The sequence below is a fragment of the Phacochoerus africanus genome, chromosome 11 (assembly GCF_016906955.1).
Source record: "Phacochoerus africanus isolate WHEZ1 chromosome 11, ROS_Pafr_v1, whole genome shotgun sequence".
Taxonomy (NCBI): domain Eukaryota; kingdom Metazoa; phylum Chordata; class Mammalia; order Artiodactyla; family Suidae; genus Phacochoerus; species Phacochoerus africanus.
Window position 1 is genome coordinate 115,377,786 of NC_062554.1, and position 288,358 is coordinate 115,666,143.

General features: G+C 39.2%; 5 protein-coding genes, 1 long non-coding RNA gene, 10 other non-coding genes and 1 pseudogene across 27 annotated transcripts; 3 read left to right on the forward strand and 14 right to left on the reverse strand.

Annotated features, from left to right (window-relative positions):
* Nucleotides 1-420: 420 nt before the first annotated feature.
* CENPL (centromere protein L) lies at nt 421-12,249 on the reverse strand. Its single transcript, XM_047752667.1, has 5 exons — nt 12,031-12,249; nt 11,030-11,206; nt 7,629-7,880; nt 4,277-4,819; nt 421-1,225 (listed from the first exon to the last, which is right to left on the reverse strand). The coding sequence occupies exons 2-5, from the start codon at nt 11,201-11,203 to the stop codon at nt 1,154-1,156; spliced, it is 1,041 nt and encodes a 346-aa protein (XP_047608623.1). The 5' UTR covers nt 11,204-11,206; nt 12,031-12,249; the 3' UTR covers nt 421-1,153.
* A 460-nt stretch (nt 12,250-12,709) lies between these two features.
* On the forward strand, nt 12,710-40,983 carry DARS2 (aspartyl-tRNA synthetase 2, mitochondrial). 5 transcript variants are annotated; one of them, XM_047753187.1, is made up of 18 exons: nt 12,711-12,889; nt 13,284-13,444; nt 14,106-14,205; nt 17,001-17,067; nt 19,482-19,583; nt 19,932-20,027; nt 20,745-20,868; nt 22,398-22,444; nt 23,568-23,674; nt 25,818-25,887; nt 26,771-26,950; nt 28,516-28,623; nt 29,901-29,963; nt 33,095-33,247; nt 36,139-36,357; nt 36,976-37,086; nt 39,111-39,186; nt 39,951-40,983. In XM_047753187.1, the coding sequence occupies exons 2-18, from the start codon at nt 13,324-13,326 to the stop codon at nt 40,160-40,162; spliced, it is 1,956 nt and encodes a 651-aa protein (XP_047609143.1). In that variant the 5' UTR covers nt 12,711-12,889; nt 13,284-13,323; the 3' UTR covers nt 40,163-40,983. The 5 variants fall into 5 exon arrangements, with proteins under 5 accessions (XP_047609145.1, XP_047609144.1, XP_047609143.1 ...); XM_047753186.1 differs by having other exon boundaries at nt 12,711-12,843; XM_047753189.1 differs by having other exon boundaries at nt 12,710-13,444; nt 40,196-40,983.
* A 4,922-nt stretch (nt 40,984-45,905) lies between these two features.
* Nucleotides 45,906-49,833, reverse strand: LOC125110861 (uncharacterized). Of its 4 annotated transcripts, XR_007130753.1 has the most exons (12): nt 49,754-49,833; nt 49,025-49,077; nt 48,805-48,837; nt 48,560-48,601; nt 48,224-48,255; nt 47,861-47,900; nt 47,562-47,595; nt 47,381-47,410; nt 47,142-47,188; nt 46,407-46,437; nt 46,174-46,216; nt 45,906-45,987 (listed from the first exon to the last, which is right to left on the reverse strand). It is a non-coding gene; the product is annotated as an uncharacterized LOC125110861 (long non-coding RNA). The 4 variants fall into 4 exon arrangements; XR_007130752.1 differs by lacking the exon at nt 49,754-49,833 and having other exon boundaries at nt 49,025-49,747; XR_007130754.1 differs by lacking the exon at nt 49,754-49,833 and having other exon boundaries at nt 47,381-47,459; nt 49,025-49,747.
* LOC125112254 (small nucleolar RNA SNORD81) lies at nt 46,056-46,134 on the reverse strand. The gene has a single exon (XR_007131055.1). It is a non-coding gene; the product is annotated as a small nucleolar RNA SNORD81 (small nucleolar RNA).
* LOC125112260 (small nucleolar RNA SNORD47) lies at nt 46,285-46,360 on the reverse strand. The gene has a single exon (XR_007131060.1). It is a non-coding gene; the product is annotated as a small nucleolar RNA SNORD47 (small nucleolar RNA).
* Nucleotides 47,008-47,090, reverse strand: LOC125112265 (small nucleolar RNA snR60/Z15/Z230/Z193/J17). Its single transcript, XR_007131064.1, has one exon. It is a non-coding gene; the product is annotated as a small nucleolar RNA snR60/Z15/Z230/Z193/J17 (small nucleolar RNA).
* On the reverse strand, nt 47,256-47,337 carry LOC125112256 (small nucleolar RNA SNORD79). The gene has a single exon (XR_007131056.1). It is a non-coding gene; the product is annotated as a small nucleolar RNA SNORD79 (small nucleolar RNA).
* LOC125112286 (small nucleolar RNA SNORD78) lies at nt 47,666-47,730 on the reverse strand. The gene has a single exon (XR_007131084.1). It is a non-coding gene; the product is annotated as a small nucleolar RNA SNORD78 (small nucleolar RNA).
* Nucleotides 47,972-48,033, reverse strand: LOC125112264 (small nucleolar RNA SNORD44). The gene has a single exon (XR_007131063.1). It is a non-coding gene; the product is annotated as a small nucleolar RNA SNORD44 (small nucleolar RNA).
* Nucleotides 48,324-48,390, reverse strand: LOC125112284 (small nucleolar RNA SNORD77). The gene has a single exon (XR_007131082.1). It is a non-coding gene; the product is annotated as a small nucleolar RNA SNORD77 (small nucleolar RNA).
* LOC125112251 (small nucleolar RNA SNORD24) lies at nt 48,668-48,749 on the reverse strand. The gene has a single exon (XR_007131052.1). It is a non-coding gene; the product is annotated as a small nucleolar RNA SNORD24 (small nucleolar RNA).
* LOC125112288 (small nucleolar RNA SNORD75) lies at nt 48,908-48,969 on the reverse strand. The gene has a single exon (XR_007131086.1). It is a non-coding gene; the product is annotated as a small nucleolar RNA SNORD75 (small nucleolar RNA).
* Nucleotides 49,469-49,548, reverse strand: LOC125112263 (small nucleolar RNA SNORD74). Its single transcript, XR_007131062.1, has one exon. It is a non-coding gene; the product is annotated as a small nucleolar RNA SNORD74 (small nucleolar RNA).
* A 288-nt stretch (nt 49,834-50,121) lies between the features above and the next one.
* On the forward strand, nt 50,122-69,091 carry ZBTB37 (zinc finger and BTB domain containing 37). Its single transcript, XM_047752511.1, is given in 6 exon segments — nt 50,122-50,199; nt 52,176-53,135; nt 54,829-54,928; nt 63,873-64,196; nt 64,198-64,317; nt 64,319-69,091. Coding segments are annotated over 5 exon segments (1,512 nt in total). The 5' UTR covers nt 50,122-50,199; nt 52,176-52,212; the 3' UTR covers nt 64,364-69,091.
* Nucleotides 69,092-83,042: 13,951 nt separating this feature from the next.
* SERPINC1 (serpin family C member 1) lies at nt 83,043-94,566 on the reverse strand. Its single transcript, XM_047752923.1, is given in 9 exon segments — nt 83,043-83,287; nt 86,223-86,287; nt 87,794-87,890; nt 87,892-88,130; nt 88,133-88,184; nt 89,890-90,027; nt 90,975-91,190; nt 91,503-91,872; nt 94,155-94,566. Coding segments are annotated over 9 exon segments (1,389 nt in total). The 5' UTR covers nt 94,196-94,566; the 3' UTR covers nt 83,043-83,116.
* A 10,659-nt stretch (nt 94,567-105,225) lies between these two features.
* Nucleotides 105,226-193,967, reverse strand: RC3H1 (ring finger and CCCH-type domains 1). Of its 5 annotated transcripts, none has more exons than XM_047754455.1 (20): nt 193,901-193,967; nt 162,743-163,142; nt 154,395-154,515; nt 153,458-153,697; nt 152,851-153,026; nt 149,892-150,092; nt 144,426-144,552; nt 139,496-139,614; nt 137,450-137,562; nt 134,263-134,544; nt 133,709-133,923; nt 130,867-131,237; nt 129,861-130,028; nt 123,568-123,720; nt 119,803-120,016; nt 119,260-119,350; nt 119,002-119,134; nt 115,146-115,316; nt 113,821-113,936; nt 105,226-112,671 (listed from the first exon to the last, which is right to left on the reverse strand). In XM_047754455.1, exons 2-20 carry the CDS (start codon nt 162,971-162,973, stop codon nt 112,521-112,523), a joined length of 3,393 nt encoding a protein of 1,130 aa, XP_047610411.1. In that variant the 5' UTR covers nt 162,974-163,142; nt 193,901-193,967; the 3' UTR covers nt 105,226-112,520. The 5 variants fall into 5 exon arrangements, with proteins under 5 accessions (XP_047610411.1, XP_047610412.1, XP_047610410.1 ...); XM_047754456.1 differs by having other exon boundaries at nt 115,146-115,289; nt 144,426-144,558; XM_047754454.1 differs by having other exon boundaries at nt 144,426-144,558.
* A 36,407-nt stretch (nt 193,968-230,374) lies between these two features.
* On the forward strand, nt 230,375-231,107 carry LOC125111480 (60S ribosomal protein L13-like; annotated as a pseudogene).
* The last annotated feature ends 57,251 nt before the right edge of the window (nt 231,108-288,358 follow it).

Genomic DNA, 288,358 nt, shown 5'->3' on the forward strand with positions numbered 1-288,358 from the left:
GTTTTTGAATGAGAGAATATTAGTTACTTCCTTTCAAACAAGATTTTTAAAAAACACTGTTTTTAAAGTAAAACAAAATCCTCCTCTACTCATAGTGAATAAAAAGAAGAGTTTTAGATATGACATCTTGTGCAAATCTAGCTTGATCTTAATAGTCTGCATCTGTAAAATAAGAGTTGGTTAACATTAATTCATTTACTCTACAGATATTTACCACACACTGTGCTAAAGCAAAATTAAGGACACAAAAGTTAAATAATATAACTTCTGACCACAAAAGAGGTTCACATCTGCCTTTCAACTCTACGATTTGTATGACTCCATATAATTGTGGTATAACCTTTATGCTAGAGAAAAGCTTTTAACGTCCCATTCTTGGGACATTAAAGGCCTATCACCAAGACATTGATAAACAATTGCTTTGTTTTAAAAGTGAATATTTAATTAAACATTGCAGTAAGAATTGAACATTATTTTAAAAAAGCATATTAGTGGCTTGAAAATATATAGTAATTTTTAGTTCCCTTTGAAGAGGATTTTGATTGCCAGTTTTCTACCACAAAATGATGCTAGGAAAATGTCTGTAGAAGACAGAAATTCTCTCTTAATGAAATCTAAAATGCTTAAAATTAGGGATTAAAGTTTTTAAAGATGCAAAGAAGGAATATTCAGTATCGGACATATCTCATTTGAATGCTAAAAGTTTGAAATAATAAACATTACATTTTTTTTCCAGCTGCACCCATGGCATGTAGAGGTTCCAAGGACAGGGATCCAATCCATGCCACAGCTCTAATCAGAGCCAGAGCAGTAACAATGCTGGATTCTTAAATGTTGAGCCACAAGGGAACTCCACATTATATACTTTTTAGAAAGATGGTCAACAAATTAACAACTCAGCATGTTCTAGAGACTGGTAACCCAGATGACTAAGACTGTTACATGAGTGCCTGGCCGTGGTTCATTCACTTCCACCTTCTCAGTTCTTCTAGCTTCTTCTTGGTTTTCATCTGGGTAACTCCAAGGCTCTGTGAGGAAAACAGATGCAGAGACAGATGCCCATTTCTCTCACAGTTCCTCTCAGCAAAGCAACCAGGCAGAAAATCAGTGAGGAAAAGGTATACAATCCATAACTTATGGTCCCCACAAGGCCTCACTCAATTTGAAAAATTGCCAGTTCTGTCAAATATGCCAATACTCCAATAAGGTATTTATGACACAAAATCTGAAAGAAAAAAAAAAGACATTTAAAATTAAAATATAATTACAATAAAGTAGCATAATATTTGATAAATATTCTAGGCTTATTTTAAATTTCATATCTATAAGCTAAGATATGAACATGAACCCAAACCATTGCCATTTTAAGTTAAACAGATTTTAATGAAGTTGACTGACTTTAATAAATTTATAACTATTATTTAATGATGCTTAGAAGGAATTAAAGACTAGAGTTCTTTTTTATCTAGGCTCAACAGATGAACTATCTGCCTAAGGAAAAAGCGGTATCTATGAACCCCTTGGACATATATGCAAATTGAGTATTTACATTTTCTAGAAAGAGTTCCATAGTTTCCTTCTTCTCAAAGGGATACATGATTCCAAAAGTGTCTTGTGAAAACTAAGCAGAAACAGAAACCTGGTTCATACATTAATTTCAGACTTTGAGAGGTAGTACAGTGCTGTAGTTAGAAGCATAAGCTTTAGAGACAGATGTTTGGGTTCAAATTCCAACTCCACTTACTAGCTGTGTAATCTTGGGAGCCTACTTATCCTCTGTGCCACAATTTCTTCTTTATAACCTTTGCAAACAGGTTGTTGTGAAAACTAAACGAGACATGTGTAAAATGCTTAATAATGCTTGGCACAGTTAGTGCTTAATAAATGTCATCATCATGGCATTATTTGAACCTAGGAGCCACAGTTATTATCTTACGTAATTAAGAGAGGCTCTTAGAATAGACCAGATAAAACAGGACTACTCTTATATTCATAGACGGATAAGAGCACTTTTATATAAAGTTTTAAAATGTAGTCAGTTTACCAGCAGAATGTGAACAGATGGAATAAAATTTAGAAGTATATAAGGACATCATGAAATTGAATTCTAAGGTGACAAAATATACATTTCTTTCTTTATAATGTCAAGCTAATATGGTATAGTACAATCTTTCAAATTTATTCCTGCAAACCACAGTAAGAAATTTAATAGCATGACCTAGTACAAGCAAATTTATATATATCCTTACCACATATGATAAACTCTCATTTTTATATTTTCTATTCTATTTCTTTTGTTCGTTTTTTAAAACTGGTCTTGCCTCATCAAAATTATTTCCAAACCTACTGCTGCATTGTGATCTCTAGTTTGAAACACACTAATACAGTACTTACAAGAGTGTGAACTTCTTGGAACATAAGAGATAAGTGTTTAAATTTTGACTCTTCCTTTATTAAGCTATCTTGCACATGTGACATAAACATATCTTAAGTTTCATTCTTTTAAAAATAAATGTCGACAAAAACATCATTCAGAGTTCCCTGGTGGCCCAGCAGTAAAGGACTTGGTGCTGTCACTGCTGTGGCTTGGGTTACTGCTGTGACACAGGTTCCATCCCTGGCCTGGGAACTTTCCCATGCTGCAGAAACCATACACACACACACAGAGAAACCCTTAACTACAGGGCTGCTCTAAAGATCAGACTTAAAGTATGTTAAACTCCTAGCACTGTGACAAGACCAATGTTAAATGAGTGTATACTGTGACTATATTTTAAGTATTGTATTAGTATAATATATTCAAATATATTTAGGTGCCTATTCTCAGTTTATTTCTGATACTTCTAATAAGGACCTCATAGAGAGTAAAACAATGTCTCTATTATTTCTTTCCCAGTAGAAATAGAAAAGCCTAAAACATAAAGATGATTTTTAGTTCTTTGTTTCTACTGTAATTTTCTTTCTTTTTTTTTTAGGGCTGCACCCAAAGCATATGGAAGTTCCCAGGCCAGGGGTTGAACCAGAGCTGCAGTTGCTGGCCTATGCCATAGCCACAGCAATGCCAGATCCAAGCCACATCTGCAACCTACACCACAGCCCATGGCAGCACCAGAGCCTTAACCACTGAGCAGAGCCAGAGATGGAACCCATGTCCTCATGGATACTAGCCAGGTTTGCAACCACTGAGCCAGAAGGGGAACTCCTTCCACTATGATTTTCTTATTTAACACAGAATCCTGTTACTCTGATAATTATTTTTTATTTTTTGGTTTTTTTTCTTCCTTTTTTAGCCACACACGTGGCATATGGAAGTTCCTGGGCCAGGGACTGACCCGGAGCCACATCTGCAACCTATGCCACAGCTATGGCAATGCCAGATCCTTAACCCACTGTGCTGGGCCAGGGATTGAACCAGAAACACCACAGAGACAAGCTGGATCATTAATCCACTGTGCTATAGCAGGAACTCCCAATAATTATTTTATTCAATTAAAAAAATCTTTTCTTTTCTTTTTTTTTTTTTTTTGTCTTTTTAGGGAGGTTCCAAGGCTAAGGGTCCAATCAGAGCTGTAGCTGCCAGCCTACGCCACAGCCACACCAGATCCGGGCTGTGTCTGAGACCTACACCATAGCTCACAGCTATGCCAGATCCTTAACCCACTGAGCAAGGCTAGGGATGGTTTCTTGTCAGATTCATTTCCACTGTGCCATGACGGAAACTCCCCAATAATTATTTTAAGTGGAGGACAAGAAGCAATTCTGAAAGTTTCAAAGTTACTACAGAATAATTCATATTATTACCAAAGACTATAACATATGGTTCCTTCCACTGTAAAGCTGCATCTAGAAGGCTGAAGACTTTTTAGTAAACCATTTATAAAGCACAAAATAAAATCTCTCTAATGCCTTGAATTGGCAGATATTCCATGTTTCTTTTCTTTTTTTTTTTCTTTTCTAGGGCCAAATTCACAGCATATGGAGGTTCCCATGCTAGGGATTTAATTGGAGCTGTAGCCACCGGCCTACACCATAGCCACAGCAACTTGGGATCGAGCCACGTCTGCGACCTACACCACAGCTCATGGCAACGCTGGATCCTTAACCCACTGAGCGAGGTCTGGGATCAAACCCGCAACCTGGTGATTTGTAGTCGGATTTGTTAACCACTGAACCATGACGGGAACTCCCCAATGTTTCTTAAATGAGGTTCACCTTACATTTTAAAAACTATGCAACAATAAGGAAAAATTACTTAGCTAGATTCACTCAAACTAACCTTTATTTTTCCATCAGTATGTGCTGAAGCTACAGACGTTGAAACACGAACCAATCTTGTGGCTGATAAATGAATTTTGAAATGCCTATGGAAGTGTGAATAAAGGCAGTCCATGAATAAGTCAACTTCCTCCTGGGTAACTTCCCCAGGTGTTTTGTGGACACTGTCCCACAAAGCTTTTGCATCTTCTGGATGTATGGCATAAGAAATGTCCAGACTTTGAGGACTACAGGGTACAGACCAAAGAAATTCAGTAGTAGCCATATAACGGTCCATTTTGCATGCAGTCCACATAGCAGCCATCCAGGAAAGGTTAAATGCGTTGATTGCTAAGGGACGGAAATAACAGTCAAAAGTTTTCTGAAACCAGGTTCCAATTATTGCTGTGTTAGTCTCTGCTCCATTTGCAAGGAATAAGGGTAGACAGGTGAAATCTTCTGAAACAGTCTCAAGAAGACTGTCTCCAAATATACAGCAGAACCAACCAGTCCACAACACTTTACCTTCTCTGTGCTCAGATGGCAATTGTGATTTTGATAGAATCTATGAAGAAGAAAAATCAGATTCATTAAATTCAAAAGTTACATTTGTACTTGTACATTTATTTCTAAAAGTACATTTTCTCATTTAGTTTTGGGTTTGTTTTTCTTTCTAGGGCTGCACCAATGGCATATGAAGTTCCCAGGCCAAGGGTTGAACTGGAGCTACAGCTGCCAGCCTATACCACAACCACAGCAATGCCAGATCCCCGACCCACTGAGTGAGGCCAGGGATCGAACCCGCATCCTCACAGATACTAGTTGGATTGGTTTCTGCTACGCCACAACAGGAACTCCTAAAAGTACATCGTCTCAACATTAATAAGTACATTTAAAAATAAGAAGATTATGTTGTATGACCACCAAAAACCACACAGGGAACAGTCTCCCTGATCATTCCTAAGGTTTATCATGTTATTTGACCTTTTACCTAGTACTCCTATTAGGATATGGTAAATGGCAAGATCTTGGTGCAACCAAAATTCACAAAAAGGATGCCAATATGGTATAAGCAGTACAGTATCCTGAAAAAAACTCAAACTCTCAACTCCACAGACACCTTTTTTGTAAAACAAATAATCCTCTACTGTCTTTAATTAACTATTATTTAGACTTTTTGTTATACACAGCAGAACCTAATCCCAGTAATCCTGAGATCCTTGCCAATACCCATGATCTACATGAGGAGTCAATAAACCTTTTCTACAGAGGGCCAGATGGTAAATATCTTAGGCTCTGCAAGCCATATGGTCTTTGTATCAACTACTCTACTGCTGTAGCACAAAAGTAGCCATAGAGGGAGTTCCTGTCGTGGCGCAGTGGTTAACGAATCCGACTAGGAACCATGAGGTTGCGGGTTCGATCCCTGGCCTTGCTGAGTGGGTTAAGGATCCGGCATTGCTGTGAGCTGTGGTGTAGGTCGCAGACGCGGCTCGGATCCCACGTTGCTGTGGCTCTGGCGTAGGCCGGTGGCTACAACTCCGATTCAACCCCTAGCCTGGGAACCTCCATATGCCACAGGAGCGGCCCAAAGAAATAGCAAAAAGACAAAAAAAAAAAAGTAGCCATAGACAATATATAAACAAATGAAAATGGTTCTATTCCAATAAAGCCTTACTGACAAAACCAAGCAGCAGGCCATATCTGGTCCGCAGTCCATAATTTGCTGACCTCTGATCTATACAAAAAAACAAAATTTCAGCTGTTTCAGAATGTGTCAATGACTAAAATGAGTTAACTCAGCAGAAAACGTAGCAAGCATAAATAAAATAGATCTGGTTTCTTAATAAATCAAAGCATAGTCACATTACTTTTATACATAACGTGCATAGAGTAAGGAATGTAAAATTTTACATTTCTGAAAGTAACCTGCTGTGATTTATCACAATATATAATGATGTTACTTTCTTGCTAAAATTCTACTTCTAGGAATTTAATCCCAGTAAAACCATAGAATTATAAGGATATATTTATAAAAATGTAGAATTCCTAATGACATGAGTAACCATCTACATCACTGATTATTAGTAAAAAAGGCATAATGGGAGTTCCTATCGTGGCTCAGTGGTTAAGGATCAGTGGGTTAAGGATCTGGCATTGCCGTGAGCTGTGGTGTAGGCTGAAGACATGGCACAGATCCCGAGTTGCTTTGGCTCTGGCAGAGGCCAGCGGCCACAGCTCCAATTCGACCCCTAGCCTGGGAACCTCCATATGCTGCCAGTGTGGCCCTAACAGACAAAAAAGACAAAAAAAAAAAAAAAGAAAAAAAGTCGTAATGAAAAGTATGGGCGATTAAGGATCTGGTGTTGCCATGAGCTGTGGTGTAAGTTGCAGATGCGGCTCGGATTCTGCATTGCTGTGGCTGTGGTGTAGGCCAGCAGCTCCAGCTCCAATTTCAACCCCTAGCCTGGGAACCTCCATATGCTGCCAGTGCAGGCTAAAAAGACAAGAAAAAAAAAGGTATGGGTGATATGATCACAGTTTTGATACAGACACTCAAGAGATATATGCAGGTTCATGACGAAGTCTATAGTTTCCTTATAATGTCTTTGTCTAGCCTTGCTATTAGCGTAATACTCGTCTCATAGGATGAGTTAGGAAGTATTCCCTCAGCTTTTCTATTCTGAAAGAGATTGTAGAGAACTTCCTTAAATGTTTGGTGGAATTCACCAGTGAACCCACTTGGACTGTTGATTTCTGTTTTGGAAGGTTACTAATTATTGACTCAATTTCTTTAATAATTACAGGCTTATTCAGATTGTCTATTGCCAAACTGATGTATACCAACATGTTAAATTGGGTTTTTTTTTTTTTTGCCTTTTCTTGAGCTGCTCCCACAGCATATGGAGGTTCCCAGGCTTGGGGTCCAATTGGAGCTGTAGCCACTGGCCTACGCCAGAGCCACAGCAACGCAGAATCCAAGCCATGTCTGCGACCCACACCACAGCTCACAGCAATGCCGGATCCTTAACCCACTCAGCAAGGCCAGGGATCGAACCCTCAACCTCATGGTTCCTAGTCGGATTTGTTAACCACTACGCCACAACGGGAACTCCTAAATTGGGGTTTTTAACTTACTTCATACATTTATGTATTCTCTAAGATTTCTAAAATAAATACAGTTATACTGTAATATGAAGAAAAACTGTTAAATTTGGCCATATCTAATTGCTATAATTTGGTCAACAACACATAAAACAGGTTATAAATCACAAGCTTAAAGAATTTTAAAACAGTAAGAAAATATCACAATTTCTAAACCAAGAAAATGCAGACTTTTCTCCTAAGGAGCAAGTACTGCTTATATAACATACCTGGACAAGAAATGCTTCAGGGTCTTTCTGTGTTCCTTTCACTCCTAAGAGAGTAGAGAAAATCACTTTGATGTTGAAGTCATCTCCCACTTCCACAGCAAGTCCTTTTTGCTTTTCAGCAGCAATAAATGCATTCAGAAGTTTAGAATACTCTTTGAAATTAGTATAGGAGAATTTATATAAGGGAGTTAAACTATATAAAGTCCATTGTTTATGCAGAAGGAATGCAACCTTTTGAGGATCAACATCTTCCTAAAAAAAAAAAAAAAATCAAGACAAAGAAAATGTAAGAATTAGGAAACTTTAGTAAATAATACCTTAATCATAGTATTTTGAATATTTAGTACAAATCTATTCCTGGGTGTACCTGATCTTTGCACTCCAGCCAAACTGGAGTTTGCAGGACTCTGAAGATCCTTGCACAGGTCTTTGCATCTGCTATACCTTCCTTTTGGAATGCTCTTCCCAGGGTGTTCACATGGCATGGTCCTTTCTTTCATTCAGGACTCTGCCCAAATGTCACTCAAAGACCAACCTCTCTAAAGCAGCACCTGCACCAATTCCTCCAACTTTGCCACTTTTTAAAGAAAAATTTTTATTATAGTTGATTTACAGTGTTCTGTCAGTTTCTGCTATACAGCAAAGTGATCCAGTAATACATATATACACATTATTTTTCTCACTTTATCCTCCATAACTTTGTCACTCTTTATCTCCTTAACATGCTTTCTTTTTTTCACAGCTTTTATTACTATCTGACATTATGTATTTGACTTTTATTGTCTTCACTACTAGAGTGTGAGTTTGATGAGAACAGGGATTTTGCCTATTTTATTCACTACTGTATCTCTAGCACCGAGAACAATGTCATCTGGAACACTGTTCAATACCTATTAGATGAACAGTTATGTTTCACTTTTAGAAATGTCAAATTAAAGATTTTAAAAACAGTAACTATTCTTGAAGTATCCAATTTGAATGGTTTTAATTAAGTAATTTCTAAAATTGTTTGGCAGTGGAGTTCCCATCATGGTGCAGTGGTTAACGAATCCGACTAGGAACCATGAGGTTGAGGGTTCGATCCTTGGCCTTGATCAGTGGGTTAAGGATCCAGCATTCCCGTGAGCTGTGGTGTTGGTTGAAGATGTGGCTCGGATCCCGCATTGCTGTGGCTCTGGGGTAGGCTGGTGGCTACAACTCCGATTTGACCCCTAGCCTGGGAACCTCCATATGCCGAGGGAGCAGCCCTAGAAAAGGCAAAAAAAAAAAAAAAATTAAAAAAAAAAGGAAATTGTTTGGCAGTAAACTCAGTCCATCACTCTAATTCAGTAGATTAATTAAAAAAGATACTTGGGAGTATTTTGGCCAAGCACCATTAGAATCACAGAATCACCAAAAGATACTTGGGAGTATTTTGGCCAAGCTCTATTAGAATCACAGAATCATCAAAAATAAAAACACTTGGAATTCCCATTGTGGCTCAGTGGGTTAAGAACCTGACATTGTCTCTATGAGGATGCGGGTTTGATCCCTGGCCTCGCTCAGTGGATTAAGGATCTGGTGTTGCTGCACACTGTAGCATAGGTCAAAGATGCAGCTGGCATCCAGTGTGGCTGGGGCACAGGCCCTAGATGCAGCTTGATTTCGACCCCTAGCCCAGGAACTTCCATATCCCACAGGTGTGGCATTAAAAAGAAAAAAAACACTTCATTTATATTGGCCCTGTGACATCACATTTTTGGCGGTCTTCATAGACACTCCCACATAAGCTCCTAGTTGTATCCTGAATTGAATTTTTCTATAGAATCTATACTTCCTGATGGGAATTTTCACAGTTTCCAACCATCTTTTGTAATTTCACCACAGTTGTCCACTTGACAAAAATATTTGTTCTGACTAGAGTAACTCAGGGAAAAGTTATAAACTATTTTCTTATTACTACAAAAGATTACTACAAAAGAAAACACTGAACTGGACATTCCAGTCTTTAATTTATATACAATTTCTGTTTTCCTGTTAAGAACTATCACTTTCATTACCAACACTAGTAATTTCTCTTTAAGGAAGTTTTCATAAAGAAGCAAAATTTTCCTCATTGTCCCAAAGGAAACTAGATCCATGACACAGACAAGAAAACAAAGTTACAAGGAAGGTGTGAGTGATTGATTAGCCAGACTCCTTGCTAAGTGACTCAAAACTACATACCAAACTTGTATTCACTAGAACTTAATTCCATACTTAAATTTCTAATGTTATATTCAGGGTTTAGAGTTGTTTATGAATGATCAAAACAAAGCATGTTGCCACCAGACAAATCTGGGATAATTAAAACACCAAAATAATTTTTTAAGAAATTAGAAAAATTTGAAAAATAGGAACTCATGAATCCATACTGATAAATAGATAAATAAGTGGACTAGAAATGCAAATGGCCTACAATAGAATGCCAAAGGCTGGCTGGTAATTATGGAGCAAATAGAGATGGAAAAATCATTATATTGCAACCATTATGATAAAGATGGGACCAGGCAAAAAAAAAAATTCAATGGATAAAGGAGGTTAAGTGTAAGACGAAACTTTGATGAGGCACAAGATGTTTGTATTTGTATTATCTTAAATATTTGTATTAACTTAAAGTGTCTCCCCATAGACCACTTGTTAGTTACAGCAGGGAATAAAACAGTAATTATTGGGCAACAACTTGACAGGATGATTAAAATTAACATCACCTATGTGCTACTGAATTTTATTCCCCCAAAAGAACACAATAGCACCTATACAGTAGTTCACCCAGCAAACATGTAACTTCAATCTAAAGAAAATATCAAATACCAAATGAGGAATATTCTCTTTTTAAAAGGGAAGCAAGAGAAACATTCTTCAAAAATGTCAATGTCATAAAAGACAAAGAAATGTTGTGGAACCGTTCCAGAATAAAGAAGGTTAAAAGATTTATTGTGGAGTCACCGTCTTGGTGCAGCAGAAACGAATCTGACTAGGAACCATGAGGTTTTGGGTTCGATCCCTGGCCTCGCTCAGTGGGTTAAGGTTCCGTCGTTGCTGTGAGCTGTGGTTATGTCGCAGATGTGGCTGGGATCTGGCATTGCTGTGGCTCTGGCGCAGGCCCGAAGCAACATCTGTGATTCGACCCCTAGCCTGGGAACCTCGATATGCTGCGGGTGTGGCCCTAAAAAAGACAAAAAAAAAATTTCTTAAAAAAGCAAACAAACATATGGTACTGACAGTGTGAATAATTGTTTGTTTTAGATGTTTCTCATTTATTTTATTACTTGAGGAGTATGATGACACAAAAGAATACTATAAATAGTAACAAAAATTGAAAAGTTTTGTTCACAGACATTCTCAATTATTGGTAACACAAAGAAATACAAAAAGCATACCTGCTGTTGTGAACACTGGGGGATTTTCCTTCGAGGTGGAGTTGGGACAAATGAAGTCTGCTTCCTGACTGATTCTAATCGCTTCTGCAGAGGGGTAGCACCTATAAAGTAATCTTTAAGTCTTAAAGATGCACTCTGTCTAGGAGTCGATTCTGCTGCATCATAAGAATCCATGGTCTACATAGAAAGAAATAAAGCCAGAATTCTAAACATTAAAAAGTTAACGGATGCTCAAAGTTTCGCTGATACCTCTCCCTACTATAAAGGAATTCTTGGAGTTCCCCTCGTAACGCAGTGGTTAAGGAATCCGACTAGGAACCATGAGGTTGCAGGTTCGATCCCTGGCCTTGCTCAGTGGGTTAAGGATCTGTCTTTGCTGTGAGCTGTGGTGTAAGTCGCAGACGCGGCTCGGATCCCAACTTGCTGTGACTCTGGCATAGGCTAGCAGCTACAGCTCCGATTAGACCCCTAGCCTGGGAACCTCCATATGCTGCGGGAGCAGCCCAAGAAATCGCAAAAAGACAAAAATATAAAAAAAATTAAGGAATTCTTTCTCTCTCCCTCCCACCCCCTACCCCAGAATGCTCATTACCCTATTCCTCATGCCTGTCCAGTTTGCTTCTGCTAACTTTTTTATTCAACCTACTGACAATTAAGCCTTCTTCTCTGGACTCATCTGACTGACTAAATCCAATTCACGCTGCAGGTTTCATCCCTTCAGGAGAAGCTTCCAAGTATCCACAGAGGAGCTAGCTCTCCAGCCAATTCCTCCAGCTCTTGCAGTTCAGAACACAACTTAGCTGTTTTTCTTGTGTTACGTCCGTGAAGGAAGGGACTCTGACTCAAATCATTTTTGCATACCTAAATCCAATCAACCCAAGCCAATGCTGAGCCCAATGCCAAGATATCAAAGTATCTAAGTACTCTAAAGATAACGACCACACAAAACGTCAAAATATAAAGTTTACTGCCAAGCCTGGACCAATAAAAAAGCATCTTACCAAAAAAATGTCGTAATGACGCTGTCAACCATTCCCTTCACGAATCATTCTTCAAGTCTGTATCCAACTACGTTGAGACTGAAATCCTCTGAAGTAAAAAAGCCGCCAAAACGACAGCTAAAATAAAGTCTGGAGGAACCTCTTTCTAAAGTCCCTCTAGTTCTACAAGTGGGTGCACGACCGACACAAACTGGAGCAGCAACAAGACCTACGGCTCCCTCAGACGCCAGCCGAGCTCGAGACTTCACGCCGGAAGAACATTTCCGCTGACCCGGCCACCCAGCTCCGTGATCCTCGCTCCTGAGGAGTCGGCTGCTGCCCGCAGAGGCAGCGGGGCAAGAGACAGTGTGCGCCAACTCGCTTTCTCCACCTGAGCCTTCGGGGGCCAAGGCCAGCTCTGAAAAGCCGCCGTTGAGAAGCGGCAATTTAGTGTCAGCCGCCGCCTCTGTTTAAAATCGTTTCCCGACTCGCTCTGCGGCCGGACGCAGGACGTCTCCGTGGAGCCTATTCTAAGCCGGTGAAGCAACTCTGGTTCCCATTTTAACTGAGGGCACGGGGAACGCACTAAACATTGGTAACGTTCGCGCTCCGCACGTTACCACCGGCACGAAGCGTTCCTTCAAATTTCCGCCCATAGTGAAGATGGCGGAATCCCCCTGCTCTGATTGGTTGAATCCCTCCACTTATCTTGGCTGTTCGCTGGGTGTGTTAAGGGGTGCTTGGCTCTCAGCGGTGGAGTGTGTTGTTCGACCTCCAGTAACGTGTTAGACTTGCTTGCCTTCCTCTTTCTGAAGACCCGAGATCGGCCGTCAGGTTTGGGAGATTTGAAAAGCAAGACTGGGTTCTTGCCTGTTTTCAGGTTCTGCCTGCGGGGAACTTTCGGGGAAGCGTGGAAAGGAAGGGAAGGGCGTCCGCCTCCCGACTGACCCCTGCTCCCTGTGCATGGCTGCCGGGTCTCGCCATACGCTGCTATATGGAATCATTCGCTCGTCACTTCTGGCCGAAGCTTTCTTTGCTAATAGAAGTGGTAATGGATGCACTGAGAGGAGGGGGAAAGTCTTAAAAGGTCTTTCCCGTATTCAATTTTCCCAAAGGCCCCAAAGACTTTGCAAATTTATCTAATTTGCAGATAGGTGCACTTGAATGTTCAGCAGACAGGGGCTTAAATATTAAAGAGAACGTGAACTCCTAGCATTTTAAGGGATTTGTATGTATTCCAAAACTGACTTTTGACCACCATCCAACACCTGCAGCGTTTGATTCGTGAGCGTTTCGCCATCCTGCGGCTATAACATGTTCTGCTGGCTAAGTCGGATATTCAGGGGTTTATCCAGACCCACCGGAAGGACTACCCAGCCGTTCTGGGGTTTTCTCTCCCGAAGTCTGATACTGACTTCACAGAGGAGTATTCCAGGTGAATGCAGGAAAGCTTTGTCCGCTGAACAGCACTTCCTCCTGTTCTCTGTAGCCACAGTGCTTATTCCATTTATCCCCTAGTCTTGACTGGATAGCTTTATGTGCAGAAGCACATCATTCACTCTCTTGATTTCTTATGATGTAGTTTTCCTCCTGGAGTTTTAAAAAGACTAGAAAAGTAGTCACATGAATATAAGCTATTCATTTAGTTTTTATGTTGCGAATAAGAAGCCTAAAAAATTATTTTATACTTTAAATATGGTTTTCTAGTGTACAAGTGACTGTTTTCACTCCAGATTCATACTAAAGCTAGTTACTCTACTTCTGTAATTCCCAAGACCCTGTTTTGTTTGGGGAAGAAATGTGCACTATTATGAAGAGTGCATTTTGGGTCAGTGCAAATGCTGGGTGATAAAAAATATTTAGATTCCTTTTTTTATTATTAAAATATAGTTGACTTACAGTTGTGCCAAGGCAAAAATTTACATTAAGACAGTCACTTGGCTTTTGACACATGTATAGGTAAATTTCATAGTGGTTGATTACATTCTTTGTAAATTTCATCCATTAAGATAGGAATGATATGAACTGAAAGTATATTCTCAAACAATTTGCAAATAATGTACTTTTAATCTTCCTTTTTTTCTCTTTTTTTTAAGAACTCAGTAGCTTTGTTGCCCGAACCAACACTTGTGGAGAGTTGCGTTCATCTCACTTAGGCCAAGAAGTCACCTTGTGTGGATGGATTCAGTACCGCAGGTAGATAAAACAGTTTAAGAATACATGGTGATAGGAGTTCTGTCATGGCAAAGTGGTTAACAAATCCGACAAGAACCATGAGGTTGCGGGTTCGGTCCCTGCCCTTGCTCAGTGGGTTAAGGATCCATTGTTGCCACGAGCTGTGGTGTAGGTCGCAGACGCGGCTCGGATCCTGCATTGCTGTGGCCCTGGCGTAGGCTGGCAGCTACAGCTCTGATTAGATCCGTAGCCTGGGAACCTCCATATGCAGTGGGAGCAGCCCTAGAAAAGGCAAAAAGACCAAAAAAAAAAAAAAAAGAATACATGGTGATAAAAGTAACTGAACACTGGAGTTTCCTGTCATGGCTTAGCAGAAATGAATCCGACTAGGAACCATGAGGTTTCGGGTTCGATCCCTGGCCTCCATCAGTGGGTAAAGATCTGGTGTTACCCTGAGCTGTGGTGTAGGTCACAGACTGGGGTCAGATCCTGCATTGCTCTGGCTGTGGTGTAGGCCAGTGGCTCCGATTTGACTCCAGTCTGGGGACCTCCATATGCAGCAGGAGCAGCCCTAAAAAAGACAAAAAAAATAAATAAGTTACTGAACCCTGGGACCAATAATTGGGTAAGCTGTTAAGCATCAGTAGCATAAAAAAGCATTGTTTATGTTTAGGTAGAGAAAAAGCCTAAAAAGATGAAGAGTGATTCCTCAGTGGTAGAGCCCATTTGTTCATCTCTATATTACAAAGCATATTTGAGGGAGTTCTCTGATGGCCTAGTGGGATGAGGCTTCCGCACTCTCACTACTGTGGCTCTGGTTGCTGCTGTGCAGGCAGGGTAGGTTCAGTCCCTGGCCCAGGAATTCCCACATACTGCCTGTGTAGCAAAAAAGAAAAAAAAAGAGAGAGAACGTGAAATAAACACTGCAACTCTCATTCAAAAAAAAACAAAACATGGAGTTCCCGTCGTGGCTCAGTGGTTAACAAATCCGACTAGGAACCAAGAGGTTGCGGGTTCAATCCCTGGCCTTGCTCAGTGGCTTAAGGATCTGGAGTTGCCGTGAGCTGTGGTGTAGGTTGCAGAGATGGCTGGGGTCCTGCGTTGCTGTGGCTCTGGTGTAGGCCAGTGGCTATAGCTCCGATTTAACCCCTAGCCTGGGAACCTCCATATGCCGCGGGAGCGGCCCTAGAAAAGGCAAAAAGACAAAAAACAAACAAAAAAACATATTTGAATAATACATTAATTCACAGTGAAGAGATCCAAAATACATAGATTGTGTGAACTTCCTAAAGAATATGTCCCAAATGGGTGGCTATTTTACGCATACACTGAGTGACTTTTATCTCCTAAACTCAAAATCTGAGGAGGCTTTCTGTACTTCTTTCTGGTACTAAGAATAATGAGAGATAGAAAAAGGAAAAAAAGAAAATATGGAGTTCCCGTTGTGGCGCAGTGGTTAACGAATCTGACTAGGTTCGGGTTCGGTCCCTGCCCTTGCTCAGTGGGTTAACAATCCGGCTTTGCCATGAGCTGTGGTGTAGGTTGCAGAAGCGGCTCGGATCCCGCGTTGCTGTGGCTTTGGCGTAGGCCGGTGGCTACAGCTCCAATTCGACCCCTAGCCTGGGAACCTCCATATGCCGCGGGAGCGGCCCAAGAAATAGCTAAAAAAAAACGAAAAATATGGGAAAGATTGAATGCTAAAATGTTGGGATTTTGAGAGCCTTTTGGGGTTTTAGAAGTATTAAGTTAGTATTGGACCTTTTCTAGAAAATTTTATATGGTATCTTATTTTTAGGAAAAGAAAAGAGTTTATATTGCTGTACTTAAAAAGTGACCAATCAGATGCCTCTGATATCCTAAAATATTACCTTTGGACTTTAATATGGAAAGTTTCCATATTTAGTTAAATTTTCTTATAAAGACTTAAGCCAATACAATTTAAAAAATTTTTAAATCTGCCTTTTCATTAATAAGCCATCTGGATAGCATTAGTAAACTGTACAAACAGCTAATAATAAAAGTTGAAATTGTAAATTTGAAAAGTGGTATTTCGGAGTTCCCATTGTGGCTCAGCAGTAAAGAACCCAAACAGTATCCATGAGGATGCAGGTTCGATCCCTGGCCTTCTTCATTGGGTTAAAGATCTGCAACCCACTGGATCCCTCATTGGCTGTGGCTGTGGCGTAGGCGGGCAGCTGGAGCTCTGATTCAACCCCTATCCCAGGAACTTCCATATGCTTCAGGTGTGGCCCTAAAAAGAAAAAAAAAAAGTGTCATTTTCATTAATAAGCTACATAGATAACTGTACCAATATAGCTATGAAAGCATATTATTATTATAAAAAGGAACATGATAAATTGCTTGAGGTTTTTATTTGTTTGTTTTTTTGCCTGCTTAAATTTTGGTCTCATCTGACCTCTTTGCTCTCAGGAAACAGGTCAGCGGCACATAACCTAGGCTTGAGCAATCAGAACTTCTGCCCAGGTTGAGGGCCTTGAGAACGTAATGGAAAGCTCCAAGTGTAGTAGATATTCTGTAAAGCCATTGTGACAGTGGAGTTAAGAGCACAGCTGCATTAGGACAGCAGCTGTTCGTTAGCAACAGTGCTAAGGGCTTGTGTTCTCAGCTGCCTAGTTTCACTTGGTTCCTGCATATTTTCTGCGTATGGTTCTCCAGGCTTGTGGTTGATTCTTCTAAAATACTTCTAACTTTTAATAAATTTTTGCTTAAATTAGCCAGAGGAAAAAACTTTAAAACTAAATAAATTTTGGTCTTGAAGATTTCACCCTAATGTGTTCATTTTCTTAATTAATCAGGCAGAACATCTTCCTGGTCCTAAGAGATTTCCATGGACTTGTCCAAGTTGTCATTCCCCAGGATGAGGTAATAGAAGGTTCCTTCTGTTATCTGAAAGCCTCTTTGATGCTATGGTTGGAATAAGCTAAGCAAGCTGGATAAGTATGTTCGAGGTTTTAAATTAAGAAGTTTATTGTTAATGGAAATTAAAACTACCGTATGCAATATTAAGACAAATGACAAACTGGCGAAAAATATGTACAACTCATGTCACAGACAAAGAGCTAATTTCTCTACTATATAAAAGGCTACTCCAAATCAATTAAAAAAAAAAAAACTTTTTAAAGACCAGTGACCCAGTAGAAATGTGAATGCAGACCATGAGCATAAAATTTGTAGAAAAGAAAATACAAATAGCTATTTTCTATATGTCTATAGACATATGAATATATACCCAGCTTTACTCATAGATAGAGAAATGTGAATTGAAACTACACAGAATTGTTATTTTTGACAAACTAGATTGACAACATGCTGTGTTTGGGAAAACAAGTGCTCATACACTCCTGAAGGCATACCAGTTGAGCACTAGCTCTAATGGAAGGCAATTTGGCAATATCAAAATTATATATGCATATATCCTTTGAACCATTCATTCTACTTCTAGTCAGTTATCTCACAATTATCTTACACATAGGCTTAAATAGATGCAAAATATGCAAATAACAGTTATTCACTACTGGTGGGTTTTTGGTTTTTTTTGTTTTGTTTTTTTTTTGGCTATACCCACAGTATGCAGAAATTCCTAGCCCAGGAATCGAACCTCAGCCACAGCAGTGATAATGCCAAGTCCTTAACCACTAGGCCACCAGGGAACTGCCTGGATTATTTTTAATAGGAAAAAAAATTGGGAACAATCTAAATATTCCCCATTAAGAGAATGAACATTGTTACAAGCCAAAGAAAAAAGACTGAAGAAGTTCTTTCTGTGCTAAAAGGGAAAAAAGATCAAAGGTATATTGTTAAAGAACAGAATACGAAGAACATGTAGAGTGGTATTATCTGTATCAAAAAGAGCACATATGTGTTTATATTATGAAATGTCCCTGGAAGGACATATAACATAGGGTTATCTCTGGGAAGAGGAGGTTATCTTAGAGGTTATCTTAGAGGTTATCTCTGGGCTAGAGGACATAGGAGACTTTTCACTGTATATCTATTTGTACCCTTTGAATTTGAGTCATGTGAAGGTACTACCTGCTCAAAAAATAATTGCCATTAAATTTAGATAAAGAACTCTCATCATGCTTGTTGGGCAACATTGGTTTCTATTGTGGTGGTTTGTATAAATGCTTGAATGCCTGAAAGAAATAAGATTTACTCACCTCATATGTTTGAAGTAAGTAAAGTGCCATGGATTATCTGTCAGGGATCAGGATGCAGAAATGAGCATAGCTAACCAGAACTCTTTTACTTTGGACTCCATTATTACTATTGGATTTAATTACCCCTAAATCTAACTCTGGAGACAGTTGCCTTTAAAGTATGTGGGGGAGTTCCCGTTGTGGCTCAGCGGTAACGAACTCAACTAGTATTCATGAGGACGCCGATTTGATCCCAGTCCTCGCTCAGTGGGTTAAGGATCTGGCATTGCCATGAGCTGTAATGTAGGTCACATATGCAGCTTGGATCTGGCATTGCTGTGGTTATGGTAGAGGCCGGCAGCTACAGCTCCAATTCACCCCTTAGCCTGGGAACTTCCATGTGCCTCAGGTGCGGCCCTAAAAAGAAAAGAAAAGTATGTGGATTTGTTGCATTAATCATTCTTCTCCTTATTTTCCTTTAAGTAAGAAAGTTTTAAATTCTTAACTAATAGTTTTTCTTGCTGTATGGAGTCAAAGAGGGATACGGGGAGTTCCCTGGTGGCTCAGTGAGTAAAAGATCTGGTGTTGTCACTACTGTGGCTCTGGTTACAACTGTGAGGAGGGTTTGATCCCTGGCCTGGGAATTTCCCCATGCCATGAATGCACTCCCAAATCCACCCCCAAAAAAGTGGGAATAGAATTTACAAATTCTTTTTTTTTTTTTTTTTGGTCTTTTTGCTATTTCCTGGGCCGCTCCCGTGGCATATGGAGGTTCCCAGGCTAGGGGTCCAATCGGAGCTGTAGCCACCGGCCCACACCAGAGCCACAGCAACACAGGATCCGAGCCGCGTCTGCGACCTACACCACAGCTCACAGCAACGCCGGATCGTTAACCCACTGAGCAAGGGCAGGGACCGAATCCTCAACCTCATGGTTCCTAGTCGGATTCGTTAACCACTGTGCCACGACGGGAACTCCAGAATTTAGCAAATTCTTTAATAAAGTCATCAAGGGTAGCCCCAGTATGTATGGCAATTAAGCTTATGCATATTAACAGTTTTCTAAGTCATAATCTGCAGTTGCTATAGAGTCCTTTAAGTTCGTTTGCTGAAAATGTTTTCCTCTCTTATTCTATAGTCAGCTGCTTCTGTGAGGAGAATTTTATGTGAAGCACCTGTGGAATCGGTGGTTCAAGTGTCTGGAACAGTAATTTCCCGACCTCCAGGACAAGAGAATCCAGTTAGTAATTTATAAACTATTTAAATTTTACCTCTGTATATGCCTACTGTCTGTCAACACCTTCAGACAACAGAGAATGAGTGTCTGTGAGATATATGACACCAAAGCTCTGTAGGGTCTACAGATGAACTTACAACTTTAAGAAATTTCACTACAAACATAAATGTCTATGGAAATAGATGTTTGTTAAAACATCAGCTACAAATATGCATAGGAATGTCAAAGTCATACACAGATGTTTTTGTTTAAGCACCTGCACAAGTAAATGCTTATGTTTTATAAATATTCACTGTGTACACATCCTGATGAGTGCTTTTTAAAATAAGTCTTTTTCTCTTTCTCTTTAAGAAAATGCCAACAGGTGAGATTGAAATCAAAGTTAAAACAGCTAAACTTCTGAACTCCTGCAAGAAGCTACCCTTTGAAATTAAGGACTTTGTGAAGGTGCCATCCTCTGTTATTAATAAAATAGAGTATCTAGAAAATGGTGATAACCAGTAAAGTGTTATCAGAGTTTTATAAAGTTTAACTTCTATAAAATTAAGCATTTTTATAGCTGTATTATGAATCATTCTTGAACTGTTCTTAAATAGCAACAGATCAGTAAGCTGTTGCACTTCCTAAATACTTAGAATGTTTTTTCAGACCACTTGAAACATGGTTGTCTTTAAGACTTAGGTGTTACTTTGTTTATATTTTTTTGTTGCTATTGTTTTACATTTTGAAAGAAAATTTATGTCTGTCCTAGAAATGGCCAGATGGGGAGTTCTCTTGTGGCTCAGTGGAAAAAAGTCTTACTAATATCCATCAGGACACAGGTTCGATCCCTGGCCTTACTCAGTGGGTTAAGGATCCAGCGTTGCCATGAGCTGTGGTGTAGGTTGCAAACTCAGCTCGGATCTCGTCTTGCTGTGGCTGTATTGTAGGCCAGTAGCTATAGCTTTGATTTGACCCCTAGCCTAGGGAACTCCACATGATGTGAATTCGGCCCTAAAAAGCAAAAAAAAAAAAGTAAAATTGGTACTAGTAACAAGGCTAAGGATAGAGCTAAAGTTTTTGAGAACTCACAATCTGTATCTAGATTAATGTCTTTAATATCAGAGTATATCTTTTTAATAGTTGAAAAATTTTTAAACATAAAAAATCTTCAAATTTGTTTAGAAAACGGAGACTCTTCGTTTGCAGTATCGCTACTTAGACTTGCGTGGTGCCCAAATGCAATATAACCTGCGACTGAGGTCCCAGATGGTCATGAAAATGCGGGAATATCTCTGTAATCTGCATGGTAAGGGAAATGCCTAGATGTTCTTTGGAGATTTTTCATCTGTTATATTCAGCAGTTTCACTGTACCCTCTCCTTAGCCTCATTGGGTCATATGTTGCTAGAGGTCTGAAATTCATTTAATGTATAAAGCAGTTTTTGAACAAACATTCATTTTCAAGTGTTTTGTCCTAGAGCATAATTTAGTAACATAAAGCACAATTTAGTTCCATACTGAGTCACAAGTATAGCCTTTTAAAAGTGATATTGGAGTTCCTATTGTGGCTCAGCAGAAATGAACCCGACTAGTATCCATGAGGATGTGGGTTCGATCCCTGGCCTTTTTCCGTGGGTTAAGGATCTGGTCTTGCCACAAGCTGTGGTATATATAGGTCACAGACCTGCCTCGGATCTGGCACTGCTGTGGCTGTGGCGTAGGCTAACAGCTGCAGCTCTGATTTGATCCCTAGCCTGGGAACTTACGTATGCCACAGATGCAGCCCTTAAAAACAAAAGAAAAAAAAAGTGACATTGCCTGTTACATTGTCTAAGTATTTCCACCTTCACTATTGAAGGTGGACCAGACCTTTCGTTGTTATCTATAAGTTTTCTTAATTCTTCACCATGCTAGTACATCATTTGTTGGAAACTCAGAAATGTAATTGGACTGTTGGGAATTCAGAAACCTAGACTCTTCAGGTAGTTCCCATCATGGCTTAGCAGAAATGATCTGACTAGCATCCATGAAGATGCAGCATGTTCAATCCCTGGCCTTGCATAGTGAGTTAAGGATCTGGCATTGCTGTGAGCTATAGTGTAGGTCACAGATGTGTCTTGGATCTGGCATTGCTGTGACTGTGGGGTAGGCTGGCAGCTATAGCTCTGATTCAACCCCTAGCCTGGGAACATCCATATGCCACTGGTATGGCCCTAAAAAAAAATATGAAAGAAAGAAACCTAGACTTTTCAATCAGTCCTGCGATTTTTTTTTGTCTTTTTTAGGGCCTTATCCACAGCATATGGAGGTTCGCAGGCTAGGGGTGGAACTGGAGCTATAGTCACTGGCCTATACCACAGCCCCAGCAACACAGTGTCCAAGTAGCATCTGTGACCTGCACCACAGCTCACAGCAATGCCAGATCCTAAACCCTCTGAGAGAGGCCAGGGACTGAACCTCCGTCTTCATGGATACTAGTCAGATTCATTTCCACTGAGTTACAAGAGGAACTCCAGTCCTGGGTTTTCTTAATGCTGTATTTGTATTATTTTTGCTGTGCCAGCAGAACATGTAGAAAATCAGAACAGCTCAGTAGACAAGAATCCATCAAACAGAATGATTTCATGACCAAAGTGTCAACTTTATGAAGAGGATAGGATTTTATGAAAATCTTCGGTTTCCTTCCAGGATTTGTGGAAACCAGCATCAATGTGCTTGGTTACTTATTTCAGTCAAAATTCCTAATTAGAAGGTAGCCTCAGATTTGTTGAACTATACTATAGATTTCATATTTGACAAATTCCTTTCTATTTAATTCTGGTATTTCTCTCTTTAGGGTTTGTGGATATAGAAACACCAACATTGTTTAAGAGGACTCCAGGGGTAAGTATATTCCTTAATCAGCCTACTAATAATTTCCTATTGGTGTATGAAACTGGACCACTTTGCTTTTATATTCCCTTAGTTGTATTTCTTTTATTTATTTTATTGGCTAAGAATGATCACATTAACTAGGTATTAAGAATTGGCCAAATTACATGGGTCAGTATTTTGCCTCAGAATCCTTTAAACCTATAGTTTTCTTTCCACTGAGGTTTATAGCTATAAATCAATAATGAATTGATTCCTTAAAAATAAATTTCTAGAGTTCCCATCATGACTCAGCAGTAATGAACCCTACTGGTATTCATGAGGATTTGGGTTCGATCACTGGCCCCACTCAGTGGGGTAAAGGATCCAGTATTGCCCTGAGCTTCGGTGTAGGTCACAGAAGCAGCGTGGATCTGGTATTTCTGTGGCTGTGGTGTAGGCCGGTGGCTACAGCTCTGATTTGACCCCTAGCTTGGGAACTTCCATATGCCATGTACAGCTCTAAAAAGACAATAAATAAATAAATAAATAAATTCCTGTTCATTATGAACTGACATTTTTAAACATCAATATTTATACAGTCTATGGACTAAGTAAAACTATAGTTTGAATTTGGAAAAGCGGGAGTTCCCATCGTGGTGCAGCAGAAACGAATCCAACTAGGAACCATGAGGTTGTGGGTTCGATCCCTGGGCTCGCTCAGTGGGTTACTGATCCAGCGTTGCTCAGATATGGCATTGCTGTGGCTCTGGCATAGGCCGGCAGCAACAGCTCTGATTAGACCCTTAGCCTGGGAACCTCCGTATGCCTCGGGTGTGGCCCTAAAAAAAAAAAAAAAGAAAGAAAGAAAGAAAAAAGAAAAGCGGTTAGGAATTACTTGAATAGGAATTGATGAACAAAATCGAGAGTTCATTTCAACAAGCATATATCTAATTCTTACTACATATAAACATTATTTAAAGCCTACTGTGTACAAGCCTTTGAGGGACTAAAGGTTGAGCAAGAAATGATCTCTTTCATTGTGAGAAATTTACTCTTTAGTTGATTTCATTGATGAGCTGAACTATTGACTTCTACCACCTCTTGGATTTGTTTTTTTAATGATATATCTGCTCTCCCTCTTTCTCATTCAAAGGGTGCAAAAGAGTTTGTAGTACCATCCAGGGAACCTGGAAAGTTTTATTCTCTCCCTCAGAGTCCTCAGCAGTTTAAGCAGCTTCTAATGGTTGGTGGTCTAGACAGGTGAGCTTTCTTTGTGCTAGCAGTGGTCAGAAAAGGAAAAGAAGGGGGGAAGGAAACACAAAATTGTCTATAATCTCTTAAAGGAAGGTTAAAAAATGTATGAGAGGTTTGGAAAATACTGGTAAAATGCCCTAAAAATGTGTAATTATTATGTAAAGATTTATTGGGTGGCCACCACATACAAAGCTCTATGCTAGTAGATGGGAAAGGGGATTAAAAACAAAAAGAACAGGTTTTGCTCTCAAGGAGTTAACAAATCTAGTAAAACAAAATAGGATAATAAAACCAACTGTGACATAAACAAAAATAAGTATGTTGAAAATTGCAAACTTGTTACATTAAGAGGTTTGAGGAATTCCCTTCATGTCTCAGTGGTTAACGATCCCAACTAGGATCTGTGAGGATGTAGGTTCGATCCCTGGCCTTGCTCAGTGGGTTAAGGATCTGGCGTTGCCATGAGCTGTGGTGTAGCTCACAGACACCGCAGGTGCGGCCCTAAAATACAAAAAAAAAAAAAGAGAGAGAGAGGTTCAAAATTACATTGTTTTGGAAAATGTCAAAAAATTTATGAGCAAGGCCTTCTGGGGCAAAGCTGCATTTCAGGAGATGAAAATGAGAGTTTTGTTTTGTTTTTAGGGCCGAACCTGCAGCATGTGGAAGTTCCCAAGCTAGGGGTTGACTCCAAGCTGCAGCCCACGACCTATACCACAGCCAAAGTAATGCCAGATCCTAGCTACATCTGTGACCTACATCACAGCTCACTGCAACGCTGGATCCCCCACCCAAAGAGCAAGGCGAGGGACTGAACCTTCATCCTCATGGATACTAGTCAGGTTCATTTAAAAAATGAGAGTTAAAATGGCATAGCACAGGAAAGCTCAAGTGTACTCATGGAGCAGTGAATATTTCAGTTTGGCTGATGCAAAAGAGTATGTGTTAAGAAACATGGTCTTGGAGTTCCCGTCGTGGCGCAGTGGTTAACGAATCCGACTAGGAACCATGAGGTTGAGGGTTCGATCCCTGCCCTTGCTCAGTGGGTTAACGATCCGGCTTTGCCATGAGCTGTGGTGTAGGTTGCAGAAGCGGCTCGGATCCCGCGTTGCTGTGGCTTTGGCGTAGGCCGGTGGCTACAGCTCTGATTCGACCCCTAGCCTGGGAACCTCCATATGCCGTGGGAGCGGCCCAAGAAATAGCAAAAGACAAAAAAAAAAAAGAAAGAAAGAAACATGGTCTAGGAGTTCCTGTCATGCTGCAGTGGAAGCAAATCTGACTAGGAACCATGAAGTTGTGGGTTCGGTTCCTGGCCTTGATCAGTACCTTGTGGTCTAGGTCACAGACACGGCTTGGGTCTGATGTTGTTGTGGCTATGGCATAGGCCAGCAGCTGTATCTCTGATTGGACCCCTAGCCTGGGAACCTCCATATGCCTTGGGTGTGGCCCTAAAAAGAAAAAAAATAAAAAAGATGAAGCATGGACTAGAGTTCCCTTGTGGCTCAGAAGGTTAAGGATCCAGTGTTGTCACTGAAGTGGCTCTGGTTACAGCTGTGGTGCGGTTTTGATCCCTGGCCCAGGAACTTCCCATGCCTTGGGCACAGCAAAAAATAAAGAAACATAGACTGCCTTGCATGTCGGTCTAACACAAATATCCAAAGGTGCCACCGTATATTTTTTTTTACTTTTTTAGGGCCACACATACAGCATATGGAAGTTCCCAGGCTAGGGGTCAGATCAGAACTGCAGCAGCTGGCCTATACAGAAGCTACAGCAGGATCCCAGCTGCATCTTCAACCTACACTATAGCTCATGGCAATGCCGGGATACTTAATCCACTGAGCAAGGCTAGGGATTAAACCCACATCCTCATGGATACTAGTCAGGTTCACTTCTGCTGAGCCACAAGGGAACTCCACCATTGTATATTTTTAAAACAACATATAGAGGAGTCGACTTCTCAATGGTCAACTATATCATATATTAGGGGTCAACTATATCAGATTAGATTAGGATATCATAAAGAATTTTGAAATTCCTATGTCTTTTAGGTATCATTAATTGTATTAATGTACATTGCCAGGAACGTTGGGGAGAAAGTGTATGTATCTTCCTAGAATCATGACTCAATTAATGCAATTTTTAAATTTAGATATTTTCAGATTGCCCGTTGTTATCGAGATGAAGGTTCAAGACCAGACAGACAACCCGAGTTTACCCAGGTACTGAGTTATATTCATTTGTCTCTTACTGATTCAGCCTAGCTACAGCCAAGTATGTCAAAATCAGGACAGAAATTATATGTACTTTCTTGTCACTATATTTTATCCATCAGATATTTAATTAAACTAACCAGTTGAGGCACTAATTACAAAGAATATGGTTATCAACTAAGGAATGACAGTGGTTCCTACAATGCTTTAATGGTCATGATATTATCCAATTTTGGGGGATTTTTGTTTGTTGGGGTTTTTTTGGCTGCACTCACAGCATATGGATGTTCCCCATCAAGGGATTGAGTCTGATCTCCAACTATGGCAACACCAGATCCTTAATCCACAGTGCTGGGCCAGAGATCCAATCTGTGCTGCCACAGAGACAACACCAGATCCTTGCCCCACTGTGCTACAATGGGAACTCCTGATTAAGTTCTTAAAACAAATCTTTCTAAGCACTAAGAACCAGCAATTCTGTATGTTGATTTAATCTATGTATCTAGTCAAAATCATGGAAGCTATTATGATTTAGTTTCTGTATGATATTGTATTAATCAGTGTGGTGAAGCAAAAAACCATAAGCTTTGGAGTTGGATAGACCTGAGATCAATGTAGTTTAACTATATACATCAGGGAAGTTACTTAGCCTCTCTGAGCCGTAAGCCATGAGATAGTCATGGGAACTAAACAAGTTGATGTATGTAAACCATTAGCACAGTGCCTGACATAAAGCATATATAAGAACATTTAACCTGCTCCCTCATGTATTATTAGATATTCATGTGCAAAATCCTATGGTAACTTGAAACCAAAGAAATATATAAATACACATGTACACATTAATATCGTGGCTGTTCTAGTTAGTTTCCATATGTTGTTTTGGTTTCAGATTGACATAGAGATGTCTTTTGTAGACCAGACTGGGATTCAGAGTCTAATTGAGGGTTTGCTCCAGTATTCGTGGCCCAGTGACAAAGATCCTGTGGTAGTTCCTTTTCCTTCTATGACCTTTGCCGAGGCATTGGCCAGCTATGGAACTGATAAACCTGACACTCGCTTTGGAATGAAGGTACCTTTCTTCACTTTGAGGACCGTGCCCCCAAAGAGTCCTGTAATCTATCAAACTATTTTGATGTTTACAACCAGTTACACACACTATCCTATCATATTTTTTCTTGTTACCTTAGCTTGTTACTTTCGTTGTTACCAAGCTATAGCAAGAGAGACTAAAGGTGTGTTAGCATCACAATATCTTTTCTCTGTTGTTTTCCAAAATCTATTTCCAAGAGCAAGTTTCTTGCTATAAAGTTTTTATTGCTGACTTTATTGTCTGTTATATAGACATGAATGGTAACTTGAAAGGAAAAAAAAAAACTGTGCTTTCCTCTTGAATTCTTTTGTTTGTTTGTTTGTTTTTTTCTAGGGCTGCACCCGAGGCATATGGAGGTTCCCAGGCTAGGGGTCGAATAAGAGCTGTAGCTGCTGGCCTGCGCCAGAGCCACAGCAACACGGGATCCAAGCCGTGTCTGTGACCCACACCACAGCGCACAGCAACGCTGGATCCTTAACCCACTGAGTGAGGCCAGGGATCAAACCTGCAACCTCCTGGTTCCTAGTTGGATTCGTTAACCACTGAGCCACAACGAGAACTCCCTTGAATTCTTTAGCTAAGGCACTTGGAAGGCAAATGATTAAGAGTTCTTTATTCTTCTTCCCTGCTCTATAAAGAGTTCAAACATAAATGGAAATGTTTATTCACATTAAGATTCATATTAAGATCTGTGCATACTGAACTAAGGGTAAGAATAAAGGTGGAGCAGTTTCCCTTAGCAAGACACTTATTATCTCTAAGAGAGCAATAGCTCTTCATCGCTATAATGCTGGTGACATTTCTATATTTCAGTTCTCAATGAAAATTCTTTAGAAATTGAGTGCTGCCTGGTCCAGAAATAGGCAATAATCAATTCTTAGAATGAAAAATTATAACACAAAAAGTCATAACTGCCTACTTACAGCAGCCAACATAACTACTCCTTGTTTCTTCTTTTGTAACATGGAATAGTGGTTCTTAAGCCAGATTGCTTAAGCTAAATACTGACTCTGCCACTTACTAGCTGTGTCATCTTAGGCAAGTCATTTCTTTCTCTATGCCTTGGTTTCCTCATCTGTTAAACGGGGATAATAAAAGGGTGTACATCATACTTGTGTTGCACAGATGAGATGAATTATTACTAATGAATTATACATTACTACATTAACTCTTGTCATGGTGCCCAGCCCGTGGTAAACACTCTATGAATGTAGTCTATACATGTTAACAAGATCCACACTCCTTTTTAAAATCTTGTTTGTGGAGTTCCCATCATGGCTCGGTGGTTAACAGAATCCAACTAGGAACCATGAGGTTGCCGTGAGTTGTGGTGTAGGTCACAGACGCAGCTCAGATCCCGTGTTGCTGTGGCCATGGCGTAGGTTGGTGGCTACGGCTCTGATTAGACCCCTAGCCTGGGAACCTCCATATGCCTCGGGTGTGGCCCTAGAAAAGACAAAAATAAAATAAAATCTTATTTGTAAAATGTTTTGAGATAAAAATTACTTCACATTTAATTACTGTTTTTGTTATCCATTTTCTAGATTGTAGATATCAGTGATATGTTCAGAAGAACAGAGATTGGTTATCTTCAAGATGTACTTAGTAAACCCCAAGGAACCATCAAAGCCATGTGTGTCCCTGAAGGAGCAGTAAGTGGAGTACAATTCTATATTTTCTCTAAAATATAAATGAGAAGTAAATATGTTCAACATTGGCACATTTAAACTTCAGAAAGAAAAAAATCTCTTTAACTAAATATAAAAATAAGTATTTTCAGATAAAATCTAACAATTTTTCTAAACTATAAGTAGAAAACAATAAAACTTTATGAATATCAAGGTCTAGAGCCTTTTTTTTTTTTCCTTTTAAATAAAATGCTGTTAAAGTACTCCTGTACTTCATTTGGGGTTATTTCCACCAGTGGCTATAAAATAGTATTCATATTCTATCTCCAGCCTCAGCTTGTCCAGTGGCTTTCAGCCACATTTCAGCTCCAGTATAGCCTTGGCATATTGGTTCTTGGTTTTCGAAGCTCTGGGGTCTACTGCTTTAAAAACAAGGGAAAAGAGGTGGAGCTATGAAAACCAAAAAAGGGGGAAATGAGGGTAAGAGAGAGAGAATGGTTGGGCTGGATAAGCATTGACTTTTAAGTAATGGGATGTGTCCATTTTCTGTTAGCATACCTGCTTTGAAAACAGTTTAATAAGAGGATTTCCAAAAATGTTTTGAATAAGACTACCATTTTGAAAGACTCATTTGGATATATAAGCATATTAATATATTTTAAATGGGGATAAGAGTTCAGTCTCATTACCTTTTTTTCACTTCATATGTTCAGTGGGCAGTAATTTGCTATCCATACTCTAGTCCAGATATAATGAATATGTTCAGATAAGCTCAGTATAACATATATTGCTTATTATTTTGATTTACCCCCAATTTGAGTATAACCATCCTTACTCAAGTAGATCATAAGGACTGCAGGGTCATTAACTATGTTTTTATCTTTTTATATCTCTCATACCTATTAAGGGCACCCTGAGTATTAGTGTCTTAAAAAGATATTTAGAAAAAGTAAGATATAAAGAATTTTAAGGGACCTGAAACAATCAAATTCTGAATCCTCTTACTGATATTAAAGTTATTTTATTTTTCTTAGTTCATTTGCGAAGATTCATTTTCAACATTTATCCTGCATATTATATATACATTGTCTTCTGTATATAGTACTTTCACAGTGATTTCCAATGAGACTTGCATAATTTGAAAAAAATAGGCCCTGTAACAAGCTTTAAAATTTTGTCATTTATCAGTATAAATTTTCCTTGAATCCTACTGTTGTGACAGAAATACACAAAATATATCTGTATCCCATTTGTTATTATAAACATGTTTATGGAGCTCACTGTTTATTTTCTTTTATCAGAAATACTTAAAAAGGAAAGACATAGAGTCCATTAGAAAATTTGCAGCTGACCATTTTAATCAGGTAAGGAGTTAATTAGAGCAGGTTTTTTCCTTTCTTTTAGAGATTCAATAGTTGTGGTTTTGTTTTGTGGAGTTTTTTGGTTTATTTTTTGTTGTTGTTTTGTTTTGTTTTGCCTTTTAGGGCCACACCGGCAGTATATGGAGATTCCCAGGCTAGGGTTCTAATCAGAGCTATCTATAGCTGCGACCTATACCACCGCTCACGGCAACACTGGATCCTTAACCCACTGAGCAAGTCTGGGGATTGCACCTGAAACCTCATGGTTCCTAGTCAGATTCATTTCCACTGCGCCACGATGGGAACTCTGAGATTCAATAGTTTTAATAATTGCTTAAGCTCTTACAATAACGTAAGTTTTGAGGGTCTTATATTTTAGATCATTCTACTGTTCTTTTTCTTTTTCTTTTTCTTTTTTTTTTTGGCCGCCCCATGGCAAATGGAGTTCCCGGGCCAGGGATCAGATCTGAGCTGAAGTTGTAACCTACACCACAGCTGCAGCAATGTCGGATCCTTAACCCACTGTGCTGGGCCAGGGATTGAACCTGTGTACCAGTACTACAGAGGCAACAGCACGGATCCCATTGTGCCACAGCGGAAACTCCTTTTTTTTTTTTTTTAAATGTTTTAATTATTTTTTATTTTTTGGCTGTACCCACAGCATATGGAAGTTCCTAGGCCAGGCATAGAATATGAGCCACAGCAGTGACCTACACCACAGCTACAGCAATTCTAGGTCCTTAACCCACTGCACCAGGCCAGGGATGGAACTGAGCTGCCATAGAGACAATGCTGGATCCTTAACCTGCCGTGCCACAGCAGGAACTCCTCTTCTTTTTATTTTTAAAGTTAATCTTACCCCTGGGTATAACTGCAAGACTGCAACTTCATTGAATATACCATTAATCAGAATGTGAAAGTTCAACTATAGCCTTTTAAAATAAACAATGGTAGTTTGATGCAACTAGGAAAATAAATAGAGCCCCATTGCCCAAGGTTTAAATGAAGCATGGAAGGTATGAATGAAAGCCTGTATTAATCTCCCATTTCCTTTTTAAAATTCTGAGTACACTTCTGACAGACACACTTTGTGCTTGGCCTGCTGAATGAATGGCAGAACTGAAATAGGAGCAGGAGCAGGAAATAGACATTCTCACACTGTCACTGGAAGTGTAAACTCCCTCAGCTGTTTTAGAATCACTAACTTTGAAAATAGTCATCCTTTTTGAGTCAGTACTTTTCTATACTTTAAAGAAAGGATCTCAGACATGAGGACATTTTTGCTTGTCACTGCATCTGTAACAGGAATAAAATGAAACCATATAGGAGAGATTTAATAAATTAAGATAGAATTAAAGGAATAAATATTCAAGTTTCTTTTTAAAACTTGTCTCCTAAAAGCTGAAATATAGGAAAAATGTTCAGTTTATAATGATTTGTAAGAAAAGGAGAATATAGAATTATATATTCACATTTTTTTGTTGTTTAATCTGGATCTTCTTTTTTCTTTTGGTCTTTTTAGGGCCATACCTGTGGCATATGGAGGTTCCAAGGCTAGGGGTTAAATCAGAGCTGTAGCCACTGGCCTGCACCATGGCCACAGCAATGTGGGGTCTGAGCCATGTCTACAACCTACACCACAGCTCATGGCGATGCAGGATCCCTAACCCACTGAGCGAGGCCAGGGGTTGAACTCAGGTCCTCATGGATTCTAGTCAGGTTCCTTAACCTCTGAGCCATGACAGGAACTCTCTTTTTTAATGCTATAGTTTCTTCATCGTGTAGTCACTGTTAACTGTGTGTGTGTGTATATTTTAGCTCCGCCAGTGGGGCATATAGAAATCCCCAGGCTAGGGGTTGAATCAGAGCTACAGCTGCCAGCCTACACCACAGCCATAGCAAAACCAGATCCAAGCCACATCTGGAACCAAGACCACAGCTTGTGGCAACACCAGATCCTTAACCTAAGCAGGGCCAGGGATCAAACCCACATTCTCATGGATACTAGTCCAGTTCGTTTCCACTGAGGCACAAGGGGAACTCCAAATTGTACATATTTAAAAGAATGAGGCATTTAAAGGAGTTCTCTGGTGGCCTAGTGGTTAAGGATCTAGCACTATCACTGCTGTGGCTCCAGTTGCTACTATGGTGAGGGTTTGATCTCTAACCCGGGAACTTCTGCATGCTGTAGCTGTGACCAAAAAAAAAAAAAAGACATTTAAAAAGCTGTTTAGGAGTTCCCGTCATGGTTCGATGGTTAACGAATCTGACTGGGAACCATGGAGTTGCCGGTTCGATCCCTGGCCTCACTCAGTGGGTTAGGTATCCTGCTGTGGTGTGGGTCGCAGACGCGGCTCAGATCCGCATTGCTGTGACTGTGGTGTAGGCTGGCAGCTACAGCTCCAATTAGACCCCTGGCCTGGGAACCTCCATATGCTGTGGGTGCGGCCCTTGAAAAGACAAAAAAAAAAAAAAAGCTGTTTAAAGGGGCTTTCGAAAATGGTTAGGTTTAGCTTCAGGTGAGCTGCAAGACATTTGGCTGTTACCCTGGGGACCTGAGCCTCTGTAAGAGCCCTGTACCCCTCTAGGATTTTGCAGAGTAAATCAGTTCTTTCTTGGGCTCTAGACCAGAGTTTCCTACATCTTGCTTCTTTGATCATTCCTATTCTATTCCTGTATACCCGCCTTCATTCCTTTTTTTTTTTTTTTTCTTTCTAGGGCCACCCCTGTGGCTTATGGAAGTTCCCATGCTATGGGTCAAATTAGAGCTGCAGCTGTAGGCCTACACCATAGTCACAGCAAGGCCAGCTCCAAGCCACATCTGTGACCTATGTTGCAACTGGCAGCAATGCTAGATCCTTAGCCCATGAGGCCAGGGATTGAATCCACATCCTCATGGATACTAGTCAGGTTCTTAACATGTTGAGCCACAACAGGAACTCCTTTTTTTTTTTTTTTTTTTTTGTAAGATTACTTTGTAGATTCCTTTAGTATCATTTTGAAGGACTTTAGGGAGGGAAGAGAGATAATCTCATGTAGGTTATTTTCTTTTGGAAACAGGAAATCTTTGTACTGCAAAAAAATACATCAACTCACTTTTTAAAAATATGAATTAGTCTTTTTCTTTATCACAGGAAGTCTTACCTGTATTCCTGAAAGCCAACAGAAACTGGAATTCTCTACTTGCTAAATTCATAACGGAAGAGCAAGGATTAGGACTAATCCGACTACTGGAGATCCAAGAGGAGGATGTGGTCCTGGTAACTGCTGGAGAGCACAAGAAAGCAGTAAGAAAAATAACCTCTAGGCATCTGTGCTATTGATGCTGAATGATGCCTGTCTTTTCCTGTGTGTATAGTACATATTTGAAATTGCCTTTTAATTTCATAACATGAAGTTGCTCTGCTTTTCAGCATTTTATAATACACTGTATAAAAACTAGTTTTTTTCATCAACTACCAACTTCTGTTGGCACTGCTCACACGTTATTAGATCTGCTCTGATTAGGAGGGTCACTTAGGTAGAGGACTATTGGTATTCATTATATGACTATAAAATTTTTTTCATTTTCAGGTTTTACAAGTACAAAAAGTTGTAGTCCCAAACTTTTGTACATAATGCATTCCTGAAAATGTGGAGGAACAGGGCTGCTAGAGGGCTGCTGAGCTGACAGACATCCCTGGCTCTACCTAGTTAATGCAGGACCCATTTTCCTCAGGAAGAACTGCTGCCATGCACTGGCTAAATCACATTCTTCAGGAGACCTTTGGAAGACTGGATTTTGCTTTAGAGAGCATTGTAAAATATATAAAGTGTAAAATATAAAAGTCAAACATGACTACTGAAAATACACTGTAAAGGTCAAGCATGATAAAAATTCACTCTTGCACTAAAGTATAATAGGATCTCTTTTTGTGTCTGATTAGTACTTTATCAAGTTCATTCTTTTAAGTTATGTTGACATTGTGCTTATTTTCTTCCAAAGGGAAATGTTTCAGGGTTCAGCTACAAAGCTAAACGTAATCTACTGTCCTTCCCTTTCCCTGCAAGCTTAGAGTGAAGAAAGCTATTTAATTATATGTTTTTTGATATTCTGGTCATCTTTTTTTTCTTTTTTAGGGCCATACCTGCAGCATATGGAGGTTCCCAGTCTAGGAGTCAAATCGGAGCCAAATCTTCAACCTACACCACAGCTCGTGGCAATGCTGGATCCTTAACCCAATGAGCAAGGGCAGAGATCAAACCTGCATCCTCATGGATACTAGTTGGGTTTTAACCAGCTGGGCCACAATGGGAACTCCTGGTCATCTTTTTTAAACGAATTCATTTATCATCATCATTATTTTTTAATACAAGTCGTGAGCCAGGACTATAAAATTTGCTGGAGGAGAATTTCCCTGGTGGCCTAGAAGTTAAGGATGTTGTCACTGCCATGGCTTGGGTCACTGCTGTGGCATGGGTTCAGTCCCTGACCCAGGAACTTCTATATGCCTTGGGTGCAGCCAAAAAAAAAAAAGTGCTGGGGCATGCACCAGTTAATTACAAATTTTACTGTTGATGCATTTCTTTAAAAAAAAAAAACAAACAACACTTGGAATTTTTGTATTATATAAAAATCCTGCTCCAAACTCATTTGGCTATTAAACTTTACCCCGGTATGAACTGAAACTGCTCCTGTTCTCTTCTCAGGAAGGCATTGCAGTAATTTCTGCTGGGACTTCCTTGAGAGAATGCTAGAAACCAAACTTATAAGGAATGACATTAGCATTCTGAATGTCACAGTGCAGGTGCCTTATGTGGATATCTAAGTGTCAAATAGAATAGGCTACAGAGTGACACCCTGTGCATGTCTCCAGGCATGTCTTCGGTTCTAACTGCCCTTTCTCAGGGATGGCCCTCTGTATCATAGAGCACTCTCTATCTGCCTAGCACTGTTCTAAGTAGCTGGTGTATATTAACTCATTTAATCTTTGTGTCAACCCTATTGAGGGAAATACTAATACTGCTACCATTTTAAAAGGTAAGAAAACAGAGGCATGGAGGTTAAGAATTTTTTCATACTCACGTAGTTAGAAGATAGAGGCCAGATTTCTTTTTTGTTTGTTTGTTTGTTTTTTGGGGCCACACCTGTGGCATATGGAAGCTCCAAGGCTAGGGGTCAAATTGCAGCTGCCAACCTATACCACAGCCACGCCAGATTTGTGCCATGTTTTCAACCTACACCACAGCTCACATCAACACCAGATCCTTAACCCACTGATCGAGGTCAGGGATCTAACCTGCAGCCTCACGGATGCTAATTGGGTTCTTAACCCTCTGAGCCACAATAGGAACTCCAGGAGCCAGATTTCTAACCTACAAAGTCTAGTTCCAAAAGTCACACTCTTAAAGTAAACTATAATCTGGAGTTCCCATCATGGCTCAGCAGTTAAAAAACTTGACTAGGATCCATGAGGACGAGAGTTTGATCCTTGGCCTTGCTCAGTGGGTTAAGGATCTGCTGTTCCCATGAGCTGTGGTGTAGGTCACAGACATGGCTTGGATCCTGAGTTGCTGTGGCTGTGGCTGTGGTGTAGGCCTGCAGCTAACAGCTCTGATTTGACCCCTCACCTGGGAACCTCCATATGCTGAGGGTGTAGCCCTAAAAAGGGAGCCCTGGGAAGCCCTTAAAAAAAAAAAAAATGTAAGCGATAATCCATACTGCCTCTCTAATAATAGCCAAAATTATTGACCATTAACTATGTGCCAGGGTCTCATTACATCCTCACCACAACCCTTTGGGAACAGTAAGGAAATAATAATCCTAGTAACTGCTGTTCATATACCTTACAGATCTTATCTGACAGATATTTTTATCTCCATTTTACTATGGGAAAAGGTGCAGAGAAGTTAGTTAGTAGCCATACTGAGATACAGACCCAAGTTAATCAAGCTCATACCTGTGCTCTCAGTTACTGTATTTTCAGATACTCTCCAAGTCTGCTGAGTCTGAAATCATTTTCAGTCATGTCCCAGTCAGATCATCCTCAGCTCTTTCTGTCCTGAGAGGCTATGAGTGTCTCATCTGTAAATTGGTTAATCCTTTCTCAGAGAAAGGCCTGGCTTTAGAATCCATGTTGTCATTTGGTGCCTACTCTGTCACAGCAGTTAACTCAACATTTTTGTCTTCTGTTTGCAGTGCTCTTTATTGGGAAAATTACGACTAGAATGTGCTGATCTTCTAGAAGCAAGAGGAGTGGTGCTTCGTGACCCAGCTCTGTTCTCTTTCCTTTGGGTGGTGGATTTCCCCCTCTTCTTTCCCAAGGAGGAACATCCTCAAGAGCTGGAGTCAGCCCACCACCCATTTACTGCTCCCCATCCCAGTGACATCCACCTCCTCTACACTGAGCCCCAAAAGGTACCATATCTAGACTTCCAAATTAAAAGGAAATGTGGAAATAAAAGCAGAGGAGTTCCTGGAGTTCCCATCATGGCTCAGTGGTTAATGAACCTGACCAGTAACCCTGAGGTTGCACATTCGATCCCTGGCCTCGATCAGTAGGTTAAGGATCCAGCGTTGCAGTCAGCTGTGGTGTAGGTCGCAGATGTGGCTTCGATCCCACGTTGCTGTGGCTGTGGTGTAGGTTGGCAGCTGTAGCTCCGATTTGACCCATAGCCTGGGAACTCCATATGCCCTGGGTGCGGCCCTAAAAACACAAAAAGACAAAAAAAAAACAAGAAGAAAAAGCAGAGGAGTTCCAGTAGTGCTTTAGTGTGTATGAACCCAATTAGTATCCATGAGGATGCAGTCTATCCCTGGCCTCACTCAGTGGGTTAAAGGATCTGGGGGTTGCCATGAGTTGTGGCATAGGCTGGCAGCTGCAGCTCCAATTCAACCCCCAGCTGGGGAATTCCATAGGCCCCAGGTGTGGCCCTAAAAAGCAAAAAAACAAAACAAAACAAAACAAACAAACAACAAATAAAGAAAAGAAAACCATTAATTTCCTCTGACATAAAGGTTCTTTGACTCTTCTAGGTCCGTAGCCAACACTATGACTTGGTTTTAAATGGCAGTGAGGTAGGAGGTGGTTCTATCCGAATTCATAATGCCGAACTACAGCGTTACATCCTGGCAGCAGTACTAAAGGTAACATCATCTTCCAACCTAGACTTTTTTCAAACCATAGTATTTGTCTGTTTTGATAAAATTTGTTATGAATGGAGGATTTATTAGATATAGAATATCAGCTTATTTCTCTACCTTTAGTGTAAGACTTTGAAAATTAAATGATAATAATAGGTGTTCTTTAGTGCTTATTATATGCCAGGCACTGTTTAAGTACCTTATATGCATGGACACATTTAGTCCTTTTTAGTTTGTTTGTTTTTTTTTTAGCCACACCTGCAGCATGAGGAAGTTCCCAGACCAGGGATTGAACCCACGCCACAGCAGTGATAACACCAGATCCTTAACCTGCTGCACCATGAAGGGAACTCCTTCACAGTTCTTTTTTTTTTTTTTTTTTTTTGTCTTTTTAGTGCTGCATGGCTTTGGGGGGTGAGAGTAAGCCTGGACTATCTGGAGCAGAGGAGAGGGCAGTCATGTCTTCCCTGGGGAGAGCAGTTCTAGGGAGCAACACTTAGCCTTGAGGCAATGATGGAGAAAGCAATGAGAAAAATATAGTTTCAGTAATTTTTTTTTTTTTTTGCTTTTTGGAGCTGAACCCGAAGAATATGGAAGTGCCCAGGCTAGGGGTCGAATTGGAGCTACAGCTGATGGCCTATGCCGCAGCCACAGTAACGCGGGATCCAAGCCACCTCTGTGACCTCTACCACAACTCACAGCAATGTCAGATCCTTAACCCACAAAGTGAAGCCAGGGATTAAACCCACATCCTCATGGATACTAGCTGGGTTCATTACCGCTGAACCATAGTGGGAATTCCCACACAGTTACTTTTTAAATAAAGACCTTTATTGTACCCATTTTAAAGATAAGAAACTGAGGCAAATTAATTAATTGCCCAAAGTCACACAGGACAGAAGTACACAGAGCAAGGATTCAAATCTAGGTGGGGGGCTCTTGAGCCCAAGCTCCCACCCTCCTAACTTCTGTAATGCTCAAAAAAAGGAGTCTGATAGAGTTCCTGTCTTGGCACAGCAGAAACAAATCCAACTAGGAACCATGAGGTTACAGGTTTGATCCCTGGCCTTGCTCAGTGGGTTAAGGATCCGGCGTTGCTGTGAGCTGTGGTGTAGGTTGCAGACTTGGCTCGAACCTGGCGTTGCTGTGGCTGTGGTGTAGGCTGGTGGCTATAGCTACAGCTCCAATTCATCCCCTAGCCTGGAAACCTCTATATGCTGCGCTTGCAGCCCTAAAAGGACAGAAAAGACAAAAAAAAAAAAAGAATGTTTCGAAGTCTCTTAACTTTTCTCCTCCCAAGTCAACGCCCCTAACCATCAGTTTCCCAGCCTCTGTTGGGTTTTTTCTTTTCCCCCCATTCCTTTGTCAAGCTTATCAACATGTCAGAGAGAATACATTGCTTTCTTTTCTTCCTTACATACCAGTGGTCCTCAGCCCTGCTGCATATTAGAACAGAATTGCCTGGAAAACATTAAACACTAAAAAACAAAACCACTCACTGCTTCTCACCAGTCCAATTAAATGAAACACTATAGATGTGAGGCGTGGATATTTGTTGCTGATGGGACTGTGATCTGTAGCCTAGTTAGGGAACTATCGTCAGTTTCAAGTTTTCTACACGCATTGCCCCACAAAAGTTACTTGCAGGGTAATCCAGCAGCCTGTTGTTGGCCTGCAAGCCATCGTACCTTCTGGCAGCACCTATGCTGCTGCCCTCCTAGTAATGCTGTCTCCTCTTGGCCCCTGTGACAGGACCAATTCCTTCTTTTCATCTTACCTTTCTGAACCCACATCTCAAAGTCTTTAATTGGTCTTACTCTGTCTGCATGATCAGCATAATAGCTCATTTACTGAGCCCATTATTTCTCTGTTTATCTGTGATTTGTCATATTCTCTTGCTAAACTCTAAACCTCTTAAGGTATTTTTTCATCTTATTTTATCTTCCCTTTGGCACCTAATTGTATTATGTGGTACTTAGTGTGGACCCTCAGTGTGTATTTAAATTGAATTACCTTTTGAATTTCAGGAAGACGTGAAATTGCTCTCCCATCTGCTGCAGGCTTTAGATTATGGGGCGCCCCCTCATGGAGGAATTGCCTTAGGTAAACTGTCCTTTTACAAGCTAAATTTCATTCCATAGTGCTAAGCTCTTAGTTTATGGGCAAGAGGGTGGGGTTGGGGGAGTGGAGGAGTAAAGAGGGTAGGAGGTGAGTTCAAGAGTTCTATAAAAACTTAATTTGGTGTTTTTCATTTTGATGATATATTTTTAAAATATGTTTAGCCAGTTATAAAGATAAAACTTAACTGATAATTTGCTGGAATGAGACTACAAAGTCTGAAGTTAATACTGCTCAAATCCCTGGAGGCTCAGGGACACATTCATAGGAGTGTAGAAAGCACAGCTGCACAGTATCCGGTTTGTGTGAAAATAAGACTATGCCAGTGCCCTTCTGATGGCTATAGATGGGCAATGATTGCTCACATTACTTGTTTTTGAAACAAGGAAGAAGGTGAGAAGTTCTTAGAAGCTTACCTAGATTATATGCCCTCAACAACAGGGACCTCCTTCTGTGTTCTTAGAGTCCCCTGCACAGCACTTAATTTTATTCAACCTTTAGTGAGCCTTTACTAAGCATTAATTGCTGTGACTCTTAATCCCAATAGCATCTGCCTATAGTCCTGATCATTTTCTAAAATGAAATAGAAAGGAACTTCTCAAATGAAAGTTCCCTAAAAAGGTAGGGAACTATGCCTAGCTGCAGTTTATTAAAAGGTTTTTATTTAAAAGTTTCTACAACCTTTATAGAAAAACTAAGTCACCCCCAACCTCGGATTACATCCTCATTAATTAACTTTGTATTTACAGGGTTAGACAGATTGATGTGCCTTGTCACGGGAGCACCAAGCATCAGAGATGTTATAGCCTTCCCCAAATCCTTCCGGGGGCATGACCTCATGAGCAATGCCCCAGATTCTATCCCTCCTGAGGACCTGAAGCCCTATCATATCCAGGTCTCTTGGCCAACAGATTTAGCAAAAGAAAGCTCATTGAGTCATTCATGCAATCCAGAAAGTTGATCCTTTGGGTTTTGACCTCTCTGCTTCTTCAAGGCTAAAATCAGATCCAGAGTTCAGCCACTGATCTGACTTCACGTCTTTAGATGGAAGGAATCCGGGCCACATTCTTCACCACAATGAAGAAACAGATAAAGGGTATCCAATGTTAACTTGGTAACATTCATTAATTAGGATTATTTTATTTAGGATTTTTGAAGTGTCTTTTTACTTAGGAAAGTGTGAAAGGTGGCTCTTTGTTGGAGTAACATAATGACATTGTGTTTTCTAATCATGTTTTTCATGTCTGGGCAGTAGATAGGTCTCTTAGGACAGAAGTAATCAAACCCCATGTGAAGTGTGGAAAAATTCTTGCCCCTTTAGACTGATGGAGGGCTCAGTTCAATCAGCTGCATCAAGAGAATCCTATAAAGTAAGCTGGATAATGACATTTCAACTATCAATATAATATAGTAAGAAGCAAAACGATTTAAGGCAAAAAGAAAATCACTGAAATAAATGTCGCAGAATCTTAATCAGTGCTTTACCTTGCCAGTTGTATAAACCTCTTAGCCTCCCTGCCTGCCTGCTTATATGAAATGTACAGTACTTGCTCTGGCTCCCTCATAGGGCTCTTCTTGCTGGAATCCTAGGAGACAATATATGTGGAAGATAATGAGTGGGAATGCTTTGAAAAACTATAAAGCATTACATAAATGTAAGATAATATTATCCATCTGTAAACAGATATCTCTGTGTATTTTACATGTGTATCCATGTATTCTGTAATTCAAGATTAAACAAAACTGCTATCCGTTGTGAAAGGAAAACAGTAATTTCATTAATCAGTATTTTGCTTGTATTTTTTAAATAATCATTAATTCTTGAATGACACTTTACCTCAATTATTATACGTAACTGAAAATGTTAATTGACTTTAAACCAACTTCAAATGTAGAACTGAACACTGAAACTCACTGTGATTTTCTTATATGTTGACACAAATAAAGGCTTATAATTAATTAGTAATTGTAAAATAGGAACAACACCTTGATTAATGACATTGTTCTTTTTCTACATTCTTTTGATTTACAATTTATAAACATCAAGTGTAAGCCTTATATCTAAGCCTCTTTTTCTCAGGCTCTAAACAGTGCAATACTATAATCTTTTTCTGTTTGAAAATAAAATCAGCTTTACTTCTGGGTCTAATTCATGATGCTCAATAGGCTCTCAAGAGTGTGAATGACCCAGTTTGCTTTCTGCATCAGTGGAGCTTTTCCCTGAAGTTTGTCCTTTAATCCAGTCTCTCCCCATTTGGGGATGTACTCTGAAGCCAGAGAATCCTTGCTGGCAGAGTTCTTATGGTGAGAAAGATGTCCAACTCTACCTACCCTCAGTAGAGAGAATTGCTAAAGACGACCTTTATTAGGTAAGAAGATGCAATTTTATACTCATTTATCCCACATTTGTGTAACCTGATTTCTAAATATGATTAACTTGTGGGAGTTCCTGTGGTGGCGCAGCGGTAACGAACCCAACTAATATCCATGACATATCCACAGGTTCAACCCCTGGTCTCGCTCAGTGGATTAAGGATCTCGCGATGTAGGTTGCAGATGCGGCTTGGATATGGTGTTGCTGTGGCTGTGGTGTAGGCCTGCGGTTGCAGCTCCAATTCAACCCCTATCCTGGGAATTTCCATATGCCATGGATGCGGCCCTAAAAATAAATAAACAAACAAATAAATAAATTGCTATTCACTATTTAGAGCCTAATTCTTTTTTTTTTTTCTTTTTGGGGCCACACCCATGGCATATGGAGGTTCCCAGTTCCCAGGCTAGGAGTCGAATTGGAGCTACAGCTGCTGGCCTACGCCACAGGAATAGCAACACCACATCTGAGCCGCATCTGCAGCCTACATCACAGTTCATGGCAACGCTAGATCCTTAACTACAACTCATGGATTCGTTTCTACTGCACCACAACAGGAACTCCTAGAGCCTAATTCTGACCAAAATAGTCTTTCTTTCCTGGAAATGAGACTTACAAAAGATACTGAAAATCCAGAGAATATTTTCTAGGCTACAAACACCAAAGACCCAGGTCCCTAGAAGTCATACAATCCTGGACTAGCATCACAGAGACCTAGTCATTTGGGGCATCACACAGCTTTTCTTCAGTCCTGCCTGTCAGGAGGAAAAAGTGAAAAACACAACCTTAATGTGAAATCCAGGGAAATGTCACTGTTTGTTTGGCCACCCCATGTATATGGAGTTCCCAGACCAGAGATCAGATCTGAGCCCCAGTTACGACCTAAGCCGCAGCTACAGTTACACCAGACACAACCCACTGTGCTCGACTGGGGATCGAACCTACTTCCCAGCGCTCCCAAGATGTTGCTGATCCAATTGTGCCACAGAAGGAACTCCTGAAATGTCACTATTTTAGATCATCATTGAAATGGGTGAAATTTTTTTTGGCCATGCCCATGGCATATAGAAGTTCCTGGGCCAGGGATCAAACCCATACCTCATTAGTGGCACAAACCACTGCCTTGAAATGCCAGATCCTTAACCCACCACACCACAAGGGAACTCCTTGAAATTTTAAATAAGTGTTTTCTGAGAAACTAAGAAACTGGTTGCTGTTAATTAACAGTTGGAAACAACACAATTGGGATTTTGGAGTGCACAAACTAATTGTTAACTGTAAGCCAGGTTTCAGCTTCAAATCCAATCTCCCCTACTTCCTAGGGAATTTAGACTTATCCTATGTCTAAGTTTTAAAAACAAGGATTTCCCCATTGTGGGTCAGTGGGTTAAGACCCAGAATTGCCAAAGCAATCCTGAGGAACAAAAACCAAGCAGGAGGCATAACTCTCCCAGACTTTAGACAATATTACAAAGCTACAGTAATCAAGACAATGTAGTACTGGTAGAAGAACAGACATAGAGACCTATGGAATAGAATACAGAACCCAGAAATAAACCCAGACACCTATGGTCAATTAATCTTCAACAAAGGAGGCTAGAATATAAAATGGAAAAAGACCATCTTTTCATCAGTGGTGCTGGGAAAACTGGACAGCTGCATGTAAATCAATGAAACTGGAATGCATCTTCACACCATGCACAAAAATAAACTCAAAATGGCTTAAAGACTTAAACAGTAAGGTAAGACACCATAAAACACCTAGAAGAGAATATAGGCAAAACATTCTCTGATATCAACTGTACAAATATTTTCTTAGGTCGGTCTCCCAAAGCAACAGAAATAAAAGCAAAAATAAACCAATGGGATCTTTCCTTTTGCACAGCAAAGGAAACCATAAAAAAAATAAAAAGAGTTCCTGTCGTGGCTCAGCAGAAATGAATCTATCATCCGTGAGAGACGCAGGTTTGATCCCTGCCCTTGCTCAGTGGGTAAGGCTCTGGCATTGCCATGAGCTGTGGTGTAGGTCACAGACATGTCTCTGATCCTGCATTGCGGTGGTGTAGGCCAGCAGCTGCAGCTCCCATTCAACCCCTAGCCTGGGAACCTCCATTTGCCACAGGTGCAGCCCTCAAAAAAAAGGTACTGTTGGTGGGAATGTAAATTGGTACAACCACTATGGAAAACAGTATGGAGGTACCTCAGAAAACTAAATAACTACTACCAGATGACCTAGCAATCCCACTCTTGGGCATATATCCTGACAAAAGTTGCCTTGAAAATGATACATGCACTGGTATGTTCACTGAGGCACCATTGACAATAGCCAAGACATGGAAACAACCTAAATGTCCACTGACAGATGAATGGATTAAGATGTGGTATGGAGGAGTTCCCATCGTGGCACAGTGGAAACAATCCAACTAGGAACCATGAGGTTACAAGTTCGATCCCTGGGCTTGCTCAGTGGGTTAAGGATCTGACAGTTATGGTGGTTAAGCTCATAGACTTTGTATAAATGAAGCAATGGACTTTACCTGTAAGCTGCAAAAAATGTTTATATATAGTTACAATAAGCTGATTTAAACTTTTTCTCTAAGAAAAATTAAGACCGCTTATTTGAAAACAAAAATGAAGTCTCACCCTTCTGATCTGCTTTCTCATTAGTTCTTTCCAAAGCAAGGTCTTAAAGCTGTGATTAACATTTTTCTCATGAGTCCTCTCAGGGCATTGTATATGCTGTGGAAAGTACAAAGTTAGAGAGGAAGATTTTTTTAAGTCTTACTAGTATAAACCTCTCTGGTTCAATGTTCCTGTCTTGTTCCATTAAGTCAAAATATAGATCAGCATAGTTTCCAATATTTTACAATGTTACACATTGAAAGAATTTTGCCTAAGGTTGTGTATGTAGTATATATACTACAAGTTTCAATGACTATGTTCTAAAGAAAAAACACGAAAAATTAATTATTTTTCACCACAGCATGTGGGATCTGTTCCCAGACCAGGGTTTGAACATGGGCTACAGCAGTGAAAGCACCAAGTCCTAGCCTCTATATATATATCATATAGATATGATATTCCAAGTTTTAGCCAAAATGAGCTAACTAATAGCATTGTTGTTGGAGCTATCTTCCTCTATTATGCTAACCCAAATTGAGCTGCCCTTTTAAAAACTCATTATTTTGTACTTATTTCCTGATTATCCCAATAGCATTTGACAGAAGTATATTTATTTTGATAATCCAATTTTACTCTATTTTTTAGTTTTTGCTTTTTAGGCCCACACCCATGGCACACGGAGGCTCCCAGGCTAGGAGTCAAATTAGACCAGCCTATACCAGCCACAGCCACGCGGGATTGAGTTGCATCTGCAACCCACAGCACAGCTCATGGCAACACTGGATCCTTAACCCACTAAGGCCAGGGATTGAACCCACATCCTCATGGATCCCAGTTGGGCTCGTTAACTGCTGAGCCACAAAGTGAACTCCAGTCTACCCCATTTTTTAAATGCATGTTCTAAAACAATGCCATACAAGTTTTAGGCCACAGTATAGACCTACCTTCTATATGCACTGGGAAAGCAATCACGGGACTGACAATGGCTTAGCGGTTTGGACCTAAACCGGCATCATCTCCAAGCTATTTGCCTATTAAATGTAAATACAGCTAATCATTGGGATTATGAAGTGATTTTTCAACATTTTATAAGAAATAAACTGTTGACTAAAATACTTGCCCATAAACTACTAAACCCAATCAGGCATGGGAAATCAGTGTTTAATAACACTAGGTATTGTTTTAAAATCCATGGCAGGCTGACTGTACTACCATAATATATATACTCAACTATTTACTCCTCTAGCACTAGAAGACCTAAGTACCCAGAGGTCCTAGAAACCAATCCAGCAGGTAAAACTTTCAAACATCTTTATTCTAGGCCTTTTCATTATCAATGAATACCAATGGCCATTATACCATATTTGGTATTAACATTTGCCAGACTCATTACCCTGGTGCTTACTAACAGCAAATGGTGATTTCCCCCAATATTCTGAATATTTTAATGGCTTATTTATTGCCCCAGTTTAGAAATTAAGGACCACTGAGGCTGTTTTTCAATATATTGTCCTTGTTAGGGAACTTTCTTACACAGCATAAAGATGGTTTAAGCTTTTTTTGCTTTTCTAGCCTCAGGCCATAAACCCAATCCTTGACAAACTGACAAGGCCCTTCAGAAAATTTCTGCAAAAAATATGCCATTAAGTCTTAATTACAAAAATGCCCCACCTCCCTTCCTCCCATGAAATTGAAATGAGTACACTTCAGATGGCTTTTAAGTAAAAAACATTTATTAAATACAAAGTTGTTTACTTTTCTTCTATCCATCCCACAAGCATCCATCCAGCTACCTGCAAAAAACAAAGAAGCAATTTTTAGTTCCCATTTCCTTGTTTCAGTTCTAACTGCATTTGGCAAACAGAATATCAGATCTTTGATCATCATCACACATAATCAGTGAGAGAGTTCAAGTTAGGGTGAGATCATCATGTATTCTAGAACAATTCTAGAACAATACTAATATTTTCAAGCCTCACCTGTCAATTGGTTAAGTTGCGTTGACTGCTGCTCATAAATGCCCTAAAAAGGAAAGAACATGTTAGATCACAGTAAAATAATCCCCCAAGACTTAAGTGATACTTGTTAGTAACCTCAGAATCAAAATGGAACGGTTTATGGGTGATATCATCTTATTCATTTGGCAGAATCATCACATCAGTGGTTACATTCAAACATATATATAATAACTATATATAAAAGGCTGACTTACTTTGAAATCTTCAGGGTAACAGAAGATCTGCCTGTTTGAAAATGTGAAAAATTTTAGGACAGTGAACATATTTTGTATGTTGTGTTTGTCAGCACTTGTCCCCACTCAGAACATGAGTGAACCCCAACGTGCTATTCCAGTGCTAGATATTGTGTGCATGGTATGTGGTAACTTTGCTATGAATCCCAAGCTGATCTAAAAAATGATTCTAAAATAATCAACTAAACAAGTCATCTGGCATTATGTACATTATATACCATAAAAACTTCCTCACAAGAATGTGTTAGAGCTTGTCTTCATCTAAATGTCAATTGGTAATTCTGGAATTTTAATGTTTTTATTGGAGTATAGTTGAATTAAGTTGTATTAGCTTTAGGTTAACACTGAGTAGACCACACTGTGCTATAGTTGGTCCCTGGTTAGCTACCTTGTATGTAGTAGTGTGCCCTCAGTTTCCCTCTTGGTAACCCTAAGCTTGACTATGACTTAAGTTTAATAGTATAGGACATCTGCATTAGTCATTAGGCTTATCCAAATCCATTAACATTTCTGAGAAACTGCAAACTTCCACTTTCAACAGTATAAACAGAATTGTTACAGCCAGATACATCAGATAGGAGCGAAAGACAGTTATTTGCTCATCACTGTCAAATCTGCTGAACTATGTTATCATCATTGTATCGGCTTAAAAAAAAAAATCACATAAAACAGAAACCTAACTTAAGGCTACAATACCTTTTAAGGCATGTTCCAATGCCTTTGTAGCCAAGGCCTCTTCACACCTGCAGAATTTAATGAAACTTAATGAAATTTAATAGGTAGAAACATAATTTTTAAAAAACTTCTGAACACTGTTTCAGTTTTTAAAAATCTTCATTATTTTTCAGAGAGATTCCCATCTGTTTAATTTTATAAATCATCACTAACAGCATCTTGCTTACTAACTAGTACAATTGATAAAAATACATACATACCTTTATACAAAAGGTCCTCAAAATCTGCACCTGAAAAAAATTTCTTCAGACACATTTCAAAATAGCTTCAATACTCCCACTGTCCAACACCAGAAAACACCATCACAATTACTAAGACTAGCACATTATAAAAACAAAAACCCCAAGTGCCAAGAGCCAAAGAACTGTTTTCATGTCTTACCCCATACAAGCCATCCACAGATAATACCAGGTACCTATAAAGGAAATGACACTTTCACTAAAAGGTCAATCATACATTAAATTCTCATTTATTTTGTCACAGGGTCCTTCAGTGTTAGATTTGTCTACATGCTTATTTCAGGTCAGACATTTGCTCAACATCATTACAAAAACCCTGCTAAAGCATGCTCAACATACATTTGCAAATCAAACATACAAAATTAGTTTAGGCATTCTACCTTGTCAGCATTACCCTAAGTTTTGAGTCTACTAAATTTTGCTTTAAACATTAATGCTTACCCACTAAAAAGGCTGGTCCAGACATGTCAGACAAGTTCACCTAAAGAAATAAAGAGTGGTTTTACAGTAGTCAAAGATGAATTATTCCCCAGAAACCTAAAAAATGCCTGAAATCAGATAGAGCTAATATAAGACCTTCATGTTCAGTCAGTATATGCTTATCATCACACAGGCTGCTCTTCCAAAGCAATACACCTTATGGTAACAAGACAAGGATTTGGCCTTAATGCATTCAGCACTGTCCAAGCACTTCATGGTAGGATTGCTTCACGTGTATTAAAAGGCAGTCCTGAAAACCCATCAGAGGCTTTCTGTCATCTTTGCCCAGTCACCAATGTTTAGTTCAATTACAATTTTACTTACCTCTTCACCTTTCAGCTAACTCTGCCTAGCACCTACAAAAATAGAAGTCAGATTAGAAGTGGTACTTTGCTTATGCTATTAGCCAAAGTTTTCCTAACCCAGATACATCAGTCAAATGTTATCTCTTTCATGATTCAATCTGTTGAACTATGCAACCATCACAGTATCTGTTTCTTCAGATCCCCCCAAGTTAAGTATAAAACTAAGGTGCAGAATTTCAGGTTTGAAAAGGGGAGCAAAATGCTAATTTAAGCATCAACAATGATTTGTCAACCCCTAAAAATACAAAGAATTGGACAGCACTGGGTATATACAGATTTTAAAAAGGTTTCTCACCTTTTTGCCCACAAATACAGTGTTAAGCTTGCGCTTTACAACCTGGGAAGAAACAGTTTCATGTAAGCTTAGGAGCAATTTCTATGTCCTCTAAACCACCCTTTGGTGTGCCTCAGTTAGAATAATGGTGGTAAGGATTCTCGTCATCCTCACTGTCAAGAGTAGCAAATAAAATGTCATCATTATGGCACATTCAGAGGAATTTCAACCTAACACCCCTGGTGGAGGGAATTTCTGTAACTCACCCCAGCAGCGATTCTCATATCTTTGGCACTTAGCTAGAAAACAAAGAAAGTCTAATGAAACATACTGCGTTGCTAAGCTAACCATTAATATCTTAAGAATTTAAGCCTCAGAATTGAATTTTTCAGAAATTCCTTCTGCCCACTACTCTTTAACCATCATAGGCTTAACAAAAAAATCACCTAAGCAGATCCCATTCTTCTCCATTTAGCTGTTTCTTACCTGCCCATCAGAAGCCATCAAAAGCCACATTGCATTCATCCCTAGCACCATTCCTAGAAAAGATTAGGGATTTTCAAAATTCCATTTTTTTCTTTTGTATTTTCTTTTTTGCCACACATGCAGTATAGTGTCTGGGCATTCCTGGTCCGGGGATCGAATCTACGCGGCACAGCCAGAACCACAGCGGAGAATGCAGGAGCCTCAACCTGCTAGGCCATCAAAGAACTCCCAAAATTCGTTTTTTCCCCACATCTAATCATTGTCATCTCCCCATCATGTTTGCAGGTCGTTTACTACACCACTCAAAATTTCACAGGAGCATTCTGAGGGCACTAATGCTGCATTGGGGAATGCAGCCATTTAGAGGCTCACGTGGCCTTACTCAGAGACGGGAAGAGGCAAGAGCAGAAGGCATTAACAGAAACCCGCTCGGCAACTCGGCAAGCACCGCCATCAGAGCCGTTGGCATTCATCAACAGTCTCAGATGTCCCTACCAACACAAGCTTCATCAGAGGCAGGGCCCCGAGCCGAGGTTTTTCCGGAGTGCGACCCAACAAATCGAATACAAATCAGGCCACGCCGGCCACCCAACGCGCACTGCTCCACCATTCTTATCTTCTGAGCCCTGCGAAGGCCTGCGACTGGCCTAAAAGTGACTGGCGATTTTAACTGCCAAAAACTGGAGGCCTCAGACCAAGGATTTACTTAAACAAAGAAGACACACTCACCTAGAGCCAACCCGCAGCCTCGAAAGACTGAGATGGCGCCCAGGCGCCAGTATATAAGGACTCTTCCGTGACGTCACGACGCATTCTCTCCGCCAGCCTCCCTCTCCAGTCTCCCCCCACCTCCTCAGTCTCCTCCTCCAACCGTAGCTCCTTTCCGTCCGCTAAGCTCCCCCCTGGCCCCACCTCTTGACCAGCTCCTGCTCGCCGTTGTGGGCGTGGACAGGCCGGCCACGTGACACAGAGCGCCCGCCCTCCTACCGACTGAGGAGGAAAAGAAGAGAGGGGAGGGGGCGCGAGGGACGGAAAGCGCTGGGGGAGGGGGGAGAGGGGCGGTGTAAGGGTGAGTGATTTCCTTCCGGCACGTAGCCCGCTCTGGGGGAGGGGGTGGGGGGTTTCACTTCCGGGACGGTGTTCCGGCCCATTCCGGCCCATTTCCACCCCCGGAGGTAGGTGCTGCTCCTTAACTGGGCTCGGGCCCCGCAAGCGGGTCCTGCTGCCCTGCATTGGGGCCGGTTCGCCTGGTCTCCGCCACAGCGTACTCCTGGGGCGTTCAGCCACTTCCCTCCTACCCCGCCTCAAGGCACCGGGAGACCTTCCACCCTCTTGGCCCCGGGCCGGGTTGAGCTGCCGGACCCGCCCCCTCGGCGAGCCCCTCCCTCAGGACCCCGGGATGGGCGGCCCCCTCCCCCACGGCAGCCCGGACACACCCAGATACACACACCCACCTCTGGGCAGCTCCCCGCCCGCCTACGCCTACCGCCTGGATCGGGTCCCTGGGCGCCGCCCCCTTCCCGGTCCTTTACCCTCACCTGATTGCTCGCTCCCCTGCCCCACGCATGCCTTGCTCCCCTTTTCGCTTCTGGTCCTTGGTGGCATTTCTATCTTCTGCTCGTTTCCCCTTCCCCGTCTCCTAAAGGCGACGAAAGCCACTCAAGTACCAGAGTGGCCAACCCCATGCGGTTCCCTATTCTCCCTCTTTACAGCTCTCACCCCTCCAGTGCCGACGGTAGAGAAAGACCTTACTTACTCCAGGGGCTTCCTCCTCACTGGGGAATTGCCGGAAAGAGCAAACAAAAAAGGCGCTGGTGTAGGCTCCAAAATAAACATCTGAATTCATGATGGCATCGACAGAGGCTCTTATTGGATTAAAAGTTTCAAAACAAACCAAAACGCTTTGGAAAAAGGTCAGATTGGCTAAAGTTGGTTCTCAGAAGCAGTGTATACACTTCCTATTTACTGATAAGTCTGTTGTAAATGCGGGGCAATACCGTGAGCTAGTCAGCATAAATTCCTGAAGTTTCAGGTCTTAGGTAACCATGTAATGTCTTCTAAATTTACGGATAAATGGAAACACGTTGAGCTCAAGTCAATGTCTTCTTTATGGGATTTATACAAACTACTCTCAACCGGTGAAGACTATTGGATGCGGTTACAGGCTTAATGGTTCAGCTATTTTAAAAAAAATCTTTTAATGTAAAAATACTGGCCATACATGATGAATGCTTTGTTACTTGTTTTTTATTAACAGCTTTGGGGAACTAAATTTCAGAATCAGTGTCGTTACCACCCTGAAATCTCCAACTTTGAATTTAGATAGAGGCAGGTTTACCTACCCTTTCCTAATCCTAAGTGTGACCTTCTTCAAGTTCTCTGCATCTTTTTTTCTTTTTTTTTTTTTTGTCTGCACCCGCTGGCATATGGAAGTTCTCAAGATGGGGAACAAACCCATGCTACCACAAAGACAACCCTGGATCTTAACATGCTGCACCACAGCAGGAACTTCCAAGTTCTCTGCATTTTGAGTCCTGACACAGCTTGGCATTTTTTACAACCTAGAGTTTGCCTCCCAGTCCTAAACCCAAATCCTTTTTGTTGGGGCTCTGACTTTTCAGTTTAGAAATAATGGCTTATATTCATGTGGGATATTCATCACTTTTTAAAATAATAAACATAACCCATGTAGCATCTAGTAAAGTATTAAGGGGTGTCTGATCAGCCCATCTGTGAATAATTAACATTATTTAAAAAGCTGTCTTTCTTTCTACAAAGAAAAATTGTCACTGGATTTTATATTGTGTGCAAATACATTATGATTAACACTTAAAAAATAAGAACTCACAACTGCTCCCCTCCCCCGTTGAACTTCAGTTTTGATGTTACATAGCTTGTTAAGAAGGAAAGTATGGACATAGTTTGAATTTTTAAAAGCCTAACAATCAATTTTTGGTTTAAACGGTATCTTGTTGCGAAACCTACACTGTTAAACCTGTTGGTACTTTTCCATATTTGAACATAAGGAAAGTATCTCTTTTTACTTAGAGATTTTGAAATTTAACCAAATAATATTTTAATAGGTTTGGATTAGAAAGCCTGAGTAGAGTGAAATTATAATTATTAATGAGGATATGGTTTCTTCTTTTAGCAGGGTTGAATGCCTGCCTATACCCTCAGACACGACCATGGAGAAAGGTGGGAACATACAACTGGAGATACCTGATTTCAGCAACTCAGTCCTAAGCCATCTAAACCAACTGCGCATGCAGGGACGTCTCTGTGACATCGTGGTCAATGTGCAAGGACAAGCTTTTAGGGCTCACAAAGTGGTACTGGCAGCCAGCTCCCCCTATTTCCGAGATCACATGTCCTTGAATGAGATGAGTACTGTCTCTATCTCAGTCATCAAGAACCCTACTGTTTTCGAGCAGCTCCTTTCTTTCTGTTACACGGGGCGAATATGCCTGCAACTGGCAGATATCATCAGCTACCTGACAGCTGCTAGTTTTCTGCAAATGCAGCATATTATAGACAAATGTACACAGATCCTGGAGGGCATTCATTTCAAAATTAATGTGGCCGAGGTTGAAGCTGAATTAAGTCAAACGAGGACAAAGCATCCAGAGGGACCTCCAGAGTCTCACAGAGTTACACCAAATCTGAACCGCTCTCTTAGCCCCCGACATAATACTCCAAAGGGAAACCGGCGAGGTCAGGTTAGCACGGTGCTGGATATCAGGGAGCTCAGTCCTCCTGAGGAGTCCACCAGCCCTCAGATAATTGAGCAGAGTTCTGATGTCGAGAGCAGGGAGCCCATCCTGAGGATCAACCGAGCAGGACAGTGGTATGTGGAGACGGGAGTAGCCGACAGAGGGGCCCGGAGCGATGATGAAGTTAGAGTCCTTGGAGCAGTACACATCAAAACTGAAAATCTAGAAGAGTGGCTTGGGCCTGAGAATCAGCCTTCCGGAGAAGATGGGAGTAGTGCAGAGGAAGTCACAGCCATGGTGATTGACACCACAGGCCATGGTTCTGTAGGACAGGAAAATTACAGTTTAGGATCTTCAGGAGCCAAAGTGGCTAGACCAACAAGCAGTGAAATTGACAGGTAAGTTTTGGGTTTTTTTTGCCCATCTAATGGCTGTTATGCAGACATCGCTAAAGCAGGACCTCTGTGTGATACAAAGAGCGTCTTCCTTAATTAGTCAAAATAAGTTGATGTTGTGGGGACTAGAAGTGTGCCAAAAGACTTGCATTCTGGAGTTCCCGTCGTGACACAACAGTTAGCGAACCCGACTAGGAACCATGAGGTTGCAGGTTCGATCCCTGGCCTAGCTCAGTGGGTTAAGGATATGGCATTGCCATGAGATGTGGTGTAGGTTGCAGACGCAGCTCGAATCCTGTGTTGCTGTGGCTCTTGTGTAGGCCAGCGGCTACAGCTCCGATTGGACCCCTAGCCTGGGAACTTTTGTATGCCAAGGGTGCAACCCTAAAAAGACCAAAAAAAAAAAAAAAAGACTTGCATTCTAATTCTTTTAAAGCAGGAAGTTCCTAGTACTGAAGTATTCACAGTGTTGTGAGAACTATGGTAAAGTTAGACACTTCCATGAATCAGAAAAGCATCCATAGTCACAGTAGGATCAGTGATAGCCAGGGCTTCCTCAGAATTTTAGAAAGAGAGTTGATTATCAGCTGGGAATCTGGCAGCATTACCCTTCCTTGGTATGTTCTTACACAGATAGGTGGCTTCTGGGAGTTTCATTTTTCTTTGTAGCACTGGTTTTTTTTTTTTTGCCCCCACTACCAAATTCAAGGAATTATGGTACCAGCAGTGATTGTTCTTTTTAAATTAATGTAATCACAGTAATTCCTCTTGTGGCTCAGTGGGTTACAAACCAGACTAGTATCCAGGAGGATGCAGGTTCAATCCCTGGCTTTGCTCTGGATTAAGGATCTGGTGTTGCCATGAGCGATAGCATAGGTTTCAGACTCAGCATGGATCTGGTGTTATTGTGGCTGTGGCGTAGGCCAGCACCTGTGGCTCCAATTCAACCTCTAGCCTGGAAACTTCCATATGCCACAGGTGTGGCCCCAAAAAGCAAAAAATAAATTAATTAAAAAAATAAAATTGACTGTATGATTAATGATAGCTAAAAAGCTATTGCTTTGGTTCACATCCAGTCTTGAGAGACACATGTGTCACAGAAATTCAGAGAGTATATACTGGATCCACTTCAGCTGGTCTTGATTCGAGTACTTTCCTTCTTGCGTCCTTCATAGCTAAAATATTCTCGAGCATAATACTTACTGCCTCCCTATGTTAGCCCTGTTATCTTCCCATGTTAGAACTGTATCAGAAATAATAAATGCAAAAATTTTTACTCTCCATGATCTATGTCAACAGTCTAAAATATATAGCAGCTTATCAGGAGGCTTTGGGAAAGAAACAACTGAAAACCTAAAAGTTACACAGAAGAAACAAAATTATAGACCCAGTTTTAAATGATTCCTTTTTGGTCTCTTAGCACTTATGTAAGGGTAGAAGCTTATATTTAGCCTTAGCTTCACCAGGTCATATGGCCTAGGACTTATGTCATATTGTATTTCTTCAATTTACTAGGGCAAACTTTTCTTATTTCATGTATGATTCCATACTGACTCTGTGAAAGGATTTTTTAGAAAGCTGCTGTTTGTTCAATTTATTCCCCTTCCTAGGCCATGGGATAAAGGAGGTATACACTATTTTTTAGTTTCTTGATGCTGCTTTTTTATTAGTCCTCTTTTTGCTCCTCTTCTGACAGATTTAGCCCCTCTGGCAGTGTTGTTCCTCTGACGGAGAGACACAGAGCCCGAAGTGAGTCTCCTGGGAGAATGGATGAGCCTAAGCAACCCAGCTCACAGGTATGTAGTTGTGGATTTAGAATTGCTACAGTCATTGAAGAACTTGCCACTGTGTGTGAACATAGTATAATGAATAAGAAAAGAAAGATATAAAAAAAAAGTAAAGTAAAGATGTAGGAGAGGTTCCATTGGCCCTGTTAAAGAAATACTGTATTTGATTACTTTCTCTTTGTTCTTTCTTGTGAGCATGCAGGAAGTACACTTTCGGTGTTGGCAGTTTGGGAAGTAGAAAAAAATAAGATCGTGGAACTCTTTTCTGATTATAGGAACCAGTCTGTAGTCTTGAGAGTAATAAAAATAACCTCTGAAAACCACATGCAGGTAATTTAGGACCTGGGATGAAGTTTTATTTTATATATGTTTGGATATTAAACTGAATAACTAGGAGTTCCTATGTGGCACAGTGGGTTAAGGATCCAGCGTTGTCAGTGCAGCAGCTTGGATTGCTGCTGTAGCATCGGTTGGATCACTGGCCCAGGAACTTTCCACAAGCTGTGGGCTCAGCCAAAACAATAAAAAGCCTATATTACATAACTCTTCTCTTGTATAGTATTATATATTTGTAAATAAATTGCTTATACATTTTTGTGTCCTGTTTGCTTCTTAGAATGCTTATAGCTTTTCATTTATTGTCTTCCTAAAAGTTTTGTTAGATTAAAATGTTCTAGAAAGGATAGGAATGATGTCTTCTATTCGCTTTGCTATCCTTCTTAGCAAATACTCTATGTAGTTGGTTGTTATTTTTGTTTTTTCTCACAGGTGTCTATCACTGAAGATTGATTTTTGTTTTTAAAGATGTGAACTCACCAAGTAGAACACAATAAAGTGTAAACACTGTGGACCTTTAGAAGGAAATACTGGTGGATTAAGACTGCTTAGCTGATTTTTTATCTTCTGCACTATACTGATAGTATCTTGTTTAATTTTTGTCTAAATTATTGGATGCTTATTGTGTACATACAATAGCAACAGCAGCAAGACATTATTACAGACTATTATTTACTTACATATTATCATACTATTTGGTACCAGAAAGGGAATTATAACCATTATTACAAAACTTTTTAGTTTTAATAAGGTATTTGAGAAAATATTAGGAGCTTGAAGGAAAATAAATTTACTCATATAATTAGAGCCCTTTTTCTTCTCATCTTTCAAATAAGATAATGATGACTGTGACTTGTGAAAATAAATACAGCAATAAGACAGACCTTACAGGAGTTCCCGTCGTGGCTCAATGGTTAGCGAATCCAACTAGGAACCATGAGGTTGAGGGTTCAGTCCCTGCCCTTGCTCAGTGGGTTAATGATCCGGCGTTGCCTTGAACTGTGGTGTAGGTTGCAGACGCGGCTCGGATCCCGCGTTGCTGTGGCTCTGGCGTAGGCCAGTGGCTACAGCTCTGATTCGACCCCTAGCTTGGGAATCTCCATATGCCGCAGGATCGGCCCTAGAAATGACAAAAAAAAAAAAAAGACCGACCTTACAACTAAATGGGGCCTTAAGACAGACTGACAGAAATACAAAACACATAGAGATAAGACTATATAGATTTGGGTAATGGTGTTGTGGGAATAGGAGTGCTTAAAAGCCAGTTATAGAACTCAGTATCCACTTAAGGAAAGTGTTATTCAAGAGAATTTAAGTGTGGGTTTTTTTTTGTCTTTTTGTCTTTTTTTGTTGTTGTTGTTGTTGTTGTTGCTGCTATTTCTTGGGCCGCTCCCTCGGCATATGGAGGTTCCCAGGCTAGGGGTTGAATCGGAGCTGTAGCCACCGGCCTACGCCAGAGCCACAGCAACGCGGGATCCGAGCCGCGTCTGCAACCTACACCACAGCTCATGGCAACGCCGGATCGCCAACCCACTGAGGGCAGGGACCGAACCCGCAACCTCATGGATCCTAGTCGGATTCGTTAACCACTGCGCCACGACGGGAACTCCTTAGGTGTGGTTTTTAAAGTAGTTGGAAGAGAGAACTTATTCCATATGTTGATGGGATAAGAATTAAAAATTGGAGTTCTACAATGGTGTTTACCCAACTAATAAAGCAGAAAGTACAGGTTATAAAGAAATAGGAGATGTTATATAGTCTGGAGTTGATATTAAGAAATAAGTTAATATATGCCTTAACGTGTATAAAAGTTTGTTATGGTGAGTCTACTCAGAAACTATTTTTCCGTACCACAGAGACCCAAAACAGGATATAGACTGACATTATAAGAACAAGTTTTGATAGGATTGAAGAGCTTCCTGATTATAAAGGAGATTTAACTGGAATAGACTACTAAGGTCATTCCTTTATTCAAAACATTATATATTTTTTTTCCTTTTTCTATGACATGCAGGTTAAAACACTTGGCCTAATTTTCCAAGTAATATGTAATCTTTCTAACCTAGCTTTCCTCACTGTTCATCAGTATTAACTGTCTCTCCCAAACAGTCAGACTTTATCTGTGCCTCAAACCACATCAAACTTCTTTCTAGCTCTGCACCTTGAGTCTAGGATACTCACTTCTTTCCAGGTGTCTGGGTCCACTAACTCCTAGTTCCATCTGTTCTAATTAGCCTAATCTTCCTTGATCTCCCCTTCTTAGACCAATGTAGCATTTGCAGATGGTACCATTTAATTTTTCCTAATTACCTCCTGACTCATGTAAATTATTCTTTTCTCATTTACATTAATTTGTCCCTCTCCTTTTTTTCTTTTTAGGGCCACACCTGTGGCATATGGAAGTTCCCAGGCTAGGGGCTGAATCAGAGCTACAGCTGCCGGCTTGTGGCACAGCAACTTGGGATCCGAGCCGTGTCTGTAACCAATACCACAGCTCATGGCAACGCAGGATCCCCAACCCACTGAGCGAGGCCATGGATCGAACCTTCATCCTCATGGATACTAGTTGGATTCATTTCTGCTGTGCCACAACGGAAGCTCTGTCTCCTTCTACATTGATATCTCCTTGAGAGCAGAATCTACATTTTCCAGTCTTCATATCAGACATGCTCTTATCAGGTACCCACTAAATGGGAGTTGTTTTACCTCTAAGTAGTTCTCAGTAACTAAGATTACTGCCCAATAAAGAGACAGCTACTCAATAAGTAATTATTTAGCTGGCTGTGAAGTCCTTAGTTTGGAAGATCTTTAAATAAAATTAATGAACCAATCAGATGATTTTTGAAGTCCCTCTGATTAATAATTGAAGATTAGGACTTCCCTGGTGGCTCAGCAGGTTAAGGATCCAGGTTTGTCACTGCTGTGGCTCTGGTTACCGTTGTGGTGTGGGTTCAATCCCTGGCCCAGGAACTTCTGCATGCTGCAGGCACAGCCAAAAAAAAAAAAGAGCAGTAATTGACAATTAGAATGATAGCTCTAAAGACCATGTCAAGAATCTAGACTGGTGTTTGTTTTAGAAAATATGGAAAGCCTCCTTACATACGGAATTTTTCGTTGTATGGAATAATTCATTTGAAAAATATTTATTGAACACCTACTACATATCAGGCACAACAAGTTCTGGCATATATTTAGCATGCAGATTTGTCCTTGTGCTTACAGAGTTTACAATCAGTAGAGAAGTGCTGAGTGGAAGGAGTGAAATGATCCAATTCTTACTGACAGAATTACGAGGCAGATATTTTTGGTTTTGCTTCTCTTTAAAGTTCAAAGGAATAAAACTGCCAAAGATATATTGTTGTCTTTGACAAGGACCTAATGTTCATTTTATGCTCATTTATTTGCTTTTTTTTGTGTGTGGGGGGGGGCAGGGGTACATCCATAGCATGTGGAACTTCATGGACCAGGGATCAAACTCATGCCACAGCAGTGACCCGAGCCACTGCAGTGACAACCCTGTATCCTTAACCCACTGTGCCACAAGGGCACTCCTATTTGCTCTTTTATTGCAACTTTATTGCAATACTTTTTAGGTGAAATTGATCATAATGTGTGAGTTTTCTGATTGAGGTTCGTCACAAATAACTAAAATAACTAAAATACATTTACTTTCTTCTTGTGGACAGTACTGGCATGACATTACTTTCTTAAAGTTAGGCAGTTTTTCAAGGACCTACCTACTGTATAGCACAGGGTAATCAACTCAACACTGTATAATAACCCATATGGGAAGAGAATCTGAAAAAGAGTAGATATATGTTTATCTATAACTGATTTACTTTGCTATACACCTGAAACTAACAACTTTGTAAGTCAAATATACTCCAATAAAATTTATTAGACAATTTATTAGACAATTTTTTTAGGGAATTGGTATCCTGAAGATTATGAATAATATTGTGAATTTTCGTAATGTTTAAGAATAGCTAACATTTACTGTGCTGTATTAAGTACTTTAGTGTATTAATTCATTCAATGCCCATAGCAACCTATGAGGTAGATACTGTTATTGTATTCACTTTACAGATGAAGAAGCTGACACACAGGGTTAGTTAAATAACTTGCTCAAAATCAAACACTAAGTAGGATGCAGATTTGAACCCAGGTTCCAGCACCCTTAATTGCTGTAAAGTATAAGGCATTCAAGATATCTCAAGGCACTATTACATTTGATTTCCATGAGAATCCAATGGAGTTGGCAAAACATATACTAACTTTTTCATTTTATGGATTGGGAAACTAAACCTATGAGAATTTATTCTGGGCTTTTTCCATGGTCACCCAGGACCTTTTAGTGGGATAATTCCTCATTCTTTATGGGAGTTCAGGTTTTTGTTATTGTTGTTGGCTGCCCCACGGCATAGAGTTCCCGGGCCAGGGATCAGATCTGAGCTCTAGTTGCAACCCAAGCCGAAGCTGTGGCAATACAGGATCGTTAACCCACTGTGCCCTGTACCAGGTCAGGGATTGAACCTGGGTCCCAGCACTCCTAAGACGCTACGGATTCCATTGGCCACAGTGGGAGCTCCTTGAGTTCAGTTTTGATTGAATCAGAGCAGAAAAAAGTTTTGTGAAACAAATCAGAAATCATCTAGGAGTTCCTACTGTGACTCAGCAGAAATGAACCCAACTAGTATACATGAGGATGTGAGTTTGATCCCTGGCTTCGCTCAGTGGTTTAAGGATCCAGCATTCCCGGGAGCTGTGGTGTAGGTCAAAGACAAAGCTCCAGTCTGGCCTTGCAGTGGCTGTGATGTAGGCTGGCAGCTGTAGCTCTTGATTCAACCTCTAGTCTGGGAACTTCTATATGCCTTGGGTGCAGCCCTAAAAAGCAATAAAAAGAAAAGAAATTATCTAAAACCTCACCCTTACTATTCAGTGCTTGACTTCACATACTGCTTCCCAAACCTGCTTCTGTTGCTGCAAATGCTGAAGAGCATTGTTAGCTAACGTATGTGAAAGGAGACAAAACACCTTTTAGAAAATCAGAAAAAAGATATGATTAATTGCCAGTTAGATTCATCTTTCTCTAGTTAATCCAGAGTCAACTTTTACATATTATTTTTTTCTTTGTATTGGTACTTTACCTCTGCTATGCATATGTAATTTCCTCCTACATATTTAAAATGCTTACATATTTTTGCATATATATATGTAAGATTTTTATTCAAAATGTATGTGTGTTATATACAAACATGCACACAATGACTTCAGAAGTTAGCAGGCTAAACAATTCAGTAATTTCTGAATGGTGGTATTTTATTATTTATTTATTTATTTTTGTCTTTTGTCTTTTGAGGGCTGCATCCCCAGCATATGGTGGTTCCCAGGCTAGGGGTCTAATCGGAGCTGTTGCCGCTGGCCTACACCAGAGCCACAACAATGCGGGATCCGAGCCACGTCTGCGACCTACACCACAGCTCAGGGCAACGCCAGATCCTTAACCCACTGAGCAAGCGCAGGGACTGAACCCGCAACCTCATGGTTCCTAGTCGGATTTGTTAACCACTGCACCACGACAGGAACTTCCAGGTGATATTTTAATATAGAATTTTGAACATAAAGCATTTATAAATCTAAAATTTTAAATTATTCATTCAAAGGAATATAATGTTTCCTTTCCCACCCAGCTTTCAGATAGGTGGAAACCATGTTTATTTCATGTATTGAGTACTTTGATTTAGATTGCTCATGTGCACAATTCACAGAGAAAAAACAAGATTGATACTAAGGAATTACTGGGATTTTTTAGGTGTGATAGTGGTATTTTGACTACACTAAGAATCCTTATCTCAGAGATATGTACTACAATATTTATGTGTAAAATTATGTCTAGGATTTTCTTCAAAAAATAATACAAAAAAGAGAAATAGGTGAGGCAAAGAAAAAACAAAATTGTTCATGGGTTGATAATTGTTGGGTTATGGGCATTCAACATACTATTGTGTCTAAAACTTAATGAGTTTTAAACCGTATCAGGAAGTTCCCATTGTGGCTCAACAGAAATGAGCCTGACTAGTATCCATGAGGATACGGGTTCGATCCCTGGCCTCGCTCAGTGGGTTAAGAATCTGGCGTTGCCGTGAGCTGTGGTATATGTCACAGATGTGGCTTGGATCCTCAGTTACTGTGGCTGTGGTGTGGGCCGGCAGCTATAGCTCCAATTTGACCCTTAGCCTGGGAACTTTGATACGCTGCATGTGAGGCCCTAAAAAGCAAAAATAAATAAACTATATTATTTGCCCTTTATTAAAAGAAATTCATTCGGAAAAGGAAAGCATTTATTTTGCAATAATGTAAAGGGGGGATTTCCTGTTGTGGTGCAGTGGAAACAATCTAACTAGTATCCATGAGAATGTGGGTTCGATTCCTGGCCTTGCTCAGTGGGTTGGGGATCTGGCATTGCTGTGGCTTTGGCACAGGCCCCAGCTTTAGCTCTGATTCGACCCCTAGCCTGGGAACTTCCATATGTCGTTGCCCTAAAAAGCAAAAAAAAATAAAAATAAAAAAAACCGTAAAGGGTTAGTTATCTAATTAACAACAGCAGAGTTTTTTTTTATTTTCTTTTTTTGTCCTTTTTGCTATTTCTTGGGCCGCTCCCACGGCATATGGAGGTTCCCAGGCTAGGGGTCCAATCGGAGCTGTAGCCACCGGCCTACGCCAGAGCCACAGCAACTCGGGATCCGAGCCACGTCTGCGACCTACACCACAGCTCACGGCAATGCCGGATCGTTAACCCACTGAGCAAGGGCAGGGACCGAACCCGCAACCTCATGGTTCCTAGTCAGATTCGTTAACCACTGTGCCACAACGGGAACTCCTATAATAATTCCTTTTTTTAATGTCTTAAGTTTATTTCACAATGTAAGAAATTTAACTTAGTGGAGAGACACTTATAAACTAAGAGAGATCAGAGAAATAATATATAAATCACACATTATTTACTTTAATCCATTTAAGTCAATTTAAATCACTATAAATAATAAGTACATAAAATTAGATGATAATATGTCTATGGAATGTATTTCACTGGCCCCTACCTTTAGTATAAACAGTTTGAAAAGTGAATTAGCAAAATCATTAGGACTATGTATTTCCCCTGCTTCTCTTTGGTTTGGTCTGCTTTTTGTCCAGAGGACAAAATCAGAAACCAAATCTTGTACTTGTTTTTCCATGGTACTTGTCATTGTATTTGGTAAACAATAGTCAGTAAATACTTAGTATCAAATTGTGAAAAGGTTATCAGAAGAAATAACCAAGTTAGTAAATTCATATCTCAGCCTAATTTCCTTTCCCAGCTCTTTTGCCGGTTTTCTCTGGTCAGGCTTTGATTAGTCTTTAGAATGAAGAAAATATGTTGGTCCTAAAATATCTTGGGGTAAAAAGAATAATCACCTACAAATTATACTTTTTTTTTTTTGCCATTTCTTGGGCCGCTCCAGCGGCATATGGAGGTTCCCAGGCTAGGGGTCGAATCAGAGCTGTAGCCACTGGTCTATGCCAGAGCCACAGCAACGCTGGATCTGAGCCGTGTCTGTGACCTACACCACAGCTCATGGCAAAATGCCGGATCCTTAACCCACTGAGCAAGGCCAGGGATAGAACCTGCAACCTCATGGTTCCTAGTCGGATTCGTTAACCACTGTGCCACAACGGGAACTCCTATATACGTTTTTATAAAGCTAGTTACTACTAGGTTAAATTTGGTATCAGTGATAGTGCCATAAATATAATTTATAATATGCTTGCCATAATGTATTCTGTACTGTCAGATATGGTAGCCTTTAGCCATGTCACATGTGGCTCTTTAAATTTTAATTGATGGAAAGCAATTAAAATAAAAAATTCAACCCCTCAGTCACACTAGTATATTATACATGCTTAATAGCTGCATGTTCCTGGTGGCAGCTATATTAGATGGTGCAGATTATTGAACATTTCCATCATCACAGAAAGTTCTATTGGACCAACACTGCCTAAGTACCTACCTGATTGTCTAGACTAATTTGCAAATTAAGAGTCCAAATGGATGATATGAGTGGACTTAGATTCTCCTATCATTATAAAAGTGTCCTCGATTTTTCTTTTTTTTAAATTTCTATTTTAAACATCTTTACTATTTGGTAGTAATTAATTTCCTCCTTGGATCTCTACTAAAAATAAGCATAAAGCTTAGTAACAGAGGTAAAAATAGATTAAAGTCTTTACTATATATACTTAATAATATGTTCTTTTTTGTTTTGGTTTTTTGGGTTTTTTTTTTTTTTTTTTTTTGCTTTTTAGGGCCGTACCTGAAGCATATTGGAGGTTCCCAGTCTAGAGGTCTAATCGGAGCTATAGCTGCCAGCCTACACCACAGCCACAGCAACACAGGATCCGAGCTGCATCTGCAACCTACACCACAGCTCACGGCAACACTGGATCCTTAACCCACTGAGCAAGGCCAGCAATTGAACCCGAAACCTCATGGTTCCTAGTCAGATTTGTTTCTGCTGCGCCACAACAGGAACTCATAATAATATATATTCTTTATGCTTATTTTCCTCACCTGGCACAGGTAGAAGAGTCTGCAATGATGGGAGTAAGTGGCTATGTGGAGTATCTCCGAGAGCAGGAAGTATCTGAGCGGTGGTTCCGGTACAACCCTCGTCTCACCTGCATCTACTGCGCCAAATCTTTCAATCAGAAGGGAAGCCTGGACCGCCACATGCGCCTGCACATGGGAATCACACCATTCGTCTGCCGCATGTGTGGCAAGAAGTATACCCGGAAGGATCAGCTGGAGTATCACATCCGCAAGCACACAGGCAACAAACCTTTTCACTGTCATGTTTGTGGCAAAAGTTTCCCCTTCCAGGCCATCTTGAATCAGCACTTTCGCAAAAAACCACCCTGGCTGTATACCCCTGGAGGGACCTCATAGCATCTCCCCTGAAACAACTGTCACGTCTCGAGGACAGGCCGAGGAAGAGTCTCCTTCTCAAGAAGAGACAGTTGCTTCTGGGGGAAACCGCCCCGGGCTCTGTTTCCACTACTGGGCCAGATTGAAACATCGAGGGGGAGGGGGCAGACCCTCTTCCCCTCTGGGCCGTAAGTAGCCAGCATCAGGGCCACAGGCTGGTACTTAAATTCACAAAATTGCCGCATCACCAGATCAGAAGATGCTCCCAAGGTGTTGCCAAACTAGAGGATCAGCAACATACAAAAAGCACTAGAGGCTCTTCTCCCCTCCTCCCCACCTCACACTTCGGAAAATAATCAAGCAAATCACCTTCTAATTCAGGGATTAACAGCCTTGGTTTGTTAACTTTATAAAAAAAAAAAAAAAAGTTTTTTTTAACAAAAACAATGATAAATAACCATTTATCTACCAGTCATGTTTGAACACTGTACTTTGGTCCATATCATCTGTTGGCTGTAATTGCCCAGATCTAAAAAATGAGGCAGGAGCCTTGGTCATCTGAACCAGCCAGCCACAAGAGGAAATAATCATGATGGTGATGATGAGGGGAATTTTCTTCTTTTCTTCCCTGCCAGAACAAGCAGTTTCACATTTCAAGAAGAAGGGAGGAAAAAAAGAATCCTAGTGGTTCTTTTTGTTTTGAAAGGTTAGACTTAATCTTTGCCATGACAAGGCATCTGATACTTTGCCTGATTGTTTCATGTAAGCAGCCGTCTTGGAGCAGTATTCTAATGGGCAGCATCACCTGAAGCACTTTAGGCAACTGGAAGTGAAATGAGCAGCAGAGTGTTTGCAATAGGTACTCCTGCTTTGGGGAGCTTGAGTGTTGTGCTGAGGAAGAGGAAAGCAGGGAAGGAAATGTTTTTGTTTTACAGTTATTGAACAGCACTGAGCCGTACTGCAACTTCCTGATTGGTATTTGTAAACCACAGTGCTTGTATATCTTTGGGTGTTAGGAAATGGCTCTAGTCCAGGTGAATTAACATGTAAGGCTGACTACCAAAGTTTCATCCAGTCTCTTTGGCTCCTAGTTTCACGTAACAGCAATATTATACATCAAAATGTCACTTTACAGTGAAAGGAGCCTGGATTGTATTTTTAAATTCACAGGTCTCCATATTTGATAACTTTTATATGACATTTTAAACATTTTTTCTGCAATATTGTGGTTGAAGAAATTCAACACTATGGTTCTTATTGCAACCACAATTCCATTTCCTTCTACATATGTGATAGTTTATATTTTCAGTCCAATAGAAGAACCTCACTAAATCCATGTCTTATGTCTGCAAACCTAGTAATTCATAAACCAACCATCAGCAAATTGTTGATGACTCCAAGAGCTTTGCTTTTTAATAATACACTACAGGGCATTTATCAGAAAACATCATGCACAATCACACTGCAATAAATTGATCAAGGGAACAATTTTGATCAGGTTTGGTTACTTAATCATTCCTAAGATTTTTAAAACTTCAAGGGACCTTTTTTGGCAATTCTGGGTTATTTCTGAGATTCTTAATCCAGCACTGAGAGTCAGAAAGAATTTACCAAACATGTAGAGCTTTAGATGCCCTGTCTTGCATGCAGAGAATAAAGGAGGATTATTAAGGAATGCAGGCAAATAGATGCTTACAAGTTACAATAAGCAAATAGAAAAGTGAAAAATCTCTAGCTTCTTTTAACTGATCATTAATTTTTTAAAGAGTATTTAAATAGTAGTTTAAGAAATTGTTTTGGTGTAGATAATTGTACAAGAGATTTGGGAGAGGGGCTGGTCATGCCGGCACTGGTGAGCCATTTGTGAGAACACCAGTAGTGTGCAACCTTCCTGAGAATGCTTTGAGTGTGTGGGAAAGTGAATAGGAAAAGAATGGCAATGCTTTGATGATAGGAAGTTAGAATACAAAGGGTAACTCTTAAGCAATCTGAGACTTGTATGTATAAATACAACTGTACCGTGTCACTAATGAATGGTTATTCTCTCTTCTGGTAAAACAGAAATGCATCTTTTAATAGGAGTGTAATGATGCTACCATTTGATTAGAACCTACCCCTAAATGTTGTGTTGAAGCCATATTTTGTCTTCAGAATACATAGGCTATGGCAGCTCCTCTTTAGTTGGGTAACAGTATGGTAAAGTGAAAACTGTCACCTACTGTTGTTTTAGAGACCATCAATGCTCTGTTGCATAGAAACTGTGGAGCTGAAATTAGACTGAATCTTTAGGAAAACATTTCAGCTGATAATCAAGGCTTTCAGTAGACAGATTTTGCCATTACTAAATAAGCAGAGAAGTGAGAGGTACAGAATATGCTGCTTTAGATGGAGCTTTTAAGCCTACCAAAAACAAATTTTGTTAAGTCCATCCTAATTTTGAGAAGTAGTATGCTGAAAAGTTCTTTATTGCTCTGTTAGTTTCTTAGATTTTATGTGAGAAAATAGAGCTTTTTAAACTATTACCAAATTATAAAAGTAATTTCTGTAGAGAAACTTTGCAGCATTTGTCAGTACCCCATCCAGAGTTAGCAACAAACATTTTAAATTAAGTAGAGACCATCTGATAGATGTGGAAATGCTGTGTTTGGTGGGTTCCCCTCCCTTCCTATTCACTGCTAATGGGCTTTTGCTGTGTCGATACTGTGACTAGAGTGCTTCTTGGTCATCCAGGACCACATTGGCACAATCATGTTTGCTGGTTCTCTCCTCTTAATTGACCTAGCACAGAGCCATGAAATGCATGAAAATTCAAGCCAGCCTAGCTTTTAAACAAATAGAAGTTTCTGAAAGCAATTTCCCCATTTTACTTAGAAGAGATATTATTCTAAATGTCAAAGATTCACTGTGACATTGCCTCGTTCTTAGCTAACATCACTGTAGGGTCATAGGAGTTAGTAGTGTTCTATCTACATTACTGAATAGCTATATTGGTGTGTACACAGAGGATACCTCTCTTAAGGATGTACTAAACAGACTTTAGCTAATGCTGAAAACTCATTACCAAATTGTAACTTGCACATGTCACCTTGTGAAGGGAACAGCATTAGCAGTGAGAGCTAAACCATCAAATACTTTAATGCCGTGAAATAGCAAACACTGGGATTGCTTTCATTTATTGAGTGGCACTTAATAGCAAAGGAGCTACCCAATACTCAGCAAAAGAAGAGAGATAATATGTTAATCTACTTTGATTCTAAGAGGTACCTTTTATTCTCTCTCATACCAGTTTAAAATATGGCATTGGCGTGAACAGTAATACTGTACTTAGGCAGAAGGCTCTTTCTAATGACTTGTTCTCTCTTTACTCAGAACCATATTTACCTCTGAAATGAGTTGAGTTTTATTTTACCTGAGTTGCAAACTGCCCCCAAGCCATTCCAGTATACCACAGGGCCAAATCTAATCTTGAATATAGCTCCTGAAGGATAAAGATTAGAAAAGAAGGGAGATAGCAGTTAAAGGAAGTTTTATTATTTTTTTCCAGTTCTTTTTACATCATTGAAACAGAGTTTTCCAAAGATGGCATGAAAGTAGATAAACCATTTTCCTACTAACTTCATAGTTGAAATCTAGCCTTGGTTGGAAGTGGTCTGAATGAAAGAATGAAATAGTGAACTTCATCCTTTTTCTTTGGTCAAGAAAAACTTTTGAAAAGTTTTAGCTGTTACTTATCACTAATTTTGTTTTAACTGGTAAAAACTACATTTTGTTTGACTAGAAGATCTGCTTTAAAGAAATGAAAGAAATGGGTAATGGTAAGGAAATAGTTGAATAAAGATAAAAGTCTTCTTAGTTAAAGTGGAAAGGCATTTAATCAGGGAGGAGTTGGAATCCTGGAAGTTTCTATTTTTTTAGCTACAGCAGACGTGTTTTTTTTCCTCTTCCTCAAATATTTTCCTTATTTGTATACTTATTCATTTTGTATTTTGGTTGCTGAAATTTAGAAGCGATAACTAGCAGTTAAGCCAGATGTAAATCCCTTACTTTGAGAGGATGCCCTTTAGCAAAGTATATCTCTGGATTTAGGAATTAGATCAAGGTTCAGCAAATCACAGCCCCCAGGCCAAATCCTAAAGTCACCTATGTGTGTAAAGAAAGTGACAGTGTTGAATAGAGCTAGCTACACCTCTTCGTTTAGGTATTGTTTGTGGCTACTTTCTACCATAGTGGCAGAAGTTGAATACTTGTGACACAGACCACATGGCCTGAAAAGCCTCAAGATGCTTGCTTTCTGGCATGTGACAAAAAGTTTGCTAACTCCAGGATTAGATTTGAAAGAATTACATGTCCCCACCCCCACCCCTGGCAATTTGTCACTCCTGCCATTTTGCTTTTATAATAGCTTGGTTGAGGTTTTAAATTCATATTGCTGTACATACGTCAGCTTCTTGAAAGAGGTCTTTTTCTAGATCTTTGACTCATAACTCTTGCTCTTTCTTGAATTCCATTGCTTTAAATGGTTTAGAGTAGGCTTTTATGATTTGTCCTTTCCTTAAAGGAGCAGGTAGATTAAAGTTATGGATGGTAATTACAGATTTAACAAAGTAATTAGAACAAATAATTCCTGTGCAAAATAATTTAGGGTTCAGTGTATACCATGTTTACGTAAAATACTGTAAAAAAAATGCTTTTATAGGTTTCGCCATTTCTCTGACTTAACATAATGATGACAAGAGGGCAAGAATGAATTTATTCCCACTAGTATTAAAAGTTAATTTCAGTTATGAATAAGTGGTTTGATTCTTATCCAAAGTACTGTTTTTCTAGATTAGAAACCTCTACTCATTTCTTTTCCTATGTGGAGTAGTAAAAAGCCAGAAATCTTCCTTTTTTCTTTTTTTTTAATGAAAGTTTTAAAATATAATGAAACATCTAAGGATATTCTTCTTAGACCTATCTTCCAATTTCTGTTATTGTCTGTAATTCTTCTCAGTATATATTGGGCTACTATATATTTGCTTTTTGAATGTTTATTCTACTATTCAGATAGCTTATTCATGCCAGACATGAAAAAAATGGAAAATGTTAGGGCGATAATAAACAGAATTCCTTGCAAGAGGAGAATATAATTGCTCCACATTTGAAAACAATACATGGACTTCTAAGATTTATCTGGTCAGAGTGTTCTAGGCCATGCTGATATAATAGAGTGAGTTTGATTCTTACTTTTTGTGAGCTCTACCAATACATGTGAAGCTTGGATGAGTGATCTAGTTGTGTATATGGCAATTCTTCACTAGGCATTTTATTTTTAAAATTGCCTTTTTCTTTTTCTTTCTTTTTTTTTTAAATTTTATTTGGAATGTAGTTGACTTGCAATATTGTATTAGTTTCAGGTGTACAGCAAGGTGAATCAGTTATACATATAAATATATGCATTCTTTTTTCCCATTAAAGTTGCCTTTTATAAGTTGGATGTTAGTAGGTTTAATATGTTATATCCTCCAGGTAATAGATAATACTCATCTAAAATGTTCTGAAATATTTGCCAAGGTGAGATCTGTCTTAGAGCTCTTATAGTACTAGTGGTTCTTGAAATTTTGGAGTGTTGCTTTTCTGGTTAATTTGGAATTTTGATCAATCTGGGATATAGGACTTGTGAAGGAAATTGGATTTAGCCCAGTGAATCATTTGCATCCACCTCCATTTGAGGTCTTAGCAATAGGTGTCATTTAAATATGAATCTGTTGCAAACAATGGAGTTTGCCAAGCATTATGACTTTTTGAAAATTATCAGTTTTATGTTACTTTGCCTCTTTTGCCTTCTAGTGTCTTTCTGTCTTCACTCGTCTTATTCTTAAGTGGTGCTTTCCCCAGGGCCAGTCTTTTACTTTGCGTTAAGTTTTCTTGCTCAAGAAAAGCCAAAGTTGGATATTATGAGTTCTTTCAAATCTGTCTTAATTACATTCCAAAGTATGTTATAGGAACAGTGATATCAAAAGCTGAAAGATATCCATACAGGTATTTTTTTCCCTCAATTGTGAGGAGCAGCAGTGACTTTGAAGGAAAATACCTAAATATGCATTATATTCACAGAGTACATATATCATTTCTTATCTTACACCATCCCCATTATCTGTATAATAAAACCTGTTGTAACAATTAAGAAAGGACCTCTAGCTCAAATAGTGGAAGCTTTAAACACAAAGCTAGGCTATAAAGGCAGAGCAATTAAGGGGGAGGGGAGGAAAGAAACTTTTCTAATGCTTGTTTTTTTCTTTTTTGGCCACACCCACAGCATGTGGACGTTCCCAGGCCAGGGATCGAACCTGCACCACAACAATGACCCAAGCCACTTCAGTGACAACACTGGATCCTTAACCCACTGTGCCACAAGGGAACTCCAGTGCTTTCTTTTTTCATGTCTACTCAGTAAGTCCTGTTAAGAAAGCTAGATACTACCACCCAGTTAAGAGAGAGATTTATTTAGCATGTCATATGACCAAAGGCACAATTTAATATACTGTGAATCTTAGAACCTGAATTAATCCATAATGCCAGAAGTCAAAGTATAATATCTCATGGGAAAATATTTCCTATTCTATGAAATTCTTAAGTGGTAGAAAGCATATAGGAGAATCTCTTCCATTAAGTAAATATTAAGTGCTTTTTGGTACCAGACAGTGTGCTTGGATTTTGTAAAACAAACTTGACTTTAGACATAGTTTAGATGTGGCTTCCTATCCTTGAGAGTCCTAATCCCACTTGGTTGGAGGCTGGATGTGTGCTTTTAAAAGCCTGCACTTTTCACTACAGAGATAAAAGATCGAAAAGAAGGGGGCAGAATTAACTGTACTAAGTGCTTTAGTGACATAATTACAGTTAATTCTCAAAGTAACCAATCATATGAGGTAGTAACAGTAGTAACTAAAAATAGCTGACTTTTTTGAGTGTTTACTATGTACCAGGCACAGTTCTATGTGCCTCAAATAACTCATCTAATCATTATGACAATCCCATAATGGTAGATACTGTTATTATCCTCACTTTAGAGAAAAAAATAAAGACACAGAGAGGCTGACCTAGGCAGTCTTTTCACTAGAGTTGGCACTCTTAATAGACTGTGTTGCCTTTAATAGCTGTAATTTACCACATTTTATAGATGAGAAAAATATTGAGCTCAAGATTATACGATAGATAAATTTCAGAGCTGATATTTATCAATCTGATTCAAAAGCCAGACTATCTCCAATATATCATGTTAGCTCTTATTTATAAAGAGTCAGAGTGAACTAGAATATACAATAACCAATAACAGTACTGCTTTTAGTGAACTTTTAATTCAAGAATAAGTGATTGGAAGATTTCTTCAGAAGATAATGCAGTTGATCTCTGAGCAGATGTCGAATGGTGACTATTTTCTGGGGATCCTGCACACCACTTTGGAGGGGTCACCCATTTGATAGACCTAACTGTGAATGAGTGATTGAGTTACTACCAAGGCAAAAATTGAAAGATACCATTCCAGTTATCTATTGCTGTGTAACTAACTGTCCTAAACCGTAGTGATTCAAAACAACTACTTTATATATTTCATGATATTGTGAATCAGAAATTCAGGAAGGGCTTATCTAGGCAATTTCTTGCTTCCTGTGGTGACAACTCAGGTCACCTGGTAGTGTTCAGGAGGTGGTTGGATTGGTCTGGTGTGTCCAAGATGACTTCACAGTCCTGACACCTTGGCAGGGAAGGCTAGAAGACTAGGCCCAGCGAGCCTTCTCTCCCTCTGGGAAGTCTCAGGGACTCCCTATGTGATCTCTCCATCAGAGTCGTCAGACTTACAAAATGGCAGCTCAGGCCTCAGGCTGGATAGAGGGTGCCAGTCCTCTTGAAGGCCAGGCCCAGAGCTATCACAGTCACCACACTGTTGATCAAAGAAGTCACAGGTCAGCCCAGATTCAAGGGGAGAGGAAATATCTTATCACTTGATGGAAGATAATGTCAAGGTTTGGGGCCACTTTTAATCTGTTATAGGTAGCATTGGATTTTAAATTTGTCTTACCTCCTGTGTATTCATTTAGGTCAGTTGTTTGTGCCATAGAAACCGTTTCTTATATCTGTCATGGGTCAGAAAATGAGCTAAATGAGAATGAGACAAATATCTGGAACCGATTTCATTAGCTTCCTAACTCCCTGAGTTGCATTTATCTTACAGCAAAATTTCCATTTTTCTTTTGTTCTAAGTTCCAAATTGTGAGCATTTGCTTTTTTTTTCTTTTTTTTCTTTTTCTCCTGTGAAGACACAGTAAATGTATATGCTAAAACCAAGAATACTCCAGAGGAAGTAAAAATCTTACTGTTATAGGTCTTGATTTATTAGAGATGTCAGCTGTATTTTAAGTTTACAAGTAGGCAGAAATTGCTGTGATATGGAACAATGTATATGGTCACTAAATCTCTTTCAACAGGAGATTCTGTTGAGTAGCTAGATGGATTATATTCTTAAGATAAGTGAAAGTTTTTTCTATATATCCTAAGTATCTTTACTGCCACCATACTACCTCTGGCACAGATTTGTGCTAGAAGGTGGATAGATTCATTCTCTTTCTACTACCTTTCATCTGGGAAAATCAGTCTATTGCCCAATTTTATATTCTGTTAATCCCCGCCCTCTCCCCCATTCTTTTTAGGGCCTTGCCCATGGCATATGGAATTTCCCAGGCTAGGGTTCAAATTGGAGCTACACCTGCCACCTGCACCACACCTGCAGCAATGTGGGATCCAAGCCACATCTGCAACCCATATGCCACAGCTTGCAGAAACAAGGTGGGATCCTTAACCACCAAGTGAGGCCAGGGATCGAACCCTCATCCTTATGGATACCAGTCAGGTTCTTAACCTGAACCACAACAGGAACTCCTTGTTAATCCTGTAAAATTAGCAGTTGCTTCCAGCTGTTATCTAAAATAACAGATCATTGAAGTTTGGTGATTTTTTTTATTAGATTTGTCAAATTTAGGATACTTTATTTAAACTCCTGCTGGCTTATAAGTAGACTTTTATTGCCTTCAGAAGAAATAAGGGCAAAGAATAAATTCTCCTCTAAAAATAATCATCCCCAAAACAATACACTTTCTAAGAGAAGAAAGGTTTGGTACTATTTATCCATTCCATGTGCAGTGGTTTCCTAGAGAATTAGTTGTGAGGGCTTCTTGCTGGTTTTTCCCAATTGTCATATAGTGAAGAGGTCCTAGGTCAGGCCTCAGAAATTGCAAATACAGGAAATAAAAGGGGTATTCAGGACTGAAGACTTAATTTAGGACTCTAGAAAATGCTGGGAAGGGAAAAGACTTTGGCATTTTTAATTGAATAACCAGGAATAGAATGTTTGAGTCATTTAGGTATCAGGATTAATTAGATTTTTACCATATAAAGATTGGGGAAAACTTCAATGAATAAAAATAAATGAGCCTCTGGCGTTCCTGTTGGGGCTTAGCTGTAATGAACCCGACTAGTATCCATGAGGATGTAGGTTCGATCCCTGCCCACCCTACTCAGTGGGTTAAGGCTCCAATGTTGCTGTGAGGGGCAGTGTAGGTTGCAGACTTGGCTCAGATTTGGCATTGCTGTGGCTGTGGTGTAGGCCGGCAGCTACAGCTCTGATTTGACCCCTAGTCTGGGAACTTACACATGCCTCAGGTGCGGCTATAAAAAATAAAAGAAAAAAAAGAGGGTGTTCCCCTTGTGGCTCAGTGGTAGCAATCCCAACTAGTATCCATGAGGATGTGGCTTTAATCCCTGGCTTCACTCAATGGGTTAAGGATCCAATGTTGCCATGAGTTGTGGCTTAGGTTGCAGATGTGGCTTGGATATGGTGTGGCTGTGGCGTAGGCCTGCAGCTACAGCTCTAATTTGACCCCTAGCCTGGGAACCTCCATATGCTGTGGGTGCAGCCCTAAAAAGACAAAAAAAAAAAAAAAGGAAAAAAGAAAAAAATATATCAGTCTGGCTTCAGTGTTGAGAAATGAGTATAGAGGAGCACGAGAAGATACATGGAGACCAGTTAGAAAATCAAATAAAAGATGTTGGTAGCTTGAAATAGAAAAATAAGTAAGTCTTAACATTTTCTTTTGATCCATATTTCCACTCTGCTGTACCTCAAAATCTGCTCTTTGTGACAAAGCAAGCCTTCGAAAATATATTCCCAAGAAATGAAAAATTGGTTCTGGGTATATTGCCATAAGCATCTTTGCTATAGAGATCTTTGCTGTAAGCATTGTCACCTCATTACTAATTGGCCATAAGGCAATTTGGCCATAAAAGATAAAATAATGGAAAATGAAAGAGGGACATTAAAAACGATATGAAACATGAAAAATTAATAAAAAATTAAAAACTATTGCACAATGTGAAATATTTAATATTTGAAATCATCTAAAATGTGTGTAGATTCATGGCAATCCTGCACACATAACTGGTTGTTATTTTGTGGGTTGTACCTAAGCACTTGTCTCACAGGTCTTTTATTTCATAGTACTTTTACTTTTTTTTTTTCATTGATTCATCTCCTCACTCAGCATTGCACTTTTTCTTTTTGCTTAAGTTTCTTCCTTCATTGAGAGATACCAGTTTCTGAATACCAGGATACATATCTGTAACTGAGCTTTGTATCACATTATGAAAGCCCCTGCAGTTTGTTCTTAGCATCCTGTCGCATGTCCATTTGTAGATGTTCCAAAGTTCTGTGGGAAATGTGGTTTAACTCTGCATCTTTGAGGCTTTTTTCTTTTTTATCCTCCAATGTAGTGTGTTTCAAAATAAGAAACGAACTCTTGAGGATAAATCATCATCTGTCAGCTCAATAAAGCCATCAGTAATGTTGCCAACTGGAAGAAATGCTAACACATTTCAACCAGTCAAAACCAAACTGTCAAGGCAAAAACCGTCTTAGAGCCAATTAGTTATGCTGCAAAAATGTTTTTGGCAAAGATGCTTATAGTGAAAATACCGGACTCTTTAAAAATCTTCAATAATCTATGGAGATGTCTCTCATTTGGTGTGTTATATATAGCTCTCTGGCCCTCCTCTGTGCCTCTTAAGTTTGAAATCATCTGGTGGTTGCACAAAAACTAAGTACAGTTGATTCTTGAACAATGTAGAAGTTAGGGCACCAACACTTTGCAAGTAGAAAATCCACCTGTAATTTATAGTTGGCCTCTGAATCTGTGATTATTTTTGCATCAGGGATTCAACCAACTGCTAATCGATTGTTTAGTGCTGTAGTTTTTACTATTGAAAAAAAGTAGAAGTGGACCCATGCAGTTCATACCCATGTTGGTCAAGAGTCAACTGTACTGTGGTATTGGATTTAAAAAGAGAGCAAAGTCAGAAGAAAGAGAAGCTCTAGATTGACAAAATATTTATTCTTTCTTTTCAGCATCACAACTCTAAACCATTTCAAGCCAGTCACAGCAGCATGAGTGAGTAGAAATTCTGTAAGGTTTAGCACAATCTTAAAGCAGATGTTTTTGACATATTTGAAGATGATCTACCATAGGAAGATCAGTTTTCTATAAAGTAATAGAATCCTAATTATAGCGGTTCTTTAAGAACCACTGCAAAACAGAATTACAACACAGGGAACAAAGCTTAAAATGTGTTTCCTCTGGAAGCCAAGTTGCTAAAGCAGGGGTAACTAAGAGTGTGGCCGAAATCCGTCTCTAGAGTGGCTGTCAGTCAGATAGCAAAGATACTTAGAATTTATATGGTATTTGATATTTTTACAAAAATGATTTTAAATCATGTAACTTGAAGTTTTAGAAAATGAGCCTGTTTTCTTTTTGGAAAACTGGCCCCCAAAATAACACTAATATAATTCAATTGTATATGCATGTGCATTGGACACAGAGTGATATTCTAAAGATATGCAAATAACTTTTGTGGGAAGTTTGGCTATTTTCTTAATATCTTTTTTCATAAATGTATGTTTATAAATATATTTACTCATCCACTATGACCTTGGTAGCTTTAGAAGCATTTTGTTAGCTGTATCATTGATTATAAAAATCAAATTCTTGGCATAGTAGACTCTGAGAGCTTTTTGTTGCTTTGTATTTTGGCTAAAAAATTTATTTCTTGCACTTTCTATTTATAAAGATGTTGTAACGTATTGCACCCACTTAGTGCAGCTGTTCTTTAGAGACAAAAGATGTAGGTGTAGGTGTTAAAGTGGAATGTATGTTTAAAAGCTTGACAAAAGGAGGGATCTCAAAAGAACAAATTTGGCTTGAATCCACCTGAGAAAAGCTGGGGGATAAGGTAAAATTTAGATTGAAAGTAGCTATTGGGATAGGTGTGCTATTGCTGCAAGTTGCAGTATTGTTGCGAGTTGCCAGCTTTGTGTATATGATTTTATGTATGTGTGAGAAAAAGGTGTCTCATGAAGGCAGATAAGTCAGTGGAGAAAAGTCTACCTCCCAGTAAAGACAGAATATTCTAAGATTGCCCTGTTCCCCCCTGGGCAGGAGGTTGGATTCCTCAGCCACTGTCCACCCCATTCTCTTTTGTACTCACTTCAGCTCCTCTACCTCTGAGCACTTGGCTGAAGAAAGAGTGTAGCTTTCTGTAGCAAGCAGAGGAAAGCCAGACCCAAAATATACAGGCTGCAGTATCTCACGTCTCCTTGTCATGTTTAGATGTTAATGTTTGGTTTTGCTGCCCAGATCAAACAGTGTCAGAACACTTGGGTTTAGTGCTTCCCCCACCCCACCCCCGACCGGCTGCACCTGCGGCATGCATAAGCTCCCAGGCCAGGGATTGAACCCAAGCCACAGCAGCAAGGGTGCCAAGTCCTTAACTGCTAGGTTCACCAGGAAACTCGGGTTTAGTGCTTTTGTCCCTGGCTTCTGTTTGGCAAGAGTAGTCCATGGAAGTGGTGTCTTTTTGCTGATTTTAAAGATATGCTCAACTCCTTTGAATGATGTAAAAAATTTGTTTGAATCCTGAGTTCTTTTATTTTTAATTGACATTTGCAGTCCATTTTCGAGGACTGTAATAGAAACCATATTTTCCTGATAATGAGCCTTCTGCCTCTATCTTGACTTGGAGGTATGCATGACGTGGATTTTCGGATGATCTGTTTTGCTTTTAGAAACTATAGGAGTTCCCGTCGTGGCGCAGTGGTTAACGAATCCGACTAGGAACCATCAGGTTGCGGGTTCGATCCCTGCCCTTGCTCAGTGGGTTAACGATCTGGCGTTGCTGTGAGCTGTGGTGTAGATCGCAGAGGTGGCTGGGGTCCTGCGCTGCTGTGGCTCTGGCGTAGGCTGGCAGCTACAGCTCCGATTAGACCCCTAGCCTGGGAACCTCCATATGCCGCAGGAGTGGCCCAAGAAATGGCAAAAAGACAAAAAAAAAAGAAACTATAAAGAGAGGTATTTCTGTTTTTAATGCTAATACAGTTATCATAGTCAAGATGGCCTCATTTGAATGTTGTGGGTGTCAGGAAATTCAGTTTCAGTAGTGAAATACCACTAGGCAGACCACCTAATCTTTAAATCCAGTTGTAGCACTCAGCTGATTTGCTGTTTGGGGCACTGGTGCACAGAACCAAGTCAGGTTACCTACCTTTTGAACATTTGTTACAGCCGAGGAAGAACTACCAGGCCTTTAATAAATATCCTGGTATGCTTTCCACCTTTTCATTCTAATGCAGTGGCTGGTTGTAATATCCAAAAAGGGATTCTTTGGTTAAAAGTGAAAATGACAGTGATCCATTTTCAGATTTTTAGAGGGTTGGCATCTATCTCACAGGTACTAGCTGGTAAGTATTTACCTTCCTGGTTATTGGGTAGGTCAAGTGACAATGCAGTCAGTGTGAAATTCTAAATGAGACAAACAGTACTCATTGGTGACAACTGATATAGTAACCTTTGCCCAAACAGAATGAATTCTGTAGGAGGATAAAGCAGTAAAATCATGTGAATCTATTTACCACAGCTGCTTTTTTCTTTCTTTCTTTCTTTCTCTTTCTTTTTCTTTCTTTCTTTCTTTCTTTCTTCTTTCTTTCTTTCTTTCTTTCTTTCTTTCTTTCTTTCTTCTTTCTTTCCTTCCTTCCTTTTCTTTTCTTTTCTTTCTTTCTTTCTTTCTTTCTTTTCTTTTCTTTTCTTTTCTTTTCTTTTCTTTTCTTTTCTTTCTTTCTCTCTCTCTCTCTTTTTCTTTTTTTTGCTTTTTGGGGCTGCACCTGCGGCATATGGAAATTCTGAGGCTAAGGGTCAAATTGGAGCTGCAGCTGCCGGCCTATGCCACAGCCACAGCAACCCACTGAGCGAGGGCCAGGGATCATACCCGCATCCTCATGGATACTAGTTGGGTTTGTTACTGCTGAGCCACTACAGGGACTGTTTTTTTTTCTAATTATAAAATAATTGTCAGCTTATAAGCCCTGTTCCTAATATTTTAGACTCAGGAGTTAACTCCTGCTTAGGAAAATTCTTCCTTCTGGGCTTTTGTTTGTGCCCAGTTGTAGTCTAGGCCTGTTCCCAGCTGTCTTGCTACAAACACATACTTCAGGTGCAGGTTTACCTAAATCGATAATATACTATCAGCAGTGCAGCCTACTACAGCCACAATGACTTATTGAAATACAAAACAAACAAGTGAGAAATGCCTAGGTAATTTCTTTGAGGCATGACAAATCTATGAATCTAGGAGAAGCATAGAGTCTAATCTTTCTTCCATCTGGCTTGGGTGAACAGTAGCCTTAATGCTTTCTATATAGAGCCAGTGAACTAGGCAAGTAGTTCTCCATCTGGATCCACATAAGAATCTCTTGGGACATTTAAAAAATTACTGATGCCTGGGGCCTCCTCCAGACATTCATGTTTAATTGGCCTACTGTGCAATCTGGGCTTCAAAAGCTCCCCAGATGATTGTAATGGGCAGCTAGGGTTGAGAGCCATTGTCTGTCTAGATAGTCCTGAGTGGTCTTTGGCAGGCTAACCTCCACCCCATTCTCTTTTTGTCATAAGATCCCTTTATTGGTATTCCAGGCATGGCTCTGAGTTCAAGACTTAATAGTAGGCCAAAGCTCAAGTAGTAAAATGGATCATCCATTTGTCCCCAGAGTGATTCTGTAGAGATGCTGCATCCATCCAGCTTCTTCTCTATACCAAATACAAAGTGTGCATAAGTAAGCAAAACAGATTCCCAAGGTCTGCTCCCTAGAATCCTCTTTTCCTTGCATATATGATTTGAGTAGAGATTTGTCAACTCTGCTAGCTAAAATAGAGCACTTGAACTTATTAAAAGAGCCAACCCTGAGCCACCTAGGGTGATTTTTGTTTGTAAAATAAGTAGGTAGTATCGTTAAAGTTAATGAAGGAAAAGAAAGCTCCTTCCTGGGGGTGATGGTGATACATTTGGTTATTTGTCTCTCAGCCTGTCTTCTAAGTGGGATTTCAATGTAGAGACTTTCACTCTTCCTTGTTTCTTTGTGAATCAAATGCACTAGCTAAGGCATAAATATTTCTGAATTTTATATGAAATGTGAAATGTGTCATTTTAGCATCTTTGTTCCAGGATGTCAAAGACCTAACCCAGTAATTCCCAAATGAGGTTCCATATCTTTCTTTCTCCCATCCCAGGTATAAAGATACTTAGCCATGGCAACCTCACTCATGATAGTAGGGAGGGGAGAACTGTTTGATTACCATTAAGAAAGTGAGAACCACTGTTCAAACTAACAAGCTACCAAGTGACTTCTAGTTTATGAAAGAAATTTGTTGTTTAAGGGCAAGTTCAGCAGTCTCTCTCCTGAGAGAATTCTGGGCAGTGTAGGAATTTTCATTCGTATTGCCTACAAATAATAGATAATTTAAATTTCAAGTAGATGCTGTGTTTGAGAAGAAAAAGTGGGTCCAAGAGAAGATTGTTAGTGCAGAGGACTGAATTAGTATCCAGCTATGACATTTCATTAAAATAACATGAAGGCCTGGCTATTTGCTTAGCATGTATATGCTGCAATGTCAGTTAGAGAAAATGCCTCCTATGCCTTAGAAAATTGTGAAGGCTTCCTGATATTGGGTGGAATAGAAAAGCAATAGCCTTTGGGATTTGTTTGCATCCAGCATAGTAGCCCATTCAGGTTTCCATACTGAGAACCATTGAGGAGTACTGTGAAACACTATTGAACTTTATGCAACCATACCGCACTGGATTTTAAGATATTGGGAAGGAGAGTAGAGGAGGAGGATGGGGAAGTAATAGTAAAAAAAAAAAAAAAAGTATATATGGAAACTCGTACGTACTATATTTTATACAAAGAATGAACAAATTCTCTATCAGGAATTCTATATCAGAACTGTGAAGTTTGGCTAAGTTCTTCTGTCCTACTGATTGGCTTGCTGATCCTTCTTAAACCTCTAAGAAATCCTTTCTGAAAGAGCTAAACAAAAGCTAATCTGTGGTTTCATGCCCTGCCCCCATCCCCCTACTCACAACAAAGAAAAAGCATTCCTAAACTGTAGGCAAAAGAAATATCTCAGTCCATTAACTGTTCATCCTCTATGGTCTGTGTTCACAGTTTTAGCCTGTTGCATTATTTTATGATCTAATGGCAGAACTTAAATACATCTGCCAGATCAGTCAGGAACCATTGGCTTCTCCTTTAAGAAATGTTTAAAATCAGAACTCTTCATTTTTTGACATGTTAGTACAAGTGAGTAAAGGGAGAAGTGCATTGAAAGACCACTTAGATTTCCCTTAGATTCCTGGCTTCTCATAATTTTGGGTGGGGCCCACTTATGCTCTGCCTCTAAGAAAAGACAAGGAGGAAGGTTCAAAGATAGGAAAGTCAGTGTAGCCAAAATGTAGTTTTCCTTCAGATGGACACAATCTGAACGAAATCTGTCTAGCTGTTCTCAATGGTGCTTATATGGTGGGTGACAAACTGTCTCTCATCTTCCTGTCCCTGGCACTGTGCCTTCCCATTGGTCACTGTGAAAAGCAGATCACACTGGACTCAGAGGCCAGAATCCAGGACAATTTCCCTTTTCTCATCACTTCATACAGCTAATAATGTAGCATTTTTTTCTCTTTGGAAAATTCTTGGGTTTATCCCCCAAGAAACAGTAAAGCATTTGAAGGAAAATAGAAAATAAGATTCTGGTGGTAGCTATCAAATAAAGAGATTACAGGAAAATTTTACTTCTCCTCAGCTGATACTGATTGATTGTAAGGACCAGCTATGCCTCCTCATCCTGAGTTTCTAAAGGCTACCGTAATACAACAGACTTATCTAACATTTTTTCACAACTTGCTAATCAAGGATTCATAATAAAACAGACAATCAGTTTCTAAAATGTTGTTATCCCTGGAAGGGAATGAGATAGAGTTTTTAACTATAAGAACCTACCAGTCTGTTTTTTGCCTTTGAAAAACTAACCTTTGAGGTCTGTGTCTTTCATCTGAAGCAATTGTTCCATTAATCAAAAATGCCTCACAAGTCAATGAGCCAGGCCAGCACCCTCCTACTTCTGAGGGTGCTGGGCTGGGTTTGTGCATCTTATTTCCTTAGAGAATATCTGTTTTTATTATGACCTTAATTATAAATACCTATATATAGTAATAGGATTTTCTCTCACCCCACCCTCTTTTAATCATTATCACGTAAGTGTAAACCACACCTCCCCCCCACCCCACTTTACTGAAAAAATGCACTTTAATTCCTAAGGAGAGCGGCTGTTCTGGCCCTGAAGCCAGATTACTTCAGGAGGAGAATTGAGGAGGGAGAACTCTTGGCAGACCCTGTGAAATTTAACCAAATTCCTTAGTGTAAATACACAAATCAACCATTTTTAAGCTGCCCTTACCCCCTGCCAAGGGGAAAAAGAAATAACCAAATTAAAAAGTTAAAAATGCCCACCCTGATTTTAGAAGTTTCACTGGGGAAAATACCCAATCTTAAGTTATTTTTTCAGCTACCAGCTTACAAAAAACTTCTTGGTGGTTTTGTGAGTCTGAGATTTTTTTTAAATTAAAAAGTGAAGTGAATACCCACAGGCTATAGAATATGATCCTGATTTGTTTCATTTCTAAGTATCAGATTGGTTCTCTCCTTCAATCTGACAGGTGTTCTCAGTCTCTCCTCCTGTAGATTCTGTCCTTCCTCTGATGACAAGCCAATAGTTCTTGGTGGGGTTGCATGTCTCCTAGAGCCCAAGGAGCCCTGTTGTGTCCGGGAAGGGGGGAGGGCAGGAGGGTGGGCAGACTAGGGTTGGGGGAGGGAGATTTAGAGAAAGAGTGAAGATAAGGGTTTATATAAACAAACATATTTAAAGCAGTTTAGCAAAAGCTTTCTCGTTGAACAGCTTTAAGAACAATGTGAATGAAATCTTAGCAACTTGGTTAGTAATCTGAAAAGTCTATTAATGTATACTTGAAATTTGTTTGTACAAAAATACCTTTTCCTCTTTATTTTAACACTGTGTAAAAGAACATTATGCATGTGAGTGGTTTGAGAATTAAATGGTTTAATATTCAGATTTGAATCTCTGTCTTTTCTGTACATAAAGATTAATTTGTTTAAAATTTTTGGTTTTTAGTATGAGGGAATTACTTAGATTTAAGCTCCCCCTGCCCTTTCAGGATGCCTACCATCTTTCAAATGAAGCATTGACCTATGTCCCTCCCTCACTTTCTTGACCCAGATATGTTCACTGGTAGAGAATAATTGAAAGCCTTATTTTACCAAATGCCCAGCAGCATCTCTATCCATTTCTCTTTTCCTTGTCCATTTCAGGTGGCAAAGTCTATTCATAATTGTGAGATATGGGAGTAGTTGTATTTATTTTTACTTCTATTCACAAACCAAAATAGGAAGAAGTATAAAGAATAACACTTTAACAAGGGTTGGCTACTCTGCCCATGAAGATAATAGTGTTCAGAGCAACTTCCCTTATAAGAACCAGGAAGGGCCTATTGGCCTTGAATGTCACTCTGGCGGGGTTCAGCGAACGGCCAGCGATCCCAATGGTGGTACTTGCTGTTGCTTCACTGCCTTCCTCATTTACCTGCAGGTCAAATAAGAAACAAACTGCTACATTAGCTACTCTGCAATTCATTACAGGATGGTAAATCATCCATAGACACAGCAGTTCCTCATAGGCCTTTTGTTTTCCAGTGGAAGTATTCTTGGGTCAGGTTAGGTTCCTTCAAGAACCCTACTTTTAATCTTACTTTCATTCACTGAATGTTGACATAAGCACTTATATTTGTCCAAGCCTTGTGCTGAATACACAGCACAAGGGTCCAGTTAGATAATCTCAGAAATCTCAACGCATACAAGGTTATCACATTTTTGGCTTGGCATCATTATACCTGGTATTCTACTAGATACTTAAAGATTTTGACTCGGTCAGAGCACTACGGTTGAAGTAGTTTCATGCCTGGAACTTCACAATCCCAGACATAAATATTGTAAGCAGCCACTCAGAAGCTAGTGCCTATGAAAGAAGAGGGTCCTGGAGTTCCCGTCGTGGCACAGTGGTTAACGAATCTGACTAGGAACCATGAGGTGAGGTGCGGGTTTGATCCCTGGCCTTGCTCAGTGGGTTAAGGATTTGGCGTTGCCGTGAGCTGTGGTGTAGGTCGCAGACGAGGCTTGGATCCTGCATTGCTGTGGCTCTGATGTAGGCCAGTGGCTACAGCTCGGACTGGACCCCTAGCCTGGGAACCTCCATATGCCATGGGAGCGGCCCTAGAAAAGGCAAAAAGACAAAAAAAAAAAAAGAAAGAAAGAAAAAAAAAGAAGAGGGTCCTTTGGCTGGATGGGATGAATGTTTCTTGGAGTAATAGGCTGAAATGATTGTATTTGAACTTGCTGACAAGCAGAACCACCTCAGGTATGTAGGGAGATACTGTTAGAAAGTTTTTTACTTGGGGACCCAGAATATCACTAAAACTCTGCCCTTGCCTCTAATGAAAGCAGTTTAGATCCCGGAGCTTTGAGGAGCTAGTTGATGATGTTCTCTCTCCTTCCTTCCTGACCAGCTCTCCCTTCTACCTGCACTGTCTGTCTCATGATCATGCTGAATGGCACTGAATGTATGAGCAGACTGGAGCTTTTGTAAGACTAGGATCCTTTTATTCAAACCAGATTATGGTTTTTAATGGCTTCTCAGGAGATCTACAATCATTTGGGGTCCTGTGTATTGGATTCCCAAGAGCTATGGAGGAACCCTGTGTTATTGTTTAGTGGGCGTTTTGTTTTTCCTTCCAAAACCATTAATCCAGTCCTCATGTAAAATCTCATGTTCTGATGTCAGTATCTTTAAGATATATCCCTCTACTCCTGCTTTTGTCCTGCCATCTATTGTTCTGCGGATTATGTTCCTATATTGAGGATTTTGTTGCCTAGCCTATAGCCTGTCTACACTAACTTCTACTATTTTTCTACCTAGATAATTAAAATATTTTGGTAGGAGACCCATTTAGTACCCTAACCTCACATTTATTTCATCTCATTAAACCAGTGAGCATTACCTTCACCTAAGCAAACCAGCCCCATCTACACTGTGAACATGCCATCTCTCAGAACAGGTCTATCTTTTTTTTTTTTTTTTTTGGCTGCGCCCTTGGCATGCAGAAGTTCCGGGCCAGGGATCAAACCCAACCCACGGGAGTGACAATGTTGGATCCTTAACCTCTTGGCCACCAGGGAACTTTGAAATTATAATTACATTATCTTCACTCAGACTATAAATAACTTTGTTTTTTTTAAGCTATCACATTTCCTCACTCTCATTTCAATTACTCTGACTTCCTCCTGTCCCTTGATGCTTCCACTTTCTTCCTAACTACTTATTTCCCACTGAGCTTAGACTTTGCAACTGTATTTACTAGCACCATGCTCTGAAGCCTTCTCTTTGAACCACAATCTTCTTTCTTTGCAATTTCCTCAATCCTGTGACCTTCTCTAACATTGGCCCATCGCATTTGCCCCCCAGCCTGCTTCTCCCAAAGAACAGTCTACAAAAGTGGTTCCCAAAGCTGGTTGTCCATCTAAATTCCTTGAGGAGCTTGGTAAATATACAGATTCTCAGGCTCCATCCTGTGTAAGCTCCCCAGATAGCTAATACTTTTGACCCATGGTTCAGTATTTGTTTGAGAGCCAGAAGTTCTACAGGCTTTACACAGCTATTACTCTAGCAAAGGTTTCCATGGGCATCTTAATTGGGGCAATACTAGGTTAAGCCATATTGAACCATTTTCTTCACTGTGGAACTTCCCAGACTTCAATACACTCATGTGCATTGATTCTTGTAAATTTCCCAAGAAGAGGATATACATTTATTTGACCATTAACTTCTTGTTATCTGCAGTGTAGTCTAGAGCTCTAGTTTTCTGGAACACACTTTAGGGCATGATTTACACTCACCAGCTCCCCTTCCTTACCTTCCATTTGCTCCTCAACCTCAACCATTACAATTAAGCATATGTCCCCACTATGCAGCCCAAATTCCTCAGGAAAAGTCACCTGTGGTTAGTTTTTAATCTTCCTACTAGATGCTTTCCATTTTCTTAAAAGTGCCTTCCTGTGTTTCCATGAGCTCGTCCTCTCCTGGTTTTCCTCCTCTGGACTCCTTTGCTGGCTGCTTTTCCTGTGTCACCTTCCCCTTAATGTCTGTGTTCCTACCTGACCTGCTTCAGGAGAGGTAGCAGGATGGAAGGTGAAACAATCAGACCATGAGGGCTTAAGCCAGGGCTATACTGTAGCAGGCCTCATGGAGGAGGGTGCTACAGATTTGAGGTTTGAAGAAGACTGGAGACATGATTTTTTCCACAGTTGTCTCCTACTGTTCTAACATCTGCTGTCTATACTGTAAGAGCCAGTGGGGGAAGAACTCCAAAGTTACTAATCACATGAAGCGCTGATGTACTGAATAATAAAGCAAATGGGAATAAAAAAGCAGCATGAGAGGAGAGAGTGAAGAGAAGCATACTCACCTCAAGAAATGCCTTATGAAATGCATCTGAGACATAGAGGTCATCTCGGCCTTCTGCAACAATACCTAGAGGGAAGACCAGAGAAGGCAACGTAAAATGGGAGAGTTGGCTTCAACCCACAGAAAGGAATTCAGTTTAAATAAAGAAGTTCTCGGAGTTCCCGTCGTGGCACAGTGGTTAACGAATCCGACTAGGAACCACGAGGTTGCGGGTTCCATCCCTGGCCTTGCTCAGTGGGTTAAGGATCTGGCATTGGCACGAGCTGTGGTGTAGGTCGCAGATGCAGCTTGGATCTGGATGCTGTGTTGTTGTGGCTCTGGTGTAGGCTGGCAGCTACAGCTCCAATTAGACCCGTAGCCTGGGAACCTCCATATGCTGTGGGTGCGGCCCTAAAAAGACAAAAGGCAAAGGAAGGAAGGAAGGAAGAAAGAAAGAAAGAGGTTCTTTGGGGATTTTTGAAAAATAGAATGAAATCCTGGACCCTCACCTAATGACACCCTCAAAATAAATACATGTTAGAAGTATTAAAGTACTTTGGGCTTATTCAGCCTGGCTCCTGTTTTTTTGTTTGTTTGTTTTTTGGTCTTTTTAGGGCTGCACCTGTGGCATATGGAGGTTCCCAGGCTGGGGCTGAATCACAGCTGCAGCTACAGTCCCATGACTGCAGCCGCAGCAACACCAGATCCGAGCTGTATCTGCAACTCCTGTGAATTTAATCTCATGCTTGAGCTCATGGAGGTGTTGGAGGGGCATGGGACAGGGATTCTGTTCTTAAAGAAACTCACTCCATCTAGTAGGAATGTCTTTCCAGTTTGGCAACACTTTTAAGAAAGTGGTTTTCAGACTCAGTTTAAAGATAGCCCATTAAAGGTAAATCCAATTAACTAACACTGTAAACTTCTTTTTTAAAAAGAGATATTTTAATGCATACTGTTTTTTTCCTTCCTGCACCTGCAGCATGTAAAAGTTCCCAGGCCAGGGATCAAACCTGAGCCACAGTAGTGACCCAGGCCACAGTGGACGATGCTGGACCCTTAACCCTCTGAGTCACCAGGGAACTCCAGTGTAGACTTTTAAAGGATGGTGGGTTGGAGGAACCAAACTGACTTAACACAATTACTGAAGTATCAAAACTGAGAAGGGGTTAGCTGTAATCTGTCCATGTGACCCTAGAAAATACATGAAGCCTTTGGAGTATCAGGTAAAAGCCTGTTAAATATCATCTGTGCCTATTTTGTGGGACCCGCATGTCCCTAGTCTTAATCATATCTGTCTCTTTGTTCAAAATTTTCCAATCCCTTTTCAGGTTCTTCTCTACCTGGTCCCATCAGTTACACACTCAGGGGGTTCCAGTGCCAGGTGGGCCCATGGAGATCCAGGAGCCAACTCCCTCTTGTATAGAAGAGAAAAACTGAGACCTTGAGAGGGAAGGGATTTCCCTCAGTTAGCAGTGGGACTGGGATTAGAATCCAGGTGTCCTGACTCATCTTTCTACTCTTTCTCCATCTCTTCTGCCTTTGGTCAGACCACTTTGAGGGCAGAGAGAGGAGCAGAGTCCTTTCTGCACTCACCTGGAAGCTTGGCCTTCTCAGGGATGAACAGGTCCTCAAGGCCCATGTCTTGCAGCCGCTCCTTCACGCTGAAGCTGTCCTCTATGCGGAAGCGGGGGCATGTGGACCACCAGCAGAGTGTCTGCCAGCTCGTCCAGCCACTCCTGCAGCACCTCCGGGGTGAGTTCCTGCTCCACCTTGGCCAGGCTCTTCTCGAGCTTGGGCAGGATGAGCACCATGGTGATGTCATCACCCTTGAAGGGCAACTCGAGCACCTGGGTGCCTTCTGCTACACGCCGGTAACGAAACTTGCTTTCCTGATACATCATGGATACTGAACACGACTCCCCATTAGCCTGTAGAAAAGTTCCTTCCTTGTGTTCTCAGAGCTGAACTTTGACTTCCACAGGCCCTGGAAGAAGACACCAGGTGGGAGAATCACAAAGGAAGAAGACCGAAAACATCCGCAGGAGAATACTGACATGGAAAATATTCACGTTATTTTATTACATTAATATGTAAGTATAATTATTAGGAACAAAGACTAGAAAGGGTTGACAATGATTGTGTCTGACTAGTAGAATTTTTTTTTCTGTGAACTTTTCTGTTTTTCCCAGACTTTTAGGAGTGATTATTTGCTTTTGTAACAAGAAAAACAAAAACTAAAAACAAGAACAACCTATTGGTTTCTTCGAAAGTCTCTTGGGGAGTTTAAATCTAATTGCCTTTTTCCTTCTGCCTCCTACCAGCCTCTTCCTGAAAGGCCATCCTCCAAAATGAGAGGCTCTGCCCCTGAGGAATAAAGCCAGACACTGGTAATAACCCCAGGGGGTCATCTGGGAGTCCAGCCATGCAGAGGGTGAGTCATAGCTAACTTCCTGTTCAAGATGGAGGGGATACAAGACACTCCTTTTGCATTTCTTAGTTGTAATTATCATTCCTTGTTATCTTTTGGCTCTTCAATTTTGGGACAAGTCATTTAGCCCCGAGTGTATGTTTTCCATCTATAAAATAGGAGTTGGTTATCACTGATATTTGTAGGATGTTTATTATATGCCAGGTACCACTCTAAGCATTTTATGTGCATTAATTTACTCAATCCCTTCAGTGATCCTGTGAGATAGATGTGTCATCACTACCATTTTATAGATGCAGAAATTGGGGCATAGAAAGGGCTGAAGGAACTTGTTCGAGTGTGCAGTCAGAAGTAGAAGAGTCAGAATTTAAACTAACCTGTCTGGTCCAGTTTCTCACTTGTGATGTTGTGAGGATCAAGAGAACTAATAAATAGTAAAGTGTTCCGTAAACTGTAAGGGGCAATACAATATTGTGGAAACGTAACTTAATCCACTCTTGGGGCAAAAGGACCCCCAAACAACAGGGTGACTGGCAATAGCACTGACTGGCTAACCCCTTGGGCCCTGTGGGGGGAGAAAAATCCATCTGGAGCAAATCCATCTGGAGCAGGATGGGCGAATGTGTCATAATTCAGCTGTGTTAAGCTGGCGGCCCTCCTGAGTATCAATGGTCTATTTATTCCCAGGACCCACTAGCGCATCCTCCTCCCTAAAGGTAATCAAGTTGGGACAATCTTTAGAACTCTTCTCTCCCTGAGGAAGACAAGGCTATCTGCATGATCATATCACAAGGCCTCTGCCAAATTTGAGGTTAGTCTAGTACCAGGGGGTTCAGAAGCTTCAGGCAAGAGGAATTTTGAGTCACTGAAGAAGATGTTCTAGATGATGGAAAAAATCTCATTACTGAGGATTGTCTACAGACTGTGTCATTTTATTCCACTTCTCAAAACGGAGTTAATAGAGGTTGTCACAAATAGATGAGACTTTATTACCACACACGCCTTGCTCCTGGGCATGTTGGGTTTGTGAGTGTGAACGGTCTGCCTTGGGCCCAAAGACACTACCAGGCCCCTTTGGACCTCAGCACAGCAGCCACAGCCCTAGACATGGCTCTAGACTCAGCAAATTTGTATTTCTGCCCAGACCATGCATGTACCATTCCTAAAAAAGATCTACCTACACATGCCCAGTGGTATGAAAGAGGATGAGCTGGAGGGAAAGAAGTCATCCCAGAGGTTTCTCCAGAGCCACTCTGAATACCTTAAAGTAAATGGTGTTGACCAGCACCAGAACAGTGAGCTCGTTGATGGCTTCTGGGGGAATGACATCAGTGATACGCCCTTCAGTCTTGTTGGACACCCATTGATTGATGATCACTCTGGACTGCTCTGCATTTTCCTGAAGAGAACAGGAAACAAACCTACCCAACTGTGCTGTTTGATTGGCTTCTCCACTTCCCTGCGCAACACTTAATTTTGTTCATCATCCCCCCTCCCTTTCCCACCATTTGGTTAAGCCATCCCTCGAACCCACACTGGGGAAACCTCACAAATCTAGTATAGTGTCATAGATCTACCATACAGTTAATAATATTAACAGAAGAAAGAGAAGAAAAGAAGAAGAGGAAGAAAGAAAGGAGAAAATAGTCTGGGGAAAAAACCCACAAAACATTGTCTCCTCTGATTTTGAAAACCTAAACTCTTCATGAGATGTGTTCTATGGAAAGTTAACGAGATCTGCAAGGGTTGGGGGTGGGGACAGGTGTGGTCAAAAAAGTTGAGAAATGATGACTGAATAAAGTTTGTAGACTTGGAGTCCCTGTTGTGGCTCAGTGGTTAATGAACCCAACTAGTATCCATGAAGACACAGGTTCGATCCTTGGACTCACTCATTGGGTTAAGGATCTGGCATTGCCGTGAGCTGTGGTGTAGGTCACAGACACAGCCCAGATCCCGCGTTGCTGTGGCTCTGGCATAGGCCTGCGGCTACAGCTCCGACTGGACCCCTAGCCTGGGAACCTCCATATGCTGCGGGTGTGGCCCTAAAAAGATAAAAAGATAAAAAACAAACAAACAAATCCAAAAAACCAAACCGAAACAAAGTTAGTAGACTTCTTTGTCTCAGGACTTGTATACAACTTTTTAGAGCAGCCTCTACAACCCATAGATATTATCGATGTCCCAGGTTTCACACAAGAATAAGTACTTCAGTGGTTTGACTTACAGTAAGACCTCCACCTGCCTCCAACTAGCATAGCAGTATTAATTTGGATCCTGCTTCTCTATCTCTTCAATTTCGAGTGGAGAGGAAAAACTTGGAGGTAAGGGATGACATCTGCAACTCACCTTGAAGTCCAGGGGCTGGAGCTTGGCTCCATATACCACCTCACTGATTTCCTGGTAGGTCTCATTGAAGGTAAGGGATTTGTCTCCAAAAAGGCGGTTGGCTGACACCAACTCAGAGGATTTGTTGGCTTTTCGATAGAGTCGGCAGTTCAGTTTGGCAAAGAAAAAGTGGACCTGATCAGATGTTTTCTCAGAGATGGTATCAAACTTAAACACCTGTGGAAGCCAAAAGAAAATGGTGGTGGGTCTGGTGGGGCAGCCTGACCAACGTGGGTGCTGAGCATGCCCAGTCAGCCCCCGACCAATAGTTGTGGGTTCCTTCAAACACAGTGCCTGACACAGCAAATATGCTCAGCTTATGTTTTCTAAATGAATAAATGGGTAAAAGAAGAATAAAGAGTAGAAAGGGAAAAAGAAACACAAGGAGACTGGGATCCCACCCAAAGTCTCTGCAGGGCTCTAGACCAACACATAGATGTTCTCGTGGATGTTCGGCAGGATGTTCGGCAGAAGGGCACTGGGTCGTACCTCCATCAGCTGCTTGAGGGTGTTGTCACAGGCACCCAGCTTGGTCATAGCAAAAGCTGTGGAGATACTCAGGGGTGACAGGAAAATGTTGTCATTGTCATTCTTGGAGTCTGCCAAGTGCTGATAGAAGATGGTGGCAAAGTGGGAATTGGCCTTGGACAGTTCCCAGACCCGCCGGTTGGTGGCCTCAGGGATCTTCTGCTCTGAGCCCTCGCCCTCAGTGGCCTTCTTCTCTGGGGAACGGTAAATGCACATGGGATTCACGGGAATGTCCCGAGGCTTGGCTGTGCAGATGTCCTCCACAGGGCTCCAATGACAGGTCACACAGCCCCAGAGGCCAATAATCAGCAAGGAGAGAAGACACTCCCTCCTACAGGGGACAGAAGGTTGAGTTAAGCTAGGTTGAGAAGTCCCCTCGCCCACGGCCCACCACAATTTTGCACCAGTAAAGCACAGACTACCACCCAACCCGGCATGGCCAGGAGGATGGCCAAAACCTTTGAAAAGAAAGAGAGTCCAGGACAAGTCCAGTCCTGTATTCCTACAAGTGGATAGTTCCAGTTACCTGGACATAGTTATGTTGAAATTAGAGTCAACTATTGAAGCAACTGATGTTATTAGAAGTATTGTGGAGTTCCTGCTGTGGCTCAGCAGGTTAAGAACCCAACATAGTGTCTGTGAGGATGCGGGTTCAATCTCTGACCTTGCTCAGTGGGTTAAGGATCCAGCATTGATGCAAGCTGTGGTGTAGGTCACAGATGCAGCTCGGATCTGGTGTTGGCTGTGGCAGTGACATAGACCGGCAGCTGTACCTCTGATTTAACCCCTAGATCAGGAACTTCTGTATGCCACAGGTACAGCCATAGAAAAAAAGAAATATTGTGTGCCCAAGGCCTCATGCTGAGAGAAATAAAGAATGCAAAGCTTCCAATTGGTGAGATGGACCGTGCACATGTGAAAAATGGCAGGGAATTTTAGTGTCTAATGAATACTTAGGGCAGTTGGAGGAGCCATTAACAGAAGCTGTTTAGGGGAGACCTCAGAAATGGATGGCTTTTAATCTGGATGTTAAAGGATTGGAGGGATTTTGACTGATATAGTAGAGGGATTTCAGCAACACAAGAGGGCTAAAAAGGAATAAATGGGGCAAAAGCACAATCTGTGTACTGAAAATGCCCAAATCTCTAGCTCTAATCCTTCCACTGAACGCCAGACTGATTGTTTCCTGGACAGTTCAACCTGGAGGTCCTGCAGGTTCCCTAGTGAAATATGAGCAAACTAAACTCACAATCCTCACCCACACATCTCCTTTTGTGTCCCCCAACTCAGCAGACAGGACCCTCAGGTACCCTGTCATCCAATCCAGAAATCTGATAGCCACCCAGCACTCCTCCTCTCACCTTTCTCATTAGTCGGACCCTAGATTCTATGCACTCTGTGTCCTGGCTCTCTCACTGCTTTAGTTCAGGCCTTTATCATTTTCTGATGCCTGGAAATTTTAACCCAACTTGTGCTAAGATAAGTGAAACTCATCTCACTTTTTAAAAAATGAGATCATGAGACTGACACACTAGGGGAATTGAGACACCCAATTAAGTAAACCAAAAGATAAATACTACTCTCTTATAGTATTTTTGTAGATGAGGCATGAAGGGCCAGGAGCTTCTCTGCCTGACTTGGGGCCCCTAGGTCTAGAGAAGGGAGTGTGAATGTGGGCACTGAATCTTCTCAATCTTCCCATGGCAGAAAAAGACAGGCATGTAGTGCTGGAAGGACTGTCCAAGGTGGTCTGCTGGGCAAGTGTGGTCTGCTGGGCAAGTGTGGTCTGCTGGGCAAGTGTGGCTGGAAGCTAGGAGGTACTTGATGTTTTGCATGATCTGAGATCAACTCTGTGGCCCTTTTAAGAACAGAAGCACAGAGTGGGAGAGTGGAGGCACTGAGGGAGCTATGGAAGGCAGGGTGAGGGAGCAGAGAGAACTTTGCCATTCCTCTCTCCAGCTTGCTTGTCTGTGTTTCCCATTTTGTCCCTCAGCTACATGTGGAAATACAAGTGGAGGCCAAAGGGGCCCTGGGAGCTCTGTTAAGCACACAGAAATACCAAGGTGGTCAAGCCACAGACTCATTTCTAGCTTCCTGTAAAAAGATCAAGAAGGGAAGGTGCGTGGTGTTGAGGGCTGCAGCTCTTTGTCAAAGGTCACTGAGACCTTGGGTGGGGGCGGGGGTGGTGGTGATGGGAATGGGGGGAGACAGGGCAGGCAAGGGGGAATCAAGTGGGAGGAGGAGCAAAAAGGGAGTTAGGAGGCCCTAACAGATTAAATTTGCCTTCTTTTCAGATGTATGGCAGGCCCAGGAGTTCCCCTTAGAGTATCTCCTGGACTGCTGTGAGGGCTGGCACTGATGCAGCATCTTTGTATGAGGGAAGACATCCCTTTTGTTTCTTGGGTTAAAAATCCAAGGTGTGGCTTAGAGAAAGGCCTTACCCAAGAGGGGGATGGGAGGGAGGGTGGTTGGAATGACGTCTTGCAAACAAGTCTTTGATTATAACTACCAGGGAGAGGGCCTGGTCTCAAAGGTGTCGAGGTCATCCTGATGAGTCCCTAGAGGTCAGAAAACCCACTGAGGGCATGCAAAAGGAAAGCTCACCCCTCTTACCTTTTTCTAGCAGCTACAGTTCCTATCCCACTGGAAAACATGGTCGCTAATCTTCCACAGGTCTGGGCGAGTGGAGATAGTGTGGTCTGAGGCAATCCCTCTGAACTGGTTCTTTCATCTAAATCTGACTGAGGTTCCAGAGGCTCAGGTGGGGGAAGGAGCTGGTGAGGAGGGGAGAACTGAGGTCAAAGGCTGATGACCAGATCCTGGGGTTAAGCAAAGTGTGCACCCAGTGTTGTTTAATAAGTAGAGAAGTTTTAAAGTTCAGTCAGGTCCAGAGAAAAAAGGCCTACCTTTCTTACTCAAGACTCCGTCACTCTCCTGTTCATCTTTATAGAAAAGCAAAAGGAGGACATGTTCACAAATCCAAACTTAAAAATACCTAACTGAGGAGAACTTGGTCTGTAGGAAATTTTTTTCATGGTTAACTAAACCAGGAGGTAGAAAATAGTGTATTTTCTCTATAAATAAGCAAACAGAATGCATTACATTTTAAAATGTTTGCTGTTATATTTACTTATTTGGTTATTGGGGAGGTGAAGGGAATTCAAACTAATGGAAATAAAAGTCAGAGTTATTTTTATTTCCATCTTCCTAAATAGCCAAAAACAGTATCCCAAGGATTGTCGCAACTGTATTCACAGGATACACGTATGGTGCCTTCTCTATGATTAGAGACTCCTTGAAGATGGTATAGTCATAGGAATTCTAAAGAGTTTCTCTACTCATTAGACAGGAAACTTCTACCTGGACTGAAGTTCTGTCTAAGTTCTTAGCTTATTTAGACCCTGGATACTTTGAGGGCCTCATGTACAGTATGAACAGTTAGGAGGAACAGTCCTAAAAAGCCCCAGAATGGTCAGAGGCTCCTTGTCACTCTGAATTAAGGACAATTGTAAAGTTTCCTGTCCAACCACTTGTGTTCTGCAGTCACAAGAGTATTACCTGAGTCAGCACGCACTGTTCTAGGGGCTGGGAGCTCCAGTCAGAAGACATGAAGCAGTGATTTTATATATATATATATATATGTGTGTGTGTGTGTATATATATATATATATGTATATATATATTTTTTTTTAAATATATATGTAAATCTGTAACACATCAGTGAGTTGTTAACAAGAGCCACAGAGAAAAATACAACAGGGCAAGGGAAAAGAAAGTGATGGGAGGTGGTAAAAAGGTTACTGTTTTAGAAAGGCGTGGCAGGGAGTTCCCTGGAGGCCTAGCAGTTAAGGGCCTGGTGGGGCTTGGGTTCAATCCCTGGCCTTGGCCCAGGAACTTCCATATACTATGGAGATGTGGCCAAAACAAGGGGGGGAGGGGTTAGGAAAAGCCTCCTTAATGAATTGACATTAAGGGATCAGGAGAAAATGAGGGAGGGAGCCACATAAATATCTTCAGGAAAAGCTTTCCATGTAGAAGAAATAGGAAATACAAAGATCTTGGAGTGAGAATATGCAGTTCAGACCTATTATTCCAGCTTGAAAGTGCCTTGACCTTCAGGAAAGGAGATGAGGGGACCCTGAACAAGGTGTAAAGGGGGTCTGGTGAACACCTGTGGGGAAAGAGATAGAGGTGCAGATACCACCTGGCCAGGTAGTGAAGAACTGTACATCAGGGGTTGGGTTGAATTTTTTTTTCATTCATTCATTGAACCATATGATCATTTAATTAGAAAACATTTAATAAATACTTGAGGATATAAAGATGACTTTGCTCTCAAGGAGCTCCTCGCTTCATAGCAGACCCCAGGCATGGAGATAAGTATCCCAATCAATGCTACTGGTCTTCCGACTACAGTATGTATAGAGGAAGGGCAGACAGGTGGGTGCAAAAGAAGGGGAAGATCAAGAGGTAGAAGTGTTGTGATAAATTTGCAAGACTTGAGATTTAAAATCTTTTTTTTTTTTTGTCTTTTTGCTATTTCTTTGGGCCGCTCCTGCGGCACATGGAGGTTCCCAGGCTAGGGGTCTAATCGCAGCTGTAGCTGCCAGCCTACGCCAGAGCCACAGCAACGAGGGATCCGAGCCGCATCTGCAACCTACACCACAGCTCACGGCAACGCCGGATCGTTAACCCACTGAGCAAGGGCAGGGACCGAACCCACAACCTCATGGATCCTAGTCAGATTCGTTAACCACTGCGCCACGACGGGAACTCCTAAAATCTTTTCTTTCTTTTTTTTTTTTCCTTTTAGGGCTGCACCCGTGGCATAAGGAGGTCCCCAGGCTAGGGGTCCAATCGGAGCTGCAGCCACCGGCCTATGCCACAGCTACAGCAACGCCAGATCCGAGCTGCGTCTGCGACCTACACCACAGCTCATGGCAATGCCAGATCCTTAACCCACTGAGTGAGGCCAGGGATCGAACCTGCAACCTCATGGTTTCTAGTCAGATTTGTTTCCGCTGTGTCATGACAGGAACTCCTAAAATCTTATTTTAAAATAAACTTAGAGTAATAGAAAAGTTGCAAAAATAATACAAAGTATTCTTGTATACATTCACCTAGACTCCCCAAATGTTCACATTAACATTTTATCACAATTGCTTTTTGCTTTGCTTTTCATGTTTGATTCTTTATTACTTTTTTGTACTGTTTAAGAGTAATTTGCAGATATAATGCCCTTTTACCCCTACATAGTGTGAGGTTCCTAAAAACAAGGACATCCCCTTACATAACTGCTGTAGAAGATCAAAGATGGGAAATTGACTGTGATATAGTACCATTTTCAAATCCATAAATCTTAGTCTAAATTTACCAGTTGTTATCCCACTAATGTTCTTTATAGTAGTGGTCCTCCAAGTTTTTGGTCCCAGGATCTCTTTATAGTCTTCTAAATAACGTCTAAATATTATTATTTAAATAGTTTGTATTAAAATAGTTTTGACTTCATGCACACACTGAAAGGTTTTGGGAATCTCCTGGGGTCCCTAGATCATACTCTGGGAAACACCGAAAAACTTTTTTTTTTTTTTCCCTATTTCTTGGTCTAGAATCACACATTGCATTTAACTGTCATGTCTGTTTGGTCTCCTCTAGTTTGAAATGGTTGCTCTCTTCGTCTTTCATAACTATGGCATTTTTTTAAGCATACGGGCCAGTTATTTTTTGAGGAGTGCCTCTCAATTTGTATATATCTGAGGTTTCCTCAGTTTTAGATTCATGTTATAATTTTGGGGGGTAGGAATACCACAGAAATATTGTGCCCTTCTCAGTGCATTACATCAAGAGACATGTAATGTCAATTTGTCCCGTTTCTGTAGATGTTATTTTTTTCCTTGTTTTAGGGCCGCACATGTGGCTTATGGAAGTTCCCAGGCTAGGGGTTGAATTGGAGCTACAGCTGCAGGCCTACACCACAGCCATAGCAATGCATGTCTGTGACCTACACCACAGCTTGTGGCAATGCTGCATCCTTAACCCAGGACCCACATCCTCATGGATACTAGTTGGATTCATTACCAGTGAGCCACAGCGGGAACTCCCTCTTCCTTAAGATTTTTAAAGCACTGGTCTTTTCCTATTTTTCCCATCTGATTTCCTAAAAAGGATTATCACAGAAACCATTAGAATTTAAAGACATGAACTACGTTAGGCAATGCATTCTCTTGCTAGGATATGAGGAAATAGGCCCTTTCACCCATTGCTGGTTGGAATGCAGAATGCTACAACTCTTTGAAGGGAAATTTGGCAATCCAACATGATAAATGAGTTGACCCTTTGAGCTGGAAATCCCCCTTCAGTGCACCCTACGGCCATACTTGCATAGGTATAAAGGAGGTCACGAACTGTAATTTGATTTGTCTGTTTTGGCCATGGCATGGGATGTGGGATCTGTTTCCAGACCAGGGACTGAACCCAAGCTGCAGCGGTAAAAGTACCAAATCCGAACCACTGGATGACTAGGGAACTCCCAATTGTAACCTGATTTGTAATAGCAAAAGATTAGAAAAAACTTGCATCTACAGGGGACTGAATGAAGCTGTTCTCTGTGTACTGATATGGAAGGATCTCTAGGATCTTGACGTAGAAAAAAGTAAGCTGCAGAGCAGTGTTTATAGTATGCTACCTTTTGTATCACAAAGTAGGGATGATGGGGTAGTGTGGACAGACAGGGGTGGGAGTAAGATTTGCCAATACGTACCTTCTTATTTAATTTTCTATTTTTGAACATGTCAAGGTATCACCTAGTCAAGAAGGTTTTGGCTTTGTGAACAAGAGTATCAATGTTTTGTTCCACAGAGGCCTGGGGAGAGAGGAGTAGCAGGGAAGGACATGAAGGTTGTGGCACATCAAAGAGAGAATGAGAAAGCCCAGTTCAGTGTCTGCAGGTGGAACTGAGGTGTTTAGGTGTGCCCTGCCCAGCAAAATAATTTCTAATGACTGTATAATATGCCATTGTTTAGAATTTAACCTTTACTGGAGTTTCCATTGTGGCTCAATGGTAATGAACCCAACTAGTATCCATGAGGATGCTGGTTTGATCCCTGGCCTTGCTCAGTGGGTTAAGGATCCAGTGTTGCTGTGAGCTGTGGTGTAGGTCATAGACTCGGCTTGGATCTGGCATTGCTGTGTCTGTGGTGCTCCGATTTGACCCCTAGCCTGGGAACTTCCATATGCCACAGGTGTGGCCCTAAAAAGACACAGAAAAAAAATTTAACCATTACTTCACATTAGCTTAGGTCAAAATCTTTAATTATGATAACAAAAGGTAAAACACTTACTATATACCAGGATCTGTGCTAAGTGCTTTATAGGCATTAGCTTATATAATTCTCGTTAGCTCTGCCAAGAATATGCCCAACCTACAAATGAAATAATTGCTATTTACAAGGGTTAAGAACTTTCCCCCAATTATAAAGCTAGTTGAGATTCCAACCCTTGTTTGCCTGTCTCACAGGTCTTGGCGACAGCTATCAAGAAAGTATACGTGTCTTTCCAGGTTAAAACTTAGTGTCCAATTGTTTTTCTTGGGACAGAGCTGATGATATGTTTGTTTTTTCTCCTCTGGGTTGTCTCTATCAAGTTTTCTCAGGAGTCCCTCAAAATCCAGGGCCTAGAAGCAAATTCTGGGACTGACACATTTTCCTCTGGTTTCCCATATTTTATTAAAAAACATTTGTTTCTGATACATATTCCAAATGAAGTTTTCAGTTTGGTCTTTTGGAGTCTTTAATACCAGCCCAGTCTTTGGTTCTCATAGCACACAGCTCCCCTTAACTTTCATTGTGTAGATTTTGGTGACTTTGAATCCCTTTCCTCTTGGCTTGTCTTAGTTTGATGAGGAAAGGGAAAAAAAGCTTGTACACTGGGCAAACTAATCAGGGTCTCTCTCTGCACACACACACACTCATTAGTATCCTGTAAAATTGTGTGTGTGTGTGTTTGGTTTTTTTTTTTCTAAGGGCCGCACGGGCAGCATATGGAGGTCCCAGGCTAGGGGTCAAATTGGAGCTGTAGCCGCCAGCCTACGCCAGAGCCACAGCAACTCAGGTTCTGAGCCTCATTTGCAATCTGCACCACAGCTCATGGCAATGGTGGATCCTTAACCCACTGAGTGAGGCCAGGTATCGAACCTGCAAATTCATGGTTCCTAGTCAGATTTATTAATCACTGTGCCACAATGGGAACTCCTAAAATTGTGTATTTTTTTTTTTTGTCTTTTGTTGTTGTTGTTGCTATTTCTTGGGCCGCTCCCGCGGCATATGGAGGTTCCCAGGCTAGGGGTCTAATCGGAGCTGTAGCCACTGACCTACGCCAGAGCCACAGCAACGCGGGATCCGAGCCGCGTCTGCAACCTTCACCACAGCTCACGGCAACGCCGGATCGTTAACCCACTGAGCAAGGGCAGGGACCGAACCCGCAACCTCATGGTTCCTAGTTGGATTCGTTAACCACTGCGCCACGACAAGAACTCCAAATTGTATATTTTAATATCAAATTCTTCATGGTAACTTCTAATCATTTCTGCAACTGAATGTCAATCAGGTAAAAATTAACATGATTTTTCTCTATTCTGAGTGGAAACAAAGTTGGAAGGAGTTCAGAGGGCCTCTGTGCTTTGCTATTTTAGAGATAGATTTGAGGAGCCATGGAGAGGAAAGAATGTAGCATTCAATCACCCTCTCTTTTTAAAATACTTTCTTCAAGGTCAGTAATAAAAAATTTTCTTTCTCTAGCCTTGCCTCTAGTCTCGGTAGTAACTTCTGTGAGCAGGTAACTGAGCTGGTCCTCGCCATTGCCTCATCTCCCAGGGTCTTCTTTTCTTTGGATCCAAGAGTGAGACCTTGGCAGAGAACAAACAGTAGAGCTGAGCTTCTGTTGTGGTTACTGAGTAACTCAAAGCTTAACTCTTCCACAGAAATTTGGCAAAACATCTACCATACACACACACAAAAACAGAGTTGTCTCCAACTCTCCCTGATTTCTAGTTTACTATGTGGTTATGACATTGTAATTAAGGTGAAATAAAGCTTATCAAAATGAATCCTACATTATCATTTGGCAGCTTTTAGGTGAGATTCTCAAAACATCACACTGGAATTTGTTCAGATTCTCACAAATGTTAGAAAGTTCAGTTTTGGTTTCAGGGAAACCAAATCAAAAAAACAAATATTTATTGAACATGTCCAGTGGACATGGGTCTTGAATGTACCAGGTACTCAATAAATATTTGTGTTTGAAGAAACCCAGGTTCAGAGTAGTTTCACTGACTTATTAACAGGAAAATACTTTAAATTCCTCCCAAATGGAAAGTTAAGGTTATCAAGTAAAGTAAAAATTCTTACTTTTCCTGGGGAACTGACACCTTGTATGAACAGAAACACCCAACAAAGGTATTCTTGGGAGGCTGAGCAAGAGAGTTGCATGGAGTCAAAGTTCATTGCTTTACATTAGTTCAGGGAGTTGAAGAGACTGGGAAGACAGCGGAGGTGGAGGTAGAGTTAGTGGGAGAAAGTTCCCTGGAGAGACAGGGCATGGGTTGGACAGACTAAGAAGCTACAGGAACTCATGGTAAAGTTAAGGCCAAGGGTATGTGTTTTGTTAAGTGCAAGTCAATTACACGACTGGTGTCTCTCACCCACCTCTGTCGAGGGCTGCCCTAGCAAATTTGACCAAGTCCATTTAGGGACTGAATTGGAAATGAGGGTCTAGGAATGAATAAAACTGGGCAGCTTTTATCCCATCAGGACATAGTTGGTTTCAGGCCCTTCCCAAATGGCCAGTGCTGAAAACCAACAGATACTGCTTGGGCGCAAGCTGTTCTAACTTTGAACAGAATCAGGTCTCAGGAATCATATCTTTGTGTGGCTACAAAGGTTTAGCTAACCAGGGAATGGTGTGCTAGAGATAAAACCCTCAAACTGCTCACAGGGAAATGACCAAGCCCACTCTGTAGAGGCAGCTTGAGTCATGCCTAAAGTCCAGGAGTTCATCAATCTGCCTAGCTTGTTGTCAGGATAACAAAATGCCCAGTTTGATGATGACAGAGGCAAGTGTAGGGACTGAGGAAAATAGGAGGGCATGTTTAAGATCATAATAACCTGAATATTTTTGGACTTGGGAGGATAAGAAGGTGATGATAAACTAAGACGACTGTAGGTTTTCATTGAAACTGAATTTCTTAAGGGTTTTGATACTGCCAAAGTAGTTTTTCACCTTCAACTTGGTAATACTGGGTCAGATCTTGTGCTTGGTCAAGGGAATTACGGGAAGCAGCTGACTTTGGTAGCATCCATTTGATGGCAACTATTTGGGTGTTTAGAATTGCCAGTCATGCTCACGCTTGTCGAAAGCTATGGCCTAAGCACTGTCCCAGAAATTCCTCCCCTTCTCTTCAGTCCCATGGTTCTGGTGAAGGCACTCATCATTTCTTCCAAGTCTACTGCAACAGATTTGTAACCGAGCTCTGCCTTAAGCCCTATTCCACTTCAGATCACAATTTACTACATCACTCTTAGGCTTAAAATCTTTACTGGCTTTTAATTGCTAAGGAAAAAAAAATATGATTCAGAAAGATTCATAAAGCTTTTCTTTTTCTTTTTGCCTTTTCTAGGGCCGCTCCCGCGGCATGTGGAGCTTCCCAGGCTAGGCGGTCTAATCGGAGCTGTAGATGCCGGCCTACGCTAGAGCCACAGCAACACGGGATCCGAGCCGCGTCTGCAACCTACACCACAGCTCAAGGCAACGCCGGATCCTTAACCCACTGAGCAAGGCTAGGGATTGAACCTGCAACCTCATGGTTCCTAGTCGGATTCATTAACCACTGCGCCACGATGGGACCTCCTCATAAAGCTTTTCAAGACCTGGCTTCAACCAAACTTTCCTAGTTATTCCCAACTCCTTCGAGTTCTATTGCAGGCCATATTTTTTCAAAGTGTGAATGTGTCTCAGGCTTAAGAGTCTACACTCCCCACCTTGTTCATCATATAAACCCTTCCATGATCAACTCTTCAAATATAAAAACTTGCCTGAATCACCTTGCTTCTCTAGCCTTACACATTTTCCTTTAAGCAGTTTCCTAGTAGGGCTAATTATGTCTTCTATGCCATTCATTTCACTAAAATTAATGTCTGACAGGCAGAAGCCGGATCCTTCTGCTTCTAAAATTGCCTATCACTTAGAAAGAACTCTACTACTCCAAGGTGTGTTCTTCAGACAAACAGCACTGGCATCACCTGAGAGCCTGTCAGATAATCTGACACCCGACTCCAGAGCTGCTGAGACAGTAATTGTACTTTAATGAGAGCCCCAAGTAAACTATATGTATATTATGTTTAAGAAGCACTGACACAGAAACTACCCAATAAATGTGATTAGAGAAGCACAAATCTGATCCTTTCATTCTCTGCATACAATCCTTCCTTGGACTCCTTTTTCTTTCAGAATAAGATCCAAACACACACCTCACCACAGTCTACAGGGCTCTGTGACCTGCTCATTTAAGGCCATTGCCTCAATCCCTCTATTCTAGCCTCAATAACCTCTTCCAGTTTCCGTAACACAGTCTTTTTCTTTTTCTTTTTTTTTTTTGTCTTTTTGCCTTTTCTGGGGCCACTCCCGCAGCATATGGAGGTTCCCAGGATAGGGGTCTAATCGGAGCTGTAGCCACTGGCCTACGCCAGAGCCACAGCAACACAGGATCCGAGCCGCATCTTACAACCTACACCACAGCTCACAGCAACGCCAGATCCTTAACTCACTGAGCGAGGTCAGGGATCAAACCCAAAACTTCATGGTTCCTAGTCGATTCGTTAGCCACTGAGCCACGATGGGAACTCCGGACAGTCTTTCTTTTGTAGAGTTTATACACCTTGTTTTCTCTGACTAGGAGTCTCCTGTCTCACCGCCACCCTTCTCTGCTCCCCGGAACCCTAAGCCTTACCTTCAATGCCTTATCTTCAGGAAAGCCTTTGCTGCGCAACCAGACAAGGCTGAGACTTCCTTCTGTACAGTCTCACAGCTTCTTGTTCTTTCTTGACGGTAACTGAGATTGAAAAAGCGTTTGGTAATTCTGTCTAGTGTTTTAGAGATAATTGTTACTTATCCTTAAGCCTTATTTATATATGTCAAGTTCCTTAATGGGAGTCTAAGCTCTTTGAGGGTAGAGTCTCTCCCCCTCTGTCCTCTACTTATGCCTTATGTTGAGTGCTCTATGGAGAGTGTTCATTAAGTTACATGCACTAACACTATAGTATATATGTTCAGTGAGTAATTCAAAGTTCACTTTTGATGTGCTAGGTGTTACAAACAAGAGTGGCAGCCATTATTAAATGAGCCACCACATTGGAAAGCAGAAGGATTAATTGGCTACTGGGACCGAAGTGCTAATGCACACAAAAACAAACTCATCATAATCAAGGAGTCTCAGTATAAGAGGTTGGAAAGTACCCTACTGTTTGTAAGCAGGGTAGGCCTAGGTAAGTGGTAAAGACAGCGGGTCTAGTTTTGGAATTCCCAATCTAGATTTTATGACATTCAGGAATGGTTGCATCACTTACCATCCTTCATACCCTCTGAACTTTTTTTTTATTGTGGTCCCTTTTTTAGATATGGTACCAATGGACTTCTAATTGTTAACTAACGGTAAGAATAATGTTTACTCACTCATAATTTTTTTTTGTATTATTTTTCTTTGAAAAATATTTACTTATTTTAAAGGAAACTCCAGCCATTGTCAGTTATACATCTTTAAGAAATACAGACATTTTCTTACATAACAATACTGCTTTTATCACACTGAACAAGAATATCATTCTTTGGTTTTATCTAATGCTCAATACATAATCAAATTCACCTATGTAAAAATAGTTTTTTTTTTAGGTGCCCTATGGCAATGCTGGACCCTTAACCCACTGTGCCAGGCCAGGGATCAAACCTGTGTCCCGGCACTTCCAAGATGTCACTGATCCCGTTGTACCACAGAACTATAAAAATGTTTTTGAATGTTTGATTTGTTGGAATTAGGATCCAAAGTTCACACATTACATTTGATTTTATTATCTCTAAAGTTCCTTTTAATCTAGAGCAGTCCCCTCCCTTCCCCTCCTTTTTTCTTCTCCCTGCCACTGAGTTGACTAAAGTATATTTTACAGTGGTCTCTAAGAGAAAATCCTCTAAATGCCAGCAATGACTAATTGGTGGGGATTTCAGAACAAATAGGACAATAAGAATAGAGACAAAAAATATTTGCCTCAGGAAGGTACCCAGCAAAGCCATGGTGCTTAAACATAAAAAGGCCCTGAAATTAAGAGAAGCCATAAAAATTAGTACCTTGGACATTAACCACAGTTGAGTTCTCACTGAACATTGGCTCTAGGATCTCAGGATCATTACCTTTAATTATAAAGTACAATCACTGTATAACAAATGGAGGACTCTTTCTGTAGTGTTGGACTAATTCCTGTGATATCTATAAAATTGGCTACTACAACAATATTTGTGTACATTATCTACTTCTGTTTTTCACCTAAAAAACAAAAAACACAACTCCATAAAAAAGGTATGAGAAACAATCCCAAGGTTAGAATAAGATGGCACAGACTCATTTACAAAAAAAGACTACACGTTTCTCATTAATTTATCATTTAATATAAATGCTGACAGAAAGTAAAGACCTTATAGACACTTTTATATATTTACAAACCAAAAGGCGAATCATCTCCTTCTACTTATTAAAATAATCCTTTTATCTGCAACTCATGGGAGCCTTAAACACTAATTTGGAGCAACATGAGGCTGAGTCAGTTTCCAAGCTAATAAACACCATTTTAACAAAATGTGGCATCTTAGATACAACCAACTTGCACACAGATAATAATACAAAACTGAAAAAGATGGCCCTCATCCTCTCAAAGCCCTATAAGAATTAGAATATGTACTTACTCAGACTCAGAGTTTTGCTGTCCTAAATATCTTCCTATTATTTTTTTTCCCACCTCACTTTTTTGAAGGCTGTTTAAAAATTGGAAATATAAATAGATTTTTAAAAAGAGAAGAAAATGGTCTATTTCAAACATGGTTCTTTTTTCCTATTTCAAAATAACTTTCAGGAGATAGTCTTCAAAGAAGATTTCACAGTTTGCTAGGTGCTGGAGAATTATTCGCAGCTTGTGAAATTCCAATTCATTATGGTCACTTTTTAAAGAAAAGTTGCAAACACTTGGAAAAAGTACAATTTCACAAACTTTAGCAATACAAAAATCAGCTGACCCTTTAAGGCTCCATATTTTAACTTCTGAACCGGTGGGTGGAGGCAGGCAATAAAGAACAAGGACCAAAGGAATGTGAGAAAACTTAAAAAAAAAAAAATGGTGTTTTGTCTAGCACTAGTTTATAAGAACTTTAAGTGATTTTATGAAGTCATTTATAATCTGACTCAAATCTCATGGGCTCCTTTATTAACCTAGATTATTTCTGTCTTGTTAAATATACCTCTGCAGGGCACAATCACATACAATCAATACGATTGGTAAATTACACAAGCTCTAACCCAAGCAAATATGCATCAATGTTAAAAAGTTATTTTAAAAAAACAAAAACAAAATAAAACAAAATAAAATCCACCCAAAAAGGTGATAATGACTGCAGAATGTCTCGGGGAGACTGGTATGAGCCTAAAGACCAGATTGACCATAGTCAGGGAAAAAGGGTAAGAGGGTAAGGTTAACAAGGAGAAGAGACCACACACAAGACGAGGAATCTCACAACTGGAAAATGTTTAAGTGGGTGAAAGGTTTTGTTCATTATTTTAATTCACTTTTTCCACTTCTATTGTTCCAAAAAGTCATAGATTGATCATAAAGATAATGAAACCTATGGATCAATAAATGAAAAAATTTTAAAAAGAACTCCTTTTCCCCCCCAAGTTCTTCTCGTTCCCAAAAAGTGAGAAGGGAAAGAATAAAGAGGGAATAAAGAAAATTTAGGCAACAATCCACCTGGAAAAATAGCTCTCAGGACAGTGTCTTAGTTAACAGAGGATGCAAAAGCTTAACATGCTTTGGAATCAGAGGAGTATTTTACAGGGTGGTCGGATATTATTGTGAGAATGGCAGCCAATCACTGAAGAAAGATTACACTAATAAATGGTGATTTTAAAAAATTAAGTGAAAAAATTTTAAAAAGGCTACCAATTATCCACCCAATAGTTTGTTTCCATTCTTTTCTTGACCCTTTCATATAGCAGCTGGGGTTGGGGTAGGGGGCCACCTGACAGTTTCCAGTTATAAGATGACTCTGAGTATACAACCTGGAATGGATGCCAAAGACTTGTGAGCTCTACTTAAGAGTTTAAATTAAAAACACAACAAAATAAACACAAAAAGACTCAACTAGAAATAATGAAACCTCAAATATAAGAATATGTCACCTTATCTTGTATATAATGTACATTAGGATAAACTCCACAGGATTTTATTTTTCTAAATACACATTTTTGGACACAGTATTGTCTGGAGAGTTATTTTAAGTTCTCTCTCTTGGGTTATTGTGTCTTATTTTCTTGTGAAAATAAATGTTATTATTCTAGGGATGTTCTGCTCCAGAATAAAGTTTAGGAGAAATTCAGTGTTTGGCTGGAAATTCAGAGGCTCTGAAAACAAGGATTCCAGTGGTGAGGTAAGTCCCTTTATCACAACAGGATTTCAAAGGGCTCTTTACCCACTTTGTTCAGTGCAGTATTGAAAACCCACTCATTGGGAACATATTTCTTATTAAAAGGTGTTATTTCTTCTTGGTGGTGGCAGTTTCCTTTTCTTCGTTAACCTTATAACTAGTACTATATCAACTAGAATCTAATATATGTGAAAACATCTTTAGCAGTCAAAGAAAAACTTAAGAGCCAAATCTAAAGTTGGTGTTTACCATAACTAATAGCACCTCTTGACAAAAGAGCTTTCTTTTTCAAGTGGCTCATAAAAGTTGAAATAAGAATTTTAAAAAATATTAACTGCAACCCACCTACAACTCTGAGTAATTTCAGCAGGAAAATTTTCATAAAGCTGAGCTGAAGCAACAAATAAATATAAAAATCATAGTTGTTCAAGGCAGAAAGGTATGCATGTGGACTAGCAAAATGGACAGTCATGTAAAATGATGACAGTAGTAGACTGCTTGCTTGTTCAATTGCTAATGATGAATGTGAAATCTGCCTTAGTTTAGGAGCTCTAATTTTTATCTAAAAGGATAGGCAGCTTTTTCAGGGAAGAGATCTCCTTGCAAACAGTATAACCATGTATCACCAATAAAAAATAAACACAACTGGACTCTTTCAGGGTACAAATCTAAGTAAACCCTACAGTTAATTTCCAGGCAGGTTATTACGTTCCCCAAAAAAGTAACTAGGCCCTTCCTTTTAATGAAATAAAAAAATTACAAATACTTTTTACAGATAGATTTTATAGACGAAACCTTTACTCAGTTCTTTAAAATAAACAAAAGGAAAGCAGAAAAAAGATGATAAGATCTCCATCTATTGCCATCTGTATATAAGTAATAGCAACCAAGTACTCTTTAGTGGAAGAATCTACTTTTCTCTGAATCTGGATATAATCTAACATGTACTAACTATAAATAATTATTTCTCACCAGTCATATGCTCATGAATCCTTTTACTCAGTCCCATGACTTGACCAGAGAGATAGGAGATTGTCCTTTAAGCACAAGTAAAGTAACAAAAACACAAGATGCTATCATGACAAAATAATCTTAGTAAAAGGAAGGACTGCTTACACACAATATTGTAAAAGATGACATTCACTGGTTTGGAGAAACTGATGAATTTTCATTACTTTTACATTTTATAAGGCCAGCTAACTTTGACAGTTAACTTGAGATACATCTACTTACACAGTACAATCAACACAAACACTAAAAGGTTTCACAATCAAAATGGCTACTATTTCCTCCCAAACCAAAACAGAGTAAAGCACAAGTCTTTGGCTCTCCTTTAAAGAAAACGGCAGGTTTCCATTCCTAACCAGACCTTTGTTTGCCTACCAGTAGGGCAAATACCACATTTGTGCATCACTGAGTAATAACACCATTAGAAAAGGCAACTTCACAGAAGTTATTGGCTAAGCGAATTCATCTGAATGCTCTGTTTTGAGGCAGCAAACTGTCACTGTTGCAGATTGGGGAGGGCAGTGGGTAAATCAAGGGGAATTTGCAAGATAGAGAAGGGCCTAAAAAACAAACTTTGAACTCCAATCTTGAAGACCTATGAAAAGTCTGATGGAGTTACATATTCAGGGTAGCAACTGAGAGTCATATCACTTTTATGTCTTTTAAGCAGAAAACCAAAAAACCCAAAACAAAACAAAAAACCATGAGCAAGACTAGGAGGAAGGAAGGGAAATAAGATGGGAGAAGGGAATCAACCACATTTAATGCTGTACCAAATAAAATTTATATATTCTGAGTAGTTTGAATATTTTGTAGCTGGCATTAGAAAGTGTCGTCTTATTTGAATAATAATAGTTCTAGTTACTAGAAACATAACTAACTTCTCTTTTGATTAGAAAAGTAATACGGAATGGATCTTTGGTCACTTCAGCCTCTGTAAATTACTAGAGACATGGCAGGTATTAAACTTAGGACAGTCTCTACAAGTAAGGCAAAAGAACTACATGTAGGTCAGTAAATTGAATCTACATATCTAATTCTCAGTTCCACCCTTTTCCAGAGACCCCTTGAAGCAAGAAACAGACAAAGTTCTTTCATATTCCTAGGTGTAAAAAAATTCTGGTTTTGTTATCCAAGTAAGACTGAACACAATGTTTATTACTTCTACCTTAGCCTTCTCAGAACTATTCATGTTTATCTGAGATGTCTGAGTCATGCTTTTGAATTCAGTGAAAAGTAAACAGTCAATCTTCAGAAGAAATTAATATTTGAAAAAACAGAAAGCATAAAAACTGTTATTTCCTATTTGGTTTCATCTTTTAACTGTCTCTAAAGGAATAAATTTAAAAAGCCAGAAAAATCACAGATTTTAAACAAAAAGCGGTAAAGACTCAATCAGTTTTGCTCAAATAGGCCATTTACCCTCATAGGCACATCATACCAAAAGGTCTATCACAGAGAAAAGGGAAAAAAAACAAAACAAAAATAATCTCCCCAACCAAAATTTAAATGTTTTATTGAATTCCTAAAACTGTGAGCATTAGAAAAGTTGTACGAATTCCCATGAGGTAAGGCTGAATAACCAATTTAAAATAGGTAACTTACAGGCACAACGGGGCCATATACCCTTCTTCTACCTTTCTACCCACCCAGATTTCCTCTAGAGTGTGGGGCCTTAGAGAGGTATAGCTAAAATTAAGGCTACAATTTAAGAGATTGCCCCCCCACGCCGGCCCAATCCCCAGTCCATGAAAACAACTTAAAAAGAGAAAGAGACTATTTAAAGTCAATTCAAAACAGTAGCTTCTCTGGTTTTATTCGGACTAGGGATACTATGGAAGTTAACTCCTGTTCCTGCCCAGCTTACAAAATCAAAATGGTGAAAGCAAAAATGAGTGTATTCGACAGAAATAAGCAAGAATAACAATTTAATGAGTTATTAGGAGTTTCATTAGATACTCAAAATGGAATTTTACTTTTATTCCAAACATCAACAAAATCAATACCTATAAATTCCTTTGCAATACCAGATCATTTTGAGCTCAAAGTTGAACCAAAACTGCTTCTAAAATTTAGGAATTAGCTAAAGGAGAAATAAGATCTGCCCAAATCTGCCTACAGAAGGTTAGAGGCCAAGAATGTTGCCTTTTACGGTTATAAAGAGAAACGGAAAACCTTGGGACTCTGTCAAGACATAAAAAAGTTTCTCTCCTTCTCCCCCCAAAAACAATAAGCACTTAAAGATTAAATGTAAGGGGGTTATATTAAGCACACACACAAAGAAAACAAACAAAAAAGGCAAACAAGCAAGTGTATTTAAAAAAAAATGAAAATATGGATATCAACTGATAAAATGCCTCATCTTCATTCAGTGCTTCTACCTCCCAATCAGTCATTTTATTGCAACAGCTGCGCTCGCGAAAAAATCCATAAAACATACCCAATATATATACAGATATAGCTATGTATATCTGTATATATATAATATATATAAATTTTTATTTAAATAAAAAAGAAAGCTCGAATCCCAAGCCAATATGTGTATATCAAATCCTTGACCAGCCAGGTCTGTAGGGCATAATCAAATTCAATGTGAAATAGTATATAAACACGGTGCCTTGACTGGGCAAATTAAATAATTGCTACTCAAAAGAGTGTTCTGTTTGGACTCTCCTACTGGTAGGCAATGGCAGGACTGTATTACACCCCCCACCCTTTGTTTCATTTAACAGTATGATGGACACAAAGCTTAGACTGAGGTTGTTATTTATGACCTCAGCAGGAGTTAAGGGTTAAGAAAATAAGAAACAAGAAAAATACAAACTTCTTGCTTTTACCCAACCAAAGCAATGCAGTAACTTATTACATAACCAGTGCTTTCTGTTTTAGCAGTATAATCCAGAGGGAAGTTTTTTAAAAATTAGGGAAACATAGGGATAGGGAGGGTGACTGTATCAAATAATCCCCACTAAACACGTTTTATATGGTCTTAGTTCAGTATAGACATGCGGCATTAGAATATGTGCAGCAGAACGTCTTCCTTATTATTTTCAACATTTTCATGAAGAATCTTTTCAATACTGTAAAGCCAAGATTACAAAAACTCACTTCTAGGTAGTTACTACCTACTTGTGCTAGTGATTCTAAACAGCAACAACTGATCAATTAGTAAACTATCTTTAAGATCCAGGCAGTTTGTATTTGCCAAATCTTTCTGAAAGCCAAGGGCTCCAGTATATAGGAATTTTATACTTTTGGTTTTTGAGAGTAAAACAAAAGCATCCATTGAAATAATGTGGCTCTGCTCATTTTAAGTAACATAGTCAACTGTCTTGGTTTTTTGTATGATTTCAGTAAAAGTTCATTTTGGAAAAGCACAGCTCTCAATATACAACCATCAGCTAAATACAGGTAATAAACCAAGCAGATATTTTCAGTGCTAATAAATTACAGTTCATCCTCAAAACAATCTTCATTTAAATCTAATTAAGCAATCTAAAAACTGGCTCAGATTTCTGACTGCATTAAGAGAAAGGGTCTGTAATACAGAAATGAAGTTTTCAAAAAGAAATAAAGCCCTCCTGAACAAAAGAAAAAGTTTTAATGCCATGTGAAAAACCTACCTACACATGAAGCTACTGACCCAGAAAAGGAAAGCAAAGTATGGCTTCCAAATAACAGCTCTTCTGAAATGTTGGTTTGCTGCACATTTTCTAATAACTAGTCTATTACTGTCTGTTTCTCAAGCACCATAGAATTCTCAGAAAAGGCCGGTGCTTTTTGTCTACTGTAATTTACGGAGTTATAAGAGTTGGAAAGGATTCGAGGTAAGGAATTAGACACTGGGTATGTAATAATACCAAAATACAAGAAAAACCTACTTCATTAAGATCATACAATTAATCAAACAGAGTGTATATATAATATCTTTTTTTTAAAGCCCTGGATCCAAGGCGTCCAAAGTTATTAAAATAAAGTTCATTCACAGAACAAAAACAAATTTAATCTGAATTGCTTGCAGATACTGCTAATTTTCTTTTTCTTAAATTAAAAATGCATTAATGTGAACTATGTGCAGGGTTTGTTTTTAGTAGTGGTGTTTGTGCACATTGCCTCCGGTGCTTTTCCTGGATTTCTCTGACCATCCTCAGAGAAAAGGTTTAGAAATTATCCGTTTTCCTACCCCTATGCCCCACAAATTGGTTAGGAGCAGAAGATAAAAGTAGGACTCCTCATATTTTAGGGAGCAGAACTGGGTGTAACTCCTGATCTCTGGGAGTCATTATTGTCCCCTCCTCCCTCGGGGTCCTCTGACAGGTTCAGAGAGCTGGTCTTGTTTGATAGGAGGCTGATATTCTCTTGTGTCAAGGCTGATCCATTCGGCACATCACTGTTAACATTAAAAAAAAAAAGTATTTAGAATTTTTTAAAAAAGATAAAAATGATTATTTAGTAGGGTAAAATAGGGTCTTTCTTTTTTTTTTTTTTTTTTGGTCTTTTTAGGGCTGCACCCCTGCCACATGGAGGTTCCCAGGCTAAGGGTCCAATCAGAGCTGTAGCTGCTGTCCTATGCCAGAGCCACAGCAACACGGGATCCGAGCCGCATCCGTGAACCTATGCCACAGCTCATGGCAATGCCGGTTCTTTAACCCACTGAGCGAGGCCAGGGATGAGTCCTCATGGTTGCTAGTCAGGTTCGCTAACTGCTGAGCCATGACAAGAACTCCAGGGCCTTTCTTTTAACAATACGAAAAATACATGAATGTCTAAAACTTTAAAGTACAGCTCCATATTCATGCTTTGGCATAGCGGTTGGCAAACTAAGGCAAGCTAGCTGTTTTTGTTAAACAGTTTTACTAGAACACAGCCCACTCATTTGTTTACACATTGTCTCTGGCTGCTTTCACATTACAATAGCAGAATGAGAGTTGACAGACATGGTAAGACTCATAATTTTAAATATTTACTATCTGACCTTTAAGGAAAAGTGCTGACCCCTGCTTCGGCGAGTTTCCTAGTGTAAAAAATTATTTTGAACCCAGAATAATGCATGGATTTAAATAGCCAGGAGTTCTTATTGTGGCTTGGAGGTAAGAATCTGACTAGTATCCATGAAGATGTGGGTTTGATCCCTGGCCTCACCCAATAGGTGAAGGGTCCAGCATTGCCACAAGCTGAGGTGTAGGGTGTAGATGCAGCTTGGATCTGGCATTTCTGTGGCTATGGCCAAGGCTGGCAGCTGCAGCAATTTGACCCCTAGCCTGGGAACTTCCATGTTGAGGGTGTAGCCCTAAAAAGCAAAAACAAACAAAAACAAGGGGAAGGCGATGGAAGCAGAAAATCTCCTTTGTTTCATTTGTTAGGTATTAACAGATAATTCAACCTTGGGTTTGATCTAATATAGGTTTCATTAACTCCTAAATTTATGCAAAAACTCTTTTCTCAATATATACAGAATAATATTTCAGAAATCAAATTATATTTCTGAGGATAATGTTGTCATGACTATATAAGATTATGCAAATGTCCCTTTCTTTACCTGAATGTCAATGTAAGGTCCTCAGCTGGAACTTTACTTTGTGGTTCTGGTTGTCCATTTTCTGCTTGCTTACTTGTATTCAATTTGCTTTTCATGTCCAGAGAACACTGGTTCTCCTTTGAAAGAAAATGAAATAAATTCAATTATATTCTATTTAATGGTGCTAATGGAAAAGAGACTGGATATAGATAATACAAAACACTGAAGAGAAATCATATTTAGTTCTATAAAATGACCAAAGAAGTAGGCAGACTAAAAGAGATACACATCCAAAAACATAATGGAGTAGAGTCCATTTGCTCACTACCCAAGCTGGACAACCAGGAAGAGAAATTTCACAAAAAAAACTGCTAACTCAGAAAAAGTCAAAATGTAGTAAGCACCAGCATTCCCGTGGTAGCACAGCAGAAACGAATCCAACTAGGAACCATGAGGTTGTAGGTTCAATCCCTGGCCTCCCTCAGTGGGTTAAGGATCTGGCGTTGCCATGAGCTGTGGTATACGTCACAGATGCAGCTCAGATCTTGTGTTGCTGTGGTTGTGGCTCAGATTGGACCCCTAGCCCTCCTTACCTCCATATGCCACAGGTAAGGCCCTAAAAACCGAAAAAAAAAAAAAAAATTAATAAGCACCTATAACATACTTACTGCAAACAAAAAACTGAAATATCTCATCTGTTCATGTAATTTTAAAATTTTATTTATATTTTTTATATTTCCCCAATACATTATTATTTTTTTCAACATGTTTACTTAAAAAGAATGTGAAAACTATGCAAGAGAAAAATCAATTACCATGCAATCTCCAAAGATTCAAAATTTACTGAAATGAATGTTCTTGCACCATGAAACAAACCCTAAGCATATCTATTGATACACTTCCACAGGAAAGAATATGTAGATGGTATCTCACTCTTGACCAAAAATAGGTTATCAATAACCTAAGATCTGTGAAACCTAAAATGTTATTTCATGATGGTTTTGCAAAAAAACACTAAACCAGCTGCTTCCTTAATCAGTATTTTTAAGAGAAATTCAGTAACTTCCAGATAACTATCTTGTTTTCCCTACAAGTTTTTTGTAATGTAGAAAACTAAGACAAAGAACACACTCAAATCAAAAGGGAATGAGGAGAGAAATACAAAATAGGGAGGCAGCCCATCTTCATGCCACTTATTCTAAGTATTAACCACCCACTGCAGTGCCTTGGGGTGATGATTCTACAGCTCTAGATCATTCCAGAACTCTAGAACCATGAGTTCTATGACACAACTACACAGAGGCTTTCCTTTTACTTTCCCTCTTTTTTCCCACCTTAACACTTACCATACTCAGTTCTCGGGTTCTCTTCCCGATTTCCCTTTCCACCTGGTGCAATTCCAAGCTCAACTGCTCACTTGAGATCATTCCAGGCCATTTTGGAGGTGGTGGTGGGGGCTGTGACTGGCTTGCCAGGGTGTTCGCCTCCCTCTGCAACACCAGCCTGTTACTAACAGCCTAGTGCATAAAGCCAAGCACATATACAGCTCAACATATTTCACACCATACACAAAATGACCAGGCCCGATTCCAGACCTTAGTGTTAAAGTAGCTTATTACTCAGACATTTCCAATAAAAATAAGGCACTGTTTCTTTCTTTGAGTACCATTTGAATAAAAAAAAAAAAATACAGGGGATTTATATTTAGGGAACAGCAATTTAATCTTTGGTATAAGTTGCTCTTTTTAGGAGTTCCCGTCGTGGCGCAGTGGTTAACGAATACGACTAGGAACCATGAGGTTGAGGGTTTGGTTCCTGCCCTTGCTCAGTGGGTTAAGGATCCGGCATTGTCGTGAGCTGTGGTGTAGGTTGCAGACGCGGCTCGGATCGGCATTGCTGTGGCTCTGGTGTAGGCCGGTGGCTACAGCTCCGATTGGACCCTTAGCCTGGGAACCTCCATATGCCCCGGGAGTGGCCCATGAAATAGCAAAAAGACAAAAAAAAAGAAGTTGCTCTTTTTATTTTCTTATTTGAAAGAGAAGTCAACTATAAACGTGCTTTTTTCCCCATCGTTTTTTATTTTTATTTTTTTTAATTTTTGGGTTGTGCCTTAAGCATGCAAAAGTTCTCGGGCCGACAACTGAACCAGCGCCACAGCAATGATGATGTGAGACCCTTAACCTGGTAGGCCCCAGGGAATGCCCTCCCCTCTTCCCCCGACTTTATGGCCATAGCCATGGCATATGGAAGTTCCCAGGCTAGGGGCTTATCAGAGCAGCACCCAGCCCATGCCACAGCCATATCAAGGCCAGATCTGAGCCACATCTGTGACCTAGTTTGGGGCAACGCTGGATTCTTAACCCACTGAGGAAGACCAATGACCGAACCTGCATCCTCATGGATACTAATTGGGTTCTTAACCTGCTGAGCCACAATGGGAACTCTGAAACTCCCCTTTTTTAAACTGAATTTTCTCTGAAGTAAATTTTATAGTTTATTTTAGTCAAACTGAAGTAATGCCAAGGACTTTTAACTACAGTGAGTTAAACATGTGCCATGGTTCCAAATAATGCTAATATTCTTTCGGAATAGAAAATGGGTCTAGACATCTCAACTTAAAAAAAAGCCATGAGCAGTGGAAACAAATCCGAATAGGAACCATGAGATTAAGGTTTCGATCTTTGGCCTTGCTCAGTGGTTTAAGGGTCTGGCGTTGCTGTGAGCTGTGGTATAGGTCGCAGACGCGGCTCAGATCTGGCATTGCTGCGGCTGTGGTATAGGCCAGCAGCTGTAGCTCCAACTGGACCCCTAGCCTAGGGACCTCCATATGCCTCGAGTATGACCCTGAAAAGCCAAAAAAAAAAAAAAAAAGCCATGAAGTAGCAGGATAAGGAATATTGCTTTCTGGAGTTAAAGGTCCAATCTTGGAAGGCAGCTATCCTCACCACTATACCACCAACACTGCACAAGGTCCAATCTTTTAACAAATTAATCAACTATAAAGATGAACATAATAAATACAACATTCTTTTTTCCACAATATGAATCAGCAAGAAACTTTGTAACAATGCAAATAAAGCAACGGAAATGGGAGACAAACATGAATACTATATAGGTTTTTTCCCTTTTGCTGGATCCTTAACCCACTGCACCACAAAGGAGTTCAGCCACTTCTTTTTTCTCTTTGCCGTCTTTTTAGGGCTGCACCCGCAGCATATGCAGGTTCCCAGGCTAGGGATCCAATCAGAGCTGTAGCTGCCGGCCTATGCCAGAGCCACAGCCACACGAGATCCAAGCCGTGTCTGTGGCCTACACCACAGCTCACAGCAATGCTGATCCTTAACCCACTGAGCGAGGCCAGGATCAAATTCGCATCCTCATGGCTACTAGTCGGGTTCGTTACCTCTGAGCTGCGACGGGAACTCTAGCTTTTTATTTCTAAATCTTATTGCTTACATAAGAGCACAAGCAAGACACATGTTCAAAAACAAACCAAAAAACCCCTCCTATTGACCTTCCTACTAAAGTCTAAGATAGAATTAGTTAGAAATTTATTTCTGAAGCAACATATTACTTACTATTAAAGATCTTGGTAGAAAGATAAAGACTAACATTCTAAGATTATCTTTTTCTTGAGAACTATCACTAGAATGCCTTTAGTTTTCCATATTCAACTAATGTGTTCTCATGAAAGGATAATACAAAAAAAAAACTAGTCTTTCTTGAGGGATTTTTAAGAATTGTTTTCTGATATTTGGTTTCTCTTAATTATCAGGTAGCATGGTGAAAAGAAGACTGAATTTGGAGTTTGAAGATTTGGGTTCATATTCCAACCTCCGTGAAACTCATCTCATATCCTTCAGCAATACCACCTACTTGACCTCCTTGTCAAACAAGGTATGTGATAGTATTTTATAAACTGAAAGAACTATATTAATGAAAGGTGCTATTATTTTTTTAGGTCAAAGCTCCAAGCTTCTGCGAGTTCTTATTGTGGCTCAGTGATTAACAAACCCACCTAGCATTCTTGAGGACCGGGGTTTGATCCCTGTGGTGTAGGTGGCAGACATGGCTCGGATTCCATGTTGCTATGGCTCTGGTGTAGGCTGGCAGCTATAGCTCTGACTCAACCCCTAGTCTGGGAACCTCCATATGCCGTGGGTGTGGCCCTAAAAAAGGACCAAAAAAGAAAAAAAAAAAAAGTTCCAAGCTTCTACTTAATAAAGATGCTAAAAATTAAAAGAAGTGGGAGAAATGTTTTTTGTAATGGCCATACCCATGACATATAGAAGTTCCTGGAACAGGTATTGAGTCTGAGGTGCAGCTGTGACCTATGCCACAACTGCAGCAACACTGGATCCTTTAACTCACTGTGTCAGGCAAGGGATGGAACCTGTGCCTTCGTGGTGACCTGAGCTGCTGCAGTCAGATTCTTAACTCACTACACCACAGTGTACGTTGCAGACATGGCTCAGATCCAATGTTGCTATGGCTGTGGCACAGGCCAGCGGCTATAGCTCCAATTCAATCCCTACCCTGGGAACCTCCATATGCTGCGGGTGCGGCCCTAAAAAGATAAAAATAAATAAACAAAAAAAACAAATCTTAGAGTTCCCACTGTGGCTCAGCAGCTCAAATACCCAACATAGTATCCATGAGGATGTGGGTTTGATCCCTGGCCTTGTTCAGTGGGTTAATGACCTGGCATTACCACAAACTGCCATGTAGAGTGCAGATGGGGGTCGGATCTGGTGTTGCTATGGTTGTGGCATAGGCTGGCAGCTGTAGCTCTGATTCAACCCTTAGCTTGGCAATTTCCATATGCCGTGGGTATGGCCCTAAAAAGAAAAAAAGAAATGTGCCATCAGGGAGTATAAGCTCATTTTATATATTTTATTTTATATAATATTTTAGATAATCTAAAATTTCCAGGGAGTTTCCTGGTGGCTCAGTGGGTTAAGGATCCAGCATTGTCACTGCTGTGGCACAGGTTTGATCCCTGGCTCAGGAACTTCTGCATGCCGTGGGCATGGCTAAAAAAATAAATAAGATTTCTAGATTATCTAAAATGCTATATAAAATATACAAAAGGAGTTTATATATACACATAAAATATATATAATACATAAGTTCCTCCTTTTAAAATCTCTTTGAAAACTCTCCAAAAACTGGAATGAAAAAATATCTCTAGGCTGCTGATACCTCTAGTCCACGTAGCTGGGTCTGTTGGCTAATTTGATGGTTTAGTTGCTGTAATTCTAGTCGTAGCTGTTCCCTCTCAGCAGATGGAAGGGGTTTTCCACGACTGGCCACTTCTGACATAGATATTCTCTCCCTTTTGTGGGCAAAAAAAGTGTGGAATAAATTTTAAATTTTATTTTTAAAAATATTATTGACTAGAGAAACACAGTAAGCTGAATAATTTTAAAAGCTTGTAAAAGCAAAAAGAATGACTTATACCTCTCACTGAAGTGTCCCTGAGAAGGTATGTTTTGATGAGGTGAATATGGAGAACCTCCCCAGCCACCGTGGGTTCCATAGGGACTGTAATCTGTAAGAGAGTAATTTAAGTGCTATGATATAATTCACAGATACAATTCTACTTTTAAGGCAGCCATAATCGAAAAGACACAGGCATACTACGTACAGTTATCTTGAAAAATGTCTACCAAAATGGTAACAGGGTACTGATGTTTGTTTTTTCCCACTAAAACATCAATCTTTGTAATTTTCTCTTTTGTTTGAATTTAAAACAATGAGATATATTATTTTGGCAAAAGCAATGAAGCTTTTAAAAAACACAGGTTATCTTTATATACAGACATTTTAATTTGTACCCCTAGAATTCTCTGGGTTATAATTACATAGGGATAATTCCACAGAAAAATTTAAAGACGACTGCTCTGGAAGATTATAAAAAGCATTGATGGTTAATGGGAAGTAGGTGGTGTTAGGAATCATGAATATGAACCCTCTAAATCAGCTCATCTCTGAGAGTCTTACCTGAAATGTTAATAGACTTTGTGGGAGCTCCCTGAGGTGCCATAGCCTGCATTGGGCCAGCACTCTGATACATTGTTTTGGAAGTTCGAGAAATGGCACCAAACCGAGATACTGTTGGTCGGTCTCCAAATGGGATGAGGTCATCATCACTGGTTTCTGCTGCTCTTCTCTGAAGGTCCAATCGCTGTTCTCTCATTCCCTTACTCTCCACATTCTGATAAAAAGTAAAATGAGAAATCCACCCCACACTTAGATCTCTAAGATAACTTCCTCTAGCTCTGTAACAAGGTTAAAACAGAATATAATGGGTGAATTCCCATTGTGGCTCACCAGGTGAAGAACTTGACTAGGGATATGGTTTGATCCCTGGCCTCACACAGTGGGTTAAGGATCTGATGTGCTGCAAGCTGCAGTGTAGGGTGCACATGAGGCTTGGATCCCAAAGCAACAGGGATGCTATGGCTGTGGTACAGGACAGCAGCTACACCTGATTCAACCCCTAGCCCAGGGATTCCGTAGGTCACAAATGTGACCTTAAAAAGGAAAAAAAAAAAGGTATAATGGGAGTTCCTGCTGTGGCACAACAGGATCGGTGGCATCTCTGCAGTGCAGCCTAGGCTGCAACTGTGGCTCGGAACTGATCCCTGGCCTGGGATATGCCACAAAGCAGCCAAAACTAGTAGGAAAAGAAAAGAGGTATAATGTCTTTACTGATAAGACTAAAATCATTAGTTGCCTTTGGCTGTCATATAAGACATTGCTTTTTAAACCTCTAACCACTTCCTATAAGAAGAAATGTAGCAGTTTCCACTGTGGCTCAGTGGTAATGAACCCAACTAGTATCCATGAGGATGAGTGTTCAATCCCTGGGTTCGCTCAGTGGGTTAAGTATCTGGTGTTGCCATGAGCTGTGGTATAGGTCATGGATGTGGCTGGGATCCTGTGTTCTGTGGCGTAGGCTGGCAGCTGCAGCTCCAATTTGACCCCTAGCCTGGGAACTTCCACATGCTGCATATGTGGCCATAAAAAGAAAAAAGAAAGAAAGAAATGTATTTTACATCATGACCCAGTACACACATACATTCAAATATATATATAACGTCATGACAGATATTTACGCTTAGTATGTATATACATTCTTATATTTATATTTTATGTCATTCTAATTCATTTCTTTTTCTTTTTTTCTTTTTTATGGCCACACCTTGGCATACGGAAGTTCCTGGGCCAGGGATTGAATATGAGTGGCAGCTGGTGACCTATACCACAATGACAGATCCTTTAACCCACTGTGCAGGGCTGGTGACCAAACCCGAGTTCTGCAGCAACCCGGGCTGGTGCAGCCAAATTCTCAACCTACTGTGCCACAGCAGGAACTCCTTATTTCTTTAAAAAAAAAAAAAAAAAAAAGCCCATCAGGAGTTTCTCAATTTTCAACACTCAATAAACAGAGAAACGATGTTTAAAAATATAAGGCCAACTCAGGCTTTTCAAAGGGATTCCAGTCAGAAAAAAATTAAGTACTGAGATAAATGGAAATCTATCTAGACCCTTGCTAGTCAAAGTATACGCCAAAGACTGGCAAGCATCAGCATCACTAGTGAACTCATTAGAAAGGCAGAAATTCTGGTCTCACACCAGCCTTACTGAATTAGAACTTGAACTTTAACAGATGCTTAGGTAATTTATATGCACATTCATATTTGAGAAAAATTGGGCTAAACTTTCATCCATTGGGGAAATTTTAATTATATCTAGGTTAGGTTGGAAAAAAACTTTATTCTTTATTGATTTAAGGAAATGAGTTTTATTTTGCTAATGTTTATGTTACTTTATTATAATAACCTTTTCTGAAAGCCAGGTAGAAAGCAAGGGTTCCTGCCTGTCTCCACTTCCTCATCTCATTTCCGTTCTAAATTTAGAAATGTTGTTTTTTATGGCCTAAAAACAGTATTTCCCTAATCCCACCACAGAAAAAACAAAAGGTTCACTTATGCTTTTTTCTCCTCTATACTCCTTTCTTCTTTCTTTTACTGCCTAGCATCTAATCATATTTAGGCTATAAGGTATCATCTCAATCATTTATAGTGGAACTGGCATTTAAGTCTTCCTTCTCTATTACCAAGAATTGGTCTTCTCTTAACCAGCTAGACAAATCTTTATGAAAGTCTCTAATACCCTAGGGAAACTTTGCTAGAATTAATAAGGGCAAATGTCTTAAAAATAATAGTCAAGACATACCTTTAGCCCACAAATACTATTTCTAGGTATAACTTTCATGCATGTGCACAAGAAGATAAGAATGTATAGCACTGTGTGTAATAATAAAACATCAAAAAAAGCCTAAATGTTCATCAAAAGGAAAAGGAATAAACAATTATATACATATTTATTTACTATATGAGTTATCATACAATGGTATCTGATAAAAGCAGTTAAAATAAATGAACTTGAAACAGGTATAAATTTGGATACATCTCAAAAACAATGCTGAATGAAAATGCAAGCTGAAACATTCAAAACAAAATTGTTGGAGTTCCCGTCGTGGCTCAGTGGTTAACGAATCCGACTAGGAACCATGAGGTTGCGGGTTTGATCCCTGGCCTCACTCAGTGGGTTAAGGATCCGGTGTTGCCATGAGCTGTGGTGAAGGTTGCAGACGAGGCTCGCATCCTGAGCTGCTGTGGCTCTGGCACAGGCTGGTGGCTACAGCTCCGATTCGACCCCTAGCCTGGGAACCTCCATATGTTGCGGGAGCAGCCCTAGAATAGGCAAAAAAAAAAAAAAAAAGACAAAACAAAACAAACAAAATTGTTTAGAAATAGTATAAAATTATCCATGAAATGATAAATTCTCAATTCAGAATAGGAGTTACCTCCATGGAAGGAGGGAGGGAGAAAATGAGATTAGGGAGGTATAAACAGGAGAATTTAACTCCTTATGTAAAGTTTACTTCTTCAAAAGATAAAGAAGCAATTAAGATAAAATAGTGATAAATTTTAAGCTTGGTATTAGAATCATTGGTATTACATTATTTTTTGTTAAAAAATAAAATAGTTTAAGTGTAATTACATTTCAGTATACCAGCTTATTTGAAGCTAAGTAACTAAAATTCTGATTCAAATACAACTATTCACTAGATTCAACTCTGTTGTTTAAACTTCAGAGTAATGAAAGAATTATAATTCTGGATGAGAAATCCAAGGTATTTATTTATTTATTTAGTCTTTTTAGGGCCGTGCCTACAGCATATGGAGGTTCCCAGGCTAGGGGTCTAATCAGAGCTGCAGCCACTGGCCTACGCCAGAGCCACAGCAACTCGGGATCCACGCAGCGTCTTGAGACCTACACCACAGCTCATGGCATCGCCAGATCCTTAACCCACTGAGAGAGGCCAGGGACTGAACCTGCAACCTCATGGTTCCTAGTCAGATTCGTTAACCACTGAGCCACAACGGGTACTACAAGAAATCCAAGGTCTTAATTATGCAAAATAATTTCAATTCTAATTTAATTTCAAATGGGTTAATTGCTGGCTACACAAAAATATAACAAATGCTCTTCTCGGTCTGGAAAAGCATGAAAAGATTTTTATTTATACCTGAAACAAAAAACCATATAGTTTAAATATAACTCAATCACATAGCATAGAATATGGCCTGAAACTTAAGTAAAGCTCAGTTATTTGTGTCCATACTATAACTGGGGATAATTTACTTGGTTTATCTTGATTTTTATTAATTATGGCTTAGTTATTACACATACCATCATTTCCACACTCCCTGCTGCCACAACATCTTTGGGTTTTGCATCTTTGGTTCCAATGTAGGAGCCGATGGTGTCACATGACCAGGGTGAGTACTGGCTATAATCATTTCCTTTGTATTTCCCAGCTACCTTCAAGTCTTCATCCAAAAACTACAGATGAAAAGAAAAAAAAAGAAAAGAAAAAAGAAACAAAATAGGAAATGGGTCTATGAGTAACAACACAGATAAAGCAGGAATTTCTTTTAGAACATCATACTGAAGCAACATAATGATGGTTATTTGATTTGTGTCACAATAGAAGATTGCTGTAGACTATGAAAAATATAAAACAAATGAAAAATGATGTTCAGCCTCTTTGCTTTGTTAGTAGAGGGTCAAGAAGTATCTCAATATCTTTCAATGACTCAAATTAAGATTTCTGAGATCTGCATATCCTTTTTCTCATCAGATTAACACAAGCAAATATATACCAGGCCCTAGTTTTTCTAGACACTCCTTAATGTTACTTTCAATAACATGCCAGGTAAACAAGAGCATTAAAAACTCTTTAAAATATAATCTTAAATGTTCTATATGTTGTATGATAATATAAAACTTTTTTACTGAAATCTCTTTAACACCAATAACTCATATCTTGAATAAATTCTGATCCTTAGGTTGATTCGATGACACGAAAAAGCTAAGATACCTAATTTTCTTTTCTCAGGATGAGTTTCGAAATTATGTACTAACTAAATAGGTATTCTAGGTCCAACATATTTCTACTAAAATTGCAACATTCACATTTGTGTAATGTTTTACAGTTTTCAACGTGCTTTTATGTATACACTATCTCATATGTTCCTCAAGTCCAAGTGAGACAACATGGGTGATCTGACCAAGGCTATACCAGTATAGGCCATGCTAGAACATTATTAAATTGCTTTCACTTTATCACAGATGTATATATTGACACACTGATATCCTAGGGGGTACTGGTACATTTACGTGGCTCTATGCTTCTCCTATACTAAAAAAGAAAAAAAAATCTATTTTCTGAGTCATCACTATTGGTCTTCTGCACTGGCAGAGGGATCTGCTGTTCACAAATACCATTCATTTTCAACCACAATTCCTGTTTCTATTACTTATAACCCCTTTCCTTTTTTTTGGCAGTGGGGGGGACTTTTTAGGGCCACACCCGTGGCACATGGAGGTTCCCAGGCTAAGGACTGAATTGGAGCTACAGCTGCTGGCCTGCAGTACCACAGTCACAGAAATGCCAGATCCGAGCCATGTCTGAGATCTACACCACAGCTCACGGCAACACTGAATCCTTAACCCACTGAGTGAAGCCAGGGATTGAACCTGTGTCCTCAAGGATGCTAGTCAGATTCATTTCTGCTGAGCCATGACAGGAACTCCCCCTTTGCTTTTTTTGTCCTACTTCTATTTTAAAAATTCCATCTCCTTTTTAAAATTTCTCCTCCACTTACAAGTTTAGTGTAGAACAGCTAGCTTTCTGAAGACATGACCTAACTGGCAGAGCCTCCTGGCCTGCCTGCTTGTATCTCTCAGAAGCGTCTTATCTTTATAAATTTATTTCTTGCCTGTCACTTAAAAAATATAAATGAGTAAAGACATGACCTACTAACTAGAGTGTTTTTATCCCCCAACCACTATATTATGCAGCTACTAAAAAGAATGAGATAAATTATATACTGACACAGGAAGACATCCAAAATAATGAGTCAAATCAAAACAAACAAAAAAACAAAACAAAAAGACAACCTACAGAATGGGAGAAAATCTTTGCAAATGAATCAACTGACAAGGGATTAGTCTCCAAAATTTATAAACACCTTCTGCAGCTCCTTAGCAAAAAAACAAACAACCCCATCAAAAAATGGGCAGAAGATCTAAACAGACAGTTCTCCAAAGAAGACATACAGATGGCCAAAAAACACATGAAAGGATGTTCAACATCACTCATTATTAGAGAAATGCAAATCAAAACCACTATGAGGTACCACCTTACACCAGCCAGAATGGCCATCATCCAAAAGTCTACAAACAATAAGTGCTGGAGAGGGTGTGGAGAAAAAGGAACCCTATTACACTGTTGATGGGATTGCAAATTGGTGCAACCACTGTGGAAAACTGTATGGATTCCTCAGAAAACTAAAAACAGAACTACCATTTGATCCAGCAATCCCACTCCTGGGCATCTATCCAGAGAAAACCATGACTTGCAAAGACACATGTACTCCGATGTTCATTGTGGCACTGTTTTCAATAGCCAAGACCTGGAAACAACCTAAATGTCCATCGACAGAGGAGTGGATCAAGAAGATGTGGTACATATACACAATGGAATATTACTCAGCCATCAAAAGGAATGAAATACCAGCATTTTTAGCAACATGGATGGACCTAGAAATTATCATGCTAAGTGAAGTCAGCCATTCAATGAGACACCAACATCAAATGCTTTCACTGACATGTGGAATCTGAAAAAAGGAGACTGAACTTCTTTGCAGAACAGATGCTCACTCACAGACTTTGAAAAACTTATGGTCTCCGGAGGAGACAGTTTAGGGGGGTGGGGGGACGTGCTTGGGTTGTGGGATGGAAATCCTGTGAAACTGGATTGTGATGATCATTCACAATTCATTGAGTAATAAAAAAAAAAATTCAAAACACATAAACCTGAAGATATTATTACTAAATGATCCTGTTAAAAATAATAATGATATGTTAGAACATGCACAGAAAAGCTCAAATATATGTAAAAAGCTGAAATAGATAAGAAACTGATGGTGATAAAGAATATTAGATTTTTGAGAAACTTTAGATGTTATATATTTTATAATGTATGAATTTAGTAAACTATGTCATATATAATCAAACCAAAGTTTTAGTTATACAGCTTTGTAAGTCAGTTAAGAAATAAATTCTAGAAAAGGTTCCTTAACAGCCAGGCATTATTATAATTTTTATTAGAATTAAAAAAACAATACAAATAATTATTTACTGAATGCATGCTACGTGCCAGATGTCTCATGTCTCATTTAATCTTAACCACACTACTATGAGGTAGTATGCTCACCTCACTATTATGACCTTTATTATGCTTGATTGACAAATAGAGAAACCTGAACCTCAGGGATAAGGAAGGCTAAGTAACTTATAAAAGATCAGAGCTGAGTGACTAAACTGACCCTCAGAGATTAAGTATATTTCATTCCAAAATTAGCTCACTTTTCAGTGTCATGTAGCTTTCCATATTTCTCAAAAAATGGTATGGCATGACAAGGCTCTAGGATGTCTTTAATAGTCAGTTTCTGAAAAAAATATATGTAATGTTTACACTTTACAAGTAAAATTACATTAACAGAAGATGTTATAGCTTTACTAATTAACCTACATTATTGTGGAAAATTCATCCAAAGTGTTTAGATAGGAAAGCTAGATACTCTGAACAATCTTTATTTGGGAGATTACGTTTTTTTTTTTTTTTTTTGCCATTTCTTGGGCCGCTCCAGCGGCATATGGAGGTTCCCAGGCTAGGGGTCGAATCGGAGCTGTAGCCCCTGGCCTACGCCAGAGCCACAGCAACGCAAGATCCGAGCCGTGTCTGCAACCTACACCACAGCTCACGGCAACGCCGGATCGTTAACCCACTGAGCAAGGGCAGGGACCGAACCCGCAACCTCATGGTTCCTAGTCGGATTCGTTAACCACTGGGCCACGACAGGAACTCTGGTAGATTACTTTCAAAGACTCCAAAGTTTACTGCTTATTATATACAATGTGATATACTTCACTTTTCAATTTTCATTGATTATTAATAATTTTTTAGATGGTAATGTTGTTTAGAATTGTAATTCTATACATAAAGGATATGAGACATTTTCCTTACATAATATCAACTGCAACTCCACTGAGAAAACCTATTTGACTCAAGAAAAAAAAAAAAATACATACCAGAGGCTGAGGCAGTATGTATAATCAACAAACCAAAGTAATTAGATAAGGTCAACAAAGAGCTGGCTCTACAAAAAGATAAAACTGATAAATCCCTAGTAAGAATGACCAGAAAGAAATTATTATTATTTTTTAGGGCTGCAACTGTGGCACACGGAAGTTGCTCAATGAGGGGTTGAATTGGAGCTGCAGCTGCCGGTGCACTCCACAGCCACAGCAACACCAGATCCAAGCTCTATCTGTGACCTAAACCACAGTTTGTGGCAACACCAGATCGCTAAGCCACTGAGCAAGGCCAGGGACTGAACCCGCATCCTCATGGATACTAGTTGGGTTCTTAACCTACTGAGCCACAACAGAAACTTTGACAAAAATTATTATTAATAATCAGAAATGGTAAAATGAATATCACTATAGACCTTCTAGACATTAAAAAGATAATATGACAACATTCATGATAACTGTTAGCACTCTCTTAGAGAAATACTAAGATAACCCCTAAATTATGGTTTATTAACCTGTAGTCCATTAACCAGTCTACTATAGGAAATCTATTTCAGCAGTTTTTTTTTTTTTTTGCTTTTTAGGGCTGCACCCATGGCATATGGAGGTTTCCAAGCTAGGGGATGAATTGGAGCTACAGATGTTGGCCTACACCACAGCCACAGCAACGCCAGATCCTTATTCCACTGAACAAGGATAGGGATCGAACCCACAACCTCGTGGTTCCTAGTTGGATCTGTTTCCACTGGACCATGACAGGAACTCCGCATTTTTTTTTTGCCTTTCACTATCTATATTAGTCTGTCTTTCCTATTCTTTGAATCAAATTTTATCATCCTGTTGTTTTCCTCATTACTGAGTTAAATAAACCTTTGACATGTCTGTTATGAAAATTGTCTAAAACTAGGGATATAGGGATGTTTCATTAATCTGATAAAGATTATCTACAAACAAGCTTACAGCAAGCATCATCATGGTAAATTATTAGGTGTTCCATCCATTCAACGACTGGAAATAAAACCTACTGGAGGTTCCCTTGTGGCATAGCAGGTTAAGGATCTGGCACTGTCACTACAAGCGGTTTGGGTTTCTGCTGTGGCATGAGTTTGATCCCTGGTCTGAGAACTTCCACATGCCATAGGTGTGGCCAAAGAAAAAAAAAAAAGGAGAGAGAGAGAGATGATAGGTTTTCTTTTCTTTTTCTTTCTTCCGTCACTGCCAACCCCCTGCAGTGACAATGCCAGATCCTTAACCCACTGTGCCAAGGGAACTCCCATCATCTCTTTTATTTACTATTATATTGGAGGATCTAGCTTGCACAATAAGATAAGAAAAAGAAAAGACTTAAGGACTGTAAAGGAGAGAGTAAAATGGTCATTATACACAAAGGACACAACTGTGTGCGCAGAAAATTGAATATTGGGAAGATGTCACTTCTCTCCAAGTGTATTAAAGCCGACACTGCCCAATGAAGATATAATTGACCCATAGATGTAACCGAAAAATTTCTAGTAGCCACGTTAAAAAAAAAACAGGTAAAATTAAGTTTAATAATACCTTTTATTTAATCTAATACATCCAAAGTATTATTATTTTAGAATGTATTCAGTAGAAACATTGAAATATTTGGGGGGGGGCTACTAAACCTTCAGAGCCAATGTATGTTTTATGTATCTAGCACATGTGAATTTGGACTAGGCACATTTTAAGCGTTATTCACATGTGGTTAGTGGTTACAATAGTGGACTGCGCAGATCCAGATTCAATGTAATCCTAATAAAAACTGAACACATATTTCTGTGGACATCAACATGGTGATTATAAAGTGTGTTTGGAATTTCCAAGAATAGCAAAGGTAATCTTGAAGACCCAAACTGGAAAACATACATCACCATATTAAGATGTATTACAATACTACATTAAGATAATGTGGTGTTGTTCCCAGGATAGAGAAATGGATCAATAAAACAGATTAGAGTCCAGAAACATATACAGTCACCTGTCTATGACAAAGGTGATCTGACTATGATGAAGGTGACTCCAGGGCACTGCGGAAAGGATGGTTTTTTTAATTAAATGGTGCTTGAACAATGGGATATCCTTTGGGGAAAAAAAAAGGATCTTGAGTCCTAAGACATTATATACAATAGTTAACTCTAGATGGATTGCATATCTAAATGTGAAATAATAAACCTTTTCTAAGAAAATATAGGAAAATATCTTCATAATCTTAGGAACAGATAAAGATTACTTGAACAGGACACAATAAACCACTGATAAAGGAAAAATTGATAAATGAGACTAAAAAAAGATGTACTTACTTCCTCTTGATGGAAGGCAGGAGGCAATGTGGGTGAAGGTGCAAAAGGAGGTGGAGAGATAACCTTCCTTTCCTCTAGTTGTGCCATTATTTCCTTTCGTCTTCGATGTAGCTCATCTAGACTAGGATGGGGCTGGGGAGGAGGAGGAAGCCGGCTATAGGGAGGTTCCTGAAAATGCAAAATCAGTAAAAATTGAAAAAGAATTTCAGGACATACTGATTCACTTAGCACACATTTTATTTATTTTTTATTTTTTTTAATTAATTAATTTTTTTAAAAATTTATTTTATTTGAAGTTCTAAAAGGATTTTTTTTTTTTTTGTCTTTTTGCCATTTCTCAGGCCGCTCTCTCGGCACATGGAGGTTCCCAGGCTAGGAGTCGAATCGGAGCTGTGGCCACCGGCCTACGCCAGAGCCACAGCAACGTGGGATCCGAGCCGCGTCTGCAACCTACACCACAGCTCATGGCAACGCCGGATCATTAACCCACTGAGCAAGGGCAGGGACTGAATCCGCAACCTCATGGTTCCTAGTCGGATTTGTTAACCATTGCGCCACGACGGGAACTCCTTAGCACACATTTTAAATAAGCAGCTTGTACACTCATCTTAACACTGGAAATAGCAAGACCTAATAAAACAAAGCAAAACAAAATAAATACTCCCTCCCCGAGCTCTCAGGATTTCCCAAAGAGCTAAATTTAAGATTCTTTTTCCTGGCGAGAGATTATAATTTCTAAATAAACCTGAAAAATATTAATAAAACCATCCAGAATTCAGAAACTAAGGTTAGTTGGAGTGGAGTGGGAATCTTTTTCCCCTTTAAAGGTTAAAAAATAACAACCTATGAAGATTATGAAAAGGTGGAAAAAAAGAAGACACTTTCTTTTAAAAAAATTAATTGATCAAAGGGTTATTACCATGGCAAAATGTTAAGAAAATCACTGTCATAATAACAAGTAATAATCAAAATAAATATAAATAGTAAGAAAAAAAATACAGCATACTCTGGTGTACGAAGGTCTGATCTGAGCTGGGTGAGGAGCCACAGGATAGTAACCCTCCATCTGTTGGTATCTTTCTCTGGATTCTGGTACATAGGATGGTACTGCTGCAGGTGGAATCTCAATGGGTACAGGACTTTCTCGGAAAATCTCCTCTCTCGTGTAAGACTGAGCAGGGTATACTCGACGGCCGTCATAGTGTGGTGGATACATAGGTGGGTACTGTTGTGGCTGTGTGCCATATTGAGAATTTACTACACGATCTGGGAGGTAGGGTGGATAATGATCCAAGTAGGGAGGACCAGGTTCAGGAGCAGATGGTGGAGGTCGGACAAATCGGGACACACACTGTGGTGGTGGAGGGTAGTACATACCTGTACAATACAAAAGAGGAACCAAAAGCAACCATGAGCCAATCTATTTTTCTATTTTTTTTTTTTTTAGGCTGCACCCCAGGCATATGGAAGTTCCCAGGCTAGGGGTCGAATTGGAGCTGCAGCTGCTGAGCTACATCACAGCCACAGCTAACACCAAATATAAGCCATCTGCCACCTACACCACAGCTCATGGCGACGCCGGATCCTCAACCCACTGAACAAGGCCAGGTATGGAACCCACATCCTCAGGAACACTAGTCTGCTCTTTTCTGCTGAGCCACAATGGGAACTCCAATCTATTTTTCTAGTTAAGATTTTTCCTTTTAAAATATCTCAACACTGGAGTTCCTGTCGTGGCGCAGTGGTTAATGAATCCGACTAGGAACCATGAGGTTGCGGGTTCGGTCCCTGCCCTTGCTCAGTGGGTTAACGATCCGGCGTTGCCATGAGCTGTGGTGTAGGTTGCAGACGCGGCTCGGATCCCGCGTTGCTGTGGCTCTGGTGTAGGCCGGTGGCTACAGCTCCGATTCAACCCCTAGCCTGGGAACCTCCATATGCCGCAGGAGCGGCCCAAGAAATAGCAACAACAACAACAACAAAAAAAAAAAAGACAAAAAAAAAAGATAAAATATCTCAACACTAAGGAATTTAAAAACCACTTATTTTTTAAGATGCTTTTCCCTATGCTTATGTATTCGGGCTAGCATTATGAAAAATAACAAGCAAAAATCATCCATAAGTTATTGAAAATACCAATCTACTTATAGTCTACAACAGTAAACTCTCTCTCAATTGTTTGACTGTCTTTCTGATGAGCCTTAACACACTGCAAACACTGGAAAGCAAAAAAACAAAACAAAACAAAAACAAAAAATTTCCCTGAGGTTTAGGTTCCACAAATCACTCATATGCATAACTTCTAAATGCAAAATTGAGTTAACTGGAAAGAGATGTGGCCCACAAAAGAGCCAATCTCCTTGGGCAGATCTAGTAGCTAAATGCATAGCTTCAGAGTTCTCAAGACAACTGTGGCAGTAGCTTCCCAATTTCCAGACATTTGTCTCAACTGATGAGTTCCTTGTGCTAGCAATTAGGAGCAAAGTTTCCTATTTCTACTGCTTCTCCATTGTAACAGGTTCTCTCAGCAGCTAGTTCTGGTACTCATTCCTCCAGACTAGCTTAAGACTGGTTCCTTAGCACTTTCACTGATTTTGCAGCATTTAAACTCTTCGCATTAACCCTCTTTCTGATAATACAGCTAGAATGATTTCTGTTATCTGAAATTAAACTTTAACCAATACAGTGTATTTAAAGTCAACTCAACAAAAGTAGTTGGGTCTTTCCTGCAATGAATGTTCAACGGAAAGACACAGATCAACTTTCATCATATTCTTACATGTATTTATCATTATTTTTACACATAGTACCCTATCAACTTAAAACTTTTTTGAAATCACAAAAGACATTCCTGATTCAAAACTAAGACAGCTCTGGGAAAAGAAAATGAAGAAATCCTGAGAACATAGTTTAAAAAATACTAACACTACATTGTTTCTGAAAGAAAGATTCCACACTTCAGTTTAAAAGCAAATGTTTATTTTTCCATATAAATTACATATGTGATTCATATGTCATTCATTCTCTACACCTAGTATTAACCTTAAAACTGGCTAATTTTCCAATTTTCTACACTTGTCTATTTTCTCAAATACTTTCTTCTTTCTCACTGCACTAATCCAGACCTCAACACTCACACCTGGATTAACAAGTTTCCTTACTCCTCTTTGACTCTAGACTCTCATCTTTACAATCATTTGTAAACTTCTTTCTACTCCCAATACCTCTATTTAGGACATTCTTACATAAAGTCTTTTGATTCCTCACGTTCTCAATGATCTCCCTTGAGTCTTGCGGTTAACTTCTACCACACTAATATTAGCCACCACAACTGAACACTTCATTTTAAACACACATTATACCCTCATACATGTAATTTCCTATTCTTTACTAATATTCTATACTATAAACTCACTAGAGGTATGCATATTGCATTTTTTCATACATACAGGGCCTAGAAAAAATATTAGGTGACAAATGAAAGGAAAAGAAAACATACTGTGTGTTTAGCTTTTATCCACCACAATACCTAATACTTTTTTCATGCTTGAAGCAAATTTTGGTCAGGAAAGTATATACTGCCTCAGTGAATTTCCACTGTCTACCTGGATAACATATTTCCATAAAAATATGAAGATAATTAATATACAACTGCCTTTAGTAATCAGGGCAATTTGCTTTTCATAGTTTTGCTTCATACTATTTAGTTGATCATAAAATCTCAATTTTTCCAAGTATTAAAAAATCCATTTATTTATTTTGAGGAGGCTACTGAGAACATAATCACTTTTACTTCAAATCATTCTCATAACTCCTATGAAAAGTGAGCAACATAAATGAAAGATCATTACCCTGCTGATAAGGTGCTGGTTCAAATGGTGGAGCAGCTCCTCTGGGATCTTGGTAATAAACATCTGCCTGCTGTGCTGGATATATCTGAGAACCTCGTGGTACCATCTGAAGTGGTTTGGTGACAGGTATAGGGGGCAGGTCTGCTGGCCCTCTTGGAGGTACAGGATGTGGATTCACAGGCAGGGCGGAAATACTCTTAGGGACAGATTCTAGCCTATGGGAGCAAGATTCTGCAAGTCAATTTTAAAGTCTTGAAAATACTTCTAATGTACACAAATTGTTAAATCTAAAAAAAAATCACCATAGTTTGGGAAACTGGTTTCTTCCAATAGCCATTCCTTCTGAAAAATTTGTAAACTTTGATCTTATTTCACAAATGCTAAATGTTTCTCAAAAATCACTGGCACAGGAAATAGAAATAAAACACAACAAAATAAAGCCCCTTAAATAAGGATTTCTTCCCCACAAAACAAAATATTGATTATTGTTTCTCCCCTCTATTTTATGTCTATAAAGAAACTACTTTAAATAAAAGTTAGGTAAAACAACGTACAGGTCAGGAGGGGATCCAGGGGCACTACTGCTCAGGTGATCTATCTTTCCTGGTTTCAGACTAGAATCGTAGCTAGGGTCTGTCCCTCGTGGAATCAGCTGTGTCACTGTATTCCCTGCTGATACAATTCCATTTGGCAGAGCAGGGGGTTTTCTGCTAGGCAGATCCACTGCAGCTTCGTCTGGAAGGATAGCTGCTGAAGGCAGGCCCACCTCATTAAGTTGACCCAAAGAGGCACTCAGGGGTCTTCTGGGAACCAGGCGTTTGTTCATTTTACGAAATCTATATAAAAAGCAAGGCAAACACCAAAAATCAAAACTGTAAAAGCAAAAGCAAGATCACCAACTAAAATGTATTTAAGATAAAGAGATAAAGGAAAAGACTCCCAACACATTTTCTAGAAATTCTCTTGAAACACTGGCTCTAACTATCAACTTGAAAACCTGTGAGGAGTTCCTGTCATGGCTCAGCAGAAACAAATCTGACTAGCACCCACGATGATGCAGGTTTAATCCCTGGCCTCGCTCAGTGGTTTTAAGGATCCAGTGTTGCCGTGAGCAGCGGTGTAGGTTGCAGGCGCGGCTCAGATGCCCTGTGGCTATGGCTGTGGCGCAGGCCAGCCGCTATAGCTCTGAATCAACCCCTTGCCTGGGAACTTCCATATGCTGCAGGTGTGGACCTAAAAAAATAAACGAAAAAACCCTAGGGACAACCTAAAATGTAGTGAGAAATGAATAGTAGTGAATAATAGTGCTGGAGGCCAGGGATCAAACCCAAATCCTCATAGACACTAGTTGGGTTCATTTCCGCTCAGCCACAACAGGAACTCCTGTCTAATCCCTGTTGAAGACTTCCCTCCTGTCCCCGAATTTTCCTGGCTATTAGCATATATTTTTTCTTCCAAATGAATGATTTTCTTAGGTCCCCCAAATCATCATGTTAAGATTCTAACTGGGGGAGTTTATGTTGTCTAGCAGCAGTAATCAACTGACTAGTATCCATGAGGATAAAGGTTTGATCCCTGGCCCTCCTCAGTGGGTTATGAATACAGCCTTGTATGAGCTGTGGGGTAAATTGCAGACCTGGCTCAGATCTGGAGTTGCTGTAGTTGTGCCATAGGCCAGCAGCTGCAGTTCTGACTGACCCCTAACCTGGGAGCTTCCATATGCTGCAGTAGTAGCTGTAAAAAAAAAAAAAAAAAAATCGAATTGGGATTTCTGTTTAAGAGAGAATAGAACTTTTATGACGACTTTTTTTTTTTTTTTTTGCTTTTTTAGGGCTGCACTGACAGCATATGGATGTTCCCAGGCTAGGGGTAGAATTGGAGCTACAGCTGCCAGCCTATGCCACAGCCACAGCAACACAGGACCCAAGCCATGTCTGTGACCTACACCACAGCTCACAGCAATGCCAGGCCCTTAACACACTGAGCAAGGACAGGGATCGAATCTGCACCCAGGGATCGAATCTGCACCCTCACGGATCCTAGTTGGGTTACCACTTGAGCCATGATGGGAACTCCCTATAATGACAATTCCGAACCACGAACCTGGTATACTTTTTCACTTACTCAATTCTTATGTTCCTAGATAGTTTACTAATTCAATTCAATATAGATCCTGGATATTCCTTATTAGTTTATTTTTTGGTATTTATCTTTTTTTGTTTTTAATGCTAATGCAAAAGAGATCATTATTAATGGCACCTCAATTTTTAACTGCTTATGTTTCCCTTTTTAGTTTATATGAGAGCAATTCATTTTTGTAAACTAATTTTCTTTTAACCTTACTAAATTCTTGTTTCTTTTGTTTCTAGTATTCCTCTTGAGTTTCCCCATGTAATGATATTGGCTATTTTATTCTCTTGTTTACAGCTATTACTTCCAGAATGTTAAATAACTGTTTTTACTAAAAAAAAAATATTTCCCATAATTTTGTTTCTAATAAGACTGAATCTATTAATTTAATATCAATTAAGCACCATGCTATCATGCTGGCTTTTGATTTGATGTAATTATCATGTGGGGAAAATGTCTATAATATTTTTGTTCTACTAAGGGATCTTGACCTATTACAGACATTAGATATTATTCAAATGCCTTTTGGCATCTCTAGGTATGATTATATGGTTATCACATCCATTCTTCTCTAACCCACAGTAATTATACTGTACAATCTCTGCACTTGGTAATGTCTATTTTAATGTATTACTGAATTATAAGTTTTAATATTTGGGACTTAAGAAATATTAATATATGAGATAGATTTGTAGTTTAATTGTGCTACCTTTGTAAAATTTAGTGTCAGTGTTACACTGATTTTATAAAAGAATTAAGAGGTTTTCCTTTCCATCTACCATGTGCTGGAAATTTAACATCACTTGAAATTCAAAAAAAATCTGTGAAACTGAGCCTGGCAATAAATTATTTTTTTTCAGGGCTGCACTTATGGCATATGGAAATTCCTAGGCAGGCTAGGGGTCAACTCAGAGCTGTAGCTGCAGCCTATGCCACAGCCACAGCCACACCAGATCTGAGCTGCACCTGTGACCTACACCACAGCTCACAGCAATGCCGGATCCTTAACCCATAGAGTGAGGCCAGGGATTGAACCCGAATCTTTGTGGATACTACTTGGGTTCTTAACTTGCTGAGCCACAATGGGAATTCCTGTGAATAAATTCTTTTCTTTTCTTTTTTTTTTTTTTAAATTGCAGTATAGCTGATTTACAATGTTGTGTTAATTTCTGCCTTACAGCAAAGTGATTCTGTTACACATTTATATACACTGTTTAGAAAACATTCTTTTTCATTATGGTTTATCACATGACACTGAATATAGTTCTCTGCGCTATACCGTAGGATTTTGTTGTTTATCCCTTTCATGCAAATTTTTCCATCAGAAATGCATTATTCAATTAGTTAAAATCAAAGTTGATGAACACTGTTAGAATTTTAATTTTTACTTATTGATTCCATCTTATTCTGTAACAAGTTATTAGGAGGTGTTCCCTCATGGCTCAGTGGGTTAACGACCCAGCATTGTCACTGCTGTGGCTTGGGTTTGATCTCTGGCCTGGAAACTTATGCATGCCACAGGTGAGAGCAAAAAACAAACAAACAAACACTGATTATTAATAAAAAAAAAAAAGTAAAGAAAAACAAGAGTCTGATGATTTTAGCACTTACTTTTCCAGTTCCTCCTGTGAGTGTGCAAATGTACAGCTGGCCCCACGAGGACATCCTCCTCTCTGCTTCATGTCTCGACACATGTATGTTTTATATTTGCTATGCTGTGGAGGCTAAGACCAAAATGAAAACTTGAGCCATTAAAAAAAAAAATGTATGTTCATGTAGCCATTTTTGGATCTTGATAAACTAGATGAATAACTCAGACTAATTCATACACTTAGCTAGACTGCCCAGATCAAAAGAGCTGAAAAGCAATCCTGTCTGAACTGAGGTCTTAAAGAGTCCAAAAACAGATCAAATAAATGTAGTCCTGATTTTTTCTTTTTATGTTTTGCTTTTTAGAGCCACAGGTGTGGCAGCATTTAGAAGTTTCCAGACTACGGGTCGAATCAGAGCTAGAGCTGCCGGCCTCTACCACAGCCACAGCAATGTCAGATCAGAGCTGCGTCTGTGACCTGCACTGCAGCTTGCGGCAACACTGGATCCTCAACACACTGAGAAAGGCCAGGGATCAAACCCGCGTCCTCATGGATACTAGCTGGGTTTGTTTCCAGTGAGCCACAACAGAAATGCCCTGATACTTTAATATTAATTATCAAACATGTAACATTACATAAATTCTTAATTCTTTCTCATGTGGATTCTATGATCGTCTTTTCAACGTTTTATAGTGAACAAACCATTGGAATTTAAGACTTGATATTTAGACTGTCTTTTAATATTTGTCTTGGACAATGTACAATATAGTTATATTTATAATTATGTTTCCTTATAATATACTACAAATCTACAATAGGCAGAACTTAAAGTTAATATTATCTCTGCAACATTCTTCATGATGTCTAAAATATATATATATATATATATATATATATATATTTTTTTTTTTTTTTTGGGCCATACTGGTGGCATGTGGAAGTTCCTGGGCCAGGGATTGAACACATCCATAGCAGCAAGCTGAGCAGCTACAGTGACAACACCAGATCCTAAGCCACTATGCCACAAAAGAACTCTGAGTTTTCCAAATTTCTGAATCATAAAATAAAGCTCTGATCTGTGCTTAGATTGGGAAAATTGTGTCCATATTTTTCTGTGTAGCAGGACACTTTTAATATATAGTGAACTTAACATATTCTGAGGGCAAAATGAGATTATTGGAAGTAAAATTAAAAACCCTAGCCAGGAGTTCCTGTCGTGGTGCAGTGAAAACAAATCTGACTAGGAACCTTTAGGTTGTGGGTTTAATCCCTGGCCTCGCTCAGTGGGTGAAGGATCCCGTGTTGCCATGAGCTGTGGTCTACGTCACAGATGCAGCTCAGATCTGGCGTTGTTGTGGCTGTGGTGTAGGCCGGCAGCTGTAGCTCCGATTAGACCCCTAGCCTGGGAACCTCCATATGTCTCAGGTGCGGCCCCAAAAAGCAAAAAAACCCAAAAACAAACAAACAAACAAACAAAAAAACACAACCTCTAGCCATAACACAGCTATCTTACTTTACTGACATATATTTTACTTTGAAGTATTTGAGTAAAATTTTGCCCACTTGGTATAACAGACATTACAAGTGAAAAAATACTTAAATACTAATCAGAAAAGGCATTTACAAAATATGTAAACAGTATTGGAGAGATATAGCATTAGAGCTAAAAAGTGATATCTACTATCAAATTGAAATGCAGTAATAACAAAAGAGAATAATTTTACATAAGTGGAATACCTTGAGCACAGACTCAAATGCTGCTATGTCCAAACATTCCACCACAACATTAGACCAATGATGATCATTTAATTTCAGTGTTGTTAGATAAAATTCCTAGACTAATCCATACACTGGCTGTTTACTATCAAACTATATAAATCTTACAATTTTTGTTACATTCTTCATGATGTTTAATGGAACAGGGAGTTAAAAACTAAAACTAAAAATTAAAAAATAGGTTTTTAATTTTTAGTTTGATTTCTAGTTTTCACAGAGTCTCAAAATATTCATGTCGTCTTGTTGGTTTTGTTTGTATCTGTAAGGATGGTCACAGTGCCTTACTCACCTGCTGTTGATCTGCTCCTTTTTTGCTGTGATTCTGGATATAATCAACCAGGCCATGTACCACTGTACGCACAGCAACCAGCCCATTTTCTAGCTGTTCCCAAGTAGGAGGAGGAGCATCTACAAAACAAAGCAAAAAATTTTAAGTATTTTTATTCAATGTTCTGCCCAATATTAGTAAAGGAGTTAGTGTTAGCACTTCAGTGAAATCAGTAAATGTTTTGTATAGCTTTTCATGAGCTTATTCACCTAAACATCCTTTTAATTTATTTCATTTTTAAATTTTTGTCTTTTTAGGACTGTACCTGTGCATATGGAAGTTCCCAGGCCAGGGGTCAAATTGGAATTGTAGCTGCCAGCCTAAACCACAGCAACAGCAACACTGGATCCGAGCCATGTCTGCAACCTACAATCACAGCTCGTGGCAACACTGGATCCTTAACCCACTGAGCAAGGCCAGGGATCAAACCCGAATCCTCATGGATACCAGTTGGGTTTGTTACCACTGAGCCACAATGGGAACTCCCTAAACATCATTTTAAAGGAATAAATATATTCTTTTAAAGCTGGGGTTGCAAACTAAAATAACTACAGGAATAGTAAAGGTAACATAAAGAAATTAAGTAGGCCAGATAATAAATTGGGAACTGTTATCAGACCATCATTGTTGAAAATGACAACAGTGACAGAGACTGTTGAACCGAAGAGTATGTCTCACAGCTAAGGTTACGATTACTATTCAACTGTAGCTGATTGTTGTTATGTGAAGATGCAAGGCAGATACACCACTATTTTCCGGAAAAAATGAAATTTGAGATTTTCATGTAAAATTATCTAGTTTTAAGTGTTGAGAGTATCATGCAGACCAACACTTTATGGATCAAAAAAACATAACTACAGCTGCCTACAGCCATCAATCTGTAATGTCTACTTTGAAATTTTGTAAAATTTTTTTGTGTAAACAGGATAATAAAAAGTTTACTAGAAGAACTATTATATAAAGCAACTCTGTTATATACCCTCTTCATTTAGTAAGTACTGTGATCTTATAAAGGTAAAAATTAATTATAAGGCTAAATATGAAGTGTTTTCTAAAGGAAATATAAAATGAAATGAGAACACATAATGTAGAAATGAGTTGTTTTTGCAAGACTGAAAAATTTCTAGGTGATGGCATTTGAACTAGGCTTTAAAGGACACGTGGAATTTCAACAGAAAAATAAAGGATGGAGATATAAAGTAAACAGTCATCTTTGAAGTATTTTATGGAACATCTACTATTTCAGGTATTATTCTACTTGCTGGAAGCAGCAGCAATCAAACAAAAATCTCTATTATGTCCAAGCAGAAGAGCCAGACAATAAGTAAAATAATCAAAATACAGAATATTTAGATAATGATTAACTGAATAAATAGAGCAAAAAAAGGGAGTGGAACAGGTATGTGTAAAATTTTAGACAGGGTTGTGTCTTTGAGAAGGTTACCTCTGATAAAGACCTGAAAATAGGGGTAGAGTATGTCTTGTGGATATAATAGGATGAGAAGAAAAATATTCTAAGAATTGGAAGAGTAAGAGCAAAGGCCTCAATATAGGAGTATGCCTGGCATGTTTGTGGAGGTAAAATCTGGAATGAATTAGGTGGGGAAAAAAGTAAAAGAAATTGGGAGAGAGAGAAAGGAAGACCAGATCATGTGAGGCCTGGTAGGTCATAGAAAAGCCTGGCTTTTACTGAGCGTGGAAAGTACTAGAGAGTTTTTGAGCAGAGGGATAACAGGATCACTCTGGCTCTTGTGCTAAAACCAGACAGCAGGAGACTATTCCTTAATCCATGAAGAGAGAGGAGGGTGGTGGCAGTAAAGGTGATAAGTAGATGAATTCTGAATGGATTTTAAAGGTAGGGCCTATAGGATATGCTGATAGATCAGAAGTACCTTATGAGAAAAAGAAGAGTTATCTCCAACGTGTTAGGACTAAGAAACGGAAGGATGGAATTGCCACTACCGGGGATGGTAGATGGATGGGGGTTGTAATTCACTTTTGAAATTCTTTTTTTGGTGGTGGGGGGGGGCTGTGCCTGTAGTATGTAGAAGTTTCCAGGCTAGGAACTGAAAACCGATGCTGTAGCAGCAACCCAAGCCACTGAGACAAAACCAGATCCTTAACCTGCCGTACCACAAGAGAAGGCCTTGACATTCTTGTTAGATATTCAAGTATAACCATTGGATACTGAGTAGGCAGGTTGACATACCAAAGAATTCACCAAGAAGGTTTGGGCTGTACATACCATGTTATACAGATTCTAAAACATCATCAATCAAAACACCATTGTTTTATGTGCTACCAAAACAGAAAAGACTGCTAATTAACACATCATTAATTATACAAATGTATCCCAATTTCGGAAATGCTAAAATCTGAAAAAAGTAGGCTTCAGAAATGATGAAATATAGTAAATGTGTGAGTAATATAAATAATATTTAAAGCTATGAGACTAGATGAGGTTACCTAGGAGCTGAGTATAAATAGAAAAGAGAAGGGATATAAGGATTACATTCTGGAAGCCTCCAAGGGTTAGAGGTTATGGGGGGTCCGGGCAGGGGGGAGGTTAGAAGATATGAAAAAAAAAAAGAAAAAAAGAAAAATTTAGAGGTTATGGAGATGAGATGAAATCGGCAAAAGAGGCTAAGAAGGAGGGTCCAATAAAGTAAGAAGAAAACTAAGAGAGTGTGGTGGTGGTCTGGAAGCCAAGTGAAAAGAGTGGTACAAGAAATAGAGAGTAAACAAAGTTAAATGCTGCTAACAGGTCAAAGAGAACGAAGAATTTCCATTTGGAATTAGCATTTGTGACCTCGACAAAAACAATTCTAATTGAGTGGTAGAGATAAATGCCTGTTTGGAGTATTTAAGAAAGTGCTATAAAAAGGAGAGAACTGGAGTGGTAGATAGATGGTAAATGGTGTCAACACTGGGTTCTGAAGAGAGGGACAAAAGTATGTTTGTATGTTGACAGAGATACTCTAACAGAGAAGGCAAACTCCAGACATAAGAAACAGAGGATACTAGAGGGGTATATCTGACAAAATGACATTAGTACAAGAACAGAGAGGGTGGCCTTAGCTAGAAGTACAGACAAATGTAGTGAGTTTGTGACATGCTTTTCTGATTGCTCAGAATGATCAAAGCACAGAAGTGGAGGAGTTCCTGTCCATGGCTCAGTGGTAACGAACCTGACTAGTACCCATGAGGACATGGGTTGGATCCCTGGTGTCACTCAGTGGATTAAGGACCTGGTGTTGCCATGAGCTGTGGTGTAGGTTGCAGATACAGCTCAGATCCTGTGTGGCTGTGGCTGTGGCTGTGGCTGGCAGCTACAGCTCCTATTTGACCCCTAGCCTGGGAACTTCCATATGCCATGGGTGTGGCCCTAGAAAGTTAAAAAAAAAAAAAGAAAAAGCACAGAAGTGGAAAAAAGAAAATTACTGTGTTCTAGGAATAGATCTTAACTGGTTTGATTAAGCAATTTTGGTAGTAAAATGACTATCACGCTCAAGAGTTCCAAACCTTATTCTATACGCAATGGGGTGTCACTGAAAATTTACAAGTGTAGAAATAAGATCAGAGATGCGATTTACTTTGCAGCAGTAAGTATACTGCATTGGAAGAATTAAAAGGAGAGAAGAAAAGGAAAGGCATTTAGTCTCAGGAAAAGGAATGAGGTTCATACTGAGGCAGTATCAATAGGTACGGAATAGAGGGATATTGTGATAGTACAGATAAATCCCATTGTCTGAAATGCTATGTAAATGAAAGGAAAAGATAGGAAGACAAAAGACTCAGATTTTAAGCTTCCTTATACAATCAGAAAATGAGGTCATTTATAGAGAAAGGGAGGGAACACAGGAGGAGGAACAGGTAACAAGTGAAGATAAGTCTGCTTCACAACACAGAGAAGATGGAAAATCTCAGAAAATATTTGGAAAAGTAGGTCTGGAGTGATGAAAAGATAATAGTGATAGAGATATTTGGGAGTCTATTACCTATAAAGAACTAATACCTACCTGACGCTGAGAATGAATGACCATCACCAATAGAGAGGGCAGAGAAAAAAGAATTCTAAGAACACAACCAGCCTATTCCTTAGGGGGCAAGAGAAGAAAGAGTGGTCAAAATAAAAACAACATGCATTCAGACAGGTCAGAAGAGAATCATAAAGCTTCAGAAAGATAATATATCAGAAAAGTTTATATCAAGGATGCAGTCAACAACATTATCAAATGCTGAAGACAAATCGAGTAATTTTTAAGGACAGAAAAGATGACTTTGGAATTAGAAACTAGGAAATTTCTACTGAATGTTAAGAGTTTTAGTTGAGTAGTAGGACGAAACATAGGGAACAGCAATGGGATATAATCTAACATATCCCACATGTAAGTATCAGGTGAAAATAAGGGCTGGGTGACCTTCAGGTCAAGGAGAAGGAGTAGGAAATGTGACAAAGTATACATGGGAGAGAGGATATGTGATGGAACTAGATATAGTAGAAAAGGGAAAGGTGGAACCAAAAAAATGTAACTAAGTACATATGGTATAGAAAAAAATGAGAAAACCTGACTAAATAATTGGTAAAATACAGCACAATTGGTAAAATACAGCACAATTTTGTGATGGGAGGAGGAGGAAATATAAAGGACCCCAGAGAGAAACTATTTTCCTGCTGAAGTGTATGGCATAGTAAAAAGTATTAAATAAATACTAGTTGAAGTAATAAAGAGACAGACAAGATTGGGGCCAGAAACTTAAATCCTACAGAAAAGATTCGGATTTACTACTCTAGGAAATGCTAAAGGAATATAATAAGAGATAATTAAAAGAATCACTGAACAGCACTAAGGCACATAAAAAATAGTCCATTAACCTCCCCTGGATTTACCTGGACTAGGATCAATGTTTGCTAATAGCTCCAAATGAGGTCTTAGTCGATTCAAGTTTGCTGGATCTCCAGTCCGCTGGAGAGCAATTGTTAGTTCCTGGACACTTTGTGCAAAAGAGGCTGGGGTCTGCAACTTAAAAAAAGGTAAATATTAACTTCTCCAAAGACCATATAAGCTTTTAGAAATAAAGATTTACAATATAATTTTGTGATTTATTACATTTAACTTTTACCCTCCTACACATCCCATGCCTTGTCCAGTTTGGATTACTTGCTCCTGAACAAACCCTGCACTTCTCTGCATCTACAGGTTGGCGTGTTGACTGGTATACTTTATACTCTCTTTCCTCTGCCATCATATTCTTTAATTGTGAGATTTTCTCAACTCTTCAACTTGGAAGTACTCTTTACATTTCATGTTCTTACAGCACTAAGTTTGGCTTCCGGGGTCCTTCCAAATAATTGAATTTGGAAATACAGTCTAGAGATAATGCTATACAACAGCCAGAATAATGAAAGTGAACTCAAACTGAGTCCGAATTCAAGTTCCATCACTGACCAAGGATTATGACATCAGATATAGCCTATACAGACTTGATCTATAGTCCATCTGTTGTACAGACTAAATAATTTCAAAAGTTCATTCTAGCTAAAGGAAAAAAACCCTATATTAGTTTGGGATTCTTTGAAGATATCAGGCTGTGTATTTTCCTAAGGCTTAATGACACATGTACTTGCTGGCCATTACATACGACTTTTAAAGGAAAAAAAAAAAAAGGTGATAGTAAGCAAGGGTTCTTAGAAACATTAGGCCCTCTGTGTAGTTTATTAATATAGATGAGGGCCACTCTCACTTTTTGAAATGGACTGCATTCTGTCTATGGAAGGTGTATCTATCTAAATAAACTTGCTTTCACTTAAAATATATACCTGTATATTTATATGAAAATTTTTCCCACCCCACCCGAAGGCCATTCTAAAAGATAATTTTTTAAAAAGCATACATTTTATTTTTATTTATTTATTTTTGTTTTAGGGCTGCACCTGTGGCATATGGAAGTTCCCAGGCTAGGGGTCAAATCAGAGCTATAGCTGCCAGCCTACACCATAGCCACAGCAACGTGGGATCCAAGCCTTGTCAGTGACTTACGCCATACTCACGGCAACATAGGATTCCTGACTCACTGAGTGAGGCCAGGGATCGAATCTGCATCCTCCTGGATACTGGTCGGATTCATTTTCACTGCAGCACAACAGGAACTCCCCATCTTATTTTTAGTCTTTTTAGGCCGTACCCATGGCATATATAAGTTCCCAGGTTAGGGGCTGAATTGGAGCTGCAGCTTCCAGCCTACACCACAGCCACAGCAACGCAGGATCAGAGCCACATCTGTGACCTACATCGCAGCTCATGGCAATGCTGGATCCTTAACCCACTGAGCAAGGCCAGGGATTGAACCCATGTCCTCATGGATACTAGTTGGGTTTGTTACCACTGAGCCACGACAGGAATCCACCCCCCCTCAAAAGCACACATTTTAAAAATATGAAATAACACAACTAGTCATTAAAATGTTGATATGGAGTTCCCTGATGGCCTAGCCATAAAGGGTGTGGGGTTGTCACTGCTGTGTATTTACCATTGAGACTTAACAAATATATTTCCATTAAAATTTTTTAAAAGAAATTAAATGTTATTTAATAGCTGAAGAGAGTCTGTCTGTCCTGACATATAATTTTAATGGCGATGTACCAGTGTTCTGAGCAGATATATTTTTATATATTTTTCTTCAGGTACAGCTGATTTATAATGTGTTAATTTCTGCTGTACAGCAAAGTGATTCTTTTTTCAATATATTCTTTTCCATTATGGTTTATCATAGGACACTGAATATAGTTCTCTGTGCTACACAGCAGGACCTTGTTGTTTATCCCTTCTGTGTGTAATAGCTTACATGTGCTAACCCCTACTTCCCATGTCATCCCTCTCACAACACCCTCCTCCTCCTTGGCAACCACAAGTCTGTGCTCCTAGTCCATGAGTCTGTTTCTGTCTTATAGATAGATTCATTTGTGTCATGTTTTAAATTCCAGATATAAGTGATATATCATATACTATTTGCCTTTCTCTTTTTGCCTTACTTCACTTAGTATGATAATCTCTAGTTTCATCCATGTTCTGAGCAGATCCATCTTAACTTCTTTACCTTATTTTGTCCTTTGTAAATAATATAGCAATTAATACCTTTCAGTGCATAACCTTTTTGAAAGTTTGGATTATTCTCTTAAAATAAATTCCTGGAAAAACTAAGTCAAATTCCTGATCAAAAGACATGAATATTTTGAAGTTTTATACACTGACAAATTGTTTACCAAAAGATTTGTAATTCATTTTACAAACCATCAGCAATGAATCAAAATACATGTTTCTTTACAAATTTAACAGGCAATACTTGGCATATCACTGTTTTAAACATGTATTTAATTATTATTGGTGATTATCCCCCAAATTAGATATACTTCCTCTTTGTAAACTGTTAATTCATGTTTTTTTGTCTACTAATTTTTTTAATCACTTTTTTTTTGCAATACACTTTATTTTATTTTATTTTAATTTTTTTTTTGTCTTTTTGCCATTTCTTGGGCCACTCCCGCGGCATATGGAGGTTCCCAGGCTAGGGGTCGAATCGGAGCTGCAGCCGCCGGCCTACACCAGAGTCACAGCAACGCGGGATCCGAACCGCACCTGCAATCCACACCACAGCTCACGGCAACGCCGGATCCTTAACCCACTGAGCGAGGCCAGGGATCAAACCCGCAACCTCATGGTTCCTAGTCGGATTCGTTAACCACTGCGCCACGACGGGAACTCCTACTCTGCTTTTCTTATCACCTTAATAAACCCTCTATTTGCAGTGTCCAATACAGTAGCCATTAGCAACAAAAGCCTATTAAAAATTGTAAGTAAAATAAAAATTTTACTTCATCAGTCACATGTCAAATATTTAATAGCCAAATGTGGTTAGTGATTACCATATTGGACGATACTGTATACAGAACATTTTCATTATCACAGTAAGGTCTACTGCTCTATATAAGATGTCACGATGCAAAGTTCACTCAGCAAATTTGGTTATATGAAGGTTTAAGATATTAATTCAAATTACTTGGAGTTCCCTTCACGGAGCAGCGGAAATGAATTTGACTAGGAACCAAGAGGTTGCAGGTTCGATTCCTGGCCTCGCTCAGTGGGTTAAGGATCTGGTGTTGCCATGAGCTGTGGTGTAGGTCACAGACATGGCTTGGATCCTACACTGCTGTGGCTGTGGCGTAGGCTGGCAGGTGTAGCTCGGACTAGATCCCTAGACAGGGAACCTCCATAGGCTGCAGGTGCAGCCCTAAAAAGTAAAATAAATAAATAAATATTAAAAACCATTGCAATTTTCCCTTAAAATAAAAAAAACCCAAAACCAAATTACTGCTTATGATGTGAGAAAATTATTACAATATATTATAATCCGTCAATTGCCTAATTTCAGACCTAGGAGGTTTTTTTTCTTTTTCTGTTTTTTTGCCTTTTCTAGGGCCACACCTGAGGCATATGGAGGTTCCCAGGCTAGGGCTTGAATTGGAGACAAAAAAATAAATAAATAAATAAAATAAAAATGACAAAAAGAAAGGGGTGGGGTGGGGGTGAGGGGAAACCGAATATTCTGAAGAGAGGTTTAGTGCTTAGGAGTATGGATTCTAGAGTCAGAATCCAAGTTAAAATCCAGCTCTGTCACTTATTACCTATTTTATCCTAAAGAAATATACTTAACCTCCCTCTGTCTCGTTTTTTAAAAAGGCTGTTGAAGAGGACCAAATGAAATTGTTTTTTTTTTTTGGTCTTTTTGCCTTTTCTAGGGCCGCTTCCGCGGCATATGGAGGTTCCTAGGCTAGGGGTCCAATCGGAGCTGTAGCCACCAGCCTACGCCAGAGCCACAGCAATGTGGGATTCAAGCCGCATCTGCGACATACACCACAGCTCAGGCAACTGCCGGATCCTTAACCCACTGAGCAAGGCCAGGGATTGAACCCGCAACCTCATGGTTTCTAGTCAGATTCATTAACCATTGAGCCATGACAGGAACTGCCCAAATGAATTATTTAAAACCACCACAAACACAGTAAGCTCTCAGTAAGTGTTAAATATTATTTCACTTAGGCTACTCTTACATATTGACATTATTTCTCTAAATTAAACGTAGGGTAGACTAATATATAATCACCTCTATAGTTATAATTACTTCAGATAAAATAGTAAAAATCAAGGAAAAGAGTAAAAATTTAAAAAGTTATTGAACATAATATATTTCTACATGGCACTTTAAGGCTTCTATATAGCACTTTCATATATTTCATATTGAATTACAACAAAACGAGTTTAAGTATTACTCTAGTTGTGTTTGTTTTTTGGGCTGTGCCTGCAGCATGCAGAAGTTCCCAGGCCAGGGGATCAAACCCTGATCATAGCAGCAACCCAAGTTACTGCAGTGACAATGCCAGATCCTTACCCTCTGAGCCACATGGGAACTCCAGTATTACTCTAGTTTTTAGAGAATTAAATATAGCTCTAAGAGTCAGAAATAGTGGACACTGACCTAAAATTGGTGTGTACTCAAATGATCTTTTCATCATAACAAAAAACAAAGTAGAAATAACTTTACTGAAAATTTGATCAAACTTAGAATGGTTGGTAACTTATTATGTGAAATCATTCTGGCTAAGAAGAGAAGAAACCTCAATGCAGACATCTTTCAGGCCATTAAATGGCTGCTCCAAGAAAACAAAAAAGGCATTTTGAAAACGGGTTTAACTAACACTAATCAAAACTCAGAAAACAATAAAAGAAAGGAGAGAGGCAATAATAAAACACATATGGGAGACACAAAGGAATCTGACAGAGCACTGGATAAAAGACTGAAACATAATCAAAATCAAATCTTACATGAATATTGTCAAAGATACCTCAATAAAAAACCATTTGAAAGAGTTCCTGTTGTGGCTCAGTGGTAATGAACCTGACTAGCATCCATGAGGACACAGATACTATAGGATCCAGCATTGCCATGAGCTGTGGTGTAGATCACAGATGTGGCTCAGATCTGGCATTGCTGTGGCTGTGGTGTAGGCTGGCAGCTGTGGCTACGATTTGACCCCTAGCCTGGAAACTTCCATATGCCGTGGGTGTGGCCCTAAAAAGAAAAACCAAACCAAACCAAAAAAAAAAAAAAAACCACTTTATATGACCAAACTAGTGTTAAGGTGTGACCTTATGACACCCAGCTACAGTGAATACAATTTATAAGGACCTGACATACAATATTTTCTTTAATATGCATTTGATATACAAATGAATTACCAAATCACGAATAATAAAAACTCCGAGATTAGTTCAAGAAGGAAGAACAAACCAGAGTCTACCTTGTCAATAATAGACTGCATATGAGATTTGTGAGACTGGTCTCCATAAAGCAAAGAGGACCACTGGTCAGGTGCAATTCGTAAGCCTGCTTCCATAGCAATCTGCACTATCTGGGAGTCATGTTCTCGACGCAGAGCTTCATAGGTTCTAAATTCTTCTTTCAGCTGCATCAAAGAAGAGTCTTCATCACGTTTGGTGACCTAATAAGACACATGTAATCCCACACAGTCAGATAAGAAACAAACAGGGTTTATACTTTATATGACAACATATAGATATGAAAATCCTTTGGAAAAAGGAAATATGTAATAATTCTGAAAAACAATGTTTCTTCTTCCTATCTGTGATTTATTACTTTGCCTGGTATTGAGCTAGCTGGTACCATAATTGAAAGAGCTTCAGATGATGGTATAATTCTAAAGATGACTAATTTGTGCTTAGTTTAATTATCCATGGAGTTTGTAAGTTAGGACACCAGTAAGAAAGGGCAAATTATAGAGTTCCCATTGTGGCTCAGTGGTAATGAACCCAACTAATATCCACGAAGATGTGGGTTTGATGCCTGGCCTTGCTCAGTGGGTTAAAGATCCAGCGTTGCCGTAAAGCCATGGTGTATGTTGCAGATGAGGTCAGATCTGGTGTCGCTATGACTGTGGTGTAGGCTGGAAGCTACAGCTCCGACTCCAATTCGACCCCTAGCCTGAGAACTTACATATGCTGCAAGTGTGGCCAAAAAAAAAAAGGGCACATTCTAAGATGCTGGACTGTAATAATTTAATAATAATTATTTTTGGTAATAAAAATAATTGACACTTACTGAGCATGTAGTATGTGCCAGTTAGTGTGTTAGGTTACTTTATTAAGTTATAATGACACATTAACTCATCTAATTCTTTCTGTTTTGTTTTGTTGTTGTTTTTTGTTTGACTTTTTAGGGCTGCACCTGCAGCATATGGAGGTTCCCAGGCTAGGGGTCAAATCAGAGTTGCAGCTGCTAGCATATGCTACAGCCACAGCAATGCCAGATCTGAGCCATGTCTTCAACCTACACCACAGCTCATGGCAATGCCGGATCCTTAACCCACTAAGCAAAGCCAGGGATTGAACCTCTATCCTCCTAGATACTACTTAGTGTCATTCCTGCTGAGCCACAACGGGAACTCCAACTCATTTAATTATTTAAACTTGGTGAGGTAGGTACTATTGGTATCACACATTTTGAGTCAAGCTGGATTTAGGCCAAAGGCTTATTCAATCAAAGTAAAATGATCCATTCTAGTGCAAGATCACCTATATCCTAAAATATTTTACAACATACTTTACCTTGCCCATCTTTTATGCCCACAAAGACTCAAATTCCTCTGGCAGAAAATTTCCATTTTTTTTCCTTTTTATCAAAGAAACTACAGACTATTTTACTCAGGACTTCTGGGTCACAATGACATTATTTTTAAATGTATTCTATTATTATTACAAAAAAGTCTAACTTAAATTTTGTTAGGAAAAGTCCATAGAGAGACCAAATTTTTTTTAAAAAAATCAAGAACTATAGTCACAAAAGCTAAACGTATTTTACCCCATTCAAAGATAAGTTAAAAGACCAAAAGTATGTGTACGTATATGAAAACACCCTCTCAATACAGGTTAAACCTCATCAAAATGTAGAATAAGCGTTCTATATGATGCAGTGGTCCCCTGGACTTGGCTCTCAAAACTCTTAACGTAAACACATTCAAAGATTTCCAAGAGATGCAATGTCTTAAGAATGACCAGAATTATCCTGCAGCTTGAAAAGATTTTTCAATGGCAACAAAAAAGATGCTAAAAAGACACAGCTAGAACACAACTATATAGACATAAACACCTGGTAAAGAATGGAAAATGCTGTCTGAGTTCCATAAAGAAGATAAAATGGGCATTGGTAGACTCTGCCACAGTGAAGTTTAGGGTATGGACCTATTGCGATGAGAGAAGATGAGTTTTTTCATTATTGAGAATGTAGTACAAACTACCACCAAGAGAAGAAAGTAAGTTGACAATGAAATATAGGGAAATAACAATGACCCAATTGAAAAATAACTGGATTTTTACATATAGCAACCTTTTAAAAATTACTACTAAAATTACTTTTAATTAGGATTAAGAGAGTTTCACTTTGGGTGTTCTGGGGTATTTGAGCCCTTTATTTTTCAGAGGGATCAAACCCGCATCCTTGTGGTTCCTAGTCAGATTCGTTTCCACTGCAGCATGACAGGAATTCCCTACCCTGGCGTAGGCCGGAAGCTGTAGCTCCGACTGGACTGGACCCCTAGCCTGGGAACCACCATATGCTGTGGGTACGGCCCTAAAAAGCAAAAAAGCAAAAAACAAAAAACAAAAACAAAAAAACAATTTTTTTGAGACATGCCTCCTTGGCCCACTAAGTACTCGTTTTGTGTGTTGTGTCAAAAGCCAAGAAGCCTTGAAAACAGAATGAATAATAAATGGTACATGCTGGGCACCAATGTTTGAAGTAGTGCTGATTCACTGTGGGATACAAAGAACTATGTCCAGCATTACTGTATATACTGAAACTGAAGTGGCCTATAGAGCTCCAGTACAGTGTATGTGGAGTTACATAAGGAGCAAACAGCCAAATAAAATGTATTCTTGCTTCAATGACTCTCTCTCTCTTTAGACCAATTCTGTTAGTAGTTTTGGTGGAAAACTGACATAGCTTATTATATTAGTCTCTTCAAATACAGAAAACTATAAGCCTTGATTTATGGTGTTCAATGTCTAACATAAAATTCAATACAACAAGACTTAACTTTAATAGTCACCATTTACATTCTTTAAAAGAAAAATTGCTAAAATTTTATGAAAAGATACAGGCAGCTTTATTAAACTCAAAGTTTTATTACTTTAGTGTGGAAAAAAAAGTTTCCTTTCAAGCTGAAATTTAACACTGGTTCATACCTTGAAGCAGGAGGCTCTATAAAGAAGTTGGACAACATGACCAATGCTAGTTTTAGATGCTTGAGGAAATCGTGGCTCCAATCTTTGCACCACAAAGAGAACTAATACTTTTCTTGACAAAGCAGAACCATCTTCTAAGGCGAGGAGAACCAGCTTTAGAGCTTCCTCCTGCATTGCTAGAAAAGTTGAGCAAAACCAAAACTTATCATGTACAGGAGATAAGATAAATCCATTTCTTAGAGGGCAATATTTAATCATTTCTGCAGGTACCACTTAATTAATGGGCAACACAACAAGAGATATTCAGTTATACTTTTGAACCATTTTAGGGCACTTTTATATTATATGCCGTGTACTATATTTAAGAAAGTAGATAAAAGATTAATACAGTTAAAGAAAACTTGTATCAAAATATATAAACTTATGGCATTAAGAAAAAAGTTTTAAGCATTCTGAAAAACTGACATGGAATTACCCATGGCATGATTGTGGGATACTACTTGATAACAGAATATTGCCGAGAACTAGCCTTTGCACATTACCTATAGATTCTAAACTGTACTTTTAGAATTGCTAGTATAGTAAAAATTAAACTTTAATTTTATACCTGGTCCAAGGAACTGGCAGCCCCTAGCCCTGACTGCTGCCCAAAGATTGGAAGAGAGTTGCTGAGGATTCTGGTGCTGGAGAATGAGTTCTGTAACTGTTCGTTCACCTAAAGATCGAGCTGCCCTCATGGCACGAATCCTGCCTTCTTCTTCCACAAGTTGGCAGTGGACCAGAGTCACCAGCTTCCTCTGCATTGGGCGACTGAGAACACTCTGAGTAGTGCTATTCAGACCCACTCCTTTAAAAGAGAATAAAAAATGATTTCTAGATTTACGGTGCAATTTTAGAGTCCAGGAAAACCTCCTCTGATGGGCTGATTGATCTAAGGGTATATGGGATAGTTCTGGGTTCTATCGGACTATTTAAAATAAACAATAAAAATTATACAAGTGAAGCCTATACAAAAGGTGTTACACTTGTTAGATATTAAATATACTATTATTCATTTTAATCATGAAAGAATAAAGAAAAAAAGGCCAGTCAATATTCAATATTAATATTTAGTTTAAGACCCAAATATTGAAGGTCCTAACAGGTCTGGAATACTTCATAGTAATCTCACTTTAATGAAAAAAACAAGACATAAGGCAAGGCAGTAATGGCAACTTTCAATTGTATTATATCCCCAACAGCAAACCACATAAAACTGGATAGAAAACAAACAATTCAGATTTGTTAAATGATAGACAGCCCATCTGAAATCACTAGTACATGTATACTTACTCATGCAACTCATTCAGAAAATGTTCCCAACATCACATAAGCTTTAAACTCACTACTTTGTCTGACGTAGTTTGTAATGATATTATTTACTATCAGTGGGTTTGGTTTACAATAAATAAATGAATTTCGTTAACATTCACCCACAATTTTTATGGTAACAAAAGCATCTGTAATGAACATGTGCTTAGCATAGATAATATAACCTGATTTACCTCTAGCACTGCTGAGTGGTTTCAGGTACAGTGCTAATTCTTCAACACATTTCTTGGCTTCCTCATAATGCTTTGTATCTTCAACTCCACTACACAAAGTAATGGGCTGCTGCTCAGGGACCTAGAGGTCAAAAAAAAAAGGTGTGTCTGAGTGCTAGTTAATTAAAACCAAATGTTTTATCAAGTATATTTATGCACTCCTACTCTAACAGGGGTAATATCAAAACTCCCATTAAATCTACTGAAGTTTTTCAAAAGATTGTCTCTATACATATAAATTATTGCATTTTAAAATTTGTTTTGTTCTATGACAGCTTTATAATGACATAATTTGCATACCATATAATTGACCCACTTAAAGTATATAATTCAGTGACTTTAAGCATATTCACAGTTATGCAACCAACACAATTTTATATACCTTCATCTTTCTTTATTTATAGCCTTTAAAGTTTATTTTGTCTGATATGAATACAGCAACCCTTTGCTTTATCATTTCCATTTACATGAAATATCTTTTTCCAACTCCTCATTTTCTTTTTTTTTTTTTTGTATTTTTGCCTTTTCCAGGGCCGCATGTGTGGCATATGGAGGTTCCCGGGCGAGGGGTCTAATTGAGCTGTAGACACTGGCCTACGCCAGAGCCCCAGCAACGCAGGATCCGAGCCGCGACCTACACCACAACTCACGGCAACGCCAGATCCTTAACCCACTGAGCAAGGCCAGAGATTGAACCCACAACTTCATGGTTCCTAGTCAGATTCGTTAACCACTGAGCCACGACGGGAACTCCCAACTCCTCATTTTCAATCTATGTGTTTTTTGCCCTAAAATGAGTCTCTAGTAGGCAGCGTATTGTAGGCCCTTGTTTTTTTTTTTTTTCAATTCAATCTGCCACTCCATCCTTTGTTTGGAGCATTGAGTCCACTGACATTTAAGGTAATTACTGATAGATGCACTTATTGCCATTTTAAACTTTGTTTTCCCACTGATTTTTTTTTTCTCTTTTTAGGGCCACACTCAGCATACGAAGGTTCCCAGGTGATGGGTCAAACTGGAGCTACAGCTGCCGGCCTAAGCAACAGCTCAGAGCAACTGCAGATCCCTAACCCACTGAGTGAGGCCAGGGATCGAACCTGCAACCCCATGGTTCCTAGTCAGATTCATTTCTGCTGTGCTGCGACAGGAACTCCTTCCTATTGATTTTATATCTCTTCTTTGTCCCTTGTTTTCCTTTTGTGATTTGATGATTTTCTAATGTATTATGCTTATGCTTTTTTCTTTTTGGTTTAGGGAATCTATTGTATGTTTTTGATTTATGGTTACCCTGTTTTTCAAATATGTTAACGCTTTTCTATATCTACTTGCCTTAGACTGATAGTCATATTGGCTTAAAATACTCTAGAAAAAATAAATCTACATTTTTCTGGAGTTTCTGTTGTGGCTCAACAGGTTAAGAAACCAACACAGTGTCTGTGAGGATGATCCCTGACCTCACTCAGTGAGTTAAGGATCCAGCATTGCTGCAAGCTGTGGTATAGGTTGCAGTTGTGCCTTGGAAATGGCGTTGCACTGGCTGTGCTTTAGGCTGGCAGCTACAGCTCCGATTCGACCCCCACTCATATGTGATAGGTGTGGCTGTAAAAAAAAAAGAAAGAAAGAAAAAAAAAAATCGAGAGTTCCCATCATGGTTCAGCAGTGATGAACCCAACTAGTATCCACGAGGATGCAGATTTGATCCCTGGCCTCACTCAGTGGGCTAAGGATCTGGTGTTGCCGTGAGCTGTGGTGAGGGTCGAAGACAGGCTTGGATCCCACGTTGCTGTGGCTGTGGTGTAGGCCGGCAGCTGCAGTTCTGATTCAACCCCTAGCCTGGGACCTTCCGTATGCCGTGAGTGTAGCCCTAAAAAGACCCTCTCCCCCCCAAAAACCCACTACATTTTCTTACTCTCCTCCCCCACATTTTATGATTTTGATGTCCTCTTTTATATCTTCATATTCATCCTTTTGCTGTTCATACTGTGGTTATCATCGCTTTCACAGAAAAATTTCTGATACTTTTAAAAATTTGTGTACTGGGAGTTCCCATTGTGGCTCAGGGGTTAGCGAACCCAACTATCCATGAGGACTGGAGTTCAATGCCTGGCCTCGCTCAATGGGCCAAGGATCCTGCGCTGCTATGGCTGTGGCGTAAGCTGGCAGCTACAGCTCTTATTCGACCCCTGGCCTGAGAACCTCCATATGTAGCAGGTGCGGCCATTAAAAAAAAAAAAAAAAAAAAAGCCAAAAAAAATTTGTGTACTGGCCTAAGTAATTTACTTTGCAATTGCAATTTACTCTTACAGAGTCTTAGCCTGCAGCATGTGGAAGTTCCTGGGCCAGGGACTGAACCCACCCCACAGTAGCAACCTGAGCCACTGCATTGACAATGCTGGGTCCTTAACCCAATGCACCACATGAGAACTCCTTTCCTATAGATTCTTCTTCTCTATTTAGAGATCTTTCAATGTTTCCTTCAGGATAGGTTTAGTATTGCTATATTCTTTCAGTTTTTGCTTGTCTGAGAGATTCTCTCCTCCTCCTCTAAATGATAATCTTTCTGGATAAGAGTATCCTAGGCTGATAGCTTTATGGGGGTTTCCTTGGAATTAACGCTTTTTCTTGTGCTGCCTTTAGAATCCTCTCTTTACCTTTTGCCATTTTCATTACAATATGTTTTGGTGTAGGTCCATTTGGGTTTATCTTGTTTGGGACCCTCTGTGCTTCCTGTACCTAGGTATTCATTTCCTTCTTTAGGTTTGGGAAGTTTTCAGCCATAATTTTTTCAAACACATTTTCAATTCCCTTTCCTCTTTATTTTTCCTTCTGGGATCACTACTATGCGTAGGTTGTCAAGCTTTATATTATCCCGCAGGTCTGTTATACTGCTTTCATTTTTGTCTGCTACTCTGATTGGGTGATTTCCATTATTCTATCTTCCAGATGATTTATTCATTCTTCTGCATTATTCATTCTGTTATTGACTGCTTTTAGCTCAACTTCTGTCTTGGTGAATGAATTTTCTAATTCTTCTAGGCTCTTCCTTATAATTTCTAGTTCCTTTTTACATTTCTATCAACAGTCCTTATTAATTCCTTCAGCATTTTCATTATCTACTTTTTGAACTTGGTGTCTATTAGACTATGGCCTGTCTTACAGTTTTTTCTTTCAGGGGAAGTCTCTTGATCTTTTAAATGGGAGTGGTTCCCCTGCTTCTTTATTTTACTTATATTTCTCTTACTCCATGAGTTTCAGAGCAACAATTATCTACTGTGGTCTTGGAGGGGTATTTTTATGTGGCAGCATCCCTGTGTAGCATGTATTGTTTAATATTTTTTGGTGCAAGGGCTATTTTTAGTGTGAATGCCTGCTGCTTCTTTCCTCCATGTATGCTGGCCATCATCCTCTTGATAGGAGGTATGACTGGTATTGTGGTGACCAGAACCTGCACTGGATATTGAGCAGAGCCTTCTCTTTGCTCTGTGGTTGTCACTGTCCTATCAGGGGTCAGGTCTGCTCCCTAGCGGTTGGAGTAGAAGCCCCCAGATCCATTTCTGAGTTGTGGTGCAAGGCAGATGGGATGGAAGTGCTCCCGCTCCCATTAGGAGGGGAGCCACTGAGTGTTCCTCCACCAGAGCTGTTCACTGGTTAGCATGCTCTGTTGTGTCACCTGTCACCCATTTTGCTGGCTCACAAAGTACAGTGCTGTTGGCACTGGTCTTGGCCCATCTGAGCAATGGAGGCAGCTCAGATCCTGGCCTGGCCCAGCCTAGCCTTTATGTATATGCACTCACAAAACCCACAGATGCTAAGGCCAGACCTGTCCCAGCTGCAGGAGTACCTGTTGTCTGCTTGGATGTCCTGCAGGCACTAAATTTACAAAGCTGACAGCAGTGGTGTAAATCTATGGCTCATGCAGCTGCAGCGAGAGATTTCAGCCCTGCTTTCTAACTTGTGTGGCCCTCGGGGCTCAGCTGTGGTTCCAACCCTGTCTGCAAGTGGACAATCTGCTGGTGTCTATCCCCAGAGCCCACTGGTGGCTGGGTGGGGCATGGCAACCATCACAATTTTAGAACATTTTCATTGCCTTCCCAAAAGAACCCCATAGTCATCCATGCCAATTTCCTCCCAAACCCCTCTAGCCATAGAAGAAAACTCATCTCTTTTCTGTCCCTATGGATTTGTCTATTTTAGACATTTCACCTAACAAAATCATATAACTTTCAAAGTAGCTGTACTATTTTGCATTCCCACTAGCAATAAATGAGTCTTCATTGCTTTGCATCCTTATATGCATTTGGTGTGTCAAAACTTGGATGTTAGCTATTCTAATTGGTGTATAGTGGTATTTTGTTATTTTCACAATTTTTAAAGGTTATATTCTATTTAGAACTATTATAAAATGTTGGCTATATGATATAACTTATCCTTGTAGCTTACTATTTTATACACAGTAGTTTGTACCTCTGATTGTTATTTTATTTTATTTTTTTTGTCTTTTTAGCTATTTCTTGGGCCACTCCCATGGCATATGGAGGTTCCCAGGCTAGGGGTCCAATCAGAGCTAGAGCCACCGGCCTACGCCAGAGCCACAGCAACGCGGGATCCGAGCTGCGTCTGCAATCCACACCACAGCTCATGGCAACGCCGGATCCTTAACCCACTAAGCAAGGGCAGGGACCGAACCCGCCACCTCATGGTTCCTAGTCGGATTCGTTAACCACTGCGCCACGACGGGAACTCCCTGATTGTTATTTTAAATTGTAATTCCTTAATGACAAAGGATGCTGAGCAAGGTTTATTAGCTCATTTGCCATCTGTATATCTTTGGTGAAGTGTTCAGATCTTTGCCATTTTAACACTACGTTCTTTTTATAATTGAGTTGTAAGAGTTCTTCATATATTCTAGACATAAGTTTCTTATGAGATATATGATTTACAACTATTTTCCCCCATTCTGTGAGTTGTTCACTTACTCTTTTGACAATGTCTTTTGAAGCACTAAAGCGCCTACCCTACTCCAAGGTCACAAAGAGTTATGCTTATGTTTTCTTTTAAAAATCTTGTAGTTTTAGCTCTTACATTTAGCCTTTGATCTATTTGGAGCTAATTTTTGTTCATCGTATGAGGTAGAGGTCTGAATTCATTCTTTTGCATTTAGATATCCAGTTTTCCTAGCATATTATTTGGAAAGACTGTCCTTTCCCCATTGAAGGGTCTTGGCAACCTTGTAAAAAGTCATTTGACCAGAAATGTGGGTTTATTTCTGGACTCGCTATTCTTTTTTTTTTTTTAAATAGGGCCACACCATGGCATATGGAAGTTCCCAGGCTAGCAGTTGAATTGGAGCTGTAGCTGCCAGCCTGTACCACAGCCACAGCAACTTGGGATCCAAGCCACATGTGTCCTACATCACAGCTCATGGCAATGCCAGATCCCCGATCCACTGACCCACTGAGTGAGGCCAAGGATTGAACCTGCATCCTCATGGATACTAGCCAGATTTGTTTCCACTGTGCCAAAACAGGAACTCCCTGGGGACTCTCTATTCTATTCCATAGTTCTAAATGCCAGTCTTTTTTACAGTACCACATTGTCTTGATCACTGCAGTTTTGTAGTGTAATTCCTCTTTGTTCTTTTTCAAGACTGTTTTGGCTATTTGGGGTCCTTTGTGAGTCCATATAAATTTTACCAAAAGAGGGTTTTTCTATTTCCACAAAAAAAAAAAAAATCGTTGGGATTTTGAGAAAGCTTGCATTGAATCTGTTGATTGCTTTGGGTTAGTACTGTCATCCTAATAATATTAAGTTTGCCAATCCATGAATTCGTCATGTCTTTCCATTTATTTTTGTCTTCAATTTCTTTCAATACTTTGTAGTTCTCAAGGTACAAGTCTTTCACTTCCTTTGCTAAGTTTATTCTTATGCATTTTATTCTTTTTGATGCTACTGTATGTGGAACTATTTCTTCTTTTTCTTTCAGGGCCATACCTGTGGCATATGGAAATTCTCAGGCTAGGGGTTGAAATGGCACTGCAGCTGCCAGCCTACACCACAACTAGAGCAATGTGGGATCTGAGCTGCACCTGCAACCTACACCACAGCTTGTGGCACGCCAGAACCTTAACCCACTGAGTGAGACCAGGGATCAAACCTGTATCTTCACCGATAGCAGGTAGAGTTCTTAACCCAATGAGTAACCCAATGAGCCATAATGGGAAGGCCTGGAGTTATTTTCTTAATTTCCTTTTGGATTGTTCACTGTTAGTGTAAAGGAATGAAACTGATTTTCACATTTTAATTTTGTATCTAGCAAACTTTACTTAATTCATCAATTAGTTCGAATAGTTTTTAAGTAGAAATCTTAAGTGTTAAAATAAGGGCTATTATGTATTAAAATGTCCTAGCCTCAAATTTCATAAACATTAGTTGTTTCAGTTACGATATGACAAGGTCTGACTCATTTTGTAGAGAAAGATTATTTCATCTTTGGACAACTTCATGAAAAAAAGTACGTCTTGGTTATTTGTTATAATATTGTATTTCTAAAATTGTTATCCCAAAGAAGTCTATTTTAAAAATATTTCCAAAATCTCATGTTGGAATTTTCAAAACAAAAAGTGATTATGAAATGAAAAATTAAAAATAGGAATAAAAAAGAACCAACTGCACTTTCCCTTTGATAAATATTTTGTAGTGTTACTGGCAACATCATCAGGAAACGTTTGTAAATAAACTTTTCCTCAGCAAAAAAAAAACCAAAACAAAACAAAAAAACAAACAAATAAACCCTGGGAGTTCCCACCGTGGTGCAGTGGAAATGAATCGACTTGGAACCATGAGGTTGCAGATTCGATCCCTGGCCTCATTCAGTGGTTAAGGATCCGGCGTTGGCCATGAGCTGTGGTGTAGGTCATAGACATGGCTAGGATCCTGCACTACTGTGGCTGTGGTGTAGGCTGGCAGCTACAGCTCTGATTCAACCTACAGCCTGGGAAACTCCATATGCTGCGAGTTTGGCAGTAAAAAGCAAACAAAACAAAATAAAACCCCGAAAACCAAAAACCAACCAACCAAACAAAAAACTTCTCCTGGGAGTTTCTCAGTGGGTTAAGGATCCAGAGCTGTCACTGTTGTGGCTTTGGTTACAGCTATGGCATGGATTTGATCCCTGGCCCAGGAAATTCTGCATGCTGCAGGTACAGCCAAAGTAAGTAAGTAAGTAAAGTAAATAAGTAAACTTTCCTTTTGAAAAAGCTGTTGTAGAACTGCTGTCTTTATCTCCTACACACATACATATAACAACTTTCCCTGCTTTTATCAAGTTATGGGAAGACTGATCTGGCAAATAATAGTGGTATTAATATTAATGTAAGTATTAATATTCAAAGTTCCAATAAATTTATTCAAAAAATGATTTATGGTAAAAACACTATACCTCAGACTCACACCAAGCAAATTCATTTAGTGAGGGGTGATTTAAGTGAATCATATTTAGCTCTCAAAAGCTTGCCCTCCTTGGCTTTTGTGAATCCTTTTGAAGATACTAGTGATTTCTAATTTGGTAACGGTGACACAAAACTTTGAGAAGACTACCTTCAGAATTATCAGAGTAATTTTGACATTTAGGTAACTAGGCATATTTGCTCATACGCTAGATCAATAATTCCCAAAGTTTGTATTCTATAGTTTTTGGCACTTTCATCTTTATTTCTTTTCTTTTTTCTCCTTTTTTGGCCACCCTAAGGCACATGAAATTCCCAGGCCAGGGATCATATCTGAGCCGTAGTTGTGACCTAAGCCACAGCTTGGGCAACACTGGATCCTTGACCTACTGTGCTGGGCCAGTGAGCAAACCAGTGTCCCAGCACTCCCAAGACGCCTCTGATCCCGTTGTGCCATAGTGGGAACACCTCTTCATCTTTTATTTCAGTTAGTGTCTACTAAGAAAAACTGTCTGAAGCAGCTTTACTTTTCCTAATAAGTAAAATGTTATGGTTTTGTGAACAGTATTTTCCTCAATATTAGGAAGTTCTTGTGAATTACCTCTTAGGTTTCCTTAAGGATCTGAATAGCAAAGGCTATTGAGAAAGTCTGACCGCCACATTGAATGAACGTTACAAAAATTCAGAAACACTGCACTACCACAACACATCTCCTAACATACTGAAATAAAGGATCTGTATAGTACTAAGCAGAATTTTATCTATCTAAGTAGAAGGCAATTTTACCCAATTTTAATTCAACAAGTTTCTTTCAGGAAGGCAAAATACACACAGAAATTTAAAAGTATAAGGTACCCAACTTACCTGAGCACCCACTAGCTGTAGCAATGCCGAGTTGACTGGGAGGAGTTCAATGTCTGTATTAATAGTGGTCTGGTCAAATGGACAAGCCTTGCGGTGGAGTTTATTCAGGCACATCTTGCAGACAGTATGGCCACAACCCAAACTGATGGGCTTTCGAATTGTTTCATCAAAAGTCTGAGTGCAAATTGGGCAGGAGAGGAAATCCGTCCATTGTGGAGCTTGTACAGGCATTGCTTCTGGAGTTACAATTCACTAACACACACACACACACACACACACACACACACACACAAAATCTAAAGCAAAGATTCCACTGGAATCAAAATCTTTGAAAAAAAGTTTATCTTTTTTTTTTAAATATCTTCTGTAAATACAGTCAGCACATAGTGTGAAATATAACCTGGAAAACAAAGAAAAAAAAAATTAGAGTGTATTCCTTTTCAATTCAACTGTGCATTCTTGCTCAATTACTTGTGGCTTTTTATACCACATGTATATCACAATAGTCCATTTTCTTACACTTTTACAAAATGAGAGCCATAATAAAACATCTAGTCTTATCCCCTCATTTTGGAGATGGGGAGTAGACACTAGAAAATAACTTGCTGAAGCTGACAAGTTAGTATAAAGTTAGACCCAAGATTTAAGTCTCTAGTTTATCTAACTCTATGGTTGTTTCATATTTATTTTTTATTTTATTTTATTTTGTCTTTTTGCCTTTTCTAGGGCCGCTCCCATGGCACATGGAGGTGCCCAGGCTAGGGGTCGAATTGGAGCTGTAGCCGCCGGCCTACGCCACAGCCACAGCAACACAGGATCCGAGCCAAGTCTGCAACCTACACCACAGCTCATGGCAACACTGGAGCCTTAACCCACCAAGCAAGGCCAGGGATCGAACCCGCGACCTCATGGTTCCTAGTCAGATTCGTTAACCACTGAGCCACGACGGGAACTCCTGTTTCATTTTTAAATTAGCCTTTTTAAGGCAGCTAATAATACTCTGATCTGCTCACATTAATCTGTTCAGCTGTGAAGTTTATCAAGCTCTATACTTAAGATGTATACATTTCAGCATTAAGTAATACCCTAATAAAGAGGTTTTTGGACTTTCCACCATGGCACAGTGGGTTAAGAATCTGACTGCAGCAGCCTGGGTCACTGCAGCTCATGGCAAGACCAGATCCTTAACCCACTGAGTGAGGCCAGGGATTGAATCCGCCTCTTCATGGATACTAGGTTGGGTTTATTCCCACTGAGCACAACGGAAACCCCTATACACTTTATTCTTTAAGCATTACATTTAATTTATGGTTCACTGAAGTAACTCAACCCTAAATGTAAGCCCATTATTGAGAAAAAATTTCCATTAAGTATGCTAAAAATTTTATCCATTCATTCAACAAATATCCTAAGCACAACTACTACTATGTGCCAGACTCTGAATTGTTAGGGAAACAGTGAAAGAGCACACTGCCTTCTGAGTATACCTGAGCTTTGTCTGGTTTCTACAAAGTGTTTTAAGATAAATGAACAACGGAAAAAACTTAGGAGCCTAGACCGTTACCAAGTTAATTTCACCTTTGGGATCTAAAATTAAAATTTTCTGCATATATGTTCAAATGGCCTTTGCAATAACAAGGAAGAGTAAGTAAAGAAACTGCCCAAATTTTGATTTCTATGTTTTAATTATAAATATTTTTAATAAAATGCATCTGCAAATTGAATGAGGAGTTACAAGCATGTTTATATTAAATTATTAATAATAAAATCAGACTATTATCCGGAGTGCTAAAACAGAAAACAGAGTATCTAATTACTCAATTGTAGAGTCAAATGCTACAATTATGCATGATGTGGTACAATACTCCAAAATAAAGGACAAAAAAAAAAAAAAATGTTTTAGAAGACATAATATTCAGAATGAAAACTGGGTACTAGTCAGAAATGTTTGCTGAAGCTGATTAAGTTGATAAAATATACAAACTTCTTTATAGATTTGCATGGCAGTTTATATTAATGCCTACAAAGAATCTGATCTTAAATTAATCTCCACAAAGTAAGAGTTAATGGTTCCTTCCTTTTTACTAGTATGGCCTTGCAGAGAACTAAATTTTGTTAATCATAAAGCACTTTATACCCTTAAACACTATAAAACCACAGAAAACCAAAAGAACACAAAATATATTTCTTTGCTCAATCATTATAATTTTTTACTATTTATACAGCTATATGCTGTGCTAAATTCTTTACACAGACCAAAACTTTTACATGTTACTACTGTCATCCCGTTTTATAGATACAGTTGACCCTTGAACAACACAGGTTTGAAAAGCGAGGGTCCACTTATATGTAGATTTTTTTTCAAATGGTAAATACTGGAGTACTACACAATCTATAGTTGGCTAGCTGAATTCTGGAATGTGGAACTGTGGATGAGGGGAAACCTGTATAGGAGAGCTAACTATAAGTTATACACAGATTTTCAACTGCAGAGGGTCAGTAGCCCCAATCCCCGTTTACCAACGTCAACTCTACAAGAAATGGAGGCTTAATAAAATAAAAACAATTAGCGCTGTGACATCAACCGAGATATTCTGGCTCAAAACTCAGATTCTTAATATCACCACCTACAGATTAAAGATTAAATATAATGAAGGAAGAATTACTTGCAGTTTCATTAAAAAACCAATGTCACAAAAAGAAAAAAATTTTTTAATTAAGAAAAAACAACCAGGAGTTCCTGTCATGGCTCGGTGGAACAAATCTGACTAGTAACCATGAGAACGAAGGTTCGATCCCTGGCCTTGCTCCCTGGCACTGCTGTTGCCATGAGCTGTGGTGTAGGTTGCAGATGCAGCTCGGATCCCATGTTGCTGTGGCTATGGTGTAGGGCAACAGATACAGCTCCTACTGGACCCCTAGCCTGGGAACCTCCATATGCCATGGGTTTGGCCCTAAAAAGGATTTTTAAAATAAAATAAATAAAACATTTTAAAAAGTAGTGAACAAATCAGGAGTTCCATTGTGGCTCAGCTGAGGTTCTATGAAGAGCAATGCTTCCGTGAAATGATATTTATGGTAAGATTTGAGATGAAGGCTGAATAAAAGTTACGCAAAGAATAATATGTAATATGAATGTGTAGATTCTAGATAATGGAAAAGCATAACCATAGGTACTGAGACTATATAGAAAATAATACAACTGGGGAGCTAGAAAAAAAAAACAACAAAAAAAAAGAAAAATCAAAAACAAAAATAAAGCAGAGAGAAAAAGAGAAAAGATATGAGACTAAAGAATCAGCAGGAACACAAAAATACAGGACTTTTAAACTCATATTATGGTATGTGGTCACAATGTAAAGAGTAACGTGAAAGCACTGAAGAGGCAGGAAATGACCCAGTTCATTGTTTTAACACCAGGTATACCTATACAATGAAAAAATATGGAATAATTTAAAAGATAACTAATTAAACATGTAAAAACATTAAGTAAAAACAAAATTTTCAGACCAATACATAAGATGTCTTTTGTGTTGGGGAAAAGATATCCTACATATAAGTTTTGGCATTAATGAATATAAATGGATTGAAGAAAAAGGTCTAGCAAGATAATCTAAAAAATTTAACAGCAGTTAGAGTTGGACAACTTATTAAATGCATATAATCATGAGTTATATGAGGCCAAAAAGTCTGAAAGAATGAAAATTAGAGCATATTTTGAATATAATTTAGGCTCTAAGATACTATAAGACTGTTCAAAACATTTTTCCTTATTACATTAACCTTCTTTTACACATTTGGATAGCCAAATCATTAAAACTTATTATTTCTTTTCAAAATTCATTTAAGACCTTTTTAATAACTTCTCAGGAATTTGCTTCAAAGAACTAGTTCATTAATTTTATGTGTCATTTTCATCTGTATTAACCTAGTAAGATGAAGTATACAGTTGCTAACCTATTAACATTTTCCAGTAAAGTAGTTCTTAGAAACAAATATAATAAATTTGATAGTATAAATACACAGAATCAGCACACAGTTCTTCACTAAAAATAAATGTATTCTTTTGACCATAAAGATAGGTTTGAGAGACCAAGAGAAAATAGTATTTTAAAGGTGTGAAATACTTTGCCTGGAGAATTGGATGATTAAAAATAGTAAGTCACTCTTTGATGATACTATTTCAATCATCAAAATCATAAAGGAAAGATTTTTTAGAGCCTCAAAGTGCCATTAATCGCAGTTATTAGATCTAAGAAGAATTTCCACTTCCTCATTCTCTTCCGGAGTCATCTTTGCAAACATTCTCCAAGCTTCTCAAAGACAGTTGTTTACATTATCTTCAACCATAAAACATATCTAAACCACATAGGACACAGGCTTTATGGATGTAATAAACAAACAACCTTTCACTCAAGAGTAAATATATGAAGTAAAATCACTAAGATACTAATATCCAGATTCTTTGAACTTCCTCAAATCAAGGTTTTGTCAGAAAAAAAAAAATCCTATTAATTAAGGCACATGTACTCCAAGTCTGTAGATAAATTGTTATGTGTTAAGGGTCAGCCAAAATCTAGCTCATTAACAATAATTCTACTGGAACCTTCCTAATCAGAAAAAGGGCGTAAATGATGAATCGTCTTTATTTCTAAAAAAAAGTTCAAGAGTGACTTTGCTGCTGCTCAAAGATAAGAGCGATTGTTAATTTTCCCATCAGCTTAAATAAGCCCTACTTTCTCCCCATGTAAGTGGCAAGAATTAGTGATCTTGTTGATAACTGATGATAATTCAGAATACATACAATTAAATATTAATCAGTTCAAGCTTGAAGAAAGCCCAATTTTTTTTTTTTTTTGGTCTTTTTGCCTTTTCTAGGGCTGCTCCCACTGCATATGGAGGTTCCCAGGCTAGGGGTCGAATCAGAGCTGTGGCCATTGGCCTACACCAGAGCCACAGCAATGCGGGATCCGAGCCGCGTCTGCAACCTACATCACAGCTCACTGCAACGTCGGATCTTTAACCCACTGAACAAGGCAGGGACCAAACCTGCAACCTCATGGTTCCTAGTAGGATTCGTTAACCACTGTGCCACGAAGGGAACTCCAAGAAAGCCCAAATTTTTAAAGTATCATACAACTTGCCCAATAATATATACATTTTTACACAAGGAGGAGTGTCCATAGAAAGCATTTAAAAGGTTGTCTTGGAGTTCCCATCATGGCTTAGCAGTAACGAACCCGACTATTATCAATGAGGATGCAGGTTTGATCCCTGGCCTCTCCCAGTGGTTAAGGATGCAGCATTGCTGTGAGATATGGTGTAGGCTGCAGACGTGGCTCAGATCTGGCATTGCTGTGGCTGTGGCATAGGCCAGCAGCTGCAGCTCCAATTCAACTCCTAGCCTGGGAACTTCCATAAGCCATATGTGAAGCCATAAAAAGACAAAATAAAAATAAATAAAAGGTTACTTTATTTGCTTACATGCCTTCTTCACGTCACTGATAGGAGCTACCGAACAGAATCTGCCATTTGACATTTTACTCATTTGTCCCAACTTCTACATTATGGTTAAAAACCATTACTTAAAAAAATCTCTAGGAATTCCTACTGTGATACAGCAAATTACAGATCTGGCATTGCCGCAGCTGTGGTGTAGGTTGCAGCTGCGGCTTAGATTTGATCCCTGGCCTGGGAACTTCCATATGCTGCAGGTGTAGCTGAAAAAAAACCTCTATACTTTTACAGTAATAAAATTAATCATTACTATTTTTTTTATGTCTGCACCTGCAGCATATGGAAGTTTCCAGGCTGGGAGTCGAATCAGAGCTGCAGCTGAGGTCTATGTTCAGCCATGGCAACACCAAATCTCAGCTGCATCTGTGACCTACGCTGTAGCCTGCAGCAACACCAGATCTTTAACCCAATGAATGAGGTTAGGGATCAAACCCAAATTCCACAGAGACTATGTCGGGTCCTTAACCTGCTGAGCCACCATGGAACTCCCCGTTAATATTACCATTAGACTTTTCTCAGGGCTTTTTTTTTTTTAAATAAAGAAATAAGATCTTATCAGAGTAAGAAAATTATTTCAATGAACAGTAAACAATAAGACTAGTGACTCATTCCACCAGCTAAATGACTAGTTTGCAGGTATCAAATTTCAAGTCTTGTAGCTGCCTTGTAGTTTCTCAATTCAAATCCATACCTCTGCAAAATAACAACTACATGCTGTGAGCCTTAAGGTTTAGGTATGATTAAAGCAATTGCTAATGAGCTACTGCAGACAAAATTATGATGACATGACACATAACAGAGCCTGACTTTCTGAAAGTAAACCACGTGTCAGGCATTATGCTAGGTATTTTCAGATGCTTCTCTCATTTAAGTGTCTACCATAAATTTAAATCACAATACAAAACTACCTCCAGTAATCGGTATTGATTAAAGCACCAACAAGGTGGAGTTTCCGTCGTGGCTCAGTGGTTAACGAATCCTACTAGGAACCATGAGGTTGCAGGTTCGATCCAGCGTTGCCATGAGCTGTGGTGTAGGTCCCAGACGCGGCTCAGATCTGGCATTGCTGTGGCTCTGGTGTAGGCCAGTGGCTACAGCTTCAATTGGACCCCTAGCCTGGGAACCTCCATGTGCCGTGGGAGCGGCCCCAGAAAAAGGCAAAAAGACAAAATAAATAAATAAATAAATAAAGCACCAACAAGGTGCCAGCACTTTCAAGGTTCTATACACTGTATCTAATTAAAGGTTCATAGCAACAGTGTAATAAAGTTATTATCTTCATTTTAAAAGATAAACCAGGGAGTTCCCATTATGGATCAGTGGTTAGCGAACTGGAGTAGCATCCATAAGGACTCAGGTTCAATCCCTGGCCTCGCTCAGTGGGTTAAGGATCTGGCATTGCTGAGAGCTGTGGTGTAGGTCGCAGATGTGGCTTGGATCCCGAGTTGTTGTTGTTGTGGTGGTGGCTGTGGCATAGGCTGGTGGCTACAGCTCCAATTAGACCTCTAGCCTGGGAACCACCATATGCCGTGGGTGAGGCCCTAAAAAGACAAAAAAAAAAAAAAAAAGAAGATAAACCATAATACAGAGAAGTACCCAGAGACCTAACGCTAGTAATGGGAGGACTATGATTCAAACTCAGGCCAGCCTAACTTCCAAGGTGGCATTTTAAATTTGATAATTTGTGCCACTTACAGATGAAAGTTAATAGTTATTAAGGAAAGGGAGCCTCTATGGGTGATGGAAATTTCTAAAATTGAATTGTGCCGATGGCTGCATAATTCTGCAAATTTACTAAAAATCACTGAATTGTGCACTTAAAATAAGTGAATTTTACAGTATCTAAATTATACTTCAATAAAGCTGTTGAACAGTCATTAAAGACTTTTCTTATAAAATCTTTGTTTTCAAAAATTTTAATGTAATAATTAAAAAATATAAAGATACTTTTCAGATTTTCCTATGAGTACAGCAATAATCATTTTAAACAGCTAAATTATACTGCTTTGAAGAATTAATTTAAATATATTACAAACTGACATTTAAAAAATTGTTAAAAAGCTATTACTGGAGTTCCTGCCATGGCACAACAGAAACGAATCCAACTAGGAACCATGAGGTTGGAGGTTCAATCCCTGGCTTCGCTCAGGGCTTTAAGGATCTGGCATTGCCGTGAGCTGTGGTGTAGGTGGCAGACATGGCTCAGATCCCATGTTGCTGTGGCTCTGGCGCAGGCCAGTAGCTGTAAGCTGTAGCTCTGATTTGATCCATAACCTGGTAACTCCCATATGCCATGAGTGAGGCCCTAAAAAGCAAAAAAAAAAAAAAGGCTATTACCCTCTTCTTTATTAAGGTTCATTTTTTTGTGTGCCTCATTTAAAGGGACAAATACGGAAATTAAAATTCATCATATATCTACTCTGGCTCAGTTAATCCTCTGATATAATATTAGACCCATTTTATAGGTATCTCTTAAGCTTCAGCGGCATTAAATAACTTGCCCAAAGCTAATAATTTATTGAGCTGAGACTAAAACTCAGTTCTTATGTGAATTTGAAGTGAAAGTTGCCCTAAGTAAGATATTACATCAAACAAACAAAACCTTATTGTCTGTAAGGAAAAAAATCTTGGATATCTTCCCACCCTACCCGACCCCATGAGATGAGTTTATTATTTTTGGCCTTAACTTATCATTTCTCTGGGATATTTCCATAGCAACCAACATGCAGGGCAACATCTGAGAAGATAAAAATTTTAATTATCTTGAAAAATGAAGCTAGAGACAGGAAATAAAAACAAAACAAGAAAAACAAATGAAGACTATGATACTACTCAGTGTTATAATTCTAGGCACAATGTCAACTAATTTACAGATCAAACAGTCCGAGATTTTTTTTTCTCTTTTTGTCTTTTTTGTTGTTGTTGTTGCTCTTTCTTGGGCCGCTCCTGCGGCATATGGAGGTTCCCAGGCTAGGGGTTGAATCGGAGCTGTAGCCACCGGCCTACGCCAGAGCCACAGCAACGCGGGATCCGAGCCGCATCTGCAACCTACACCACAGCTCACGGCAACGCCGGATCGTTAACCCACTGAGCAAGGGCAGGGATCGAACCCGCCACCTCATGGTTCCTAGTCGGATTCATTAACCACTGCGCCACGACGGGAACTCCCCAGTCCGAGATTTTTGAGGAGGCTCAAGGTTTTTCCAGCAATAATATCCTGTGAGAAGGACCCAATTTTGATTATAAAAATATTTCCTTTCAAAATACATGGACTTTTAACCCCAGATTGTATGTAACATCCTAGATATAAGTAACTCAATATGCTAATGTTAGTGTGTGTGTGTGTATATATATATATAAATAAACAAATACTTGGGACAGGTGCAAATAGGAGGGTTTCTGATTTAGACGAGGAAAAGTATAAAAAGATAGAACTTGATAAAGTTGGGTTGAGAAAGCTGCAAAAGACTAATTTAGGTGGCTTACTTTCCTAGTATTCACAGGGACAAAGGAAACTCCCACCTCCAACTTAAACCCAAATTTAGGAGAAGCAATAGTAAGGAAGGATAAAATCATTCACGGAGAAGCTGCCTGATCTGAAGCTAAAGCAGTAATCTAGAAATGAAGAACAGCTTCTAACTTTGGGTACATACTTTGAAGCTCCAGGTTTCTATTTTACACAGCAAAATTCTGTGGTGTATGTAAAACATGCTACAGTGAAGAGGGCATCAGCAGTTATTAAAAGGTGGTAGAATGAAAAGCCAGAGTCAAAAGCATCATCTTTAAAGGAACTGTGAGGTAGTAAGCAGGGAAACTTATTATAGCAAAACATCAAAAGCTTTTTTTTTCCAGTTTTTCTGCATTAATATTCTGCTGAATATTATATATACTGTACTGTCAAGTAAGTAAATATGTCCTCACTATTTCATGGTAGTCCAAACACCAAGGACAAAACAAGAATAATCAAAATCAGACATATTTTGGAATATGCTAGGCATCTTAGTTGATCTGTTATCTTGTTAGCTACCTTTAAATTAAATGCAGGAGTTCCCGTCGTGGCTCAGTGGTTAAGGAATCTGACTAGGAACCATGAGGTTGCAGGTTTGATCCCCGGCCTTGCTCAGTGGGTTAAGGATCCAGCGTTGCCATGAGCTGTGGTGTAGGTTGCAGATGTGGCTCGGATTCCCCGTTGGGGTGGCTCTGGTGTAGGCCGGCAGCTATGGCTCTGATTCAACCCCTAGTCTGGCAACCTCCATATGCTGTGGGGGTATAGCCCAAGAAATGGCAAAAAAAAAGACAAAAAAATAAATTAATTAAATGCAAATGTCTGAAACTTGCTTTCTTAATGAAAACACGTTTCCTTAGCAAGACTTACTGAAGAACAAAACCAATACCAGTAACAATGCACAGGAAAAGTTTTGAACCTTTTCTATGTATTAATTCATTTTACTCTAAAAATTAAATATCCTTTAAAAAAGAGAGAAAAACAAGAAAATAAGCTTAAAAAAAGAAAACTTATGTCTCCTTAGGGTTCTTTTCCTAATCATAAAGATAACTCAGTCCCAATACAGAAGATTCATGAACAAATTTTGAAGGCTAAGCCAAATATTTCAACAAGATTTTGTTTTTTCAGGTAATGTTTTGAAATTCATCCTCTTGCTACAATAAAATAAAGGTTCCTCTTATACAGCAAGTTTGCTTCTCCTATCCTCAGAATTTATTTTTAGACATAAAAACAAATCTGCTTAGGCAAGTCCTCCATATCTTGAATGTAGGGGAAAATGCTCACAATGAAATGAAAATCTAACTTGTGCCTCAAAAAATTTCTATTTCACATTGTTAAATACTTATCTATAGATTCATGAGAAATCTAGTGAAATTGTGGCATTTTTAAGGAGCAGCACTAGCACTCTGTTTCTCCAACATATCCCTCTTTACTAGCTCTTTTCCTACCAGCACATGCTTAGTTCAGAGGAGCTAAAAAAACAAAAAAACAAAACCCAAAAAAATCCCCCCCCCAAAAAACAAAACACATTTCTATCTCCAACCTGCCTTATTTAAAAACAGACAAAACTCAATCCCTGTCCCTATTCCTGTCTTCTTCTAGTCTCTATTCTCTTTTCCCTCACCTTAAGTTTTCAAACTATCACTTTATTCCAACCACTATTTTGAAAGTACTCTTAATAAGTACATCAACAACCTTTTTTTTTTTTTTTGTCTTTTTGCCTTTTCTAGGGCTACTCCCGCAGCATATGGAGGTTCCCAGCCTAGGGGTCAAATCGGAGCTGTAGCCACCAGCCTACTCCAGAGCCACACAGCAACACGGGATCCAAGCCGCGTCTGCAACCTACACCACAGCTCAGGGCAACGCCGGATCCTTAACCCACTGAGCAAGGCCTGGGATCAAACCAACAGCCTCATGGTTCCTATTCGGATTTGTTAACCACTGAGCCACGACGGGAACTCCTCAACAATCTTCTTTTACACAGGCACATCTCAGTACTTCTTTCTTTCTATAGAGAATTTAATGATATTGACCTGTTACTCCTGCAAATACTGCTCCTTTTGGGTTTCTATAATCTCATACTGTCCAAGTATTCCACAAATGGTAGGCCAATTCTTACATGTCCCTATAGAGTTTCTCCTTCACTGTCCATCTTTGGAATACATGTGGTTTTTCAGAATTTCTTCCTCAATTCTCTTCTCTATAAAACTTTCCTGAGTGATTTCATTTTTTTTTCTTCAACTACCAACTAGATGCTGAAGACTTCCAAAAGTTCAAACCCCTCTTCTGAGTGTCAAAGTCATATAACCAGTTGCCTATTAGTCATCCATGTCCAACTGGCGTTTCAAACCATTTCAACCTTATCAAACCTTTTTATTCCCTATGTCAATGATTCCATGACTTACCTGCTGGCAGAATGATGGGGAATCATCCTTCACTACTGACTTTTCCTCAAACCTGCTCCTCCCTCAACTAATCAGTCACCATGTCCTATTCACTTCATTTCTGTAATGTTTCCTGAAACTTTCCTATCCATTTCTAAATCCTAACTTTAGGCCGCCAACATCTCTTACCTGGATTACTGTAACATTTCTTAAATGGTATCCTCAACAGAGCAAAACCATACTATAACTAGACTGTAAGTTCCTTAAAATCAGAGAATGTCTTAGATTATTTTTCCTCTCCTGCTATTTTTGCTATGGTTTTAATATAGAAGAAGCCAGTCAATATACATTAGCAAACCCATAAAGCTGTAACAGTTACATTTTTGCCAACAGAAAGTCAACTGGGCTAACAAAGTTGCTAGGGAAGAAACCTAGGGCCTTGCCATCCAAAGTAGCACAGGTAAACAAGGACACACAAGCCTTGGATAACACTATAAACCAACTAGACTTAAAAGAGATCCATATAATGCTCAACACAACAACAGAATTCTTTTCAAGTGCTTATGGAACATTCAGGACAGACTATATGACACACCATAAAGTAAGTTTCATTAGGTTTAAAAGGATTGAAATCATAAACATCATAGTCTTTACCTACAGTGGAATGAAACTATAAACCGATAACAAAAAAACTACGGTTCACAAAAATAGAGAAATCAGGAATTTCCACTATGGCATAACAGCATTGATGGTGTCTTGGGAGCAATGGGACAAAGGTTCGATCCCTGGCCCAGCACAGTGGGTTAAGGATCTGCTGTTGCCGCAGCTGCAGGCCAGATATGATCCCTGGCCTGGGAACTCCATTTGCTGTGGGGCAGCCAAAAAAGAAAAAAAAAAAAAATAGGGAAATTAAACAACATACTGCTAAATAACCAATAATAAGCCAAAGAAGAAATCAAAAGGAAACTCAGAAAATATTTTGACATGAATGAAAATGAAGATACACCATACCAAAATGCATGGTATGCAAATTATGCAAGGCTTAGAGGGTATTTATAGCTTTAAGTGTCTATATTAAAGAAGAAGAAAGTCTCAAATCAATAATCTTACTTTCTACCTTAAAAGACACTGGGGAAAAAGATATTTAACATCAACAGTAACAATGACAAACTCTGTGTGGCCAAAACTTAAACTCTGAATTTTATACTATTAGCATGTGATGCCAATTTTAGATGATTTCTCCCCTGAAATGCTACAAAACAGAAACTTATAAACCAAAGACATTAAAAGCTTTAAAACCCAAGTATTCTTATATCCCAAATTACATCTTAGAATTAATTTAATATTAATTAGTTTATGAGATACAAATGCAATTAAAAAAATCTTGACAAGTTCCTTTTTATAATGAACACACACATTTCCACTTTGAAAGAGGGAGGAGGGGAGATACCTCAAGGCTTACATACACAAATATAAAATCGGAGTTCCCGTCGTGGCACAGTGGTTAACGAATCCGACTAGGAACCATGAGGTTGCGGGTTTGATCCCTGCCCTTGCTCAGTGGGTTGACGATCTGGCATTGCCGTGAGCTGCGGTGTGGGTTGAAGGCATGGCTTGGATCCCGTGTTGCTGTGGCTCTGGCGTAGGCCGGTGGCTGCAGCTCCAATTCGACCCCTAGCCTGGGAACCTCCTTATGCCGCGGGAGTGGCCCAAGAAACAGCTAAAAAGACAAAAAATAAAATAAAATAAAATCTAGGTTTCCGTTTGATTATTTTAAGCAGACAAATTATAGTATGAGCAAACGAGTCTTAACATATCAAAACTGGCAAACATAGAGGAAAAACCTCTCAATTTTCTTTATTTTTTAGAAGGCCACTGGAATACCACTTATTAGCAAGGTATGCTGGCATTCCTCTCATTGTAGGAGATTACCACAGGTTCAGGTAATAAGTGAGCAATATAGGCAATAGAGATTTAAAGGAATGGCGAGTTCTAAAATAATAAAAATAGAAGTTACTGGAGTTCCCGTCGTGGTGCAACAGAAACTAATCAGACTAGGAACCATGAGGTTGCGAATTCAATACCTGGCCTCGCTCAGCGAATTAAGGATCCAGCATTGCCGTGAGCTGTGGTGTAAGTCATAGATGTGGCTCAGATCTGGCGTTGCTGTGGCTCTGGTGTAGGCCGGCAGCAACAGCTCCGATTAGACCCCTAGCCTGGGAAACTCCATATGCCGCAGATATGGCCCTAAAATGACAAAAAAAAAAAACAAAAAAAACAAAAAAAGAATTTACTATTGTAGTATATTTAACAAAATATAAAAACTTAACATGCATTAAGTAATCTTGCAAAATATTATTACACCCTTGAGTAAATCAGGGTTCAGGAAAGTTAAGCAATGTTCTTAAGGTCTCATAGCCAGTAAGGGGTAGAGTCGAGATTCCAACCCAGGTTTGTTTAATTTTACTATTATAAAGATCTTTTCCTTAAGTTTCTTCATCATCTGTTGTGGTAATCTGCAAAAATAGCCACAATTCCTCCCATCCCTATAGCCATGTATTCCCCTTGGTAATTTGACTTTGCTGCTCTTTCTATCAAGAGATGGGATCTTTCCCCCAACACTTTGAATCTTGGTGACCTTGACTTACTTTGAATAGTTGAATACCACATTAGTGATGTTTGGAGAGCTCCAGACAGAGTACAGCTTACACTCTTACTCTCTTGGAACATGGTGCCGCTATGTGAGGAGGCTTGAGCTAGACTCAAGATGAAACCAACAGAACAGAGAAAAACTGTCCTAGCTCAGACCCCTAGGATAATCAGTCCCAATTTTAGCTGCCAGATGACTGAAGTTGTATGAGTGACCTTAGTAGAGATCAAGAGGAGAACCACTGGTAGCTAAACCTAACTCCAAGCACTAACTCAGAATTGTAAGCAAATAAAATGGCTGTTGTTTTAAGCTACTCAGGTGGTGTTACTCAATAATAGATATATGATTTTTATATAACCAAGATATAATTTTACATTTCATCATATAATTTTTCAGTTTCATCATAGCCTTTTGAGAAGAGTAATACTGAATGTAATACTGACATTGGAATTTGAAAGGTTTTCTCAATTGAATTATAATCTTTTACTAGCATGAACCTACCCTCTTTTTTTTAAGGCCTAAAAATTACTAATATGTTTAAGCACCTTCACAAATATGCCTAAATTTAGGGGTTTTTTTAGTTCCTTATTCTTGCAGCATAAATTATCAGTAACTAAAAGGAAAAGCATTCAAGCCTACTAAAACATTTTCAAAGCATATAATGGACAACAAATTCTTTAGACTTCCACTTCGACCCCTAGCCTGGGAACTTCCATATGCCTCACGTGCAGCCCTAAAAAGAAGAAAAAAAACTACTACTTAGGCTTAATTTAAATTTCTCTGAAACTTACTATTCTAACCTAATATACTTAAATTGTCGTGTATGTAATAGTCCTCCATGCTGATGTGCCAAAGCAGCACTGTACTGAAGTATTGAAAATGGTTCACATACTCTCAAGTTAGAGGTTGTTGGTCTTTACTGGTTATAATTTCAGGACTTAACCTTCCTTAGGAGCATCGTCTTAATTATCTTCAGCAAGTAATACTTGTTTTTACCTACCTACAACTATCTTTATATCCTCTCTAAAACTCCCCAACTCATTCCAAAACTGTGGGACGGGGGAATGGATCTAAGTGCTAAGTGCATACAAATCAACTAATTTAATCCTCCAACAACCTTCTGAAATAGCTGTCTTCTCTACAGATGAAGTAAAGAAAACTGAAAATAGTTACTCAGCTAATTTAGTGATCTAGTCATAATTTGAACCCATATTTGAACCCATCCTGTACTTTTTTCATTATAATACATTGTCTTTCAACTTTTAACACCTTATTATAGTTAACTATATTTGTTAATAATTATTTTATTAGTCAACCATAAAAAATATCTATCTAAATTAAATGTTGCCTATTTTAGGTTTAATCTGAGCATGATCGTTTTGGTTTTTTTGTTTTTTTAAGGGCTACATTGGCAGCATATGGAAGTTCCCAGGCTAGGGGTCAAAATGGAAGTAAGAGCTGCCAGCCTATGCCACAGCAACATGGGATCCGATCCACGTCTGCGACCTACACCACAGCTCACAGCAACACCAGATGCCCATGGCCGGGGATATAATCCACATCCTCATGGATACTAGTCAGATTCCTTTCTGTGGAGTCACAACAGGAACTCCCAAGGGCATGATTAGTTTTAAATTAAGCAGATTTAGTACAGGCATAGTGGAACTATATAAGCCTATTAGTTGAAAAAAAAAATCAGGTTAAACTGTCTTTTTTATTTTTATTTTTTAAGAGAATCACAAAGTATATTTTATTAGAATGTTTCACTGAGAAATAATCAGGGAACTAAAACAAAATGAAATCTTAATTTTATAAATATTTTAAGACACTTAAAATACACTGAAACATACATAAAAAGTACACAGATAAAGAGAGCAAAATGAATTATCACAACGTGAGCAAACCTGTATACCCAAGATATACAACATTACCAGCACACCAGAAAGCCCCCCATCATCCCTCTCAATCATTACCCCTTTATTCTTCCTCAAAGACCACTCACTGCTATACTAACTTCTTATACTATAGATTAGTTTTGCCTCTTTTTAACTCTATGTAATGAAATCACTGGTGTGTATTTTGGCTTCTTTCATTCAACGCATTTGCCAGATCGGTTTTTCCTACATCTATATTATTAAACTGTTAGAAAACACTCTAGTTAAACTGACTGACCACAGTTAAGTAAGCTATCCTTTATGAACTCATTTCTGGAGCAGTGACATTTGGATTGTGAATGAAACAGGTTTCTGGTGCTGAACTGGAAGAAGAAATGTCACTTCTGGAGCAGTGACATATGGATTGTGAATGAAACAGGTTTCTGGTGCTGAACTGGAAGAAACAGGTGTCAATAACAAAATCTGAAAACAAAGAACCCCCACTTTACTCAGGAAAACAAAGCAGCACTTATCATACTAATAGCCCCTACTGCTTTACTTTTACTTATTTCTATTTTTTTTCCCTCTGAGGGAGCTTGTGTCTTAGACTTCCTTGTGGCACTTGGTAGCTGCCATAGGGCTCTGACTGATTTTAGAACTGGGCAACAAAAAGAAACAGGCAGATGTATTCAGAATAGGTAAGCTACATATGCAAAATACTTCTATGGCAATGACTGGGTGATACTAGTGTATGTTCTGACCTAGAGAATTTTTGTGTTAAAGATATCATCTAACATATTTAAAAATAGTGAAATAACAATATTTAGGTATTACTAAAATGTCCCCGTGATCTACTATCCAAGGCTTAAGGACAGTTTACTACTGTTAATTTTTATGGAACATGCCTGAGAATTCAAACTATTTCCAGAAAACAAAGTCACAATGACTTTCAAGTGTACATCCTTGAAAAATTCTTTACACAAAATGTATAGATTCATTTTATTTTATTTTGGCTGCACCCACAGCCTATGGAAGTTCCCAGGCTAGGGACTGAATTGGAGCCACAGCTGAAACCTACACAACAGATGCAGCAATACTAGATCCTTAAACCACTTCACTGGGTCAGGGATCAAACCCGCACTGACAGAGACAAAATGTCAGATCCTTAACCAGCTGCACCACAGTGGGAACATCCTCATTTTCCACTTTAAGAATTATTTCTAGACTGTTACTACAGGCAAAAATTTCATTTTGAGAAGTTTAAAAATATGAACAAATTGCTACATGAACTCCAAATACAGAAGCCTATAGTTACAATGCATCTTATTTATACATATAAAGTGATATGGAACAAGTATATAAACTGTGAAGATACTTTGCTGTTCCCAAGTAGTAGCTACCTTAGGGAACCTATTGATTTAATATTATTATTTCCTTTTAGGGCTGTACCCACAGCATATGGAAGTTCCCAGTCTAGGAGTCAAATTGGAGCTGCAGCTGCTGGCCTAAACCACAGCCACAGCAACTCCAGATCTGAGTTGCATCTGCCACCTACACCAGAGCTCATAGCAATGCCGGATCCTTAACCCACTCACTGAGCGAGGCCAGGGACCAAATCCTCATAGATACTAGTCAGGTTCGTTAACACTGAGCCATAAAGGGAACTCCCGATTTATTGCTACTATGTAAGAATTAAACATAAAACATTTCCTCCAAAATATGTAACAATGATCTTTTAGGGGGTAAATACATGCTTAGGTTTGTATAGTGTGTTGCAGGTAGGAGAGGATAAACAGATGGGGTGAGTCTAAGTGCTGTTGGCTGAAGAGTAAACAAATAAATCCACTAATATTACACTCTGTTTTTTGGTAAAAATAGGGAACCCTCCTTTTTTTTTTTCTTCTTTTTATGGCCATTTAGCAGCACATGGAAGTTCTCCAGGCAGGAATCAAATCTGAGCCACAGATGCTACCTACTGCGGCAAGCTGGATCCTTTAATCCACTGTGCCGGGCAAGGATTAAACCCACACACACCTCAGCAGCAACTCAAGCCACTATAGTCGGGCTCTTAACCCACCGCACCAAGGGGGGGAGCTCTGCTTTCTTATCTGAAGTTAAGGACAGGCTGTCTCTCCCTTCTCCTAACCCTGAACCTTTTCCTCCATTTCCCTACATATATTACTATGTGAATTCCCTTAGGGAGGACCTTAATTGATCACCTTACTTAAAACTGATCCCCTAAATCTAATCACACTCCCACCACAAACAATCTGTGTGCTTCTCATCTCTTTCCTGATTATTTTTCCTCCACAATACTTCTCACCATTCAATATGCTATGTTTTACTTATTTTGCTATAGTGTGGACCCACCACTAGTAAAATTTAAGCTCCATAAAGACAGGGATTTCTGTTCATTTCTCTCTCTCTTTTTTTAGTATATTCTAGGTGCCAGGCACTGTTCTAAGTGTTTTACACGCATTATCTCACTTAGTCCTCACAATGACACCATTAGATATCAGATGTCATTACATCTTAATTTACAGGTTGAAGAAACCAAGCACAGACAATATGTGAAAGGTCATATGGTAACTAAATATCTCTATTTTTAAATTGGCAATTCCTTCTGTAGCCTTCATTTCTTTGGTTATACCACCATAGAACTTGATACTCAATGTACTAGTAATTCTGGTAATCATCCTAGGTTCCATCCTCTTCCACCTCTATTAAATTTTTTTTATTAACTCTTATATCTGTATCTTCCTTCCCATTTCTATTTCTCTGGTTAAAGTCTATATTCATTCATTAGAAAAATACTTATTGAGCACCTACCACGTGCCAGTATTTTAAGAGCTGAAGATACAGCCCTGAATGAAATAAAGTCCCTAGACTCATACAGCATACAGTCTCTCCCACCGGGATCACATAGTAACCTTTTAACTGATCTCTACCTCCAGCTTTGTTTTTGGCTTCCTCCACCCTCCACACAGCTACTGGCCATTCACTTATGGTTTTCTTCTATGGAAAAAAAAAAAGGCAACAAAATTCAATAAAAAAAGGACAACAGACTTGAAAAGACATTTCACATAAGAGCACAGCAAAACATCCAGTTAATGCTTAACATGCTTATTTATCAGAATCATAAGATATCATTACTCATGAGGTAAATTTTAATTAAAATGACAATGGCAGTCCACTACACACCTACCAGAATGTCTAAAATATTTAACTGACAATACCAAGTGCTACAGAAGATATGAGCATGCAAAACTCTCATACGATGCTGACAGCAGTGTGAATCGATCAATTTAGAAAACTGGCAGTATCTCTTTAGGCTAAATAAAAGCCTAGTCAGATTCATTTCTGCTGTGCCACAACGGGAATTCCAAGAAATCTTTTTTATAGCTCAGTTTATATCAGATTATCCCTCTGATGCTCCCAATACATTCTAAACTCTTTTTATAAGGTATAGCCCATTTTGTCGTATGCTGCTGTATGGTATATATGCTCAGTAATTGCTGAATGACTGAAAAATATTACTACTCTGATTGTGGCAAATTTCATATTTCTAAAGATTGTGCAGACAATTTATATAAAAGATAAAGTTGAATGGTAAGGGGGGACTTGAAGAGAGCAGAAGCTATCATCACAAGGTGAGTTATATATTTCTCTTAAAAATTTTTTTTGATTGTAGTTGATTTACAACGCTGTGTTAATTTCTGGGTAAAGCAAAGTGATTCAGCCATACATATACATATATCCATTCTCATAAAAGTTATCACAGAACACTGAGTAGATTTCCCTGTGCTATACAGCAGACAAAATGAGTCATATTTTTTAATGCTGGTATTTAATCCTTAGAAGAAAGCATGCCTCCAAAGTTAACTACATTTTTAAAAATATCTGTAACCAAGAGAGAGAAAATAAACTTATGGTTACCAGAGTGGATGGGGGGTATAAATTAAGAATTTGGGATTAACACATACACACTACTATGTATAAACTACATAAACAAGGACCTATGGTATAGCACAGGGAACTATATTCAGTGTCATGTAATAATATATAACAGAAAAGGAGTTAGGGTGAGGAAGAATGAATAGGCAGAGTACAGAGGATTTTAATTTTTTTATTTTTTATCTTTTAGGACCACACCCACGGCATATGGAAGTTCTCAGGCTAGGGGTCATCAAATATAAGCTGTAGGTGCTGGCCTATACCACAGCTCACAGCAATGCCAGATCGTTAACCCACAGAGCATGGGATCAAACCCACATCCTCAGGGACAGTAGTAGATGGGTTTGTTACTGCTGAGCCACAAAGGAGGATTTTTAGAGCAATGAAATACTCTGTATGATACTATAGTTGATGGATACCTGTCATTATACAGTTGTGCAAATCCACAGAATGTACAATACCAAGAGTGAACCCTAATGTAAACTAGGGACTTTAATCATCAATGTAGATTCATTAATTGTAATTAATGTACTACTCTGGTGGTGCATGTTGATAATAAGAGCAGCTATACATGTGTGGGGGCAGTGAGCATATGGAAACTCTTAGTACCTTCTCAATTTTACTATGAACCTAAAACTGATCTTAAAACCAATAGTCTTTTAAAAACAAAAAAGATTATTAAAAAAAATTAATATGGAACCTGAAATCTCAAATATGGAGATGCCATTGATAAGGTTTTACCCCCTCCCCTTTCTTTCCCTTCTGTCTTCTTACCATTCTGTCATGATGCACCTGAGAAGATACTAAAAGTTTTATTTTAACACTCTGAGGGAGTTCCCATTGTGGCACAGTGGTTAAGGAAACCAACTAGGGAACCATGAGGTTGGGGGTTCGATCCCTGGCCTTGCTCAGTGGGTTAAGGATCTGGTGTTGCGAAAGCTGTGGTGTAGATTGCAGACGTGGCTTGGATCCCGAGTTGCTGTGGCTCTGGCATAGGCCGGTGGCTACAGCTCCGATTAGACCCCTAACCTGAGAACCTCCATATGCTGAGGATGCGGCCCTAGAAAAGACAAAAAATAAATAAATAAATAAATAACACTCTGAGTACAATGAATTAACTAATGCATGTCAATCATTAGGGGAATAAGTATTATAACTTCAAAATTTAATGACACTTTCACAAGAATATTATCTGTTCTAAGCTTTGTGATATTCTAAGTTACTCTTAAATGCTTTTAAAGAGATTTAAATACTACATTTCTATTCTAAAGATTTTCTTCAAAAATTCTCTCTCTCTCCTTCCTTTTCTAAAGCAGTAAAAGAATAAATTAGAAGCAACTTTTGGGTCCTCATGAGGTTTTATCAACTGCAGACCTACATAATAAAATGATTTTTATGAAAAAACTGATTCATAATGCATAACTCAATTGAAATATATAGAGAGCCTTACATTTTTAAAAAATTTAAATAAATTTAAAGAGAGGCTAGATTTGAGCAAAGAGTGACAGATTTAATCAAAACAGTAACTAATGTAAAAACTGACATATAAAACACGGGGTTTTAAGAGCAGTAATTATAGAGAAAGCATTTCAAAATGAAGGTTAAAATCCGGGGTTTTTTTTTCCTTAAATACAGTACTTAAACATGGACTACTCTTAACAAAATGTCTCCACAAAACTGAACTGAGCCTAACCAGTATAAAGAGAAGGTCAAAACAAGAGCATACACAGTATGGCTATTTTCAGCAAAAGTACAGATTACCTCAAAAGAAAAGCAAAAGAGGCTGACACAAGGCTCTCCATTTTTCAAGCTCTGGGAACTTTTAAAATGACAAGTTTAAGAAGATGCAAGTTCATGTGGTAACCAAATTGGATTTTACTGTCAGGATATTTGAATAGAATACAAATGTAAATTGACATCAATAGAAAATTATTATTATTATTATTAGACACGCCACGGGATGCGGAAGCTCCCAGGCCAGGAATTGAAACTGCGCCACAGCAGTGACAACACAGGATCCTTATTGCACCACCAAGGAACTCCTCAAAAAAGAAGTTTAGATGGCAACAATGTTCAGTTAAATTCTATTCACCTTTATCAGCCAATTCATATTAGTATTGATAATTATATTATCTAAAATGGGTCACATGTAGAGGAAAAAATATTTTTCCATCATAGCTGAATTACACAGAAAAATCAGCTAAGTTTCTTCAAGTTCTAATTTTTTAAATAATGAATAACAGATCTCTATTTACCAAATCTATAGCTATAGCATCTACAGCTTTGACTTATAGTATTTTAAATAACATAGTATATAATCAAATAATCTCCAATAACTCTTCAAAAGTGACTGCGACTTTTAAAAGCAAACACAACTGGTGGAGACCCCAGGAAAGAACTAGAAAAAGGAGATTTAGATTCTAATCTCAACTCTGCCATTTATTACCTCCAAGATCTGTATACTTCTGATAAATATTCTAAAGGTTTAGATTAAAAAATAAGAAAAAGATGGCTCCAACAAGGAAGAGTGAAGTAAAAAATGATGCCCTGATAAGAAACCATATTATAATGGACAGCATTTAGAAAGGTTGATTCTGGAGTTCCCATCATGGCTCAGTGGTTAATGAATCCGACTAGGAACCTTGAGGTTGAAGGTTCGATCCCTGGCCTTGCTGAGTGGGTTAAGGATCTGATGTTGCTGTGAGCTGTGGTGTAGGTCACAGATGCAGCTCAGATCCCACGTTGCTGTGGCTGTGGCCGGTAGCTACAGCTCCGATTAGACCCCTAGCCTGGGAAGCTCCATATGCTGCAGGAGTGGCTCAAGAAAAGACAAAAAAAAAAAAAAAGAAAGGCTGATTATTTTGGGGTGTAAGGATTTTATATTATCTAAAGTTTAGGGTTACTGGCAGCACAAGCGAAAGCACTGAAAATGTACACTTAAGAACCACGCAAATAGTTAAGTTCTCTGTGAGAGTGAACACAGATCCATGGTTTATATCAGCATTCTCAACAGGACTTCCTAAGATGATGATGGAAATGTGCTTTATTTGCATTCTCCAATATGACAGGCACTAACCAAATGTAGCTATGGAGCCCTTGAAATGTGGCTAGTGCAAATGAGGAAATAAATTTTAAATTTTATTTGATTTTAATTATTTAAACTTAACTATACAATAAAGTATTATTTAGCAGTAAAAATAAATGAACTATTGGAGTTCCTGTTGTGGTGCAGTGAATTAAGAATCTGACCACAGTGGCTCAGGTTGCTGTGGAGGAATGGGTTCAAACTCTGGGCTGGCACTGTGGGTTTAAGGATCCAGTGTTGCAGTAGGTGGCAGCTGCAGCTCAGATTCAATACATGGTCCAGGAACTTCCATATGTCATGGGTGTGGCCATTACAAAAAAAAGAAAAAACAAATGAGCAGTTCCTATTGCAGCTCAGCGGTTAACAAACCTGACTAGGATCCATGGGGATGCAGATTCAATTCGTCCTCGCTAAGGATCTGGTGTTGCCATGAGCTGTGGTGTAGGTAGCAGATGGAGCTCAGATCTGGCATTGCTATGGCTGTGGCATAGGCCCGAAGCTGTAGCTCCAAGTGGACCCCTAGCCTGGGAACCTCCTTATGCTGCAGGTGTGGCCCTAAAAAGCAAAAAAAGAAAGAAAGAAAAAGAAATGAGCTACTAAGCCATGGAAAAACATATATTGCTAAGTGAAAAAAGACAATCTCACCCATAGAACTATATAAAACAATGAGTGAAATGTAATATAAACTATGGACTTTAGTTAATACTTCATTAATATTGCTTTATCAATTGTAACAAATGCACCAAACTAATACAAGGTGTTAACAGAAGTAACTGTGGGGGAAGGAATATATGGAAATTGTACTTTCAATGCAATTTTCCTATAAAAACCTAAAGCTGCTCTAAAAAAAAAGGTTTATTAAAAATTTCAAATTTAAGTAGTCACATATAGCTGGTGGCTGTTATTAAACAGCACAGGTTCAATGAAAGACTAATGTGGGAAGAAAATGAGGATGGGGTTTCATTTCTGACTAACTCCTTAAGTACACAAACAGTTAATCCTAACCTACACGGAGTTTATTTGTATCTTACATACTAACACTTTTCAGCAGAAATATTTCAAATATTCTAGATGAGTATCTTTCTAAAGTTGATTTTGTTAAATAAAACTTAAGGAAGAAAATAACATTTATTGAATGGGTACTATACTAAAGATATATGTTATTTAAATTTCAAAACAATTCTTCAAAAGAAGGTATTACCATTTCTGATTTTTAGACATGAAGAATCATAAAAAGCTTATGTGATAAAGATGGAAATTGAGATACATCTGACTCAAAAATCTATGTACTCATATACCCTGTATATAGTTTTGAGTCCCAAAATCTCAAACATAATTGAATTTCCCACAATGAATCTATCATCAGGAACAATAGGTTATATAGTACAATACAATAATTAACGAAAGAGGGAGTTCCTGTCATGGCTTAATGGGTTAAGAACCCGACTAGTATCAATGAGGATGTGAGTTCTACCCCAGGTCTCTATTAGTGGGTTAAGGATCCGGAGCTGCTGTGAGCTGTGGGTGAGCTGTGGTGTAGGTTGCAGACACCACTCGGATCCTGTGTTGCTGTGGCTGTGGTGCAGGCCAGCAGCTATAACTCTGATTTGACACTTGGCCTGGGAACTTCCATATCCTGCACACGCAGCCCTAAAAAAGCAAAAAAAGGATACACTCAGAGCTAATGGCATGTTCCTGTATTAAACGGTCCCAAGCAAATGTGACTTTTATCTTATTATCCCCCTTGCTGTCCTTGTGACCTAGAGTGCCTCTACTCCCATATCTAATTTGCACCTTTTAATCTGCTGTGAAATTAGAAAACAGATAATCAAAATTCTTCTCAGATTACATACAGAGCAAATTATGAATAAAGCAAGAGAGCTTCTAAGCCAGTGCCTTAGTGTAGATGATTTATTATGTGATAAAAGTTCTTTTTGTCTACTTCTTATTCTAAATTGGGATCTGGATAGATGATACACTGTTCCACAATAAAGCTGAGAATATAATGATCCTGTTTCATTCCCATATCTTCCACTAAACCATATTTTCAAACACAGATCTCTGTTAAACATAACCTCATTTAAAGACATTATTTTATGGCTAAGTGTATTAATTTAGTGTACTAATAAATGTTACTATCAAATTTCTATGTTTATATATAACGAGGTATATATAAACACAGAAATTAAATATTTACAGAGAGTTGACAATATCTGGAAAGGTGTTTTTTGGTTTTTTTGTTTGTTTGTTTTTGTTTTTTTTTTTAATGGCCACATCTGTGTCATATGGAAGTTCCCAGGCTAGGGGTTAAATCAGAGTGGCAGCTGCAGGCCTATGCCACAGCAATGCCAGATCAAAGCTGCATCTGTGACCTATGCTGCAGCCTGTGGCAATGCTGGATCCTTAACCCACTGAGTGAGGCCAGGGGTCAAACTGGCATCCTCACAGAGACTGTCAGGGTCCTTAACCCACTAAGCCACAATGGGAACTTCGTGATATTTTTTTCCTTTTTACAGCCATACCTGTGGCACATGCCCCAAACCAGGGGTTGGATTGAAGCCACAGCTAGACCCTATACCACAGCCACAGCAATACCAGATCCTTAACCCACTAAATGAGGCCAGGGATCGAACCCACATCCTCACAGACACTAGGTTCAGTTCCCACTGAGCCACAACAGAAACTCCTCAAAATTTAAATGTTTTTTCCCCATTTAGAGTTTCTATATCTGTAAACCATTACAAATCTTTACTAGCAATATGAAATCTATTTCACCTTTTGCCATAAATTTTAATATTTAATTCGAGGAAGAATTATTTTGAAATTAAGATAAGGATAAGCATATTTCCAAAGTCCAAAACTGAAACTTCAAATTTAGCAGTTAATTCTGAATTTATAAAAAGTCCAACTTTATTACATTTTATTCTATAAAGAGAAAAAGAATGTTTATTTTCTCCCTCAGTCACCAACTGAAATGAACAATTTTAAAAAGCTACAAACCAATTGCTTCTGTAACAGTACCTATGTTTTTGGAGGGTGTCATGTAAAAGCTAAGTCCAAGGTTTCGAAGATTTTATTCAACAAGCAGAGTGTCAAGCAAATCATAACTCTAGACAGCCTCACAAACAAGCTGAATAAAAGTTATAAAGTTAGATTCATAGTTTCAATTTAATAATCATTTTCTAATTAACTTCAAAAGTCCCTATCATTCAAGTTTCTTCAACATTAAAGAAAACAAAAGGCAAACAAACTGTAAACAGAGTAAGTATTCATTGCTCATATTTATACAGAACATTAAAAATTCAGTTTCCAATGAGGAAATACTGATGAGTCTGAGAGTTTGAGTACAATTTCTCTGGTGTAATCAAAACGAAAACTTTGGATTGCTGTGACTTCCAACTTTTCTTTCCTAAGAATCCCTGGCAGCATGCCTACTATACTTAGAGAAGAATGCAAAGAATGAGGTGGTTTTTGATTCCTAACAATCACATCCCAAAGTTTGTGTCTGCAGTTTCAAGTATACATAGCACTCTTGCTCAATTTGGGCTCAAAATAATTTTACATTAAATCCATAGTGACAGAAAATAGAGCAGGGATAGGGAGAGGGAGATGGGGAGTAACTGCTCAATGGGTACTGCGCTTTCTTTTGGGGTGACAAAATGTTTTGGAATTAGATAAAGGTGGTGGTTACACAACATTGTGAATGTACTGCCACTGAACTGTTTACTTTTAAATGGTTAATTTTCTTTTTTCTTTTTAGAACTGCACTTGCTGCATGCAGAAGTTCCCAGGATAGGGGTTGAATTAGAACTGCAGCTCCCTGCCTACACCACAGCCACAGCAATGCCAGATCTTAGTCACATCTGAGCCAGGCCAGGGATTGAACCCGCATCCTTGTGGATACCAGTTGGGTTCTCAACCCCTTGCGTCACAACAGTAACTCCTTAAACGGCTAATTTTATGTTAGGTGATGTATACCTCTTAAGATATATAGACTATAGAATTATGTTAAGATATATAGACTATAGAATTCTTTTCTTCGAAAACACATTAAAATGCTATTTAGCTTTTGGAGATACTTAGATAAAAATGCATTACCAATTAAATTATTACCATATACGCACAGTAACAGTGAGGTGGGTACTGACTTTAATGCTAAAATGTTTGACAAACATCAAAAGAATATTGCTCTGATATGTTCGTAAATAATTTCAAAAAACATAAATGGACCTTAAAACATTTATTCTTCTATGACAAAATATAATTTTAGCTCAACTGTGCATGTAAGGTGAACTCAAATTTTTTTCTAGAATTCCTTCCCCAGACCTCAAACAATCAGGAAAATATTATGAGCCACACAGGAAGTCCATTCAGGAAAATATTACGAACTGATATGAAATGTTTAACATTACATAAAGAGTTACATGAAGAGTAACCAAAAATATAGGAAGTAAACAGGCATAAATCTGACCCATAATGGATATAAATAAATATGCTAAAGTTACTGTCTTAGGGATGTATCGCAACATTACTTCAGATTAAGTAAACTTTACACCTGAAAATGTATAGTGCCAACATTAAGAAACTTTGGAGTAAGGAGTTCCCATCGTGGCTCAGCGGAAACAAATATGACTAGGAACCATGAGGTTTCTGGTTCAATCCCTGGCCTTGCTCAGTGAGTTAAGGATCTGATGTTGTCGTGAGCTGTGGTGTACGTTGCAGACATGGCTTGGATCTGGTGTTGCTGTGGCTGTGGTGTAGGCCAGCAGCTGTAGCTCCGATTAGACCCCTAGCCTGGGAACCTCCAAATGCCAAAAAAAGAAACTTTGGAGTAAGAAAAATTCCTTTATATAAATGACTGACAAAATTAATATTATGCTATAATCGCCAAGGCTAGTCCAAATCCAGTCTAGAATCCAGGATTAAACAAAAGAGAAGGGGATCTTAAAGAGAATCCTAAGGAAAGAGCTAATTTTGAAAGCTATGACTATTTTGATGTAGTTCGTTCTGAGAATTTATATCCATTTGAATCCAACCTCAAAGAAGACCTGAAAGCCTGAGCATGCACAGGGCCAAAGCTAAACCAGGTCAGTATATCCCTGCCAAGGAACATCTTGCTCTGAAGTGTCCACCAAACAAGGATCACTTATCAGTTTATTTTTTAATTTATTAGATGTCAACCACTTTCAAGATATATGCAAAAATAGACTGGTTAGACCCCACCAAACTCTAATTCAAGCTCTCATCTCTGGAGATTAAAAAAATGCACAATTCTAAATGGTCTATGGGTTTAAAAAATTGTAAATGAAGAATTTCAAATGTTAGCTGACCCAACTTTAACATCATTGAATGTTACTGAAGTTTTTTTAAAGTTTCCTAAGTATTTCTTTCAAAGGCGCAATTTAGTAACTGCTTGCATAACAAATTCAAGCCGTGAAACAATTACAGCAATACCACATATCCGTGCTATGTAAAAGGTATGAGTTTCTATATTTATGGCATTCAGGTCTGATAAAAGCAAAAATAAGTGTTTCTTTCTTAATTCACATGAGTAAATATCTTCTCAAACTTATAAGTAAATATTTCACAGGGTACAAATAGTAATAGGATATTAGAGCTACAGGGAAGCACAGTATTACAAAATACAGTTTATGGTTTTTAAAAAAAGGAATCTGTCAGTTCAGGAGATGCTTCAAAGTTTAACCCTGGGACATATGGCAGTAGTAAAGCATCTAATCTGTGTCACAAGACTTGGGCTTGAGTAAGCTTTTTTACCTATTAATTAAATGGCCTTTTTGCTAGTTATAGTTACTTAGATTTTTCTAAATCTCCGATTCTTCATATGCAAAATGAGAACCATATCAACAATATTAGAGACTAAAAGAAACAAATGAAAATATTTTTACTCATTTAATATGCTTTGAAAAACTTGAATTCAAAAATGTTTATGTACCAAAAAACATTTTCAAATTTCTCTAATTGAGTCAAACATATATAAACTGTAATATTACTGAGAAAATGCAAATCTAATTCTTAAGCTATGGTCCCAAAACTTTTTAGAAGGAAACTCTTAAATACTACTTGAGAAAACATGAACTGACATAATCAATTGGAATAAACACTGATATTGAAGACATGACAATTCAGACATGCCATCTTAAAATAGTCTGAATTCCCTTAAGATTTTTCAATATTAAACAGAAATTGGGACCTAGACTTAACAATTGTTAGGTCAGCATCTAATTTCAAACACAAAACCTTAACTACGTAAAAAATCTTTGTTGTCAAGAAAATGATAAGGATGAGGCAAATTAGTCCTTGATACAACGTAAGATTTGTTTTCACAACAAAGCACACTGATCACTTATAATTTACAAACTCATAACTCACAATTGTTCTAATAGGTTTAGAGTACCAGATAAATTTAAATATCATTATGATAGTTTATCTGCATTCTTCTAGTCCTAAAAAATTCAGCAAAAAACCCCCCTGATTGAATGATTAAATCATCACTTTGAATACTTAAAAGCCCTTTCTGAAATTTATTCCCAGATAATTCACACCAGAAAGACATGTGAAAGTAGTCCTTTACCCACTACCTAAAAAGTCAAAACATCCACATTATTTAAGCTAGATATAAGATGAAAGTCATTTATATTCACTCATTAGACTTCAATCCTAAACAATAAAAAAATAGAACAAAATAGTGTAACCTCCACGTTTATCCAATTGCTAGTCTATTTACTGTCAACTCTTGTGGAAGAACTAAGGACAAGTGCCACTCGTTAAACTTCATATAACCTGAAAAGACTCTGAATTACAACAGACATGGACAATTCGAATTAAAAAATTTACCCTAAAGGGTAAAAGATATTAACTGGCATCTCTGCACAGCACAGGACCATGCAATTGAATGTTAAATAGTGGAAAGCAGTCTTTTGGATGCATCCAAACAAATTTCTGCACACCTTGAGAAATTTTCCCCATTACTTGGAAATGTTCATGATAGAGGCCTTGAGAAATTAAGTTTAGGAGAAATAGTAGCTAACTGCTGAAGTTTTCAGACACCACTATGCAGGGCAACTGTAATGAGGAGCTATCTCTTGATAAGACTAAACCTTCAAAGCAGAACAGTTGCTCCTAGTTTTTGAAAATTATTTAGAGACATAAGAAATTCTAGCCTAGAGACTTCTTCTGTCTCCCAAAGAAACGCTTCACTAGGTCCATTTTATGCTAGTTAACGTTGCTTCTTATGCAGCACATTAATAATTCAAAAACAGTCCCTTTGAAGAAAAGTTCTATTCAAGCATTACAATTTGTCTTCGCGTAGCACTAAGTGGCTTTGTTTCCAGTTTCAGGAACTATTCTGGGATGTCAAGAGTTATATTATTTACTGCTCCAAAAGAGCCCTTGTTTCACTCTCACCCAGGACATAGGCAAAACTGATGTTTAGAGACAACTGATACCCAGAAGTGTTTAAAGAGGATCATCCTTTGGCTCTCTCTATCTCTCGTCGAAAATCACATTTACCTTGTAGGTTTGTTTTTGTTGCACCAAAAAAATTTTTTGAAAGACACCTGCAAACATAACCTTCCTATCACCGCCGGGAAGAAAGACTATCAGGCTCAATCTGCAGTAGCTCCAGGGAAACAGACGTCGTAAAACCCAATGGGCTGAGGAAGGACAGTGCTTAAGGAGCAGAAGGGAGCTCCCGAGGTGCAGGGAAGCAGAGGCGGCGCCTGTTTACAGACGCCTTCACCTTCCCCACCCCCACAGACTGGGGGTCCAAAAAGCATTTCCCGTGCTCACCCGACTCCCGGCCGAGGCCCTCGGACTAACAGAGAGGCTGAGCAGCCTTGCGGCCCCCTCCCTCAGGCCGGAGCCTCCCTCGACCTCCCTCGTCCAGGGCGGCGTCTGCACCTCCCCACGGCCTACTCACCCCGCCAGGCCCTTCCGGCGGCACGCGGAGGCCTGAGGCCTAAAGGACGCCGGACACTGACAAGCCCCCCCCCCCCCTCCACGCCGCCGGCGGGGCCTGAGGCGGGGCGGGCGGACGCTACGGCCGAGGAGCCGAGGGCGGCGGAGGACAGCTTCTACCCCGCCGCGGCTGCCTATTGTTCCCGACCGAGGCCTGGCCGTGGCCGCCCCGCTCCCCACGCCGCCGCCGCCGCCGCCTGCCGCTCGCTCACCGCGCTGATCCGAGCAGCAGCTCCTCTCAGCTCCGAGTCCCCGCGGCCGTTGCCACCGCCGGGGCAGCCACCGCCGCCGCCGCCGCCACCGTCGACTCTGACTCTGTCCCAGGCCGCCGGGCCACGGCCGTCGCTGCTACCGCCAGCGCTGCCTCCGGCTTCCCACCTGCTGCTGCTGAGGCTGCTCCTGCAGCAGGGGCCATCTTGTTGGTCTGCCTCCTCTTCCTCCTCCTCCTCCGCCCCCGCCCGGTCGCTCGTTGTCCTCGCCCCCTTCCTCTTCCTCGGGCTCCGGCCCGCCCCAGAGACTGGGGCGGAGACGAGGGAGAGGCTCCTCCCTCCGAAGGCGGGGCAAGAGGAGGGCGGGGCGGGCGCCGGAGCAAAACTCTGAGTCACCGGCCGCCAACGCCCCAGGGGGAGGGTGGCGACGCTCGCTGCCTGATTCCGGAGCGCACCCACGCCCTGAGCCGAAAAACTGGTCCACAAGCGCCTTGGAGCCCAGCCGGGCAAGAGGCCAGACAGCGAGGGTGAACTGCAAAATTTCTGAGGTTTCCAGCCAATCCCGTGCTTACCTCTACGCCCTTGGCTTTCTCAGCTCCTCCCTATACTGTTGTTTCTTTTTCACCTCTCTCATCCACCCCAGGAGAATTTGTTCTTATCTCATTTTATCATGGTTCTTGATTAACCAGCTTGGCCCTAGTCACTTTTCTCACAGAGCTCCCAAAGAGTTCGGGCTCCCAACAGGTCTAAACCACCCAAAGGCCAGACATTCACGGCCCCAAAATGTCTCTCCAGACCTGTGTGACCAATGAAGAGCTGTCTAGGGGAGGACAGAAAAAAATTGGGCCTATAGAAGAGCTCTTGGATCTAAAAGTTAGTCATGCAATATTGAAAATTTCTTCTCTCAAGGAAAACAAGGCATTTTGATTTGGGATAATGGGAGACCACTTCAAGATGATTCAGTTTAGCCAAATACTTGCTTTTAAGAAAGGAGAGAAATGTGAGTTCCCTTGTGGTGCAGCAGGTTAAGGAGCCGGCATTGTCACTGAAGTGGCTTGGGTCACTGCTGTGGCGTGGGTTCAATCCCTGGCCCAGGAACTTGTCACATGCAGGAGGGAGAGAGAGAAATGGAATTCTTTTCATACCATACATCCTAACTTCAAAATAAATCATCTGGAAGAGAGAAGAGAGATGGTCCTTAAAAATAAGCACCCAGTCAATATTTCTCTGCATTATCATGTTCTTTTCTTTTTACTTCAGGTCTTGGTCAAGAGAGCAGAAATTTTTGCTTTCCAGTCCTTTCTTCATTGCATATATCACCAATACCAAGAGAAGTACTATATTTAAAGAAGCTCCTGCCTTTAAGGTAATAAATCCAATCACTATAAAAGATAGCGTTTTTATATTATTTGTAAATATATCACATACCTTCCTAAACTCTGAGCAGGGAAGTTCTTTTTAGTTGCTAACACCCTCTTGCTACACAGATTTCAGCTTCTTTTCAGAAGACCCATTGATGTCTTTCAACTGATTGGAATTTCCTCTCTTTGAAGTGGGCTAGGTCTCTAAGCATCTCTTCAACCCCTTAAATAGTGGTCGCAGTCCTACAATGAGCAAACTTGTAGCTACCATGGGAGGATTAGGTTAGTGTGTGCTAATCTAAAGTCTATCTCTTGGATAGCCTTTCCCTTCTCGCCAGGCCTCAGTCCCCTGCTGGGGAAAACAGATTAATCCGTTCCTCCAGTTTTTCCTCCTCCTCCCTTCTCACTACTAGGGAACCTTCCACAACAGAATGTTTTAGCGGCTGTTGCTAGGCAAACATGCCAACTTCCCTGTCTAGGTGAAACAAGTAACCCAACTTCATAAATCAACATAGATATTTTAATTTCTTTGAACTATTAATAGTTGCATTTCAATTGGTAGACCTTCTTCACAGTTCCCTTAAAAATATGATTTTTAAGTTAAATTTATTTGTATTTCATAAATATTTCAGTTAAAAATATGTTTAAAATGGAGGAGCATCCCAAAATTCATTTTAATGATGTAATGAAACAGAAACATTTGGCAGGAAAAGGAGAAAAGCAGATTTGAGGAAACAAGGGTTTTCAATAAAAACTAATCTATAAAAAGTCCTTTATATGCTTTGAACTTCCCAGTTAGGCTAAATGTATAAGATACAGAGAATAATTTATCCCTTGAGACTAAGTCTGTTTAGAAGGAAGATAATATGGTTATTCAGTGAAAAAGAAAAAAAAAGATATTCTGGATTTTATTCCCAAATTAACTAAGAATTTTAGCAAGTGAATTATTAAACTCTTTTTTTCCTCATTTTGCTATTTAAAATTTTTGCTGTGTTATTGTTATATAATAGTTACTATTTTTAGGGTGTTCAGATTTAATATGAATAAGATTAAATAAGACATTATGTTGAAATTTATATTTAAACTTCTGAGCTCTTAAACTTGTATAATTTGTTTTATTTTATTTATTTAATTTTTAATGATTTTTATTTTTTCCATATTAGTTGATTTATAGTGTTCTGTCAATTTCTACTGTACAGCAAATGACCAGTCATACCTATATATATATACATTCTTTTTCTCACATTATCCTCCATCATGTTCCATCACAATTGACTGGATATAGTTCCCTATGCTATGCAGTAGGATCTCATTGCTTGTCCACTCCAAATGCAATAGATTGAATCTAAATAATTTGTTTTAATCCCATGAAATTTATATGAAATAGTGCTTGAGAAATACCTTGAGCTAAGATAACATATTCATAATGAATTATTAAAGACAAATAGCTTAAATGTCTTACAGTCATTTGTGCTTAGAAAATAGCTTTAATACAATTTAAACAATTTCATTTTATTTTATATTTTATAATTTAATTCTAGAAATTTAGACTATGCCTTGCCCTCCACCACTGATATACAATGAAAATTAAATGCATCATTTCATGTAAATGACTTAGTGCATGGCACATAGTAAGTACTCAGTTTTTTAAAAAATTCATTTTATGTGTATGCCATTATAGCATTTAGTTTCGTGATCAAATAAGTAACTACAGTTTGCTTAGTATGAACCCTAAAAAAGTATTGGTGCTATTTTTCACATCATACACAGATCAGTTAGAATAAGGTTTTATGAATCTTTTAAATATGTTTTCTCATATGCCTGTACTACATTGTTCTTCCTTTGATTATTTATTTAGAGCAGCCTATGCTTTTTAGGTTGTGCTAAGTAATTTTTTTAAGCTACCACCTGCTTAAAAATTGCTCAGGAATGTGTAATTGTCAATCTAAAGCATTGATTGTCATATTAAGGCTAGGAAAGACCTTAGATGCCAACTCACTTCCACAGCTGAAATGGAGACTAAGAAAAATTAGACCGCATATCTACCCAACTAATTGTTATAAATAAATGCTACATTATTGAGGAAGGGGTTAGAGCATGGGAAGGGATGGAATAGGAGGAGAAAATTAAAAGATAGTTGAGTTATGTTTCCCTGCCTTAAAGAAATTAACAATCTAGTATGTGGAATACAATGAGAGGTACGTGTCAACAACTAGAATACAAAGTAGCTTGGTGATTATTGCATTAAAAGTATAAAGTTATATGAAAGGTAAAAGGGGAAGATAGTAGGAATCTTTATTCTAATGTCATAGAATCTAACTTTTGACAGATATCAATTCTATGTATGATATTAGATCTGTACCCAGAGGCATAGAAGTACAGACAGCTTTTAATACAGGGCTAATTGGAGGGCATGAGAATAGATTTTGGATTAACTAAAAAAGTAAGCTAAAGTCTACACCTGGTTAAATTCCAGCTAGGACCTGAGACTTCTCTAGTGTAAATCATTTGTGTATGGGGAGAGAATAACATCCTTAACAGGAATATATGCACAAAATAGGGAATATTAGAACTAGTCATTTGGATATTCTGAATTGCTTTAGGTAAAGTAATCAGTGGGAGACCAGTTTAGTTCTCTCCATCCTCCCTACACATATACTTTCCATAATCTACTTTCTCCACCAGTCCATACTCTTATTACCGGTGTTCATTAAGATAAGTCTCTGGCAGAGTTCCTGTTGCGGCTCAGCAGTAAGAAATCTGACTTGAGGACACAGGTTCGATCCCTGGCCTCACTCAGTGGGTCAAAGGATTCAGAGTTGCTGTGACCTGTGGTGTAAGTCGCAGACATGGCTCAGATCCCATGTTGCTGTGGCTGTAGTGTAGTAGACTCGCAGCTACAGCTCCTATTCAGCCCCTAGCCTGGGAACTTCCACATGCCACAAGTATGGCGCTAAATGGACCAAAAAAAAAAAAAAAGATAAATCTCTGGAATAAGAGGAAGATGTTCCAGACAATTAGACTAAGGCAATATGAGGAAACCAGTAGTTTCTAACCTACCATTAATCTTTAGAGTACAGTCACAAAACAGGCCCAAGTCAGTAACTGCAAACTAAACCAAAGGGGGTGTCTTGGTTCAGGGTAACAATCCAAAGTGATCATGGCAGATGCGTTCCAAGTTAGTTCTAGGATTTCTAAAACCAGGTCCCTGTAGAATTGATTCCAAAAGAACTAAATAATATGATGTTTCTGAGTCCTGCCTGAAATTGCTTTTAAACTGGCCTACCTTCTATAAATTGAGACTATCTTAACTTCACCTGATCTCCTGAAACATGTCCCACGGTGATAATCAACAGCACTCCTTTATGAAAGAAACATCAGACAACTTTTGGCAAAGAGGTACGTTCTAGGTACTACTTTAAACAGTGCCACGGGAGAAAGCAGCTCCACTTTTTCACTTGGGCAAAACTCACTAGAATATTGTTTTTCATTATTGTATTAGTTTGCTAGGGCTGTCATAACAAATACCACACACTGGACAGCTTAAACGATAGATATTTTCTCAAAATTTGGAAGGCTAGAAGTCCAAAGTCAAGGTGTAAGCAGATTTGGTTTCTTCCAAGGCCAGGTCCTTGCCGTTAGATGGCTGTTTTCTTATCTTCACATGGTCTTCACTGTGTCTGTCTGTGTACTAATCTCTTCTTATTGGGGCACCAGGCGTGTTGGATTACAGCCTACCCTTATGACCTTACTTTACCTTAATTATCTCCTTAAAGGCCTCATCTCCAAATCCAGTCACATTCTAAGATACTGGGGGTCAGGACTATTTCATATGACTTTGGTGTTGAGAGCAGACGGGATGAATAGACACAATTCCTAACAATAATAAATACTAATTTTTAGAATATCATACTTTTGAATAAAAGGCACACTTGTGAAGGTACAACTTTAAATCTACCCAGTTAAATCTGAAGCTTTTCTTTTTTCAAATTACTCCTCACATCATAAAATATCCATGCTTTGGGGGATATAAATTACCAATAATAAATAGGATACTAGAATTTTTTTGTCTTTTTTTGGGGGGGGTGGCTGCACCTGTGACATATGGAGGTTCCCAGGCTAGGGGTCCAATCAGAGCTATAGCCGCCGGCCTTCACCAGAGCCACAGCAACGTGGAATCCGAGCCGCATCTGCAACCTACACCACAGCTCACAGCAAAAACACCAGATCCTTAACCCACTGAGGGAGGCCAGCAGTCAAACCCATGTCCTCATGGATGCTGGTCAAGTTCGTCAACCACTGAGCCACGACGGGAACTCCAAGATACTAAAATTTTAAAAACTGCTTATCAAAATTATCTGAGTCACAGTGTCACTAAGTTGTGTGTCACTAATGTCAGTAAGCAGAAAACAGATACCAGAACTTGGATAGATCCAAGATTAGTATGAAAGGATTAGTATTTGTTTATAGGGCTGATGATTTGAGCATCATTTAACACTGTCTAAATAAGAAATTTTAGATATATTGAGGTCAAATACATTTTGTAACCAACAAATGATATCCTCCAGCACATATGTTTGATATTTCTTAGGCATTATTAGATTTATCATGTCAGGAGTAACCCGTTAAGAAAAAGTTGAACATTGATAAATGGGATGTTCAGGAAATCAGAATTTGAAAATGTGCTTTAAGCAAGGTAGAGTGCATTCTAGGTACTGCTTCCTTTTGCTCCTTACTTTCTAGGATCTGGACTTAGGGGAGTCTTCAGAATTCTTTACTATGTTCTAAAAGGTTACAAATTAAAGATGAGCTCTGCCAATTGGACACAGTTCTGGAACCAGATAGGAAGATGTCCCTATGGTACACTTCTCATTGAAGACGAATATTCAGCTCCGTGTTACTCAATGAATTTCTTTCCCTTTTGTTATCCTCTAGGCTTAAAAAACATTTATTTGAATGTTCTAGTCTTTTCTCAGCTGTGTTACCTTCTATCAACAGGAGAGTTCTGTAGCCATGCTTAGGCCAGTCGTAGTTACAGGTCAGGGTAGCATCAATAATGGGAAATACCTGCAGCTCCCCATCAAGGAAAAGCAAATCTAAGGACCTAAGGGTCAGAGTCTTTCTCCACTTGGGTATTTTTCTTCTGTTTAACAGGTAGAAAGACCTAGTGCCAACCCTTGTTCCACTACTTACTAGCTGTGTTAGCCTGTGCAAGTTGACCTAAGGATGCTTTGGTTTCCTTTACTATAATGTAAGCATTATAAAATGTATCTCAAACAGTTTTTATGGAGATTGAAATGAGAAAATACAGGTAGAGCATCTAATGCAATGGCTGACGTCTAGTAGATATTCAATGAATGAGAATTATTAAAATTATACTAGGTATTGTGTATTGCATTAAGCTGGTGATTGTCAGTTTTGTGTGAACTTTTATAAGCTATGTGTACCCAGCTCTGATCTGACCCTAGAGATTTTGATTTGGGATGTTGGTGTGGGCCCAGAGATTTTTTTTCTTTTTTTGGATTTTACAGAAGATCCGTCCTGTTATCTGAGGTGAGAATCATTGGCATAGATGAATGGTCAGCAAACTTTTTTTGGTAAATGGCCAGGTAATAAATATTTTAGGCTTTACAGGCTGTGTGGTCTCTGTCACCACTATTCAACTCTGTCATTATAGCGTGAGAGCAGCTATAGACAGTATGTAAACAAATGACCATGACTGTGTTCCAATACAACATTATTTACAAAAACAGACCTAAAGGGATAGTAATGGGCTGGATTTGTTCCCCACATTGTTGTTTATCGAACTTGTCTTACATAAAGAAAGATTTTATTTGCTATAGCCAGGGAAAGTATCTTATTATTATTATCTTCAACAGCTTTAAAAATCTGACATATCATGACCATATATAAACACAATTAAATAAACAGACAGAGCTCCTGCCTTCCAAGGAATTAGTCATCTAAAACAACAATAGCACAGACATAATATTTATAGGTAATCTCATGTGAGCGTCAGATAAACAGATGACTATACAAGACCAAACATGAAACTGAGTTCAGATGTGGGCATATTTTCCTAATGCTTTTGATTTACAAATATTGGATATTTGAAAAAGTCAGAGGAGCACAAGGGCTCATTCAGGAACTGATATGAAGAGGAGAATGGTTCCCCCAGATTAGCTCCCCTTTTTCAGCAAGAAGCTATATGAAGGAGCATCTTTTATTTTTACTTTATTTTTTGTCTTTTTAGAGCTGCACCTGCAGCATATGGAAGTTCCCAGGCTAGGGGTCAAATCAGAGCCACAGCTGCTGGTCTACACCATAGCCACAGCAACACAGGATCTGAGTGGTGTCTGTGACCTACACCACAGCTCACAGCAATGCTAGATCCTTTAACCTACTGAGCGAGGGTAGGGATCAAACCCACAGCCTCATGGATTCTAGTTGGGTTCATTATCACTGAGCCACAGCCGGAACTCCAGGAGCATCTTTTAAAAGGAACCCATTAAATGGGACATAATGACTCTCCACATGGCTGAATTTGCTTCTCTCGATAGTAATTTCAACAAAATACATTGCTGTCAAATTTATCCTCTGGGGTTAAGGGCTATGTTAAAGCTGAAGTTTAATGACACCTGTGACCATTCCCTTTATTTAACTTGGAACAAAGAGAAAGATTTCCTTTTTTCAATACAGGAGTAATATGTTTAGAAGAAAAGTCAGTGAATCTATTTATGTGCTTGTGTCTGCATGTATGTATGGATATGTTTAAATCAAGTTACTGGTAAGTTGGTAACCTATGCCTACAATTGTAGAAATGATCCAATAGTAGCTGTTGGGTGGAGCAGGATTCTCATATCTCCTCATACCCCTGAAAGACAGATACAAATAAAGGGTATTCATAACTTTTTGGCTGCTCAGCTTCTTACCCTCCTCTCCTTACACTGTCTGGGAGTTTTCCATTTCGGAATTTTTATGGGTGGCAAGATCTTTTCTCCCACTACAGGCCATAGGGTCCAGATACTTGCCTTCTGCCCAGAACTTCCCCCTCTCTACCCTATGCCTCCATAGCAATCTTAGGGTGAGGGAAAGTGATCTAACCTTGGTAGACAGGTTGCTCTTAGTTGGGACTTTGAATCTGGGAAAGTTATGCAGAAGTAAGTAGAATTCATCCCACTTGCACCTGTGATACCCAGAGTTGGGAGGGACAATGACAGCAGAACCTAGGGTGGTATCCAGCATCCACTGGCCGTGGCAGTAGTACCCTAACCAGGCCGTTTCAAGACTGACTTAGGGCTGGTTCGAGCCACCTAACTTCCCTCAGTTCCCTTCCTTACCATCAAAACTGTGAGTCAATGTTCTTTCAAAAAACTCCCCTTCTGTGTAAGTTAGCCACTGACACAGTTTAACATATAAGGGAAATGGTACAGAAGTCAAGAGTTTACAGAAAGAATCCATTTTCCTATTTCTCATATATTTGGTCTTTAGTCAGTTTAATGGAGTTATCCATGTGTTTTCTTTCTTTGGGCCCTGATTTCATGGCTCTAATCATTAGACTCTCAAAACTTAGAGTATATGCATTTCACTTAAACCAAAGTGAAAGTATCCTAAATTGCGTGTTACCTTTTGTTACTCAGTTCATTGATTATACTCAGGTAATAAGTAGTCCTCTTAAGCTTTCAATTTGATTATTTTCTCATCCTGCCAAGAATGTTTAGTGTCTACATAACTAATTTGCATAGATTTCTCAAGGGGAATGACTCCATGTAAGTATCTCTCTTAGCTAAAAGTTATTACAAACGCAAAGTGCCTTTTTTTTTTTTGTCTTTTTGCCATTTCTAGGGCTGTTCTTGTGGCATATGGAGATTCCCAGGCTAGGGGTGGAATTGGAGCCATAGCCGCTGGCCTACGCCAGAGCCACAACAACGTGGGATCTGAGCCGCATCTGCGACCTACACAACAGCTCACAGCAATGCCGGATCCTTAACCCACTGAGCAAGGGCAGGGATCGAACCTGCAACCTCATGGTTCCTAGTCGGATTCATTAACCACTGCGCCACGACGGGAGCTTGAAGTGCTTTTTATTTTTTCTTGAATTCCTTTTGCTAATAGGAATCTTTCTAATCAAGCATTTCATCTGGGGCAAAACCCTCTTTGCTAAAATTACATGGAAAAATAATTATTCTTAAAATTTTTTGTAAAAATATTTCAACTACCACAATTGAACTGTTCGTTTTTGATTCTTTTCTGCAGAGATTTGTAACCTTGTTTCTGCAACATCTAATTGAACATCAGATGTTCTCAACTGATGATATAAAAGTCATAGAACAAAATTAATTTGCATCCACTTTATCACAAGAAATCACAACAAATATTTGATAACCTGTTATATGCCAGTCACTGTGCTCTGGTGATACAGTAGTGAACAAGACAGAGTCTCTTTCTCAGGAGCTTATGGTTCAGCAGGGAAGATAGAATACATGTAAATAATTAAATAACCAACTTGTGGCTGAAAGCTTCAGGCTGAGTAGAGATTAGCTAGGCAAAGAGAGAGAAGAAAGTGTTTTGGCCGGAGAAAACAGCGCATGCAAATGCACCGAGGCAGAAGTATCATGTGTTTAAGGAACTAACAGAAATCCATTATACCTTGAGAAAGTATAGAAATTCAGAAGAAGTCTAGCAAAGAAGATGCTGCAGAGGTAGTCAGGTAGGAATTAGAAGCCAAAATAGGAATTTTGAATTTTATTTCAATAGATTTACTAGATAAAAAACAGGACATTAAATTAAATTTATATTTCGGATCTACACCTGAAATTTATATTTCAGATAAACAATGTTTTAGTAGAAGTATATCATAAATATTGCATAGAACATACCTAAACTGCAAAAATATTTATATGAAATCTAAATTTAACTGGACATCCTATATTTTTATTTGCTAAAGCCAGCAACTCCATTTTTTTTTTTTTTTAAGGGCCACACCTGCATCATATGGAAGTTCCCAGGCTAGGGGTTGAATTGGAGCTACAGCTGCTGGCTACAGCCACAGCAATGCCAGATCTGAGCTGTTTCTGCAACCTATACCACAGCTCAAGGCAGCACCAGATCCTTAACCCAATGAGGAAGGCCAGGGATTGAACCCACATCCTCACAGATATTAGGTTCATTACTGGCGAGCCACAGTGGGAACTCTAGCTCCATTTTAATAGCAGTATGAGGTCTGAAAGGCAAAGGAAGGACATGATAAAATTTTCCTGTTGAAAGATTACTGTATGATTATGGAGTGGAAGATATGTTAGAGGCAGAAAAATACTGAGATCTTGATCAGTCTCTCTTTCCTGAACCTTTTCTTCCCTTGCCTTCTTATGAAATCATCTCTTGGCTCACTACTCCAGAGTATCGTTAATAGATCCGCCTCTTTTATTAGACATTTAAATGTTGATGTTCTAAGATTGACCACACACAAAATTTGCAAGGATATGGAGCAACTAATTCTTTCATGTGTTATTAGTAATAGTATGAAATGCTTTGGAAAAAGGTTTGGCAGTTTCTTATAAAAACAAAACATCTATGACCTAGCCATCCCACTGGTGGGTATATAGTCAAAAGATTTGAAAGCAGGATCTCAAAGAGATGTTTGCACACCTGTGTTCATTGCAGTCTTATTCACATTAGACAAGCGATGGAAGCCATTCAGTATCCATCTACTGATGATTGGATAAAGAAAATATATATACATGCAATGGAGTATTATTCAGCCTTAAGAAGGAAACCCTGTCACATGCTGTAACATAGATGAACCTTGAGGATATTATGTGAAGGGAAATAAACAGTCCAAAAAGACAAATACCATACAATTCCATGGTCTCTAGCATAGGTTGAATTCATGGAAACATAGAGTGGAGCAGTGGTTCCCAAGGCGGGGAGAGAGGAAATTTGGGAGTTGTTTAATGGGTAAAGTTTCAGTTTTACAAGACAGCAAATTTCTAGAGATCTGTCACACAATAATGTGAATATAGTTAACACCACTGAACTGAACACTTAAAAATAGTTAAGGTGCTTCCTGTGTGGCTCAGCGGTAGTGAGTCCGCCTAGTATCTAAGAGAATGCAGGTTCAATCCCTCGCCCCGTTGAGTGGGTTAAAGGATCTGGCATTCTTTTGAGCTGTGGTATAAGTCATAGATGTGGCTAGGATCTGGCATTGCTGATGCTGTGTTGTAGGACAGCAGCTGCAGCTCTGACTCAGCCACTAGTCTGGGAACTTCCATATGCTGCAGGTATGGCCTTAAGAAAAAAAAAGGAACAAAAATGGTTAAGGTGGTGAATTAATTTGTGTTTTTTACCACAATTTAAAAGAATTAATTTAAGAAATACTATTATAGAAGATCTGAAATCCATGCAAGGAAGTTTTTTTTCTTAATTGAAGTGTACTTGATTTATAATTTTGTGTTAATTTCTGCTATACAGCAAAGTGACTCAGTTATACATAAAAATACATTCTTTTTTTGTCATTTTTTTTTTTTTAGGGCCTTACCCACGGCATATGAAAGTTCCCAGGCTAGGGGTAAAATTGGAGCGGTAGCCGCTGGCCTACACCACAGACACAGCAATGCAGGATCCCAGCTTTATCTGTGACCTACACCACAGCTCATGGCAATGCCAGATCCCTAACCCACTGAGCAAAGCCAGGAATCAAACCCTTGTCCTCATGGATAATAGTCAGGTTTGTTACTGCTGAGCAACAACAGGAACCCCAAAATACATTCTTTTAAAAAATGTTCTTTTCCTGGGGTTCCCGTCATGGTTCAGTGGTAACAGACTTGACTAGGATCCTACCATGAGGTTGCAGGTTTGATCCCTAGTCTCACTCACTGGGTTAAGGATCTGGCTTTGCTGTGAACTGTGGTGACCTACACTCAGATTCCACTTGGCTGTGGCTGTGGTGTAGGACAGAAGCTGTGATTCGACCCCTAGCCTGGGAACTTCCATTTGCCCTGGGTGCAGCCCTAAAAAAAAAAAAGTTCTCTTCCATTATGGTTTATCACAGGATATTTAATATAGTTCCCTGTGTTACACAGTAAGATCCTGTTTTTTATCCATCCTGTATGTAATAGTTTGCATCTGTTAACCTTGAACTCCCAGTCCATCCCCCTCCCTCCCCCTCCCCCTTGGCAACCACAATTCTGTTCTCTATGTCTGTGAGTCTGTTTCTGTTTTGTAGACTAGTTCATTTTTGTCATATTTTAGATTCCACATATAGGTGATATATGGTGTCTTTCTCTTTCTGACTTATTTTACTTAGTATGAGAGTGTCTAGTATCTTCCGTGTTTCTGCAAATGGTATTATTTTATTCTTTTGGAGGGCTGAGTAGTATTCCATTGTATATAAGTACCACATCTTTATCTATTCATCTGTCAGTGGACAATTAGGTTGTTTCCATGTCTTGGCTATTTCATATAGTGCTGCAATGAACGTTGGGGAACATGTATCTTTTTGAATTGTAGTTTTTGTTTGAATACATGCCCAGGAGTAGGATTGCTGGATCATACGGCAATTCTGTCTTTAGTTTTTTGAGGAACCTCCATACTGTTTTCCAACTTAGATTTGCAAGGGAGTTTCTTGACTCTGAGTAGCTTTTGCAGATTGTAAATTGAATTTTCCTAGTCATTACCTTAAAAGAATTCAGACATATTTAATCCAGAAACAAATTTCACAGAGTTCCCATCATGGCTCAGCAGAAATGAATCTAACTAGGAGCCATGAGGTTGCGGGTTTGATCCCTGGCCTCATTCAGTGGGTTAAGGATCCAGCATTGCCGTGAGCTGTGGTGTAGGTTGCAGACATGGCTTGGATATGGCGTTGCTGTGGCTGTGGTGTAGGCCAGCAGCTGTAACTCCAATTAGACCCCTAGCCTGGGAACCTCCATATGCTGTGGGTGCAACCCTAAAAAGAACCCCCCCCAAAAATTCATTTAGCGGAAGGATTGTAAGTCTATAAATGTCATTTTGCTTCTCAGAGTAGATTGGTATGCAGAAGCAGTTTTCTGTATTTATGTATGTTTAACATGAAAGATCATGGAAGAGTATTTGTGTGAACATAACGGGTGGGGGTTCAGATAGGACAATGCATGGATGGATTTTCTTGCTATGATGCTAACATGTAAAATATTCTGTCATACACACAAAAAAACTAAAACAGGGAATTCCCACTGTGGTGCAGTAGGTTAAGGATCCAGCATTGCTGCAGCTGTGACATAGGTTGCAGTTGCAGCCCAGATTTGATGCCTGACCCAGGAGCTTCCATATGCTGCTAGTACAGCCAACAATGAAAAGAAGAAAAAAAATCTGGAGTTCCCATCGTGGCACAGCAGAAATGAATCTGACTAGGAACGATGAGGTTGCAGGTTCAATCCCTGGCCTTGCTCAGTAGGTTAAGGATCCGACGTTGCTATGAGCTGTGGTGTAAGTTGCAGACGTGGCTTAGATCTGGCATTGCTGTGGCTGTGGCGTAGGCCGGCAGCTGTAGCTCCAATTCAACTCCTAGCCTTGAAACCTCCATATGCCATGAGTGCAGCCCTAAAAAGCACACACACACACACACACACACACACACACACAAAACAAAACAAAACAAAAATGCATGTCACATGCTATGGGCTAAATTGTGTCTCCCCTCCCCCAAATTATATGTTGAAGCTCTAACCTCCCACAAACTGTACTGCTGTTAGCACCTTTAAGGAAGTTATTAAGATTAGGGGTGGAGCCCTGATCTTATAGAACCGGTGCCCTTATAAGAAGAGGAAGAGACACCAGAGCTCTCTCCCTACCATGTAATGACCCGGCAAGAAGCAGCCATCTGTAAATGAGTAAGAGAACTCTCAATAGAACCTGCCCATGTTGGCCACTTGATTTTGGACTTTCCCTCCTGAACTGTGGGAAAATGAATTTCTATTTGTTAAGCCACCTAGTCTGTGGTGTTTTGTTGTGGTAGCCAGAGCTGACTAATACAGCATGTATGATCTTGCCCCAGCCTTTTGCTCCAGCTCATGCCTCACTCTTTCCCCCCCTTTGATCTCTACTATAGTCTCTCTTGCTTGATTTCATCTCCAAAACATGACAAGCTCCCTCTTGTCTCAGGCCCTTCTACATGCTGTTCCTTCTCTTGATAAGCTCTTCCCCTCACTCTTCATCTGGTTAAATTCCTGTTCATCCTTTCTCTTTTTCAGAGTGGCCTTTCCTGACTTCTCAGTCTAAATTGAGTTCCTCTCTCAAAGTATCCTCTTGATAAGAAGAGTTTGTAACTATATAGTTTATTGTGTAATAATAGGTTTAATATTTCTCTTCCCCTAGAATTTACGTTCCATACATGTAGGAAGTGAGTGCCTTATTCATTGTTTTATCCTTAGGGGCAAAAAATGTCTCATAGATATTAGGAAATATTTGTTGAATGAGGAAATAATTAAATAATTATTGCAGACACATATTCTTTAAGTGTTCTTTACACATTATGAATATAAAAAACAGATTATGAGCATATATAGCATGATCCATGTTAATAATATAAACACAGAACAAAACTATTAGTGACCTAGACAGACTTTCCTGCTGAAAGCAATGAATAATGCTGGTTAAAATACTTTCTCGGAGTTCCTGTTGTGGTGCAGTGGAAACAAATCTGATTAGTACTGTGAGGACACAGGTTCTATCTCTGCCCTTGCTTAGTGGGTTAAGGATCTGGCATTGCTGTGAGCTGAGGGGTAGGTTGCAGACGCAGCTCGGATCTGGCATTTCTGTGGCTGTGGTGTAGTCCAGCATCTACAGCTCCTATTCAACCCCTATCCTGGGAATCTCCATATGCCGAGGGTGTGGCCCTAAAAAAGCAAAACAAACAAACAGAAACCCCTTTCTTAAAAATTATCTTGCGGGAGTTCGCCATCATGGCTCAGCAGTAATAAACCTGACTGGGATCCATGAGGACATGGGTTTGATCCCTGACCTCGGTCAATGGGTTAAGGATCTGGTGTTGCCCTGACCTGTGGTGTGTGTAGGTCGAAGATGTGGCTCAGATCCCACGTTGCTGTGGCTGTGGCGGCTGTGGCTGGCAGCTATGGCTCCAATTCAACTCCTAGTCTTGGAACTTCCATACACTGCAAGTGTGGCCCTAAAAAGGAAAAAAAGTATTGTAGACATATATAAGCTGTCCAGAAATGAAGATAGGTCAGGTTCTGAATAAAGTCAGGAGCTCTGAGAGTTTTCTCTTTGAGAAACATATGCTGCATTTGCCTTTCTTGGTGAACTCAGTCTCCAGAAGACACAAAAGACAAAGCAAGGGGCACAAAAGACAAAGCAAGATTCAAGACAGAAAGTCTAACATGAGAGTTTTCTCTCCTATGGCCAGGACCCAGAGGGCTGTTCCTCAGTATTAGGATGAACTATACATAAATGTCTCTCCCTCCTCAGGACTGCAAAAAATTACTTGCTTTAAACTTCAGTGATGAATAGAGGGGGGAAAAATTTCCCCTGAGAATTCATTACCGCCAGCCACTCCTTTTGCAAGTTTATAGTCTGATTTCATAGTTCTTGGGTAGGCCAAAAAATCTCAAGCCAATCATTTCATTTAAAGTGGCTCTTGACTAGTATGCTCCAGTCACCTGACAGAAGTAAAGGCAATTTTTATTTTTTCTGAAGGAGTCCATCTGTATCCCAGGCCTCAAGAATTTTTGTTGAAAGTTCAAAAAGGAAAAAGGATTATTCACAGTAAAATGACAACAACAGTAATAATGTCAATAAGCAATAATCACCCAAGATAGTAAGGTATCAGGAGCCACCATGGCAGAGTCAGATCCATGGAATTTTCAGGTGTTGTAATTATTCAACATAGAAAGTCAATAAGTAAGTTTATTGTTTCTAGGAATAAATACAACTTTAAAGCATGAATCAAGAGTGGCCAGATTGAGAAAAGAATCAAACATCTGTTTCTGAAACTAAGGGACTAGGGAGCTCAAATCACTCCTCTTTTGAGAACAACTGGAAAAGCTGATAAAGGAGTTCCCATCATGGCTCAGCAGAAACAAATCTGACTAGCATCCATGAGGACGCATGTTCGATCCCTGGCCTCAGTAATGGGTTAAGGATCAGGTGGTGTTGTGAGCTGTGGAGTAGGTTGCAGATGCAGCTCATATCTAGCATTACTGTGGCTGTGGTGTAGGCCAGCAGCTACAGCTCCAATTCAACCCCTAGCCTGGGAACCTCCATATGCCACAGGTGCAGCCCTAAAAGAAAATCAATAAATAAAGATATTTTTGAAATCTTGAAGATACGAGAGCATTTACGAGACAGTAGAGAATTACAATGGCCATATACAGTAAATTTTATTTTATTATTTTAATTTCTCATATAATGATTTTTATTTTTTTCTATTATAGCTGGTTTACAGTGTTCTGTCAATTTTCTACTGTACAGCAGTGACCCAGTCACACATACATGTATACATTCTTTTTTCTCACATTATCACTCTCCATCATAAGTGACTAGACATATTCCCAGTGCTACACAGCAGGATCTCTTTGCTTATCCATTTATGCAGTAAATTTTAAAACCTACATTAAATACAAAAATTTCTAAAAATATGTAAAATTTCAAAATTGGCATGAGAGGCTTGAATAAATTTTAAGTCCAACAATTAAAATGGTAGTTAAGATCTCTCCCCCCCCAAAATGAAAACTAAAACCAAAAACGAGGGAAAATATTCTTGAGTGAGTTTATCAAACATTTGAGGCAACTAATTCTTCTTTTACAAAAGTTTTTCCAGAAACTAGAGAAAGAACAAAAGCTTCCCAGGTCATTTTATTTTTTTGTCTTTTTTTGCCTTTTCTAGGGCTGCTCCCACGGCATATGGAGGTTCCTGGGCTAGGGGTCTAATTGGAGCCGTAGCTGCCAGTCTAAGCCAGAGCCACAGGAACTCGGGATCCAAGCCGAGTCTGCGACCTGCACCACAGCTCATGGCAACGCCAGATCGTTAACCCACTGAACCGGCAACCTCATGGTTCCTAGTTGGATTCGTTAACCACTGCGCCACGATGGGAATTCCTCCCCAGATCATTTTATTTTTTTTTTTATTATTATTTTTTTGTCTTTTTGCTATTTCTTGGGCCGCTCCTGCGGCATATGGAGATTCCCAGGCTAGGGGTCGAATTGGAGCCCACCAGCCTACACCAGAGGCACAGCAACGCGTGATCCGAGCCACATCTGCAACCTGCACCACAGCTCACAGCAACGCCGGATCGTCAACCCACTGAGCAAGGGCAGGGACCGAACCCGCAACCTCATGGTTCCTAGTCGGATTCGTTAACCACTGCGCCACGACGGGAACTCCTCCCCAGATCATTTTAAAAGAAAGCTATAGTCTTGATTTCAAAACACAAAAGGACAATACAATAAAAGAACATTATAGACCAATTTATGAATATAAATGCAAAATTGAACTAGAGCTGTGCACACATGAATGACTCTCACAAACAATGTCAAGTGAAGGGGCAAGCCATAGAAGAGTGTAATCACTACAATTGCACTTAAGTTCAAAAACTTTCAAAAGGATATCATATGTTATTTAAGGATATATACCTGAGTGATCCAAGAATATAAAGAAAATAGGAAAAATTAGTAAATTAATAAAAATTCAGGACAGTGTTCACTTTGGGAACAATAAGGGCATTCCTGAGTAGAAATATTCTGTTTCTTGGCCTAAGTAGTGAGTACACATGCCATGTTATCATTATTCTTTAACTGTACAATTTCCTTCATTCTTTTATGTACATAAGGTATTGCACAATTTGAAAAATTTTAAAGTCATGGCAACATCAGAATAGAGAACCAAAAGCACTGTCTTCTCTTCTTAGGGAACTTGCTAATAAATAAAAGGAGGGTTAACTTAAAAAAAAAAAAAAAACAACTAACACCCCTATGATATTTTGAACTTGATATTCCAGATAATGACAGTGTGAGTGCTTTTTCAAAATTTGGTTAAATCACCAAAACTCTATTAGATTATCCCCTAGCTTCTTATCTACCGCAATGGGTGAACCACATGTTCAAAATCACAGTCACATAATTTCCCTAAGATTGCTTGCTTGGTGTACTCAAATATATTTGTAGTTTCAAAGATACAGTCCTTAGCTATATACCCTTTGACACATATGCATATACCCATTCTTAAATGGTTAATATTGTTGTACTACTGTTGCCATGTAGGCAGCAAGTATTTTTTATGTGCAAAGAATCTCATAGTTTGTTGTTGTTGTTGTTGTTGTTGTTGATTTCCAGCCAAGATTTATTTTACTTTTCCTATATTAATCAGTCAGTTTCTATTGAGACGATGTTTGAAAAATGATAATTTTACACATAGGAAATATTTCTTACCTAACATATGTCTCTCTTTTCTTGGACCAGCTTTACTGCTACGCTTGTACTTTTGCATCACATCTACTTGCATAACTAAGTGCTGAAACCTCTATGACATTTTTCTAATTTAGACTCTTTATCCTCTTGATATTAATAAAGTTACTCAGAGGCCCAGTGATGCCTATATTTTAACCAGCTTTAAAAATTTCAAGACAAATTGTTGGAGATGCAAAAATGAAACATATCCTGGCGGCAGGGACAACCACTTTCACCATCTCCAGCATCATCTACTATCATCATTGTAATGATAAAGCATTCCCCTTGTCTAGCCATTATGCTGGAAGATTTATGTTCATTATGTTGAATATTTACATCCTGGAAGATGGGGATTATTATCGCTGTCTTACAGAATATGACATTGAAGCATGGAAGGATTAAGTAACATATCCTAAATAAAACAGAGTAAGTAGCAGAGCTAAGCCAGTTCTGCTCATTCCAGTGTACGAGGTCTGTGCTATAACATTGTTGACTGTCTTGGCCATCCCCAAGTAAACTGAAGATTTCACTCAGTTAATGGTAAAATACAGAGCTGGTCCCGAGGCTTTCCACCCTCAGCTCCATTTCTTGCCCTTCTCTGACCTTCTCTGTATCACAGGAAAGACTGACTTTCCCATGTCGACTGGCTTCCTGATACATTTGGTTATTGGAATGAGTTTGGAGAGCAGACAGGAAAAGAAACCAGGTTATTTCTCATCAAACCCCCTTCTAACTGCTTCCTGGGCATCAGCCATTCCTTTCATGATTCCAATTACTTCTGGGCAGACTTCCACAGCATCAACCTAGTCTCTGGGCCCCTTTAACACTAATTTCTCTCTCCATCCCTTTAGCCTAGTGTCATCCTACTGAGGCTAATCTAAAGCAAGACCATTGGATACATAAATGACTATGTTCCTCTTGGCTCTGTCACCCTTGGCCACCCCTAACTGGACCACAGGAGTCCCTCTGACCCAAGATCAGCCAACTCTCTTCCTATGAGAGAACCTAGAGTAGAGACCTTTGCCATTAGGTCCTTAGCAACACTCTCTCTGTTGTTTGATCTACAGACTTAGGGGGTTAGTTAGTTGACACTAGAAGCAAGGCAGAAAGTCACCCTGAGAGAAACAGAGACACAGAAAAAGAAGACATCATGTCAATTGCAGAGCACTCAGGAGAGATTAACAAGCTCTTGCTGTATCTGTGCTGGATCCTGAGGAAACTACTGGTTCAGAAACCATACCATAGTCTCTGTCCACTTTAGCTATACTTGGGTTCCCATTACTCTAGTGTGATCTCATGATTGTGCCACGTTCCACTTTACTAATTGGCTAAAACTAGTGGCTGAGGTTGCTGTTTTTATTTTGTTCTTAAAAAATTTCCGGAGTCCCCGTCGTGGTGCAGTGGTTAACGAATCCGACTAGGAACCATGAGGTTGCGGGTTCGGTCCCTGCCCTTGCTCAGTGGGTTAACGATCCGGCGTTGCTGTGAGCTGTGGTGTAGGTTGCAGACGCGGCTCGGATCCCGCGTTGCTGTGGCGCTGGCGTAGGCCAGTGGCTCCAGCTCCAATTCGACCCCTAGCCTGGGAACCTCCATATGCCGCAGGAGCGGCCCAAAGAAATAGCAAAAAGACAAAAAAAAAAAAATTTCCCACAGGTAACCTTTCATTAAACCATTTACTACCTGACATAATCTGAGTGTGTTTATGTTTTTTGCAACTAATATAACAAAACATTTTCTAAAGCATATTACTTCCATTTTATTCACACTTCAGCTCTATGAGATAGGCAGGCTAGAGATTCTTATTGTGATAAAAAAAAATTCAAGCATCAGATTGTCTAAATAATTTGCCCAAGGTCACCAGGCTAAATGATAGAGCCAAGACTAGCAATCAGCTGTTTTGATTTTTGTGTCAGGTACCACAGACCTATGTTTCTCTAATTCCCTATAAGCACACAAACACACATGTATACCGGTGATTTATTTAGCAGGAAAATAGATACTCAAATTTATTAGGTATCAGATACTCACTATTGGATATTTAATTGTCCTTTAACTTATTAGGCAATTTATATCTCTGGGCATATTTTATGGTAATGTAATGTTGCTCCTATTTTACAGAAGAAAGGTCAAAATGAATCGTAACAGGCAGATATTCCATAGTTGAAAATCAGACAAGGCCATTCATTCATTCAGAAACATTTACTGGGAAACTACCCTGTGGTGAAAATTTGCTAAGTGCTAGGGTACAATGATGAATAAAACATTATCCCTTGTAGTAATTTTCAACCCAAAGTAGGAGAGAGATAAGTAGCAAATAAATAATAATAATACAGCACAAGAAAGGCAAGAGATACGTACCAGAGAAAGAACACTGTGAGGGTAGGCGACAGAAAAGCTTTCTGGAGGAAATAACATTGACCTGAGTTTAAAAAGCGCAACAGGATTATCAATATTTAGTTGTAAGAGGGAAAAGGATGTTACAAAGAGATTGAAAAGCATAGAAGAGGAGACTGAGGAGAGGTTGTGGCTCAGATACCAAAGTAGATGTTGCCAAGGGAGGCTAGAGAAACAGTGCAAAAAACAAGACCTATCTGTCAAGCAACAGATACTAAGACATGTTCAATGGCCCTGGCGAGAAGTTCTTGGCAACTTTTCCCAAGGCTGTTTCAGAAGAAGAGGGTATGGCAATTAAGCCAGAATGCAGTGTGTTTCAGAGTGAAAGGGAGTTAATATAGTAGAGATGTCAAATGTTTCAAGAATCCCAGAAATAGGGAGTTACCGTCATGGCTCAGTGGTTAACGAACTCGATTAGTATCCGTGAGGATGCGGGTTCGATCCCTAGCCTCGCTCAGTGGGTTAAGGATCTGGCATTGCCGTGAGCTGTGGTGTAGGTCACAGACACAGCTCAGATCCTGAGTTGCTGTGGCTGTGGTGCAGGCTGGCAGCTACAGCTCTGATTTGACCCCTAGACTGGGAACTTCCATGTGCCTCGGGTGCAGCCCTCAATAGACAAAAAAACAAAAACAAAAACAGAAGCAAACTATGATGGCTTTACACCTGGTGATAGGGAAAACTGAGCACTCAAGCTATTGTATGTGAGTACCATCAATCTTAATAAAGAAAAGGCCAAAAAAAAAAAAAATCCCAGAAATGAATGTGCCAGACTCTCTATAATTGGAAAAGTGTTAGAGAACATAAAATGCTTGAGGAATGAATGGAATTTGGGAGGAGAATATCTAAGGAACTATCTAGTTTGGAGAATCTTTGATTACTGTAATTTTCTGGCATGCATTCCTTTTAGTTGATATAGGAGTATAATTGGCCTATTTGTCCTTCCTTCTTCCCTGTTCTCAAATTAGTACACATGTGTCATATGGGCCCCTTCCTACCTTCTTCTTAGGGGGCACTATGGAGAGTTTACTGACATCTATGGTCAGTGACCATTTGACACACCATGAGGCACAGAAAGTGTGGACTCTGGATTCGCACTACATTGAACTGAGTCCTATCTCTACTTTCTATTTATGTGGTCTTATGCGAATTAATCTCTTTGTTTCTCACTTTCCTTATCTACAAGGTAAGGACAATAATGCTCACTTCATAGCATTGTTGGGAGATATAAATGAGATACAACATATAAAATGCTTAGAATAGTACCTGGAGGGAGTTCCTGTTGTGGCGCAGTGGGAACGAATCTGACTAGGAAACATGAGGTTGTGGGTTTGATCCCTGCCCTCGCTCAGTGTGTTAAGGATCCAGCATTGCCGTGAGCTGTGGTATAAGTTGCAGATGCAGCTTGGATTTGGTGTTGCTGTGGCTCTGGTGTAGGCTGGCAGCTGTAGCTCCAATTGGACCTCTAGCCTGGGAACCTCCACATGCTGTGGGTGTGGCCCTCAAAAGACAAAAAAAAAAAAAAAAAAAGAATAGTACCTGGTACATACAAAGTGGTATATATGGTAGCTGTTTATTATTAGTAATGGTATTTATAGGAGTAATAAAACAGAATGTTAATAATTGAAATTATGCTAGAAAATCTAGGGTGTGTGTGTGTGTGTGTGTGTGTGGTTGATAGAAGTCCAACTCAAACTAGTTTCCCTGAGAGGGTGATGTATTGGCTCATGTAACTGTGCTAGATCATTTAGACAGGGAGAAATTTGTTCTCTCTGCATCTCCTCAAACCATCTGTCACTTTTCGTCTTACGGCATCGTTCTCTTCTGTGGCAGAAAGGGAGAGGAGGATGTGGCTAGTAATCCAGGGCTACATTCTAATAGTTCCTAATGCAAAAGCAAGAGAGGCTCTGCATCCTCAGCACAACATACAGAAAGTCCAGGAGAGGAAGGGACTGGCCCAGCCTGTGGTATGTGCCCATCCTTGTGGTTGGGAAAATGGGGACCCTGATTAATAACTCCAAGATCATGTGGAACCAGAGAAGGGGGCTAGGTAGATAAAGCTATGCTATAATATCTTTTAAATCACATGCTCACCACACTTTGCCTTTTAGGTAAGATGTATGAAAATTCATTTTTAAATAATTCAATAAGTGACAATAAGTTACAACAGTAACTAATTTTAATTGAGTACTTGCTATATGTCAAGCATTGTTCTAAATATACTGACATTGAGTTCTTACAACAGATTTATAAATCTGTATTATTACTATTATAAGTAATAGTAGTACTATTAGCTCCATTTTACAAATGAGGAAATGGAGGAAAGAGAAAGATTTTAAAAAAGCAGTAGAGCTAGAAATCGAGCCCTAACGATCCAATCCAAAATCTGGACTCTTGGGAGTTCCTGTTCTGGCTCAGCAGATTAAGAACCCAACTAGTGTCCATGAGGATTCGGATTTGATACCTGGCCTTGCTCAGTGGGTTAAGGATCCAGCATTGCTGTGAGCTGTGGTATAGGTGGCAGACGTGGCTCGGATCTGGCATTGCTGTGGCTGTGGCATAGGCCAGCAGCCGCAGCTCTGATTTGACAAACTTCCATATACCCCAGGTGTAGCACTAAAAAGCAAAAAAAAAAAAAAAAAATCTGGATCTGGACTCTTAGGCTATGCTACCAAAGAATAAGAGGGAAAAACCACCAATTATAATTGGATAAGAGAAAACATATTTTCAAATATACTTAGTGGAGATTTTAGAATCAAACCAAAAGATCAATTGGTTTTGAACCTTCATTAAGATGTTGAAGACTCAAGGTAGTTCCCGTTGTGGTGCAGCGGAAATAAATCCAACTAACATCCATGAGAGTGCAGGTTCGATCCCTGGCCTTGCTCAGTGGGTCAAGGATCCAGCGTTGCCATGAGCTTCGGTGTAGGTTGCAGACATGGCTCAGATTCCACGTTGCTATGGCTGTGGCGCAGGCTGGCAGCTATAGCTCCAATTCGACCCCTAGCCTGGGAACTTCCATATGCCACACCTGCGGCCCTAAAAAGCAAAACAAAACAAAAAAAGGGGTTCAGGAGTTCCTGTTGTGGCTCAGTGGTTAACGAATCCGACTAGGAACCATGAGGTTGCGGGTTCGGTCCCTGCCCTTGCTCAGTGGGTTAACGATCCGGCGTTGCCGTGAGCTGTGGTGTAGTTTGCAGACGCGGCTTGGATCCCGCATTGCTGTGGCTCTGGTGTAGCCCAGCGGCTACAGCTCCAATTAGACCCCTAGCCTGGGAACCTCCATATGCCACGGGAGTGGCCCTAGAAATGGCAAAAAGACAAAAAAAAAAAAAAAGGTTCAAGACTCAGAAATGTTTGTTGAAGTTTGGAGTGAATTTTCAAAACCTCTCTCAGTGTTCCAAATTATCCAAAGACTATATTAGATACAGTGTACTTTAATCTCCTAGGAGAATGTCCATGAAAAAGCATGTCTAGCACATTCTTGGGTATTAGAGCTTACTTGTACTACAAACAACTTTACATACTGAAGTACTGAAGGGTGTCTCTCTGAGAGCAAGTGTTGAGCTGACCTTTAGATAAGTCAGAAGCTCTGGTTCAGAAGGAGCTCATGGAGCAGCTCTTGTGATTTGGTTACACCTCTGCCTATCTTTCTTCCCTCACATTTATGGGATTCCTCCTATATTCCTTTCTTCTTCACAATTGCCACAACCTCATCTGTGTTTCTCCTTACAAGGCTATTTGAAACTACCTCTTTAGTCTTCCCTAACTAAATGACCTCAGGAAAAAAAAAAAAAAAGCCCAGAGGCTCTTTTTGTTTTTAAGGAATTACTGTTAATTTCTATGAGGAAACAAATTTGTGACCAAAAGAAAAATGACAAAAATGGGAAAGTAAGAAATATTGACAAAATTTCAACAAATTTTAAAAATTATTCCTCATATTTCACCAAAATGAGTCAGTAGACTGGGACTAAACTAATTTTATCACAGTCCTACCTTGACCTCGCTTTTCACGTAATTATTATTTATTGAGAACTTGCTTGCTGGGCACTGTTTGAAGTATTTTATTTGTGTTAGCACCTCATGACATCCTTGTGAGGTAGATGAAGTTAGCATGTCATTTCATATGAGGAAACAGACATAGAAGGCTTGGCCATTTGCTCAAGGTATTTAGTAAATAATAGTCATGATTCAAACTGAGGCCACCTAGCTCTAACGTCTGCTCTCTTCACCACTGTACTACATGGTTCCTCTGGTGTAACCAAAATCAGACAGGCAGTTTAATAAGCAGAAGTGTGTTGTGGAGATTGAGTGGAGGTATGCCTTAGGGGCTAGCTGCTCTAGTAGAATACTTGGTGGATCACCACTGCCCAGTGACTGTTTCTCAGCTTTTTCATAAACTGAATTTTCCTAATTACCCAAAGATGATGGATATTCTGAAGACAATTCACAATGACCAAATTCATTGGACACTAATAATGTCACAGCTGTAATGTCAGGTGATATATTCCTTTTCAGTGTCTGTCTGGAAACTCTAACCCTCTATCTGGGAGTCACTCTTCCTAGTACCAAGGAGCCTGGAAAACCAGAAAGTTTATTAGTGAGAGGAGAATTGTAGCAGGGAAGTAAAAACATTTCCTTTAGGGTCTAGACATGGCTGATGAAATACTCCCCCTGCCCTGTCAGAGGACACAACCCGATGGCTCTCATCACCACATCTGATGTCTTTCTTCACGAGTCAGAGGCTGGCTGAATATGTCCATATTTGTCTTGGTAGTTCCCTTAGAAAAGAAAAATTTTACTACATTCGTGCCACAGAGGTGGAATGTAAGTAGCAAAGGTGGAATTCTCATTTAGCTCTGACTCCAACGCCAGTGTTCTTTACAGTACCCTTTACCCCCATCTTGTTTTTTTGTTGTTTTTTCTGCATGCATCTTGATGTGGGATCTCAGTTTCCAGGACCAGGAATTGAACCCAAGCTACAGCAGTGAAAGCATTGAATCCTAGCCACTAGACCACCAGGGAACTCATCCCAACCCCCCACCCTGTCCTATTTCAAAAGGGAGACAACAGTAGACTACAGTTAGGATCAGCCAATCGGACAAACGTTTACTCTTTTCCTTGTAAATGCTTCACTCTGTGCCATGCAAAATGTATATCAAGAACAGCCTCTGCCTTCTAGGAGGTTACAGTCTCATACTGTAGGTGAGAGCAGCAAACATGAGAGTCTGTGGCACAAACTCTAAATGGCTAAATGTCAAAAGGTCAGAAAAGAGAAAGTATTATTGAGAGCTGTCATAGTTAGGCTTTAAAATTGATCAAAAACGTTGAGAATAGTTTTAATTTAGATTGTTGGAAGGGAAGGATAGTACATCCCAGTGGTTTGAAGATTATGAGTGGAGATAACAACGGGGCTGGATAGAGAGTTATGCAGGATAGGTAGAGTGGGGTCTGATGTTAACAGGCCTTCAAAGGCAGGAAGGGAGTTTATATAGGAGAGTTTGGTACATAGGATGAAAGTGTTCAGGGATGCCAGCCAGGTGGCTTCTGTGGCAATCCAGATCTGAGATGCTGAGAGATTCCAACTGGGGTGAGTGAGGTAGGTGGGAATGGACAGGAGGAACTGCTATTTGCAAGGAAATAGTATCAGGCCTTTGTTATTAGGAGTGAAATAAAGGATAGGTTCAAAAGAACTCTCAGATTTCTCCCATGTTCTCTAATGTTTATGCTTACCCAGTTTTCCCTCTCTCCTCTTTTCTCTTTCTTTGAACTGTCTTCCACTAACTACCTGTAAAACTATGCTGAATAAAATTAAGACCAAGAATTTCTGATAAACTCTTTTGGGGCCAGTTTATGGTTTTTATCTCAATGGGAAAAGAATCTTAAGAATCAAGAATTTTCATTGTGATTTTTAGTCTGCCTTCTTTGAACATTGATTATGTGCTTTTTTTTTGGTTTTTTGGGTTTTTTTTGTTGTTGTTGTTTGCTTTTTAGGGCTGCACCTGCGGTATATGGAGATTCCCAGGATAGGAGTCAAATGGGAGCTGTAGCTACAGGCCTACACCACAACCACAGCAACTCAGGAACCAAGCTACATCTGCAGCCTACACCATAGCTCACAGCAATGCCGGATCCCCAACCCAATGAATGAAGCCAGGGATTGCTCCCACATCCTCATGGATACTAGTCGGATTCATTTCTACTGAGCCACTATGGGAATTTCGAGTATATTTTTAATTTTCTTTTCTTTTCTTTTCTTTTCTTTCTTTCTTTCTTTCTTTTGGTATTTAGGTACCAAAAGAAAAAGGCTGTATTTTCTTATTCTAAGAATTATAGCCTATAGACTATATATTGACTACTACCTGCTTTTGTCCATTACATATTCACCTGAAAATCTCTTAAGTTTCATTATATTCCACCAAATACTGTTTAATTCTCTGCAAACACTAATAAAAATAACCTGAAGTTAATACTCCACCTTTCATTCAGAAAGATCCCAACATTCTTTACAATGTGTACTGTTAATATTTTATGTAGACACACTGCATTTCCTTAGTGCCTTTCATCTGAAGATCATAAAGTACACAGCAAACATTAATTAATTCTAACAACAACCTTGTGAACTGTAATTTTTATGTGTATATAGTAGATGAATCACCCAAATGATCAGCAAAACACAGCCTTTGTGGGGAAGACTTGGCTTGGCACAGCTTAATGTATGAACAACCCAGTCAAACAGTTTAGAGCAAGAAAATCAGCATAATTTTTTATTTAACTAAAACCACCAATGGAGTTTCAGTGAGAGAATAATTACCCAAATAACAACTTATCTAGGTTTCCACAAGCATTACTTGGGCTTTTGCCACAAACACTGCCAGAAAAAAAGAAGGGAGTGTTAGAGTCTATTAACAGCTACACCCTCAATCTTACTGTCACGCCCAAGACAAGTGCACAGCAACAACGCAGGCCTATTCATTAACTGAAGCTTTGATTTAGTATCAACCCAGAGAAAGTGTGCCTTGTGACTCAACACTTTGCTTCCTACTGAGATGTCCCTGGAGGGTCTCTCTTTCAGGTCTTTAGGAGGCCAAGGCCTATTGTAGCCGAAGAAAGATGAAATTTTTGTTATTGTCATGTAGACTGCTCTTTATAATAAAAACAAAAACAAAAATAGAATTTACAATGGAAAAATTGAAAAGAAAATGGACTCTTGCCTCTCTAACTTGACTCACTACCAACAAATGTGTCCCTTTATTGGGAGCCCACCTTTACTCTAGCTTTTTAGTATAGAAATTTTCAAATTCAAACAAAAGTAGGTAGAATGTTGTAATAAAGACCCTAGGTACCCATCACTTAACCAGAAATTATCACATGCCTTATTTTTACAAACTATAGGTGAAGGATCTACTAAAGCTTAAATCAAAAGATATGTCACTAATGTTAGAAGGGGAGAGAAAGTGGGAAACATTTTAATTTGGGGGGAGTGCAGGAAAAGAAACCCATAAAATTGTTAAACACCAAAATTAAGGCAAGGCAATTAGTCCCTTGCATTTGCTCCATTTGAAAGAACCTTAGATTTCTTAACATGACCAAATTAATAAATGTATCATTTGCTCAGCAATACAGTAATTTAAAATAACCATTCTTGGGAGTTCCCGTCATGGCGCAGTGGTTAAGGAATCCGACTAGGAACCATGAGGTTGCGGGTTCAGTCCCTGCCCTTGCTCGGTGGGTTAACGATCTGGCATTGTCGTGAGCTGTGGTGTAGGTTGCAGATGCGGCTCGGATCCCTCGTTGCTGTGGCTCTGGCGTAGGCCGGGAGCTACAGCTCCAATTAGACCCCTAGCCTGGGAACCTCCATATGCCGCAGGAAGTGGCCCAAAGAAATAGCAAAAAAATAAATAAATAAAATAAAATAAAATAAAATAACCATTCTTGGATAATAAAGCCTAATTTAACCTTGCCTATGGTCATAATGCTAAGTTAAATCAGAAGCTGTGCAGAATGTCACCATGAATGCATTTTCTAAATCTATTATAAGCTCATGCTATTCAAGTGCAGTGCATTAAAACTTGAATTTTATTGGCTCAGTCACCTTTACCTATTGTATGTAGCAAAATGATTGTCAAGGTGCCAACATTAAGTGGCAGTTTGGCATATTTTTTGTAATAAAGGAACAGTGATTATTTTGCGTTCAGCTTCTACTGTTCAGTGCTTTCTTTTGAAAAATATTTTATAAGAGAAAATTGTTTTAACTTTTTTAAAATCAATTTTACTTCATTAAAATTTTAATCAGGAATTCCCATTGTGGCTCAGTGGGTTAAAAACCCATCTAGTATCCTTGAGGATTTGGGTTCAATTTCTGGCCTCACTCAGGGCAGCCTCAGGTGCAGCCCTAAAAAGACAAAAAAATTGAAGTATTTACTGCATGCATGTAATTTTTAAGAAGTCAAATGTCACCAAATATATCGTAAAGACAAACAGCAGTTTCTTGCCCCCCCTTCAGATTACTTCCCATTAATTGCTTTAGAAACAATTTTGTGTGTGTGTGTGTGTGCGTGTGTGTGTGTTTTTTTAGGGGTGCTACTGATGAGCCACACCGGAAACTCCCAACAATTACTTTAAAAAAAATCATATTAACTGTATCTTTGTGTGTGTGTAAACATATCTCCATATTCCCAGATGATATCCTCCCAAATTTGCTTCTTGATTTGCCATTTTGGGAAGCATCTATTGGCTTTCTGGTATGGTAAATGATAACACCTGAGCCAATACTGGTTGATCACCTACTATATCCCAGACTCTTGTGTGCTGGGAATGTCAGAGGTGACAAAACAGACAAATCCATGACTTTATGGAATTTACGATTAAGTGGATTAAATCTTTTTACAATCCCTGCACCCATTCCCTACTCTTTCTGATACAATTACATCATAATTTTTAGTTCAGTGATTCTGAACTATGACGTCTATGTAAATATTGCTCACTTCAGTACTCCCCAATACTCCAAACTGTGGTTTTATTTCTTTTTTTGGAACTCTTGAGTACTTTTATTTTTTGTGTTTTTAGGGCCTCAGGAGTGGCATATGGAAGTTCCCAGGCTAGGGATGGAATTGGATCTGTAGCTGCCAGCCTATGCCACAGCCAAAGCAATGCCAGTCCGAGCTGTGTCTGCAACCTACATCACAGCTCATGGCAATGCCGGATCCTTAATCCACTGTGCAAGGCCAGGGATCAAACCTGTGTCTTTATGCGTACTAGTCGGTTCATTACTCCTGAGCCACAATGGGAACTCCCTCTCTTGAGTACTTTTAAAGTAAAAATAAAAAACAAAAGAGTTTTTTCTTTTTTCTTTTTCTGCTGCACCCACAGCATATAGAAGTTCCTGGGCCAGAGGTCAAAACCGAGCAGCAGCTGTGATTTATGCCACAGCTGTAGCAATGTCAGGTCCTTAACCCACTCTGCCACAGTGGAAACTCCAATAAAGGAATATTTAAATTATTGTAACTGCTCAAATAGATTTATATTCTGCCTATCACCATTATCACCATTTTTTAACCTAATGCTTATTAAATATAACAGAAAAACTACCAGATTTCTTATTTTCCTAGAGACTCACATGTGGAAGCCTCTGTCTTTTGTTTCAATCTGTAGTGATTGCCCTCTGGACCTGCTCTTCCATGTTGCTTTGTACTGTTTCCTGATTTCTGAGGCCTTCTGTCTTGATCTATATCCCTCTTTTGTGGGAGAACATCTTTAGTAAAATCCAGAGGAAGTTGGACAGAAAATAAATTTTCTGGATCCTTGAATCAATGAAAATATCTTTAGTCTGTCTTATGGCTTGAATGGTACTTTTCACTCAGAATTCTCAAAGTATTGCTTCATTATCTTCTGGCATTCATATCGATAACAGAATTCTGAAGCCATTTTCTTTCTTGCTCCTTTGAATATGACCTGTTTTTCCTTTCTAGAAACTTTTAGAATTTTTCTTTATCTCTGGTGTTTTAAAATGTCACAGTGAGGGAGTTCCCGTCGTGGCATAGCAGAAACAAATCCAACTAGGAACCATGAGGTTGCGGGTTCGATTCCTGGCCTCGCTCAGTGGGTTAAGGATCCGGCGTTGCCACGAGTTGTGGTGTAGGTTGCAGATGGGGCTTAGATCCCACATTGCTGTGGCTCTGGGGTAGGCTGGCGGCTACAGCTCCGATAAGACCCCTAGCCTGGAAACCTCCATTTGCTGCTGGTGAGGCCCTTAAAAAAAAAAAAATTTACAATGACAAACTTTTCTGTGAATGTTTCTTTTTCAGCCACTGCTCAGTGTGTCTGGGCTTTTTCAATTTGTAGACTCCTGGGGAATTTTCCAGTATTATTTCTTTGATGATTTACTCATCTCTATTTACTTTCCCTTTTTGCAGAAATTCTACAACTTCGTTTTTGACCCGGCTGGATTGATCCTCTGTTTTCTCTTTTATTTTCTCTTTTCTGTATTTCTCTGCTTTCTGGGGGAATACATTAACTTTCTCTCCAACACTTCTTTTTTAAGAATTTTTATTGAACTATAGTTGATTTACAAGGTTATGATAATTTCTGCTGTACAGAAAAGTGATTCAGTTATACATGAACACACCTCCATTCTCTTTGAGATTCTTTTCCCATATAGATTATTACAGAATATTAGGTAGAGTTCTCTGTCTGTGCTATATAGCAGGTCCCTGTTGGCCAATCATTCCATATACCACAGTATGCATATGCCCCCAAACCCCCAGTCTATCCCTCTCCCTGCAACCCGTGAGTGTATTTTTTTGTCTTTTTCCAGGGCCGCACCTGCGACATGTGGAGGTTCCCAGGCTAGGGGTCGAATGGGAGCTATTGCCGCCAGCCTACACCAGAGCCGCAGCAATGCAGGACCTGAGCCGCGTCTGCGAGCTACACCACAGCTCATGGCAACGCCAGATCCTCAACCCACTGAGCAAGGCCAGGGACCGAACCCGCAACTCCACAGGTCCTAGTCGGATTCGTCAACCACTGAGCCACAATGGGAACTCCTGTATCCTTTTTTTTCCTTTCTAGAAACTTGAGTCTGTTTCTTTTTTTTTTTCTTGATAACTTTAATGTTTATTTTCAAAGTCTGTGAGTCTGTTTCTTTTCTGCAATTAAGTGTATTTGTATTTTTTTTTCAGATTCCACATATAAGTGATATCATATGATGTTGTGACATATCAGTGATTTGTCTTTCACTGTCTAACTTCACTCAGTATGATCATTTCTAGGTCCATCAATATTGATGCAAATGGTATTATTTCATTCTTTTTTTATGGCTGAGTAATATTCTGTTGTATACATATACCATGTCTTCTTGATCTGTTCTTCTCTTGATGGATATTTAGGTTGCTTCCATGTCTTGGTTACTGTGAATAGTGTTGCAATGAACATTGGGGCATGTGTATCTTTTTTGAATTCTGGTTTACCCCAGGAGTGGAATTGTTGGATCATGTGGTAGTTCTATTTTTCTTTTCTTTTCTTTTCTTTTTTTGCTCTTTAAGGTCACACCCGTGGTATATGGAGGTTCCCAGGCTAGGGGTCGAATCAGAGCTGTAGCTGCTGGCCTACACCACAGCTCATGACAATGCCAAATCTTTAACCCACTGAATGTGGCCAGGGATTGAACCCACAACCTTATGGTTCCTAGTTGGATTCGTTTCCTCTGTGCCACAACAGGAACTCCTGGTAGTTCTATTTTTCTTACAACACTTCTACTCATATTGTTATTTTGGCTATTATATTTTTAATTTCTAAGATAGCTTTTATATTCTCAGTTTATTTTTTATAGAAATCTGTTTGGGTTTTTTAATTGTCATAAAATCTCTTACTTCCTTGAAAGTTCCGGAATTTCAAAAGGAGTTTTGTTATGTTGTCTCTGTCCTCTGGGCCCTTTTGTTCTGTTTACTTAGTTTACGGTGATTAGGTGAGTACCAGCCGTTGGGGGGTTACAGAATTCCCTACCTCAGGACTATTCATTTTCTGCTCTGCAAAATCAGTTACTGCTACTTCATCTGATTTCAGTGTTTCAGAAACTGTTGACATTTTTAATCTGCTATTGTTTCTTCTCCCATTCTCTTAATTTTAGAGAGGTTCTTAAGCAGGAAAGGAGATAAATTCATATGATCAATCTGTCATCTTCAACTAGGATCTATTGAAGAAATGTAAAAACTCTCAAAAATACAATTTTTAGATTACTCTTACTGGTTGTCCTTAATGGAAGTAGCACGATTTATAGAAGTAGTCTTTAAAGCTCACTTTTAATCTTTCTATCTGAACCCATTAGCTCAGCTGGGCAGAGCATGGTAAACTAATGCCAAGGTCATGAATTTGATCTTCATGAAAGTCAGTTAGCCTTACTTAATTTCACAGGCTTCATCTTTTCCTTCAACTCACAGAGAAAGTCAAGAATGTTGCTTTGGGTAGCTATAAAATAGACAATGAATAATCCAGCTTTCATTTTACTGCTGTTGTTAAGATTCTTTGTCCTATGCTGCTGTAGGAACTTAAAGGGAACAAAAACACTGGCAAATTGAGGGGAAATGTTAAGGAAAAGAATATAGGCATATGACTACAAAGCAGTTCACTTCTGCTAGGGGAAAATCAAATATGCCTAAGATTGTTTCCCCAGAAGTGGACTCTTGGATGGTGACTTGTGGAGAAAGGTTTATTGAGAATTACCCTTAGGGACAACAGCTGTAAGGAATGAGGGCAATGTGAAAAGTTGATCTTTGATGCAGTCACACTAGAGGCCTCAGCTGATCCCCCCAAAAGTTTTGGAGCTGGGAGTTCCTTCAGATTTATTCCACATTGAGACAAGAGGCTAGACTTTTATAACCTCACATCGACCAGTTATTGCATGAGAACTATCCTTAAGAAGGAAGCATGAACTTCTTATCAGCTGATGGCGATTTCCAGTGTTTTGGGCTGTCAGTCAGTTGGGGTAGCACACCATAGGGTCCACTATCCTGTGTAAGGCACTGTCCTCTTGAAAGTTCAAGAGCTGAAATATTGGTTCTTCCTTTCATTTCTCCTAGATTCTTATGGGGAGAAGAAGATGAGTGGTTAAATGGCAGAGATGCAACTACATTTGGAATGAGAAGGAACAAAGGATCTATTCAGTCTATAACCAGATAATTAACCTCTGAGAACGGAACAAATGGAATAAACTCTCCAGGGGTTTGAGTATTTTTATTCCAAGTGATTTCTTGGCATTTGTACATATTGAGTATATTTACTTTGGTTAACAATCATTCTTAAGTTTTGAACATGAAGCCAAAGTTGGTATGTTTGTTTAGGTTTATAGTATTAAATTTAGGGTAAGTTCAAAGATAGTACTTCCAAGAGAAAGAAAACACTCAAAATGTATTTCAATAGAAATACAGAAAAGTAATAGTCAAAAGTTCTTACTAATTTTTCACTCTTTATTTATGGAGGAAAAGGGAACTGGTAACTTTACTAAAAATAAATGTCTTTGAGCATATATATTTTAAAACCATTTTATTAATACATAATTTTAATATTTATTACAGTGATATTGCCTATACTTGTACTTTGATGTTGTCAGTAAAATATATGTAATACTCACAAAAAAAACCCCAAAATTAGCTGAGGGAAATAGGATACTAGCTAAAAACACTCCCATTTCCAGCCTTCCTCCCCTACCACCACGTACATCTTGCTCACTCTTTCCTTCCCCTTGACTAAGGTTTATGTACTTTATTTTATCTTCAGTAATTACATTTTACTCCTTGGAAAAGGTAAAGAAGTGTAATTAATATCTTTTGATGCATTTTCTTATTGCTGAAAAGTCAGAAGCTCAGTTTTTTGTTTTTTGGTGGTTTATTTTTATTTATTTATTTATTTTCCTAGGGTCACACCTGCAACATATGGAGGTTCCCAGGCTAGGGGTCTAATCAGAGCTGTAGTCACTGGCCTTCGCCAGAGCCACAGATATGCAGGATCTGAGCTGTGTCTGGGACCTACACCACAGCTCACAGCAACGTTGGATCCTTAGTCCACTGAGTGAGGCCAGGAATCAAACCCGTAAGTTCATCGTTCCTAGTTGGATTCGTTAACCACTGAGCTACGATGGGAACTCCAGAAATTCAGTATTTTGAAGTGAAGATATATCAAAATCATTCAAAACATAGCTAAGTAAAAAAAAATGGTCTGAAACTTTAATTCTGTTCTCTTAAGCGCAAGTCTGTGGAAAACCAAAGGTAAAGAAAGAGTGGGGGGAACTTCACAGCCTAAAAATCTATTTCTCATTGTTTCTGAAAAATTGAAGAACATTAGTCAAGAAACCCGAACATTAGTCAAGAAACCCAAACTTTAGAATAGGGAGAGAGCAAATTTTTGTTAGGTGGTGATTTAATGGGTTCGACATGACAAGATGCATTGTGAATACAAGCAGTAGCTGAGTCATGTGTAGGGAAAAACTAAGCTTCAACAGGCAGCTGAATTTAGCATCGTGTGGTAATTGAGAACAAAGTAAGTTGGCTTCTCTTTGTCGCAATAAAGGATGGGAAGATGGTTTCAGCTTCATCTCAGTGAATCTTTGGGAAACTCTGAAGATTAGACTTACTTGGTTAGATTTTGATACATATGCTCAATGGATCCTGGCTTTATGTCAACAAGGGCTCCATCACCCATGAAATATTAAAGCTATAAAATTTAAAAGGTACTCTCGAAAGATAGTGAAAAATAAGTCTTCTTGCCTCGTCTGTTCTCCAGCCTTCTCATTCCATTACCAGAGGCAAACATTTTTTCCATTCCATTCTGTTGTGTATTTGCCTCTAAGATATTCTAAAATGTAGGCTTTAAAAATCCACACTTTGCTTTCTATTTTTGCTGCCACTAATTTCTTGTCACTTAAAATCAATGTAATAACTTTGAAAATGAATATCTTATGAGTTTATTATAGTAAACCTTTGTTGGCTCTTAATGATCAACTACTACTGTTTTTTGTTTTGTTTTGTTTTTGTTTTTTTGTCTTTTAAGAGCCGCACCCGCGGCATATGGAGGTTCCCAGGCTGGGGGTCTAATCCAAGCTGTAACTGCTGGCCTAGGCCAGAGCCATAGCAACACCAGATCCGAGCCGCATCTTCGACCTACACCACAGCTCACGGCAATGCAGGATCCTTAACCCACTGAGTGAGGCCAGGGATCGAACCCGCAACCTCACATGGTTCCTAGTCGGATTCCTTTCTGCTGTGCCACGAAAGAACTCCCTCTTAATCAATTTTTTTCCTACTTGTTTTAATCCAAAAGTCTTTTTTACGAAAGGAAGAAACAGCCTTCCTTTCCCCTGCCACGGGCCCTCAGAGGAGGCCCGTTGGCCACAGCCATGGTGCCCAGCAGGAATGGCATGATCCTGAAGCCCCACTTCCACAAGGACTGGCAGCAGTGCATGGCCACGTGGTTCAACCAGCCTGTGTGCAAGATCCACAGGCACCAAGGCCCAGCAAGACAAGGCTGGCCGCATCGACCCATGCCCTGTGTCAGGCCACTGGCCGGTTGTGAGATGCCCCACCGTCAGGTACCACACGAAGGTGCATGCCGGCAGAGGCTTCAGCCTGGAGGAGCTGAGGGTGGCCGGAATCCACAAGAAGGTGGCCCGGACCATTGGGATCTTGGTGGATCCCTGGCAGCGGAACAAGTGCACGGAGTCCCTGCAGGCCAATGTGTGGCGCCTCAAGGAGTACCGCTCCAGGCCCATCGTCTTTCCCAGGAAGCCCTCAGCCCCCAAGAAGGGTGACACCTGTGCTGAAGAGCTCAAGTTGGCCACCCAGCTGACGGGACCGGTCATGCCCATATGGAACGTGTACAAGAGGGAAAAAGCCAGAGTCATCATGGACGAGAAGAACTTTAAGGCCTTTGCCAGTCTCCGCGTGACCTGTGCCAATGCCTGACTCTTTGGCATACAAGCAAAAAGGGCCAAGGAAGCTGCAGAACAGGATGTGGAGAAGAAAAAATAAAGTGCATCTTGTGGTTAAAAAAATTTTTTTTAAAAAGGAAGAAACATAGGAATTGACTCATTCAATATAAATATTTATTGACTTCCTTTTATATGACAGGTACAATTCTAGACAGAGTACTGAAGACAAAGTTCCTCTTCTGATAGAACTTACCTTAGAGTGAGGGAGACAGAGTATAAGCAAATTAATCAATATATAATGCAATTTCAAGTACTGATAGGTGCTAGGAAGTAAGGTAAAGCATAGGAGTTCCTGTTGTGCTTCAGTGCAAAAAAATCTGACTAGCATCCATGAGGATGCAGGATCCATCCCTGGCCTTGCTCAGCGGGTTAAGGATCCAGTGTTGCTATGAGCTGTGGTGTAGGTCTCAGATGCAGCTGGGATCTGGCATTGCTGTGGCTGTGGCATAGGCCAGCAGCTATAGCTCTGATTTGACCCTTAGCTTGGGAACCTCCATATGCTGTAGTTGCGGCCCTAAAAAGACAAAAAATAAAATAAAAATTAAAATAAAGCAGAGTAGGAGCCTAGGGTGTGAAGGTCGTGGGGGCAAAGTAGGGGGAGAATATTAATAAATCACAGTTGATGGGTCACTTGTTGACAAAAAGGTAGTAACCAGTTAATTAACACTGTCACTGGACTCAAGAAGTAGGTTAGTCCCTTTACTTCACACCCTTCTTAGCATTTATTTGTAAGACTTAGTTCGTTTGGTTTCAGCCTTCCTGATAACTTTATGTTGGAGCCAATCTCTTATATTTGCTCTTGGCTATGGACCCTACTTTCTATTGTTCATATATTTTTTTTAAGAATTGAGATTACCATATGTTGTACACTTGAAACTAATATAATGTCATATGTCAATTATAATCTCAGTTTAAAAAATACAAAAAGGCATAATGGAGGAACACTACCACCAACAAACCATTTAAAAAGAAAAGAAAAGAAAACAATTGGGCCTAGCAGAAGCTTTCTGTGTAGTAACTACAGTGACTTCTCTGGCTCTCTCTTGGTTTTAGTCTTCACCAGAGACATTTGGAAGTGCTTCCCCTAATATGCCGATGTTACCTCTAGTTATGTAGCCATCCTTCCGTAGGCCATGTCTGGCTTCTCCCTGTACAAACCTTGAGGCACAATTCATTTTTTTGGTCACATTCCCAAAAAACAAATCTGCTCCACAAAATACTGAAAAGGAAAGCCAGTTTTTAATAAATATTTAATGAGAAGAAATAGGTGAGTTATAAGGCGTACCACACAGCGAATAAATTTTAAACTCTGTTAAACATTTTTTCCCCTTCCTAAAATGCTGCCAGCCACAGTTTCTTGCTTTTTACCTAACCCTTTATATACCTTCCCCTTAGAGTAGTTCTAGCACTTTTCAACTTCTCCAAGTTATAATTTTCAACCTTCCCATAAACTTTTGAAGCCTAGCCTCTCTAATTGGGTTTAGCAAAGCCAGTCTGTCCGTAGGCAAGGATTTTCCTGCTTCCTTTCCCTTATCATCTTATTTATTTTGTTATATTCCCAATTGTCTTTTTCCAGGCCAAATTTGTGACTCATGTTCTCTATACCTAGTTGCCACCTGTCTCTTCTGTCTGGATGTCCCAGAGGTACTTTATTTGATCATGTCTCAAATTAAATCAAACTTGCATTCTTTCCTTTTCCTGTCTTTTCGCTTTCTGTTTCAGAAAACGGTACTACCATCTACCCAGATAGTCCATGGCAGAGACCTGAACCATCCTTGACTCTTCCCTCCTTTCTCTTACCTTTTGTGTTATCACTGCTCCCATCAATTAACAGGTTCTGTTGAAACTATTTCCTGAGATATTTTAAATCTATTTCTTTCCAATCCCAACTGCCATAACGAATGGGTTTCTTCTCAAAAATTTACAACAGTGCTCTTTCTTTAACAAATAAAAAAAAAAAATTCTTTGATTTAAAAAATTGACAGTGGTGTTCCCTGGTGGCTCAGTGGGTTAAGGATCTGGTGTTGTCACTGCTGAGGAGAGGGTTTGATCTGTGGCCTGGGAACTTCCACATGCCATCAGGGTGGCCAAAAAAATGGATACTAATATGAAAACAATTTATTGTGATCGGAAGATTGTCAGGTTTCCTTCTCATGAAAGCCATTTTCATTGATAAATTTGTAAAGATCACTATCTCCTTTTTTTAAAATATTTATTTTCAGGAAAGATACACATGCCTCTAAAGAGAAAAAATTTTATAAGGTATCAAACCTGTTTTCTTTCTACTTGTTAACTTTTTGTTTTTTTGTTTTTTTTTTGTTTTTTTTTGCTTTTTAGGATGGCACTCATGCCATATGGAGGCTCCAGGCTAGGGGTCAAATTGGAGCTACTACAGCTGCCAGCCTACACCATGGCCACAGCAACAGCAGATCTGAGCTGCATCTGCGACCTACACCACAGCTCATGGCAATGCCAGATCCTTAACCCACTGATCGAGGGCCAGGGATCAAACCCGAAACCTTATGGTTCCTAGTTGAATTCATTTCCGCTGTGCCACATTGGAAACTCCAATTTTTTTCTTTTTTTAAATTGAGGTTTTGTTGTTTTATCATATTATATTGTGTCAGGTATACAACATAGTGATTCAAATTTTTATAGATGATATTCCATTTAAAGTTATTATAAAATATTGGCTATATTCCCTGTGTAGTACCATATATCCTTATAGCTAATTTATTTTATACACAGTGGTTTGTACCTCTTAATCTTCTATGCCTGCTTCACCCCTCCTCCATCCCCTTTCCTTACTGGTACCACTAGTTTGTTCTCTATGTCTGTGAGACTGCTTCCGTGTTGTTATATTCATTGGTTTGTTTGTTTGGGGTTTTTTTAGATTCTACAGCTACTTTTTAATTTTGAGCTTTGGGTTTTACTGTAATCTCACTATGGTAAAATGTTCTATTACAACCATGTAAAAGCTATTAACAGCTAAGTCAAGTAATAATCTATGGCAAGCATTCTTACACAACTTTTTGATTTCCTCTCAAATCAATAACTGTCTTTGGATGCTGTTGTTATACAGTTAAGTTTTCTATACACCTATCAATAATTCAGCCCCAACTCTCTGCCAGATATCTAAATCTCCTCTCCATTTCTTCAGCTATACTAGGTGTTCTTTAATTTAATCTTCATTACAAAATATCGCCAGAGCATTCTAAACTGCTCCAGTGTGGCCTCTCTGTCTGGTGCATGTCATCTTGGGGTCTCTCTTCACCAACATCCTGGGAATTTTCCTGTATGGCACATATTCCTCTTTTTTATCTTCCCCTGCCCTCATTTTGGTAAAGCATACACCAGCAGCTTGCTCAGAAAGAATACACGGGAGGTAAATTTTTGAGCCCCTGTGTGTCTGAAAATATCCTTAATTTACTCTAACAGCTAATTGGTAGTTTGGTTAGCTATGTAATTCTAGGTTAGCAGTAACTTTTCTTCAGAATGTTGAGGATGACTCCATTGTTGTCTAGCTTCCATTGTTGCTGAGAAGCTGTATTCATTTTCTATTGCTGTTAACAAATCACCACATATCTGAGGGCTTAAACAATACCCATTTATTAGCTCACAGTTCTGTAGATCAGAAATCTAAGCACAGCATGACTGCGTTCTCTCCTTAGGATACCACAAGGCCGAAATCACCTCTAAGCTCATTTAGAGGGTTGGAAGAATTCAGTTCTTGTGGTCACAGGACTGACACCCCCATTGCCTGGCTTGCTGGCAGCCAGGGACCCCTCTCAGCTATAGGCATTTTTAGCTGTGTGGCTTCTTTGTCTTTATTTATTTTTTTTTTTAGTTTTTATTTATTTATTTATTTATTTGCTTCTTTGTCTTTAAAGCCAGCTATGGAGAATCTCCTTTGTCAGAAAGAAACCCATCACTTTTAAGGGTCATTTTTATGCTGATTCTGTCAGGCCTTTCTTAAAGTCAACTGTGCCACATAACACAACCTAATTTTGGGAGTGAAATCCATCATATTCCTAGTATACATATTCATAGTACACATGTACACAATAGATAGGGAACCTTTTTTTTAAAAGGCCTTAGGTGCAGCATGTGATAGTTCTTGGCTAGGGCTTGAATTGGAGCTACAGCTGCCATTCCACACCACAGCCACAGCAACACTGGACCTGAGCTGCATCTGCGACCTACATCATAGCTCACAGCAATGCTAGATCCTCAACCCATTGAGCGAGGCCAGGGATGGATCCCGCAACCTCATGGTTACTAGATTCATTTCCACGGCGACTCCATTGGAGCTCCAAGATGGGGAATCTTGAGGTTACACTTCTGCCTCCCGCGGAAGTCCAAAATTATTCTAATTCATGACCCATATTGTATGTCATATTTTTGTCTCTGGAAACTGGTAGGATTTTTCTTTTTCTTCAGATTTCTGAAAATTCATGATGTGCCTGCATATGGATTTATTTATTATCCAGTAAAACTCCAGAATTTATTTATTTTGCATAAATGAAGCTTTGCACCCTTTGATCAACACCTTCCCATTTCCCCTCCTCCCAGCCACTTTAATTTTGGCGGTAATATTCATATTGTTTTTCACAGTAGCTACATCGATTTACATTCCCACCAACAGTATACAAGGGTTTCCTTTTCTTCACAACCTGGCTAGTGCTTGCTAACCATTGTTTTTAAGAGAATAGTTATCCTAACAGGTGTGAGGTGATGTCATATTGTGGGTTTGATTTGCATTTCTGTAATGGTTAGTAACTCTGAGCACCTTTTTATTTATCTCCTGGCCACTTGCATGTCTTTGGAGAGGTCTGTTCAGGTCCTTTGAATATTTTTATATTGTATTTTTTTTTGCTGCTGAGTTTATATATACATATAGGATACATAGGATATTAACATATATATAGGATATAATATAAATAGGATATTAACCCCTTATCAGATAGTTTCTTTTTTTTTAAATGACTTTTATTTTTTCTGTTATAGTTGGTTTACATCGTTCTATCGATTTTCTACTGTACAGCAAAGTGACCCAGTCACACAAAACATATATACATTCTTTTTCTCACGTTATCCTCCATCATGCTCCATCACAAGTGACTAGATATAGTTCCCAGTGCTATATTTATTCATGTTTAAATTTTTATAGAAATATAGTTGATTTACAATGTTGTGTTAGTTTTAGATGTACAGCAAAGTGATTCAGTTATGCATACATAAATATATATTCTTTTTTACATTCTCCTCCATTATAGCTTATTATAAGATATGAGTATAGTCCCTAGTGCTATAGAGTAGGTCCTTGTTGATTATCTATTTTATATATAGCAGAGTGTATCATATGGGTTTATTTTTATCTGTTGTTTTGCACACATATGTCTGTTCAGTCTGGAAACTCACACATCTTTCAATACAATTTGAATATGCTCATTAATTATTTCCTCCCTTTTGTTTACTCTGTCCTTGCTTTCTTGGACCCTAATTGAATGTTGGTCCATCTGCATGAGTCTTCTTATTCCTTTTCCCTCACCTTCCTTTCCATTTTCTTATCTGTTTTTTGCTTGTTGCTCTACTTAGTTTTCTGCAGCATCATCTTCCAGATGTTGCAGTTTTCATTTAGGTTGTTTAGGCCTTATTTTACAAGGGCTGATTTTGTTTTGTTTTGTTTATTTGTGTCATGAAATTTTTTTTATATGGCATCATGTTCTTGTTTTATGGATGCAGCAGTGTTTTATTTCTCTGAGATTAATGAGGATTTTTCCACGTGGTATTTTTTTTCAAAACTTCAGTTACTTTTACATATTTGTCAGAGGCATTCCTGAGGTAACTGTAATCTTTACCATCTGTTTTAAATCACTGAAGAACTGATTATGAATTCTGAGCCCATGAGGAAATATATTGTAGAGGGAACAGCTTTGGCCACTATGTTAAGGAACCCCCAATGCTGGTAACTTTACATCTTTCTTCTTGGACGGCTCAGATAATACTGGAAATATATTTTAAAGCTTTTCAAATCTCCTACCTTGAGGTTGTTGGCCTAGTTTTCACCTTCTTAAACCCGCATAAGGGAAAAGAGCTGAAGATGTATATTCCTGGCAATGTGTCTGGAATTCAAAATTGTCTACGTTGTGGCATCAACATTAATATATGCATGATGTTTGATAGTCACACCTGGAAGAGTGCTTAGGATATAGATATACTCTTTGCTCCTCATCCTTGCCTATTGAATTTCTACCATTCTTCAGAACTCAGCTCAATTGACCTGCCTAGAAGTAATCCTTCCCACTTTTATGACGATGTAAAATATGCGTCATAGCACTCATAGCACTATTAGCACACTTGCCTTGAATCATATATAATAATTGTTTATTTATCTCTTTGCTAGAGACACACTCTTTGAGGACAGTGACTGTGTCTGTAACAAGGAAGGTTCGAATCATAGTTATCCTGCCTTCATAGGCTTTTAACAAACATCTGTTGAATGACCAGTCGGTGATCACAAAATTACATTAATGTTTTCCATGACATATTTCTCCTGATTCTTTATTTAGGGCCTTCTGGACAGACATTTTTTTTTTTTTATCTTTTTCATTTAGTTTTAGAGACATCATTCAGAAAATGGCATTATGTGATTTAAAATGTAATAGGAATAGAGAAGTGTAACAGCCCATCATTTTCTTCTGTCAGGTAACTCCCGCATAGAACAGTAAGTGTTGGATATATAGATATCAAGATAAAACTCTTTTTCTGTTTCCTTTTCTGAACCACTGCCAAATTATTGTCAGAGATTTCCATGGCTACAGGTACCACCAATTATTAAATAATTTGAAACCAACTACTAGCATTAGCTATTTTATGAATGATTGACAATGCTTATGATAAGCTGGCTTCTCATTCCCATTCCTTTTACATTTATAAGGCACTGTTCAAATACAATTCAATCTGATCATTCCAATGCTATTCTCCAGCAGAGATGCTCTAAAAAACTCACTTTTAATCCTAGAAAAACCTTTCCACCATATATTCTTGGTAGTGTAGGCAACACGTGCCTGGAGTATGAGGAGTAGCAGAAGGACTCTTTTTTTCTTTTTTCCTTTTTTTTCCCATTTTTTGGGCCGCTCCCTCGGCATATGGAGGTTCCCAGGCTAGGGGTCTAATCGGAGCTATAGCCGCCGGCCTAAACCAGAGCCACAGCAACACGGGATCCGAGCCATGCCTTCAACCCACACCGCAGCTCACGGCAATGCCAGATCCTTAACCCACTGAGCAAGGCCAGGGATTGAACCCGCAACCTCATGGTTCCTAGTCAGATTCGTTAACCACTGAGCCATGATGGGAACTCCAGGACTCTTTTTTTTTCTTTCCATCTTCATCATTAATTTTTGTGGACATGTAATCTTCCTTCTCTTGATCTCATTTTCATTTTGTAAAATTGACAAATAAAATGCCCTGAATGTCACACATCAACTTTCTTTTAAAAAAAATCTTGGAAGTTCCCTTCGTGGCTCAGCAGTTAACGAACCCAACTAGGAACCATGAGGATGTGGGTTGGATCCCTTGCCTCGCTCAGTGGGTTAAGGATCCGGTGTTGCCATGAGCTGTGGCATGGGCTGGCAGCTGTAGCTCCAATTTGATCCCTAGCCTGCGAACTTACACATGCCGCAGATGAGACCCTAAGAAGCAAAATAAAAAAATAAAATAATAAAATAAATTTAAAAAATCTTGGAAGGAGCAACTTTCAGAAACTTGATCTTCCCCTGCTTTCTGACTCCAGGGATTGTGGTAACAAACCTAAAACCTCCTCCCATCTACTTTTCCACCAATTTTTACTTGATTTTTCTTCATTCATCAGGCCTCAGCACAAATTTTACCCCCTCCATGAAGTAATCTCTCTTAATTTAAAAACAATTTTGGGAATATAAAACAGATAAAGAAGAAAATAAAGACAAAATGATCTTTTCAGAGAAAATAGTTTAATAATATTTTGGAATATCTTCGTTTAATTCTTTTTTAGGGCACAAATATACCATATATACAAATTAATTTTAAATTCTGTAAAGTTAGATCAATATCTTGTGATTTTTTTTAACTTAAAAATTATAGTAGGGCTATTTCCCCATATTGAATGCTTTTCCAGATGTGGAGCACAGGCTCTAGAGTCAAATTTGTCTCTGGGTTTAAAATCTCTCATCTCCCACTTTCTTGCTATAGGACTTTAGGTAAGTTACCTAACCTCTCTGTGCCAGTTCCTTCATTCCATAAGATAGAGATGGTAATGAGATAATCTATTTCAGGATTTCTGTGTTTATTAAATACCATACACATGGTAAGCACGAAATGAACATTAGCTATCACTGTTTTGCCATAATATTCCATTATTTGGATACACTGTAATTTACCCAGTCAACCCCTTATTATTGGACATTTAGGTTGTTTCCAACTTTTTAATATTGTAAATAAACATTGTAATGTGTCAATATCCTTGTGCTCACATGTATGTACATTTATCTAATTATTTACTTGGCTAAGTTCTTAGAAATTATGAGCCATATTAATTAATTAATCATTATTTCTTACTTTATTCCCTGCCCCAGTAAGTTCCAGGAGGACAGAAAATTTGTCTTTTTTTTTTTTTTGTCTTTTTGCCTTTTCTAGGGCCACACCCACGGCATATGGAGGTTCCCAGGCTAGGGGTCTAATCCAAGCTGTAGCTACCGGCCTACGCCAGAGCCACAGCAACGTGGGATCCGAGCCGCGTCTGCAACCTATACCACAGCTCACGGCAACACCAGATCCTTAACCCACTGAGCGAGCCCAGGGATCGAACCCACAACCTCAGGGTTCCTAGTCGGATTCGTTAACCACCGTGCCACAATGGGAACTCCTGTCTTTCTTGTTTAGTACTGAATTTCAAATATCTGGAGGAGTCCCTGACACATAGTAAGGACTTGATAAATTCTACTTGTTTTTTTTTTTTTTTTGTCCTTTGTCTTTTTTGTTGTTGTTGTTGCTATTTCTTGGGCCACTCCCGTGGCATATGGAGATTCCCAGGCTAGGGGTTGAATCGGAGTTGTAGCCACCAGCCTACGCCAGAGCCACAGCAACGTGGGATCCGAGCCGCGTCTGCAACCTACACCACAGCTCACGGCAACGCCGGATCGTTAACCCACTGAGCAAGGGCAGGGACCGAACCCGCAACCTCATGGTTCCTAGTCGGATTCGTTAACCACTGTGCCACGATGGGAACTCCAAATTCTACTTGTTAAAAAGAGTAGTTCCGGAGTTCCCGTCATGGCGCAGTGGTTAACGAATCTGACTAGGAACCATGAGATTGTGGGTTTGATCCCTGGCCTTGCTCAGTGGGTTAAGGATCTGGCATTGCCGTGAGCTGTGGTGTAGGTTGCAGATGTGGCTCGGATCCCCCCGTTGCTGTGGCTGTGGCGTAGTCCAGTGGCTACAGCTCCAATTCAACCCCTAGCATGGGAACCTCCATATGCTATGGGAGCGGCCCAAGAAATGGCAAAAAGACAAAAATAAATAAATAAATAAATAAATAAAATAAAATAAAAGAGTAGGTCCAGTTTAAGAATTTTGCCAGAGTAATGTCCATAAATTAATCCTTTCTCCTGAGTATGTGAGTGCCTTACTCCAGCCTCCCTTTCCTGTCCAATAGTGTAGTTTATTTACATTCTTTGCCTGAAGCATCTTTGATATAGCTCCGTGAGAGAGCTTTGTTCTTCTGGTATGCTGTTTACCAAGCTCCATTAACTGTATGTTTGTTAAAAAAGTGCCTAGCCTTATGCTTTTTCTTTGCTACTCAATGTTCTGTGTATAGAATGCTCTTTTGAAATTCCTGTTGAGGCTCAGTGGAAACAAATCTGATCAGTATCCATGAGGACGCAGATTTGATCCCTGGCCTCTTATCTTGCTGTGACCTGTGGTGTAGGTCACAGAAGAGGCTCGGAACCTGTGTTGCTGTGGTTGTGGTGTAGGCCAGCAGCTGCAGCTCCGATTCAACTCCTAGCCTGGGAAGCTCCATATGCCACAGGCATGGCCCTAAAAAGACCAAAAAAAAAAAAAAGAATGATTTTCCACCTTGGTCAATCCTGCTTGTTCATCATGATATTCCCATTTGCAGGACTGTGCTGGGCTTGAATAAATCATGTTCATTCAAGCAACTAACTTAGGGCAGTTTAAACAAACAGGGTAATTATTTTAAGCACATGAGGTTTCTTACAGAATTCCAAGATAAGAATGAGGTGAGAGGCTCTGGGAGGGTGTAGTAGTCTCTAGAACCAAAAAAGGCGGGGGGGGGGGAGGGGTTCTTTTGTCCCTTCTTTCTGCAGATTAGTTTTTCCCACTTCTCTGCCCATCTATGGGCATCTTACATGTTACATTTCCAGCAATGCTTAAAGACTAACCTACCTATTTTGAATCCCTATTCAGAATTTCTGAGATAGAGAATTTGATTGGCCTGACTTGGTTTGGGTCAAGCATCCAGTGCAGTCTCGTCAGTTTTGCCACAAGAGTAGGAATCACATAGTAAAACATGACTATCAGGTGCCCATTCCTGTGAAGGGAGGGTCAGTTCTGAAAGAAAAAGGGAGAATTATCTTGAGCTGAGCATTTCTCCAAATATCTGCAACAAAGGTCTTGTGCAAATTCTTTCCTTGTCTACATTTGTTGGTTTACCTAAACTTTGTTTCCTTAAAATCCCAGAATCTCCAGTTTTAGAACCATAAACATACCTTGATAGTCCAAATATATATTTTTTTAATCTCTGTCCTTGACGAGAACTTATTTTCTACTCTTGGTATTTAGTATTATGTTAAGCCATAAATTATTTTTTAATTGTTTAATTCAGGGAGCTTTTGATTTCCCAACTGGTACATGTTTTGAGGAGGAGTGAAATCTCTCAAACTTCATTACCTTATCCTTAGGAAGTGTTCAATTAGTATTTGGTGAATTGATTAAAGTGCTTGATAACAGGTTTGATTTCTTTGAAAGAGTTAAAAGAACTCCTTCTGTCAAGTGAAAAGATTGTATCTAGTGTATTATAATTAGAAACACTTTACTAATAACCAGTAGAACTGAATATCTATGCTACACCTTAAGTTCCTGAACAGCTTTTCATCTCCTTCACCACCGTTGTTGAGTTCTTTGACATCTATCTGAGGGACTACTGTTGTATTACCGTTTCATTCTGTCTTCTCGTTGCCCTTCTCACTCCTTTGCAACCCATTCTCACAATAGCCAAAGAATCTTCCTAAAATACAAATCCAGTCATGTCATTCCTCTCCTTAATATCCTTCAGTGACTTCGTATTGTATTTAGAATAAAATCCAAACTTTTCCATGTCCTATAAAATTCAGTGTGACCTAACTCCACCTTATTTCTTAGACGTCCATTTTCTTTTCTCTTTCTTTCTTTTTCTTTTTTTTAGGGCCACACCCATGGCATATGGAGGTTCCCGGGCTAAGGGCTGAATCAGAGCTGTAGCTGCTGGCCTACACCACAGCTCACAGAAACACTGGATCCTTAACCCACTGAGCGAGGCCAGGGATTGAACCTGCAACCTCAAGGTTCCTAGTTGGATTCATTTCCACTGAGCCACGAGGGGAACAGACCTCCATTTTCAAGTCACTCTCCCCTCACTCGCCATGCTCTGTTTAGTTTTCTTTCAGTTCCTCGGGCATGTCAGGATCTTTCTCTCCTCAGGGTCTTTGTGTGTGCTATTTATTACCTCTATCAAGAGAGTGACAACCCTCACAACATTGCCGCTGTTTCGGGTCTCAGCTTAAATGTCACATCTTTTCCTAACCTGACTTTTCCTCAACACTCTCTCTAAGATCATTTTCCTCTGTTCATTTTTTTTTTTGTCTTTTTGCCTTTTCTATAGCCGCACCCTCAGCATATGGAGGTTCCCAGGCTAGGAGTCTAATCAGAGCTGTAACTGCTGGCCTATGCCAGAGCCACAGCAACGTGGGCTCCTAGCCATGTCTGGGACCTACACCACAGCTCACGGCAACGCTGGATCCTTAACCCAGTGAGCGAGGCCAGGGATTGAACCCTCAACCTCATGATTCCTAATCGGATTCGTTAACTACTGAGCCACGACGGGAACTCCTCTGTTCATTTCTATTTTAACCTCATGTTTATTTCCTTCATGGAATGTTCACAACTCACAGCTATTTTATTGCTTCCCTTATAGTTTTTGTCTGTTTCCACTTCCAGATTATAAACATCATGAGGGTTATAAGGACTGTGTTGGGTTTTTTTTTTTTCCCTCCCTGTTGTAGCTCCAGCACCTTCCATAGGGCCTGGCATATAATAGCTCTTAAAAATATATTTCTTTTTTTTTTTTCTTTGGCTATTTCTTGGTCTGCTCCCGCGGCATATGGAGGTTCCCAGGCTAGGGGTCGAATCGGAGCTGGAGCCACTGGCCTACGCCAGCGCCACAGCAACTCGGGATCCGAGCCGCGTCTGCAACCTACACCACAGCTCACGGCAACGCCGGATCGTTAACCCACTGAGCAAGGCCAGGGACCGAACCCGCAACCTCATGGTTCCTAGTCGGATTCATTAACCACTGCGCCACAATGGGAACTCCAAATATATTTCTTAATTTAATAAACAAATGAGTGATAAGATAAAAGAATCAAACTTAGAATGCTAAGTTTTTAGTAGTTCTATGACTCCAGTAGTTTCCAGTTGTTCTAGGATGATTAGAAGGCAGATATCAGTGATGGATATTACATCATTTCAAGTAAATCATTTGACATTTTTGTTCTTCAGTTTTCCCATATGTAAATAAAACACAATCATGCCATATTAATTGTTTATGCCTTCATCAAGGCAATTTAGAAGTGATGATGAGTGACCATACTGCTAGTTGGGCATACAAATAGGGTGTGTGTGTGTGTGTGTTTAATGAAAAGTGTGCCAGCTGAGTGTGCTTTCTCCCTGAAATCTAGGTAATTTGTCTATGCAAACTAATGGGAGTTTTTTGATAGACATGATTACATGATAAAAAGACCTTTTAGAAACTCTTCATGAATTAATTTGTGTTTCTTCAAAAATGGGGGTCAAAAAGGGACTTGCAAAATCTTAGGGGTTGGAGAAAATATCCTGAAATCGTGACAGTAGATTTCTGCCTTTTATTTCTGTCTACACTAGCAAGATGTACACTACTGTCATACACTACTGTCAGAAGGTTCCAAAGCCAATCTCCATAGACGTGGAATCCAAAGAGTATATTGCATTTTGTTTCCGGAATTTCTTTTTCTAACAGCTTGACTTTTTATACTTTAGTAATACTTTATATAGTTACAACACTTTGCAACACATTTTTTTTTTTTTTTAACCAGGTCCATGGCATTTGGAAGTTCCCAGGCCAGGGATCAAACCAATGTCACAGCAGCCAGCAGTGACAATGCTGGATCCTTAACCTGCTGCTCCACAGGGAAACTCTATGCAACACATTTTTACATTCATAAACGGTGAAGAAATTGTCAGTATTTTAGAGGTATGGAAACTGAAATGATATAAATTGCCCCCAGGCTACATAATTAGTAGAAACCAATGAGGGGAGGGGTGGATGGAAGTAGGTAAGTGCTCTCAAACTCTAGCCTTTTAACTTCTGGCCATAGTTTGTTCCACTACCCTAAGCCATCTCTTTCATAAATGTTAGATGCTAAACTGACATCTCCTGGTAACCCTAAAAGAAACTTGCAAATAAGTAATGCAAATCACTTTATAAGTAGAATCACTCAAAATAAATCTATAATTGTGCAAGCATCTAGAACATTAACCTTAGTGATCTCACCAATATTCATGTATTAAACCTCTTTTCTTTGATTCATGAGTTACTCCAGTTTTGAACACTTGATATGCTTTTTAAAATAATAACTATGCAGTTCTAAAAAGGTGCATTTATTAACTATTTTGGCGCCTGCAGTTCAAAACTATCTTGATCACCTACTGCCCTCTACTGAAACAGCCATAGTATAACAATTAACTTTCTTCTAAGATTATTGAATGTTCTCAGGATGGCAAAGAGCCTCCAGTTTTATACTGGCTCTTTAACAAATTCTTTACTTCTAAGTATATTATTTTTTTTTGTCTTTTGTCTTTTTAGGGCTGCACCTGCAGCATATGGAGGTTCCCAGGCTAGGGGTTGAATCGGAGCTGTAGTTGCCAGTCTACACCACAGCCACAGCAACTTGAGATCCTTAATCCACTGAGCGGGGGTCAGGGATCGAACCTGCGTCCTCATGGATACTAGTCAGGTTTGTTAACCACTGAGCCACAACGGGAACTCCCTCTAAGTATGTTATTTTATATATATGAAGAAATTATATTGCCAATACTCAGCTCAGTGATCAATTCATAAGTCACTCAAGTGTTTTGCAAATTAATTTCATGTATTTTGGGTTATTCTAGTAGTGATCATTTGACAATCTTCAGTGGCATTATTTTATAAAGTAATATTGTTCTTTTGCAGTTTTAATTGTTCCTCTGTAACTTTCTCTTCCACTCTTATTGCCCTACCTTGAGATTTGGCAGCCAGAGTGAGTTCTAATCTTTCCGCACTCCCACCCAGATTATCAGTTTTGGTTTTGCTCAAAATGCTTTGGAAGCTTATAAGAATTTGGGCTTTTGAGTAAGACAGATCTGAGTTTATATCCAAACTGTCACTTCCTTGAACAAGATACTTATCCTTTAAAAGTTTTCCCATATGAAGAGTGGAGAAATAGTCAAATCTAACTCCTAGGATGATTGTGAGGATTCGAATGATATAATGCAAACAGAGGGCTCAACACAGGAGTTCCCTGGCCGCCTAGTTGTTAAGGATCCAGCATTGTCACTACTGTGGTTTGAGTTTGAGCCCTGGCCCAAATTTCTGCATGCTGTGGGCACAGCCAGAAAATAAAAAAAGGCTTACAATGCTTGTCACTTAGCAAACTGATCAGTTATCGTTAAGTTTTAATATTATTTTATTATTTTTTGTTATATTTTGACTTAAGCATTAGGTTTGTTTTAAATGTTGAATTCACTGACTGAGTGAGTACATTGAAGGGCTAGTTGTTGCTATACTTGACAGCATTTGCAGAATGTATTTGTTTAATTAAAATCTCTCGTGGAAGGAAATTTCCAAAGAAGATCCCCACCTTCTATAATTCATTTTCGTATCTCATGTATTAGCAACTGTTAGCCTAAAAGACTTGCCCTGGATTCCCACCCTTCCAGGCTTCTTTCTACTTATCAATCATTTTTATTTGTTCTTCCTCATTCTTTGTGAAGATGGTAAGTAATCTTCATTTCATAAAATGTGAAGGTCTAGAGCACAGAAAAGAGGAAACTTGGAAACCATGGAACTGGAAGAAACTAGGACAAACAAGATTTTGTGTATTTTGCTGTACTAGTGTAAAGGAGTTGGCTACATTTTAATTTTAACAAAATAAAAATCTTCAGTTTGTTGGGGTTTTAATTTAAATTTTCATCACATTAATTCATGTACATAATATAAAAAGCCAAACTGTATTAAAAGACTTGTAATGAGGGAGTTCCTACTGTGGCTCAGCAGTAAGAACCCTACTAGTATCCATGAGGATTCGGGTTCGATCCCTGGCCTCGCTTAAGTGGGTTAAAGATCCGAGTTGCTGTGATCTGTGGTGTAGGTTGCAGATGTGGCTCAGATCTAGCGTTGCTGTGGCTGTGGCATAGGGACCCTGGGAACTTCCATGTGCTATACAAGCGACTCTAAAAAGCAAAAAACAAACAAACAAACAAAAAAAAACAAACAAAAAAACGTAGTGAAAGATGCAATCTCTGGACCCATCTCTTTCCCAAGACTGCCTCCCCTCCTTCCATTTCCCATGAGTCGTTGCTTTCAAGTTTCTTAGCTGGCTGTTCTAGTATTTGCACTTATATCTCTAAAAAGCATGCTTATACTGCTATTTCTTAATATTTCAACTTTAAATATTAGCTATTTTTTACTCTTCACCACCCAACATTCATAAACAAAAATATATTTCCCTCTTTTCATCCTCTCATCTGATCATATTGTTAGATGAATACTCAATATTTGTTATTATAATTTTTATATGCATATTATACTCATGGTTGAACTAAGTATGAAGAGTCTTCTTTTTCCTTTCTGGTACTACTGTTTATTTTTCCTCAGTTAATAGTTGCCTAGTTCCTTTGTTTAGTTTGCTGTACAGCCATGACAAATTATCTTCCAACTTTTAGGAAGAATTGTAAATATCCTTTCAGAATATTAAACATATCAAGTAATCCACTGGCTTCTTTTTCCACTCTTTCTTTCTTTAAATTATAAGATATCCATTCTATAGTTCTCCAATGTCTTGTTTCAGTCTGGATAATGGTACATAGTATTCATCCAGGTCTTTGTTTTGTCTTCGAGTTGAGAAATCCCTTTGCCTTGGTGCTTTATTGGATTCCCTAAAGCTTTATTGCATTCTGTATCTCCCTCTGAACTGGATATATTCCAATATTCCATTTGCCTAACTCTCCCCCTCGACTCCTCTCCTCCCTTTGCCACTCTGCTATGCACAAGCATACCTTGTTTTATTGTAGTTTGAAGATAATGCATTTTTTACAGATTAAAGGTTTGTGACAACCCTGCATTGAGCAAGTCTATCAGCACCATTTTTTTCCAACAGCATTTGCTCACTTTGTATCTCTATGTCACATTTTGGTAATTCTTTCAATATTTCAAACCGTCCACCAGCAAAAAGGCTATGATTCACTGAAGGCTCAGATGGTGGTTAGCATTTTTTAGCAATAAAGGTTTTTTTGTTTGTTTGTTTTTTAGAGTCATACCCATGCCTATGGAAGTTCTCAGGCGAGGGGTCAAATTAGAGCTGCAGTTGCCAGCCCATGCCACAGCCACACAATGCCAGATCCAAGATGTGCACTGCAGCTCACATCAATGCCAGATCCTTAAGCCACTGAGTGGTGCCAGGAATCAAACCTGCATCCTTACGGATACTGGTTGGTTTTGTTACTGCTGGGCCACAACAGGGAACTCCTAAAGTGTTTTTTAATTAAGGTACATACATTGTTTTTTCTTTTTTAGACATAATGCTATTGCTCACTTAGTAGATTACAGTATAGTTTAAATGTAACATTTATTTATTTATTTGTATTTTTTTTGTCTTTTCGCCTTTTCTAGGGCCGCTCCTGAGGCATATGGAGGTTCCCAGGCTAGGCGTCTAATCTGAGCCACATCTGCGATCTACATCACAGCTCACAGCAACGCTGGATCATTAACCCACTGAGCGGGGCCGGGGATCGAACCCACAACCTCATGGTTCCCAATGGGATTTGTTAACCACTGAGCCACAATGGGAACTCCCTAAACATAACTTTTAATATACACTGGGGAACCAAAAAATTTGTGTAACTTGTTGTGATATTTACTTTATTGTGATGGTCTGGAACTAAACCCACAATAACTCTGAGATAGGCCATTTCTTTGGCTTTTGATTGGGTTTGGCCAATGGGAGGCTCAGCATTTGATATGAGGGAGGAAAGTGAAGATGGGGTATTTATTTTCCTGACTCCTTCCCTCTGTCTAAAGCCACAGCTCCTTCCAGGTAGCCCTCTACAGAGAGCATTGTCTCTGGGTTCCAGTAACCACTCCCTCTGCTTGCCCCTTCAGGCCTAAAGGTGTTACTAGGCCCAGAGTGCCTACTCCTTATTACTTTCCTTAAACCCTGACCAAACCCTTTGAAACAGTCCATTTATTAAACTCTCTTAAGTTACCCAGTTTGAGTGTGCCATCTGGTTCATTCCTTCTTTTTGGTGACACATTCTTCAGCAGCTTCCTGAGAAAGGGTGCATGGGAAGTAATTTTAAAAAAAGTATTGTTTGTCCAAAAATGCCTAATCCTACCCTTACACATGACCAGTAGTTTCACAGGAATGGATATCTAGGTTAGAAACAATATTCTGTCATACTGTTTTTGCTTCATTGCTTTCTAGCTTCAACCATTGTTGTTGAAAAGTCTGAAGATATTCTAGTTTTTAACTCTTTGCATGCAACTTTTTTTTTTTTTTTGTCTCTACAAACTCTTACTGAAATTTAACAATGATGTGCCTTGATGTGGGTTCTGGGTACTCAATGAGTTTCATGCAGTCCTAAAACTTGCCCTTTATCTAGAGGAAATTTTGTCATATTAATTCTTCAATAATTTGCTATTTACTTTTTCTTTTTCATTTCTTCCAAATTTGAATGGTGATGCTCAAGTGACTCTTAAATTTTCTTATTTTTTTAAATTCTCTCAATTTCCTTAAATTTACTTTTTTGTTTTAACTTCTGGGAGGTTTCCTCAGTTTTATCTTCTAACTCTTCTATTTAATTTTTATTTAATTTTTTAATATTTTTTATTTCCAAAAGTATATTTCTATTGTTCTCTAAATGTCATCCCTGGAGGTCCCTGGTGGCTCAGCAGGTTAAGGAGCTGGCATTGTCACTGCTGTGGCCCCGATTACTGCTGTGGCACAGGTTCGAGCCTTGGCCCAGGAACTTCGCATACCATGGGCTCAGCCAAAATAAATAAATAAATAAATAAAATAAATGTCATCCTTTTTAATAAACAGGTTTATCATCTTATTCATGGGTGCTATCTCTTCTTTTGGCTCTTTGTGGATAAGAACATTGTTGTTGTCTTTTATAGGATTTTTTTTTTTTTCTGTTACACATAATTTTCTCCAAGTTCCTTTGGACTATTTCTATTGGTTTCTTCCTTGTGAGACTATCCTTAGTATATGATTGTTCTTACTATTCATTCATATTTAAAATTAAATCTCCTTCAAGGATTCCAATTACATATATCTTAGGGCTGTTTAAAATTGTCTCACAGATGATCCTATGTTCGTTTTTTTCAGTCTTTTGTTTCTTTTTTAATCTGGACATATATGTAGAAAAACTATATATTGGATGGTTTCTATGACTATCCCTTCAGGTTCACAAAAATTTTCTTCTGCAATGTCTAAACTGCTGTTATTTCTATCCTCTTTAAAAGTTAATTTTGTGGGAGTTCCTGTCGTGCCTCAGCGGTAATGAACCCCCGACTAGTATCCATGAGGATGTGGGTTTGATCCCTGGCCTTGCTCAGTGGGTTAAGGATCTGGTGTTGCTGTGAGCTGTTGTATAGGTCACAGAAGGACCTCGGATTCTGCATTGTTGTGGCTGTGGTGTAGGCCAGCAGCTGCTGCTCTGATTGGACCCCTAGCCTGGGAACTTCCATATGCTGCAGGTGCGGCCCTAAAAAGGCCAAAAAAAAAAAAAAATTCAATTTACCTCTTTTTACTATTTTTCAGGTTTCAGTTATTCTACTTATTATTCAGTCTTTCCTCTACCTTATTGAACAAATGGAATACACTTATAATACCTTTTAATGTTGTCTAATAAATACATCGTCTGTCTCATTTCTCGGTACGTTTCTTTTTTTTTTTGTCTTTTTTTTTTTTGCTATTTCTTTGGGCCGCTCCCACGGCATATGGAGGTTCCCAGGCTAGGGGTCAAATCGGAGCTGTAGCCACTGACCTACGCCAGCGCCACAGCAACTCGGGATCCGAGCCGCGTCTGCAACCCATACCACAGCTCACGGCAACGCCAGATGGTTAACCCACTGAGCAAGGGCAGGGACCGAACCCCCAACCTTATGGTTCCTAGTCGGATTCGTTAACCACTGCGCCACGAAGGGAACTCCCTCGGTACGTTTCTATTTACTTTTCCTACTTATTATGGGTAGTATTTTCCTTCTTTCTTTGTTTCTGTTAATTCTTTTTTAAAAATTAGGGCCACACTTGTGGCTTATGGAAATTCCCAGGCTACGGTCCAGTAGCTGCTGGCCTACACCACAGCCACAGCAATGCCAGATCTGAGCCGTAACTGTGAACTATACTGCAGTTCACGGCACCACTGGATCCTTAACCCACTGAATGGGGCCAGGGATAGAACCGCATCCCCGTGGATGCTAGTTGGGCCTGCTGAGCCACAATAGGAACTCCTGGTAATTTTTTATTACCAGGACATTGTTATTTTACTGTAGTAGGGGCTAAATATTTTTGCAGTCCTATAGTTACTCTTGAGCTTAGTTTTGGACATAGTTAATTTACCTAGCAATATTTTGATCCTTTTTTTTTTTTTTTTTTTGTTACGGCCACAGCATGCAGAAGTTCCCAGACCAGGGATCAAACCTATGCTACAGCAGTGACCCAAGCCATAGCAGTGACAAACACTGGATCCTTAACCACTAGGCTACCAGGGAACTCCTATTTTGAACTTTTTGAAGCTTGCTTTTAACTTTATTAGGTGAGACCAGAGTAACCTTTACTCCAGGGCTGATTTGTATTCCACTGCTGAGTCAATGCCCATGAAGTAAAATTTTCCTCCTTTGTAACCTCACTGTTTTCTATCCTCATAAATTTTCCCTTTTCCCAACTTTGTATGCGTCTGGGCTTGTACTCTGCTCCTTTTGGATGATTATTTCTGTAGTCTTCAGTAGTTTCTTCATGATCTGATTAATACTTAGCTGAAAACTCAAGAGGGTGACCTGCAGATCTCCAACACTTTCTGCTGTATATCTCTCCCCTTTCTAGTACTGTGCCCAGCATATCCTAGCTGCCTTGGCTTATCTGGACATCCTGCTCTGTCTTTTCAACTAAGGAATACTACCAGTCTCCACCTAAGTTCTCTTTTCCTGTACTATGGCCTGAAAATTCTGTCCAGACAGTAAGCAGAGGCAGTTGTTTGTTTCCTTTTTCTTAAGAATGACTGTTCCACATTACCTGATGACCAATGTCTAAAACTGTTGATTTAGTTATTTTGCTTAATTGTTCAGCTGTTTTATGTAGGAGGGTAAATCATGTTTTTGCTACTCCATCCTCTAGTCTTTTTTAAAAAATAACATACTCATACATGCATACATACACACGTGTATATTTAATAGGATTTTTTTTCTCTTTTTTTGCTTTTTAGGGCCACACCCGCAGCATATGGAGGGTCCCAGGCTAGAAGTTCAACTGGAGCTACAGCTGCTGGCCTGCACCACAGTGACAGCAACATCAGATCCGAGCTGCGTCTGCGACCTATGCTATAGCTCATGGCAACGCCATATCCTTAACTCACTGAGCAAGGCCAGGGATCAAACCCACAACTTCGTGGTTCCCAGTCAGATTTGTTTCCGCTGCGCCAGGACTGGAACTCCTTTAATAGGATCTTAATCACATACTGTTTTATGTTTCACTTCTTTCAATAATTGTATTTTCTAATCATCTTCAAGTATTTTAAAATATTTTTAGAAGAACAATTTTAAACATAAAAATGTAGAATCTTTAAAACTCCTAATATTTCACATAATTAAATATCAGGTTTTAGCAAAATGTTTGTAAATACATACTTTTAAATGATTGATAAATTCTTTCCTACATATTAATTTATTAATGCCTTAGTGAAGTTAATACCATCTAGGCCCTAAGGAGGTATGATTAGTGTGTGACTGGGAATATCTGCTGCAACATATCTATTTCTCTAAGCCTTAGGTTTTATTCTTATAGAATCCCAAGGAGGTTTTGGCATCTCAATTTCATTCACTGTAGGCCACCACTGAAGTGAGGCCCACAACCAACCATGCAAATTGTTAGCATCATACCCAGAGACTTAACAAACATATTAAATCTCCAGTCTGATCTACACTAATAAATTTGGCCAGGTCCTACCTTAATTAAATATTTATTTATATATTTATGTAGTCTTTGTAGGGCTGCACCCGCAGCATGTGGAGGTTCCCAGGTTAGGTTTCCAGCCCCTGGCCTACACAATAGCCACAGCAACACCAGATCGGAGCCACATCTGCGACCTATGCAATAGCTTGTGACAATGCCACATCCTTAACCCTCTGAATGAGGCCAGGGATCGAACCTGCATCTTCATGGATACTAGTCAGGTTCTTAACCTGCTGAGCCATGGCGGGAACTCCCAGTGAACATAATGTCTGTTGCTTCTGAGGCTTGTTAGAGCTCTTTACTTTGTCTAGAACACTCTCCCCTCCTCTTGTTTGCCTAGCTCTTTCTTAGCAATCTTTTAGGTCTCAGTTAAAATTTCACTTCTAGTTTATCCTCTTTGACCCCTAAAATAGGCTAGTTCTCTCTTCCATATGCTCTCTTCTATATGCACACACTTGATTATAATTATTCGTTGAATGTTCTTTATTTCCCACTAGCTCCTAGATAATAATCTTGCTCACTGTTGAATTTCCAATGCTTATCATATAGCAATGGCTTAATAAATACTTGTTAACTGAATGAATGAATAATGTTTAATGGGCTTTAATGTCCGCTGCCCGTATTTCACAGCACAATTTCCTCATTTGGAGCTCTTATTTTGATTTCTTCCTTAGTTATAATCTTGAATGTGATTTGGTAACCTATCATGTTTTTCTTTTGCCATCACACGTAAATATATTTGTTCACACTTAAATAATAGCTTGGATTTCAAATTTTGTCCCTCCAAACTTTGTTACAAACTCTGTTACAGAGGAAGATCTAAATTAGGGCCATCAGATTTTTGGTTATTTATAAGTAATCTGTTTTAGTCCATCTGAATTCTTTTTTACAGATGGTTGGATCTGCTCTGTATCATGAAGCCGAGTTTGGGTAGGCCACCAGTTGTTTTTTTAAATCCATTGGCCTCATAAATTGGGGTAATTCCTCTTGGCAATAAGTAGTCTATCATTCTTCATGCTCTGTATTATGTGAATTTTATCATTTTTCTTTGTCTTTTTATGTGTTTTAGGCAGCAGTTGGGAGAGGCTGAGTCAGGGCTGCCAAATATCACTTAAAACTAGAAATGCATCATTGATTTTTATTACAATTGCATCTGCCTGTTCTCATTCATTGAGCAACTGGCTGCAGGATTTCCCAGGGCATAGCCTTTGGCTGGCTGTTCAGTCTGCACTCCTCTTCAGAGGATTTTCTGCCCTTACACCTTTACATCTGATCCTGACATCTCTCAAACTGCTGTCTCTAATCCTGTGTTCTCACCTAAATTGTGGTTTTTTTAATTTTCCAATTATGAGTCATTTCTACTTGTCCACTACAGAAAATCTGAAGTACTGATGGATGTACTTCTACCTTAACTATTAAAACTGCTGGATGAGCAGAGCCCAAAGTCATAGGGACAGGAAAGAAACACTTGTGCAAGGGCCATTGGTAAAACCGTGAGAGGCATGATCCCCATTTCTATAGCTTTGGTTCTTGGAGAGGAGAAAGTGCACCATATATTAGTCAGAGATTTAAAGAATTTATCTCATCCCTCAGGACCCCCCAACATTACACCTCAATATAACGTGGTCCCTCAGTTGGCAATGTAACTGATTTTTCAATAGCCATGTCACTATTTGGTAAGATCAGTGTCAACTTCTTCTGGGTGATAAGGTGCGAAACAAGGACTGTAAATCCAATAGATATCATACTGTTGACTTCCACAGCTCTTTTGTTTGGAGCCATGTTATATGGAAAATTCATATCGGAGTTCCCGTCATGGCTCAGTGGTTAATGAATCCGACTAGGAATCATGAGGTTGCGGGTTCGATTCCTGGCCTGGCTCAGTGGGTTAAGGATCCGGCATTGCCGTGAGCTGTGGTGTAGGTCGCAGACGCGGCTCGGATCCCTTGTTGCTGTGGCTCTAGCGTAGGTTGGCGACTACAGCTCTGATTAGACCTCTAGCCTGGGAACCTCCATGTGCCATGGGTGTGGCCCTAGAAAAGGCAAAAAGGCAATAAATAAATAAATAAATAAATAAATAAGAAAATTCATATCATATGGGATGTTTTCAGTTGCATGGAACAGACTATCCCCTGAGATATAGCTCTTGAAGTTTTTCCCACAAAGATATATTTCTTTTCCATTGTCCTTTAGAGTTCACTTAAATGGAGCTGGTTGTCGCAGATGTCCTTTTAGGGCAAGAGCTACCATATTATTCAGAGCTTTCTATAAACTTTGTTAGATTGCTTTTTTTCCTCCTCAGGCAAGTGATCCTAAGCAAATAACCATGAAGCCACAGAAGTAGGGTGTGGGTGGTGTGGCAGTGAAGTCAGAAAAAGCATGTTAGAAGTGTGAACCACCTACATGTATAACTTCCTTGTGACTTTGGAACCTCCTTGTGTGTAGTCCTTTGTTTCCACTGTTTCCACTTGATGATGGTGTACTGATGCTTGGCTTTATGTCTAACCAGATACTATTATATTTATGGTGGGTATAGGTATCTCATGGGCATGCATTCAGTATCCTCCAGGGATCAATATCCACCAGGAAGCACAGGCTATTTCTAAAAAAATGACATATATATGTATATGCATATATAATGTCTATTATATTTTATATAATGTCTATTGTATACGTTTTAATACAAGAGCATAAGTTTGTTTTCCTTCAAAGGCCTGGTATGATTCTCCTAACAAATTTTGGCACATTCTCTATATAACATCATCATCAAATACAGTTTGAGCACCATCGGCATAGAATTACTTGTGCTTCAACCTCAATGAGTTGGGATATTTCTTCTAAAACGAACATCAGGTTGCTATTCTACCTACCACTAAGAAAGAGGCACAATGCTTGTTGAGCCCCCTTTGGATATTAGAGACACCATATGCCACATGAGTATGTTGCTCTGACCCATTTTCAGGTTAACACAAAAGGTTCTCAGCTTTTTTTTTTTTTTTTTTTTTTGTCTTTTGTCATTTTAGGGCCACTCCCGTGGCATATGGAGGTTCCCAGGCTAGGGGTCTAATTGGAGCTGTAGCTGCCGGCCTACACCACAACCACAGCAACACCAGATCTGAGCTGTCTCTGCGACCTGGACCTCAGCTGACAACGCTGGATCCTTAACCCGCTGAGCGAGGCCAGGGATCAAACCCACAACCTCATGGTTCCTAGTCGGATTCGTTTCCACTGCTCCACGATGGGAATTCCAAAAGGTTCTCAAGCTTTGAGAGGGCTCCAGAGCAACAGAAGTTTCTCTAGCTGATCAAAGCAGGTCAGAGAGCTGTATGGAGATGATGGAAAGTTCTAATAGGAGAATCAAAATGGAGGCATCCTATGTTTTGGGAGAAAAACTATACTCTTTTTTGGCAAGTAACTACTCTCTTTTTTCCCCCCATTGTTTGGTTTTTAATTTCCTTATTTCTAATTGCTTTGGTTTTAATTTTTTTTAATTGTTATTTCCCAAATACAGTTTTTTTCCCACTGTACAGCATGGTGACCCAGTTACACATACAGGTACACATTCTATTTTTTCACATGATCATGCTCCATCATAAGTGACTAGACATAGTTCCCAGTGCTACACAGCAGAATCTCATTGCTAATCCATTCCAAAGGCAATAGTTTGCATCTATTAACCCCAAGCTCCGACTCTCTTTTTGATAAGCAATCTTTGTTTTGATACCAGTCTCTTGTAGACTGAATACCCGACTATAAGATGCCAGAGGGCCATGAATTCTGAATCGACCTCCACAAACCAAGCCATAAGTCTGATGTTCCTAGCAGCATTCCATCATCAAATAAGTAACGTGTGCAAATGGTTCATATTTACAGCATCTTTTCTGCTGCTTTTTCCTCAGCTCATACCTGGGGCTTCATGTGGAAGTCAACCAGAAGGCTTAAAAGTTCTGTTCAGCCAGAGAGACAGATCAGAGGCTTAATTTTGGACAAATTAAGTTTGAGACATCCAAGTGGTAATGTCTTCAGTTACAAATATGAATCTGAATTTTAAGGAAGATCAGGCTACAGCTTCATTTAGAGGTGATCCTGAGGGACAGTGGAAGAGAGAACCCCTCTTCCCCTAGCAATTAAACTTTAACCAGTACATTGCACTGTTCACTTTGCCTAGAAGAAGAGGTGATGTTGATATAAGGTAGAGATATACACTGATTCATAGGCAATAACTAGTAGTTTTAATGAATGGTCAGAAACTTGGAAGCAAAATAATGACCAGTTGCTTACAAGGAATTTTAGAAAAACAGTATGAAGACACATGTCTCAGAATGGGCCCAGAATGTTAGAATATTTATGTCCCATGAGAATGCTCACCAAATATGCCTGCTTGAGAGGAGGATCTCAGTAATTAGGAATTCCAGTACTTAGCCTCTTTCCACATTCACCCAAGTATTTGCTGAGTGAATTCATACACACCTAGATTCACCAACTGTTAACATTTTGCTACATTTGCTTTATTTCTCTCTCAGTTATACTATTCATATACATGCACACAATTTTTATTTTTGCTGATTCCTTCGAGGGTGAATTGCAGGCATCATAACACTTCTTTCCTAAATAATTCAATATGCATCAGCTATGACACATATAATACATAACCACAGTACCATTATCATACTCAAGATAATTCATATTGGTGTATATATTTAGTCTATATTCAAATTTCCTCTAATGTTTTTATAGCCATTTTTTTTATTTTTAAATTTTTTTGTTTTTCATTTTTTTTGCTTTTTAGGGCCGCACCTGTGGCATACGGAGGGTCTCAGGCTAGGGGTCTAATCGGAGCTACAGCTGCTGACTCTATACCACAGCCACAGCAATGCCAGATCCAAGCCACATCTGTGACCTACACCACAGCTCACATCAATGCCAGATCCTTAACCCACTGAACAAGGCCAGGGATTGAACCTGCAACCTCAAGGTTTCTAGTTGGATTCATTTCCGCTGTGCCATGATGGGAACTCCTATAACTGTCCTTTTTTTTTTTTTTTCCTCAAACACAGCTGTTTTTATAGCTGTTTATAGTCAAGTCTCAATGTTTTGAAGCCTAGAACGGTTCCCCAGCTTCTCTGTTTTTACTTTATAACATTGATAATTTTAAGAGCCCATGCCAGTTGTTGATAACTATTTTCTTTCTTTTTTTATTTTATTTTATTTTATTGCTTTTTAGGGATGTACCACGGCATATGGAAGTTCCCAGGCTAGGGGTTGAATAGGAGCTATACCTGCCAGCCTACACCACAGCCATAGCAATGCAGGATCTGAGCCATGCCTGCAACTTACATCATAGCTCGTGGCAACAACAGTTCCCGACTCAGTGAGTGAGGCCAGGGATCAAACCCACATCCTCATGGATACTAGTCGGATTCGTTTCACCTGCGCCACAATGGAAACTGCCTTGATAACTATTTTCGAAGTGAATGCATAATAGTCTCCTCAAAATGTTTTTGCTTCCTATACCTGCAGCACTGAGATCTGATTATTTATTAGTCTAGGAAAGCAAGAGAATGCCTATATCAGCAAATACAACAGTAATTTAATAAAACTTGAGACTTAGACCTTGTGTTGTCATTTGGGGTTACTTTTACCACTGGTCCAACTGACCACAAAAAAGAGAATTATGATGGTTTATTGAGGTAACTGATTTTAGAGATCAGGAGAGGAAGTAGGATTGCTGCTACAAATGGAGGCAGGGATAATATAGATGGAGACCAGGTGGTCATTTGGGGCTCCTTCTCTTACTGACATATTCAGAGGTATAAGGTTAGGGAAGACTACACAAATTAGACAGGCAGGACCATCAAAGGTTCAGATCTTTCAGGGATGAAGGATGAGTATTTGGTGAATATCTGGCTAAAGGCAGAGAGAACATGGAATCTTCCTTTAAGGAAGTTCATAAATACCCCCTATACTCTCATGACTATTTTCAGGAAGAAGAACTGTAGCATAAACTTGTATATTCTTCCCTGTTGTGTCATGTCAGAATAAAATTCCAAGTTTTCATAATGACTTTATGACTCTACATCACCTAGCCTCTTTTGATCTCATATTCTACTCTCACCATCACTGGTTTTCCTCCTCAGGGCTTCAGTGCTTGTTTTTCCTTTTGTCTCAGTTGTTCTTCACTAGATACCTGCGTATCTCATCTCATCATCTCTTTTAGGTCTTTATTTGATGTTGACTTTTTTTTATTTTTAAGTTTATTGAAGTATAGTTGATTTACTGTGATAATTTCTACTGTACAACAAAGTGATTCAGTTATATGTGTACACACATCCATTCATTCTTTTTCAGATTCTTTTCCCATATAGACCATCACAGAATACTGAATTGATGTCAACTCCTTAGGTTCCTCTGTCTAAAACTGCAACTCTCTTGCTCTTCCCTCCCCTCACCCATTTAAGTTTTCTCCCTGTCAATGTCTAAATGATATTTATTGCCTGGCACTCCTAATAGAATATTTGTTCACAGCTATAACTCCAGTATATAGAAGAGTGCACATGGTAAGAATTCAATAAACAGGGCTTCCCACCGTAGCGCAGTGGAAACAAATCTTACTAGGATCCATGAGGACGCAGGTTCAATCCCTGGCCTCGCTCAGTGGGTTAAGATCTGGCATTGCCATGAGCTGTGGTCTTGGTCGCAGACATGGTCTTGGAGCTGGCATTGCTGTGGCTGTAGTGTAGGCTAGCAGCTACAGCTCTGGTTGGACCCCCAGCCTGGGAACCTCCATATGCTGTGGGAGTGTCCCTAAAAAAGAAAAAAAAAAGAATTCAATAAAGAGTTGTCAAATTAATTAATAAAGTATGTTTATCTTTTAAGGTTATTTTAAAATATTTTCTCTCAGCAGGTTAAGGATCTCAGTGGCACGGCAAGTTAAGGATCTGGCATTGTCACTGCAGTGGCTCAGGCTGCTGCTGTGGCACAAGTTCAATTCCTGGCCTGTGAACTTCTAAATAATATGGGAGCAGCTAAATAATAAATAAATAAATAAATAACAAATTTTCTCTCTACTTCCCCCATTATTTTATATTGGATAGTGTAGTTGGTATTTGTCTTTATAATTTAGTCTAGAAGTTACAGAATATTGTGATAGAATAATGATATGATTAAAGGGATAAAAAAACATTACTTAGGAACTGTGGACTTGAAGTTGGATGAACTAATTGAATGGTTGTTAAATTTTTTCTTTTTCTTTTTTGATTTTTGGCCACCATATGGCATATGGAGTTTCTGGGCCAGAGGTCTGAGCCACAGCTGTGAGGCCTGGGATCAAATCTGTGTCCTGGCACTCCATAGACACCATTGATCTCACTGTGTCACAGCAAGAATTCTGATAAACTTTTTCTGTAAATTGTCAGATAGTAAACATTTTAAGCTTTGTGAGACGTAGTCTCTTGCAACTGTTCAACCTTGCCATTGTAGAACAAAAGCAGCAATAGATGAATGTAAACAAATGGGAATGGCTGTGTTCCAGTCAACTTTTCTTACAGAAATAGCTTACAAAAAGTAGTTTACCACCCCCTGCACCAAAGGATGTCCCCATTTCAGGAAGATGGAGAACATGTTTCCTTTCTTTCTTTCTTTCTTTTTTATTACTCAATGAATTTATTACATTTGTAGTTGTACAATAATCATTACAACCCAATTTTATAGCATTTCCATCCCACAACCCCAGCGCATCCTCCCTCCCCCCAAACTGTCTCCTTTGGGAACCATAAGTTTTTCAAAGCCTTTGAGTCAGTATCTGTTCTGCAGAGAAGTTCAGTCTGTCCTTTTTTCAGATTCCACATGTCAGTGAGAGCATTTGATGTCGGTGTCTCATTGTATGGCTGACTTCACTCAGCATGATAATTTCTAGGTCCATCCATGTTGCAAAAAATGCTGGTATTTCATTCCTTTTGATGGCTGAGTAATATTCCGTTGTGTATATGTACCACCTTTTCTTGATCCACTCCTCTGTCGATGGACATTTAGGTTGTTTCCAGGTCTTGGCTATTGTATATAGTGCTGCAATGAACATTGAAGTACATGTGTCTTTTCGAGTCATGGTTTTCTCCAGGTAGATGCCCAGGAGTGGGATTGCTGGATCAAATGGTAGTTCTATGTTTAGTTTTCTGAGGAATCTCCATACTGTTTTCTACAGTGGTTGCACCAATTTACATTCCCACCAACAGTGTACTAGTGTTCCTTTTTCTCCACAACACTCCAGCACTTATTGTTTGTAGGCTCTTTGATGATGGCCATTCTGGCTGGTGTAAGGTGGTACCTCATCATAGTTTTGATTTGCATTTCTCTAATAATGAATGATGTCGAACATCTTTTCATGTGTTTTTCGGCCATCTGTATGTCTTCTTTGGAGAACTGTCTGTTTAGATCTTCTGCCCATTTTTGGATGGGGTTGTTTGTTTTTTTGGTATGAAGCTGCAGAAGGTGTTTATAAATTTTGAAGATTAATCCCTTGTCAGAGAACATGTTTTCTGTTGTTGAAGGATATGTTGCAGTATATTGAGCTGAAGTACTTTGTGGTATAAGAATGGGAAGAAGTATGTTTGCTTCTGGGGCAGTTGCAAGAGTGAATTGCAGTGACATTTGCCATTTTCTTTTTGGCAGCCTAGTACTTGAAGCTCTTTTTGTGTATATACAGGGTTTCTATGTTCTATTAGAGAAGCTGATTGCTCAAATAACTTGCTCTTCCATCACTCTGCATTTATGGCACCAACAAGAGGCTCTCTCCTGAAACTTTTAGCAGATGCTAGGGATAGTGAGACTATGAGGAACTCAGGGGAGATTGCTAAAACATTGACTCCCTGGAGTAGACTGGTAGAATTGTCCTTTGACAACACTTATCTGGTATTAGTAGTATTGGTGGAGAAGTTGTTGGAAATAGTGCTTTGTGTGAACAGGAATGGTGCCCTCACCAATCTTGAGGTGTTATTATGAGCATCACTGGCTAGGTAGCCCAGATTCTGATTCTCCAGTAAACTCTGTAAGTTACCCAATAGTCTTTCAATAAATTCATTTTTTATTTGATTCACCTATAGTTGATTTCTATTGCCTAGAAATAATAACTCAGATTAAAATACATTCTTTTTATATTTACCAGACAATCCTGTGCCACAATCATGAAGCTTTTTTTATAAATGAGTATGAGTTAGATTAACTAATTTTCCCTTGGGTTTTTCATTTAAGTTATGATATTTTTAGTTTCTGAAAGATCTAGTTGGTTTTCTTCATCTGCCTTAAAAATATAATTTCTTTTGCCCCTTTCCTCAGTGTATTTCTTTAAATGTTGCTAGGTTTATGATAGCTAGAGTTTATGAATAGTACAACTCTACTCCTCATTATTACTTTTTTTCAAAATGTCAACATGATAGCTCCAATTTAACTTGAGAGGTGCTATTTTAATTTGGGTACTTCCAAGATAGTTTCATTACATCACTAGTAACACACACACACACACACACACACACACACACACACATGACAACACACACACACAGAATCTGTTCTCTTAACCAAATCTCTTCTAACACTTGTTTTTAAAAATTTACCTCCCTTTTCTCTAATTCCTTTTGTGCTTAATTGCTAAACTGCATAAATTATCAGGTTATTTTGTACTTCCACAATACCACTTGTGTAGAGTGATCTTTTAAAGCAATTATTTAATGTATTTATTGTTTGATTATATTGAAGCTTTTGTATCAAAGGGCAACATACCCAGGGACCTAAATAGAGATTGGCTAAAAAAAATTATTTGTCTAACTTTTTCTGCCATAAACTAAGTAGTTCCTCCACCGAAGACTCTATTTAATATTTAAAATAGTAACAGGAAGGAAGCCCTGAATGCGAAAAAAAAAAAAAAAGGGTTGTGGCCTCGTTCTAAACATAAATAATTAGATCATCTAAATATCTAGGGGTCTTCCTGTGTCTGAAACAGGTTATTGCTACATCTGGCTCCTCACATCATGGAAATTTTTTCAAAGACCAGACCAGAGAAGGACTTCTAAATTCAGAGGGACTTTCCAGGCAGGGTGAAAGTAAGCACAGAGATATGAGATAATCTAATTTAAAAGCCATTTGATAGCTTAAAATGCCTCTGAGAGCTATCTGAACAATTATGGTTATAGCATCTCTGATTTTTAGAAATCTCTGTTATTAATGCATGGATAAATGTTTGAGCCAAACTGTATGGTCCCTCTCTTCTTTCCTTTTCAAGAATGGGGATTCTTGTAGCCTACATGAGTAAGCAGAAGGTTTTCTGGAGAACTCCCTGAGCATATGGAGTCTTTCCTTACTGTTTCCACTTCCCCTCTAAGTAGAATGACTATATAATTTATCTCCCAAACTGAGACAATTTTGATAATGAAAGGGACATATTAATAATTACCCAGACAGTAGGCAAAACTATCTCAGGTGAACTGGTCATATGGTCACATTATCCATAAGTCTCCTCCTGTCAGTCATGGTATTCTAAAGCATAGTCCACTAAATGGGATGTTGTTTTCTTTACTTGTCTCTGTTTGGAAAAAACCTCCTACTCACAGAGATTTCATTTCCTGGATAGATCTTCCATAACCTCTGCTCCTAATAAAATTGCCAAGTTTGAGCCATTTATTTTGTAGTAGCATGCTTTAGGCCTCACCTAGATGTTGAATGTTGCATACCATATAAATTACGATAAGTTTGAGAGTGATGTTCAAAAAGAATGAGAAGCTTCTGATTCCAGGTCAGTGGTGCACATTGAGTCTACTGTTCAGATCAGCTTTTTCATATTTCTGCAGTAAGAGTTGTAGGCATGCTAGTTTCATTAGTTTAAGGACTAATTATTTATAATCAGAATTCTTCTCTCCAGTCTTACTGAGCATCATAATGGAAGCCCTAGCAAATTCAATAAGACAAAAAAAAAAAAGAAATAAAAAGTATATAGATTAGGAAGGAAAAAATAAAACCATCTTTGTTCACAGATGACACAGTTGTTTATGTATAAAATCCCAAAAAATCAACAGCAAAGAAAAGCTCTTGAAACTAATAAGCATCTACAGCTAGGTTGCAGGATACCAGGTTAATGTACAAAATCCAACAGCTTTCCTATATATTATCAATAAGTAATTGAAATTTGAACTTAATACATAATTTTTTTGGCACAAGTCAAGAGGGAGGTAAGAACCAGGGAGGAGAAATCCTTAGGTATAAATCTATCTAAATAAAGGTAAGATTTATAGGAGGAAGCCTACAAAACTCTGATGAAAGAAGTCAAAGTTCTAAATAAATGGGGAGATATTCCATGTTTATAAATAGGGGCACTCAATATTGTCAAGATGCTGGTTCTTCTCAGCTTGATCTATAGAATTAATGCAATCCCAATAAAAAACCCAGAAGGTTGCCTGTGAATATTGATAAACTGCATCTAAAGCTTATATGGAGAGGCAGAAGACTCAATAGCCAACACAATACTGAAGAACAAATTTTGAGATCTGACACCATCTGATTTAAGACTTACTATAAAGCTGCAGTAATCAAGACAGTGTGGTACTGATGAACGAATACACAAATAGATCAATGGAAAAGTGTAGAGATTCTAGAAATAGCCCACAAATAGCTGGTCTTTGACAAAGGAGCAAAGGCAATTCAATAGAAAAAAGATAGTCTTTTCAACAAATGGTACAGAAATAATTGGATATTTATGTACAAAAATATTAATCTAGATGTTACATCCTCTACAAAAATTAATTCAAAATGGATCACATATAAAACTTTTAGAAGATAGGAAAAAATCTAGAGGACTTTAGGTTTGGTGATGGCTTTTTAGATATAACACCTAAAGTATGATCCATGAAAGAAAGAAGTGATAAGTTGGACTTCATTGCAATTCAAGACTGTTCTGTGAAAGATGTGCTTAAGAGAATAAAAATTCAAGCCACCTGTTGGGAGAAAATATTTTCAAAATACATATCTAATAATGGACTCATATCCACAATATACAAAGAACCCTTAGGATTCAACAATAAGAAAATGAACAACCCAATTTAAAAATGGGCAAGAATGGAGTTCCCGTCGTGGCACAGTGGTTAACGAATCCAACTAGGAACCATGAGGTTGCGGGTTTGGTCCCTGCCCTTGCTCAGTGGGTTAAGGATCCGGCATTGCCGTGAGCTGTTGTGTAGGTTGCAGACGCGGCTCGGATCCCGCGTTGCTGTGGCTCTGGCATAGGCCGGTGGCTACAGCTCCGATTCGACCCCTAGCCTGGGAACCTCCATATGCCGCGGGAGCGGCCCAAGAAATAGCTAAAAAGACCAAAAAAAAAAAAAGGGGAGGGGGCAAGAATCCCTGTTGTAGCTCAGCAGAAACAAACCCAACTAATATCCATGAGGATGCAGGTTCGATCCCTCAATCGAGCTGCAGTGTAGGTCACAGACATGGCTCAGATCTGGCATTGCTGTGGCTGTGGCATAAACCAGCAGCTATAGCTCTGATTTGACTCCTACCCTGGGAACTTCGGTATGCTGCACCTGCAGCCCTAAAAGGGGGCGGCGGGGGGGGGAGGGAAAAGAACTGAACGGACATCTCACCAAAGTAGATATATAGATGATAAGCATATGTGAAGAGATGCTCAATATCATATGTCACTAGGGAATTGCAAATTAAAACAACTTCCTGCTACATACCTATTGATATGGCTAAAATTTAAACCACTGACAATGCCAAATACTGGCGAGCATGAGGAACAATAGAAACTCTCTTTCTTTTCTGATGGGAATGCAAAATGGTACAGCCACTTTGGAAGACAGTTCAGCAGTCTGTTAGAAAGCTAAACATAATCTTACCATCTAATTCGGCAATAGCGCCCAAAGTATTTGCCTAGGTGAGTTGAAAACTTATGTCCACACAAGACCATATATGCAAACGTTTACAGCAGCTTGTTTCATAATTAGTACAACTTGGAAGCAACTAAGATATTCTTTGATAGGTGAGGGAATAAACAAACTGAAGTATATCCATACAGCAGATTATTAAGCATGATAAAAAGAAATAAGCTATCAAGCCACAAAAAGATATGAAAAACCTTATATGTAGATTTCTAAGAGGAAGAATCCAGTGTGAAAAGACAGCTAACTATATAGTATCAATGATATGACATTTTAGAAGGGACAAAACTCCAGAGATAGTAAAAAGATCAGTGGTTGCCAGTGATTTGAAGAGGATAAAAGAAAGGATTGAACAGGCGATGCAAAGAGGATTTTTATGGTGCTGAAACTATTTTGTATGATACTGTAGTGCTGGATATTATGCATTTTTCAAAACAAAAAAAATCATACTATACAAAGCATAAACAAGGAAACTATGGACTGAAATAGAGTATCATTATTGGTTGATAAATTTTAACAATGTACTCCTAATGCTAGATGTTAATAATAGGATATACTACTGTGTGGGAGTAGAGAGGGGGTATTTGGGAACTCTCTGTATTTTTTGTACAATTTTTCTATTATTTTAATATTGCTCTAAAAAGTAAAATATGTTAATAAAAAGGCAGGTATTAATTTTTACGAATAGTACAGTCTAAATATTGCAAGAAGAAATATTTCATTGATTAGTAATGCTCCACCCTACATATATATGTATGGAGCATTACTAATCAAAAGACAAAAAGACTATGTATATACATAGGGCCACACCCATGGCATATGGAGGTTCCTAGGCTAGGGGTCTAATCGGAGTTATAGCCACTGGCCTACACCACAGCCACAGCAATGCTATATTTGAGCTGCATCTGCAACCTACACCACAGCTCATGGCAATGCTGGATCCTTAACCCACTGAGCAAGACCAGAGATCAAACCCGCAACCTCATGGTTCTTAGTTGGATTTGTTAACCACTGAGCCACCACAAGAACTCCAATCCTGCTGATATTTTTAAAAAATTTTTATTATGGTTGATATACAATGTTCTGTCAATTTCTGCTGTACAGTAAGTTGACCCAGTTTTTTATATATATGTCTTTTCTTTTTCTCATGTAATCTTCTATCATGTTCCATCACAAGTGGTTGGATATAGCTCTGTGCTATACAGCAGGACCTCATTGCTTATCCACTCCAAATGCAACTGCCTGTCCATATTTTAATGGGCCTTCATTTTTTATGTGGTGTAACATGCCACATTTTTCTCTTTATAAGGGCCTGCTGGAATAAGAGAAGAGCTATGTTAGCTTTTGATGGTGTCTCTCTGATGGTTCTGGTTTTGATTAATTTTTTTTTATTCACTAGTCTCCCAGTAAAAGAATAAATGGAGGGGGAGTGTTTCTCAGTAAAAGGGAACACATGCATCTAATTTTGCATCCTCCTGAAACTTCACCAAAACTTAGTTTAAAAAATATTTAAGGCGGGAGTTCCCATTGTGGTGCAGCAGAAATGAATCTGACTAGGAACCATGAGGTTGCAGGTTTGATTCCTACCTTGCTCAGTGGGTTAAGGATCTGGCATTGCCATGAGCTGTGGTATAGGCCTGTGGCTACAGTTCTGATTAGACCCCTAGCCTGGGAACCTCCATATGCCTCAGGCGCAGCCCTAAAAAGACAAAAGACAAAAAAATAAATAAATAAATAAAACAACTTTAAGGCCATAAGCCGACAAGCTATAAACCATGAGAATGAAAAAAATGAATGACATTTAGTATGTTTTGAAACAGGTAGATTGGTGGTTACTAAGGGGAATCTATGAAAGCAAACTTCTAAAAGCAGGGGGAAAACCAAGAACTAAAGCAATTTGCATGGCAAAAATGTTTAAGATGCCAGGAATTAGCAGGACCAAGTACCTCTGGAAATGAAAATAAAAGTGGGGGAATGTTGAAGTCCCCATTGTGGCTCAGTGGTAATGAAGCCAGCTAGTATCCATGAGGACACAGGTTCAATCCCTGGCCTTGTTCAATGGGTAAAAGATCTGACATTGTCATGAGATGTGGTGTAGGTTGCAGATGCATCTAAGATCTGGTGTTGCTTTGGTTGTGGTGTAGGCCAGCTGCTGTGGCTACAATTTGACCCCTAGCCTGGGAACTTCTATATGCCATGGGTGTGGCCCTGAAAATACTGAGTGACTTTAACACTCCACTTATATGAATGAACAGATCATCCAGAGAGAAAATCAGTAAGGAAACATAGGCCCTAAATGACACATTGTATCAGATGGACTTTGTTGATATTTATAGAGCATTCCATTTTAGAGCAGCAGAATACACATTCTTTTCAAGTGCATAAGAATATTCCCCAGGATAGATCACATGCTGGGCCACAATGCAAGCCTTGGAAAACTTAAGAAAATTGACTATCAAGCATCCTTTCTGACCACAACACTTTGAGACTAGAAATAAATTACATGAAAAAAAAATTGCAAAAAACCACAAATACACGGAGGCTAGTATGCTAATAAACAACCAGTGGATCATTGCAGAAATCAAAGAGGAAATCAGTCCATGCTACTGAATGATTATTGATTATCTACTCCTGCATCCACAGAAGACTAGAGACTTTATTTATTTATTTAGGAGGCCGCACCCATGCCACATCAAATTTCTTAGACTAGGGGTTGAATTGGAACTGCAGTTCTGACAGATCTAAGCCACATCTGTGACCTACATTACAGCTCACAGCAATGCCAGATCCTTAACCCATTGAGTGAGGCCAGGGATTGAACCTGCATCCTCACAGATACTGGTTGAGTTTGTTACCACTGAGCCACAATGGAAACTCCTAGAGACTTTTTCTTTAGGGAGGGTACAACAGAGAGTCTCTGGTCTGAGGGTCATCAGTCACAGCTGAATGTGGAGTACTGTAACAAACACTGGGGAATGTGAGTATATGCTGAATGCTGAGTCCTAAATCCTGTTCCCACAGTTGACTTCAAAATACTGGCAGTCAGGCTTAGACCTTCTAGGCAGGAGATTGGAAAATCCCTCTCTGGGGATCAGACCAGTCCATGAATAAAGCTAAAGATAACAATTCAGGGATTCGTCGACAAACAACTCGGTCATATTTTTTCATACTAAAACTCAGAGTTGACGTGTTTCAAGCTTTCAATCAGCTTTTAGTGTCCTACTTTTTAATTTAATTTAATTTAATTTAATTTAATTTAATTTAATTTTATTTTATTTTATTTTATTTTGTCTTTTTGCCATTTCTAGGGCCGCTCCCGCAACATATAGGTTTCCAGACTAGGGGTCTAATCAGAGCTGTAGCCACCAGCCTACCCCAGAGCCACAGCAACACAGGATCTGAGCTGCATCTGTGACCTACACCACAGCTCATGGCAATGCCAGATCCTTAACCCACTGAGCAATGCCAGGGATTGAACCCAAAACCTCATGGTTCCTAGTCGGATTCACTAACCACTGTGCCATGACAGGAACTCCAGTGTCTTACTTTTAAATATGAGCAAACAAGGAATTGAGTACCAGAAAGCTGAAGAAATCATATAATAGAAAGATAAAAATCAAATGAGTAAATACGAAAAACAAAGTTTGAGAAGATAGCAACTAGGCAAGGAGAAAAAAATAGAAGAGAAGGTATTACATTCATGAAAAAAAAATGCTACATAAAAGCAATGTTCAGGGAGTTCTCTGTGTGCCTCAGAAGTTAACAAACCCAACTAGGATCCATGAGGATGGAGGTTTGATTCCTGGCCTTGCTCACTGGGTTAAGGATCCAGCATTGCTGTGAGCTGTGGTGTAGATCTCAGACATGGCTTGGATCCCACGTTGCTATGGCTGTGGCTGTGGCATAGGCTGGCAGCTGCAGCTCCAATTTGACCCCTAGCCTGGGAACCACCATATGCCATGGGTACAGCCCTAAAAAACAAAGGAAAAAAAAACAATATTCAGGTAGCCAAAATTATTCTCTCTCTCTCTCTCTCTTTTTTTTTGCCTTTTCTAGGGCCACTTCCTGTGGCATATGGAGGTTCCCAGGCGAGGGGTCCAGCCTACGCCAGACCCACAGCAATGTGGGATCCGAGCCATGTCTGGGACCTACACCACAGCTCATGGCAATGCGGGATCCTTAACCCACTGAGCAAGGCCAGGGATCAAACCTGCAACCTCATGGTTTCTAGTCGGTTCGTTAACCACTGCGCCACGACAGGAACTCCGCCAAAATTATTCTTTGTAATGAAAATTATGGTAGCATAAATGAAAAACTCAACAGAAAACTTGGAAGATCCAGTTGAGGAAATCTTTCAGAGAATAGAGCAAAAAGAGCAAGAATTAGAAAATAAGAGAGAAGAAAAAACAAAAAAACAAAAAAAACCAAAAAACAGAGAACAAGTCCAAGAGGTCCAACAACTGAAGAATAATGATAGGAATTCCAGACAAAAATAAGAAAACAATTAGGAAGGCATTAACAATTTACAAAAATTTCCCAGAACTTAGGCTCATGTTTTCAGATTGAAAGATCTCAGGGCGTATATACAGCCAGGGATGAAAAAAGATCCACACTCAGCCACGTTACCATGAAATTACATGGAGACAAAGAAGGTCCTATAAACTTCCCCACAAAGGGGAAGGTGTGTCTCATACAAATGATGAAGAATCAGAATATCTTTTTCTACCTCAGAAGCAATGCTAGAAGACAGAAACCAATGGTGAAATGGCCTCACAGTCATGAAGGAAAATTATATCTAGTCTAAAATTCTGTATACATTCATAGAAGGGGGAAAAAGATATTTTCAGACATGCAAGACTTCAAAAAATTTAATTCCCATGTATATATTCTTTCCTGTAAACTTACTGAAAGTTGTGTTCCATCAAAACAGGACATTTATTGTAGAAGAGAAGTGAAAGGAATCACCAAGATATTGGCCAAAGGAGATTCTAGGATGATAGCTATGCAACAGTCCAAGGTGGAATAGATCAGAGGCCCTGGGACAGAAATCCTTAGGAGGGTGAAATTGATAGAATACATTAATAAATTTATTTATTTATTCATTTATTTTTTATTTATTTATGTTTTTATACATATGCACCCATGGCATATGGAAATTTCTGGGCCAGGGATTGAATCCGAGCTGTAGCTGCAACCAGTGCCAGATCCTTTAATCCACTGTGTCAGACCGGGAATCCAACCCATGTCACCTCATCAACCCAAGCTGTTGCAGTCAGATTCTTCATCTGCAGCGGGAACCCCTACATTAATAAATTTAAACCCCTGGGAGTTTCTGTTGTGGCTCAGAGGAAACGAATTTGACTAGTATCCATGAGGGTATAGGTTCGATCCCTGGCCTTGCTCAGTGGGTTAAGAATCCGGCTTTGCTGTGAGCTGTAGTGTAGATTGCAGACAGGGATCAGCTCTTACGTTGCTCTGGCCTGGTGGTAGGCTGCCGGCCACAGCTCCGATTCGCCCCCTAGCCTGGGAACCTCCATATGCCTCGGGTGAGGCCCTAAAAACAAAACAACAAAAAAATTTTTTTAACTCCTAATGGATCTTTTGATTGATTAGGTATTAGAAAATTAACTAAATATACATAGTAATTCTTAACTTCAGGATAAGCAAAAAATTTTGCAAAAATAATCGTAATTAACTACATTACTCTGTTCTGAAAGCATAAATTCACAATAATACAAACACTATATATTGAATCACTATATTGTGATGAGGAGGAATGGGAACCGATTGTGTGTGTGTTTGTATTTAATTGTGTTAGAATGAGGGAAGATAATAGACAATGCCTACAACTAAAAGGATGTGATATAGCAATACAAGCATGTTATTTAGAGTATGGAGGTACGTATGAAGAAAATCACCTAGAGTTGATAGTCATGGTCCTTGGAAATAGGGGAATGGTGGGTGGAAGGACCTATGATTCTTCTTTGTTTTAATATATCTTGTAAAACTTGTTGACTTTTTAAAACTAAAGACAAAAAGTAATTGATAATCACAAAGTTCAGAGATATTATTTAGGACACTGCAATAGTTATTATTATTATTATTTTGCTTTTTAGGGCCATACCCGAGGCATATGGGGGGTCCCTGGGTAGGGATCTAATTGGAGCTACAGCTTCCAGCCTACAGCAGCCACAGCAACTCAGGATCTGAGCCGTGTCTGCGACCTACACCAATGCCCGATCCTTAACCCACTGAGCAGGGGCCAGGTATTGAACCCACAACCTCATGATTACTACTCGATTTGTTTCCACTGTGCTACAATGGGAACTCCATTATTGTTATTATTATTTTTTACCATGCCTTTTATATGGTGATACTTTCAATTTTTTTTTTGAATTGAATCTTTTAAAATGTGCCTGAAATTTTGTAGCAATTCACACAGCTATAAAATCCTGCAGATCAGGGATTATTTCTCATACATCTTTATAGTTCCTTCGGGACATAGCGTGGCATCACTTGCATTTTACTTGTATTGCTGTGTATGATTTTGCATGTTTTATCCTCATGAAGAACTAAGTCAAATATCTTTATATTCTTAGTTATAAACAATCCTGAGTTGAGTATTTAACTTTACAAGTAAGATCTGCTCTTCTCAGTACTGTGAATCTAAGTTTTGCCTCACAATCAATAAATCAATCAACAAAAATATCATTATGGGCTGGATATATCACATAGTTCTTTATTAACTACTTCACGTTCTCTAGGAAAAGAATTTGAGCTCAAGGTCACCCGGAGAAACAGGCAGTACCATCTGTGCAAATCAAATCATTTGCCTTAAGCCAAATTTTTGTGATAAACACAGAGTAGGTGTGAGAGAAAAGTCAGAAGGGCTTATCCCACTTGAGATTAACAGGCCATGTAGTTTGTCTTCAATTAAAGTGTTGATAGATAAAAGACAAAAATGGGCGTGTAAATTCAGCTTTCACTTTGTTGAAAGGGGATTAAAAATAGAAAGGAATTCTATTTAGGTTCAGACAGTGAAGGCTGAGATATAGAAAGAACTTTTGTAAAGGAGTGGGATTGAGATATTTTTTCCTACTGAAGAGCCCCAATTATGAAGCTGCCAGAATAAGCATCTTGCCTGTGAGCTTGTATTTCTGGTGCTTTGATTAATCACATGGCTGTCCTACATCAGCAGTTTTTAATCTATAAATTCACAGCTCTGGGGAGTTAATATGAGATTATCCAGACACTATTTAAAGGGCCACAGATCAAGGGAACAAAGGAGCCTCTTCATAGGGGGTATGTGAGTACTTTTCTAGTCCTTAGGCACTTGGTAATTTCACAAAGTAGATATGGTATATTTGTCAAGCAAATCTCTTTCAACAGATTCTCCTCTCCATTCATTCCCTCTCATTATAAATGGAGTCTATATTCTATACCTCCATTAGAGGGCAATTATTTTAAGTAGAACAATTCTACTGCTTTCTATTTCCTGTGTTAATGGCTGTCTCTTACATGGACTCTTATCTTGGAGATCTTAGATTTAAAAAAAAAAAATCCTAGGAGGAGCATCCCCAGGACTTCAGGGACAATAAATATAATTTAGAAAACTTTTGAAAGAATGGAGTTTAGGAAACAGTGAGTACGAGAACACCGCATTAATAATTACCACTTAAAAATCTTCCATGCAGAAGATTACCACACACTTTAAAGGACATATTTATTAGCTTCTATAATTTTAAATTGATTTTCAGAGACATATTTTCTAGATAAAATCAAAGGAAGCACGCTGCATTTTTAGCACTAAATGATGGAAGAGTAATTCAATGATAATACTTTGTATTTATCATTCTTACTTTCAAAAAAATGCTTTCTTGTACATGTTTTGAAATAGTGCAGGTATTGTTATCATTTATTGATTGAGGAAACTGACACCTGAGAATTTAAGTAATGGTAGTCAAGATCTCACAATTACACTATGAAATGCAGGGCCAGAATTCTTGGTCCATTGTTTTGTTCTTTATTACCTATCAGTAAAAACTGTATCTTTGATGAATTACAGGCATTTCCATTTTATAGTTCAATGTATGAATACAAGACAAAAAAATCTTAATGGGTTTGTTCAAGGTCATTCTGTAAGAGAAATGAACAGGCAAAAAAAATGCATGAGCACTGACTTGAAATCCTTTGCTCAAATCACTTGATCACAATAAATGTAAGAATGAAGGCTAAAGGGTTTTGCAGAACACATTGCCCATTACTCTTCTTAAAGTTTGTCCTAGATAAAAGGTTTCCAGTAAAATCCATTTCTTCTTAGCAAATGCTGTAGCCTTTGAATAACGACTCATCTCATCTAGAAATATTAAAAACAAAATAGAGAAAAAAGTTTTCCTGGGTAAATAATAGAAAGGGAACAATTCATTACGATGGTCAAAAATCAGAAAGATTATAAACTTTTTACAACCTAAATATAGGATATGTTCATCCTACAGCTGTAAAATTTATGACAGGCATATACTGTTGTATGGCCAAGTAATTAAGATAGTATTGTAGTAACATGCTGTTAATCTGACTTTTAAAACAATTTTAAATCAAATAAACCACTATATGCCAGACAAATAGTTATCTTAGTAAATAATGTTAGAGAATTAAAAATAATTTGGATACTGTAGTGGAAATTGGTCTTTACTTGGATCTCCTGAACTGTTTCCTGTATTTAGAGAATTTCTCACCTTGTAAATCTTTGCGGCAAGCAAAGATATCTCCCATAATGGAAGCAGGTGTCAGATAATCACTTTCTTTGCCTCCCTCGCAGCTAGGGTGCAGACATGTGACCCAGGCTTTTCAGTCAGACATCTCTGCTGGACTTGTGACTCAAACCAGAAGATACAAGCATTATTTACTGTTTTTTATGGTTGAGTATTCCATTGTGTGTATGGACCACATCTTAATCCATTCATCTGTCAATAGACATTTAGGTTGTTTCCATGTCTTGGCTATTGTGAATAGTCCTGCAATGAACATGTGGGTGCATGTGTCTTTTTCAAGGTAAGTTTTGTCTGGATATATGCCCAAGAGTGGGATTGCTGGGTCATATGGTAGTTCTATATTTAGTTTCCTGAGGAACCTCCATGCTGTTTTCCATAGTGGTTGTACCAATTTACATTCCTACCAACAGTGCAGGAGGGTTCTCTTTTCTCTGCACCCCCTCTAGCATTTGTTATTTGTGGACTTATTAATGATGGCGATTCTGACTGGTGTGAGGTGGTATCTCATGGTAGTTTTCATTCGCATTTCTCTAATACTCAGGGATGTTGAGCATTTTTTCATGTGCTTGTTGGCCATCTGTATATCTCCTTTGGAGAAATGTCTGTGGGGTCTTTTGCCCCTTTTTCAACTGGGTTGTTGGTTTTTTTGGTATTGAGCTGTTTAAGTTGTTTGTATATTTTAGAGATGAAGCCCTTGTCAGTTGCATCGTTGAAACTATTTTCTCCCATTCTGTAAGTTATATTTTTGTTTTTTTTTGGTTTCCTCTGCTGTGCAAAAGCCTGTCAGTTCGATTGGTTCCCATTGGTTTCTTTTTGCTTTTATTTCTGTTGCTTTGGGAGACTGACCTAAGAAAACACTTGTAAGGTTGATGTCAGAGAATGTTTTGGCTATGTTCTCTTCTAGGAGTTTGATGGTGTCTTACATTTAAGTCTTTAAGCCATTTTGAGTTTATTTTTGTTTATGGTGTGAGGGTGTGTTCTAGTTTCACTGATTTTCATGCATATAGCTATAGAGTTTTTAAAAATTTGAGGTCAAACTATACATATACTATTTCAGTATATGTGAATTTTTCATGTGTATGCATATAGATATCATTTTATTTATTTATTTATTTATTTATTTATTGTCTTTTTGCCTTTTCTAGGGCCACTCCTGTGGCATATGGAGGTTCCCAGGCTAGGGGGCCAATCAAAGCTTTAGCCGCTGGCCTACACCACAGCCACAGCAACTTGGGATCTGAGCTGTGTCTGCAACCCACACCACACCTCATGGCAACACCAGATCCTTAACCCACTGAGCAAGGCCAAGGCCAAGGATCAAACCCCCAACCTCATGGTTCCTAGTCAGATTCATTAACTGCTGAGCCACAACGGGAACTCCTCTAGATATCATTTTAAATGAGTGCATACCTTACAGTGTTTAGAGGTATCATTATGTAGCATCAATGAACTCTTGGATATTTTCAACTTTATAAACAATTCTATTAAAGTTATTTGTCTACCCTTGGACATTTTTCTGATTTTTTCCCAAAAACAAATATTAGAAGTATAATATTTACGTCAGCAGCTATGTTCATTTTTGAGATTTTTTTCTTATATCTTGACAAAATGCTTCCCAGAGAGGTCATGACTATTAAGCTCCTGCTAGTTACTATGAGACTATATACTTCCCTCTACAACACTGAGCATTATTTTTTTTTTAAATTTGTATTAATTTGATAAAGAGATTATCATCATTTTATTGGTTACTAGTGAAGCTAAACATTTTAATATGTTTTTTGGCCTTGGGTTTCTTTTTAAAATTATCTTCTCTCATCAAGGTGACTGTTTTCTTCAGTGTGAATGTGTGAGATTAACCACTTCATTCTGTCATGAAATGCAAAGAGGTAAACTAAAATTTTGAATGTTTATCACCCCCTTCAAGAACTGTCATTGTTTGCTTTGTCACTATCTCCTAACTATTTGGTTTTTATGAATTACTTCCTCCCTAAAATACATTTTTAGTTGATTTTCACTCTTTGATTCCCTTCTCAAGGAGTCCTTAGATTTTCAAAATTTATTTTCTCTTTCCCATGAGGTACCATAGTAATATCATATTATTTATTTTAAATACAGATGCTTACGGAGTTCCCGTCATGGTTCAGTGGTTAATGAATCCGACTAGGAACCATGAGGTTGTGGGTTTGATCCTTGGCCTTGCTCAGTGGGTTAAGGATCCTGTGTTGCCATGAGCTGTGGTGTAGGTCGCAGATGCAGCTCAGATCCCACGTTTCTGTGGCTCTAGTGTAGGCCGGCAGCTGTGGCTCCAATCGGACTCCTAGCCTGGTTACATCCATATGCCACAGGTGCGGCCTTAGAAAAGACAAAAAAAAAAAATTAAAATTAAAATTAAAAAAAATACATACAGATGCTTAGGAGTTTATACCTTGTAGAGGAAGAAGTCAAGCAGGTCGTACCAAAATGCAATTAATCTAATCTATTTTCTCTTTAGGTTAAAATATTGTCTCACTTTATTTCTTTTTGTTTCTTTATTCTTTTTTTTGTCTCACTTTAAAAAAGAAAGAACATCTTATGTCTTTTCCTTCTATTTGAGGAACATATAAACTATTAAATAAAATATTTACAACGCTGGTATTTATCACAAGGTGGAGTTTAGAGGAAGGGTAATCAGTGTCTTTGCAGCAGTAGTTGCTGCCTGTTTCCTAGCTAGATCTCTGTTTTTTTGCTGACCCTAATGTCCACTATTGCCTCAAAATCTATCATCACCCACTTCTAAAGCCTCCCTGGTGGGCGTTGCTGGAGGCTGTTAATATCTGTCACACCAGAGAGAGGAGAGTGGGTGAGAAACTCTTCAGGAGATCTCAGCTGGCTTCAATATCTTAGCTCTATTTTTAACTCTATGCAATCAATGTTGATGACATTAGACATTTGCTTAATCTCAGTGGACTCAGTCACCTTTTCTTTGGCTTATTCCTTTCACACCTTAGAGCCTTCTCCCAAGCTACACCCTATGCTTAGAATGACCATATGCTCTCTTTTTCTGGAGAGTCCCAATTTCAAATATTCTGTCGTATTGCCAAATCAGATGTCAGACCATATGTTTCATATTTTCTTTGGGGAAATATGTTCACCTATGTATGCTTCAGTTCACCCAAAACTCTGATCATCAAGATTTCTACTGGTTTTGCTAGATAGTTTATGAAAAATGTTATTAATCAAAAATGCAACTCTGATGTCTTCTTCTATGGGAAGCATTCCTTCAGAGCCTGCTTTCCTTAGCTGCTGTTCCTATGTGCTTCTAGGGCTCTCTATTCTTCCCTCTACAGGGCACAACCCAAGCCTCAGATTTCCCTCACTCACTCAATTAGAATCACCCTCCTTGGTATATTTGGTAAAAAGAAGGGTAAGAGGTGCTGCTCTACATCTGTAATGTGTTCACCCACGTGCACCCTGCTGCTCGGAAAGGCAGTCTCTGTCCTCTTAGAAAACACCCTTCATTTTTCTGCTGCTAATGGTTTGTACAGACTATAGTCCACCATCTCCTCTTCCCTCCCAAGAGTCTATGGATCTGAGTATTCCCCAGCAGCACATCTCCGCACCTTGCATGTTTCAGTCCAGCATGATACCATGGGAAAGGGATCGGGGTTTCAGGTGTGCTTTCCACTATAGTTGCATAGTCTAGAGTCTGGAAAGAACTTTGGCATTTTCAGGACTTAGGAGACAATCATCAGATCAGGCACACAGACATATATTGATCTCCTAAAGACAAATGTCAATTTCCAGAGCAATATCAAAAAGGAGGAAAATCAACTTTTTCTTAATTTTTCTATATAACACAGCCCTTGCACACAATGGCATTTGAACTTTCTTTTATAATACAGAATGGCATTAGCTCATTACTCATTTTTCTTCTCTCCTGCTTTTGAGTAAGGAACTTCATGCCAACCAGAAATAAGAAAATGGACCAATTGCTGAGTCTAATTTCCTCCTAATGGATAAGAATATGATATAAAATGTGGCCCTTCCCTGCAGGTAAAAATAGCCAATGCACGAATTATTTTACATAGTTTTAGGAAATGTGTGAACCTCTCTAGAAGGTTTCTGCATCTCAGAATAAGGATTCTGGTCATATTTTTATGTGTGCTAGGCACTGGGGAAGCAGAGGTTAACCAAAGGGTCACACAGACAAGCTTAGCGCATTAAGAACCTGACTAGTATCCATGTGGATGCGGGGTTCGATTCCTGGCCTCACTTAGTGGGTTAAAGATCCAATGTTGCCATGAACTGCAGTGTAGGTCAAAGATGTGGCTCAGATCCCACGTTGCTGTGGCTGTGGTATAGGCCGGCAGCTACAGCTCTGATTTGATCTCTAGCCTGGGAATTTCCATATGTCACAGATGCAGCCCTAAAAAGAAAAAATAAAGAAAGAAAAATAAAAATTTAAATAGAAGAATCACAGAGACAAATTACCATTGTAATGTTAGGTGCATAACAAATTGAGTTGTCTTAGGCAGAGAGGTCTCAGAAAGCTTGTCTGGTAAAGTGATTAAGGAAAAGTCAACTAAAAGAGTAGAGAATCCAGATAAAGAAGAGAGCATGTACCAAAGCCCTGTGACTGGGAGCAGTAGGCATATTTAGGGAATGGAAAAGTCACTGTGGCTGAAGGACACAGAATGAAGGAGAGAGCTAGTGAAAGTAAGGCTGGAGAAAGAGGCAGGTTATAAAGGCCAATTAGGGATTTTTGTCTTTAGTCTAGGAGCATCGGGAGCAGTTCTTGGTAGAAAGTTGATATCTGGTTTTGGTTTTGAATAGAGCACTCTGGCTATCATGAGGAGAATGAATCAGAGGGAAGCAAAAGTGGATGGAGAGATCAGTCAGAATGCATTGACTCTAGTCCAGGTAAGAGGGGATGGTAACTTCAAGTAGAGAGATGGCAGTGGAGGAAAAGAGAAGTGTCTGGGTTCAAGGAATAGTCCAGAAATGAAAATGACAGAACTGAGAGATGAGGTGGAAAATGAGAGAGCACATGAGAGGGAGAGAAGTACCAAGAAGAGCGTCTAGGTTTGGGGGCTTCCATAATAGGTTAAATGGTGGTACCATTCAGGGAGATCGTGTGTGCTAAGAGGGAGCCAAATTTGGGTGGGGGAAGAGCCTGTGTTCATTTTGTACCTCTTGAAATTGAGATGTCATTAATTCTCCTCATTTGAAGTGTGTACTAGTCTATCCAGGCTGCCATAACAAAATACCAGAGACTCAGTGGCCTAAACAAGAGACATTCTCTCACAATTCTGGAGGCTGGAAGTCCAAGATCAAAGTGCCAGCAGGGTTGATTTCCGGTGAGACCTCTCTTTCTGGCTTACAGATAGTCACCTTCTTACTATCTTCACTTTTTGTGTGTGTGTGTGTGCACACACAGAGAAAAAGAGCGTGTTAGTGAGCTCCGGAGTCTCTTCCTCTTCTTATTAGGTTACCAGTTCTGTTGGATTAAGGGCCCAGACTTATGACCTCACCTAACCCTAGTTACCTGCTTAAAAGCTCTATCTTCAAATATAGTCACATTTGGAATTAGAGTTTCGACGCAAGAATTTTGGGGGGCTGTCTCCATGCCCTCACAAAGGTCTAAAAAGCCTTTCTTTCCCTATGAGTAAAGGGCACTTGGCTTTTAATTCAGGTGGCCAGGTTTGGGCCAGGTACGTGGTGTAGACTTCTAATGAACTCTTTAGAGGAGCTTTTTAGGGGCCAGCTGACTTTCTTCACTGTATGTGGGGCTGCCTCTTACTCTATCTTCCTGACCCCCTATTTGCTCTTCTGAAACCAAAGATAGGAATGGATGGGTTTAGGCTTCTGGCCATGTGTGGGTGAGGAATAAAACTTACCAACTGATTGCACTGAAAGGAATTATATACTTTAAGACTGAAAATTTTATTTTCATTTGTGTAATAAGCATTTACTGAGCACCTACCAATGCGAGATGTTGTGGAAATATTTATTTATTTAATTTTTAAAAATAGTGGAATTTAGTTCACTTACAATGTTGTGTTAGTTTCAGGTATACAGCAAAGTGATTCCATTATACATATATATGTAACCATTCTTTTTCAGATTCTTTTCCCATATAGGTTATTAAAGAATATTGAGTAAAGTTCCCTGTGTTGAACAGTAGGTCCTTGTTGATTATCTAGTTTATATATAGTAGTGTGTATATGTTAGTGTGGACATATTTATTGAGCAAGTTCACCATGCCTTAATGTGGATCTCATGATTTACTGCAACCAACACCATGTGGTAGAAGTAATATTGTATGCCAGTTCTTAGCCTAGGCTTTAAGAGAATTTGCATGCTTCTGCTTTCACTCTTATAACTTTGACAGTCCATGGGCTAAGCCCAACCTGGCCTGCTGGAAGATGAGAAACAACGGCTCAACTAACCACGTCCCACAGCTGACAGCTTGCTAAGCCCTGGAAGCAGAACCTCTTAGTTACCCGCCTCTTGACTACAGACACATGAATGAGTCAAACTGAACTAGAAGAGCTATCCATGAAAGCCCACCCCATGCTGACCCATATAACCATGAGTTAAAGAAATGATTGCTTTCAGTCTCACACACACACACACACACACACACACACACACACACACACACACACACAGAGTTCCTATTCTTACTACTAGTGCTTGAGTGACTTAGTCAAGTTATTTAACCTATCTGTCCCTCAGTTTCCTAATCTTTAAAATGTTTATAAAATATACCTGGAGTTCCGGTTGTGGCTCGGTGGTAACAAACCCAACCAGTATCCATGAGGACGTGGGTTCAATCCCTAGCCTCACTCAGTGGGTTAAGTCTCCTGTGTTGCCATGAGCTGTAGTGTAGGCCAGCAGCTGAAGCTCAGATTCAACCCCTAGCCTGGAAACTTCCATATGCCGTGGGTTCAGCCCTAAAAAGCAAAACAAAACAAAACAAAAAAAAACCCCAAAACAGCAAAAAACCAAACCAAACCAAAACCAAAACAATTACCTGCCACAGAGGGTTGTTGTTATCATTAATGAGATAGCATTTGTAAAGCGCTTTACACAGTGCTAGGTACAGTGCTCGGTATTCAGAATACGGTGGCAGTGATTTTTCAAGTCAGGACTCTTATCTTATTCATCTTGGTTTCTCTAATAGCTAGTGCAGGGTCTGCTTCATAAAAAGAACTTAGTAAATGTGAGTATTTGGGGAACTATAGTAAACTCAACAAATATTCTGTCTATAATCTTGAAGCTAGGACCATATATTTACCTAAGAGGCAGTAAGAAATCATTACCAATATTACTGTGATTTTAAAAGCAAACAAGCAAAATCTTTGTTATCTTCATTTCCTTGAAACGCAGGACTGATACTGAATTGCCCACTTCTTGTCTTCTTGACCCTATCATCGGCATTCAGTACCAGCTGATCTTTCCTTTGTCTTTGAAACACTACTCTTCATTTGGCTCCTGGTACATCACACTTAATCTGATTTCCTCTCTACGTCACTAGCTACTCATCTGCAGTTTCTTTTGAGAATCCATCCCTATCTCTTCAGCCTCTAGGGATCAGAACTTGGTCCTTTTCTCTCCTCCATTTCCATTCCCTCTTTTAGTGATCTCATTTACCCTCCTGGCTTTAAATATTGTCCCTATTATACTGGCAATCCCAAATTTATATCTGTTTCAGGTTATGCTCCTGAACTCCAGCCTCATAAATCCAATTTAGGATATCTAACTGCCTACTTGACATTTGCATTTGGGTATTTAATAGGCACCTAGAATTTTATGCATCCAAAAATTAACTCCCAATCCTGTCACCTTCTATTTACTTCTGAAACTTGCCCTATATTAGTATATAACAAATCCATCTTTCTAGTCCCCTCTAATGTTAGAAGAAGCTAAAACCCAGGGTGCAATTATTCTGGGGTATTTCCTAGTGATCTACTTCATATTACACATAGCAGCCAAGGGTAAAGAGGGGGAGATGAGTTTTGACAGCAGCAACATTCTCCTGTCCTACTTTGCTTTTCCTTCTGGTCATTTTAGGTGACAGGACAGATACTATGATAAACTGATTAGGTTTTTTGGGGGAGGGGAAAAATTATTTATTTGTTTTTGTTATATTACTTCATCTTTTTATGATTATTAAAGTGTAGATGATTTATAATGTTTTGTCAAGCTCTGTTGTACAGCAAAGTGGCCCAATCACACACATTTCCCTGTGCTGTACAATAGGTCCCATTGCCCATCCATTCCAGGTATAACAGTTTGCATCCCCCAAACCCCCAAAATGCCCATCCCTGGCACTCCCTCCCCCTTTCCCCTGGGAACCCCAAGTCTGCTCTTCTTGGCCATGCTCCATTTCTGTTTTTTGTTTGTTTGTTTTGTTATTTTTAGACAGAATCATCTGTTCCATATTTTAGATTTCACAAATAACTGATATCATATGGTATTTGTCTTTTTCTTTCTGGCTTTCTTCACTTAGTATGAGAGTCTCTATATCCATCCATGTTGCTGCAAATGACATTAATTTGTCTTTTTTTATGCTGAGTAATATCCCATTGTGTTTATGTACCACATCTTCTTAATCCATTCATCTGTCAATGGACATTTAGGTTGTTTCCATGTCTTGGCTGTTGTGAATAGTGCTGCTGTGAACCAATTAGTTTTAAGGTGGTATTTTCCAACAAGGTTTGTGTCCTTAAAAATCTTCCTCTTGTCACTTATGATGGAGCATGATAATGTGAGAAAAAAGAATGTATACATGGACATGTAACTGGGTCACCATGCTGTACAGTAAAAAAAAAAATTGTATTGGGGAAATAACAATTAAAAAAAAACTGTCTCATGCAAGAAAAAATATATATATTCCTTTTTATTGGTGGGATTCCCTGCTGGTATCTTATAACAAGTCACTTTTTCTTGCTTAATTATTCCCAGATAGTATGTACATATTTAACAGAAAACTTCAGTGTCTATAATTCAAAGCAGTAAACATTAGCCACCATAGCATGACCAGTGAAGAATATACTATTGGGCAAGACAGTCTTTTGGTACCAGTCAAAAATATCGTACTTGGCCATCTACTTAAATTTCTCATAAGCGAATTCCCCCTGTCCACAGAGGCTAATCCTGGCTCAAAATATCGTTTTAACATTTTTCTGGAGTTCCCATCGTGGTGCATTGGAAACGAATCTGACTAGGAACCATGAGGTTGCAGGTTCTATCCCTGGCCTCTCTCAGTGGGATAAGGATCCGGCATGGCCATGAGCTGTGGTGTAGGTCACAGATGTGGCTTGTATTTGATGTTGCTGTGGCTGTGGTGTAGGCTGGCAGCTGTAGCTCTGATTGGAACCCCTAACCTGGAAACCTCCATATGTTATAGGTGCGGCCAGTTAAGCGCTTTCAGCATTAAAAATCAGGATTAAAAAATTTTTTTTTCTATCTTCTTTCCTTCATAAGGGTTTCATATGCAAGGAGCCTAATTCTCTTTGTCTTTTGCCTTTTCTAGGGCCGCTCCCTCGGCATATGGAGATTCCCAGGCTAGGGGTCTAAGTGGAGCTGTAGCCACCGACCTTCGCCAGAGCCACAGCAACTCGGGATCCAAGCTGCGTCTGCAACCTACACCACAGCTCACGGCAACGTTAGATCCTTAACCCACTGAGCAAGGCCAGGGATCGAACTCAAAACCTCATGGTTCCTAGTCGGAAGAGTTAACCACTGCACCATCATGGGAACTCCACCTAATTCTCTTTGGAGAAGACTATTCCTTACTTAAATGTAGTCTCTTCCCTTTTTCATAGATTTATCCATAGAGTCTAGAGGATTACTCAAAATAGGAGTTAATCTGCATGGGGTGGCTCACATTACATAAAGTTTCAAAATTATTTCCCATCCACTTTTTAAAAATCCAATTCCATTACTATCCTAATTCTAATACTATTCTATCCTAATTCTATTACTATTAGTGCTATCGTGCTATTACCACCACTGCCTTTCATTCCCGCCATGAGCTGAGCTATTATCCCATGCTTACAAACTGATTATTTGTAGAGCTTCCTAATGGATTATCTTAGTCCATATTCTTTGCTCTGATTTATTATGCATTCTGCTATTTAAAAAAATAAAAATAAAAATAAAAATAAAAAAACCCCCTGACTTACTCAATCTGGTCTACTTTTTCTTTTACCTTTGCTTTGTATAAGACTTTACAATTTTCAAGTTTTCACATTTATTATATTGCTTAATTCTTATATTAGCTCTGTAAAGTATTATTAATCCTCTTTCAACAGACAAAGCAGCAACACATGCAGAGAATAACTATTACCTAAGAAAATCAGGAGTTCCCGCGTGGCGCAGCGGAAATGAATCCACTAGGAACCATGAGGTGTGGTTCAATCTCTGGCCTTGCTCAGTGGGTTAAGGATGCGCCTTTGCCATGAGCTGTGGTGTAGGTCACAGACGCGGCTCAGATTTGTCATTGCTGTGGCTGTGGCTCCGATTTGACCCCTCACCTAGGAACCTCCTTATGATGCAGGTGGGGCCCTAAAAAGCAAATAAATAAAGAAAGAAAAATAAAAAAAGAAAATCACATGGCAAATAGATCAGGTCTGCCATTCAAACCCACATTTTTTTTAAAGTTATGGTTGATACGCAATACTACATAAATTACAGATGTGCAATATAGTGATGCAAATTTTTAAATGTTATACTGTATTTATAGTTGTAAAGATGGCTATATTCCCTGCATTATGTAATATACGCCCAGATTTTTTTCCAACTTGAGTATTTTTAAAAATAGGGATGCTCAGGGAGTTCCTATTTTGGCGCAATGGAAATGAACCCTACTAAGTATCCATGAGGATGCAGGTTTGATCCCTGGCCCCACTCAGTGGGTTAAGGATCTGGAGTGAGCTGTGGTCTAGGCTGGCAGCTACAACTCTGATTCAACCCCTAGCCTGGGAACGTCCATATGCTGCAGGTGCAGCCCTAAAAAGCAAATAAATGAATATAAATAAATTAAAAAATAAAGAAATAAAAATAGGGATGCTCTTGTGAAGGCTGTCATATAACATGTAAAAATTCAATAAAATGTATATGCTTTTCTCCTGTTAAGAAAAAGCAGAGATGCTCTTTTATTTGATCTAAACTGAGCCATTCAAATTCTCCCTTCCACAAAACTGGAAATGGATCACAGAGACTCTGATAAGCAGTTGAGAACTAGTGCTAGGAGCTAGGGTGGTTTCTTCTCCTATGTGCATGTCCTGGTGTTTACTTCTTGGAGGATCCAGACTGACACACCAGGATGGAGAGAAAGAGAAAAGAAAAGAAATAGACAATGAAAAACAGCAATGAAGGAAACACTAAACTTGGTTCTTAACTTTCTGGTTCGTGATCCACACTCTGTGTAGATATATTTCCTACACATTCTTGAATCTGTGATAAATTCTTTTTAAATGAATTCTACTCTATAAATTTTATCAAGTGATTTTTTGCTCTTGCTGCCAAGTGATAGCTAAAACATGTTATTCTTTCCATCCTTCTTTCCCCTCCTTATCTCCATGTCTTGCTCATGCCATGCTTTCTGCCTGGAAACCTTTCTTATTTTATTCTCTCTTTTTTAAGATTGGCATCCCTTAAGTTCTTGTTCAAACACCATGTCTTTCCTAGTGCTTTCTCTGTTCATTCCTGGGATGAACATTCACTCTGTGTAAATACAGATTCAATTTATATCAGCAAAATAACACTCATCACAAACTGCTTTACAGAATTATTTGTGTATATGCCTCATCTGGCCTACTGTTGAGGATACCTAGAAAAAAAGAAAAAGAAAGCATAGCATATTAATTTTTATGTCCCCCCACTGAGCCAACGCAAGGCAAAGTACTTGTGAGAGAAAATGCAATGAATGAATATACAAAGAACCTGACCCACCCAATTCTAAAAGGGACTGATGCCTAAGGCACATCTGCCTGGATATCAAAAGTGGAGCCATCTGTGATATACATGTAACTCTTCCCACAAAGTCAATACCAATGGATTCTCCTATTGGCTTAGTTCTATTATATTTGGAACAAGATAATAAAATTACTGAACTAATAACCATTTAAACTGCTCATGCCTCAGGAAAGAACAGAGGTAAGATGAATCAAGGCAGTTAATAGCCTCCTAGATGCAAAGAGAAAAATTTAACCCAGAATTTCCTGAACTGCATTCAGTTCTGGGACAAGAAACAGTAGTCATTTATTATAGAGCTCATGATAGTGAGCTCATATAGTGAAAATATTGATGATGAAAATAATAATGACTTCTGAATTTATTTAGTATTTGTAATTCCTTCACTCACAAACAGTAGTATCTCCAAATGTGATTGGCAGTTATAGTTAAGATAATATTTTATCTATCTATCTATCTATGATTACACATGACACTATGGTTAAACTATAATTATTTAAATTTTTTACTAAAATCATTTTATTTTTATTTTGCTTTTTTATGGCCCCACGTGTGGCATATGAAAGTTCTCAGGCTAGAGGTAGAATCCTATGCAACAACCACAGCAATGCCAGATCTGAGACACGTCTGCAACTACACTGCAGCTCATGGCAACACAGGATGCTAAATCCACTGGGTTTAGCTAAACCCACAGAGATTGAACCCACATCCTCATGGATACTAGTCGGGTTCGTTACTGCTGAGTCACAACAGGAACTCCCCTAAAATGCATTTTTTAATTGAAGTATGCTTGATTTGCACTATTATGTTACTTTCTGCTGTACAGCAAAGTGACCCAGTTATACATATATATACATATATATATATATTCTTTTTCATATTCTTTAACATTATAGTTTACCACAGGATACTGAGTATAGTTCTCCGTGCTATACAGTAGGACTTGTTGTTTATCCATCCTACATTACAATACTTTGCAGTTGCTAATCCCAAACTCCCAGTCCTTCCCTCCCCTACTCCTCCTCTCCCTTGGCAACCACATGTCTGTGAGTCTGTTTCTGTTTTGTATTTGTTGTTCTTGTCCTAACTTACCTCACTTAGTATGATAATCTCTAGGTCCATCCATGTTGCTGCAAATGGCATTATTTCATTTTATGGCTAAGTAGTATTTCATTGCATATATGCTTCTTTATCTACTTAGCTGTCAGTGGACATTCAGGTTGTTTCCATGTCTTGGTTATTATTAGTAGTGCTGCAATGAACATAGAGGTGCATGTATCTTTTGAAATTATAGTTTTGTCTGGGTACATGCACGGGAGTGGGATTGCTGGATCATATGGCAACTCTATGGTTTTAGTTTTCTGAACAACTTCTCTACGGGTTTTTTGTTTGTTTGTGTTGTGTTGTTTTGTTTTATTTTGCTTTTTAGGGCTGCATCTGCAGCATATGGAAGGTCCCAGGCTAGGAGTCAAATTGGAGCTGAAGCTGCAGCTGCTGACCAGTGCCACAGCCACAGCAACTAAGGATCTGAGCCACGTCTGCAGCCTATACCACAATTCATGGCCACGCAGATCCTTAACCCACTGAGCGAGGCCAGGGATACTGGCCACATCCTCATGGATACTGATCGGGTTCATTACTGACTGAGCCATGACGGGAACTCCTCTCCATGTTGTTTTCCATTGTGGCCATACCAATTTACATGCCCATCAACTGTGTAAGAGGGTTCCCCTTTCTGAATTCCCTCTCCAGCATTTATTATTTGTAGAGTTTTGAATGATGGCCACTCTGACTGGTATGAGGTAGTACCTCATTGTAGTTTTGATGTGCATAAAATGCATTTTTAAACAT

Coding starts and splice junctions, on each gene's coding strand:
- CENPL (XM_047752667.1), bottom strand. CDS start 11,203: ATGGATTCTTATGATGCAGCAGAATCGACTCCTAGACAGAGTGCATCT. Junction 7,881..11,029: donor CCCAGTGTTCACAACAGCAG/GTATGCTTTTTG, acceptor TTTTTTTTTTAG/GAAGATGTTGATCCTCAAAA. Junction 1,226..4,276: donor ATACTGATGGAAAAATAAAG/GTTAGTTTGAGT, acceptor TTTTTCTTTCAG/ATTTTGTGTCATAAATACCT.
- DARS2 (XM_047753187.1), top strand. CDS start 13,324: ATGTTCTGCTGGCTAAGTCGGATATTCAGGGGTTTATCCAGACCCACC. Junction 25,888..26,770: donor GACAACCCGAGTTTACCCAG/GTACTGAGTTAT, acceptor TTTTGGTTTCAG/ATTGACATAGAGATGTCTTT. Junction 39,187..39,950: donor TCATGGAGGAATTGCCTTAG/GTAAACTGTCCT, acceptor TTGTATTTACAG/GGTTAGACAGATTGATGTGC.
- RC3H1 (XM_047754454.1), bottom strand. CDS start 162,973: ATGCCTGTACAAGCTCCACAATGGACGGATTTCCTCTCCTGCCCAATT. Junction 153,027..153,457: donor CTGCCAGTTCCTTGGACCAG/GTATAAAATTAA, acceptor CAACTTTTCTAG/CAATGCAGGAGGAAGCTCTA. Junction 131,238..133,708: donor ACCAGCACCTTATCAGCAGG/GTAATGATCTTT, acceptor TGTATTGTACAG/GTATGTACTACCCTCCACCA.